Raw genomic sequence first — 288358 nt, forward strand, 5'->3', positions numbered from 1 at the left:
CTTCTGAAAATTGGCTATGTGTTACAAGAAGTGGTTTCTGTTCCATGAAATAACCTTTACTTAACCTGGTTCATACCTAGGAGCACAGACATGTCTAACATGTTTCTGCACAAAATTGCAAGAAGCCAACGCTGTAATAATCTATCAAGATGTTATACATCATGAACAGGTGAGGCTTTGCAACAGGACAACACAACATTACAGCAAATGAACAGGTGTACAGTGGAGATTACCCTAACCCTTAATGTAGTGCAACAATGGAGTAAATATGCAATTTTGCCCACCAACAGGCTGGGGCAAGCATTCATTCCTTTTCACCTGCTCCCTACATCAGTAACGACAGCCAGCTATGCGAAAATTTACAATAAGGTGAAGTCCTCCATGCACCTCAAGCAAATATAGGCTTAAGCCTAGCTCAGCATAAGAGCCTGGAATCATTACTTTCTTATCCCTGGGACAGTCTGCTTGACTCAAGTTTTAGATGTGAATTTACATAGAGAACACCTTGAACTTCCTCACAGTGAGTCAAAACTCCCAGTCTCTCCTGCCCAGCTTCCTGGTGAGCCATCCACTCCTGCACTTTGATCTAAGTTGCTTGCTATGGATGACCAGCCGCTCTTGAAAACTGTGCAGGATATGCTGCTTAGGGGCTTCTCCAGCGTAATTTTGTTCTCACAATACATGTTTGCCTATGCTAAAAAACAAAATCCTGAAAACACCAAGCCAAAATCTGAGAAAAGTTGCTGGTCGTGTTCTTTTGTAATTTGTAACTCAGAACTATTAAATGCTTTTTACTCAATAGTAGTTGAAGGTCACAGAAAGAAATTAGGGTCTCATGCTAGTGGTGAAGGGTCAGGGACGGCACACGCTAACAGCGTTATTCGTAGGTAAGAGCTGCTTAGCAGTCTATCATCTCCTCATCGCGGTTCTCCAGCAATCTTTCTAAGCTCTTGACTGCAGTTAACAATAGTTCTGAAAAGTTCTGAAACTCTTACCTTTTACAGCACGTTTAACAACGGATTTAAGCTCCAGTTCTTGCATTTATTCTGGGTTCAGTTGTCAGGTCCTTATAAACACTTAAAACAAACAAACAGACAGTTAAAGGGCTGCAATCTAAAGGGCTAATGACTCTTCCCATTTTCTTAGACTGACCTCACCTCATTTTTAGGGACTTCCCCTTGATTATGCGCATGTGTATATTATTTATAGGGAAAGAGATAGATACACGCTGCACCGCACGTACCAGCTAAAGGTTTCTCAGTGCCCTTGGCAAAATTAATCCTGTCATCTTGGAGGATGAAAAGCCTGGTTGGGGGCCACTGATCATGGAAGCTGGAAGAGGGTTAGAGCTGCAATGGAAAGCTGGCTTCGGGAAGGCTCCAGGAGAGCCAGGCCTGCCCTCCCTGCTTCCTCAAGGGACCAGAGGTACCCAATGCTGCTTCTAGGAAGAATTCTCTGTTCCTGGGAGAAATGGTGGTCCTGGCTTTCCAAGACTGACAGAGGGGATGTGGTGAGTTTTCCTGGACAATTGCTTCTCCTCCTGCACTTCAGCAAGCTCTCTCCCTTCTTGGACACACACACATATATGCAGGTAAGGTATAAAAATGAGGGGTACTCAGTTTGCATACCTGTTTGTATTTGCACAAGACCCAAAGGCAAAAAACTTTTAGGTCTCTGTAACTGACAAAATTTCCATTTGCCAAAACACTAATATTCCATTTTGTAACATGGCATCATGGTGACCAGTCTGTCACAGCCAGAGCACGGTATTTATTCAGCCTTAAGTACTTCAAATTCTCAGCAAGTTTGCTGAACACACAAGGTCTGTCCTACTGCAAGCTTAAGAGGATTCATCCAGATCTGGATTCACATGGAGGGGTATCACAGAGAAGAGATGAGACAAAATGAGAAGAAGCTTGAATAAAGTGGAAAGTGAAAGAAGGCTGCTTTTTTTTTTTTTTTTTTCCCCTGGCATTCACTAGATGACCACCAGAAACACAGGATATCTTCAAGTTCAGTATCATAAATTCCTAATACCCATATGTTTAGATTACTTGCTACTGTGACTGTTTATTGCATAACCTCTATGTGCAGCACATGTAGTAGGGCTGCTTGACTTTTTTCACTGCTTGTTTTTTCCCCCACTACTTCACAACAACAAAAAAAATATAGTGCAACAGCACTGGGTTCCAACTCTACCCATTTTGCTGGTTTCTCCTTCAAAAGTAATTGCAAAATTTCTCAATTTCTCTCTGCATGAAACGGCAAGAAGACTTACCTATTTTGGTAAAGCACTCCGGTTCATGTATATATGCATGTACTGCATATCTATACAAATATTGCAAAGGAGAAATTTTCATTATTCCAGTCCCTTTGGATATTCTAGCTAGGTTCAGAGGATCCTCCAAAAGAGCTGGAAGTTTTTAACAGCCCTGTCACTTTAAGGAAAGCCGTTTGCTAACTACATTGTTATAGTTATACATATATTATACATATATATAGCGTGTAGTTAAATGCTAAACTAAACTCTCCATGTTCATTCCTCCAGATACATATTGTAAATGGGGCATCTTTCCAGACCTGGGCTAGGAGTGTCCCAGTTGCTGAAGAGCTGCCATCAGACAGCACTGAACTGGTCCTACACTGGGGGCATGTAATACTCGAGAGAGCCACTAAGTTCCTCTCTTGAGGACATCATCCTACATCTGATGTCACCTATCTCTTTGAGGCTGGGAAACAACATTTCTTGAAAAAACAGCTTTACTTCAAATAAAGATTTAAAATCGAAGATACCAGCTCATTCAGGTTTTGAAGGGTTTGAGAAAAATTGCATTTAGGGTAGGAACTGAACTAAGGCAAATCAAATTAATTGATGTAATGGCAAGAAAGTTAACCCTTTTGTGGAAGCTGAATGTTGTGTGCTCGCTAAAAATATGTTTCTGAAAGTCCAACTTTGTCCAATACTTTTAAAGTAATAATTGTAATTACACAGCAGAAGATAGACTGTGCTACTCTTGTGCTCACTGGTGCCAGAACTATGCACTAAGCTCCCAAACAAGATAAAAGTTCTCTTTATGGTTGCAATTGAAACAAAAAAAAGTACAGCTCTGGCTTGTTTTGAGTCAGCTTGCTGTGAGGAGGCCAAGTGAGAAAAGATTAAGGCTAAAAACCTGTCTTTCAACAGCTGTTAGAACATATCAGGAATATCCAGAGGATGAATGTATTCCGTTTGTATAAGAACACTGACAGTCTGAAACTATGGAAAACTGAGTAATAACAGGATATCACATGCTAATTTATCTAAAACAATGACTGCTAGCAAAGGCTAAATATCACATGATCGACTCCACGACACTGACTTCCAAAATTATGGTCTAGATTTATCTCTGTTAACACAAATGATTTGTTCCTTATTGAGTCCTTTCAATAGAAATCTGAAGTGGAGAAAAGGTGGATTGGACAGGAAGAGAGAGATCCATCCAAAAAGCTTGACATTTCCTAGCTTATGGTATTTTAGTAGAGCATATAAACCCATCAGTGAGCTTAGACCCCCCGCTATCCCTTCACGCAGGCCTCAGTGCCTATATTTCCCTGTTGAGAAGCTGTGAGAAAACTGTTAGTGAGAAGAATTTGGCATTTTACTACTGCTGAGGCAGGCAGAGCTTTCATGCCTTAACAAACTATAGAAGGACAAAAAAGGGCTGTGCAAACTGATCTACTTCTCCTTTTCTACGCGTAAGTTCCGTGCACACAACACAAACTCACTTGAATTGCTAAAAGAGAAAAAAGAACTGAAAATAAAAAATAAAAATACTTTCTTATTATGCTCTGACCTCTGCTTTATAAGGGAGGCTATGATTTTATTTCTGGTATTCTAGGGTTGTAAAGCCTGGTATTTGGTTAATTTTACAGAAGGTGTCAATCTTGATCAACATTAAAAAAAATCTAAGTATTGTAGTCATTGAAAATACATCTTATTTTACTATGGCCTAACTGCACAAGAGTGCTTATTATACAGTATTAACATGATTACTGGATGTAGCTAACCACAATTTATAACAAGCTTTGTAATACGAAGGCTTCTTCATCACTAATACTATATTCTTGATAGGTGCTGTGAATTGTTTGTGTGAATGCTAAAATTCATTCATTAACAGTACTTACTAGTGAAAGGATTGTTTACAAAATTAATGATGGAGAACTCATGTTGTCATCTGTCTTTGGCTTCCCAAGGAAACAGCTTGTTCCTAGGAAAAAAGTATTTAACCTTTAGTGTCTGCATTGTCCTCATACTCACACATCTTAAGTGGTCACAGTACTCACTATATGTCTTTTTTTCTACACTGAGTAAAACTAGGAAGTGTTATTAGCGTCATTTTAGTGAGAGGAACTGAGCCACCCTGATTATGCAGGACACACCAAAAGTTTGTAGCAAGGCAGGCAATAATAGCCTGATAACTCAAGCTACTGCTATAATCACTGGATCTCTTGAAACCCCACAATTATTCCATGTACCTGTTCTGTACTCACAGGACTTTTACTCCTTCGGCCAGCTCAGCTGGCAAGAGCTGATACCATCAGATGCTATGACTCCCTAAAATGATGCAATGCCAAATAACCCTAGACAGACAAAGAAGAGACAAATTTAATACTGTTTCAGTTAGGAAATATTAATTAAAACAGTGATCTACAACTTTTCTCTCGATTGTTCCCATTGAATATAATGATTATCACATTGATCTCTGAGTCACTTTACTGTATCTGTTCTTTCACACAGATTACCGTGTCTGGAAATTCATTTGGTGTCTGTGCATTATAGAATATAGCTCCTAAAGTACATAAGGACCTACCACTGGGGAAGTAAAATATGTGAATTACAACAGTTTGTGCACTGGTGTCACTTTACCGTCATGTGCAAGACCACTACCAGAGGTTAACCTGAACACAGATTTACGTTATGGTTAAACATATTTTAGGAAAAAGCTTTACAAGAAATACTTGGAAATTGATTCAGTGGTAATAATACTTTACTAATCCTATTTTTTGGACCAGTTTCTTTAAAGTCTGCATAACACTGGTTTAATAAATGCTGATATGATAAGACAGCCACACTGCAATATTGAATTAGGTTCAACCACATGCTTATGGTAGTACGAGATTAATTTGTTGACCATTTTAAATTGATAGAATACAGACTCTGTTGTCACAGAACACAAATCGTTGTCTGGTGTTACTATTTAAAAGGCACCACCAGCAGCAAACTTCAAGCATCGTGGTTGCTTGAAACACTATTTTGGAAACAGAATGCAATTTCTGGCATCAGCTCTCTACTGGGGCTGGAAATCTAAAAAAAATGACAGTATGGCATTATAGCTTGGGATTCAAAGAAAAGGGAAAATCTGTAGTTTTGCTAGTCAAATATACAAATCTGATGCTAGCTCAGTCAGCACAGATCAAGTTTCACTACTTGCCCTGGAAAGAAACACTCTTTTGGGAGGAATAATAATTCTTTCAAGCAATGTTTGCAAGTTGGGCCCAGGAGAAGGAATTAAAAATAGCAAGATAAGACTGATGACGGTAGTTAAGTTTCTAACATAACAGTGGGAGAGGCCAGTCTGACTCATCAGCAAAGAAGAGATAACTGGAAATGAGAGATTAAAAGGCCACACTCATTCCCACACAATTCCCAGACTTCCTAGTAACTCAATCTGAACACCATGAAAGCTAAACAAACATATAGCTTTTTATCTCAACTGAAGAAGCTTAATAAGCCACCCAAACTGAAAACGTAAATTAAAACTCTGGAATGGATATTCTGGACAACATTCACGTCCTGCAAATAGGAACAGCAAGTATGTCTCAGGCCACAAAACCAGCAGGCTCTCACAGTACCTCTCTGAATAACAACGCGAGCGATGCAGCTGCTGAAGAGCTCATGTGATGTTGGAGTTTTTTGTTTTGTTGAGGCGTGTGTGATGCAGCGCTGAAGTCCAGCTAAGAGATACTCCAATAAGCATCTTCCTTAGCTGGCTAGAAGAGCAAGGGAAGTCTAGATACTGATATCCAGAGGTCACAGAAGTAACATTGCACCACTGTATTATACCTACACAGATTATGTCTACACAAAGGCATAGAGGGATGGCAACAAATTAGTCTTGTCAATTAGCCTAAGGATAGATTAAAGCCTAGAAAAAGAAACAAGGAAAGGATGCTATTGAAATTGAACCCCTTACGCACTCTGACAAATTATTTAGCCCTTTGCACTTCTAGAGATCATTCAGGAGAACAGAAAAATAAATCACCTAAGTAAAAGAATACATACCTGTCTCTGCCGAGCTGCTATGGTTACTGTTTCTACTTCAGAAGTATCAGAAAGACTGTCTACCAAATACCCTAGACTACCAGCAGGGAGAACATAAACCTAAAGGGAAAACTCATGCTAAATTTAAAAAAATAACAAACAGGAAATACCTGAAGTGAACCAGATAAATGAAAGCTAAAGTGAAATAAACACTCCAACTTCCCTACTTTCTGCTACATAAGGCGAGTTGTTCCCACTCTGAGCTGGGAAGGTACGATGGCTGCAGGTGACCTAGACTTAGAGAAACCAGGATGACAAAGGGAGACAAGGTAGGTCCAGGAAGGGGAGGTTCCTAGGATAAGGACAAGTAGTCTTTGTCTTTGCTCAAAAAAGTGGGCCAAATAGGAAAAACATCTACATGTAAAAACCAACGCAACAAACAAACAAATAATAAAGCGTAATAAAAATCTCAGAGGACTATGTCTGGTGTAAAGACAGACACTCTATAGTTTAACAGCAATTGTGTCATAGTCTCCAACGATCAATAGGTCTGAGACTGCCAAAAGAGGGTTTAACTCATTTGCTCTGTTCTCCTTAGATGCCCACCTGGTACCCTGCAGGGAAACCTGGCTGCCCTGGCAGGAGCCTATAGGCACAGGTGGCTGGGGCAGATTCAGGATGTTTTTAAAATGGTAGGAAAAAGTAGACAGGGAGAGGCTGCCTTTTCCAGGCCAAACAGTGGGAAATATTTAGTTGGGACATTTTTCTGGTAGCAGTAGACATCCGCTTGGAAACGTAATAATTTTTTTTTCCTAATAGGTCTTTATGGTATCCAGTTGCAGTCTAAAACAGAGAATGACCATGGCACAGCTGGACAAACCATGGTGCTAGAAATGTACCTGTTTGGAAAACCTGGCTTCCAGAAATCTTTCAAGAGCTCTACAAAACCTGACAACTGCTTGCCCCACCAGAGCAGTGCCAAAATTGGTGGGGTAACAGAGCAAATACATTTTGATGCTCTTAAACTAGGCAAACACCGCAAAAACTAAATAAAATTCTTTAACAAGAAATTACCACAAAATGCAAGGATTTTCCTTGTCTACGGAAAAGGAGATCAGAAGCTAATTTTGTGACTGAGCACTTGTCCTACATAACTGAATTAAAATAAGCAGGCATAGTATGCCTATTTATAGGCACAGTTTCAAAACTGCTGACTGAAGCAGTAAGTGCAGGTACATCAGCAACTAGCAGCCATAACCAGCTTTTAGCCAAATAATAGAACTTTCCAGGCAGTTCTATTTGCATGGGAAAAATTCAATACCATTTAGCAGTTCTTGAAATTTCCTGCTTTTACACACATTCTCTCTCACAACATCTCCTGGAAAATACGTGCAAACGTTACTTTATAATGTAAACCTTTACTTAATGGCAGCTTTTAAGTCTTCTGTCAAAAACTTATCCATACACAAATGGAATACATAGGCTTTGACTCTTACTCAGCTAAACTGAAAGCGAAGACTGAACTGCATTATAGCTGAAATCTATAGATATTAAACATTTAAATAGTAAAAACAGTTGTGTTTGTCAAAAAGGATTTGTTGAAGCCATTAAATATCAGGTATTTTTCACTCAAAAGATAACTTGGCTTCTCTAAGAATGAAAATATCTGTAGGAGATACAAAGTACTTCCTACCGTTCCTACCAAAGGAACAAGTAGCTGGGTACACATTAAATCCTGTTTTCTCAAAGGCATTCTATTCTTTGTTCTTACAGACCTTTTCTGAGTACTGTATAAAGGAGATGGAAATATCAAGCTGGGATTAAATACATAATATCACCTGAACTGCTGTATTGGGTATAGCCCAATATCCACTTACAAAAGGCAAATGCTTGAAAAGGGAATGCAAGAAAAAGGGTGAAATCTTTCTCTGGTGTATTCTCCCAGCCTCTTTTAATCAACAGATCAGGAAAGCCCCGAGTAGAATACTGTTTCTTAGCCATTATGGTTAATAGTCAGTCAGAGATAGAGCTCTTCCACAAAGCTGTCTAATCCTTCTTTATGAGTATTTTTATAAACTGTTGGCCTTTTCTGGTGACAAATTCCACATTTTAAGGATGTACATTTGGCAAAAGGTGGGATGTTCTGTTTTGGTTGCTTCTTTTTCCAAACTGAAGAGTTTCAGTCAATATAACTAACAGCATCTTCTGACTGTTTTGTGTCCTTTCTAATCCTGTGTATCTTTTTTTCGAATTATAAAGCATCTGTGCTGTGTTCAAAATGTACCAGATGGGTTAATTCTCTGATGGCATAACTTGTTTTGCTCATTTCCTTCCTTACAATCACCAATATCCTGTGTGGCTTTTTGGCTGCTGTTAGGCATTTGCAATGATGTCTTATCTGTCAACAAATTCACCGCTGAATATGGTTAAAACTGTTGTTCTCCAGGGCCCCATGTGTACCCTTTCATAGGGAATCTCTCTGACACTGAGTATCACAAGGTCTTTCTCATTCTCCATGCAGCCAGGCAAAACTTTGATCACAGCAGATGATTTTGTAGTATCAGAAAGCTTGTTATTAACCTCACTGCTCCTCTCTGTTTCCAGGCAATTTTTAAAGTCAGCTGAGCACCACAGGCCTCACCAGAGACTGCTGCAGAAACCCTCTGCTAACAGAGGAACCTGATGATCTGTACCTACGTTTCATTTCTGATCCACTACTCGGTCACTCTGCCAGGCATCTTGGATTTTTAAAGTCAAAAACTTGAAAGCTTCAGTATATTATGCTGACCTTAGACCAAAGAAAGCACATATATATCAGCATGTTGCAATTCCACAGTTGGTTTTTTTTTTTTTTTTTATTTTTAGACAAAACACAGCTGAGATAAAGGGAGCTAAAGGCCTTTCTTCCCCCATATTCTTTTCACCTGTCATACTTTTCCAATAGGGTTCTCAAAACCACAGCTGTGGCAAGACTAAACTCCCCTGGAGACAGCACACAGTGCTAGCGACTAACTTCTGAAGATTCAGGATAAAATCTTCTGGTTGTCACACAGGTGAGATCGAAAACTTCCTCTTTCAGCATCTTCCACAAGGTCTCATCTTCCTTGGTTTCAGTTAAAAAAAAAAAACTCCCAAAACAACAAAAACCAAAACCCACCACCACCACTAAAAAACCCCAGAGAACAAGTGATCATTTTGCCTGTGATTTATAGACACTGTTTGCAGCCTTCTCACTGACCCCCTCTGTCCTCTCACAACTGTCTCAGTTTTGGAAATCTCTTGTGACAGAAGAAAAATGAAATAAAGTCAGCTGCTGCAACGTTCCATTGGCCAAACTAAAAACTATTAATGATATAAAATCCTCAGCTAAGGTGTATGATAACCATATCTTCCAGAGCAAATCCTCATTACCCTAAGAGTGAGCTTGTATTGTGTAAACTCCCATATCCCAGACGATGCTCTAATAAAGAGCATGGTGTCTAATTCACAATGCAAGCTAATATGCGACTGTAACGAGGTGAACAGATCTTTGGTGTCATTTTGTTCATTTTAAAAAATACATTTTAATCCCTGCCCTTCAAGTCATTATTAAGCCTCACTTCACACCAGTGTTTTCTAAACTTTAAAAATGTAGAAAGAGAAATCTAAAAGTTTCTTGTCTTCTAAAATAAATTCTTCCAAATTCCCATTTAATTTCAGACCCATACTGTCAGTCTTACATTATCACAACTGGTTTTCCTGGATTAAAGGTACTATTTTCAAGTAGCATTCTTGAAAACAGATTCTTCTCTTTTCCTAGCCTTCCCCCCCCCATTATTTTTTAGAATAACGGACCTGACATGCTAGCAAAGCTAACCTGGGATTTTGAGGGGGAGAAATTAGGGTGGTGGCTTTTTTTTCCCCCCACATCTCCTGAAAGGTCGTACTTGTCTGAATCAAATTTATTTTTAGCTTCTTGGCAACAGAGATGCCAATTCCTGTTTCTGTTGGTGCTTTCAATACTTTTGGCTTCTTATTGCAAAGTAGTTTCCACATTTCTAGTGCACTGTCACCTTATGCCCTTTGTGGAAGCCTGCTTTCACTCATCTACAGCAGTTGCATCCAGTTGAGTTTAGAAACAGGTTTGCTGTCTCAATCTGTCAGTTTTAAAGTTCGTATTTAAGAAACAGAACTTACAAAAAAAATTGACACCACTAGCTCAAAGAGTAGAGAACCGAAAAGAACTTTGCACCTCCAATTCATACAAGAGCAATTACTCTTGCATGTTTTCATATGAAAATAAAAATTGCATTGTTTCTTTTTAAGGCATGAGCTTCAAAAATGGAAAAGCACTATTATTTGCTGAATAACTGATCTATACTCATAAGACATAGTATTGTCAAAAGCCTACCTTTCTGGTAAATGTAATTGTTTCAGAAATTGTTGCATTTGCTGTGTTTACAGAAATAGAACATTAAATTCTCCACAGAGGAGTAGGCCTTCTCCACTTCCACAGGATATGATATGGTTTGGATTGACTCAGCAGCAGCTCTTGCAGTGACTTCCAATCTGGGACACATCTTTATTTCCAATCCAGATGAAAAAAAGCTTTCTCAAAAAGAAAGTAGGTGACAAGGTACAGCAATTACTCTTTAAAATATTAGAGAACACACTTTTTCACAGGATACACACAGGGTACAGTTTCAGCTTGTTACTTTCAATATTCACAGTAAAATACTTTTGAAAAATAATCTATTTAAGTGCAGTTTAGAGCCATCAAATGCCAGTTTTTGTTCTTCAGAAATATTTATAAGACACCAAATGCCATCTGAGTTACTCTTTTTGTGTTCAGACTCGCTCAACCAGTTTTGCACTACATCAATGCTGAAAGAGGTTTCTTGGAAAGCTTGGAGCTTCACAGTTTTCATCTGTTCCAACTGAAGCTCTATATCAAAGACTAAACACAAAGCTCCCGTGCTCTAGATCTGCAGGGTAAGACACTGATCATCAAGATAGCTTGGATAGTGAAGACACCATAATGCCCTTTGGGTTCGGGATATCCATGTTGTACAGTAAGACTTCTCTATTCAGACAGATTGTCCTGAACGTTTACAGTCACTTAAATTTGTGGAGAAGGAACAGTGAGGAGACCAGTGGGCTTGATCTTGTTGATTCCTCCATCTAGGATGCAGACCCTTGGGTACTTGTTTTTCACTAGATGAGCTGCAAACTGAAACAGATATATCATTAGCACACTGCATATTATAGTCCTTAATTCGAAATAACTTTGTGTTAAGTAAGGCAAGTTAAACAAAAGAAAAAATGATCGGACCCTAGAAGTTCCTTCTTTGCACCAACTAGTCCAACACAGGAACCCAGGCCTGTCTGTTGAAACAGCTGGAATGAATTTGGTGGTCACGAAAGTGTCACACTGATAACCCTGAACTTTATCTCTGCTTAGGCAGGATTTTACCTCATTCTAACAGGAATATTTAATCTCAGAGTAATCACTGGAATGCCTCTCAAAGCATGAAATAACAGATATTTTCTCTGCATTAATCTAACTCCCGGCTGTTTTCTGTAGGTTCCCAAGTGTATGAGCATCACAGTTTGATGGTATAGTCATTTGCTTACCTGTCAAACTTGTCTGATATGACTTGATTTCAGAGATGTCAGCTATGAATTTCAGGTCTAGCATGTGTACTCCCCCGCCCCCACAATCTGCCCATAGGCAGGTTACATTGTGCAAGCGCGCACCCCCCCCCCCCCCAGGTCCTTGAAAGACTCTCTCCTCAATTAATTCATTCCATAAACTGAACACAGCAGTTGCCAGTTGATGAAGGATCAATATTTTATATATCAAAATAATAATAATGATGAAAAAAATCAAAATAACAAAAATTATGTATCAAATATCAAAATCCAAAACCAAAGGAACAATATTTTGTGTATCACATGTCAAACTTGCCTTTTAAATACTGACTACCATACATTAAAATGCAAGCCACCAAAATGGATTACTCAGAGAGAAACTATAATAGTCCTACTTTATTTCCAGTCGCTGTGAGGAAGACTGCCCTGCTGTCCCGGTCTTTGAGATTGTTGCTTTACACTTGGTTGACAAATTAGTATCATTTGTAAAATCACTGAGTGCTTCCAAATGGGCTATGTAAAACATTTGTAATTCCCTTTTTGACTCTTTAAAATGATTTGTGATACTCTTCCAGAACCTGTGCAAGGATGACGTCCAAAATAACTAATTTTGCACAAACAACTAAATTACCAACTCAAGAACAGCAGAAGGCACCCCGTCCAAACTTAGTACATGGGATTTTTTTACATTTACGTTCCTTCTAATTACCTGTGACAGTATAACAGATACTAAGGCAGAACAAGATGTACTACATGATTACCCGATCAAGTACAAGTCCTGAAATAATCTCTTTAACAGGCAAGAGTTCATAGTAGCAAAGTTTTAAACTTCAATAGCCAGAACTTTTGCTTCACACTGAAGGTATTTTATACATGCAAGGAATTTATTTCTGTCCACTTATGTGTCAAACATAGCTACTGCATTCCTTTCTCTGTGTTTCAGGATGGATTTAACCAGGGAGTGAGCAACTAGTACATGATCTGTAACCAGTGAGGACTTGTTGAGGCAGAGTAAGAGGTCACACCAGATCAGTCAGGACATTTTGGCTGTTACGTTTGTTTCAGGTACTTGCCTAAGGAAGTTCAGTCATCTCTTCCCCCATTAGTTTGGGTCAGTCAGTACAGGATTCAAAGGATCAAATGAAAAAATCGCCACAAGCAAACAATCGAAACAGCTAATAGTAAAGCTAGACCACATGTGGATGCCAGTTTTCATGAGAAAAGTAAACGCCATGCAGAGGTGGTATAATATGCAAAGAGATATCACTAGGAGAGTCCAACTACCTCTTGCTATAATCACAGTCCATAAAGATGTGGCGTATAGTACAACAGAGACAAAAGATACTTCTCTTTGTCAAAAATAGCACTCATCTGTGCATACCATGAGCTACAAAAATAGTATATATTCCTAGTGAAATACTCCTTCCAGACATCTCTACTTCATATGTACAGATCTGTCACCTCGCAGTGCTCTCCTGTGACTAATGAATAGTGCTCTGTCTTGGACACCAATGCTGCTCATAGCTGGCAGAAATGAAAAATGGCGACAAGAAAGCAGTATGTTATTTGCTGAGTACAATGTCCCATGTGTCAGCAGAGAGGTTCCACTCTCTGTCTCCTGATAATTTTACACTTCCGATAATAAACTGTAAACTGCTCCAAGTTTTTGGATGCCCTAGCCATAATATAACTACCATTCCATGTAATCTGAAAAGAAAATATGTAAACAAATGCTTTGTAGTTAGGGATTGAACATTAAGGCCTGTGTCCCAGTTTATTTTAGAACTGCTTTAGTAACCCTGGTATGGCTGAAAATAAATTTTCTTCACTGCATATGACAAGAGGTTCCTTGATAACTTTATGGTGAGGAATTTCTCGCTTCTTCAAGGGCCTCTGCAAAGCAAGCACTGCAGATTCTGTGGCTGTTAGCAAACGACAGGCAGAAAGCACAAGAGCACGACAAGATTAGATATGCAAGATGTACTGCCCTTTTTTTTTTTTTTAAGTTGTCACAGAACTGTGGAGTTGTCTACATAGCTTTGGTGAGAAAGGCTGCAAATACAGCTCAAAATACTGCATCTGAACATCCAGCCACGGAAAATCCAGTGAGCAGGGAATGTACCGCTATTGGTACCTCACTACTGTGGAATTAGCTGCAAGTCAGGGGCCCAGAGGCACATACATTGCCATAAGCTGAGAGCTGCCATCAAACTCCAAATACCAGCCTCCAAGAGCTTTGCACATACACCTGTCTCCACACTGCAAAGAAGAAAAGAGTCAAGGTTTAACTCATAGGGTAATAGGATCTGATCCGATTAAAGACATTCCTAGTTTTACCTTCTGCCTTCCCACATTATGGGAAAGTGGAAACAGTAACTTTTGGTAAAGAGTAGATTTAGAAGTAGTCTCTTGCTGGCATTGCTGTCTTCCTAATTAAAAGCTTTGACTTTCTATAGTTCTGTTCCTCAGTACATGTTTCTGCCTTTCTCTCCCAGACAGAGGAGTCTGTCACAGACAAGAACGGGAACTTGTTCACCATGTTTCTAAAATGTGCCAACACCACCTGGTATCTTTCCCTGCCAAAATACACTGAATGAAGCTAGTATTTTCAGAACATATCAAAGTGTTATTACTGGCACATGCACTGATGGAGGGGCATGAGAGGAAGGACTATTTGGAATAGCTACATAGACTTCCTCCCCAACGTGACCTTCATTTATGTTCAAATATCAGTAACTTAAATCCAAGAAATTAAGAAAGATAAAAACCCTAATGTTTCCTAAAAAGTTGAAGAAAATCGGTGATCCAAAAAGAGCAAAATGTCATGTTTTTCAAAAAAAGCCCAAGGTGCTCTTCTGAATTAATGCCACAGACTATCTACAGCAGAAACTGACACCTTGGACTTTGCACTTGGGCTCTATTTCCTTTATAAATGCTATCATAAAGCATCAACTAGAAGTTTAATAACAGCCATCTGAATACGTAATTTGTAGTCCACTACACCTAATTTACAGAGGTGATCTTAAGACAGAAGATAACATGGTGAGGAGACAAGCAAATGGTTACTTCATCCTTAGTAACCTGTAAACCACCTACTTTTAAAAGAGAGATTTATTGAAACATATGTGAAGTGGTGCACAACTAAATTTCCATTATACAGGTTGATTTTAAGTAGAAATGAACCTCTGTCATTTCTCAAATGTATCAAATGCTTGTGTTGACATTACTTCTGAGATACATCTGTTTCCCCATACCACCAATGGATCACAGTCCTCTGTAATGCTTCTGTTTTCATTTAGACAACACCACTACTTGGGGGAAACAGAGTTATGCTTACCTGAGGTAGAGGATTAAAGGGATGCCACAAGACTTTAAGCTTTTTCTTTTCTGCCTCAGGTGGCCTTTCCTCAAAATGTACTTCCCAAGAAAGTTCAGTTACTGTGTGTTTACTGGCTGCATCTAGCTTGAACTTCCTCGTGCTACTTTCACAGCAAATATTATGTATGAAAGGATAAATATGTGAGCAACTTGTTTAATGACTACCGTGTGATGGCTTTGGTGAAGACTCTGGAAACACTGTTCCTCTATTAAGTAATGCATCAATCTGTTCCACATAAAACACCCTTCCTGGTGAGTATAACTGAGCCAGGAAATTGTAATTTGCATTTGAAAGCAGTCAGCTAAGACTCTTTCATGCAAATACAAGAGGTCAGGCTTTCAAAGACAGACAAGATCACAGCAAATGCGTATCAAAATTTGGGCAAATATTAAACATTTTATCCTGTATTGGTGTTGCTCTCAATACAAAGAGTATAACAGGACTGCTCCTTTAAGTACCATCAAGAACCTTAATAATCTGCACATTGGAGCATTTATCAAGATGTTTCTACTACCCTGTTCCAAGCAGTAAAATCACAGCTTTCAAGTGTGCTGAATGTATTACACCAGGCACGTCACATTTTTAGACTGTCTACAACAAAGAGTCTAATAACACAACGGCTTGAGCAGCATCGTTCCCAGCACCCTCCAGGCTAGCCATCAGGGTTGCGACGTACACATTATTCACTTTCACAGACATTCTTGTGACAGGTTGTAATTAAAGTGCAAGTTGGAAGAGGAGTAACATACTGTACCAGAATACCAAAAAAGACTGCTGTGACAAATGTTACCAGGGTATAAATGTTAATATCGTACTTTGAAAGAGTCAGAAGAAAAAGAGGTACGTTAAAAGCTGGAGGAGAAATATCGACCAAATTTTGTAGTACTCATTCATTGCCACAAGATTATTATTAGTTTTTCATTTGTAAACACATGCTACGCAAACGTCTCGGGGACTGCAGTCTGTTTTGCTGTATGATTTCAGCCAAGAGTTCACACTCTGAAAGCACACCATAGTCAAGGTGATCAGTCTAGAGCTTTTTAAACAACACTTTCCATAAGCCACAAAGCAGACCCAGCACACAACATTATTTTTAGTTTACTTCTTATATTAAAGGGTTCCAGATAAATGAAATGGCACTTTAACACCAAGGGAAAGATAGGCACATAAAGCCTCCCATATCAACAAAACGGTGCCCAGTTGATGGTTACAGTATTAGCATAAACTGAATGGAAGCACAAAACACAAAAAGCACAACTTTGTGCAAACACATACTACATTAAAAATTTTTTTCAAAAAAAAGTGCAGAAGTTACTGCTCTAACAAGATCAAGGAAAAATTCTTTACACACAGACCTGGCCAAAAAGGAAGACTTTCCATTCCATCAGTACAAAAATACAGCAGTAACTTAAAGGACTTGCATGGAAAGATTTTAAAATAAGCCTACACAAACAAGTATTTAATAACTGGTTTCAGAATAAATTTTACTGAGAATGAAAGTAAGAGTAAACACTCAAATTTCTCCAAGTAATAAATTTTAAACACCTGCATTTTTAATTTTCCGCTTAGAAATTATATATAAAGGAAAAAAAAAAAAACAAACCAGCTGAGAGCAAGAGCAAGCACTTGAAAATGAAAACTCAATCGCAGAGATTTAGCTGTTGTAACACAGCTAATTTATACTAACAAAAATATATTCTGTGCACCCAATACAGTTGAATGGATTGTAAAATTAAAATGCAGAAAGCAAACCTATTCTATTTTTGATTCCACAGAAAATAAAACAAAGCTGTATTGAACAGAAATACGTGTTTTTAAAAAGATGCGTAACAGTTGGCTTGAACATAAAAATCATGAGACTTTCTGAAAGATTCTACCCTCCTCCAAGTCTAAAGATTGAACATTTTTCAACATCTAGGGCAAAGAAATACTTGATAGTGAAAAACCTTTCTTCGTGATTTGCAGTACTTTTTCCTACCACCACCCAAACTGCCAGTTTTGTCTCATTTCTTCTTGAGCTCCAGGACAAAAGTCTTTGGACCTCCCACAGAATGGACACATTCCCTCCTGAAGCAGTCACTCAGTCCGTCCTCTTCAAAAGCTGATTCAGATACAGTTTAGAGAAAAGCAAAACAATAAAGCTGATTCAGATACAGTTTAGAGAAAAGCAAAACAATACTGCCCCAGACAAGCAGTATGGACACTGGAATTGCCAAATTCACCAATACCATTCTAGCCAGCAATATCCTTACACAAGTCTCCTGGACCTATAACACACATCTAATTAGTTCATTACCATCTCTATTTCAGTTATCACTATTTCAGGTTCTCTGAACCAGAATACCAGGAAATATAAAACACTGTTGCAGAGCTGAAAAACAGCCCCAGAAAGGGATAAATCTATGTTATAATGCAGTAGCCCTGAGGCATATGGATGCAACCTAATCCATGCAAGCTCATGCAAGGACAAGGGTGCTCTTTCAGAGGTGCAGACCACAAAGACAGTATAACCAGAGCCAAGACTGACATGCCTGAAGGAAACTCTGGAGCCTGACAGCACCACTCCAGGATTCAGGTTCACCATCTCCCATCTTTCCTGTCCTTACAGATCTCCCAGATGATTGAGAAGAGCTGAGATCTTGCTTGCCAGCATCTCTCAGAAGTCAGACATATTTTGATAGGTAAAGCTGAGGACTCCACAATTCCTCATCTCAGGAACATCCAAACCTCTGTGTAGTAAGGCACGCAGATGGGCCAAACAATGTCTACATCAAACAACCAACTAAAATTTCTAATAACTGTAACTGTCAGTCTCAGTAAAGATTAAAAAAGAGAACTTATTTGGAGTTTTAGAAATAGCCTGCTTTCCTTGGCATCTGCTTCAGAAGAGGAAAAGGAACACTCAAAATCTGCTCCTGAGCCTCCATCTTTCATTTTCCCCTTTTACTCTTTCATACCTAGCTGGAAAGGGGGAATATTTAGGTCATCTCAGCGGTACCTGAGGCATTCAGTGCAAACTAACCAAAGCCACTGACGGGGCAGAATTACAACAGCATAACACAGCTCCTGGCTGGCAGCCCAAGTGTCTTAGGCTGTGTGAAGAGCAATGTACTGGCAACAGCAGCCGGGCTATCTTCTGTCAATGAAGGAAAACATGCATACATGTTACAATAATAAAAAGGACTAAATAAAATAATACAGACTTTACAGAACAAAATAATGAAGACTTAACCATGTCCTGGGTAGAGTTACAACCAGGAAGATTGTTGCTGCTTACCTAAGCCTTTCAGTGTCTTCAAAATACAAGCTTAATCTCTTCCTCTTTAAAGGCAACAAAGAGGTGCCTGGTGATTCCAGTAGGCTCTGAGTCTGAATGCAGAAGGGAGGGTGATGCCTTAACAAAACAAACATGAAAAAGAGCCATTCTGGGAATCATAAGGAGCCCCTCCATCCCTGAAAAGAGAAAATACCTTCGGTTTTCATTCCACCTGTTCAATCAGTTTTCTGCAGAGAATATTTACGAGGAAATGTAGAATCTAAAAGATGTATAGTGGAAACATATCAAGAAGTTATTGCCTAATTTCTATTTACTTTCACTCCAGAACTTTCATTAGGCCCTTCTAACTAAATATATCTGTCTTTAGAAGCACGAATGCCCCTGCCCTTTAGAATTCTATGCAAGACCTAATCTTCAGATCACCCTATGAAGTTTCATGGGTATCCATTTGTGTTTTTAAGACAGGTTTATAACAAGAAACCAGCTTCAGCATGCAGGGATTTGCTTCTCTGGCAAGGCCTTTTTAAAGGGCCTGAGGAAGGTGACAACAAAATTACACAAATTCAGTGGTAAATGGACACTAACCTATGTGTCTCAGTCTTCATATAAGAACACACACATTTTTGGTAGTGTGCTGAGAGAGATAAAATGTTACTTTCATACACAAAAAATTATTTTTTCTAGGCTAGGAACATGTCATAGGAAAAGAATCTTGAACTTGACCCTCTCCCTCTTGCCTTGAAAAGGGTCAGAAAGATCTCATGGAAAATCAGTACTACTTGTCTTTGCTTTGGAGATAATTCATATATTTTATCTATTAGCTACTGTGATGCAATAAGAATGACTACTTTGCTTCAGTAACTTGCAGAAATTGTCTAGAAAATGTATTTATAGCAGCATAACTTATCTAGACAAAAACTAATCAATGTAACAATCACAAGTTACAATTTGGAATCTATTTCCCTGCTATAAAGATAGATGTTTTTTAAGCTTTGACTTACAGCTTATCTAGCTGTCTTTTTTCCAAGGCAAGAAATAAATGAGTTGCTAATTATTAGACAGATTAAAGTGTTCTGTATACTTTATTCTGTTACAGCATCTAACTGACAATAAAACACATATTAAACCACTAGGGAAACACACATATATATATTAAACAACCACATCACACAAGTAGAAGCGTGCCACTGTCAAAATTGAGTTGCCGGAGCATGATTTAGTATCAGGTAAGGTATTTCTCCTGTTCTAATTTCAGTCGACATTGTGGTAATACAGACAAAAAGTTGGAAATGGAAACAGATGTCTTAGCACCCCAAAACTGACTGAAGGAGGGGAGATGCAGAAGTAATGTCACCCTTCCAAAAAAAGACCCAAACCAATCCCCATCCTACATATACATAACCATGATCCGCCTGTGCACTTGCTGTATCTCAGACTACGAAAGTGACAAAAGTTAGGAGACGTGCTATTTGCCTTGCACCAAAAAAATAAGCTACAGTTGAGCACTCATTGCCTATTTAACTACTATACTCCCAACTGTAACGATCCCTTGCCCATACTGGAATTTACAAGGTACTTATCTATCAATGGATGTGGGAAAGGGGAATTTAATTCACTTAAGAGATGCTGCCACTTAACATATTTAAAAGTTAAAAATCAAAATAGAATCTGGTCGATTAACTCCAGCATAATGCCTTTTATGTAGTTTTCCTGCTGTTTTCAAAGACAAACAAGTATCTGCTCTGTTAACAAGTGCCCAGAATCCCCTAGGTGAAGAAAGGCTGGCACAAAGTGAGAGCCAGCCTAAAGGAAGGAATGTTCTGCAGAGAAGTGTGAGCCAAGCACCACCACACGATGCCAGTGCAAACTCCTCTTTACAATACCTTTATGCTGCTAATGGCACATTCATAAGGCTCCTGTAGGTCAGCCAATCTATTCATTTAACTGTTAGGGTGAGTAAATTAAATGGCTTAACAAGCATGATGACCCTGTTTTAATTCTGTCCTAAGGAAGTGTTCAACTAGAGCCAGAGCTGTGCTGAGGTCTGCAGCACTGCTGGCTTCCTTTGCCGCCTGCTGGAACAGTGCTGTGGTGAAGTTTTCAGTTTTCCCTCTCGCCTATCAAGTTCTAGACAGTATTTTCTTTTCAATTTAAATGTTTTATCATCTGGCACCAAATCAAGTACAAAAGATAGAAACAGAAAAGAAGTGTGAAAAGGGGAAAAAGGCTTTTTCTACACGTCTGTTCAGTACACTCAACTTTGCTTTTTTTTTTATTTTTAATTTATTTAAATGATGCCAAGTAGGCTACTAATACGAAACACAATTGAAAGAAAGATTTAACCTTCTAATTACAAATAGCCCCATAAATTATCAGTGTTTTTTCACACTTACCCACCTCTCTCAGTCCTGCATAAATTTAAACCAAACATCTAACACAATCTCCATGTTTTTATTGGAGTAAATATCAATGAACACTTCTGAAAAATTCTGCTTTATGGTGAAGGGTCCAATTTGTGGCTCATTCCTTTTCAGCTGGAAATACATAACTGTTCAGAAAAAAATACATTTTAAGCTGAACATCTTAGAACATTTCTTTGGACAGAATTGTTTGTTTCCACGCATTCACTTTTACAATTTTTCATATGATTAGATTACCTAGTAAAATTTAAAAAGTAATAGCTATTGTACTTGTCAAGCCTCAAGCTACATAGTTTTGGACAGGTTAAGTTCATGAATAGTGGCAGACAGTTCTATGCAGCCATGCAGAGTAAAACTGAAATTAGCCTTAAAAAAATAATCCACAAAAGAAAGGAGTTCTAAGCTTTATCAACACAGTCAAATTGAGGCTGGTTTTATATGTACTCTAAGGGTGTGATAGAGGTGGTGAGTCCCTACCAGTATTTAGGCTCCAGTATTTAATTAATCTGTGTTCAAACTGGTCAATCCAGTATTTTGTTGCTACTTAGAACTCCACACTCTTTAGTTAGACTTTCAAGAACTCTAAGAGCAAATCAAGAGGCAAAGCAGCATTTCTCTTTTATGGAAAGTTATAATATTGACAATTCCAGGTAAACCGGGTCAACATTGTCTCAGTTGCAGGAAGTGCGGGTTTAGAGGGTAAGGCAGCACCCTCTCACCTGACTGAAGTATTTGCACTTACTAAACACACTGCAAGTTTTCTTTAGCTGCACTGCAAAGGAAACACTCAATTTTCGTTTAACAAAACATTGAAAAAATCTAAGTTTGAACAAGAAGTGTCACTACATTACAGGATAAAATTGTATCTTCTTAGCTATGGTGTAACCCACAACCCGCACTGTAAAGCCTCTGTCCTTTCTTTCCTTCAGACACTTGTTTCAGGTTGTTTCTTCGTTCTGTTTTAGACAGAATACTTACAGTGTTCCTTTGTTTCAGATAAAACATTTCTGACTGGTCCTGGAAAACAACTCCCAGAAAATGACTTGGTATTATGTGGGATATCTCCCATAAAGACACTCATTAGTGAATGCCAAAGCACCTTCTTTTTCCTGTTCCTATTCCTCAGGAGATTAGTGAATGGTTAGGCTCTTACTGAGATAAATTAGGATGTTCAGTGATTAAAAATGTAATTGTTGAAAGCAGCTGCATAACCCACCATCAAACATGTAAAACGTCATTTGTATCATTACCATTTGGCTCTTAGCGTTTTATGCATTTTGCATTCATTGCTTTGAGGGGGGGATATTTATGCATTCAGCATTTTGTGAGCTATAGTGATTATTCAAGTTTATTGATTTCATGTTGAAATATTTATCATAGGCTTACCCAGATCTCATGCACAAACCTAGATACTCACTGACAAACTTTTTGAGATACATTGTACAGTCTCTTTTATGCCATCTCTGTTACTACTTAAGAGACATGATATATATCACAAGTTCATTTTCTAAATGATAAACGCAGGTTAACAAAAGGGATTTCTCATACCACTTACAACTCCCTATATGTATAAAAAACTCCAACATGTGTTGTGCCGATGCTTCTGCTGTTCATCACATGAAGACCTTTTAATGGTCCACCGCCCTCCTTGTTATATCAGGGTCACAGTTCATGCCCTTTGAGTAAACAGGCTTAAGAAACTGGTGAACTGAAGGCATACCATACTTAAGAACATGTCTTAAAAAGAAAAAAAAAAAAAAGAAAAAGACGGTAATTTTCCTTCACCTGAGACAAGAATGGCAAAAGAAATACTTCTACTTGCTATTCTGCTGGTTCACAAGCGCCACCAAATATTTAGTTATAAAAAGGAACAGGCAAGTCTGAATATTCTCCCTGTCTAGTTAAAGGCACTGACAATAAAAGTATCATACGGAAGTACCAGTAGGAAGCATTCTCCTCTTCGCTGAGCACTACTGCATGAGCTAAATGATTCTAAAAAACTAATTAATACATTGTTTTATTTATTTTTTTTTTTAGTAGGAATATGAATTATATCTTATTTCCTTTGGACTTCGTAACATACCTGTCCCCACCCTATTACTTTGTGTGTGCTTACTAACACCACAGAAAGTAAATGCAAGTCAGTTTTGAAAACTAGATCTTACTGATGCACGTTAGAACTGCTGATGTCACTTCTATAACATGGCAAAAATAAAGATTTTAAAGCTGAAAAAGGTAATGTTAAATAATTTAATTTCAAAACATCAACTTTCTCAGATGTTGATCACTTGAAGAGAAATATGTCTTTGTCTAGAAGCAGAAATGAACAACATCAAAAAAATCACCTCAAATCCTGTCATCATACCCAAAGTTACTAATCTGAATTATCCAGACTCTAGCATTTATTTACTACTGTCTGCATTCATGCCATTGAAGTATTTTTAAGTATAAACATACATGTTATAGCAATATACTTACAGCAGCTGTGTTCTTCACTGCATTTCCTACAATCACCACAACTCTTCCCTTAAAGCTGTGGAGCGTAGCAGTTGCTGGGCACTGGATGAGATCCCCTTCTGCAGTAAATGCTGACGCGAACGGGACATTGATGCTGCCAGAAATGTGGCCACGATTAAAGCTTAGGAAGATCAGTTAAGGACATCTGAAAGGCAGAGAAGTCTGTGGTATGCACACAGCTGTGGGATGAACCTGCTCTTCATCCTGGCTGTCATGATACAACAGTGTTGGTCTTTTCTGGTAGTATATTTTGACAAACCTCATTTACTATTTACTCATATGGAGAAGACAACTTCTGACGCTACACAGAAAAAAAGGACAGAATGAAGAGTTGTTTGTTTCGTAAAGGACATAGCACAGCACTACAGAAACTGATCTGCTAGATGAAACACTTGGGTCTAAAGAACCAATATCCACAGTATACATATTTTTGTGGATTTTACTTCAAATCAGCTCTAGTCTGATAACAGGAGCCAAATACCAATAAGCAGCTGGAGCACCTCTTCCAGAGTTGTTTTATGCAAAAGGAATGAAGTACTTACAATGAGAACCAAAACTAAATATGGGTTATTGGAAAATTTCCTTAAACCTCCTGCCAACCCCCGCAAGTCCCCTACAATTTTGATCCAAACTGAAATTCTCATGTCCATGCACTCAGATTCAAAGACAATGAGCATTATGTATATTATCTGCAGTCCCACTAACAGCAAGTGTGTATTGGATATTGAAAAGCAAAGAACATATGAGTGCCAGCAACTCACATATAGTTATTTATGCTTCATTTTCAATGATCATTCAATGAGATTTTATAAACAAATATTGAAGGTGAAAGTGTCTTCAATAAAAATTAAGTTGGACCATGACTACCTGGATTTTATGAATTTGAAAATGCGCCATGACCTTGACAAACCTCTGAATTACTTCCATAGACTGTACACACATACCTGGAACACTCCCCTTCCCCAGCTGTAAACAAGAATAGCTTTGAAGAGATGGGAAACAGCAAAGTTCTGCAAAAATATATACAATGTCAAATATCCAGATTAGTCACTGTTTATTACTGTACTTGCAGAAAGCTAGTTTAATTTATAATTAAATCCCAGAATCCTTTTACATAAAGGAGCTGCCTTAAATGGAGGTAACATTTAATTGACTTCGGTTAATATTAGCATTCATTTATCATTATTTATATAACAGTTTCAGCTTTATGATCATCATTGTTTTAGTGTGGGAAAAACATGGCTATTTAAAAACATTTGAAAGAACAAAAGATTATCGTGTACCATTCATTAATGTTGTCAGTTTGTTTATATTTTGAAGGGGAAAATTATGACACCCCTCCTTCACTAAACTGTGGCAATCCCCTTTCCCCAACCCCGTTTATAACCACATCACTCTAATTGCTACTAACCAGGGTAAAAGTTCTGAAATGATCACCATTTAGACAGAAAATGACTTTGGACTGATTTAGTTGCTCACACTTATGCCACTGAGTATGCTTAACTGGTCAGAGAAACTTCACCTAATCTTTTAGAAAAGAAATACAGTTGATATCAACATTAGTACCAAACTAGATGGATCCAAACTGTATTTGCTGTCATTCACATTCTCCCGTATCTTAAGTCACCATCTTAAAACATTCCAGTACTAAGACAATTAACAAAAAGGCCAAGATTTTGTGCTACAGACTGAGAGACCATAAGTATGCAGCTATAACTGTCATAACAAGAATGGAAGGCTGCCAGTATTTCTGCTAACATGCTTAATGAAATGAGCCTTAGACGAACTGCTGGCCAGCAGAGACACTGCGTTGAGTATATTACCTTTTCATTAGAAAGGCTTCTGTTACAAAGCTGTCTATTGGGCAAAAGGGTTAGTAGCTCGTGGCCTTGCAACATAAGCTTCATTACAAAACAATGCCTTAGCTTTCAAGTGCATCCTAGTATGAAATATGAAGCATGTTTGATACTTGCTGAAAGTCCTCTCATGCTTTTTTCGAATTGCATTGAAAGCAAAGTGAGAGTGAAGTTCAGCATGGCAGGCATAGACAATGAGGAAGACTAACAACAAAACCTAAGAAACGATCATATTTTTGAAACACCTCACAGTGCTCTGCCACATTTTAAAACACGCGGCCCAGTAACATACAGACTGCCTGTACAGTTTCTTGAAATTTTGTGACAAACACAAAGACTGCTTCCTTACTGTGAGAATGAACAGGACACTGAGCACAGTATTCCTATGGTTGCCCATGCATATTCAAGAACTGCTGACAGTTTAATAGCTTCCTATATACTATATGTTTTCTTCTACAACTGACATACAAACCAACTCACTCAATGGGTAATTTTACTACCTACCAGGCTGCCTTTTTAATAATGACATTCCCCACCTCCTAATACCAGGAAGATTTAAGTCCACCCACTATTTAAAGGACAGGACATTTTAGTCTACCATAGTCTCCAACTAGACCGAAACAACAGTGATTATAGTGCACTGTTCAAGCTATGGAGATTGTCTCTCTCCAGCATGCCTCCTCATTCAAGAAATATAAATGGAAAGTCTGATTAAAATTTTGTAATATGAAAGACAGCCTCATAAAACCACTTACTTCATAGGAGTCAAATGATTTTAAATTAATTGAAATTTTGAATCCACTCTGCTAGAGTAGAATAGGATTAGTATGCCAGTAGAGTGGAACCTATCATCAAGCTGTTAGGAAAGCTATAGAAACGTTTAACCAAACACCTTGGCTTTGATCCTGATCATAATATAAATAAATCCACTACCGTACACAGATAATAGCCTTTCAGTGCAATGACTGTAGTCTAGGCATTTTATATTACTTGCTCTCCTTCTGCATTCTCCTTGATGATTTCTAGGAAGTAGCTTAAATAATTAACAACAGAATGATGCCTGTAGAAATAGAAACATTATTTAACTTGGTAGTATCGAATTTCTATGCAGTAACAATAACCTTTTATAGTCTTTAATTCCAGGGGCTTCTCTTTTAAACTGGAGTCTAGAAAGTACTATCTCTTGATGAAGAAATTATCTCTCAGAAAATAGCCTCCAGTTTTACTGTTTTCTGAATAAAGAGGACCACATTTTCAACTATCTAGGTCCAGAAGTAAAGAAGCCGCTGGCGTCCAGAAAATAAAGAGTCAAACTACTCAGACACGTGACTCTCTACTTAATTGGAATCCTTAACTGATGCATGAAATTAATACATGCAAGCAAAAGAAAAATTACTTTTTTTGTGTTACTTTGACCATTCTGTTTTATCTACAGAGCAGATCACATTACAGGTTCAAGTTTGGCATACAATAAAATTATAATTCCTTGAATATATAACAGTTTTAATTTAGAATAGTCCAATTATACTATTCTTTTTACTATGTAAATAATAAATTTACCTCTACATAGTAAAAATAATATTTATTTTTCTACTTCACCATACTTTGTCATAAATATTGCTAAATATTTAATAGAAAAATGTTAGTGGCAGTGTTTTTCTGCATATAGAATTACCTTTAAAGTGGTATTTTAACATACTAGATGAAAAAAACAAGGTTGAAACATTATTTATTCAAATTTTTACTAAATGTTTTAGCCCAAATATTGGCATTGATCCACCATTCACTTCACTGTCTAGAGTTTACACTTTTCTAATACGCATGCAGTATGTTAGTAGAATTTGTTAGGCACTGGAAGATCTTTTCTAATGGTAAAGATGTTGGGAGCCTGTTGAATCTCTGTCATTGAAGATCTTTAAGAATGAGCCAGACATACATAAAAGGAATGATCCTCCCTTCTCAAAGTAAAAGGTGGACTAAAACTCATGAATCTTTTGTTATTTTTCCATTGAGTATTGTTTGCCCATTAAGAATTATACCTTGTGACACAGCAAGCTAAGAGTACATCTACTGCAAAAACAATTATCTACATCACCTTTGCTATTATGAAAGGAGCGATGCTTATGAAATTATACAAATACTTATAAATTATACAAACCAATAATAACTATATTCCCAAATACTCGGTATAACGTTAAGTGTTATCTTTAATAAAATCTTGTCATTATTCCCACTTTCAGATGGATGTCGATGAAGATGTGTGCTCCTGGCAAAGCACAGGAGTAAGAAGGACTCCCCCTTCCAAAACCCAAACAAACCCAGCCCCATAACTGTGCTACTTCAGAAAAACAATAAAAAAAACCCCTCCACATGCAAAGAACTATGTATTTGAAAAAGCACGAATGAGTAAGGTGTACACAGGGTAGTGGCCCTAATAAAAATATAGCTTCAAGATACCTTTTCTGATCATAAGCTAACTAGACAACATAAGTTATGGCAGCCATATGGCTTCATTACCCGACAGTAGCAAGAAGGCACTCAATAGGAATTGATTTTCCACGGAGGGATTGACAAAACAGATGAGCTATCAACTCTTCTCTATCTCTGCTTCCACTTAATTGGAAAGCCTCACACCCTTCCAAAATACTGGTCACATTAAATGGGGAAGGTCTGCTGACAACACCCGTCATAAAAAAAAGTAGCATTAAAGCACTTGTGCTACTGGTACAAAGTGGTTTCACTAGACCCACAGCTTAAAATTGGAAGGCAAAAATACATTTGTCCTCTTCTTTGCAAACCAGGTCTCTCCATGACAAAAAAAATCTGCCTTTGGTTCTTCCACTGTACCTCTACCACATCCCTTTCCCTTATTTACCATTCTAACATCTCACTGCCTGCAGACAATGAGAAGGTAACTGACACCAGCATGATTTGGCAAGGCTGGCACTCAGATTTGAAGGATACTCTTCGCTGTTACGAATGTCCACCACCAGCAGCTTTGGCTTGCTAGACTTTGTTTTCTTTATAGGTGTTTTGGAATGACTTGGTCCTGTCAACTCACACAAATCAATCAGATCTTCTGCTGAAATTCGTGGCGACACCTCTGCCTTCAGGTCATCCAACTTGATGGAATCCCTAGACTTTAAAAGAAGAAAATTCATATTAGAGGTGATAGAATTAGAGACAGGGTGTTCTTTGAAACTTCTACTTATTTGAGAACCTCAGAGTGTGACAACTCAGTTAGACAGAAATAGATCTTTTTGTTATAACTCTGACCTACTTTGAGTTAAAGTATCCATACAGAAAAGCTCCAGAGCAGTGCCAAATGCCTATCTGCCAATTATAGCCCTATTTTCTGTTGAAGTTGTTAAAAAATAAAGTTGTGTGACAATCTGTGCAAACCATTTTAGTTTGTGATTTGTTAATGAATTATTCACTGTGGCTGAGAGGGTCACAAAACTCACAGAATGTTTCTCAGCATCAGAAATTAAACAAATTGGCTAGAAAGCACTCTCTGAAAGGAAAAGCTGAAAGGCCTCATGCTTGGAGCGGGAAAGAATGGTAGCAATTGGACACTTGGCACAGAAACTGCAGGGATGCCTCTGTAAGATACAGAGCTATCTACCCCAGCCCAAAGACTAGGCACAAATAAGGACACCAGAAATGTAAGAAATAGTCCTGTATTATAACCCAGAAAATTTGTTTCTTAGTTTTGGGGAACAGGGGAATTGAGGGACAGGACAGGTAACGACACAACACACACCATCACACACCTGGTAGTACTCAAGCAACTAGTTTGATAATACTTAAATTGTTTTTCATAAGAGAGCCTTCATTGTGAATTATCTCAGAAATATTCCTAAGTGCTAGCATTTCTTCACTTTACATTCTTAAAAGCTCATGCATATCTAAATAAAGCAAAAAAAAAAAACCCAAAACAACCAACCCTCCTTATTTTTGCAAATAGCAGAGAAAGCAGGAATCCTGTATTTTCATTAATTACCAACACATTCAAATCTATGAACTGCAGCAGAAAAAATAAAATATGGTCACTGTAAGACAGTTGTGAAATGTTTGAAGCCATGTCTTCACCTTCCTTCAGATTGTTTTATACTGCTGAAACTTTTAAGTGCCATTACAACTACGCTTTCACCCAAAAGAATTAGCTTGACTCACTCAAAATAAAGCATGAGGGAAACCTCCAGCTTGTTCAAGAGGGTCAAACTTGGATTCTTTACAAGCAATAGGCAAAAGGATCTGCAGCATGCCCTAGGCTTTTGTCCTTGGGAACACCGGGTTTGCAAAACCTATTTGAAGATCTAAGTTAAGAGACTGATACAGTCACTTTTCCTGTTATCACATATGGAAACATCAGAGTTTTTTCTTTAGTCCCTCAGCTACCCTGGTGGAACTTCCAGAACCATACCTGCACTAAAAGGTCCTCATATCACTTGAACTAAACGTTGAAAGTGCTTATTTTTAAAAACTTTCATACACTATGTAATTAAAAAACACATTAGCATGCATCATGGTGTTAAAGGAGTTAATAAATTATGCTTATTTATAGTCTTCTGCAGCAAGAACTTTTTTTTCTGTTGGTGCCATTGCCTCCATCTGAAAAATCACACGTAAATTTTAAAGCAGCTTGTTAACAGGTTGGTTACATATGCAAAAAAAAAAAAAAAAACAAACCCAAAACATTACTCCAAGAGTTATGTACATCAAAGATACAGTTATGGAACTTAGTCACCTTACAACAGAACTGGTTTGTTTTGCGCAACCACTGTGCTCCTGTTGAGCACGAGGTCAAAAAGAGGCAAAAGTTGTTTATAACTAAGTCCGCAGCTGTTTCCAGTGAGTTACTCTGGCTTGTCAGGAGACAGGAACAAACAGAATAACTAGAATTCGTTACAGAGAGCATCTTCTGAAAGATCTTCAGATTGTTTTGATGTCTTATTCTTGAGGAAGACCACCTATATTAATGAAATAGCCAACCATTTCATCATGAAGATTTGCTTGTGTACTGTCCAGGTTTCAGCTGGGATAGAGTTGATTTTCTTCCTAGTAGCTGGTATAGTGCTGTGTTTGAGATTTAGGATGAGAATAACGTTGATAACACACGGATGTTTTAGTTGTTGCTAAGTAGTGCTTGTACTAGTCAAGGACTTCTCAGCTTCCCATGCTCTGCCAGGTGCACCAGAAGCTGGGAGGGAGCACAGCCAGGACAGCTGGCCCAGACTGGCCAAAGGGCTATTCCGTACCATATGATGTCATGGTCAGTATATAAACTGGGGGGAGTTGGCTGGGGGGCAGCGATCGCTGCTCGGGGACGGGCTGGGCATTGGTCAGTGGGTGGTGAGCAATTGCATTGTGCATCACTTCTTTTGTATGTTCTTTCATCATCGTCATCATTATTTCCTCTTCCTCTGCTGTCCTATTAAACTGTCTTTATCTCAACCCAGGGTTTTTACCCTGCCCCCTCAACTCTCTCCCCCATCCCACTGTGGGGAGGGGAGGGTGAGCGAGCAGCTGGGTGGTGCTCAGTTGCCGACTGGGGTTAAACCATGACACGCACTCACTCTGCAGTTGTTCAGAACATGAGCACAGGCCTACAGAGAGGGACTACAGAAAGCAGCAAAATAAAAAGAACAAATAGAACACTATCACCTATTACTTTTGAGAATAAGTCCATACAGTGCAGTCAAAATTTAGGTCTTTAACAGTACCAAATTTTCTGCTTTGAAAAAACATTCCTTTTTTGTCATCTCGTTTTAGATTTCAGTGATCACACAACGATTCAAGACACTATGTACTTATAAGCCCATGAAAAAAAATTCAAGAGAACAGGAGTAACACACTGAAGAAAACAGAGGCATTACTAATTAGTATTAGCCCAGCTGACTGTTGTTAGCTCTAGCTTTTGTTTCGGTTTCTAAACATACTAGTTTCTCATTTAATCTGAGGAGTATTCCAAGTTTAGGGAACATTCTAGAGAGAACAGAGAGGCATAGACCTATTTTCCTGAGTTATGTCCCAGAAAAAAAGAATTCTTAAACAGTCATTCTGCAGTTAGAAATACTTTCACTGTAAAGCAGGTTATGAAAAAGCACTCAAAATTACAAACAAAATCAGTAATTGTACTTCAGGGAATATATTAGCCCACCAAACTGCCTTTTCCATTGTATATGACAGTATTCAAAACAGAAACACTTACAAATTGCTAGTCTCGCCACATGATTTCCTCCCAAGTTCAGAATAATGGAGGTCACAATGCTTTATAATCAGAAAAACGCTTGATTTTCTGGATAACGTATTATTTGTTTCAACAGAACAGCCAATACTCAAGGGAAACCTGTTTCCATAAAAATAAGCGTGACAAAGGACACGGCCAACTTCCAGTTGCTGTCTACAGCCACCTCCCAGTTGAGTAGCTGGATTTCTGCAAGAGGAGTCCAAGGAAATGAAGGGCATCAAAGGGGAGGAGGAGGAAGAACAAAGTCAAAAACTCTTCTGACAAACTTCAGACTTGCTAAATGAATTCAGCAGTCCATATCTAGGGGATTCACAGCAGACACAAGTTTGCAATATCCAAGAAAGGTAGTAACGCAGAAAGAGTAGCGATTACATAAATACACATTTGGCTGAGACAGCTTAATTTGCCTGATGACTAAAACTGACAGACAACACTACACCCTCCTCAGGCGACAGCTTCTCCCTCAGGAGAATGTTTGTGGAGCAACACTGAGGAGGGAAGGGAAGCAAGTCTGCTGCAAAAAGAGTTCAATCCTTGATGCAGGGTCAGACGATTACAGGTAACAACGAACACTCAGGTAGCAAAGTCAGGCACTATAAATGTGGACTATGCCAGTGAAGCTGGCTGAGATGACCTGAATTAATTCTGGAGAAACATTTACATTATGATGGACTCTAATTACACAACCACTTCCTACTTTTATTTATACAATTCTTGTCTAATTCAGCAGATGGGATGAATGCCTCAGGAAAGAATAAAAGGTTAAGATGAAAGCATGAAGTCTACAGCAGGAAAACAAACCCATCAAAATTCACCTATACTGATATAAAAACATTTTCTCCTTATCTAAAAGTATAAAGCCACAAGAAGTGCTCCACAGGTAGACACTATCTGTCCTGTCAATAGGTTTTAATAACCTGGACAAGCATTTTTTTCCTTTAACTGGGTTGAAAATAAAGGAGAAACACTTTCAGCTGTGAATTTTACAACCGTCTTCACTTTGCTTTGACCTAGTATGTCCAGATCTGCCTAAATGGCTCCTCGACAGACTTGTGGGAAATAGAATTGCTGAATCAATTCTTTCTTGTAACAACTGTTTTCTCAGACTAATTTATTTCCTTCAAATTGCAAACTGAAATATGTGCATGCACTTATAAGATCATCTTTCCTAATTACATTTAAAAATTTGACTTTATCTGCTGTATCTGGTAACAACTATATTTCATGTCAGACATTTTCTCACAGGAATTTTCTAATGAACTGTCAGTCAGCACAAGCTAAACGTGGCTAACATCAAGTTGTGAATCCTTCTACCCAGTCCTCCTCACACCTCCTCTTCATACCATCGTCCTGCTACGGATACCTCTAGTGTGGCACTGGACAGCTCTTGAGGCTGTCACAGCCCCTGAGCACCCAGATCATAAAATCATTTCGGTTGGAAAAGACCTTTAAGATCATCCAGCACCTCAATGTCCTTCTTGTAGTGAGGGGCCCAAAACTGAACACAGGATTCAAGGTGCGGCCTCACCAGTGCCGAGTACAGGGGGACGATCACCTCCCTGGTCCTGCTGGCCACACTATTTCTGATGCAAGCCAGGATGCCATTGGCCTTCTTGGCCACCTGGCCACACAGCTGGCTCATATTCAGCTGCCTGTCGACCAGCACCCCCAGATCCTCTTCCGGCGGGCAGCTCTCCAGCCGCTCTTCCCTACGCCTGTAGCGTTGCATGGGGCTATCTTGCAGATTTTCCTGAACCTTTAACACCTTTCCTACTCCTCTCCACAGCAGTGTTCCAGCTGTTGTCTGCCACCTCAGTGACTACTCTCTTTGCCTCAGCCTGGCCAACTAAGAGGAGATGCACGAGGTGCAGGCTGACATTTTAGACAGGAGGGTTAACATTTGTCCTGACTGCCGGCTTCAATTCCCTGTTTACACTTTATTACATCATTGCAGGCATTGGTTTCCAGCTGTGAAGAACCAGAAGGAACCGTAGGTGAAGGAAGGGAGAGGGCCCACTTTAAACCAAATCCTTTGAGTAAGGTTAGCTGCTCTCAGAAAAAGTTTATGGCACTGACAGTCTCTTAGTAAGCATTTACAAACATCCAACAAAATTGTGAACAGGCAGTAGTGTCCAACTGAAATTTTTAATCTAGCTAAATTGAGTTGCAGGTAGCCACATCTCAGGACAGCTGCTTACAATATCTTTGTGATTTTGTCATCTGCAATTTTTTGTTTGTTTTAAACAATGAAGGGAGCATAAGGATTATCCCACAAACCAAAATTTGGGGGGTACAAACAGGACAATTAAAAAAAAAAAACATAGCCAGGATAACCACTGGGAAAACCTTAAGTCCAAAAAGCATATCACATATATGACACTTGTTTTTTCCCTTCAATTATCCTTCTTCTGTAATCTATTTACTCTTTTCCAAGGCAGACATGGTACATAATCTCAACCCCCCCTTATTCCTTCTTAAAAAAAGGCAAAAGCTCTACTTTAAGCACAGTGCGCGAGTGTAGTTAAAAGTCCAGTTACACACTTGTGTAACGCTCCAACAGTTTAGTCAATATACTCATGGTTTTAGAGGTAGTGTAAGAAATTGTATACTGACTACAGCACTGAAATTGAGAACCGTCTTCGTATACAGAGATGAACTGCCTGTCATTACTTAGAAAAGGTAAGAATTATCAGAAAGATACACACACATTTTCACACACACACATACACACAAGTCTACACGTGCTAAGATACTAAGCTTACTACTTAAGTTGCTTCACCTGTTTTCTTCCAAAGAAAAGAGACTTATTTTACCATATCCTATCTTCAAGCATGAATCTTGCTTTAGACTAGTCAGCTATAAGAAGTTGTTCATCAGGGAAAACTGCTTAATCAGCAGGCTGGTAATAGGAAAAAGAGTAGTTAAGCTGAAGTCTGAGGTCTGCTTGCCTCCCAGAAGTTTCTCTGACAACACCCTAAATTCTTTACTTTCAAAGTACTTATTCTTCTCACCCCATTAATTTTCAAATAGGCCTGGGAATTGCTAAACCATACGCATTTACTGCTCTTAATAAGAAGAAACAGGCATTAAGAATTTAATTTTTTTTTAATATTAGGAATTAAAGCTGCTTAAGCATTCTCAAATTAGAAGTCAAGCTTCAGAAAGATTAAACCACTCCAGAATATGAGGCTGGCACAATCATAGCTCCTATCTATTTTTCCATTAGCCTGTAATCTTTTACAGGCATTTCATCCTGGCTATTAAATGAAGATATACTTTTTTTTTTTTTTTTTGAGAAAATAAGCAAGTATCTTTAGTTCTGCTGAACCTGAACTTAACAGTCCCATCTGATAAACACAGGAGCTATAAAGCAACTCTCTATCCATGGAAAGGATAGCTTTATCTGAGTAGAAGCAGGGTTTCCCCCCTTTTGTCTTTGAAGTCAGCAAAACTTATTGCAGCGAATTTAATACAAAAGGAACTTCAGTCTGAAAGTCAGTATAATTAAAATCTGGGGTTCAAGTAAAATAATCTGTTCAAAGTATCAAAGTCCTTCATAAAGAAACACATTTCACGGAAGATGTCATTCCATATTTTCAGAACATAACATTTTGTTTGTGAAATCAATGTATGCATGTATATCTAGGAATAAGATGACAAAAACATTTTAAAACCACCTTGGAAGATAATGGTTTTAAAAGATTCCTGAAGAATTGATTAAACAGAGAAAGAGACAAGAGCAGATTCACACAGCAACCACAAACAGATGCAACTCCGAATCAAGGGTCACACTAGTTTGTAGCAAAGACATTGCTGTTTAGGTTTATTCTTTACTTTAAATAACAACAATGGAAGAAAGCTAATGTATTTTTTACAGTGAATTCGACCTGAATATAATACTTAATGTCATGGTGCCATCATATAAGCTTTGGGATAAATATATTTATAGAGTAGCACTATTTTATACCAATTAAAATATAGCAGTCAGATGAAACAAACTGATAGAAAATAAGAGGGAGAATAAGCAAGCAGAACATGACCCTTCAAGACAGATTTGTAGGCAAAGCCACTGCTATTGTGTTTTTATCAAAAAGGCTGTTTTCACAACAGGCAGAGTCAGTTTTCAGGAAGTATCTGAAAACAAGACCAAATAAGAACACTGGATTTTAGCTGCATCATCTAAAAGGATTTTATGACTGAATCCAATCACTACCAGTGTGTTTGCACTTAGTAGTTCCCATGCAAATGTTTTTGTTTATACCCTTCATAATTAAGTAGATGAAGGCAGTACTTAATCCCCTAGGTACATTGTCCTTTGCACATTTATTTTTGGTGGGGTGTTTTTGTTTGTTTGTTCTTAAACAAATAGAATGACTCCCATTGCTCCCTCGAATTCTGCTGGCCTGATAAGTGGAAAGTACTTAACTCCTGTACCAACTGAGAAAGAATGATGCTTAAACCCACTGTTACTGACAGAGAGAGGCCTATAAAGGCAGGGAAGTATTCAAATGATCATAAATAAATAAAAAGGAGTACATGTCTTGACACACTCCCGAATCCCTCTCCCCCTCTGCCATTTTTTATGACCATTATTAGCAAAGGGTCATACAGAAAGGCTTCAGTGTTTTTTGATGTTCAATCAGGACTACTATAAAGGAGGAGCAGCCAAACTTTCAGATTTTAGGAACTGTCTTCTAAATTTTTTTTCAAACACTTGAGAGCCACTGTGCTCTACCCAGCCTCTCTAGCAAACCCCTTCTTACACTTCAGATTCAGTCCTCCCTTGCCATCATATTCTGCTTCTCATATTTCCAAGTCAAGACATTGGTGCCTATCTTCTCAATGCTCCCTATCTCCCTCTACTTCCTGTTTCCTAGGTTTGCTCCATTTCATTTTGCAAGTACCTTTTGGAAGCTGTACTCTTCCAGCCCCTCCACCACCCTGACCCCCCACAAAGCTCTCTGCTCCGAACCCACACCTTATGGAGTGCGCAAACAGCAACTTTTGGCCATTCATAAACATCCTCTAAATGTCTTCATACGCCATTGTAGGCAGTCTAAAAAAAAAAAATGTAAATGAGCTCTGATTGCTGAAGTAGCTCGTTATTAAGGAAACCTTTCTCTCTTTCTCCCTGGAATAACATAATTGAGTGAATAAGCTGAGTCAGCAGAGCAGAAAGACAAATTATTCCCTGCGTGCAGCTAGGCAGACATGCTGCAAAGCCTCATTAGTTATTGCCTCTAATATGATAAAACAGGTAAACACTTCTCACCACTGCAGGGAACCATTTTAAAATACAAAGCTGAGCCATAATACAGTTGTGCCTGAAAATACCCACAAGATGCTTTAATGTGAAATAAAACTTGAAGTAAAAGCAGCAGCAAGAATGATCTTGCAAGCCTTCCCCGCTTTCCATCGGTGCCTCTTTTTTCCTCTTGATAGATGCTCTCTCCTTGGCAAGAAATTGTATTACTTTGCTTTGAGGAAAAAAAATTATAGAATCTTAAAGAATACGAACTGTGAGACATTCCCTCACCCTCTTTAAAAACAAAACCAACAGGAATTTAATATCACATCTCAATGCAAACTGGAACTGGAAGAGGAATTTCCTTTCCCTCACAATGTGATTATGTATGTCACTTGGTGTCAGGGACCTTGGATTTTTACAATCCATCTTTTTTCAGGATTCAACTGTAGTTGCTATTTATCCATGATTTCTCTTTTCTGAACTGGCATTAATAATGGCAGCAGAGTTCTGGGACATTTTCTGTTACTTACCACTGTGAAGCCTGCCAAAGAGCAAAACATACTGTTAAGGCTCTACCTTAATTGGTGACTATGAAGAGGAGTGCTGAATTTGAGTAATTGTCAAAAAGTTTGAAAATACGGTTAGCCAGACAGTTACCCTGTAAGCTGTACGTGCTTTTCACATCTATCTCCTTGGACTTCTGTACCATTCTGCTCATTTTAGGAACCTGGGCCCAAGCTTTGGTGAGATATAACTAAGTTATTATTTTAGCATCAACAAAAACATTTATGCCCATCAACCTAAATTGCATTCATTCACATTTGCAGGATGGGCTCCATGACTAACTTTTGCTGCAGGTTCAACTTTGCAATCAGTATGCACTCTTTCTTCTAGTTATGCTGTCACACACGTTTGAAAAAATCAGATTTTCCACTGGTAACAATGGCAGATGAGAAAATATATATAGGTAGTTGTAACAATTTTACTAGTAGATTAAGATGATGTTGACATGATCCCATAGGTCGCCAGCCAATTTTTACTAGGCTATCAACTGCAAGAATGCAGCAACAGCACAAGGCAAGTGAGCTGCATTCAGGGAAGTTTTCCATCCTCTCACTGCCCTTCCTAATAAAATTAGATCATAATGACACTGCATTCTGACTCAATTGAGAAAACGCACAGCACTTAGCCTAGCCTGAGGTGCATTAAGAAAGGGATGTGATGGAATCCTGAAATCAAGGTTAGCATAAGGCAGGCTCCTATAGAGACCTATATAGAGAAAAAGAATAGGGTAGGACAGAGGACAGTGGAGTAGAAGAAAAAACCACCTTAGGCCTTTGATAAAAATAAGTATCTCCGACATAATACACCCCTTCCCTATGTCATGAAAATTCATTTTTATTACATTTTCTCAATAGCACTGTTACACAACATTGTGCTCTAAGACATAACTTTCACAGCAGCAATATATGGCATACACAGGAGTTAGTGCATGCTGGAATTAAAGTTTCTGTGAGTGGCAGGAGGTAGCTATGTCTGTGCACCCGAGCATATTTGTGTGTGAGATAAACTACTAGGATCCTTGAGTTTACTCCTCCTCCAAAACCTGACTTCAAACATTTCTCCCAAACTCCACTGCCTTCTAACACTACAAGCACACACATAAAAAACTGTAATACCAAGTGGATTATTTCTCTCTGCAGTATCTAATTGTGCTTATCAGAAGCTGAATAAAGCATTAAGCTTTTTAGATCTGTGCTGGTCCTAAAACACATTTTTAGCACACTCAGTGGGTTACTCTGAGTGTTACTTCTCTCCTCCTAAAGTAAATTCACATACACACTGGACTGCTTTTTCATTTTCCTTTTTTTAGATGCAGGCCACTGTTTTTTTGATAAAATATGGATTATCTAACAAAGTATGAAATAAACCTGCCACTCAGGAAACCATACCAAGTATTTATATTGGTTGCCAAAAAGACTTATTTCCACTATAGTCCTCCCTCTCAAAGAGGGCCAGAGTCCATGCTAAAGCATGTGAAAAACAAAGAAAGTAACAACTGTGTCTTTAGCCAGCCAGCCAGCTTGCAATTCAGGAGCACTATGGCCTGAAATTGTGCTCTCCTTAGGAGCTCACAAGCTGATCTCCTTATGTATTTCTCAGTGGAAAATTCTGAAGCATCCCTCACAAAATGTTAACTTTACATCATGTGGTCAGCAACCCAATAAATAATTACCAGTGGAATTACTAAAACACTTGAGATGTCTAACTATTTCCTAACATTCTCTGTGAATTGGATGTGCATTAAAAAAAAAACAAACCAGGAAGTGTTTGAAAATTAGCTTACTGTTACTACTCTTCAGTGAGATCAAGCAAATTCCCCCTTGCTAAAACTTAGGTATAACATAAGGCTTAGTTCCAGCTGTAGTTGTGGAGAGAAACATTTGCACACCAAGTTTTCAAGAATGAAACTGTACCAACTCACATATCACAGAGATCACCCACCAATAATCAGTGAGGAAAAACAGCATCAATCAATGCAGATGGAAAAAGCACAGGTAAAAACCACAGCGCCGCTTTGCAGAGCTCAGATTCAGATTGCCAGATACAGCTGAGTATTGAGTACAGCTGGGCAGAGGGAAGACTGGCCAGAGAGACTGCGGAAATTCTGGTTTTCTTCCATTTTTCATTTCAATATTCCAATAACTAACTTTGGCAAGGACTGACCTCAGACTACATTACCAGTGCTACCATATGCATTTCAGACATCATCTTCTCACAGGATTCACTTCACAGGAGCTAAGACTGAGCATAGAAGGGAAAACCAGAGTTGGCTCAAATCCAAACTATTTAACAGCTGTAGCAAACTTGAATGCACTGTTCTGTTGTGTTCACTACTTTATTATGGGCCCAATCCTTTCTTTATCTTGTAAACAACTCATTTGTCAATAACTTCCACACCTTAAAGGATGGTGATGATAGCTGCCATATTCCTTATTCTGCCATACAGTGGTTACTGCTTATGATTTTTTAAGTAAATTTCTTTTCCCCAGTAATATGGCAAAACTGAAAAAAAAAAAAAGAGAAAAATGAAACTCCTAGTATTTAATTGATCAAAGGCTATCAAACCCAGAATCTGATTTTAAAACAATTTACAAATCAGAGGAAAAAAAAAAAAAAAAAAAGAACATTCCCACAAGATGCAGAGAGAGAACTGGCTAGATTTTTTTTTTCTTTTTAATTAATTTTACAGGTATAATTACCCCCACGGCCCCCCAGCACATTTGTTAATCAGTCATGGAATCCCAATTGTGGGAGGTCAAAAAGGTCAAATACACCCAGCTTTCAACTTCAAAGTGAGTATAATTGCAAAGGCTTGCGAGGAAGGACTAGATGGACAATCAGGGAATCCAGAACCTGAGCCTAAGGCTGCAGCAGCAAGTGCTCTAGCTGCTCCGACTGCCCCATTTACAACAGACAAACATGTCCCAGGGAAACTCGGAAACCAAGTCTGTACAAAATATGTTTACAATCCTTAAATATCATCTAAGTGACTGTCTAACAAACTATCGAATTCTCATATAAATAATATTTAGATTATTATAAACACACTCCTTTAAGTCTGCCTCGACTAAGAAAAAACACAGCACATTTGTTCCAATGAGTTTACATTCCATTAAAATAATTGCTATTTATATTACAACTTAAAAAACAAACACAACATTCATCAGAGACTCTTAAATTAACATTTAACATCAGTTATTTCCTAAGCCATATGTTTATTGTTTTATCCACTCTGGTAATTGATTTAATGCCTTATCTTCTATCAGAAAAAGTCCTAAAACATAAGAAAATACACTCATATTTTTAAAACCAAGCAGAGTAAAAAAAGTGCTAAAAAAGGCTTTCTTCAGCTAATTTCATCTGCAGAACCAAAGCACTGGAAGCCGAGGTTTCCTTATGCTCCCCACAGGTTGCTGGCTGCCTGGGTTATGAGTATCAAAAAAACTTTGAAAAGCTAACAAATACACAGATAAAGTTTTGAAGCTTTCACCAATTCCTAAAAATATTTGCCAGAATGTGATGAGCTTATGACATGCCTAATTAAACAGTGAATTGTTTATTCACTCACAGAAGAGCAACATAAAAAGTGTATTTTAACCAACTCATCTCAAAAATGACAAACAAACCCAACTTCTCACTCCAGCTGTTGGCAGCTACAGTCAGAAAAACAGAAGCATCAAAGGCACATGCAAAATAAATTAGAAACAGTAACTCAGATCTTGATCAGTTAATGCTTTGAACAACATGAACTAAAGACAAATTTGAGGAACAGCTTTCTGTTGAGTCGTAGAACAATGAAAGAACATAAACACAAGTTCCCTACAAAACAAACCTGAAAGGCAGAATATATATAACGGCCTTTATGAACAGCACGGACATTGCACCACTGCACTTGGGCGTTTCCTAGCTTGCACACTGGAGAGAAATGTTGGTATATCCTACTCATCATGCTGCTTTTAGAACAACAGATGGACTTTACACACCTGTTATTCAAGGGCTTAATATAAACCTAGCCAATACATTTTATATGGACAAATATATCCTAGGTGCACACAGGAAATTAGAAGCAACTGAGTGCTAGCATATTTATTGCCAATACGCCTGAATTCCTATCTCTAAGAAGTCTGTCACGCAAGCTATCCTTGATTATCTGCAAAGAAAAGTTACCATCAGGAAACTTTACTCATACTATTTTTGATAGGGTTTGATATTTTTGACAAGAGGAAATGGCCTCAAGTTGTGCCAGGGGAGATTTAGATTAGATATCAGGAAAAATTTCTTCACCGAGAGAGTGGTTAGGCATTGGAACAGGCTGCCCAGGGAAATGGTGCAATCACAGTCTCTGGAAGTGTTAAAAAAAATGTGTGGATGTGGTGCTTAGGGACATGGTTTAGAGGTGGACCGGGCAGTTAGGTTAACGGTTGGACTCAATGATCTCAGAGGTCTTTTCCAACTTTAATGATTCTATGAAATGTTTTTCACATTTGTACTATTTCATTAAGCCATTAAGTCACCTTCCTGCTTAGGTATTTCTCCTACTTCATCAAAAACAAAAAGCTGAACTGGACTGGTGGCATTTAAATCATTGCAAGGATCAATAACCATCTGGTAGACTTTTCTCCAGTTGAATGCTTTCATTCCCCAACATTAATCAGGAACTCCCGCCATTGAAAACAGAGGAATGGTGGTAGAAGACCAAGATGAAGGCATAATTGTATCAGCCTCGGGATTTCTGGGAGCCCCCCTGCCACATCCAAGCAGACATTCATAAAGAAACTGCATCATTCTCTTGCTTTTATTTAGAAGTATACAGGTAGCTGGAGAGAATGTACATCTACCATGTCTATAATAAGGGAGATACGGGCATAGCAGAAAATTATTACATGACAAGTGTTACTTGTCTCTGTGACTCCTGGATATTCAAGAAAAATACTTTGGGAGTTTCCAGGGCATGAAGGTAAGTTTCAGGAAGAGTAAGAAAAAAATCATCAGTGTACTGGTCAAGAAAGAATTACAGACACAAATTTGAGTAAACGGCTACTAAAATTCAGTAGTGAAATTAAAGGGTTTTTTCTGTTCTTATTTTTGACGTTTTATCTTTCTCAAAATAAACATGCAAACCCACTTAAGATGTACATTCATTCTCTCTGAAACTATTTCCTCCTTGAGATTTTATCTCAGTAGAACTATGCTTACTGGCTGAAAGAGTAAAAGATTAAGCAACACACAAGCCCAGGAGGGAAGAGAGCACCCAAGCCTATTTATGAAGTTGCAAATAGATGACACTAAAATGAAAACTAAGCAATACTAGTGATAAAAAGAGTCAAACCAGTTTGGTTTTACTGGCTGCTGGTTTAGGGAGAAAAGTGCTCACCCAGGGGCAAATACTTCTCATGTTATTATTAACCAAAGCACCGTAACATGCAGATACACACAAATATTTGAGTAGCCAATAAAAAGCACTTAAGAAACAAACTGAAGCAGCTTAGAAGGAAAACACAAATATAGGAGTAGGAGACAGCTGGTGTTTAGAATTAAATACACTAAAGACTTAATGTTTCAAGAAGTCATAAATTACCTTCAGAAGCAAACCCACAGCTATGTTTACAAAGGAATTGTTTCCTGCTCTACCCACCCTCAAATACAGAGGTGACCCACAAACATAAAACTGGAGATACAAATGTAGTGCAAAGTGCTTGTCCAAATAATGACCAGCTAAATAGGTGGGGAAACGGCAAAGTAATGTTTTAAAAGCTAGACTGACCAGCAAGGACACAATGGTGTTTTAGAAAGTCCATTAAAGGCTACTGTGTGTACTAAAGATTGAACTCAGATTCCACTGCTTTCAAATAGGAAAAAAGTTTCCCCATGGCAGCAAACATCTCTAGAGCACATGTCTGAAGAAAGAGACAGATAGTTCTAGGATTAAGGTTAAAAAAAAGAAAAAAAACCCAAACACCTTTGGGTGTAAATAGTGTATTTCACCAATAACTTCAATTTTTTTTTTTTTTTTCCTTAGCAGTGTTGCTCAAACCCCTGAGAAGCGTCATCTTATAAAGGCAAACATCCAGAAGTGCTAAACTGGTCACGAGTAAGAGCTAGCTCATTAGGGGCTCACATTACACAGGATTTTCAAAGTCTGAACTATGCCTCCTGACAGAACCATAACATACTTGGCTTGTATATGTCTGTCTCTAAATCTGACGCACAAAAATACAGCACACAAGAGCAAACACATTTGTAGACTAAAACTTAACATATGAATCGGCTTCCTTGTCATTCACGTGTCCATGAGATCAGTTTCCTCTTTGCTACAGAAAAAGCCTGAATATGTTCACATATTTCTGTATAAATCATATAGTGCTGCTCCATATGATAAGCTACAAAACCGTACAGCAGTACCCAAAAGATCCAATACACTTGAGCTTCAAAAGAAGTTAAACCATCAGTTACAGTGCAGTAAGTGAAATGCGCTTTGCTGTTAAGTAGGAAGAAGTAGAAATGAAAGAGAAAGCAATAGAAGTTATAGTACTTATTTTTCTTCTCTATAACATACCAAAAACATTAACTTAATTTCTTGGAAATTGTGGGATGGATGAGCCTAGTTACTGGCATTATAAACAAACACAACTTCTGGTATGAAAATAAAATTACTATCGTGGAAAAAAACACCCCAAAAAATTCTCAGGAAATCGAAGTATGTTAAAAGAAACTTTGCTTGACCCAAAATAATGGATTTTTATCTCTGCTACAAATATAAATCTTTGTTCTATTTACCAGTTCAGTAGACCATTGCTGCTTTCTCCCGTCTCCCTCCTTGCTATTTCTAAGTCCCTTCACTCTTGCTTGGACACAGAAAGGCACAAGCACATCCTTAGGACAGAGGAGACTTGTCTTTTGACTCTCTTGTCATCCTAACATTAAGTACAGCTAGCACATACACAAAAACGTTTTCACTGTTAGCACTGTCAGGCATCAGACTAGGCTGCCAAGAGAGACTGCATGTCTTTCCTTGGAAGTTTTCATGACCTGACGGAACAAAGCCCTGGGCAACCCCATCTTAATTCCGTGTTGGGCCTGTTTTCTGCAGGAATTTGTACGAGATGACTTCCTAAGGTCCTATCTGAATTATTCTACGAATGTGCAGCCCCTAGCTCCTTCAGAAAGTCTCTCAACTTATCTCTAGAACAGCACAGCAGCAATTGCGTTGGCTACAATTCCTGTATGACAACAGCCAGTAGTCTCCTGTCATTTCATTTTTCTTCCCAATTGCCTTTCTACATCCACCTATTATTTCTTAAATCCTGTAAGCTCTTCCGAGTTTCCTTTTGTTCTGCATTTGCATGTCTAGCACTTAGAGTCCTGGATTTGTGGCTAAGGCTTCCAGAAAATACACCAATAGAAATAAAATCAAAACTAAAGTAAAAAACAAGATAATGACTGAATATCAGACTCAGGTTTAAGGACTACTTAAAAAGTAAGATACACTTGACTGACAAAACACTTCTTAGTTTCTTAGTAGTTAGGAAGCACAAAGACTAAAACCTAATGCAACTGACCAAATAGACGTGGCAGGTCTATATATCCTTCTCCTATCATTGTAATGTACTCAGGAATGAATTCTGACTGTAGGAGAACGTAGAAGGAAAACACACCAAAATAAACCTGCTAATTTTTAAGAGAGGAGGAAAGGAATAATTTCAAATCACCACTCTTCAGATGGTGTATTTGACAAGAGAAACAACCATCAGATTTTACTGGACGGAGAAGTGAAAAATATTTTTGCTGAACTGAGTACCTATTTAATGCAGATATACTCTTAGCCACGAGTTACTCTTTGCCAAGACAAACACAGGCATAACTCACATACTACCTCTCAAAATAACTTGAGCCATACCTTTAACCTGACATGCCAAGACGGAAAAAGCAGCCAGAGCTGCCTGCATCACTTTCCAGTTACCTATTTCTCACTGGCAAACTGTTATTTTTACTGTTTTTCTCCTAAGATAAAGCCTGTCTGTAGTTCTGCAGGTGAGTCGTGGACATTGGTCTGTTGTGGTAACAAACACCACAGAACCAAAGGAGCAGGAGTTAGGAGAGGCAGAAATATGGCACAAGAAGAAATAATTTTATTGGCATGTACATCAAAGAATCTGAAGTTCAAAGCAGTGAAGTTAAAAAAAAAAACCCAAAACCCAACAACCTCTCAGTTAATTCTCATTCGCTGCATAGGATTGTTCCTCAAAATTAATAATATGGGAGAGGCTCTAACACTGTGCACTAGCTGACAAGCAAATAAGAACATCTGCTGAACGTGTCAAACCCCTGTGCTTGGAAGTGACAACATAAATGCCAGTAACTGAGGTTTGGTGGGTATTTTCTTTCTGTCTAAATTTTAAAGAGAAAAAAAACCACCTGGGACAGGAGAAACATGCAATCTGAGTAATTCTCCCCCCTCCAATTCCCAGGTCACTTACTAGGTCACTTCGAGGTGCTTCCTGATAGTCTGCTGAAAAGCAGGACATTGAACTTCTTGCGCCGTTGCTCTCACTGGCTTGCCGTGGAGGCTGTGCATATTGCCTGTATGTAGCACTCTTCGGGGTCCAGCGAAACAGGTTGATTGACTCACGAACACAACGCTCAATATCAATCTCTGATCAGGGATTTAAAGAAAAAACAAGAAATGCAAGTGTGAAAAATCAGTAAAGTCAATTCACCCAGCTATGACCGCTAAATACACATATATCCATCTATACCTCTGTCTCTCTCCAACCCCCCTTAAAGGGCATGTAGTTTTCAAAAACATTTTGCCATTAAAAAAAAAACAAAAAAACAAAAAAACACTTAGGAATTTTTTATTAAAAACTAGCAAAGACATTTTTAGCATTAACTTTATCCCTAGTTATGTATGCAAATCTGTTTAAGAGAAGCGTAACAGAACTTTAACCAATGCCAAGACAGGAATATAATCAAAGCCTAGTCATTGTAAGGCATCTTCATTAAATGTCTTTGCAAGTCAGACTATTGACTCTTAAATGTAAGTACGTGCAGTACATCAAAAGTACATGTCACGCAGCACATGGACATGAGGATTTTTGGATGAACTGTCTTATTCGTCAGTTAAATACTGCTACGAGCCAGACAAAGCTTTCAGTTGTTGAACTTTGTGTGGCCTGACATTTTGACACAGCTACATGTTACCTGCTTGGTGGAAAACAGGAGTTCCCAACACTAATTTCTGCTTGATCACAAACACAATGGCTTTGTTTTAGACCTTTTTAAAAAAAAAAAAAAAAAAACAACCAGACATTCACAGGGAAACATTCTGGCTGAAGAAGTGAAGTGCCATCTGTGACAAAATATTACTCAACCCAGGAGGAAAGCAGACACACATCAAATGGGAAGCATCCTAAAATAAGCTGTGGTCAAATAAAAATTACCAAAGCATAATGAAAAACATATGCAAAAGAAAAAAAAAAAGTAAACCTATTACAAATATCATTTTTGCAACACTAAGCAACCTGCATGTATCTACCTTCTAACAAGATGCAACATAAAAACCATTTACTTTTCTATCGCTATAAAAAGACTGGTTAGTTTCCTGTCTGCAGTCTCATGAAGAGAAAAATAATCCTAGCTTACATTTTATGACAAACCTAGCGTAGTGCATCAGACAAACAACGGGTGTATTAGCACATCTTGTGCCTGTCCCAAGCATCTTGGATTATTCACTACAGCACTCACAATTTAGAAGATGGAAGCATCAGCTTCTATGAAGAAAACAGAGGTACTGTAACTAAGCCGTATCTGTGTATCTCAAACAGATTTGATGCATTGATGGCAATGGATTTGATGCATTGCCATCAACCAGGGAGTTACTCCAGAAACCTCAGTCATTAGTAGGTGTGAGCGAAAGAAGCTGAAATTGAAGCTTGGGGCAGAATTTTCCAGTTGGATGAGATTACTTACTTTGTTTAAAATCTGAATGAATGATGTGATCTATTAATCTCCTATTCAAAAAGCTGCCTGTATTCAGGTAGGATACAACCTGCAGCATATGCTTTAATTCCTTTGAAGACAACATGCTTATGTGCTATCTTGCTTCTGAAATGCTGAAAAATCTGGGACTAAAGATGTGGTTTACCTAATTTTAATTCTAGCTCTAAAACCTTTTTGTAGATGTGAAAGTAAATCACAACTTTTCTTAACCATATCAGGTTCCCTAGCTACTTGGGATAATACTTGCCAGAGATAAGTGCACAATGTGGTGTCACAACAGTAATTTTTCATTCTGCGATGAAAACATATCAGATTTTCATTTTGAATATACTGTAAAGGAAGCTTGTTATTTAGTATCATTCCCAAGGAAAATCCATGCAACTGGAGAATTTTACACAATTTCTAAATTCAGGTAAAGACAGTAAAGATAGCAGATGCCTTTCACTGGTTATTATTCCTAGAGCTCCGAATACACTCTGAAGCATGGTCATTACAGTTGCACTTTCTCTATATTTCTGAAGACTCATTATATTTATAAAAAGTTGAGAATTTCAGTTCAAGACTGTAGTATATTTATGGCTTTTGTTTTTTTTTCTGTAAAGAGACTGCTATAACTATGAGTTATAGCCCTGTCTCCTGAGATTCTTAGCTAAGGAAACTTTAGCAGTACTTTTATAATAACTGAGATGAAAGCAGAATTTCACCAGGAAAAAAAAAATCTGAACAATAATTAGTAGCATGAGAAACATTTGGTTGTGAGACAGCATAATAGCCTACAAATATCTGAAATTGAAAACAATGAACTGGGGGATGGAATAGGAACGCTGTGTGCAGTAGAAAGTTATGAAAAAGCTGAAAGCAGAAATTGAGATTGACAGAGTTAAGCATTGATACAGACTATCAAAATATTTTTCCTAGAAAAAAGCTCTAATTCCAAAAGGAATCCATTTAGAGAATTGGAAAATGCAGCAATGGGTTTCCCTAAAAATGATAACCAGTTCTCACACATCAGGGTGTAAGTAAAAAATTTAGGATTCTGTTGTTCTGTGATTCTTGGCTGTTTGGTTTCTCATTTCTTTTAAGCAGCATTTCAGAAGGACGGTGGCCATGCCTGAAAATGAAATTCCATGGAACAAGAGGGAGTTTTAAATGGTTTGAGAGGGAAGCCATCGAAAGCCTAACATCAATTTACAGTCTGCTGATTGATCTGCTTCTAAGCAATGCAAATAAAAAAATATAACAAGGAGACTGTGGTTTCCACAAATAATAAATAAAAAATATATGTATGCACATGGGCATATGCATGCATATAAATGGAAATGGTCAATATTTATCACCCACAAGGGAGACAAGACTATTGGTGGTGAAAGAATTTACTTGCATTCTTCTTTTAAAAACAATTAGTTTCAGGATACTGGAGTTTAGGACAACACTAAACTGGTGTAAATATTTACAGAATATTTATTAGTCACATTGCACAAACAAGCTTCACACTTGAGTAACCTTCAAGCCCGTCCTCACCCTTTGTTTGAAATTTCAGTTTAAGAAAAATCACTTCCCGTCAGCAACTAAAATACAATGCAATCTTTTGCAGCCTTGCTGGATAAGATCTTTTCTCCTCCTTTTGGCTAATAAGTAAGGGTTTGCTGTGCTACTGCAATTCTGATTTCTTCCCGTGTCCTTTCAAATATATGACAAATGAGTCAGTCTCCAATTAAATGTCCATCTTTTGTTATCGCACCAAGACTTTGCATTCACACAGTATTAAACCTGCTCATACTCTTCCTGATCTCAAGTAACTGTGTTACAAGGCAGAAAACATTAAAGCTTACACATTATTAAAAACATACTGTTGGTATGTCAGAAGTGTGAATATATCAAGCCAGTGCCTAGATTCTTGAGCAGGACTATGAACAAAGAAAGTACTTCACCAGAGTACTTCGCCAGGATGCCAGACTACTTATCATGTGAAAACAACTTACAAGAACATCCTTTGGAGAGCAGGCTCTGCATAAATCTCAAGGCATCAGCAAGAAGTGAACAGAAATATTTAGAAAGGAGAGGAAGGGCCTGCTCACTCATGTACATGTAACATCTCGGTGTTCTCCAAGGTCCCAACACCAGGGTGTTTTGTAGTTTAAAAAGCACGTGCCTTCTGTTTTTATTCATACAAATTATTTTGCTGGAAAATGCGTAATGAAAACGTGCTGGCACAACATGCAGTCATTAACTGTGAAGTGTGCACTGAAAAAAAATTAAGCCTCACTTTAAATATAATATAAATACTATAAAAATAAGTTTTCATTTCAAAATTTAGTACTTCTTCAAGCAGTATGGTTTTCAAAAAGTGCAGAGCACCTGTATTTCGAAAAGTCAAAGTTGGCACCCAAGTACCTAGGAACTAAAAATCACAAGTTTCATTTTAAAAGTTCTACCTGAACTGAGCTCAAGTATTTCACAGCCAAGCAGCAATCAAGCCTTACAGGAAACAATTCTATGGCACCAGCTAATTACTCCATTACTTGGCATCAAAAGACTTTTCCTGAGATTTCTAAATATGCAAATAATACGGGAGTTGAAAAAGGTGGGGGTAGGGAAGTAAACAAAAGGTAATTCAACAGTAATATCCTGCCTTTGCCATGGCCCCATCCCAGTATTAAACCTACTGAAATATTTTGCTCCTTTTCTGAACTAAACTTCCTATTTGCCCTAAGCTGTTATTAATGCTGCTCTGTTCATGCTAAATTAGCACTCCCGACCCAGCTGCTGCCTCTCTCTGTCAACAGCTTCAACTGAAAAGGACGGCTCAGCCTGACATAGCCGCTTTTTAAGCTACATATATCTAATGTTTATTATTATAGATACAGGAGAGAAGTAGACCGCACTTGAAACAGATGTTAGAAAGAAAGCATCAGTTTAAAGCCAATACACTTGTGACAAAAGCATATAGACTTCTTTATTTTTACAGCAAAACTGGACATGCATATGTTGTTCACAGCAAGTGAGAGAAAGTAATGGAGAAAAACATAACACGAATGGTTCTTTCTTAATGAAAATGTACACAGACCGAGTCTGTGTGCAGTTAATCAATTCCAGAGCCCCTTCTTTGGGTAACAGGACACCAGTTAAGAAATTTGGCCAAAATAAACTGCTTCTGCATTTTGGAAACAGCCCAGAATTATGGGCTTGGTTTGACCTCTCCATCACAACTAGTTTATTACTACGCTGCCAGGCAACATGAGCTTTCACCACACAGCCACATAAATAGGCCAGAAAACCTCCGTGCTCTAAAAGCAGCGAAGCTGGAACAGGTCAGTCAGTTCGATCTCATGATTCCTGCTCTCAGAAGAAACAGATGTGAAAAGCCATAAACCTTTTCTTTTCTGATGACATACAAAAAGATGCATTAAGCCTAGATATTTAAAGAGACAAATCTAGGAAGAGAAGTGACATTCTAGCTGACACCTCTGTATCTATTACTGCTAGAAGGTTTCTATAAACAGAAAGGTCAATGTAAAATTATTCTTTTTATATAATTTATTTCATACATTACAGGGTAGTTGTGTTATTTCACTGTTTTGTGGATAGTAATTTGTTCTTACTTACACACATCAGCATCTTGGGACAAAATTTCAAAGGCAACATAAATATCAGTCATTAATTTTAAAACTCTTCAGCTAATAAGATAGAAGTCTTTGTTCTTCTTTCTACATGGATGCAAGGTGTGCCTCTTTCAAGAGCTGCTGGGAAGACAAGTGCTGTCAAACTAGGAGCCATCATATTTTTCATGTAATACAGCAGGCGTACAGAAGTTGCAGTCAGCTAGAAAAATGACTTGATGCAGAAGGAAAGGAACAGACTACAGTACTGTGTCTTCAGACAGATTGCATGTTGCACGGCTGTAATAAGGATCAATAATTTCAATGCTGCATTGACAGGCTACCTTGTCTGAAAGCATATTACTCTACAATTCTTTCAGTATCTTGGAATAAAAAATTCTCTAGACAGTTCTCCACAGCCAATATTGTTTACTCTCTCTGGATGATATTGCCATTTTCAGTGTACACGCGACAGTTATCTTGCTGTTCGAAAGGAAAGACAGCAATGTAAACTCTTCTTGAACCTCAATGCTCACAAGCAGTGGCTAGTGTATCAAAAACGAAATAGTCCAGGCCCTTGCTTGGTGAAAGCACATCAACCATCTGCATCAGGGTTCAGAAACACTAGGAGAAGAAGGACTTTTGTTTTTATGTAATGAAATCACACGCAGTGTCCAAAGAGCAGAAAAAGAACTCAGTCTCTTGTCTTCATCCATAAAGGAGATGTTCGAGGACTGAGAAATTCGGAATATATCCAGATAAAGAGTTCTGTGGCGGAGGGTGTTATGAAGATAGTAATTCAAGTAGAAATGACATATCTATGTGAGATACTGACACTTCTGCTGAGACCAACAGCAGGAATGTTTGCAGCCAGCGTATAAACAAGAGAAGCTGAGAGAAGAGTTATGGAAAGTACAACTATTACAGTGCCTGCAGTTATGCAGTTGTCTGGACCAGTTCATGCAACACTTACCAAAGTAGTGAGCAATAGAGAGAAGCAGCAGCAAACACTGAGTTATTCCCTGAGACATTAGACTACATAAAGCACAAACATGAATCCTTTTCTTGCTCGTGATTGTAAAAATTGCTCTGACTCAGCAGTTTAGTGAAAAGGCTTCATAAAGAATGCCTTCCAGTATGGAAACACGATGTTGTCCTGCACTGATAAAGATGAGCAGGGAAGACACAGAATGATGAACGGCTGTACAAAGAGTAAAGGTTTACTGTACGTGAAACACCAAATGCCACATGCTATGTCTTACTGAGAAAGAAGACCAAAATATATTACATAAAGACTGTAATGTCGGCTAAGCTCCAACAGGAAAGTGTATTTTAAACAGTTTTATAAGGCGTGCCATGGCTGTTTAACAGCAGACATTTCTACAAACTAACAAAATGTTAGAAGACCTTTGTATTAGCATAGTTCTCCTCTTGTTCGACTTCAGGATATTTTTAAGGAGATAATGCAAAGTAACTTAGAATTTCTGTTCTTGAAATAAGACAAAAATTCAAGTAATCTTGAAAATGAGTACCTGTTGCCATGACAAAAGGAACAAAGCCTCTAATTTGACCCGTTGGTTCCTAGACCAATAATGGAAAAAACTTTGGGTAGAGATTAATATAGATAAGATATCTAGATCTGCCTAAAGAGTATCCTGAACCATGTAACACCCACAAACTACTACGGAGCAAGAAACATATTATTGAAGACTGAGATGCTATTCATTTCCCACAAATATAGCAACTGTAAACAGAAAGGGTAATAACCATCTTGCTTATGTACCCATGTTTAAAACTGCTTTCATTTCTAAAAAAACGCTCTTGTCATTTGACACTACAGTAGATAACTTACTGAGATGCAAAACTTCCAGTGTTTACCATTGGTCAAGCCTATGCTAGTGTTTCACAGTGCAAAACTAGTAGTTTTAAGCATCTAACGTCAGGCCAACCTTGTCAATATCCATTTCTAAATGATTTAAAGTTTGCTGCATAATTAATCTACTCAGAAGTCAAAGAAAAAAGTTCCCCTATTCTGTGAAAAAGCTTTCTAACACCCCCCATTTGAATTTACATGTGGAACTATTTAAGAAGTACATTCCTAAAAATCATATTTTTATAACAAAAAAACAAAAAAAAAGACCATCTTTAAGGTATTTTTAAATTTGTGTCATTTCAGGGTTACATTCCGGGCAGACAAGTTTCTGGTTTATACTCTATCAGCTTACATCATTGCTGAGTTTGTTTCTTTAGAACAAAAAAGTGTTGTTTTTTTTCTTCTTTTAAGAACTGAAGAACCAGTAAGAGATTGTCTAGCTCCTTGCCTTGCTCTGAAGCCAAATGATATGTGACTAGCCTATCCCCTACAGAAGCTTGTCTAGACTTCTTAAATTTTTGCAGTGACAGAGGTTTCACCTGACACACCCCTGATGTGTACTTAGCCCATTTATCACCATTTTGAGAATACAGACAACATTCTTCACATACAGTGCGAGCTTTTCCCAGTTGGGACACCTGTCCTTCCTGAACAAGTTTTGCCCTTCAATGCTAACAATCCAGTCCTGTTGCAATATCAACAAAGTCTTGGCTTTAGGTACAAACCCTGCTCTATTTCTCCCTGTTTAGCTTTGGCCTTTCTGTTGATTTCTACTAAACTTCAGCTCTTAGTATATTAAGAACAAAGAAGTTGGATAGGCAGAAACAAATGCCTCATGCAGATTTATAAAGGCAAGAGTTTAAGTTCTTTGCATATGGGAAAGTAGACCAAAGGGAACTGACAGCTATCCCAAAGTATGAGACCACTGAGAATTCACTTAAACGGACCTTCTTTCTCAGTCCTTATTTTGGCAGAAAGGTTTTTCTAGCTCTCAGCCTACACTGCCATTCCAATTCTGTATTTAATTAGTTATATGTATCTCTATTAACAACACTGGATATACACACCCCCAAAATATATCTGCAATCGGAGATGTGCTGCTAATGTACATTGTAATCAAGGAGTTTTAACACTGCAGTATTTGTACAGCTTATTTTAAAATCCTCCTCAATTAACAATTAAAGAACTAAAGATTATTGGGAAGACAATTTATACCTGTACAGGCAAACACACACATTCAGCACAACAAAGATATAGACAGATACCCTGTTAAGCACTTTGCTCTGTCAGCAACATTTTCCATAACTGTAAAAGGAAAAAAAAATCTAGTGCACACTCTTGCTTTCTAAGCACTAGTCTAATCCTGAACCAGTTATGCTCATAATTTTAATGAAACAAAAAAAAAAGGGACATATTTTCCCAAGACACCTTTGTAAAGAGGAAAAATAGTAATTTGCCACATCTAGAAGCAAAGCTCAGGTAAGAGTGGCCTGAATTTTGTCTTTCCATGACTAAAAATGCTAGTATGTTTGACAGCCTACCTTCATGTACTTCGATTTTATCCCAGGGTAAAGGTGTACAAAATCCTACACGACTAACAGGTGGATTATTCTATTCTCTGAAGTCCCCTTTTGCTATGAAGAGTACATACAGGTTCTCTCAAGAAACAAGAAGCATAAGCTGTGCCTCAGACTCATTTTAAGACATGCACTAGGAAAGCTCCACTGGTGAACTCACTTTTCACCCTTTTTATGAAATACTGTCTCTTAAGACAGACAGCCCTTTGCTAAAGGATATATATTTGATTTTCTTCTGCCAGTGACAACTACAGACTAGCAAGAAAACTAATATGAACAAAATAAAGGACTCAGGTATTTTTTTCCTTAGCATGTCACCCACCGTAGCATTTCTCTTTAGTGTCAAGAAGGTAGAATCTATAAATAGAACTGCATTTTGTTCATGTCACTACAAGTGGAAAATGTGAGTAATTAAAGAATTCACAGCTTCAGGTAAAATGACATCAATCTGACAGAGTTTGACACTACCGAACAGCCTCAGTGAGCAGGTGTGCCCCAACAAATTGCTCTGCTTCTGTACCAAAGCCAGCTCCCAACCCACAGTTGGCTGTAAGCCATTAAAAGAAAAAAAAAAAAAAAGGCAAAACAAACAAAAACCAACTTACTAGCAGCTATGCACAGTTTCTGCTACATAAATGCCATTATTCAGCAACAATAATCTTCAGGAATTGCATTATGAAATACACCTGCCACTTGCATCTAAAAAGCAAAGATGAGGAACATGTTCAGAAAAAGATGTTTCCATAAATATCAGTTGGGCCTACATCTTTCAAGAAAAGAAAACTAGAAACGTGCTTTCCTTTTTGCTTCCGATGTCTTTTGATATTTCCAATCAAAATTTTTTTATGTTATCATCATAGCACCATTATCATGCATATCATGTGACAGAGAGCAAATTGCTGTTTTTCTTCAGATATACTGTAATTTGAAAAAGCAGTCCAGCTTCACTAACTCCATGATACATCACCTTGCAGTGTCATCTTTCATGGGGGACAACAGTTTTGAACTTGGGCAAGGTACAACAAAGCCACGTCAAAATTTTATAGCTGAAGTTGTGAAAAAGGTTTCCTTTTAAAAGAGCTATTATGATGTCTATTCCTCAGAGCCTTAATCTAAGCAATAGGACATTTTCAAAACTGTATGATAAAAAAAGTCAAACCCTAATCAGAACAGTATATTGCCTTTGTTTTTCTACTGCTCACTGGCACACGGAAGACCCCACTGTATCTCTTTCAGTCTCTTCAAAGTTGGTGTTTTGATCTCAGAGTTTACATTTTCATTCTAGAAGTGGTGAAACAAATGGGGACAGGCACCAAACACCCACAAACTCAGTGGCTTGGCAGCCAACTGCCATTTCTTCCTCCTACCAAATCTTAATTAACTAAATGCTGAACCACCAGAAATTCTGGCACAATAAAAGTGTATGAATCACAGATGTGGGCAGGCAAAGGATTTTCAGGAAGAAAAACAACAGAAAGTAAAACAGTAGCTACCTAGGGTCGGATATGTACCTAAAGTAGAGTTCTCTAATGTGCGTCTAATTCTGCTGCTGTCAGCAGAAGCATCACTCAAAACTGCACCATACAATCTTAGTGTAGAATTTCCACTGTTTTTTAATCTTCAGTCCATTTCTGAGCTGGATGTAATTCTTCTAAGCATTTATATGGCTTTCACCATCGTGGGATTCAGCATTTTGGCACGTCACTATAACAGCAACAGATATAATTGTTTCTCCCACATTAGAGAAACTCTGTTCCTTGGAGAATCATTTTTGTGGTTTGGTGATAGCTATATCTTTGACTACATGTTGCATCTTAAAGCTACATGTTGCATCTTAAAGCTACATGCCTGTGTCTCACAAAGTAGAACCCTCTACATTTTCCACTTCAACAGTTTTACTGTAGCTCCTTATTGCAATGGATTTCTTTTCCACAGCCAGTCTTTCTGGACTTCCTATCTGAGGCCAAGGTTCTTCCTTTGGAAGCACTGACTAGCCTGGAGTCATCAAAAAGACACCTTCCTAAGGTGCACAGCATTAAAAGAATGAACTGTTCTCTCGCACCAAAATTACAGAAGATGAGGTTATTGTGTGAACTAACCTACAAGGCTTATTTGAAAGTATGTTTTATCTCACATCTAGGATTGGTGTCTAGCTATTCTCTAATAGCATCTGTCCCCATCTTTTGGTAGTTGTCCTCTCCAGTTTCAAGGCCATAATTAATCTCTGTATGTCAGTGATGATATTGGCATGGATCTCTGGAGGAAGACCTGTTTGCCAGGCCCTATATTGCACCCATTCCAGGTGGGAGTGAATTGGTCTACAGGATCCTTCAACTGTTTGCAAAGAGCTGTACATACCTGGATGCTTCCTTCCTGGGTCTGTTTCCTAACAAAAGGTGCTGGTGACTTTGTACTACTTGTACAGTGGGTAATGAACGTAGTAATTAAGCCAAGCTACAATAATAATGATTTTTGAGTTGCATAATGTACATTATCACACAAACTTACAGCAAGATGTTAAAGACTAAGCTATAAGCACACTGCAGGTTTTAAAGTAAAGTTACTTATACAGTTGGCCCTCAATGCATGAAAGAGCCTTCTGGGTTGTAAATTTGCTGATACATAAGACGCAGACATATCCAAACTGGCTTAGTACAAGCCAGTACTGGTCTGAAAGCAGAGTCCTGCCTCTGTTGGTAATTCAGGAATCACGTCATAGTAGTGCCACCCTTACCATCCTAATTTTCCTGCCACATTCTCCTGCTAGAGAGATTCAGATAAAGGTGTCAGATTTAGATAAAGGAAAAACAAAGGTAACGCATACTGCGTTTGCTCTCTCCGCATCACCCGAATAGGATGAGATTTACTACATCTCAAAACTACACATAAAGAATTAGCAATGACTCTAGGATTGGTTTTGTTTGTCTGTTTCAAATAGTACCTCCTAAATCGTCTCTGGTACTTACATTGTTTGAATAAAGTTTATACTTAATGGAGCTCCTTAAACACAAGTTAAAACAAACATATGAAAGAACAAATGAAAGAGAATTAAAAAAAAACACCTTGGGGTAGTTATTTCCTAAACAATCTAACTCTAAGTTTTAGCAGTTGCATATATGTCCCCTTTACACAGCCCTACGAGGAATGAACTAGGACATTTGTTGCTACAGCAAAGGGATTTTCCAGTATACTTAATTGACCAATTATTTTGTCAAATACTTCAAATAGATTCCCTAATATGCTAGAATATTGTTAAAACTATATAAAAACAAACTAAGATTTCCAATAGAACTCCCCAAAACAGCAAGTAATGCCCAATTGTATTGGGTTTATAGATAAAATACGGCCAAAACTTTGAGACAAGCATTGGAAAGGGTCTTCAGAATCAAGTAATCAATAATGGCACTGTGCCCCTTCTTTTTCCTCACATCATTAACTTTTTTGTACAGTAATTCAAACTTTGTTATATGCAGTGTACTGGGAATAAAGCAGGTTTTGTTGTGGGTTTTTTTGTGTGTGGTTTTTTGGTTTTTTTGGTTTTTTTTAGAAATAGCGATTGTAAAAAACAAGAAATCTTAAAAAAGCGTTCCACAAAGTTGCAAGATTGCAGTAAACTAGCTTTATCAGTCTGGAAAGCCAGACGCTTTCACTGGCAACCTGAGATAAGCCATTCCAGTGCCCAGAAAGCTTAAAAACCACAGGAGTTTCAGACTGTTGAGCAAGAACTGATTTTAGATTGAAATTATTCCGGATGTTTTGAACAACACAATCTCTTCCTCAGGTTGACCCAGTTTCAGGTGAAGGTTGCTTATAAATTACTTTCAGGAAATTCTCAGACATGGTACACAATTTATTTTAACCAAAATAACGGAAGTCCTGTTTGGAAGACATAGGTGACAAAAAGCGTAAGCAGTCAATACTTCTTAACCAGAAATAAGACTCTGGTCAGAAGGAGTAGGCACGAGGCTATGATAATTATATGTTCAAAGAAGTTACTGATTACAGAAGACTCAGCTAGACCAATAACCTTTAACTTTTAAGTCACACTAGGATTGTCTTCCATCCTCATACTTTTTTCCCTTGGTAGTCAGTTTATGATATGCTTTGGATTAATCTTACAATATTCAATTGTGCCACTGTTGACAGCCAAAATATCGCAGACATCACCAATACAAAAAACAAGCCACCAAAACCCGAACTTTTCAGAAATTGGTGTTTCTTTTCAGAAACACTATTCTACGAAAACATTTCCTACTAGAGTATCAGCAAAGTTGTCATAAACTATAATCAGCAGAAAGTATGTACATTATAACACTACAGATTTTAGGGATTTAATTTTATTATATAAACAGACATGTATTATGAGAACTAATATGTTCTTACACATGACCTCAGCATAAAGTACTTCAACTGTCAGTAAATCAGCTGGTTCAAGATAAATTGGAATATATAATTTAGAACCATTCAAGGGAAAAAAAATAGGGAGAAATGACCTTAGGCAAGAAAATAAGTTAAATATTAATGAATCTACATTTAACTAAGAAATGTAGCTAATAGATGGGGGAGTAGGGAAGGGGGAAAGAGACAATCTTTTAGTTTAGCACTCACCTTTCAGACCATCTGAAGATCAATTTAAATCTAATAAAACTTTAATACGGGCATTTGAAATGACTAAGCATATAGACTGAAAATGAAAAAAACCCACACCATAAGGAATGGCCTAATTAAATTTCTTATAAATTGAAAAATACAGTAGCAATTGCATAGTATATACACTAAACTGAAAGGTAGCAGAAAAGCAAGGTTTTGAAATCCAGACACACGTTCAAGGGTATACAGTAAGAGACAGAATTTGTGATGATAATATTTAGAGAAATCACAGAGCTTCATTGGTGAGAACTCACTGAACTTCCGAGAGACTGATTTATGCAACTATGAACTTAGCCTCAGTCTGCTTGCTGCCATATCCTAGAATACTGCTAACCTCTGTAAACTCACAGTTGTGGAGAGTGCCACACTAACAAGAGCTTGTAAGCTTAAATGCTCCTCCAAACTTGATGCTCTCATTCAGTTCTTCTGAAAAAGAATGACTTGCGTTTAAATGAATTACGAATTACTGAACTGCACACATGCTATTCAGACAGAGCCCACTAAATCCATAATTAGCCCAGGAATTACCCAAAAGTTAGTTACCTTAAGAAAGGCCACACAATTAGAACAGTGTCACCTCTTAACCAAGACCTATAGTATGTTAGTAAGATCCTGGGCTGGGGAGAGGGAATTAATACAAGAATGTAAGTATGTTCTGGGTGCGGTAGCCTTCCAATTCATGTGTTATGTAAATATTAGTCCATCACAAATGGACAGACATCTTTCAGTTAAGAGGGCTTACTCAGTTCAAATGCATTCTACAATCTTACTAGAAACTTGCTCAGAAATGAGACCCAAACTTCATGGTTAACTGCAATTTTTTTTTTTTTTTTTTAAAGATGCAACACTTGCTTGTATGGATAGGTCAACCACCTCCCACTGAACAAGAAGAGAGAACTTCTGCACAACAATCATGCAGCCTCTGATCTGATTTTGAGGGTTCTTTTGAAAGCTTTACATTTCAAATGGAAACTGATTTAACACAGAGCAATTCCAACAGCTTCTATACTGCTTTCCCTAATCCTTTTACATTAATTGCTTGCACAGCAAAAGTTTAATTATTTTTGAAAGGAAAACAGGCTAGTACCAGCAAAGTGGAAAAGCACTGTTCAGAACAGCACTAAATTTTTTTTCACTAAGAAATCCCTACCAACTGGATTGTTTCTATACGTGGCATGTCTACAAACAGTTGCTTATGAATTATTTTAAATCATTCTAAATTTCAGAAGAAAGTACTCCAACCTTCACCTGGAAATAACAAGCTCACCCAATTCTTGCTGATGACAGCAAAAAGACTTCTACAAAGTTCATCAAGCTGTAGTTAAGACCTACACACTCTGACAGTGAGTTTGCCTAAATCTACCATGATTTCAAAACACATGTAAGATTTGTAGCATCTATTCACATGCAAGCACATACTTTCTTCAGCAACACACTGGGGAAGACAGAAGAAATAGTTCTTTCTGTACCTGGCAAGTCTGAAAAAAGGAGAATGCATTCATTGAATCCATTAGCCAGAAGACGATCCCTCAGTTGTTGAAGTATTGCAACTCCAATACAGAATGGGAAAGAAGAATTTCCAAGCAGTAACGTATCCCACAAGTGAAAAATTTTGTGCAAAGGAAAGACATCTGTATGATGAACAAGCACAATAAAAAACACTATAAGTATATAAGTTGATAAAAACATATACACACACGCACACTCTTAAGGACTTGCCTACACACTTTTTCTTCCTCTCCTGTCTTAGGATTATTTCTTTTTTATTTGGGAGCAAAAAGGACTCAACCTACTTAGAAACAAGTTTGTCTTCATATGCATTTTGATTATTCTGGAAATCATCACTGTGTTCTTTCATTATTAAATACTCAGGAACGTGCAGGTTTTCAGATTTCAAACACACACAAAATTAGGCAATTTATTTTTCTTTTGGTATGGTGCAATTATACGTTAGGACATGCATATCAGTTTTTTCCAATAGCATGAAGACATTACTGAGTCAACCAATAAGCTCAACTACTTAAAATTAGACAAGAAAATGAGCAGAATAGACCAAAAATTGACCGAATAAAGGAAAGACAAGGAAAAAGGTCTGTTAACAATAGAAACATTTTATATAAAGCTGAAGGTGGCTCTCCTAAAATAAGTTATCCTTCAACTAAATAGTCCTAACATTTTATTGCAATTCATTGCCAAAGAAACCATCTCCTTGGTTTTCCAAAGGTAGTGATTCTCATGAAAGTTTTAGAAGAATGGACAACTGCAAGAACCTGTGCTTTACAGTCAAGATCTTTAGAAAACACAATCAAGAATCTCACATTAGATTCTTTGATATTTCATCAGAGAAATAATCCATCAGCTCTTTTCATGCTGTCACTTTTTTTTTTTTTTTAATTTGAAGTCTGCCAATGTTGACATGAAATTAAAAAAAAAAAATCACAGAGATCTTTGAAGAAAGAAGATTTTGAATTGCCTTCTGGACTTGCTTTATTAACTTTGTTCTCTTTCATTAAAAGCTCACCAAATTATAAAGCTCTTCTTGTTCCTAACATCCATGCACAAATATCATAGTAAACTAGTGCTAGGAGGAGAACAATGTGTCAAAACGCAATAAAAAAAGCTTGTTTTGTTGGCCTTCAAAACCAAAGTTACTCTCTTACATTATCTGGGTGAGGGCAGTGGAAGGTGCTAAGGTTTGTTTTTGTTTTTTTTAACTATTACTATACTGTTTTTCAGTGGGTAACAGCTTCCTTTGCACACCCCCTAAATACTGTATGCCTAAAATAATCCAGTTCAAATTTAACATAAGACTTTAAAAAAAAGAAAATGCTAATTATTGTCAAATCAGGTCAGAAAGTATGTGACAGGCACTGTTGAGACTCAAATCACAACACACATCCTTGCAAATTACAAGCAACCTATTAAATGATAGACACATTGCACCAATTAGGAAGGCTTTAGCTGAAAAAGTGAGAAAAATTACGCTTAAGAAATACAAGAACATTTAACCAGAGAAAAAGAATGCATACTCACGTGTAAACATTGTAAGAAACCAAGGAATAGCATAAAGCTGCAAAGGGGTGGGGGGAGGGGGAGAGAACAAAAAAAAAGTTTTATTAAGAGCTAAAGTTGTTTGTGACAGTTGCCTACCACATTAAAAACTGCCTAGCCTGGCATGAGTGTATTTAAAATGGGAAATAACTGCAGCGGCAGAACCACTATCACACAACTTTTAGCCCCTCTGACAAGCTTTTTCCTCCCCCAGGTCCCCATTCTTATCTCTTTCAAATTACTAGTTTGTGATACTGTATTGAAAACAACAACAAAAACAACCACCGCTCTCAGTACGCTTATGTTTGCAAAAAATAACGCCCATAGTCTTAAAGAACTCAAAAACCTGCTCTATTAAACTATCACAATTCTCACCTTACATATATATACTGCCAGGTGAAAATTAGTGAAGGATGCCTGAACAAGCATAAAGCCAACTTGATTCAATAGATCTTCTTGACTATGGTGAAAAAAAAAAAAAAAAAAAAAAAAGGTTCTATATAAATAATTAAAAGTGCAAATCACAATTTCCAACAGAAAAATTAACCTTATCTACCTTTTTCTCCTATGTTGGCGTTTATTAAAATGTATACTTGTCTGTGAAAGGCAACGAGAACCGTTTCATTCTCAAACGCATATAGTGTCAGTTACTAACACCTTAAGCACTTATGTTGCTCTACTGTGACCTTTAAAGGCAGGTGTCATCTGAAGAATTTGAGGCTGCTTCAGGACTTATACTACTATGAGATTAAGAACTTGTGCTGCTGCAATGGCTACAGGAAACCTTTAGTTTCTGCAAACTTTCATACTCAGTACATCATATAGAGAAAATTCAGTATGCAGTAGAAGAGCTAAGCATTTTTGACACCTTAAGAGTTTCTCAGTTTTCACTGAAGCATTTAGCACGTTGAAGGCAACAGAATCTATTTTCATGAAACATTGAACTGCACAGAGAAGTCCCCACAAATTAGGAATGCAAGAGTGACACAGCCATTGTTAAATTTTACTCAGTTGCATAGATCATGTGCTCTGTTTTCCACTTCTGAAGATTTACAGTTAGACATAAAGCTTAATATATTACTTGTTAGCTCATAAAAAGTGCAAATTAGTCCTCCTATTAGGCTTTCCCTGGAAGTAAGCAAATGAGAAGCTGAAAGCATAATCGATATCATGTTAATAAATTACTACTTATTTAATAAACTCTTAACTGGGTTATGGCCCTGATTAAATGATGCACACATTTGCTGAAAAGCTCTTTAGTACAGCTCTCTAAATTTTATTCCTACATCTTCATCTGAGCATCTGATAGTATCTGAATCATACTGTCCATAAAACTAAAAAAACCTGTGATGATCAGACTGTTCACCACTTTCAATATTCAGGAGGCTTTTATAAAGCTTGGCCTCCAACACGCCAAATGATTTTAAGGGTTCAAAAAAACAACAAAAAAAATCCATTTCTATCACCATTTTCGTCTTATAATGCATTCACACTATTTTCTGGAGTACATCTTTGTCATGCCTTCAATAGATGACTCTCTACCAAGTAACAGCATACCCGGTTCCCTGAAATATCCCCTACAGTGGTTCCCATCAGCTAATACCTGTTTCCTTGCTTGCTTGTATGCAATATCTTGCTTTCCATGCAATAGGAAAACAAGCATTCCTAATAGCCTGAGGCTCCTCTTTGCTTGGAGGTACATATTATGCAGGTGTCATTTTGAAATATATTACTTCCTTGGTGTTTAAAAGCAATTGTTTCCCCCTTTTCACATATTTGATTGAAGTGTTTTACCAAAGCAGATCCACACTTTCTCCTAATTTCACAAACGCCTCTGTCTTGTATGCATCTACATAGACATATACAAGAAAATACCCAAAATTTGAAACATTAAACAGATTATTAAAAGGTAACCACAAGGCAAAGCACTGTTTTGCTCTAAACCATCCTCACCAAATCTATCAACAGTGACATGAAAAGTAGGTCAAACTATTTAAGTAGAAGGTATCAGGCAAGTTTTTATTGAAGGGATTTTTCCCTCTGATTTTCATAAATATAATGTTCTAAGACGAGGAGGTCTTGGTAAACCTGAAGAGGCTATGATTACTATTAATAAACAAGCAAAGAAAAGCCACAAGACTGGTGGTATTATTCCACCATGCAAATCAAATTGAAAAACACGGAGAAAAAGAACTGTACTGACTTAAGTCCTCAAATAAATAGCCTACCAAATTCCTATAGTGAAACGACTGCACTCTTAACATACTATTAGTAAACGCTGCCCTCTAGCAATCCCCGGCTGGAACAGCATTGTGCCACGCTTCGGTACTAACAAGCTCCTGTTAAAGTGGTTTTCAACCCTTCACTATTAAACCCTGAAAAATAATGGGGCTGTGGTTTTTATTGACACTTAACTCTCCATAGCTGGGAAGCATACCTAATGTTTAATCAAAGTAGCGTTTGAATTGCTGGAACGGCCTGAGAATAACTCACATTAAAGTAAGAGCCTCTAGAACCAATAATTCATTTTTTAGAGAGAGCTTGAGATCATCAACGCCATAATTATAATTTTGCTTTGCTAGTAAAATACAAGCTCTTTTGTGCTTTTCAGTAGGGTATTGGACATTTCTTATATATGAAGAACACAGCAGTGCCCTAACATCTGTTCCCGTTCAAACAATCTGAATAAATCCACAGGTTTTTCTGGTTATAATTGAAGTCTCCTGAACTTAGACTTGGTTTCATTCTCCATCTTTCCATTATCCCTAGCTGAAGTTTCCTCTACAATAGTGCTCTGCTATGACAAGTTCTGCACAGTACCTGAGCTTGGAGATGCAGTTCATTGTTTTTCAACAGGGTGAAGATGTTTACTTGCCCATAGTTAGACGGGCATATTTTGAGAAGAGTGCATCTCCCATTACACATTCAAAGCTCTTAGAGATACTGGCTCAAATGTTGATGCCAGCCTTTTCCATGAGGATTTATTTTGTTACTGCCTGGATTGTTTGATTATTTGACCGTTCCTCCAGAAGAGGAGAGCTTTACACATTTGTGTCTACAGATTGAGACTTCTGTTGTAGAGACAATAGTTTTAAAGATATTTAGGCTCAAGGGATTCTGATTCTGAAGATACTTTAGAAGGAATAGCAAGGTGAAAATGAGTGTTAATGTCTGTTGAAGGGATGGTAGGGAGTATTAAAAGGCATACACAACCTTCTCGCTCTGTGAAAAGTCTGCAAGAATAAAGTGGCTGTCCTGTATGATCCAGGTGCACCTTATGAACATCGTAAGGAAGCTACAGTGAAGCTATGCCCCTAGTTGCAGGATAATGGAATTGAACTATTTAAAATTGAAGGTTTGAGTTTTCAAAACATCAAAAATGCCAACATTCTTCACAGGTTCTTGTTCATTATGCATGTATATAACACTTAAGTTTACCAAAAATCTCTAAAAAAATTTTAAAAAATCTCTAAGAAAGTTCACCTTCCACACCTCATTGAATTACAGAGCTGAGATCAAGGTTAAATACCAACAGTTTTAAAGATAACAAACACAATAGGAGGAATCATTATTCTTGCAATCTTTTATAGAAGAATCTTCACCTGACCATCCTTCATTCAATGGAGTGTGTTATTTTAAACTGGTAAACTGTCATGTCTTCACCATTATAAAAAAAAAAAGTATAGATAGATAGCAAAACCCCCTATGCTATAGCATGTATTTCACACTATTTTCAGTGTTCAAGATTTTTTTATGTTGGAGCCTTTCCTTCTCAAAGCTGAAGTTGCGCTTACAGGAACTACCACAATCAATGGCAACGTGGTCAAGCATTCTACCTCCGACACTGAGTAGCTCATTTGCTTCGGGAGAACATACTAAAAGCCCTGCAATGGACTATCTTGTAAGATAGTTTGTCTGCCATGCTAACCTGCTTTCTACACACTTTAGGCAGGCAGCAGCTTAAATGACAGCAGAAAGGATTCAGAAAAGATATCATATCTTTTCTTATTGAATTGTCCAGTAACAATCCCAGATATTGAAGATCTGTTAAGTAATGCAATCTTTCTTCCCAAGCTTACTAAACTAAAAGACCATTTGACATAGAAAGGTGGTCAAACAAAGAATGAAAGAATGATCCTCAGCTAGAAAGATGATCCTCTTCACCTTTGGGACCCCCTCCCCACCTCCCTCCTTCCTTTCCACCTCCCTCCTTCCACCCCCTCTGCCGTGGTGATCCTCACCAAGTAGAGTGAACTCCGGCCCCGGCCCCCCATCACGGTGCTGCCACTCAACAAACATTCAAAATGAGAACATACAAAACCAGTCGCCCATTAGCGGGGAGAGATCCCCCTTCTTCCCCCACAGACCTCCTCCCCCTCAAGCATCAAATCTTCAAGGCCCTGCTTTCTTTCTTAAAAGTACTTTAAAGGAGAATTTGCTTGTATTTTTTATTTACATTTTATATTTTTGTACATATTGTTAGGAGTTCTGCAATTTTTAAGTGATCTCGGATAGACCAAAACGGGGGCTTTGAAGCATGTTTCTCTCTTGTTACCTATCTCTGACTTTACTTGGGGTGCGACCAGGCCCAAACCATTATCTCAAAGGAGAATAAAACAAAACTTTGAAAAAAAAAAACCAACCCACAAGACAAAAAAAAAAAATAGTTTTACAATCTTATTCTAAGCATTCCAGTAGCTTTTTTTGTGTATGTACTTTAGCTGTACCATAGATCATGGTTTGTATGAGGTGGCAAGGTCAAAGATAAAGGTTTTTTCCTCCCCCCCCCCGCCCCCCCCGTATGAAGTTGCTGGTTTGATTTTTTTTTTCCTTTTTTTTTTTTTTTGGCCTGTTTGATGTACATGTGAAACAATGTTGTCCAACAATAAACTGGAATTTTATTTTGCAGAGTTGTCCTAACAAGGCTGCCTCCCAACTGCTGCTTTTTGTTTTCATTTTCATTTGTTAAGAAAAATTTTTTTTTTCTCTCTACAGCTTCCTGAGGAGGGGAAGTGGAGAGGGAGGTGCTGAGCTCTTCTCCCTGGGATCCAGTGATAGGACGTGTGGGAATGGTTCAAAGCTGCACCAGGGGAGGCTTAGACTGGACATTAGGAAGCATTTCTCTTCCGAGAGGGTGGTCAGACACTGGAACAGGCTTCCTAGAGAGGGGGACGATGCCCCAAGCCTCTCAGTGTTTAGGAGGCATTTGGACAATGCCCTTAATAACTTGCTTTAATTTGGTCAGCCCTGAATTGGAGGCAGTTGGACTAGATGATTGTTGTAGGTTCCTTCCAACTGAAATAGCCTTCTATAAAACCCTCATCTTGCACCTTCATGTTCTGTCTTCAGAATACACACACACATACTTAGCTTCAAGCCTATATGGTGCGTAGACAATCGTATATTTAAATGCTACAGAAAGGTGTAAAAATGTTTTGATGACTGGGGATGCAAAGAGAATGCAGATTGAGTACAATTTTAAATATTAGATTCTACCCACCTATATGTGTCTACACAAACAAAATTTGAAGAATGATCACTTCCCTCACAAGATAAAAATACCAGCAAGAAATCTCTCCCCTAGATTCACCACTAGGTAATCGTGTAACAGAACAAACAGAGATAAAGTACTTCAATCGCAGGATTTTTAATTCTTGGTTAGATGAAGCTCTATTACCGACACCTCCTGCATAGCACCAAAACGAAGCTAAACTATCTACCTGTGACAGCAGCTCCAGCACAATGATAGTAAGTAACTGCAGCCAGACTTTGTCATCTCTGTTAATGGCCAGCTGACAACTGTGTCTAGCTTCCACAATTTGCAGCTGAAAGCTCTTTAAAATAGTTTATGGCTATAGTTACCCTTTTAGTAATGTAGCACACTTCCTTGTTTTTCTTCAGTTCAAAATGGCCTGCTGTTGATATCAGAATTATTCAGTAAAATACAGAACGTGTTACAAAGCATTATATAGGGTGGGGGAGATTATAAACTTTGGGAGAGTGAGCAAAGAACTGTAAGATTCACCGCATATATCCCTCTATTTACATGTAAATCACATAGCCACAGCAATGTACTTAATTCAGGCACCACATCAGCTAACAGTATTCACAACTATTCAAGGTTCAGCAGCGTTCAATATTCTGAGAGCTACGTGACCCAAAGCAAATGGGAAAGGTGCCAGGAAACACAATCTTTCCTGCAGCAGAGCCTGTGTTTCAATGATGAAAGATTAATCAGGGTTTACTTTGACAGGATTAGTACTCAAGCACGAAAGTCTGGTTGAGGTCTCATTACTACAGTGCATATCCTTCACCTTGATGGATGCTGTGCTGTCTTGTTACAGGTACAGAAAATCACCTCCCTCACTAACCTAAAACACAGAACAACTTTTATTTATACAAAAAAAAAAAAAGATGATTTAGAAAGGACAACCTCTCTTCAGAGTTAGTGTTAATTTTAGAACTAGCATTTGTATTCAATGCAAGGTGTTTTTTTATTGGTTTTGGTTTTTTTTTAAATATACCTCTGTTCTGTAATTATTTACTGCATTACCTAATCACCTCTAGACTGCAACACTTCGAGACAAGGCTCACATTTGACTATGTACTGTCCAATGACTAGCACAACACAAAAACTAAAATACAACAGAACAGGTGATTTTAAACTACTCCATCTGACTTGCACCTGGAAAGTTCTCAGTGGAGAATTATAACTGTATAAGCAGACACTAGGAGCTGCTGAAAGATCAGCAAACACCCAAGATGGGTTGCTACAGAGCTCTCGTGGGTTAACAGCAGAAATTGGGACCTGTGAGATGGTCAAGATAATTACATCTCTATCTCTTCAGTGGGAACTAGCATCCTCCAAACCACAACGATAAAGCTGATGAAGCAATATTTGGGACACTAAGGCAAGCTTCTGGTCAACAGAACCTGGTTCTCATGGGTGACTTCAACTACCCAGACATTTGCTGGAAGAACAATACAGCAGCTCGCATGTCATCCATCAAGTTCCTGGAACGCGTAGAGGACTCTTTGCTCTTACAAATGTTAGATGTGTCAACCAGGAAGGAGGCACTGCTGGACCTGCTATTCACAAACCAAGAAAACCTGCTTTGTAGTATCTCGGTCAGTAACAACCTTGGCTGCAGTGATCACAATATTGTGGAGTTCAGGATCTGGCTGAGCATGCTGAAGGTTAGCACCAAGACAAGGGTTCTAGATTTTAGAAGAGCAAATTTCAGCTCACTCAGAGCTCAGTTGGGAGGGATTCTGTGGGAAGCTTCCATGGAGCATAAAGGAGCCAGTGAGTGCTGGGAGTTCTTCAAGAATGCTCTCTTGGAAGCACAAAACCAGTTTATCCCCTATAAAAGAAAGGAAAGTAAGAGGAGCAAGAGGCCCCCTTGGCTCAATCACGAGCTCCTGGGTCTGCTTAAAACCAAAAGCGATGCGTACCAGAGAGGGAGAAGTGGAAGATTGTCCACTGAGAACTACAAGGGCATTGCCAGAGCATGCAGAGATGCAGTTAGAAAGGCGAAAGCTCAACTTGAATTGGAACTGGCCAGAGATGTCAAAAATAACAAGAAAGGGTTCTTCTGGTATGTAAGTTGCAAGCAGAAACAGAAGGAAAACATAGGCCCACTGTTAAACAGCAGAGGTGAATCAGTCACCAACAATGCTGAAAAGGCAGAGGTTCTCAACACCTTCTTCACCTCTGTCTTTACCAACACTGTTGGATTCCAGGCGTTGAGAACAAAAATCCAGGAGGATCCAAACATAGACCCACCATCAGTGAAGGAGTTAGTATGGGAATTATTACAGGAGCTTGACCCCTACAAATCGATGGGCCCTGACGCCATCCACCCGAGGGTGTTGAGAAAGCTGGCTGCGGGGCCACTCTATAATCTTCGAGAAGTCGTGGAGATCGGGGGGTGTCCCAGAGGACTGGAGGAAGGCAAATGTTACCCCTGTCTACAAGAAGGGCTCAAGGGAGGATCCGGGTAATTATAGGCCCATCAGTCTTACTTCAGTCCCCGGGAAAGTCATGGAATGGATCCTCCTGGGGGCCATCACGAGTCAAACGAAGCACGTGATTGGGAAAAGCCAACACGGCTTCACAAAAGGCAGATCGTGCCTGACAAATCTCATGGCCTTCTATGATAAAGTGACCTGCTTAGTTGACACGGGGCGAGCGGTCAACGTTGTCTACTTGGACTTCTCCAAGGCTTTTGATACAGTTCCCCACAGCCTCCTCCTAGAGAAACTGATGCGTTATGGCCTGGACAAGTGGTCAGTGCAGTGGGTGAGGAATTGCCTGATGGGCCACACCCAAAGGGTGGTAGTAAATAGCTCTTTTTCAAACTGGCAACCCGTCACAAGTGGCGTCCCCCAGGGACTGATATTGGGCCCAACGCTATTCAATATCTTCATAAGCGATCTGGATAACGGGATCAAGTGTAGCCTGATGAAGTTCACAGATGGCACCAAATTGAGTGGGGAAGTAGACACTCTGGAAGGGAGAGCCACCCTGCAGGAAGATCTGGATAGGCTGGAAGAGTGAGCTAACAAGAACCTTATGAAGTTTAAAAAAGACAAGTGTAAGGTCTTGCATCTGGAAAAACATAATCCAGGATTGCAGCTCAGACTGGGATCCACCTGGCTCGAGAGCAGCTCCGTGGAAAGGGACCTGGGGGTCCTGGTGGACAGGAAGCTCAACAGGAGTGAACAGCGTGCTGCTGCAGCCAAGGCGGCCAATAGGATGCTGGGCTGCATCAAAAAGGGCATCACCAGCAGAGATAAAGAAGTCATTATCCCTCTCTGCTCAGCGCTTGTCAGGCCACACCTGGAATACTGTGTACAGTTCTGGTCCCCGTTATACAAAAAAGATGTGGACAGGCTGGAGCGGGTCCAGAGAAGGGCCACCAAGATGATCAAGGGCCTGGGAAGCCTGCCCTGTGAGGACAGGCTGAGAGAGCTGGGTTTGTTCAGCCTTTGAGAGAAGGAGGCTTAGAGGTGATCTCATCACCAGGTACCAGTACTTAAAGGGGAGCTACAAAGAAGATGGAGACTCCCTTTTTACAAGGAGTCACATGGTGAGGACAAGGGGTAACGGGCACAAGTTACTCCCAGGGAGACTCCGATTGGACACGAGAGGTAAATTTTTCACAATGAGAACAGTCAATCATTGGAATAATCTCCCCAGGGAAGTGGTTGACTCTGCTACACTGAACACATTTAAGACTCAGCTGGACATGGTGCTGGGGCATCTCGTCTAGATTGTGCTAGAAAGGTTGGACCAGATGATCCCTGAGGTCCCTTCCAACCTGGTATTCTATGATTCTATGATTTTATGATCCTGGAAAAAATACACAGAGGAATTGCTTTGGTCATGCACAGCCTTTAACAAACAAATATCAAGTGCATTCACACAGTGATGCTGCAAAATTGATTCTCCCTCAGGAACTTAAATGTTGCTGTTACCCATGCCCTTCATCCCCCCAAATATTTAGGCTTTCTACAGATTAATGTTCTCCCTTCTCCCCACCTTCCCTTCATCTTCCTTCCTCCCACCCACTTCAGATGTGGGTCATCAGTAATATAGAATCATAGAATCGTCAAGGTTGGAAAAGACCCTAAAGTCCAACCGTTAACCTAGCACTGCCAAGTCCACCACTAAACCATGTCCCTAAGCACCACACCTACCCGTCTTTTAAACACCTCCAGGGATGGGGACTCAACCACTTCCCTGGGCAGCCTGTTCCAGTGCTTGACCACCCTTCCAGTGAAGAAGTTTTTCCTAATATCCAACCTACCTCCCCTGGCACAGCTTGAGGCCGTTTCCTCTCGTCCTATCCCTTGTTACTTGGGAGAAGAGACTGACTCCCACCTCACTACAGCCTCCTTTCAGGTAGTTGTAGAGAGCAATAAGGTCTCCCCTCAGCCTCCTCTTCTCCAAACTAAACAGCCCCAGCTCCCTCAGCCACTCCTCAGAAGACTTGCTCTCCAGACCCTTCACCAGCTTCGTTGCCCTTCTTTGGACACGCTCCAGCATCAAAATGTCCTTCTTGTAGTGAGAGGCCCAAAACTGAACACAGTACTCGAGGTGCGGCCTCACCAGTACCGAGTACAGGGGCACTATCACCTCCCTGGTCCTGCTGGCCACACTATTCCTGATACAAGCCAGGATGCCATTGGCCTTTTTGGCCACCTGAGCACACTGCTGTATACGTGGCCTTCTCAAACATCTCTCCTTATAATGCAACATGCTGGCTTTCTCTTCTGCTCATTTTACTGCCACAGTATCTTTTAAATATGTACCATTCATAAACAACATTATTACATTAAAAACACCTCTACAAATGAAAGCATATATTTGCTTTTCCATTACAATCTTTGTAAACAGTGATAATGAGTATCTGCCAGTCCCAAAGACACACAAATTCACCCAGGAATTGTGTACAACAAATTACTTTCAGACGCTTGGCCTTGCTGCTTCAATTTAAAGCATTTCCTAATAAGCATAAGGCTTTTCTGATAAAATAAGCTTTACATTGTTTATAGAAGAAATGCATATAAATTTCTTATTTATGAAATTTGTATTTCTACATCAACATCTCCTGGCTTCAGTTTCCTTCTTCTATTTTGACCTCTCAGTCATCATCTGTTCTTATGACCAGCTTGTAATTACCAAATTTCTAAATGTCAAATATATCATGATATAGATCGTATCAATTAACAATGTCCTCTCTATAGCCTTGCCTAAATCTGCTTTTCAGAAACATCAGCCATAAACTTCAGTAACACTATACTAGGTAGACAAACATTTTTATAGAGTATTATTATCTTGGCTTTCTGGACTATACACGCCTCTCTAAGCAAAGGAGGAAAGCTTCACTATTTACAGTGATAGCTAAAAGTGAGGCTCTAAAGAAGGCCTTGTTTTGCTTTTTCCAACATAGCCCTCCCTCTCTATATTTTGGCTGTGTTTCGTTTTCATTTTCCTCCATCTTACAGTCTTCTTCCAATGAAAGCATAAAACTTAGCACAAGTTACATATTTGTCCAATGTTGCTGATAGACTCCAACAAACAACGCTAAGCATTTTCCAAGGTCTGACATATCTACAGATTAACTATCACTTGCACATGTTTTTTCTATTACTTGCAAATTAATGTGTCTTTTGTGTTAACCAATGGCATTTAATTAGTTTGCAGAAATTCTGCTATTAGTCATTTATGGCCACATTAATTATTGTATATTAATCCATGCTTTAAAAATAAAATTATATACATCTTTTAAGATGAATCTGTAAGTTATAATAACTGACTAGTAGTATTTTCAATGCATTTACCATGCCAACAGAATGGGAAGGACTGAGGTATGTAAAACAACAATCAAAGCATTACCATTTTATCAGCATACTCAGAAAGGTCCATTAATACAAAAGTTTCACTTATGTCAAACTGCTACTGAAATAGTCCGGAAAGGCATCTCATCCTAGTTGCCCTCATTTTCCATTTTTTACTTCCTTTGAACAATGCTTGTAAGAACCCTTAGCACTTACATCTGGAATAAAACCAATTTCATTAAGGTGGTTACTCAGCTCTGGATCATGGAACGCAATCATCTGGGAAAACACCGTCAGGTATTCTGAAATGACAAGCAAATTCAAGATCATTGTCAAAAACACAAGCCACCACATGCTGCTAGCTCACAATAGAGCTGCAGAAAAGGAAGAACACCAATTCTTAAATTTTTTTTTTAAACCTACAATAAAACAGCAAGTGAATATTACTACTGTCCTCCTTGTCAGCATTATATTCAATACTGAGGAAGAAACGTTTCGTTTCTCTTCCTTAGTACTTCTCAATTTGGATTTTCAACAATGGTTTACTTGGTTCATACTTAGGTTGTGATGTATGTTCCACATGCAAAGTTAGAGACTTTTCAGTATGAGTATGACCCACAAGATATTGATGGAAGCAAGTTAGAACAAGACTGTTCCAAGGATTTTTTTTAAGACCCAAACTGTTGTAGTGACACACAAAGTTTATACTCTTTAAATTATATTCTGTGTGGTTTCTTTTCTACAAAGTTAAATTTTGTAATCTGGAAGTTGAGGTTTTAAAGCAATGGGGCTTTAAGGTTACGATTTCCGTGATCAGTAACATCTTAATTTGTATTTTTTGGAACAGATAAGGAGAAATACTTATTGTAAAAGATAACATTTATTACATTTTCAGCATGGCACATTAGGCTGATGGGTACAATTTCATTAGGTTGTCTAAATAACACTTGCTTTTAATTAGAAGAGAAGCAGACAGCAGAACACAGACACTGACAGATTTCTCTCTCTCTGTTCTGCCCCCTCCCAATTTTGTCCACACTGTCATATGCTTTATTAGAAGGAAGATGAAGAGGCAGTAACATTGCAATTTTGTAACAGATGGCAATTCCTTTTCCTCCATGCTCCCAAGAAGAGAGTAATTAGGGCCCAGACAGCTAGTTGAGGGAAGAGAGAGAGAGAATGTGAACCCTGCTCCCAGATCAGAACATGCTGACATCTCAGTGCTCCACAGACTACTGTCCCCAAATATAAGCCCCCAAACACAAAGTCCACACGGCTCCACAACTTAGCCATCCAGAGTTGCCATTGCTTCCTTTAAAGTGTATTCTAAGGACTAGATGCCTACTACTGTGTCTCCTGGGGAGAGCAAATAACTCCCTATTAATTACTCGGTTTGTCTTCATCCCTGAAGTGGCAAAATTAAATTCCAATTCCATTGCTCAGAAGCACAGAAGTGGCTCTGCTGGGATAATTCCGCACATAGACACCTTTATTTAAGAACAGAAGTGGGTCTAAACATTCAGTTTTTTATAGACTCCTGTCTTACTTAAATCTTGATTATCTGCACTCGAGTTAGCTCCTCTCGGGTTAAGCCAGCAAGTTAAGAACAATCACTCTGGAAGACAATTCTATTTAGACTAGAAGTTTTAAAAGCTGATTCTGCCTCAGGAGGAGTGATAAACAATGCTCTCACTGTAAGAACACAAGGGAAACAAGTCACAGTCCTACTGCGAATTATACTTGAAAGGATGCCTAATTCTCCAAGGTAAGTTGCAATAAAAATTAAGATCTCTTGAGCCTACTTCAGAATTTCACAACTTTTGCTTCAAGCTGCAAAGACAAAGCCACAGCACACTAAACCTCTTAGGAGGCTTCTGGCATCTTAGGAGTGCCAGCCTCTCCCCTCTGATACTGCATCTCCATTATGCCACAGATGCCCCGGCAGCACTCAGCTGGGGAGTTAAGTGGGTGAATAGACCCACGCCAAGTTTTGCGTCACCAAGGCCCGACTGCTTCGGAGCTACTCACATATCTCATGTTTTCTCAGTTTCAAGCCAAAGTTATTCTTATTCACATGCATACAAGTAAGGGAGATAACTGAATCCGTGCCTAAAATTCATACCACACTACATGATAATAATTTTAAAAAGTGCATCTCTAAGGTGCGTCTTACATCAGTTTTATTTCATGAAACAGCCAGTAATCACAAGTCAGGTATAGCAAACCAGCAATCCTACACATTCCTACACAATCAGCCGCATGCTGATGAAAACAATTTCACAATTAGCTTCCCTAAACCACAATTATTTTAAAAATGAAGATTTGTGCCCATGATGGTTCTCTACAGATATACTGCAGGTTGATAAGTACCATCTTTATTTGACTAGCCAGTCTCATGAAATATAATTACTGTGTGGGATTACATGGTTAATTAAGGGTCTATTGAAAACACAAATCTTCACAGAAATGTATTGCTTAGGTCCAGCCAATTGCTGTTGATTGGAATTTTATTACATGAATTTTTGTTTTACATAATTGGGCATTCCATACCCAAACACATTTAACTGTTCTTGCTTCCTATTTCATGGAAGGAAATACATTTGATAAGCTTAGAAAAAACATCTGTCTTCATTGTACAGCACAAGCTCAGAAATGAGGTGTGTTGAACTCTGCAGTTCAAAAGATTCCTCCCATCCACCTCTACATGGAAGATACAAAGAAGCTAAGAAACTAAAACTGCAGTAGGCAGTTAAATGACACATTCTTAACACTTCCTTCCAACCCAATAAGGCAGGGAAATCACACAGAATTTTCCTTTAAAACTGTATTTACACATTGGTGTTTGACATACGACCCTAGAAAGGACTAAATCAGAATACTGAAAAAATCCTAAAAGGTCCGCTCTCCCCGAGTCCTTGATGATGTTGCACAGGAACTCAGGAATGCCTGCCTACACTATTTTGGTTCACAGAATCCTACTGACCTACATTTTTAACTTTGGCTGATAGATATTTTTGTAAAGCCCCTTAGGAATAACATCAGGGAACTCTAAAGAGCAAAAGTATTATTTTATGGAAGAGTATATCCCCTTGAGAAAAGTCTTTACCAAGCTATTAATCTTGAAGTCTAAAGTGGCTGTCGCCAGAGGAGCATCTGATATAATATACTTACTCTTTTCATCTTTAGACTTTTACTGCCCCTTTTTTTCCAGCAAGCACTCTTTCTTTACAGACAAAAGGATGCAAACAAGTTCTCTTGAATAGTTTTTCCAAACTATTATTTTACATATTCAGTTCATAACCCCTTATCCATTGTCTTTCATACACAAACTCTCCTAACCACTGTATTCTCTCCTTATGTTAGCCCTCTCCCTATTATCCACTATGTAACTGCTTTTATGTCTAATTATTTTTTGTTGATCAGTTCTTAAATTCCTTTCATTTTTTGAAGAGGAAAAAAAACCAACAGACACCATTTCTAAGTTGAGGAGTTTCACAAGTTATATACAAAAGAATTTCTTTAAAAGAAATAGGACAGCAAGTGATGCTGAAACCAAGTATTCAATAACACTCATAACTGCTTGCAATTAAAAACATTCACTACCACCTGCTTTTTTAAAGTACTGATGGCTTTTCAAACAGCTTCTTTTCGTTTTTAAAAACTGTCTGCAAGACAAATTATCTTTCCAACACAGACTGTGCCAAGGTCAAAAAAAAGAAAAACAAAAGGGACTTACCTTGAATAACATGAGAATTATCTTTCAGAAAGAAGTTATACAAATACTTGGGGATAAAAGCAGACATGCAGGCGTATGCCAGAGCTGAAAGAATTAGAAAAATGGATGCAACTACAGAGGTAGAAACACAAGTACACCTAAAAAAGTTAATTATTAAGCAGATAATAGGCATAAATACTTAAATCAATCTATACACAAAAACAATTGTAAAACACATAGAAAGGGCACATTCCTCACTAAAGAATTTTAAAAGCTCCTAAAAACTCCTGTCACTGAGTAATCAGTAAAACACTGGCTGGACCTGATCTGCTCCCAGTTTACTTACATACTTCACAGTGACAAAGTAATGAGATGATGTTTGGAAAGCCATGGTGATGTTTGTATCAAAAAGTGAAGATCCCTGGATGAATAAAATTCTAGAAGACAGTTTCAAACAACTGCATTATTGCAGTCTTCTGGTTTTTCTCCTATAGAACTTACACCCAGTTTATGCCCCATCGGACTTGCATCGTGTCTCTTACTTCAGCTCAGAGACTAAAGACAATAAAATTCAGAAGAAAAAAACCAGAGTGGAATATAATTAAAAATACTGTCAAAAAGATGGACAAAAACATCTTAAATTTCTCAACAGCTCCTCACATACATACCAAATAGAGATTAGAGGGTAAAAACTTAAGTGTTTATCTCCTTGATTAATTCCTGGGAACTTGGCTGAGAGACAATCTATTGTAATACAATTCTTAGCCATGGTGCTAGACCACAGATATAAAAAAGAAATATGGGTTTGTTGTAAATGATCCAAAGACAATAAATATAATTTTGGAAGTTTCTAAGCAAAACATCAGATTTACAGCAAATATGACATAGGATCATGTTATAAACAAATTCTGTGTTACAACTTCTCTAGTACTGAAACCACTTTTTAAATACGCGAGCCAAATGTGTTCAATTAAGTTTGCAAACCAGAACACACAATTTTGTATAATTCGCTACTATTATATTTTGCTTCAATGGGAAAGAAATCAGGTTCTACAATCAAACTATATAGGAACATGTCCAAGAGCAAGAAAAATCTGTTGAAATATTTAAATTAGTATACCCAGTAGGCATAATAGGGGTCATTGTCCTAAGAAACTAGTTTTCCCACACACAGAGCTTATATAAAGAAAGCCAGGTGCAAGAGAATAGAAGATTAGACTAGACCTATTCTGAACAAATCACGTTCTAAGAAGATAAAGGCCACATATCCAAAGCTGGTCTGATAAGCTTTTAGGCATTTAAAACCATCATCAGCTTTTCTGAACAAAGCTAGTCTGACAGGTTAACAGTTAGGTTAACAAATAATGCATTCACATTGAACAAGGCTGAACTACAGCTTCACTGAACAAGACAAGTACTAGAGAAGCATTTCTTGCTTTTCCATAATCAAGGCTATTTGTGCTTTTTATTACATATTCATTATTGTACTTGGCAATAAACACAGGGTTCGAACCCTGTGCTTGAAGAGCAGTACACCACATAAACTTTTCAAAACCCAACCATTTCTTTTGACCTGTGGCAACAAGAGCTTTAAAATCCCTTTGTAGCTACAGAAAGTTTCCATCTATAAGCGGGTGCACACACATCTGTTTACAACTAGATACAGATGGCAGGCTGTGCTTTCCCTTCACCCCCAGCAGAAAAAGGTACTCACCTTCATTGTTAAAATTCAAGTACAGAAATGGTGCACAGAGAGAGTCAAGACCTGAAAGAGAGAAAAGCCATGAAGAAATGGCATAAAGAGCTCATTTATTGTAATGCACAAGATAAATTCATTAATTTACCATGAAAATTTGCATACTTGATACTAATTATAATTCTGCAATGTCAGGCTTCACATGTAATGCCGAGAGCAACTGTAAAATCAATACATGAAAACAGAGAGGAATTCAAATTGTTGAACTATAACACTGAATTGATTATTCTGCCAAGGCTTCCAAGAAATGCAATTTACTGTCCCAAGAACTAGCACAGTAACTTCTGCAGTTTTACCTTGGAACGGGTAATAAATAAAATAAATAAAATGCCTGAATCTTAAAGAGAGTAAATATATAAGAAAGAGTGGGGCAATTTTGCGTTACAAATTAAATATAAATTATTAGGGTCTAAATTTGCAATAACCCACAGATTCATTCTTCAACAGAAACAGAACAGAAAGCACTCAAAAAAAGCGTACATTGTTGGGGGGGGGGGGGGGGGGGGGAGAAAAGGAGGTATTTTTAAGTGAGCCATAGCTTTCCAGTTAATTATCTGGCCTTGCCAACCAGTCAAACTCACCTTGCCAGTACACCAAATCAGGATGGGAAACAACCCAGGCCTTCAGTACACGTCTAAACTTTGCATGACCCTCTGGTGATGACAGCAATTCATCATACTGATGGCAACGAGGAATATCAACTTCAATCTGCACCACAGCCAAGCATATAATATAACGAGAAATCAGGACAAGTGGGGTAGTACTACAGCAACCTTGCAACACTAGAGGTGGAAGTCAGCCAAAGAACGCGGGTCAGACCACCATCATAAACACAATCTGCTTCCTCTATCACTCTCAAAACCAAAACTGAAAGGGGACAGGGGACTCTAACAGACCTGCGAAAGATTAAAAATAGAGATTTTTTTTCTTTTTCAGATTCACATTTTTAAAAGGGCTCTAACCCTTGAAAAAGGCAGAAAGCAAATTACAGTTACTAGTTTTTTTCTGACCCAGCTTCTGGACTCATTTCAGGTGCTAATATCACTTTGCTCTAAAGGATAAATCAGAGTTCTCAGAACATTGTACCCAATTTGATGGAAAATATTTCTTCACCCAGCTGAAAGGGACAGCCATTGCTTGTGATGTCTTTTTATGTCTGGCAAGACTTTTTGGAGAACCAAATTGCTCAAGAACCCATTTCTGTGAAGCACAGCTCACCTGACAGGATCTCAGTGTACTCAGCACTATCTCAGCACAAGGTGCAACAGGCACAACAAACATTCGATAAACACAGGACTTTTGACAGTACGTCAGTAATATTCACTACACTTTGCTGCTACTACAGAAACAGTGATTCTGAAGTAAAAGAGGATTTCACTTTCCACATGTTATAATTTGAGTAAAACTACTTGTTCCTATCAGTTTTGCAGAATTCTTTCTACAGCATGCATAAGGTTAGAGAACAGGGGGAACCCTTTTAGTATTATGCAGCCACATCTGCTGTAACAGGCAAATGACTGTGGCTGGTGGAAAAGATCTCTGCGTTACTTCAAGTGACAATATTTGATAACACCAGAAGTCTTACTTGTCTGTCTGTAGGAATCGGTGTGTCTTTATCAATGGCATCATATTTTGCTTGTATGGCACCCTAAAGGAAGAAGAATACTTGAATTTAGAAAGCCCTTACTAACATAAATGTGTATTACAATGTACACGCCGATATACAGAAGTTGACTGTTTTTGTTAGGTGCTTTAGTTAGCAACCTTTTTTCCTGAAAAAAATTTCCCAAAGTACAGAAAATTCTGACAGCTGAATTTTAACAAAACCATCTTTATTCTGTTATAATTCAGGACATATAGACCTTTCTGTCACCTCCTCAGTACAATCTTCAGTAATTTTCAGTTGTTTATGCAGAAAGCTATGTACTTGATACAGTTTTCCATTTTCAAGTTAAGAGATGCTCTCAGTTTAAATTCAGTGCTTACCTCGGCCACTGGCAAGTGGCTTTTAACATCATCTCTGTGAAGGCACTGAATCCAGCTGCCTGTTAATTAATATTGATATTACCAATATACACTACTCTTAAGTAGCCTGTCCTCGCATGAATCCCAATACAGGCATGCTAACAAGTCCATCTTAATGTTATGGGACAGGGAAACACTACCCGCATTGTACAGATGGCAAGCTGATGAAGCATGAGAACTGACTCATCTCCCAACACCCAGGCTACAACCCTGACCAGCAGTTGTTCTTTACCTTTACAGCTTTTTTTTCAGTCATATTATATAGCACTCAGCAGATCACGTCCTAAGCTAAATATCCTAAATAACCTGGGATGTGTTATCTATAAGAATCTCTTTGCTGCACTACTGCAGATTGCAAACAGGGTAGATGCAAAAGCTGGGTAGCCAAGCAATCTCTGTGAGGAGTCCTCATTTCTGGGACATTCCTTCCTAGTCCTTTGTCCAAAAGGGTTACATTTAATGTATTTATTCTCCAAGCCTTTGGAGGAAGTGCATTGACTGGTAGGTGAGAAAAATATATTTGATGTTTCATCCTGTTTTGCCCAACTATTGCTGACTGGAGCAGAAGGATTCTAACTGCATTTGTCAAAAATATTAAAAATCAAAGCAAAGAAAATGGTAACTAGCAATTGTATTTAAACACTCTAGCAAAATTTGGCTGTATGGGTAGTATTTTTCCATCCCATAATCAAAATTAAAGGCAGTCAAGTTTACATACATTCTCTGAAATCAAATAATATTAGAGACAAAAGCAAGTTTGTCTGAACATTGTCTTTGTTCACACAATTTCAAGACTCATTTTGTTTGAAACTCCAGTAATTCTACCTACCAAATCTTCAAATCCATTCCAGCTTCCCTGTCAATCCCATTCCTATCCCATTCCCTCCCCAGTCAGTACTGGAACTTCTGCAAATGCCCTCCCATTACGCTTACCTCAACACCCAACAGGGCAGCCCAGGTTATGCCTCTCAGAAGAGGAGGGATGTCAACTCTGGCTTCTTTCCAAATTTGGTTTTTCTTATATGGGTAAGCCTTCAAAGAGAAGGGATTAACAGCAAAAAATGTTACCATGTAACTGAAGCAATTCAAATCCCAATCCTGGGACAGTCTTTCCCCCCAAGGACAAATGCTGTCAGCCTGAACAGTGAATGCAAGCTTTTCAAGTAAATTTCATTCCTAACTGGAAGGCCTGGATGGAGGACTACTATTTGATGTTAAAATACACACTCCTTCTCATAAATGTATTCATGTGCTTTGGTATAGACTGGATATATAAATTTACTAATCCAAATTTTTATTAAAAGTTTTTTATTCATTATATTTTTCTTTTCATACTATGTATCCAACTTTGTCTTATTAAACATTTCTAGTTTATACCTTCCTAAGTACTGCACTTGATGATGCACATCAGCTCTCTCTCGTTCTTAAGCAAGAATCCATCTCTCTGCATATATGTAAATTAGGGACTGGTACTTTCCCCCCTCAGTATAAAACCCACATTTCTAATATGACACTGCTACAGTAAAGACTGGTATTGTTTTCAAGTGCTTTACTGCTTCAAAATGCAGAAATGTTACAGGCATATTTATACCTATAATAGCTTAGTCTGTTATGAAATAAAGGATGCAGAAGTATTTTCTTCAGTAAGTAACAGGTATTAGCAGCAGCTCTATTTTCATGTGCATACTTTAAAATCTACTTTTATATTAATCACTACTGAAAAGACTATTTCTCATATTTTTATTTTCAATCTTCTTATACTTCTGTAGGGTTTTCTTCCCCCTTTCCCACTGTGGTCTCTTGTATCTCTGCTTCCCTTTTCAATTACTTGGTCCTTTAAAAATCCTCTAATTAACAGACCAAATCCAATTATCCAGCATCAGAAAGATTCCATACCTTCAACAGCCTGTCAAACAGGACAATTCTATTTAGCTGGTACTCTGTGTCCCTCTCCCGGATGATCAGAGGAAGACTAGCAGCTGCAGACAGCTCATTACTACTATTCGAATGAGGTAAAGTTGACTGGCTGGAAAAAGAGTTAGGATAGTAGTAGTGAACAGCAAGAAATACAAATCATTGTGAAAAAGATTAATATCCTGTGATGCATTTCTGAGTCAGAAACAAGTATAAATGGATAATTTTGAATATTCAGCACAAACAGTTGATTTCCAGAACAGAGAAACAGGCTAGGATCCTCGGTTTGGTATCAGGGCCTTAAGTCCACCAGTGCAGAGTGCTTATCAGCTCTCCTTGACTTTAAGACCCAAACAAGGACACGTTAGGTTTGCTTTTGGAAGACAGTTGTGTCTAGCTGCACAGTGTACCACTCAAATAAAACTAACAACTCAAAATTCAGTCCTTTATACACTTACAAACTTACACACACACTTACTCATCTTCAAGCAATGGATAAAATGCTTCCCCACCAACATCTTTCAGTCTCTGAAATGAAGAATAAAAATAATTTGTTATCAGAATGCTGCTCAGAATTCAAGTGGAAATATTTAGTGGAATACAAAAACTATTAATTAGTAATTCATTTGCCAAATTTAGTAGCTTGCCTTGAGACCTAGGCATTAGCTCAGTCCTCCATCAGCAAAGAAACATGCAGCCTTTAACACTAAAAACTTTTGCTAATACAGGCTTTTTGAGTTAATGGAAGTTCTTCTGCATGAAGATAACACTTAGCTTATTCATAAACCTATTTCCATACAAAAAAATAGCTTCTGTGGGCCATGGATTAATAGATCAATAGTATTGCATAGTTCTTTTTCTTTTCCTCGTTTTTCCACATGGACTTCCTATCCAAGTGGCTGCAAAGCAACTGCACAATTTGGTTTTATGTTTTTAATCAGTTTGAGAGTTATGCAAATGCGAGTTCCTTTTAGTAGCAGCACCTGAAAGCTGCATAGAAATACAGACACTCTCTGGAAAGGTGACAGACAAGCATGCCTGGACTTCTGCCTGAAATTTTCAGACATCTTTGGTGCATCGTGATTAATGTTTAATACCATCCTCCCTGCGGTGCTCTGTTTTGCAGTTCAATCCCTAACTTAAAGGCATACGGCACACAGCCTGTCCTCTTGGGATTGACAGAACAGTTCATTCTCAGTTCATTCAGTACTGATCCTCTTTTGATTATAAGCATCATGCTCTGCTCTGTGAAAGGTGTTTGAAGAATTGCGTAAGTTCAAAAATTTATTTCAACCAACACTGCAAGGTTCAGGCTTGTATCTTCCCCAAAATGAAACTTCAGTATACATTTATTTGCTGCTGCATTTATAGAGGTACACAGCAATATCCAAAATTACAGATTAAAAAGTTTAAAAAAAAACAACCCTTAAAAGCTACCCTTTTGTAGGAACAGCAGTAAGAGCTGCAGCGCGTATTACCTTTAAAATAGCTGCTGCATACTCTTAACCTGGCCCCTACACCCCCCAAGCCCCACCAACCAAGCAAACAAAATAACTCAGTTCTTTGGTCTGTTTTCATGTATTTGTGTGAAGTAATGCAAAGTTCTACTTAAGAAATATGTTTACACAGCATTTGCCACATTGCCCCCTAAATTAAGGTAATACTGGCAGAGTTGAAGACTTCAGGAGTCACCTTCCTTTCTGTATTAACCCCTGTAATCATATGGAAAGTTTTTTTATAAAGACTGTGATGGAATTGCATTTGCTACTATAAAAAGCAAGCTGCAAACAATACAGCATAAATTTCTAATTCTACAGCAATAAAGCTCTACATGTGCAAAGAAATGTGAACAATTAAAACATTTCAGTGATATATGCAGTAAATCTTATAACTGGTCATTGCATCAGGCAAAATTATGAATTATATGTTGATTTTTCCACTGAAGATGGAAGAAAACTGCATTACTGCATTTTGGCAAAATGCTTTGAAGTAATCTTTTGAACTAGTTGTTTAATAATAGTTATATATTCCAAAGGTTAGTAATTAACTACTGGAAATGTGGTATCCAACTTTAAGTATAAAGCCTTTAAGAAGCTGCAACTGAATTGAGTTGATCTTTCTTTTGAATATTGTGAGCCACCTACAGACAGGAATTAAAGAATGCAAGAAGACACTCGCTGTCCAATTAGTTTAGCAATTGTGGAGAATATCAGTTATTACAGAACTATTTGGGCTACACCAGAACAAAGCAGGTAACAAAAATAAGGAAAGGGGGGGACACAGAAAGGGGATAGAGGGACAGAAGATAAAGCAAATTTAGTAGTAAGCTTTCGCAGACAAAGCAATTTAATAGCATAAATCAGAATCTGACTCAAGACACCAAGAAGTGTTCTCTTGGAATTAATAACACTGTCATTTGTAGGAACAGCAGTAGGAGCTGCTGTTCTGTATTCCTTTTAAACAAACGTTTCTGCAGTGAAGACATGAGAACAAGTGCACAATATTCTTCTTACGTTTCGGAGCTGGCACAGAGACAAAGTCACAGTTGTGTCATCTAGGAGGGAACTTCTATCTCGTCCTTGCCCAAAGCTCTCACCATCTTCTAATAAAAAGCTTCAAAAGGGAGGGAAAAAAAAAATCAGGTCATTTTATAACATAAGACTTGAGTTAGAAAAAGAAATTCTTACATCAATCAGTTTCCTCTTTAAAACAAAGGACTAGCTCTTAGAAGTATACTGTATTGACTCTGCATGGTATGAAACCTGCTATCAAGGGAATATACAATCACCTTAAATTATTCAAACAGTTTTTGCTGTAAAAAGGCACATTCCAGGTTTTCTATAACTTTGGTTTGCACACAAAGGAAAAGTAATGAGATATGGGATTAATATTCTCTTTTATTACTTGACCTGGCACAGACCAGGACTGCCATTTATTGTGAAAAGCAAAAATAAAACATTATTGTCATATGAAAGCCATTTCCGACCATGACAAAAACCAAGCAAAAGTCTGACCCAGACCTTTTCTGTCGCAGTCCATCTCAGGATACAAATGCATCCAAGAAAGAGTATACACAAATTGTCTATGTGGTGACATTTTTAAAGCAGACAGCATGAAATTGATTTCCAGAAATTAAGCTAATATTCTCAGTATCACTTAGAAGATGGGGTTAGATTGCATTTTTGAAATTAACACCTCATCTTCAAGATAGATAGTACGACAAAAAATGTTTTCCCCTCATAATTCAAAAGCACACACACTCACTTATGGGTACAGAAATGGGCAATCCCTCAAAATCTCACACTAATTTTGCCACCAAAATATCACTTCAAACCTAGCTCCACCATTTTTTCCAAGGTACTGCATTTTGGCTGTACACTGACTTCATGGTTTGTTTTTTTTTTTTTTTTTTTTAAACCCAGAACCAGCAAATTGACACATAATACGGACACATAATTATGCTTATTAAGACCAGATTATAGGATTAAAACATGACTATACTACATAAAATTGCAACTTGTGCAGCACTAAGATAAAAGTAGTAATGACTAAAATGCTGTTACAGAATTATAAGTCATAAAACTAAGCATTTTAAAAAAAGTAATCAGCTGATCTGCTGAATAATTGGGTTGACCATTCAGCACTGCTGCTCTGTGAAAGGGAATTCAGAATGTGAGAATTTGCTATAGAACGTATTAAATTAAATTACACAAATATGCTGTTGAAGCACAGTGAGACATTTTTACTAAAACTTAATGCTATTGGAAAGTGTGCCAAATTTGGGGACTTCCAGTTCAGTATTTTACACTTCATCTACATTTCTTCAAATTTCAGAAAGCAATATGAAATGCAGGTAGGCGACAGATATAAGGCATTCAAATAATGCCTTAAATTGCGTAAGAGGGGAAGTGACATGATTTCCTGCAGTTCAAGAACACTATTTTCAATATTTTTTGCACATACAGGTCTTGAAACTAAAAACCAAACCAAACTGTTCTCTCAGAATCACTGGCCTTCTCCATCCATCCTCCTTTCCCTTAAAGTGCTTCTCCTTCCTTACTTGGGAAGTGTGCAGACAGGTGGCTTTGATCGAATGATTTCCTTGTTGACAAGTTCTTTCTCCAAGTCTCCTCCAGCCAAACACCAGAGATAATAAACCTCTTCAACTGATCTTTCTGCTAGGTAATCACTATCTTCATCTATTAGGAGAAACCACACAAAAATGAGTTACAGCTTTTTAGGCAGTTTGTATTTCTTCCTACCACTCTAAACACGTTGGAAAAAAATTTATTATGCTTGAAGGTCCTAGACCTTAACGTTAAGTTAGAGGAAAAGTGATCTTCCCTCTGCAAGTACCCTTTAGGAAGATTTAAGGAAAGAGCAGATGGGCAGAAGTCAGAAAAAAGCAAATATTTCCGCAGTTTGCCTTGGTGCCAAAAATAGAACCAATCAGATAAATACATTGAAGTGCGGACTTTTGCTTCCTGTGTCTTTAAAAAAAAAAAAAAAAAAAACCAACCAAAAAACCCCCAAAACAAAAAAACCTCAACCAAACACTGTTTTGTACACAACACAGTGCTAAGAGTAAAAATAAGAAACTAGTGATTCATATTGAGTAGTTATAATATATCTTCCCGTCACATACCATACCTATACTAAGAAGGTATAAAATCTTAGTCTCCAAAAACTGTATAATGAGATTTTTTAAACATGTAGAAATTTCTGAGTTCATCAGAAAAAGCTAATGGGGACTTAAGAGTGGCAATACTTTCAGCATACTGTAGTTTTAAACTTACAAATGTTGTCTTTCATTCTACAATGTGACCTTTTTCACAAGGATTTAGTTTTCCTACTTCCAAAAATCACCTCATGCTATGATCCAGCAGAATCCAATTACCAATTCACAACACAATTTACTGAAAAAAAACCCACACCAAACCAAAAAAAACCCAACCCAAACTACCTTGTACATGTACATGTCCAAATTCTAAAGACAAAAGAAGACATTGATATTCCAAGCTGGACTTGAATACTAATGATAACTATTTATTCCCTGAGGTTGAAGCACAAAATCAAGATGCCCTCCTTTGACTTGCACACATCCCTCAAAACATGTTTGCCCATATCTCTGCCCATTAAATAACTTATTACAAGAATGTAGTATTGTAACATTTAATAGTTTCTCTACAAGAAAGTATTCAAAGAAAACGCGAAAACATTTTATTTTCCTTCCCCCTCCAATGACATTTATCCCACTATCTGCTTTTACCTTTACATAATTGACTTATGTCTTCAGGAAGCGTTAAATTAGCACACCTTGGAGAAGATGAGAACAGACCAACAGGTTTGTGGAAGGGAGGGTATACTGAGGATACTTCACTGAACAAACTGTCATGCAGCAATTCCTCTGGAGTTGGCCTTGAATTAAGAAAAGAGAATAAAAGGCTGAAAGTAAAGTGCTTCCAAAAATGTTACATTCCAGTAAGAAATGTCCCCAGTAACAAATATTAGCAAGCTATTTTAAATTCTATTGGATTTCAGAAATTTTAATAGCAAGAGAGTCTACCAATTTTGTTCAATTCATGATGCATAACAGACCACACCGTCTGTTTACAGCCCAAGTTCAGACCTCATCTTCATTAAATGCACATAGCAACTATTTTATTAATTCCCCTTTAATTCCTCTAAGCAGAGATGGAAAAATGCAAATGTAAAGCCTTGATTAAAGAACAAAAGCATACTTTAGTTTCCAGAAGAAAGTTGTGGTGGACTGACATAATGAAAAAGTACTTTGAAGGAAGAGATTTTAAGAAAACGGCCCTAATTCTGGCTACAACAGAGCTGTAGGAACCACCACAAACTTCCAGACATGGAATCCGTAAAAGCTGTGAACTTAGAACTACAAATGCCTGAATAGTTTCCCCAAAAATACTCAGCTTCAATCTCAAGGTTTTGCACACTTCATTTCCGCCCCCCTCTCCCCCAAGTTCTTTTCCTTTAAACATTGAAAAGCAACAAAACCGAGAATTTCTTATAGGTAGCACAAATTGTCAGCATTTCAAAAAAAGGTTCAGCAACAGGTCTTCTAATTTCATAGTATCCCAGCAGAGTTTACTAGGCATTTGGACTGAATACTTGCCTCTTAGAAGGTTGGAACGTAAGGCATTTCTTCAGCAGAGTTATGATGTTTTCGGGAAGGTCCTGGAACATAAGAAAAATATGGAGGAGGTCTGTTTATTACTGTCTTAATTCAGCAAGCCACTTAGCTCATACTTAACTTTTAACATACAGGCTATTCCTTTGAGGGCAATAAAATTTCACACCTACACATATGAGGTTAGCTGTGTTAGATCAAAATGCTGGGCAAGTAATTCTTCTCACCCCGCAACCCTGCATTTGCTTTGGGGGAAAAAAAAAAACAAACAACTGAGAAGTTTCCAATGTATGCAGCTTTTTATTTTTATTTTTTAATTTAGATATTCTGTACCCAGCTTGAAACAATGCAGTACCTGGGAACTCCCTTCTGCTAATAGTCAGAATCCTTTTATGCAATGTTTCAAAATATACAGACACTAAAATTCAGTGATTAATTTTGGGGGTGGGAAGGAGTTGAACTGGATAAACTACACTATCAGAATGTGTAAATTGGACCAGATAGAAGACTAAATTTCTAGAAGAAAAATACTTAACCCACACACACTTTAAAGAAAATTTATAACTTATTAAACTATCCAGAGAACATTAACATTTACTGAGACTGACAGTAATTTTAGGAAAGACTGAATATTATCAGTACTGGCTATTTGAAACGATCTTAAATACATAGTTCAGGCTTCAAAATTTTTCCTCATACTGCAATACATCAAGCAACCAAATAAGTTTAACAAAAACAACAACAACAAAATATATATATATATGTGAAATACTGTGCAACAATAATAAAATGTTTTGGATAAGATGGCACGGAAGAGCAAACTAGTTCCACAAACCTTAATAATATCAAGGCAACCATGTTCTTCAGCCAATACAGTTACAATATCATCTACATAGCCTTTGACAAACAAACAGAACAACAAAAAGTTAAAGATTATGAAAAAAGTGATATCAATTAAACAGGATATCAGATAAAACCCCACCCCAATAGAAAACACTTAACTTTGGCTTTTTATTGTTGTTGCCACATCAGCTGAGAGTGAATTCTCAAAATTAGAAATGAAAATTATTACTACCTATGCATACAGAAAATCAAAAGCCTAAGAAAGATAAGTAGCACATCTAATTTAACAGTGAAAATCTTTTTGCAGGCTTAGTAAATCCAGAGTGTCAGTCTCTGCCAAATAAATTAAATCAGTTTTTCCACTAATTAAAACAAACAAATAAACAAACAAACAACAAAAAACCCTGAAAGAACTTAAAAATACCTGCATATAGAAGCTCAAAGTAATTTTCATTTTGTTGCTGCTTGCAGACAATACTAGCAGTATTTTATAACTTGGTTTTGACACATTATTGAGAAAATAATTTCTAAGTCAGGACATGAATGTTTTTCAGTGGATAAAGGTTACCAATAACTTGCATTCAACTCGAATGGGACTGAAATACTTCAGAAGCTTTGTTAACAAACCTCTTATCAAAACAGTCAGAATTTCAGCACCGAAGCACTAACTGCTGAATGAAAAAGATGTTTCTACAGACAGTACTAACTTTAACAGTATTACTATTTGATGTGTACAATAACAACTTACTGATAAAGCTTCAAACTGCAAATTCATGCCCTCCCCCTCCCACAGGAGTAACCAAACTTTAAAAGACACAAAATAATCCCACTTCCAGATTCATTTAGATTAAGCAAAAATTCCACGTCTACAGTAATGCTTTACAGTTTATAGGTGAAGCCAGAAACAAAAGCCTGGGTCCAGTAATACGCTTCTCAGCCCCCTCTTTATTTTCTCTCTTCCTATTTGAGTCCTGCTTCTCCCTGCTTGGGATTTCGTACACAAGCACTGCTAGTATGGGGACAGTTTTCCTTAGCGTCATACAATTCCTAACTCATTTCAGAAACCTGCTGCAACACAAACCAGCAAATAACCATCAAAATGACAACCTTTTCTGAGCATGCTTTTTTATAGTTTGCCCTTACGCTAACATACTCATAGCTCTTCTGCAAAGTTATTTTTCCTGGTCCCCACCTCTGTACCTTCCCTAGACAAGCAACCATGCTTCAAACGCCTATTTAATTCTGGAGATGAAAACTGACAAAGGTAAAGTGCCTTAGGTCTGAGCATCACAAGCTGACTAGTCTGTAAAGCTCTAATTATAGAACTGCTTAGAAACTTAAAAAATTGATTTTGTGCTACTTACCTAACATAATTATAAATTTCAGTCTTTCTGCTATCTCCAAACTCTGGAATAATTTTCTCCCCTAAACAAATAACAAAATCAAATCAACAGTTTAATGCTACCATATAAATATTTAGATAGCATACACAACCATCTGTATACAAAGACAGTGAAATAAGCATCTACACACGAATTTTAGATTTAGGAAAACTATCTGTTAGAACAGAAAACATTATTTATCCCAACTATAGCAGAAACAGTTTCATGCCATCATAAAGAAAAAAATGTATCATTTATAATGTCTCTTAACTGGAACAAATGCAAAACCAAAAAAAAAATATGCAAAACAAAGCCTCAAGCTCCCTCAGCAAACCTGCAGGTTTATTATTAATTCAGTAACAGGCTTTCAAAAACTGTATTTTTTCCAATGTGAGCGTGAACAAAGGTAATTAATTACTAAACATAGTAATCATCAGAGCTTGTATTATTGCCCAGTGCTTTTGAAAAGTCATCCAAAAATCCCTTTAAAAATATCATTACTGCATTTTTAAGAATATTTATTCTTTTGAATAAGTACATTATGATCTATGAAAATTTTCAGAAGAGCAGAATATGCAAAAGACGACTATTTCCAATGTCCTGATCTAATCTCTATTAAAACAGGTTCTTGACTGTCAACTGTCTGACATTTTAGTCATCTTATATGATGAGACTAAATATCAATACTGAGGAATTTTCTAGATCATACCTCCCTACAGAATGTTGCTGTCTTTGAACGAAAGAAGTCCAGTTTAACATATACAAATAGTAAAGATCATGATGTCAATTTATTTCAACTTCTAGAGTCAAATAAGCATTTTCCAAATAAACCCTTAATTCTGTACAGAAGCTCTTTAAACTCTGGCAATATGCTAGTTTCTCCCTTCTCTTCCTATCCATGAATCTTTATTAGTTTCTCATCCTTTCCAAGGAGAATGAGGGCATGACAGCAATGGCTATTTCATGCTTAAAAGCACTATTAAAACAAGAAATTATCTAGAGAGTCTTCTTGGTTCAGAAGCTATTCCTTGCTAAGAATTCAATCATGCAATCATGTTATTGTGGCTTAACAGGCACCTGCCCTTCATGGTTAACACATATACTCGTACCAAGCCAATATGTATCCTACTACTTGAACTACCACCAATGCTGCCCAGGTAGGAACGCTAACATATTCTGATATTTGGACTCTGGTGACAGGCAAAGCATCATTAACCCCGTACTCAATATCAATCAAGTTAATGTAACTATTATTCCCCAAGAGTCACAATCAAGAGAATTATCCTCTTACATACCATGCAGAGCTCAAATAATATTATACCAAGAGACCACAGATCTGATTTAGGGCCAGAAGGCAGAGGCTTCTCACACTGAGTATGATCACTTGGTTTGACTATTCCCTGGGCAATTACTTCAGGTGCCAGATATGATGGGTACCTAGAAAGATGCAGCAACATTAAGTAATATCCTGTCTGTCCAAAACCCCTACCTTTCAGTTACAGTAACCAAAATAATTTTGCATTCTGGGAAACTAGAATTCATAGCAATGCAGACTGTTCTATTTTACTCAGTCAAAATCTACACGTTGCAGCAAAGTTTCACTCCAATTGCAAAATTCATAGTGCCTACTACATAAAAGGTCAAATCTTAATCACTAGCTCTGTCTTTTTGAGAGAGGAAGTAACAGCAGCTTTCAAAATAGTATGCCTACATATCTCAAAGAAAACGTATATTGAGTTTCAGCACTAGTACATTAAATAAATGTATTCTAGACCCGTATTTTGGGGGTGGTGGCAGTATTCTCCTCCATTGACAGTGTTCCCATTAAATAACTTTTGAATTTGTAAAAAAAGTAACAAAAGGTGTTGAAGACATATTCTGCTTGCTGCTAGATCATTTCAAAATAACATTATCGCTTTTTCTGTCAACAATTCATTATAATACTTAAAAAAGAAATCTGAAATCACCTTTTGAAGGGAAACATCATTACTTTTTTGGGCATGTCTTTAAGAACCAGCTCAGTGTTTCAATTGTAAACAACATGACATCTCAAAAAAACAATAAGTGGCAAGGAAACACTGCAACAAAGCATTGCACTTTGGCTAGACAGAAAGATGACTTGAAAATAAATCACAAAATGATAAAGAGACAAGAGACCTACACTGGTGTGCAATGGCGAAGTACTGATTGTGTTTCTTCCTAAATTTGAAATTAGATTGTACCTCCAAAATCCGAGTCACAGGGAACTACTAGAATTTGAAGGCAAATCTAGGCAATAAGGACTGACATCACATAGGTATAATAACATGCTTGCATGGTACCCATTCTCTGTCCTTCATTAATTTCACCTAGTCAGATGATAACCTTCTCAGTGATGTTATCAGAAGCTTCTGTGTAAGAGGTGTACGCAACAGATATGAATTAAACCAGCAGCCCATAACCTGTGCATACAACACATTTTTGAAGATGATTCCTCAAAACATAAATAGAAAAAGTAAATCCCTGATATATTCGCATTGTGTAGCTCCATCCTTACCCTATAGGGAAATCAACATCAACACCCTGAGCAGTCATATGGTAGAGTCCAAATTTAGCCAGCTTCACATGTCCCTGAAAAGGAAAAAAATAAACAATCAAAAGCAGCAAAATCTGACATCAGGAGAATCTGTGTTTAAGTTTAAAAAAAATCATTTCAAGCTGCATTTGCTGTCAGAAGACAGATACCTATAAAAAGTCACCCTCTTACATTTCTGTCTCATCTATTACGCAGAACTCCACTGCAAGTTAATAAGGTGCTTATTTCTAATGCATTTACTTTCCAAGAGCATTAAGTAATCACCTTGTTTGGAACACACAAGAAAATCAGAACTTTGTAAGTTACAGTATATTTTCAGTAAATTAAAACGGCTTAAATACTCTATTGAACATTTTTCCTGTTTGAAAACTGTTCAAAATCCTGTTTGACTCCTAGAACTCCCTAGTTATCACCACTATTCCCTCACCTTTTCTGTTTACCCAGCCTTGCTCCTCCAGTCCTTCCCATCAACTCATTACTATCTTGCTCTCCTTAACTGTATCAACACATATTTCAAACAAACAAGTTTTTCAGGTGCTTGCTTTTATTCTCTGGAGGCAGAAGTTAACACCAAAACAACAAAAAATAGACACAGAAGTTGAACTGAGGTATTGCTTCTGCTGGATTTTGAATTATACTCAGCCAGCCTGCAGATGGTGCAACAGCAAAGGCTACATCAGCAAGCTATTCAAAGTGCAGGGGAAAAGTTTAGAAGTTTACGGTCTCATATTCCTAAAATCAATAAAAGAACAAAAGGAGGCCATGTTAAAATCCTAAAGAACTTTTGCTTGTTAGAGCATTATTATGACTTTCATTTGTTTACAAGTATACCAAAAATAGTGTTCCTTCCTTCCTTCTTTTTTTTCTTTCTGCCTTTCAAGGGGAGAATCTAGCTATTCTATCTAAACTGAGTAAGAAGGGGAAGGAGAGAGGGGTTATACAGACAGGCTAATCTCTTTAGCTGTCAGTTCAGATGAAGCGACTGCTCCGAGTACAACAGCAGCTGTTAATTTCTTTCAGTTTTTATGAGCAGAACCTGTATTCCACACTTCCCGCTCAATAGTCTGTGACAACAGACTTGGCAGACACTGGAATTTTAATAATTGAACAAAGAAATACACTGATATCTTAAAACTCAAGTATCAGATCACCATGAAACAGGCGAAATATTATTAATAGCTAATTAGCCAGAAGAAACATTTTCCTTTTCAAACAGCTAGGAAGGTCTTGTAACTAATTACACAATGATGACAAGTAGACTTAGATTACCACCTTAAGAAGAAAAGGGTGAAAAAAGTGGTTTGGGATAGAAGCAAACAGGAAAAGCGAAAAATAAAATCTAAAATACATTTGAAATTTAGGAAATGGGGGAAAACTGTAGTTTAAAAAAAAAAAAAAAAAAAAAACCCAAACAAAAACCAAACAGAACCATAGATTTACTCCTGTAGTTGTACCTTTCGATCCAAAAGGATATTGCAAGGGGAGAGCGCTCGATGGACCATTCCATGTTTGTTCATATATTGCAAACCTTGCAAAACCTCATATGCTACGCATAAGATGCTTGAAGAACTGCAAAAAAAAAAAAAAAAAAGATGGAAGGACATATTACATTGAATGTTTGCCTTTTTAATTTGTAAAAAGGTAGAGTGTTCCACAGCTATTCCAAACAAAAGTGAGACATTTACAATTCCAGGACAGTTTAAGGGATCAACACTGAATATGGTAGTATATGTTCAGTGCCATACACAACTCCTCAATGTCCCACAACTAGGTTTCTTCACCCTGAACAGGTCCGTAAAAACAGCAGAATATTGTGACAAAGTATAGAATATTCTCTGTGATAGAAACTGTGAGATATACCTCAACTAATTGGGGAAAAAAACCCCCAACCCTCCTTTATTTGTATTTGTTCTTTCTGTTTGTCTAATATTGATGTTCATAGAAAAGTTCAACTGAAGAAAAGTTTTTTGAAACTCAGGTATTAACTGGAGCTTATCAAGAAGATAGTGTGGAAGCATGGCTAGATCACACCTATAGTCTTTGGTCATCTCAACATCTAAAACAAGAAACAAAAAGGGCAGAAAACTTCATTTTCAGCACATTTTGTTTTACAACCTTGGAAGCATCAACCTTACTGTCTTTGGAAAGGAACAGTGAAGTTTACCATCCAAACCATTTTGATATTACTATGTATTTTGACAAAAATTATCATTTACTATAAGAACTGATAGCCCTAAAGAGGAGTTTCTGTGAACAAGTGACCAGGAATTTGTACAGAGACCACCAGTATTAGGCTTCCAAAGTGCACCCAAAATAAGAACAAAAGGCACAGACCTACCGTCACCCAGAGAGATTCCTTTTAACATTTTACCCTCCTCATTTCCTACCCACTCCCCCCTCAGAGCACATTTCAGGTCTGTTTGGCAACTTCATCTCTAAAGACACTGGTTTACAAAATGTCCAGAAAACAAAGCCTATCTCCTTAAAAAGGCCTAACTTTACATCCCCATTTTTTTTTCTTCATTGTTAAAGAATAACAAACAGCAGCATTCTGGACAAGGCTCGCCACCTCTTGCTTATTAAAAATCTGTGCAACAGCAAAATGAGGGGGAGCATTACAGACTGGTGAGAGTGACAAGCCAACTAGCTGACTAAGCACCAAAATTAATTTCTTTATTAAAGCTTTATTAGTTGCTATTCATACCTGATAGAATGCTAAAACTTTGTCACAAGAGTAAATAGCTAGATTTTGACAAAAGCCACAATTCCAACAAATTCTGAGACTAGGGCAACACAGAAATACTGAAAAGAGCTGTTTTAATAATAGTCTAAGGCCACCATTAAGTTACCTTATGGGGAGCTATTCTCTAGATTCTAACCTTTTTCCTAGAAGGAGAGCTCTGTACTGCTTTACACTAGTCGTGAATATACACTTTTAAGTTAAAATTTAAGTACAGAGGGAATCTATTCTAACATATGTCCACACTGCTGTATCTTAGATCGTAGCATTTGGAAGTGATTCTCAAGGTCTTAGCGATTCAACCAAAACCACATGACTAATAACCACAAAAACAAAACAAAACCCCACAACTATCTCGCTCCTCCCTCACTGGCACTTTTTCTTCCCCATCCCTCCCACCCCAAGTTATACAATACACCACAGCATCAGACACCACTAGCTGTGTAGTGTTTCCTCCCAGTCATTCTTGGGCAGTGATATAACTGAGGTAAAAAAAAAAAATTACCTTACAAGCCTTCAGCTTCCCTGTATGGCTTTTTGCCTGCGATGCTAATATTAATGATAATGGTTGCAAACGGAACCCTCTCTCTCACTTTTTGCGCAGCTTTGCAAAACAAGACATGAAAAAGAAATGATGGAGAATTCATGTTTCCCGTAAGGAAACAATTGCATGTGAACCACTGGTACACCATGAGGTATTTTAGCCTAAAAAGTGTTTCTTTGTATTAAAAAAGAAAAGTAAATATAAAGTGCAATTTTGTGGCCGTTGTGCCTGAGGAGTGCAGTGTGCTCTGGTGGCACCAGGGGGCCTCAGCCACCCATTTATTCTCCACGTTCTCTTATAAAAATAGAACCCAGGCAAATGCCTGAAAATACTGCTTTTGCATTCTTTGCTCTTTAAGGGAAATCCTCCATGGCGCTACAACGACCAGCAACACATGAATGATAAGTATTTTTCATTGCACGTAATTCTCAGTGTTCTTAAGCTCTTGATGCCACCCTGCTGGGCAGAAGCGTTCAGCCAAATACCTCACCCTCAAGGTAAAGCAGGTACACCACCTCCCCAGGAGAGAGGGAACTCTGTATAACAAGCTCTTCATAGTGCTGTTGCACATTATCTAGTTCTTATTTCAGTTATTAAGTAAAACACACTGCAGTTATTACCCATGAGATTTGCATTTAATTGCAAAGGGCCTGACAACAACACTCTTCACTGTTATTGAGCACAAGAAATCTCTCTGCTTTAAACTCCCCAAGGACAAGTTCAACAGCAGTCCCTTGCCTCACTGGAGATGACTACCAAGGCTACCCCCTTGCTTCAGTGGGGCTCAGCTCTCTTCCAGTTGCTACAACCACTGTCAATGTTGCACGCACTGCAATGGGGTTCTGCAAGTGCAGCAGGTGCACTCATGAAGCTGCTTCCAGGCTTCAGGTTAAGTTGACCTTTAAAAAAACCCCCATAAATAGAAAAAAAAAAACAGTCCTAAATGAGGAGGACATTTGCAATACCCAATGTTGGTGGTGAGGTCTGAACAGATTCAGAAACTTTTTCCCTGATTACCTGGAAGCCTGTTTTTCAATAGACTAGCTCGTGTTGAACTATGATAGATCTAGAGAAGTGGTTTAACCACCGGGACTCTTGAAATGCAGAGGTTTCAGCACGCTTCTTTAACAGGAGGTGGGGGAAAAAAACAACAGCAAAAGCACTAGAAACAGCACAGGAGAAAAGTTGGCAAAATGGAGGCATGGCAGGTTCGACACCAACCATGCTGCACCACTGACTTAATGAGAGCCGTAATGACAGTTGTGTAGCATGAAATACCCTGTTCATCTCAGCAGCTGATGATCATGGTTGTGACTTCAAACTATGGTGAAGCAAACCATCCACTGCTCAAGGCAGATACGGTAGGAGTTAGTAAGTAAAAGCATGAAAGTGTGAGATGCATTTCAACAACTAGCAGATCTGAAGGGGCACTAGCTGTCTTCAGTTTCCTAGCTCTCCTAACAAGACTTGTTTTAAGGTTCTTTTCCTCTCCACCAACAGGAGAAAAAGAAGCAACAGGGGTTTCTCTGCAAAAGGAACACTTCAGACAGAAAAAAAGGCATGATCTCTCTACAACTACCAGCACATTTTCAAGGAGCAGGCTTCATTTTAATCCTCAGTCTGGATACCAACAGATCTACTCAGCTGTAGCCTTCTCAGGTAGGCTTTTGAAAAGGAGTTCTCTCCAAGTGAAAGGATTGCACACTGATGTAAAATCAAACTGCTTGGATTTAATCATTGCCTGCTTTTTGTCCTGGTTTGGAGCAGAAGAAAATTTTAGCCATGAAAAGGGGCCATTTTGTGTTCCTTCATTCTAGAAATGAAGAATTAAAAGAATATAAGGATTAAAACCAATACCAGGTTTAGGTCTGTAACTTGAACGTACAGAATCATAGCAAAGGAAGCGCAAACGATAACAGAATTCCTTCCTCAGAAATTCATCTTGGGGCGGGGGGGGGGGGGCGGGAAATGTCTACAAGTTGATAAGAGCAAGTTCAGCCAACAGTACAAAACCAGCACGGTTAAGAGAGAGGCATGTGCATGGCATTTGTGGGTGGAGAGAGAAGGGAAGACGACTTAAAAAACCACAAAAATGAGGATTGTTTTATTACCTCCAGAATTTGTCAGACCAAAAGCTATACCAGACAAATGACTAATTTCCACACTGTAATAGTACACAGGTGGCTGCTTTGTGCCTTCACAAAAAACACTAACTTTTCCACTTAGCAGTCAGCCTGATCTCCAGCCTGTTGAATTCTTACTGTTAAGGACACAAAGCCGTTTTCTGGAAGTTTACTTCAGGAATAATGAACCTAACCTGTCAGGAAACAGATGTTTTAGCAGAGTTTCAATCTCTTGTGGTGCTGTAAACCCACTGATGAAATAATCTGATTGCTTAGGACACTTTTGTCACTTTTTGGATTCAGACAGAGGGGAAAAAAAATTCTTCTTAGTGCGCCCACTACAATCTTCTAACTGCGAACAGTTTCTGGCCCAGGGTGAAAGGGAAAAGTTGTACTAGAAGAAATTGGCATACTGAGAGATTTACCTTTCTTCAAAAGGATCAGATATTAACAGAGAGGGGGAAAGAGGGTTTTATCCGGAAACAAGTAAAGACAATAAGCCCCTGAAATAGTTAGTGGAATGGAGACAAGAGTGAGTATACTCACCCAGTACTGACAGAGCAGTACCTGGAACAAACATCTAGGGAGAACTGCCCAAGCCATAGGTCAACATAAGCACAAGATCAAACAAAAAAGGTTGGAAACACATTTAGAAATTAGAAAGTTTATGACAGAAAGGTGAGATTCTGAATTCTTGGGGGAGAAAAAAAAAAAAAAAAAGAACCACCAACAATATTACCTATGTATTATTCAGTTTGAATGGTTAGTTATTAACTTAATATTTGTGATTATTAATGGGAACGATAATGCAGCTGCTCGTAGAAGCAGGAAGCTGGACTCCAAGATAGGATGCTCTAGGAACAAACAACTTTCTGCAACTGATTATTTCCATTTTTAGGTAAAATTAATGGTCTTCCAAACCCTACAAATGGTCATACTAGCTCAGACCAAAAACTATGAGACCACTATCCTGTTTCCAAAAAAGATGACAGGCAGATGCCTAGGAGAGGGGGAATAGAAAGCAACCATATATGAAGTGTTCCCTGATATTTTCCTGGCTTTGAACCTCTTTAATTCAAGCTTGCTTCTGGGTTAAAAAAAAAAAAAAAAAGGCAAAAAAAAAAAGCATCACATCTGGTAACATCAGAACATAAAGTAACCCCTGCAAGCCTCAACAGCTCTCATAACAGGATACCCATTATTCCAAGTCTTTCATCCATGTCCACAGAGTATCGCCCACAAGTTACTGTGGAAATTCACAGCCACCGAGTATTCTGTTGGTAACATCTCCTTGCTGCCTATTTTATCATGAGGTTCTCTTCATGGTGCTCTGTGGCTCTAACTTCCAGAAAGTCAATTTTAAATTTCAGCTTCAAGCAAAGAAAACAATTGCTTAACTCCAGAGTAGGAAAAGTGATTTCGGAAAAATGCATTTGACAGCCAGCAGCAGTAGTCTCTACATATACCACAGATTGCTGAAGGGAAAATAAAATCTACTTGATGCGTGACATCTTGAATACTTAAGAACAAGAGGACTGTAGATCATACGGTTGGAAATCAGAGATGGGTGGAGTCAGGAGACTTGACCTATTAAACTGTTGGAATAAAAGAATTCCAACATGAGAAAAGAAACAATGAAATGAAGAAACAAAATTTCAGCATTGATGTCAGTATCATGGAAGTTACAGGTTCACACGTTTCTTTTCCTCCAGTTTAAAGGAAAACTAATAGTTATCTGCACATCAATTCACTGTACTCATCAACTTTAACAAAAGTGCATTCATGGCATTAACTGGAAATACATCTTCTCCATCCTTTTTTGGTGCTGCAATAAAATAGTTTAACATAAAAGAGTAATCTGGTATCCCAAAAGATCTTCCTGCCTGCTTATTGTCTCCAGTCCTGCCTTCTCCTAGACAAAGCAATCTCCCCTTTTGATGACTTTGACCCAGGCAGCTGTAGCTATTACAGTGTAGTTAACCAGAACACATAGATGTACCTGGACAGCAGTACAGGAGCAAAGATAACTGGGGCTGGAGGCAAAGTGGAGACAGCAGCAAAATCTTGGGGAGAGGAGAAATATTTCTGGTTGTTACAAATACTTTTGTGGTATTTTAAACTGGTTATGGCCAGTTGTAAATTTCACTTGCTTTTATGCTATTGTAACAATCAACATGGAGTACCTAACGCATTTTGTAGAAGGAAGTACTGGAAAGTACTGACAGTGCAATCAATAAAATGGACTATTTTGAATATGAGAGTGTTTCATCTAGTGAAATGAATAGAGGCCCCACTGAAATTTGAAACAACACAGGATTGGCACCAGAAAGCAAGCCTCATCATCTACTTAACTGCAGAGAGCCCTGTCATTTTTGTAGCTGCTGGAGACGTATATGTTGATTAGTGTTAAGTCATGCTTCTTCAATGCAGTAGCAACTCAAGGCAAGAGGAAACTGATAACAAAACTGGAACTAGGACTATTTTGACTTCCCTCAGGAAGGCAGAGCAAGACCAAATGGGATAAGGTTATGCTGATGATACCAAGTTCCGGAGTTTCTCTGTCCTCAGACTTACAACTCATGGCTACATACAAAGAAATGCATGCTTAAGGAAGTCTTTTATCAAATCTGTGTGTCTTGTTCTAACGTTGTATTATTGCTGTAAACAAGTAAACTCTAGAGGAAGAGAATTTCGGCAATGAGGGGTCTTAAGAAGCTTATGGCACTGATATACAGGAACAAAAACATGGGTTCCTCTTCCAGAGAGGAGTGTCAGACAGGGTCTGCCCTGAGGAAGCACACCAGAGCAACACAAACCAGCAACGTCATCAATCATTACCCCAGAACTTGTGAAACTAACACGCGTTTGGAATTCAGGAAGGAGATTCATCACAAAAAATTGTGTCTGTTCAAAGTGGAATGGAACCAGGTTGTGAACAGATGTAATGTTTCTGAACTCATAAAAGTGACAATATTTCAATACAAGCAAAACTATAAAACAAAGAAAATGACATTTGCAGTTAGTTCCATTACTGCCAACAAGGCAGATAGACTGGTTAGGAGCGGTGTGGCCAAGCGGTTACAAGCAAAGGATAAAGTTTGGGTATAATCCCAGCTGAGACAATCAGTACACTGACCTCAAGAAAGCCATCTGACCTCCTTATGCCTCAATCAACCAGCTGGAAAACTGGATAAAAAGCAGGACTGGGTTGAAAACCAGATGTGCAGATAAATTGGGTCTTCCTGGGTAAAAAAATTACAAAATACCCTACACAGAACATAAAGAGTTTGATGCAGGTGGGAATGGTTTATTTAGCACTTTATTATGTGTTTGATTAAAAAATGGCACTAGGGACCAAGATTCTAAACACTGCCAATTTACTTGGAAATGGATTCACATTATCAGAATGAAATGAACTGGAAGGGAATGCAACAAGCAGAGAATACAAGACAAAAAAAATGAATTTTATAGGCAGAGTCCTCGGGAAGTCTCTAACTCATGCACAGAGGTATTTCACACAGGATATCTTCAACAAGTTCATATTGCTCATCTGAGGAAACTCAAAAAGTCCTTTCATTCCTTTTTAAAAGTTCTAAGCCGCAAGCATGACTTTAAAAGCAAAACAAATGATGTTACATTTTTATGAAGGTCTCAACTTGTAACGTACTATAAAAAAGTCCATAAAACAATGGATGAAGGCACAGATAAAGAACAACATCTATAGAGCAGACTGCAAACAAAGATTTTTTTTTAATAGACAGGTGATTTTTCAGATCATTATCACTCTGAACGATTTAAGTGTATCTGCTCCTCATAAAGTAAAAATTTTAAAACATCGCACCTTGAATTCCTTTAAGACATCCAGCATTCATAAATTGGGGGAACAAATGAACAAAGTCCTTTTGAAAAGTAAGCACATCTTATGAAGCACCATCTTAACGAAACCTCTAATGCCACCTAATTTAATGCACAGAAGGGGAAAGACACATCAACATTCCCAGTTTTTGATCTTGCCACTGATTAACTTCTGGGAGGTAATTTTTTGCATCTTAGCCTCAGCTGGCCTATATGTAAAAGGTATAATAATAATAATAATACTTTTCATTGGACCAAGAAGTCCAATGAAATAAACAAAGTTTCAATTACCACATGTAAAGATCAGGTAAAGTAACTCTCATTTAAAACCAGATCACAGACTTTGCATTCTTATCACAGACTATACGTTCTGAGATAACTAACACAACAGAACTAGATGCACAGGTGACAATAAAAGAACAAGAGCTAATGGGATGAAAACCAAGACAATGACCTTAAAATATACAATAAAGAACATCAATAGCATTATATATATGTATCATATGTTACATTGCTAACATTTCATTAAAGGAAACAACACTTTTCACATTCTCCTCTCCTTCTCCAAAAGGAGTGAACTGGTAAAATGTAGGAGTAGAATTAAGATCCACTGAAGTCAGATCTCCAAAAATCTTTATTTTGTTTTCTTTTGGACTTCATCTGGACAAATACGTGCACCTTTAAAAGGCCACACATTTTGTGATCAACAATCCCAGCAAGGTCTATCACAATCTGACAGGCTCAGGAAACGGATCAGCTGACATATAACAAGCCAATAAGGGCATTAACTCCTTCCTGTAAAGGAAGAGGATACTCTTCCTTTACAATAAAAGGCACCAAATCAGATCTTTAGCTGCTCAGAGGTGGCTTGTTAATAAGTTAGTTCCAAACCAGCCATCAAATCCCATGCTTTAGGCAAGAACTACCATTCCTTTGTATCTGAACACACCAGCATCTAAATTTCTAGGCATAGAGTATGTTAAGCTTCAGCTCTCTGAAGTGTAGAGGCCTTGACATTTGTCTAAACGTTCACTATGCAGTAAATGGTACAAGCCACAGTATTACCAGAGCCTTAAACCACGCAATCATTGAAGTAAAAGTGACTTCTAAAGATGCATGATGAATGGTCACACAGTAGGCAGAGCCTATTTCCTTACCTTCCTCCATGTTAAAGTAAAAGATGCATCTGAAAAACAATGGCTGTTTGCATGCTGAAATGCCAACTGGCAACTACAGATCAGCGTCTGGCTCGGACCCTATGCTTTTGAAGACACCCAAGTTCATAAGAAGTCTGAAAGTGACTTTTGTAGCAAGCAAACTTTGCTTGCTTCCCAGATCCTGCCCTGTCACAATTCTTACATACTAACTATCTTTTCAGACTTAAATACCTAACATTACATGTTTAAATAGAAAAAATAGATGACAGAAAAAGGAATAGACCTAGCAAAGATCACGTCTAAATTACCTCAGTCAGGAGAGTTGAGGGTAAAACAAAATCATGGGTTTGGATTTGTCACCGTAACCTTTGTTAGGAAGACAAAACCAACAACATCATACCGTGGGAACTATTAGAAAAGGTAGATGCCCAATTCAGAATGACTAAGAAATAAATAATAAAAAAAAGCAGCCACCAGGTCCACACATTCACAAGGCTGACTTTGAAAAAGAATAGTTCTACTGCTACAAGGAGGGGGTGGGAAGGATTAAAAAAGCTTATGGTTACAGCTATATAGGTAAGATTTGTCTCTCAAAGGTAAAGAAAATATTCTGAAGTAATCACATCTAAGTGATCAAACTACTAACCTGGCATTCTAAAGAACACAAGATAATAGTTGCAATAAAATGGCAAGAGTTGGCAACACTGACTTTTGAGTAAAAAAATTACAGAAAAAGAATATTATGCATTTCGAAGTCCACGTGATCCCTGTAACTCACTAGTGACAGCACATCCTTTCAGCACTCATGGCAGTGTAAAAGGTGGTTATAGACTTGGGAAAGTGGGTATCAAGCATCAAAGCAAGGTGCTCCACAAAACGTTTTCATTATCACTCAGCCAGCTACTCCTCACCTCACTCATTGCAGCATTGCACTGCTGAGAAATTCTGCTGATGCACAACTCAACAGATTCAGGATTTTTGTAATGTAGGAAAGTTGAGGAAATCTATTTCCCTTTCCTACAAAAAAAAAAAAAAAAACTCTGAGGAACATAAACAGCAAAGATGAAGACCAAGAAGTATTCTTATTTTGATATCACTTTTACACCAGAAAAGTTAAGATTCAGTTAACACACATTAGCAACTTCCATACAACCGGAAGGCTGTGGAGATCTGGAATACCTTCATATCCAAGAGCACAATTTTAAGGGTCAAATCCTTGCAACCCCCCTTCAAACCAACGATCAAAAGGGGAAGTTCTCCTTCATCTGTACGCTTCACACATGCTGTGAAGACATTGTTTCCAATGTCTGAAGTTGGCACATTAGACTATCAAATCCAGGTAATGGTCAATGCACTCTTTACACAAAAATCCTATTTTAAGCTGGGGATCTTTACCCAGCATTCACTTAACAGAACATAATTTGGCCTATTATTCTTTTCTACCACTACAAATGTACTAACATAAAATGATGACCTCAATTAGACTAAATTGACACAACACCATTCTTCCACATTTTTCCCTCAAAAATATATTAATGATTTAAGAAAAAATTATACTTAAAAAAAGCTTACATTACATTATGTATCGTCAATTACATAGTGTAATGTAAGGGTTGTTTGGGTTTTTTTTTAAGTTTAATTTTTAAGTATAAGTGTTGACCTAATGTCAATTATGGCAACACTATGTTGACCTCAAGCATGTTTAAAGTGCTCTTTCAGGGGGAAGAACATAATAAAAATGCTTTTTATAGTCACCACAGTCATTCACTATAAAGGTTTTAAAAAGTACAATTTCTACTCTCCCTGTTTATAGTCAGATGATCTCTTTAATGATTGCTGAATCCATGCTGAGAAACAAAAATAGTGTTTAATGCCCAGGCATTCATTTCTAATTGAACCAACAGAGTTATCAGAAATTATAGTAATTAACCAAAACTGCCCATTCTGTGTTGCTAGTCCACCCAATGAATATCCAAAAGTTACTCAAGGCTTTCAATACTACACTTAAAATAGACACTACCATGTGCTTGTTCAGCAGTAATTCTGTAAAGTCAGCAAGTGTCAGTACTATTTGCATTAGTCACTCAAAATTACTGTTTTTCAAAGGTTTGCTGACAGGATACTGCTGATTAATTTCATCACTGCTTTTCTGCCTCCTCCCATTAAGAGGAGAGGTAATACTGCACAGAGTTCACTAGTATCGTCTTTGCCAGGAAAAAAGGGAAGCGGGGTGGGTGGGAGGATATTGCCAGAGCTGCCTTACTGTGCTACAGTTAACTTAGTGCAGCTTCCTTCTATACACCAAGACCAGAAGGAAAACATTTTCTTAATCAAAGGCACAGCCATGTACATATGAAAGAACAGCATCAGTGGGCCGCCTTAGATTGTACGTTTGAAGCACCGCCTTAATAAAACAAACGTTCATATGCTCGAGGTACGTTATTTTCAGATACTAAAGTAGCCTCTTTGCACCCTGAAATGCTACATCATTCAGGCTTAGCTCAACAGGATGACAGAAGATTCTTCTCCTGCCACCACTGTCTTTATCCAGACAGAACGCAAGCCTCAAACTGGAAGCTGTAACCTTATATCCACTTTACAAAGATAACTGTGGTTTTACTACAGCTGAGGATTCTCTGCTACAAAGATCAGTGTCACAGCAAGATTTCTTCAGAAACAAACACCAAGACAGCAACATTTTGAAGTTTTCATTCTGATGGGGAGTGGGTCATAATCTACATTTGCTCTTAGGAACAGCTCTGTGACCATGTCATTACAAGACTAAAGGTCTTGTCATACTTTCAACTGCGAGCAGAGGAATTATTTTGAGATAGCATTACTAAGAGGAAGCTATCTAAGAAGTTTTTGCTTAGAGTGACATTATTCACATGAAGAAAAAGTTAGATATTTCATTTGGAAACAATGCTTTTGGTTGAGTCTTTCAGCAGGGGCTTTCATTCCTACATTATATAGTTCTTGGTTTATAGCAAATGTATGCATTGAAATAAATGAATTGGGGAATATCCACAGAATTCCAAGTCTGATTTAAGCATTCTCTATAAAAAAATAATCAATTTTTTTCCTTAAGCCTATTTGTTTGCATATTAGCTTCTCTGCTTATAAGAACATGCATGTGCACAGCATACACAGAGGACTGTAACAGTGGTTTTACAGTGCTAAACATTTTTTTTCCCTATAAAGAAAAGCAAAACCAATGTTTTATTACTTTTGTAAATGCTGCACCAGCAAAACAGCTGAAGTTGGCTTGTACCAATTGTTTATCATCTCTGATAAAATTACAAGAGCAGAAGAAAAATGAGATTTCAGAAATCACTAGAAAATAGCGATAAGGTTGTCTGCTCAGGATTTGACAGTAATTCTGTACAAAAAGGCACCAAATGGCTAGCCATAGCCTACGTATAGGAAAGAAATATGTCTCCAATGCTCATCTCATTTTTCATTGTCATCTTATTAAGTCTGTAGATCTCTGAAGATCAAGTGTCTGAAGAGTTAAAATAAAAAAACCCAAAAAAACCCCCAAACCAACAAAACCAATACCTAGATTTCCTTTAGTTAGTTTTAAACCTGAATGACTTCTTCTGGAGACTACAAAATATTACTGATAGCAGACAGGAAAGAATTCACGTCTGCCTTTATATTTTATCATAAACTTGCACAAACTTCAGTTATGTCTGGAAGCCAAACTAAAATTAATCACAGAGCAAGCAGGTACTGCACAATCCAGAGTTTTTCTTATCTTTGAACCTCTCCCAGCTTGGACAGATGTGCCACTCTTCATCATGCTGGAAGAGAACAGAACAGATGAGCTCCTGGAAATCCAGCTTTCATACTCAGGCACCCAAAGCAAGGGGCTCCCAACCATTAAAATACTGCCTGAATTCAAAGATCATGTATTATGAATTACTGTGTAACTTGGTTAAGAAAGAAAACGTTAGTAACAACAGGATTCTCAACGCCATGTCTTCTGCTCCTGAATAAATCCAACATTTTTTTCCCTTTGTTTGGGGATTTGAAAAAGTCCAAAACTACTCTCCAGTGCACAAAATGCTAAAACAATTCTCAAAACACTTAGACCATGAAAAAACAGGGAGCTCCTCTTCTTCAAAGACCTAAAAGCTGAAGAACTGAGCTCCCTTTAAGAATTTAGCTTCTCCAAGCAGAACAGTCATCTTGCACACATAATTTAGTGCAAGAAGCAGCCAAGGATTAATCTCCTGCAGAGATTAAAGATGATCTCGTGACTATTGCGCAAGAATCCTCAAGTGGGGAGAAGGAAGTCTGCATTGAAAGTAAGCATTATCATTCTGTTAAAAAAACCCAAACATACACACACAAAAAGGTTTTCTGTGGTAGCAAATGGTCAAGAAAATAACACAAGAAAAAAATGTTCAGAATTTTAAGAACTTGCATGAGGGCTATAAATGTTAGGCCATCTCACTATAGTGGCTCAGAATACAAAAGTGAGCAACCTCACAGGTACTATACTTAAAACTAAAGAATGTGTAGAGATTACTGAGGACATATAGGGAAAAATAATTATTTTTTCCCCAAGAAGTACACACAAACACACACAAATTCATACAAGAACCAACTATCCTCATCTACTTTCAGCATCTGATCTGTAATTGTACGGATATAAAGTAAAGCAAGAACTATCTCCCACAACTTCTAGCCTGCCTTCTTTCACTCGGCACCGAAAGTTAAGTATTCCATCTTTGAAAATTACTTATATCTGTCAGGAATCCTGAGCAACCAAGACGACAAGAGGAGAGACTTGACTCTACTTACAGGTTACTTTAATAATCAGAAAAAGGGATACATAAGCTACTTATGTAGGGCCAGCTCACAGCTTTTTGGCAGCTTATGCAAAATTAAGCTTTATTTAAGGTAGACAAAAGAGAACAGCAACCTTCAGTTTTGTGTTTGGAGCAGAGAGCTGAAGGCAGCTTAAGGAGTTCTACATTAAGACTTGAGTTTGGATCAGAGCATGCTTTTAAAGCATACCCTCCTCATCAGCCCCTCCTACCATGCTTGATTCACAGAGTGGTTTCAGAGCACACGAACTGGATTCCTTCTAGACGAACCAGAGGGTAGGATCCAGAACTTGCCTATTGCCCTGCAGCTGCTAATGGGCATTTGATCCAGCGCAGACTGGAGCTATATGGAATCAGCACCCCTAAAAGATGTATAGCACACTTTGCTTTACACATCTCTTCCTACTGGATCACATTACTTGGTAATAGAGAGATAGCCTGAGAAAGGTCCCTTTTCTTCATACAGGTCATACAAGGCTTTTTTACCTCATCTTGTCCTGTGGTAACCTATGCTCCTGGTTTCCACAAAGACACTCCAGCACTGTGGGCCAAGGGGAGCACAACCAGCCTACAGACCGTCCCCACGACGGAGCCAGCTGCCAACCGCAGCCAGCATTTCCTGGACAAACTCCTACCTGCAGCACCAGGAGGGCACAAGCAGGGCAAAAGTCTGAGCTGCAGCTGTCCACAGCTTCTTCCACCGCAGCCGGGGAGCATACGCGCTTAGCCTCTCAGGGTGGAGGACTCTTGCCCTACTGCAACTGAGGGCCAGGTATTGAGCAGACATTTTAAGATCACAGAGGTGCTTTCTCCCATTTAAGGTTACAATGGACAACTGCATATTTTACTTTATTTTTAAGGAAGACCTCTATCTATGGCATGAGAATGGCGTTTCACTTAATTTTAGCCATGCTGACTTTCTCCTTCCCACTGCAACAGAAGTGATGGGTCCCTAACTTCATTATACAAGGAGATGGATTCTCTCATTCTTTCTGTGGTGCCCTAGGTGGATCAGAAAAATCTCATTAAGAATCTGATCAATTAAAATTTTTAAAAGAAAAGCTGAAAATGAAGTGTAGTTATTAATGCAGTTAATGTTATTGCAGCTGTGTGGCAGTATGAACTGAACTGACGGCTCTAGAAATTGTGACTAGCTAACACTAAGTAATGCTGTCCTTGCAGACAGACAGGATTTTGTTATTCATTTCTACAGTTCGGTGAAGCACTGCCAGTTTAAAAAAAAAAAAAAAAAAAAAAAAAAAAGGGAGGAGGGCAGGCCTGTTGGCTACTTCTTGATAGAATAGCTGCAGATCTAATACACTAGAAGATAATTAACTTTTTAAAAAATAAATTACATTTAAAAAAAAGGAAAGTCATTTCAAATAAACAAATATAACCACTAACTCTAGTAAGTGCAGATATTAGTAGGAACGACAACTGTGCATGCTTTCTTTTTTACAAGTTACTGGATAGCAAGTAAAGCACCTAGAACTTTTTAAAACTGCACTAAAGCAATCTCTTTACAAATTTCTCAGCCTTTGAGAGAAAGGCTGCACTTCAGGCATCTCTGCATGAGAGGATTAAGCATTAGCAACAAGCCATATATCTAATTAACCCTCTGACCTGTCCCCCATTTTATACAGGTGCAACAGAATTTTTAAAGCTATGAACAAAAATTGCAACAGTGCACAGCTCTTCTCCTAAAGCCAGGCATTTCCTGTAAATCAGTAGACTTTGCAACAGTGTTCTTTTAACAAACAATTTTGCTATGCCATACTTTAAAAAAAATAATCTAAATATCTAAGGTTAAAAGCCATACCTAGGTACATTTTAGTAGTTAGCTCCAAAAATCTGGATCCCTGTATTAATGGTACAGATGCTACTCAAAAGTGAAACAGAATGGAAAGTTCCAAGAGAACAGTCTGCAAATGCAGGTGATCAAAGGGACTTCGCAACTAGGCCAATAAGCAATGGTGCTGTTAGGAATTTCATAGCTAACAACTAATATTCCAAAAGGCATTAGAAGTGCATCACTTTGATCTATATCCCAATACACATCATCACAACAGGCAGCAAACACCTATCTAGAGAGGTAACAATAAACTTAAGTGTAGCCAAAGCAGATGCCTGTGACTATAAATTCAAAATGTATTAATCAGCATATAATTAACATTAAATTTCCTTGAAAGTGATATGAGAAATGTGATCACCAAAGGAGCAAATAGAGATGGATATAGTTGCATGTAGGAGAAATCCATACAACAAAAGTTGCCAGACAAAAGGACAAGAGAAGCACAGCAGACTGTAAATATGCAGGACGTACTCCCAAATCCACAAGGATGACTGGCAAAACATAAAGCAAAACAAGCAGTACTGGGAGTACAGGAGACTACCCCTTGCGGGAGCTGGAGAGTGGTGATAACAAAAATATCAGGCATTAGATAATAGTAGAAGACAGACCAGTCCACACCAGTTCTTACTTCACTCGAAGAGCTCTCAAGCCTGATTACCTTGACTTCCAAGAACCACCAAGGGCCATAGCTACCACTGTTAACTGTACAGCATCAGCTCTATGGTACTCTATACTCACAGCTAATTTACAGTATGTGTTAAAGACTAACAGTTTTGTGTACAGTGATGATTAATAGCATGCACGAGTTAACCTTTAGCAAGATGTGTGCTGTTAATGAACGACCATTAAGTTTTAAACCTTAAAACTAGCCTGATCTGCCAGCCTTCTAAACACTCCTATCATAGCAGTCTCCAATTCCGTGGTATCTATCTAGCTATAAATACATGCACGAGCTCATATATTCAGTCCCAATACATGTTCCTTCTGTCCGCACATGTATCTGTCCATCTGAAGGTCCTGTTGGCTCAGGAGCCAAGCAATTGAGTTAACTTAGTGCTGTGCTCATGATATGGTGCCCGCAAAATTGCAGGGCAGGGAAAAAGGGGCTATACGATGTTTCCCATAACATTATGTTTTGTATATCTATCATTTCAAGTCTGGCACAACACTGATGTAGGGATGGTATGGGACTAATGCAGCTTCTAGGCAGGAAAGCAGCTAGCTTGGAGTGAAGGCACAAGTCTGGGTCTATTTGTACTGTAAAATAGAGGAGCTTGAACCCAAGGACAGAACATCCATATGCACAGAAGAAATGATCTCAAACCACAATGATATTGAGATGTTTGCAAGCATATCAATGCATCTAAATAAGCCAACTGTCTTGACAAATGCTCCCCTGAAGACATTGCTCAGTAGTTCTAAATGCAAGAACTCGCACTTAAAAAATGTAATCCCTTTCTAGAAGTATTTGCTGTATAGCAAGTTTAATGAGTGTTAGCTCTTCCTTTTTTTCCTTCCTAAAAGCAGGATGAAGTGTCAAACACTGTATTAAGTTAGAATAACCATATACTAACCACATCTTGTTCTCACAAGTCTACAGGCAATTTCTAAACACAACTATCATAAATCAACATTAAGATTAAATCCAGTAAGATTTGCACAGTACAAATTTGACATTTGTTTTTGTAGCCATTAGCTCATTAGTAGTAGTTTGCTCATTTATGCAGAATGGAATTTTAACACTGATCCTCAGACAGTTCCTTGCAGGAATCTCTCTGCAGGGTTAAGCCACCTTCCCACTGAGAATGGCTTTTGGTCTGGTCAGGAGAAACTCAACATCCTCTTTCACTAGATACTGAAGACTCAAAACTCTCCACTACTTTTGTTCTCAATTAACTCAGCATAACTCATCTTCAGCTCAAGATCTTTAATACTGCTTTTAGCACGAAATCTGTGTGAAGTGTCTACAAGCAACACAGAAGAAGCATAGTAGAGCAAAAGGTTGAAATATAATCACACACTTTTTCCATATCTACAGACTTTATGTCGTATACAGCCATCGTTATCTACTTTTTAATAGCAAGAAGCAGACTATCATAATCTGAAAGAGTACGATTCTTCTGTATTCTTTTTTCCTGAAAGAAAGGAAGAAACAAGCCTGCACTCACTGTTATTTTTCATATGTAAGGGAGACATGGACACATGTTCTTGGATGTCTTTGTGCTGCCACCAAACATTGCAGCCAACTATACAAGCAAAGAATTTGGTTCCATACCTAAAAAGGTCACTCAGACATCAAGAGCAATAATGTTCACCTCGACTACCTCATGAAAGCTATGCCCCTTTTCCATTCCAAACAACCGTTTTCTCATTGTGAGGGTAAAGGCAGTCACAGGAGACAACCTATGCTAAAAGCAATGCTACAGGAAGATTTGCAGTCAGACTACAAATTAATTACAGAAATTAAAAAAAAAAATACTCCTATATGAAGAAAAGCATCATTGAACAATACATAAACAAGTCTGAACTAATGGCTAAGTTTTGGAAGTAAAGCATTGGCAAGAAACTAAATGAAAACTCTACAGACACTAAATGCCGAAACTACAGATTCTCACACATGCTTAGGAAAAAAATAATTATAAGTTTGTTTATTAATGCTACTTCATTTTACTACTTCTTCATTTATCCTTGCTAAATGCAGCCTCATTATGACATATGGATTTCTCATGTGAAATTCCAACAGACTTGATTCAAAGCAGAATACGCTCAGCCCTTGAAGTTCTGCTCATATGCAGCTCTTCAAGTCAAATCATGTAAAACCTTCAGCCTTTTGATGACTTGCACCTGTCTTACAATATTTATGAAGAATCCCTGGCTACTCAGAAATTGCTCCCCCCACCCCGTCTAATCATCTCTTCTGTAACATAGTTTCACTTCAAGTTTGCCAAAAACACATTAACAGCAAAGATGGCATAAAGAGATCTAATCCGATCAATGAGAAGACAACTGTTTTATATAGCCAAATAAAATGTACTCATCCAAATCAGTCAGATCATGTTTTCTCCAAACTAGTAAACAGCTGCAGACACAGTCTGCTTCCCATCAAATGTTCCGTGTATAACAAACTGTACCTTGTATCTCTGATGGTTCACTAGTAATTTTTCAAAACCATGACTTTCAAAACATATGACAACTATATTTTATTGAAGAAAGGAATAGGCTTAGACTGCCCAAGCCACAAATTGAAGACCAATCCAGAAACTATGGTAGGTGCCAAAAGTCTGCTGATTGTCAGTATTTGCTGGCATTTTTATTATTATGAATACAACTGCAGACCAACTTCTTCAAAGAAGAAACACACTTCAAGCGTGACAGAAAAGGAAAAGCTCACAACTCCTATTATAATAGCACAGGAGCAGAGAAAATAACTCCTTGAACGCTGTCTGGAAAAGGTATCCCAAAGGAGTAGTTGTAAATGTGTTTAAAAGATGAAGAACCTTAAAAATAAATTCACATCTTACATTCTGGTCTGCGGTATCAACAGTGCTAAAGTAACCAGCAACTTTGGAAATCTGGTAAAGTTTTGACTGCCGCAAACATGAAAACAACCCTTAGTGAAACTGCTGAAGTACAAAACTGCTACCCACCATAATTTTTGTGACTTATATTCAATTCATTGCCAAGAAAAAATCCTTGCATGCACAGGAAGACACAGAGGAAGCCAGACAGACGAGACACATTTTCAAATCTCTGAACAGCAGTAAACTATTATGAGCTTAAATCAGGTACTTACTATTTTTGCTTGACTATGTACATAAATTCCTAGGCCTTTAGAAATTTAAGTGACTCCTGAACATACTTCAGAGAGCTGATTTTGCACCAACGTGACTGTTTATAAACTAAAATTAAGTGCATGCTTTCTCTGACTCAGAGTAACAAAAAAATGGGACAATAAATTGGGAATAAACAAACAGGAAAAAATGACCCAGACTACAATCTCTCACACAGAGGACAATGGAGACTGGTCTGGCAAAAAAAATGGGACATCAATGCCTAAAATTCTTATCCTACCCTATCCTAAAACTCTTATCCATGGTTGCAGCCTGAATTCCCTGTAGCACACAACTCCAAAAGAGCTCCCCTGCTGTTATTGTGATGCCCTGTGCAAGCACAGTAAAGAAAATTGGAATTAATATCACATTTAGAAGCACTAATTGTAGTTACGATGTCCAAATGGCTATCCCCTGAATAAAACAGAGAAAACACTAAAGAGCCATAAAGGAACCATTCCTTTTCTGCATCTGGTTACCTATGGTAAGAATTGCAAAGAGCCAACTCATTTCATCCATTTGAGAGTTCTTGAAATTTACCTGATAGAGTTGTAACAGCAGCACATGCTCCTTCTAGGATCCCAAATATGCATCACTCAAAAGAGAAAATAATCTGGCCATAAACTACCAAACGCTTACTTGCATTACTTTTTGAAAGTGAAGTCGAGCATGTTAACTTGGAGGACGATGACAAATCATCTTTGTAATTCCTGGAGACTGCTGTCACAGTATTGTTAGGTAATGAATGAATTCTTGAATATATCACAAATCCAAGTTCTAGAAAATTTTTGGTGGTGGTATGCTCAGTAAAATGACTTACTGCGCTGTGCCAGAGCAGCTAAGGTAAATGGTTAGAGCTCTAATTTCCAGTATTCGGCCCCTATGCGCAACCGATTCATTAGAATTAGAAAACTTGGTGAAACTCTGAGGTTAATTGAACAAAGAACTCCACTGCAGTTCTTTTTTTAATATATTTCATATATTAAGGAATGTATGCTACACTTGACACATGACTCCTTCAGGAAAGATTAACTGCAAACAACTACCAAACAGCTGTATGGCCTGTTTTCCAGTATGTATGGAAAGATAGACAGTCTATAATGTAACGTCTTGAATTTCAGCACTAACATAGTAGAAGATTTCCTGCTGATTTTACATTAGCTTGTGGTACAGGTGCAAAGGAGTTAGGTTACTGGCAAGCACAAGAAAAATTAATCTAGAAACCAGAAGAGCAGCTTCTCGCCTTCCTTAAACAGTTTATAAAATTAATCGCAATAGCATACACGTCAACGCTGGATGTGTAACCAGCTATGCTATCATTGACCAAGACAATCAGAATACATGGAAAAAGCCAAATACTTCCCTCCAAAGGTAATTGATATAGACAGATGACATAACTAATAACTGGGAATTGGTCCATCCAAGTTATTTCTGGAAATTTATGAGTCTCACATAAGGACGAAAAATGTTTTCATTAAAAGAAACAGAAGTAGAAGGAAAATGTCAGTCTTGCAAGAAACTTCATTTGAAGTGAACATAATTTATCTTTTAGCTACTACTGCAAAAGCTGTAATTTACAGTAGATGAATCACTAATGCGTCAAAGCTATGAACATACATACAGGCTATATTTTAGTCCTATACCTCAGGTGTTACAACTTCCTGAAGAAACCCCAATTGCCTCATTAAAAGAAAGATCAGACAGTAGAAGAACTTATTTCAGTAAAAACTCTCTCAAGCCAAGAGGAAAAAATAAAGCCAGGCTTTATGCATCTACTCTCAACAGAGCCACAGCCCAAATAGCTGAGGTAACTGTCACAAACTAAGTAACTTCTCTCAGCATGTCAAAAAACCCAAGTTGCATACCTTAGCAAACTATCTAAAAAGGTCTCAAAAGTCTGTCTGGATGCCACAAAACACATTCTAGTATAGAAGAGCATAATGGATGTGCATACAGACCACAACTGTTATTTGAGGAAGTTTTGTTTATAGAATTATGATAGAGAATTTAAGTTTTTTTCCCCTCAGAAAAGGACATCTTGCCCCTTGCAATTCTAAGGCTGCAGGATTGAATTGCAACAGAAGTTGTCAGAGAATCTACATAAATATACTGTATCAAGCAATTCAAAGCAAATTAAAGTAGCTGCATGCATGCTTTTTCAAAAACAGTCAAGAGGCAGCAGACAGTCTGGGCTGCTTCTAATCTGACACCAAGATACACATGTTCAAAGAACAGTGTGAGAACGGAATGAAAAAGGAAACGAAAGAGCTTCTGATGCTTTAACTATTTCTGGAACTTTGCACAATAGGAACCTGATGCAAAACTGTGTGAAGGGCTGTAATATCTATCACACATGAAAAGCCCTTTACACCTAAATACCTCTCAAGAAAAAATGGAACCCATACTTGCCTAACATTCCTCAAGCTACAGTCCTCTGCAACCCATACTGTCATGCAAGCTTCAGTTCACAAAAAGCTAACACACAGGCACAGGGCATTTTGCATTTAGATTTATCTCTGCCAGACAACATTGTTAGCATCCTATTTAGGGGCTGCAAGGCTCAAAAGGCTACAGATCCAGTATTACTCCCTTTATACAAATCTAATTTGGGATGAGTCACAGGAAGTCTACCTGCATAGTACCTTATCAAACACAGCCCATCTGAGGTGCCTAATGTTAACTGGGAAGACACATAAAAATTTGTCGATTATTTTACTGAGTAATCATCATCATCTCTATGCTTGCATGAATATCAAGAGAGGTGAAATCTAATGCTTGCTATAAGCTTTTCAGAAACTAGAATGAAGAGCCTTTGGATTTCTCTAAATGTGTTTTATATTTATATATTTGTATGTTCTGGAAATAACCAGTTAGCTTACAACACCTTGCTATCCCAAATGGAAATAATGTTTCTCTTCTTCTACTCTTCACATTTTCTATGCTACATATTATTTAGGACAAGAGACCACTTATTTGCTCCAAAGGTAATAGTGATAGACTTTAAAATTACAGTTAACACTTTTAGCAACAAGTCTGTTTGGGATTTTGGTTTTTTGCTTCTTTAAAGATAGAGCTCAACTATTCTATACATCCTAGTATGAAAGCAAATATTCTTGACATCCAGCCTTTGGACTTGGTTTTGACCAAAGCCTTGCTGAAGTGACTACATTAACCCAAATTCAAATCACTTATTAGCACCGTGGCGTATGTATCGGACATCCTGTCCACTTTCTAGTTAATAAATTAATACATTTCTGCATATGAAAAACACACACCAAATTCTGTCCTTTATAGTGAAAGTTCTATTTCATCTTCTGGCAGACATACAATCTTCAAATTAATTCTTGGGAAGATACTTACCCTGTCATAGGTCTGATTTTATTAAAAAAAAACAAAAAAACAAACAACCCCCGAAACTACTATTACAGTACAGACAGGATTTAATGAGTTACAAAGTATTTCAGTTGTAAGCAAGTTCCCCATAACTCTTCTAGCTTTTAGAATCGTACAGAAGTAAGTACTCCCTCTTTCAGGCAGGTGTTTATTTGATAAAAAAATGTCTTTAGGTTAAACTTTAACAGAGTAAATTTTACATAAACCAGTAGAAGTTAAAAAAAGATCCAGGACTTTGCCACAGATGATATGTGAAATTACGGTGAGTGGATTTGAGTTTAGCTTGATGCCTTACCTGACTGGCTTTCTTTCTCGTAGTAAATCTTCCAGACTCTTTTCACAGTGTTCAGCTGCCACAACCAGTCTCTCTAATTGAAAAAAAAAAAAAAAAAAAAAAAAGCATAAGAGAATTAGAATCCAAATGATACAATGGGAGTACAGACTTCTCAGTTTACCTATTTGGCAGAAGTATTTTGACATACATTGTATGGATAATTACACATAATTAAATGTTCAAGATGTACAGCTTCTGGATATCACCACCGTTTTCATTTATGAGATACAGCAGATTATCTTTCCTGTTTCCTCATGCAAAGCACTATCAATCCATCCATCCAGTAATCCCCTAATAAATGTTGAACCCCTCAGCCAATGTCAGTCAGATTTGACTTCAGAATAGAGGTCTCTAAGATAAGCATCTACAATTTGCAGAAATCTGTAGCTGGACTGATGATAGAGAGACTCAGAGCAACACCAGCTTTGAGAAAGGGACTTAGAGTAAGAACAGGAGTTTCAGTCCTGATGGGACAACTAGCACATTACTAGCTCTAGTCTTTCTTGCCCAACGAATAGCTATAGGACTTGCAGGGGCTGGCTCTGAGTACAGAGGGAAAAACAAAACAATTGTTGCACTGAAGACAGCAATTATAAAGTAGGAAAAGACAATGGTGTAAGATGTTACATGGCAGTGCGAGATAACTCCTAAAGAAGCTAGGCTTTGCTACTTCCATTGCTCGTAGAACGGCTAGTAGATTCAGATTCAAAATGAAATCAAACTAAACTATTTCAAACATTTTTGTAAGACTGTTATAGTAAGATAAAGGTGGAAAACACTTTGAGGAACACAAGTCATCACATTAAAGCTGACATACTTGTTACTCAACTATTTGTTTCTCCATTTTGAAATCAAAGGACCACTTAAGCTTTCTTTGGAAGAAAAAATTCTGGGATTGCCTTCTACAATGCTAGCAAAGATTTACAAGTAGTTTCATTTTACCAAAGATAAAAAAAAAAAAAAAAACAGTTTGAATGTTTTTCTATTACTTTTGTATTCCCCTTTTGAGGGTCTTTAGGGGGGAACGCATGCATCTAATTTTTTTTGCATTGTTTTCCTAGTCTGCTTTCATATTTCTCCGTAAGGGTAGAAACTGACATTTGCAAGAAAAATAACATTAAATCACTATACATAGGATTGACAAGTGAAAAATTCTGTATCAGAATGATAAAATTTGCCACCAAATTTGCCATATTATTTGGAAGTGATTAACTGCTATTCCAGCGACTAGGAACAGAACAGTCTCCTGACTTCATGGTTAGACATTTTATTTGCTATTCTTCAAGTTACTTCAATTATCAGAAGATATTTTCTCCTTCGTATTTATATACACTCACAAACCTTCATGTCATTGACTCTTCATTGTCAAAAAGTCCACGTTTTCCTATTTAACCTTATCTTTTATTTACTAAATGTTATGATAGCTAATATTTCTTAACGTAACATCCCAAACAGTATCATAAGAAAATCCCAGTTTCCATTTCAAGAGGTACTAGCAAAAACAAGATGAACTGAATAAACTTTCTAGATCTCCTGACTGCAGAAAATGAAAAATTTACAAGTTTGAGGGCAAATGAAAACACACAAAGAACCCCCTACCCCGTGGAATACTTCAGTGTTTGGAGTTGGCAATATCCTCATTTCCTAAATATCTGAAACATCCTATCATACTGCATTCTAAAGGGGAAAAAAATTACGTACTCTACTTTATGAGACCCTGTAGCTAATCAAACAAGTACATACAATGCACTTTTATATGGGAACATTGTTGATTTAAAAGTTATAGGTGGCAACCACTTAAATTGTCACAGGTGTTGCAGCTTATTTGTGGAAATTAAGTGCTGTACTCCTGCTGAGCTTGCAACAGAATAAGATCATCTGGAGTAGAAAAAAAACAACTGAAGCCTTATTTGAGCTAACAGTAAGTGTGATAACAGTTACTGAACAAAAATATCTGTACTAGTATAAAGTAATTGTTAGTGGGAGAGATCTTAAAGAGCTAGAATAAAAAAAAAAAAATAAAGGGAAGCTTGCAGCCAAGACACAAGATGACTGAGACAACAGCAACAGCTGCAAATCAGGTACACGAAACCTAATCGTCACATGAAAATGTTCAGAAGATTAGAACATGGGTGTAGGAGCTCAGCATCAAAAATACATGTATTTCAATGTCCCACACAAAGACATGGCACAGCAGTTGAGTACAAGAATTTTACAGTGAGGGATAAAAAGAAAAAAGTTCTTAGCTTTTATCAGTTAGCATAACATATAACAAAAGATAGACAACTAACCTCTGCCTTGGCTCTGCAGAACAGAAACAAAAGCACCAGTACTGCCAGTCACAGCAAAGGCATACAGTCATTTTGAGACTGAAAAACAGCCACTTTCTGGTGCTACAAACGCAATATTCTGCTCAGTCACCTTTAGATATATTGTCACAAAAATATAACTGTAACCATACATAAAATTTCCTTTTCAAACAGATACTCACCATGTTTACCTCTGGTAATGTCAACATACTGGCAAAGCCTGGGATGGGTGATTGTTTTAAGGATCTGAAATCTGCCCAAAATTTTGATGGAGTTAGGTGTCAGAGGAAGGCCATTACTTCCACAAACATCATGTGGCAGAGCTGAGGCGAAGAAGGTGGAGGCACCCATCTCAGTGTCTTTCAAAGGAAACATCTTTTTCACACAATCTTAAGCCCTTCGGAGCAATCTGTGTTCCTTAAAAAGAGAACACAGAGTAAAAATTTATCTGCAAAAGACACAGATTCTTGTGACTCAGCTTACTAGTTGTTTACTAAATAATGCAATTAAAATGTTTTTTTCTCTGTTATGGGGGAATGGGACATTTTTGCATAATGAACACTAATAATAATAATACAGTGCTGCTGCCTCATAAACACTACATTTAAAGATGAAAATATAGCAATAGTTTTAAACACAGATTTAAGAATCAAATAAAACTATTCTAGGAGCAGATAAATGCTTTAATACAAGCCATCTTCACATGACTGCTTATTAAAAAAACAGTAAAGGCACCAAACAGAAAAATCCTTTTCTAAAATACCACCTTGTATCAGCAGGCCACAAGTCCAGCTTACCACAGCTTTAGTGAGAATCCAGCATCTATATACTATAGCACTCCTAATATTTAAAGCTATGAAGTAAGAGTCTTCTGTCCTACCACCATTTCTTTCCCGACCCATAGGTAAACTGCTAGCTCACACACTGACTCAGTAACAATTTAAGGAAGCAATCTACATTAAATACTTCTGTGGGACAGTTAAGCAAAAAAAGTCAGCTTGCAATTTTGTTCCAGGAGCACATAGTTTCATGACTATTTTTCTCACCAGCAGGAACAAGCTCTCTCCTCTGAACTATGCATTTCAATTCAGTGCAAGCTAAACATTTTCGCTACACTTTTCCATAACCATCCATTATGCCATTCAAGAATATGAAAATCTAAAATGTGCACAAGTAACAGACACTTCTACAGTCAGCTAGGCCACAGATAAAAGTGCCTGACCTCTTCTTACAAGCAAACTAAGAATTTAACCTTGACACGTATCAAAATGCACAAACTGAATCAAGCCTCTGCTCAGCTCTTTTCTGTATTACCTAGATGGTGACTCGACACACTACAAGCTGTCATTAGGCAGTATTATCCCTCTGTACATGTTAACTTCCATAGCACATACATACTTCTGTATCAGGATACATATACAAACAGATAAAAAGGCCAAGCATATACGCTCTTAAGTGAGCTCTGGTCTGGAAGTTGTGATGGTGAAGTAGATGGCACTTCCACATAACATGGGATGAGAGGCCACAGAACAAAAAAAACTTCATAAATGAGCCAGTGCCGAAGAGTACTATCCAGCTAACTTCAACTCCAGAGACATTACGGCATGGAGTCTGGCGGCATCTGTGTATAAAATCAACAGAAATAGTCCACTGATGTGAAAAGCATACCCAACTCTCTTGTCAGCTACAGAATAGTAATTATGAGCTCTAAAGAACAGAAACAAATATGCAGTTGCTCCAGGAAAAGAGAAAGAATAACCCTCAGGATTTGAAGCCCATCAGAGAAATAATACAAAAAGCTTAAAGTACAAAACCAACATAATTCTTTCAAATCAGATGTGATAATTTTTTATCATCTTAGGGGCTTCATGAAACAAAACCCAAGCAGAACAAGATTATGCAGAGCACTAACGAAGCTAAGTGCTACTTTTTAATTATTCTTTCAGCCAACATTGACCTGCTGCTTTCAGGAAAAGCTATTCTCTCATGAGAAAGTCACACAGGAGAAACAGTGTGTTTAATAGTTTAGTGTCTCAAAATTATTTTTTCTCTAAGGAAACAACCTTGTTCCCAGCACAAAATTCCCAGTAAAAATGTACTAAGTTTCTTTTGTGAATCTTAATTGAGAAAGTGGCCCCATAACAGGTTGCACAGAGATCCTTATATATCAAACATATTTACTAAGTCAACACAAATGGAAATTATGGAATGTACCTTCTGTTTTAACTAATAAAGTCCAATTTAAGATACAAAGCAAATATAAGACTGCTCTCATTTGTGGGTTTTTTCCCCCGAAGAAACACAGACATGAGATATGTACATTTAAATTCTAACATACATCATCATATTAAATATGAATGCATAGTATTAAGGAATCAAACTTAAAAAAGGAAGAAAATAAATCTGAAAGAGCATTGCGCACTGGAGCTTTTATAGTAGTATTTTTGTATTAAAAGTATTATTTGTAAAGATACAATGCTTTCATATCTCATGAATACTTAATATTTTTTGGACATGATGTATTTTAGGGTGCCAACAGTACAATTTACAGTTAGAATATTCCATTGGAAAGACATAAATTGGACCGAATGCAAGCATGAAGATTTATTGGCATGCAGCAAGTTCCAACTGAAAAGCTTTAACTGTGTAATTATGAAAAGACCCACATTCCTGTAAAAAACATCAGGTCTACCAAATGAACTACCCGGCTTCAGAAAGAAAATATATATTAACCATGAAGAAAAAAAAAAAAACCAACTTGATTTAAAGAATGAATTATAATCTTGCTTGGTACAATAGTCCTCTAATAATTGCTCTAAAATAAAAAGAAGTTAATATGATCAGAGTTCAGGGGGTGGGAGAGTAAAATTACGCCAAACAGTGAGATGCATTATGTCTCTAAAAAATTAAATACATAGTGTACAATATATTTGCTCAGGTAAGAAATGTTTTCATTTTTACTGCAGAAAAATAATCTGCTAGATAATACTTCTCTAATACATTGTATCTGCATTCAGCTGACATTTAGAAAGGAATTTTAATAAAAAGATTTGTTAAATGTCATCAATTCAATAACCATTTTAAGAGATTAAATTTTTCTTGTACTCTAGATCACTGGGCCTACAAGGGTGAATTAGACCACCTGCAATGCTTTCAACTAGACAACTGCAGATTTATCACTCACTTCCTTTGGTTAGGAAGCACACAGACAAAAAGGAAGACAGGAGAAAAGCAAACAATCTTTCCTGTCAGCCACCTAAAGGAATCAATAAAGAATTTTAAAAGGTATGCATTAAAACAAGTTCTCTTATTATAGAATTAAAAATTACTCCAGTAACTTACTGACATTTCTAAAATCAAACAGAAGTGTTATACCTATTTTAAAAATTCATCTGAAAAAAGATCTTATCTAACTATTTTTAAAATGTAGGGGGTTTGGGGTTGGTTTTTGGTTTGGTTTTTTCCTTTTGTTTTTTTAAATCTACATCAAGGTCTGGCACAACTATAAACATCGAGAGCACTACACATCCTCCTCATGTTCAAGGCACACAGTTTTATACCACAAATTCACCTTTTCTATATAGAAAAGACACATATTGCATTAATTTTATGATTTGGAGGAATGAATTATATCCTGCAGAACTTCCCTATTACTTTGAAATAAAGAGGAAGAGAAAAATAAAGGTTTGTTATTTAAAACTGAGAACAGAAACAGTTAAGGCAAATTCAGTTTTGGGATTGAATTCTGGAAATTCAAGTCTGATAATCCAAAACAGTAAGGATGGAAGAGGAAGAGAAGACTTGTCTTATTAGTGCCATCTAAAATTACTGAGTTGTTGTTTCCAAAGCGCCGTTTATTCCGTATATGAGAGTCTGTCACATCTGCAAAAGAGGTCTGGCATAAAGATGAGAAGTCCAGAAGTGGCCTCTTCTACATCCCACCTCTGAATGACCTTCACTAGCCCGCTACCTCCATCCAAGTCTCCCTTAGAAACCTTTACAGTACACAAAAACACTAACCAACATTCTCAGCAAAATCCACCACAAACATAAGACCTTCACAAATTCCTATTTAATATTCAGATTAGCACTATTTTGATAATCTTTCACTTGATAGCTTTTCCATGCCCAACACTGAGAAATAAAATACAAAAGGTAGCCCCTAATCTACTGAGTGACTTCTTTGCTCCTCTGAATACCTACTGCTCTCAGAGAACAAATATTTTTTCTTCAGAACTTAGCATTTTCTACCCATCATTTACAACTTTTTCACTGCAGCAGTGCTAAGGTAATTGAGTCAATGGACACCAAGAACTTTGCCCTTAAAAAAAATCAAAACATATAATTTTGACTCTCAGAAGCAAGAATTACACATACAAACAGACTACCTTGAATGAATCCATCCTGTGAAACGCATCTGTGGTTTCTACAGCATCTACAATGCAGACATAAAGACAACTAGCCATGTGCTAATACCTGTTGGTAATTTGAAATGGCTAGTTATTCAAATGCCTCCTGAATACCCAGGTGTAAATGTCCCTTGCCTAATGAAGGCAGCTTTTCAGCATTAAAACATAATTATAATCAGTACTGCTATTGAATTATTTTTAAAGCAATTGAGAAAAAATTCAGGAGAGCAGGTGGCCTGAACATCCTATGCTTACACTGTTTTTCATTAAATCATGGTATTTTCAACAAAGTAGGCCATTTCAGAAGAAGAAATTCTTTCACAAAATAACTTTTCTTCTGCTCGTCTTAAAACTTTCTTGTTGCAACTATAGTAATTACTAATTTGATAAAATAACTGAAATAAAAGATGCAATTTTAGCCACAGTGTTTCTACTTCACAAAAAAACAAAACTCTGATTTGCCTCCCACTGTGCACCATTACTCAGCTATTCATAAAGTTTATTAAAACGCATAACAAATACACTGAAGAAAAGCTGAATTCAGATTCCTAGAGAAGGGAGCACAGAAAATAAGTAAGAACTTTTTGGGACAATCACAATAAAGAGCTGGGACACATTCACTTCGTCATCATCATCATCATAATATTAACATATCAGCTTAATTTTTACAGGGGGTGGGGGGACTGTGGATTAAATTTAGTTCACCTCACAAATCTTTTTTTCATCTGCAGTATAAACTTCTACTACAAACACCACTTGTACTACAGAGATTTCATAAGATTGCTTAAAACCCTAAATATAAGCAGTATTGTGTTTAACCAAATGTTTTCCCCTGTGGCATAACATCAAAACGTCCTCTTTTACAAAATTTTCTAACTTCTCTAACATTCATTGAAGTAAGAAGTATTAGAATAACCATGGAGTAACAGGCAAATAATTACAGACCATACACATTAGGCATACTTAAAACATTTTTTTTAACATTGTTATTCTGTTCAAATTAACAAATTCAGTGCAGAAAAGAAACACTTAGCTTGAGATTCCAACTACACCAATACAGCAATAGATAGAATAAATAAGTGTACCAAACTTTCATTATAATACTGTTACTTGAGATAAACAGAAAATACAAATGAGATTTTGACAAGGCTACAATGTCATTATTTTGTCTTCAACGAAAACACAAAATGGGGGGGAGGCCGTGAAGACAAGTACCATGGTGTTTTTGGCACAGGTAACTGACAAATATTTGAAGAGTTATTTCATGAAAATGCTAAATAGTAATTCCTTTCCCTACACTTATAGGAATATTAAAGCATCATTTCACTCAAGTGAAATATAAGCCATTAGCAAAGATTAAAAAAATGCTCTATCTCAGTAGTATTTGGAGAATTTTGTCATACGTACATGAAAGCCTCTGTATTCTACATAAGTATTTGCATAAGCAGAGTTACTGGTGTTGTTTGGAGCATTTACAATGTCACTACGTAGATTAAGATGTCTCTGCTTTGAAACCCAGGCATAAGAGTGAGATTTCTGGACACCTCAAGTTTCGCGTCTGCAGCTAGAACACTTAGCTGGTGGGAAAAGATAACACTTGGAGAGCATGAAGAAAACAATAACCTATTTTTGATAGATCAGGATAGACTTCTAGTGACATCTCTCCATTTTATAAACCTGCTATTTCTTTTACCTGTTTATCAGTGTCTCTTGGTTACAGCTTGTCTGCCTGTTCTGCTATGTCAGCGTCTCTGTGCACATACAGATAGGGTTTGTTACTACTTAATTTATACATGGCTGTTCAGGAATTAAAAGGAATAAAAGATAAATCAGTTTTAGCCAGTTTGCTAAGTGACTGCCAGAAATGCTGGTGGGCAACCCCGGCAACCTCTCAGGCCCTGTAAGCACGCCAGCCAGCCACCCCGCAGCCCTGAGGCGCTACACCCAGGCCGGCGCTCGCAGCTCGAAACCGAGCCCAAAAGGGCGCGAACCGGCCCCGCGCACCTCAGAGCGCCGCGGGGGAGCGCTCGCCCCGCGCCCCCGTCTCGCCTCGCCTCGCCTCGCTCCCGCCACAGCCGCCGGGCCGGCTGCTCCCTCAGCCCCTCCGTTACCCAATGGCCACCGGCGGGGGCTCCACCGGCGGGGGCTCCCTCGGCGAGGGCTCCCTCGGCGGGGGCTGCCGGCCTGGGCACGGCCTGGCAAGGGGAGGGGAGGGCCAGACTGGTGCCGGGGGTACCTGCGCAGCGCCGCCGTCCCCGCCGGGCGCCCCTCCCCCGAGCACGGCGCCAGCAGCCCCGCCCGCCCTAGCAGCTCCGTGGCGTCACTCCACCCCGCCGGCCGCTGGAAGGACCCTGCCGTAGAGGCGTCCTGCGCGGTGCCTGAGCTTTCTTTTTGTTTGGGTCTTTAAAAAAAAAAAAGTTTAACACGCTTCCCCCGCCGTGTGCGCTAGCCAGTACTCTGAGAACGGCGTCTTGAGCGCCTTGGCCGTAAAAGCAAGGGTCGCTGGCGGTAGTGAGGCTTTCCTAGGCGCCTTCTGGTGAACCTCAGGCGCTCGCTTGGGCAGCCCGCAGGAGAGGGTCCTTTTTCCCTTAGCGGAGGAAGGTGTGTGGCGGCGGCTCGGTTCATGTGAGTGCCTCCCGGCGGGCCTGCGGGCGCCCGGCCCGGCCCGGCCCTAACACGGCGGGCGGCTTTGCCCCCTCAGCGTGCTCTCGGCGCGCCCGTGGGTGGCTTAGTTCGGTCGCCCCCTCGGCGCTGGGGAGCTGCGTCATGGCGGTCTGATGCCCTGGGGCTCCCCCGCGGGCCGAGCCGAGCTCTCTGAGGCAGGCAGGCGGGAGCCCGGCAGGGCCCTGTTAGGTTTGCTTCCAGCCGCCGGCGCGGCGCGGGGAGGGCTGGAGCGGGGTTTCCCTGTGGGCTGTGTGCTGTGGCGATGGCCGTAGGGAGGCCGCTGCTGTCCCTCTGAGGGCATTTCCCCTGCAGCGGAGGGGCAGGATGAGCGTCTCGAATTAAGGGAAACGGCGTTATGTTATTGTTGTTGAATTTATTGAAGGGTTTAATCTCGGGGCTTAATGTGCGCTGTAGCTGTAGGGTGGCATTGCAAATACAGATACCGCACTTTGTGGGGAGAAAGCATGCACCCGAAGCGGTTCTTCTGTAATCAGTTGTGTTCCTTTATTTAGCCCATCGACTGAATTGGCAGTTTGGAAGTGGTGTAGTGGTGGGCTGTTGAAGAAAATGCTGTAATAGCCTGGAAAGTACAGGCACGGAGTATCTACTGAGCTTTGCGTAGGAACGGCTGTTACTAATGGAAAAGTAGATGCTTTCTCTGTTTTGGTAAATGGTATATATGTTCATTATGCTTTTGCATAGACTAGTGAGCGGAAAACGGAGTATAGCTAAGTATTTGGTCCATCCTCAGTAGAGATACTTGCAAGGTTTAACATACAGCACATATTCTGTACAGGGATGCATGGATTGGGTAACAGGGATGAGTTTATTTGTTGCTTGTTAGGTTATGTTACGAGTCCACAGCTCACCAGCATATGGCAATGTTACTGAACTACTGTATATCTTGAGCTAATCAGTAAGTGGTTTTGTGCTGGGTTTAGCAGCTGGCAAAATGGAGAAAATACTACTGCAAAATAAGTTATCCTTGCGTTTCCTGCTCTTTCTGTTTCTTTAACTCAGATATTTATTAGTTTTAATACAGTCATTGGTTTTCACAAATAGTTTTGTGATTCAGGATACTTACATGAAATCTGTAGTAAGGTGAGGCAGTAGTGATTAAAGGTAGCATCCCATTTTTGTATGTCCTTATTGTTCACTTACTATATTATTCTCCAGTTATGTTTAAATAATAATAAATGATTTGGCAGACCTGTTGGAAAGTAAGCCTAAAATCTGTGAAATAAAAACAAAGTCCGGAGACTGAATTTTTAATACTGGATATTATTAAAAGGGATAAGGCCTTAGAAGTGAGTAACAGATAGAACGTCAACAAATCTTATTAAATAGTCGGTAAAGTGGGGGGGGGGGGGGGGGGTTTCATTTGAGTTTTTTGTTTGGTTTTTTGGTTTGGGGTTTGTTTTTTTTTTAGCCAGCCCCAAGCATCTTTGCTTGTCAATGCAGCTTCATCATAATATATATCATCATAATATATTCTCCGCACCCTGTTGCAAATTAACAATATACTCTTGTTATGGTAATTTTTACTTTAAAGATTTTTAAGAAATATATTGGTGAGTTGCTTTGATGTTTTAGCAGCACTGAATCTTGAAGGTGGCAAGATTGTTGAAGGTAGAGAGATTTAAGTCAAAATTATTTTTAAAACTGTCTTCAGCAAATTTGGGCTCTGGAATGTCTTTTTCCAGTTGTAAATATGAAGCTTGTCCATATTTTCTATATATTGCTATAGGTGTATTTTGTTTCTTTTACACCTTTAAATGTAAATAGAGAAGGAAACAAATTCTCATTCCCCAGACTGAAAGCAGTGGGCAGTTTGGAGAGAATGGTATCAAATGAAAAAGGATATTTGCTAAAAAAAGGATATTGTGCAAATCTGAATATAGTCCGTCAGATTGGAAATAATAGGACTCTTGAGTTGTCTAGAGCCTTTAAGATGCTTGTGATGATGAAGCATATGTGAGTGGGAAAACAATCTGAAAAATAAAAGTTTAATGCAGAAAGGTACGCTGAAGTTGCTTTGGCAGCATTATAACTCTAATTTAATATGAATTTAACAATGGCAGGCTAGCCTAGGGCCTCTTTATCGAAGGAGGGTCAAACAGCCCATGGATATTTCTTCATGTTTTTGATTTAGGAGATATTCTCTGTAATGGCTTTTCTCCTAAATATATTTCACTGAAGTCTGCTTAATACATTATTGTTATTTCAATTATATATGTAATCCAAGAAGACTAGCAATGAAGTTAATGGTATGCCATGATGGGGGGAAGCAAGCAACCCCCTCAGACTTTTCATGCTTTTGCAAAATCTCTTAAATCAAGTCATGACATTTTCTTAAAATTCTTTCTGAATATCAGTCAAGGGATTCTAGTCTACTGGAGTCTTTGACTTTCCACTGACCTGGAAGTTTCACAATATTATGTTTTCCTGAAAAGAGAACTCTAAAATGTAATGTGAGTAATGTTCCATCATGCAAGGCATATTGGTGGCAGACATCCCTTTTCCTGCTCTTGTTCTTTCTAAAGTTGCCTGCTTAATATCCTCGGTAGAATCACATTTTTGAAGAAGAGAGTCCTAATTTAGAGAATGTTGAAATATATATATGTATTAAGAGCAATGTTTATCACCGGAATTTCATGGTATATGCTTGACACACTGAATTCCTGATTTAAGTGACACATCATCACAATAATTCGATCAGTGTTTCCAAATTATCTCTTTATCTTTTGTTTGTTTTTCTTCCATAAAATCCATAGAGACCTGGTTGGTTGTGACTTTGGGGGTTGGGTTGTTTCTTAAGTTAGGACTGAAGGAGAAAGTAAAAAACTTTGGGTTTATATTGGTCTATACTATATTGAGATACGGTACAATCATTTCAGTTAGCATGAAGCTTTAAAAACATTTTCTGGAAATATTGTGAAAATGCCTCAAAACTATTTCTATACTTTTATTATACAGCACATTTTATAGTATGGAACTGTGCTAGTTTGTATTATAAGATAGTTAGAGATAACATAAGGTGATAATCAGCTGTAGTGATTTGTGTGTGTTCTTTCTGAATCAACAGACCACTTCTAAAATTGCTGCTCTGTGTAAATTTACTAATTAGCAGTAGAATCATATTTGCAAAGTACCAGTTTCTCAGTGTGTTGTCGCTACCCCCAATTAAAGTAGAATAAGTAATTTTATGGATGCCTTGTTACTTTATTCATTTCTGAAAAAGCCCTAAGAAGCAGCAGAAGTAGCTTGTACATTCTGGAGGACAAGAACTCAAATAACAGCATCAGAATGAAGAGTGGATCTTGAATTGGCAAAGAAAAAAATATACTGAGATGCAAAATAGGAGATGAGTTTTATCCATAGACCTGTCTAGATTGAGAGTGTACAGAAAAATTGAGCTTTCAGGTGCCTGCAAATCCCACCCACTTTACAAGTCCCCATAAGCATACTGGCAAAATATCTATATAATAAAACTAATGTAAAGCAGTTGTCATAAGAAGGATTGATCAAGTGTGCAGGAAGACAAATCTGGTATCTACCATAATATTTTTGAACTTTTCTGGTTATGATTTGATTGCTGTATGTCACAGCTGCCACGTGAATGAATTCATTGACGTTTGTCTCTTACAGGCTGGATGGGGCTCTGAGCAACCTGATCTAGTTGAAGATGTCCCTGCCAATTGCAGGGAGGTTGGACCACAAGACCTTTAAAGGTCCCTTCCATCCCAAAGCTGTCTATGATTCTAAGGAAGTGTTTTCAGAAACCTAAAGAATGTCAAATGCTAGACAACACAGATAAAACTGAGGGGTCAGCATAGAGTGCAGCTGCTAGGAACATCAGATGTGAGCAAAGTAAATAGCATCTCTTGTTTCTTGTAGTGGTATGAATTATATGATGTCAGTCCAGCAGAGCCCCCCAGAAACCCCTGTTTATTCTCCTTCTAAACAGTTATCTGTATGGCTCTTATTACTGTCACCAAGAAACATTTCCCTTGTTAGATTTCCTGTCATACTGGGGGTGAGAGGGAAATCGATGCTTAGTTTTCATTTCCATGGTTACATTAATATTAAACAGTAGGGGAAAAAATAATTTCCATGGTTACATTAGTATTGAACAGCAGGGGGGGGAGGGGGGCAAGTCTCTGATAGCTTTTTTTCCCCTGGTGTGGTAGAAGCCATCCTTACTCATAATTTAATAAGGTTTCAAAAATATTTGGGTACTTCTCAAAGCAGCCTTCGGAACAAAACTGCTTTCAGTGGTTTTTTGGGTTTTTTGGGGGTTTTTTTGTTTGTTTGTTTGGGGTTTTTTTGTTTTTTAATATGTATGTAATTTTTTGTGCTTGGGAAAAACTGCTTTCCTTTAAAAAAAAATTCCTTTAAGCAAAAACTGAGAAATGGTTTACTGGTGGCTTGGTGACCACAGATCAATAAGTCATCAGTTAGTTTTCCCAATTTTCTTTTCTCTTGGAGAACAAGAAAATGTAGTACTGTCTGCATTATGACGTTAGAGGTCAATTTCTTCAGAGCAAGTGTAAAATTAATACATTGGTGTTTTACTTCACAGGTGGTTTATTTATCCTGCTTTCACAGTTATCAAATCTTTGATGTGTTTTGGTCTCCCAAATAAACACACTGGAATATGTGGAAATATCACAATTAGAAGGGTGGGGTTTACTACGTGTTTTCTAAAGTTAAATATAACACAGGGATATAGAAGAGGGAAATATTATTGGTTTTGTAACGCTGGGTGTAATGAAAAGACCTTAGCAGAAGAGGAGCAAAAGATCTCAAGTTCATTCTCATCTATTATACCTTAATAACTTCTGACAGATGAGCCTAACCTGTTTTTAAAACCTTCCAGTGATGGATATTCCACAACCGCCATAGGCAGCCTGTTCAGTCCTTTACTCTTACTTGAAAGTTTTCCAAATGTCTAACTTAAATCTTCTTTGCTTTTTCCTGTCTGCAGTAGACCTGGGGAACAGTTTAGTCCCATTCTCATACCAATTTCCTTTGCATTTGAAGAACGAGACCAAGTCTCCCATCTGTCTTCTCTTCTATAGACTAAACAACTACGCTAAGCTTTTTGATCTTCTTTGAAGTGTCTTTAAAACGTTAGGAGATGGGAAAGGAGAATCTGAACAAAAGCAAACCTCTGTGGCAGTTGTGGGGGATCTTGAGTATGCGTGAGTGCAATGTGAATATTGCTTGGGAAGCCTCTTGAGCAGTTGAGACAGTTTGCCTATAATAAAATGCGGCTAGTCAGGCCTTTCCTGACTTGCCTCTCCTTTATTTCCTTCTGTCTCTCTCATACTTCTTTTCCAGAAAAATTACAAGTTTGAACTGATTGTTTTTTTCCCCTTTTCTTTAAACTGGAGGGGAGAGGCGTGGCAAGGGAATTGATTCCCAGGTGAGAAGTTGTTATTCTCTGTAATGTTTGTGGTGTGTTGTTAATTGATTCATTAGTTAGAGTTGCCTTTACACTTTTTGAGCCATAAAGTCTTCTAATGGTGAAGTCCATAACAAGCATGAAACATCTCGCAAGCAGGTATTTCCCTCCTAAAAATGTAGCCCCTGTGGTTCCAATCAGTTGAATAGATCTGACAGAACAAGGGAAAGCACTTTTTGAGCTTAATAAAAATGTGCTGGTTTGCTTGGATAGCATGATGGCTCCAAATGTTTTGTCACCATATTCATTTGACTATTCCTAAACTGTCCAAGCATACGTGGTTATGTTTAAATAAAAAAAGTTCCTTGCCTGAGCGTGTTCTGTGCTTCTGGCAAATGCGTATAAATTCAGTGTGGTTAGAAATTTGTAATCATTTGTAACTGTGGTTTTAGGCATGGCAGTCGCTGGCATTCCTGATGACAAAATTCAGTGTGCCAGATCCCTGTTCAGTTTTCTAGGGGACAGTTGCTTATGATGCAAGTTATGGCCTCCTCCTGGGTGATACTCTGTAATACCAGGTGATTGGCCAACACAAAAAGAAGTCAGTTTAATTTATAGGATTTTTTTAAATGCCAGTTTTGACTTTTTTTCACCCCCTAAAGAAACCATCTTAAATATGGCATGCCTTTCAGGACTGGCAGATGCTGGCTGTTACAGATCTTGGTGTCCTCTTACTTTTTTGTTGCTAGCTTGTAAAATAGTTTGCAATTTCATTTTTCAATATCATATTTTAAATAACTGGCTAGTTCAAATGGAAAAAGAAGAGGAGCAATTCAATCGCTCGTTTGCTCCTTTGTATGCTATTTATTTGCTATGGTAGTTAATCTACTCCAATATTTCTAATGGTGCTGCTTACAGGCTAACATTGAGTTGCATTAGCAGTAGTGTGTGACCCCCAAAGAATTTGTTTCTGGATCGTCATGTATATTCTTCCTCTTTAATGTCCTTGGCACTATTCCTCTTCTGTTATTAAACAAATCTTGTCTCCTACCATGGGATTGGGGCAGGAATGCGGGGATAGAAGTGACTAGGAAAATAAGTCAGCATCTGAATAATCTTTTCTTTGAAGTCTTGGAGCAGAGCACCTTCCCGTTGTTCACTTGCACATTTGTGGTTTGTTTTGCTTCATTCTATTTTGTCAGAATATCGTCAGTTGGTCAGTGGCCTTCTGGTAAGGGTAGGCCATCCATTCTGTCCATAGAAGCTGAGGAGGGGGTGTTTGTCCAAAAAACCTTTATTGTCCATGCAGAGTGTGAACATTATTAATAAAGGTATGAATTACTTCTAAAGGCATGAGTGAGGGAATCATCTGCCTACTGACATGAAAGATAAGGTTTCTCTTAAGTTACATTTACAACCTAGAGTCATGATAGTCTGAATTGATCTATTTTGATGATTCTATGCATCAATGGTAGGTCTGTAACAGCAGCTGTAATCACTTGTTGACACTTGCTGTTCGTAAAGAAAATCACTTTGATACCTTACTGAAATGGGAATTGGATAAATTCCTCTTTGCTGTGTACCATTTTCAGAGAGAAATTCCAGAAGAGGTACCTTTTGCTAACCGAGATTTTACAATTTTTGTTACGCTCTACAACTTTGTATACAATTCTTAAGGTCTTATGCCACTTTATGTTAATTAACAGCCTAGAAACTGTTCCTTGACTTCAAAAACTGTAGAGGTGGTGTAGAATGCTGTAAACTAGCATTCATATTAGAAGGCAATATATACTGTATTTAACCATCATCCGTTAAACACAATTTGTGTAGAAGAACTCATTCTTCTTTCCTCAGAATGCTGGAAAAAACCTGACAGAGATTCTATGCTGGATTAGAGGAAAATTGAATTCCTCTCATAACTGCTTCCCTGGTGTGTTGTCTCATATCCTAATTATCTGAAAGCAGACAGATTCTGAGATGCTTTTTACATTTGAAAGCAGCTGGCAATGCATAAAACATCATCAAAAATTGCTTCAAGTGAGCAAATCTCTTCTTGAGATCGTTTGGTACAATCTTTTGGCATAAAAACTACCCATTATAGAAGACTTTTATTTCCATTTCCTTCTCATCAGGAGCTTTCCCACCATAACTTCAACTGAGTATGAATTAATAGTTTAAAGATTAGTCTCTGACTTCAGGACCCTCTGTCGGAAACGACCCACGGCTATTGGATCTGGTTTCTATCCCAGAGTGTTTCTCAATTACAGTTTAATACACAGCTTTGTAGTGGCATCTTGTTTCAGACTCTGAAGATAAGTGAGCAGATCATTTCAGCAGCTCAGTTGGCCGAGGCAGCTAGGGACTGCTATTCCCACAAGAGTGCACGGGCTTGCACATGGCATGCAAGAGGCACTACATTTGGCTTGGTAGCAGCTGCTCTGGAGCGAAGGCCCTAAGTTCACATTCATGCTTGTCCTACTCTTAAGGTTTGAAACCTTCTGTGTGAAGTGCTCTAGTAATTGGTAACAGTCGCACACTAAGGAAGTCACCATTGCCAACTAGGATATGACACTGAATTGTACACCAGGGAAATTAATCTTTTTTTGTAGGGGTTGAATTACCCTGCTGCGTCACAGTGGGTAAGTAATTTCACATCCATATGACCATCTATAAAATAATGCTAATGATAAGAACTAGGCACAGATTATTTTTTTCCTTTACATATAACTTAAAATTAAATTTTCCTGTGAATTTACCTGCAAATTTGCACTTTTTGAAGATGCTAAGCTGAGATATTCTAATTGAAAATAACTGTTTTAAAATGGTTGGGTTTTTAATAGAATAATTTGGAACACAGCAAAATTATAATTTCAATTTGTCTTAACTGTGGAAACAAAAGAAGCTTTGAATCCGTAGATGAAATATGGCTATTCCCTGAAAGCTGCTTGGAGGATTTTTCTGTCAGATACCGTCAGTCTTAGTAGCTGACATCAGTCCTCTCGATGTCCAAGATGAATGCACAAGGGTTTTATTTGGTTGGTTGTTTTTGTTTTTTCCCCTCTGCACAGATGTAGTATTAAAAGAGGGGAAAATAATTTTCATCCTAGAATTTTTAAAAGCTGTGAACCTCAAATGCTTCTCACTACATACAACTACAAAAAAGGTTCTGGAAAGGCAATTACAGGACTGCTTACTTTTTTGGTACCATTAAAAGATACAGTATTGCTGTGCTTTCTCTCAAGTATTTGTAGAAGATGTGGTCCAGAAGTTTACCTAGACTATAAGATACTATTAATTCAACAACCATGTTGCTGTTCTGGAGTGTGCCCAAAGGACTACTGAGTATACTTACTTTGAAATCAAGTTATCAAGTGCTCATAAAACCAGATATTTAGTAACAGTGACGTTCCTAACGTAGTTCTTTTCAGTACCAGTGTGTGAACATTTTTGTGAGGAGTTATTAATGAATGTATGCAATGTTAAATTAACAGAGGGAAGAAGAAGGTGGGGGCACTGCCCTTTAACAGCTAGAATTTTGCAAGGGATGCTAAAAGGTAATCCAAAAAACTCTTGATGTTCCCCACTAGTTCAGAATATAGAAAGCAACTCAGGCCAAAAATAACCCTTTCAAGATCGCCCCCTTTGGTTTGGGAAGGTAATTTCTGTGTGTCGGCTAGAATAACTACAATAGTCAAAGGTGTCTTTTGTTTGCACGGGGTTTGCATTTGATTTATCAGTCTTGGCAAGCTGATTTGGTTTTCAAAATGTGAAATAACCGTATAAAATCTGAGCGGTGGTTCTCTGTTAATAAGAATTAAATGATTCTTATTTTAAAAAGAAAAAAAACCCTATTAAATATAAGCAGCATTTGTTGTACAGGAAAAAGTGGTGGGTTTTTTGGTATACAAAGGACATCTTTCTGTAAAACTTTCTTTTGTGTCAAATCAGTAAATGATCTGAAATAGCTACATAACAATGTAACCCTTTGGTGGATGCTCATGCCTGTGCAGAAGGCATTTTGATTTCAAGTAGCCTTTGAATTGTTAGTTTGTGCACTTTGTTTAGAAATGATTGACAGGTAGTTGCTGTACAGTCTTTGCTTCAGAAGTTGGTTGGTTTGTTTTCCCACTGAGAGTAGTGAAGTCCTCATCTGCTGAAATGTAAATCTACTGAAAACTTTTTTTCTTCAGAGTTTCTTTCTTTTGTCTGCAAAAGGGAAAAAATACACTGTATATTTCTACACACAACTTAAAATCATTGATCCAAAAGGTAGTTAGTTACAATACTTAATAGTTATATGTGGAGATTTTTCTAAGCAGATGAGATGCTTGCTAGGAATTTTAAGTCTCTTCACTCTGTACGTGATGAAAGGAAAGACCTGTGTTTTGAGGCTGATGCCAGGAATATGCAGTGGTAGATACTGCTGGCACGTGGTTTTGAAGTGACATGTAACTGCTTCTGGCTGCTGAGGATTAGTTGTTGTCAGCCCACTTTAGATTTAAAAGTTAATTTAGACTTTTCACTCCACAGCTGAATAAATAATTCTCTCTGCGCAGGGTAAGTTAGTATCTTTATAGAAGATTTTCATTAAAATATTGTCCTCCTGTATTACACAAGTAAATTCAACACTGGAAAGTACAGTTATTTGTGTGATGAATGAAACTGGGTTGTTGAATGTGCATGGGAGGGTTTTGCCTATGGAAATAAGATACTGCAACTGCAGGCTCAAGGTTTGGTGGTTACTGCTTTTCCCCTTAAAGCTTTGTTTGACAGCATTGTTGCTCCCCATTAGGAGATATTTGCCATTATTCTTGCATTGATTACACACAGACACACACGCACATTTTCAGGTTTAATTTTCTTCAACTTTTATTTGGCCCATGGAAAAGAATATTTAAAATTTCTGCCTCAGTAAACACCAGCAATTTTTATTGCGGTTGTAGTTAGAGAACGCTGATTGTTTTGCTGTACATCTGCATGATGTCTGCTGAATGCTTTAGTGAATAAATAATGGCTAATTTTAACCTTAGCACTTGCTTTAACCGAATGGTTAAATCCTGTTTTCCTTTAGCTGTGCTACAGCATACTACTTTTATATGTAGAAAAGCTGATAGTAATGTAAAAGTAATAAATTCAAAGATTCTTTTTTACCACAGTTGAACTCTATGTAAGATAACTAGTAGGCAGGTTTCAGACATTAAGAATATTGTGTATTAAAATTGAAAAGGAGGATCAATGTTCCTGTGAACTACCTAACCAATACCATTATTTTGCAGACTATTGCTGGTATAAAATACATTGCTTAATGGTATTCTTATTTCCGAACTCCAAGTTTCTGAGGAGAAGGTATCTTTAAAATGTCTTTTTAGCAGCTAGGATTTTTGACAAGGGTTATTATCCTTATTGTTCTAACAGACCCAAAAGAAAAAGATTGGATTTTGAGACATACTTTTAAAATGTATTTTTGTTCTCAAGTGAGACCTGTCTTAGGGAGAGGGGGTAAACATTTCTTTCTTCTTTTTATAACTGCTGTGCCTGTTCTTAATTAAGGAGGTAGTGTGAATGCTTACTTTTTTTAGGATAAAGTTACAAAAATCAATAAAATACCTAAGAAACAGTGTTCTACTTGGTATCAACAGGTAGATTTCAGTGCAGTTACAATTATTCTTCTGCTATCTGATTTATGGGTAGTTTACTCTGTAGTTATAACAGTAATCTAAAGCTTTCCCTCCCCAGTAAAATGCTAGAGGGTGAACCACAGTACAGATTCTTCAAGTTCCTGTGGCATATGCTGACCTTGCAGACTTGTCCAGATGCAGCTGAGTCCACTTATATTTCTGAATTTATAGGCATATGTGTGTGTCTGTAATTGTAAAGTCCATCACCTGTTGAGGAAGTTTTATGAGGATACTTTGAGGCCTGAGCAGCAGCTACCTTTTTTTTTTTTTTTTTTTAAATATTCAGTGATAACCACTGGATACACTGTGGGTTGGAAAATTAAGCTTTTATAAATTAAAAAAAAAACAAAAAACCAAAACAAAAAAACAAACCCCCCAAAACCCTGTAAATTTTTTATGTAAGCTTTCTGTTCCAGAGAATTGGATATATTTTGTCAGTGCTTAAGGTCAAAGAAACAAGGCAGCATGTTGTGGGTGTTGCATCTTTTCCATCATGGGATTTATGTGAGAATTCCCTCTGCACGTGATGATCGTTTACCATAAGATTTTGATAGTACTATTAAAATATTAATGGAGCAGGATCCAAAAGATACACACTGATGAATAAAATACATAAGGCTGTCCAACTGTTTTGGCATATGAGCTGCTACTTAAATTGCAGACTGCACTATAAAGCACAACCAGATGAATCTCTGCTGAACTTCCAGGGGACCTGGCAGATGTAGTGGGTGTGTAACCCATTGAGGCTTAAGTCAAGCAGTACAAAGAAGTTGCTTTTCTTGAGCAATGTTGTGAGCCATCCATGTCTATTGAATTACTGGACAGTTGTCTTGGATTAATAAATTAAGTTACATATAACTTTGTATACAGTCTTTGTTACTGAAAATTTTTAGTAGCTCTGAAGGCAAGAATTTTGTTACAAACCACATCCAAATCGCTTGACTTTTGTCTTAACCTGCAGAGAACTCCTTGTAGTCGTGTCTCTGCTTTGTTTAGTCCTTGGGGTGTCTGCTCAGAGGTGGGAAAGAGTACAAAGTTAATTCATAATTGGACTGAGACAAGCATTAGTAGAAACTTCTTCCTGAATACAAATTTAGCACAAGCTTATAGCCAGGCTGTGAATAAAGTTGCGAGTACTCTTAATTTACCTTAACCTTTTGAATGTTGCAGCTGTAGTGTGTTAAGATATTATGCAGTTAACTAATATGTTGCGGCATCTACTAAATCTTGAAATGCAAGCTTGAACAAAATACTAAAATAATTTTTACTTCTGACTATTCAGTTTCTAATGATCTCTACCGTACAGATCCAAGACAACCATTTTAATTCAAATCAAATCTGTGATAATACTCTTAAAGTAAAAATGTCATACTTTTACGTTTATTTGTTCTAACATATGCCCGTCTTACTTCTTCATTTGTTGCTTCTCATAGATTTGATTTTTGCCTGTCTCATTAATGTTGTGACTTGCTTGTGACCTTGGTACATAGTTCCCTTTCAAGACAGACTTGTCTTCATGTTTAAAGATAATCTTTACTGAGTAACTTCTATTGCCTCAAAATTGGTACCGGTGGATGAGCCTTTTTTTTGTGCAATGTTCCATCACATTTAAAAAAAAATCTCTTTCATGCTGCAGTGTTTTTCAATATGAAAAAGTTTGATTGTGTGTGTTTTTACTATTTACAGCCCTTTAAAATAGGGAGGGGTAGGCTCTTAGGACTACTAAAAGACCTGTCTGCAGCTGGGATTGAGCCTGATTTATCTGGCAGCCAGAAGGGTTGGACTGTAGTCTCCAGAGCTAGCAAATCATTCCTTAGGGCTGGCATTGCTTCTTGGATGGACTGTTAGACATGTTAGTTGTTTGGAAATCTGCAAAGCAATTATTCTGACTCTCTCGGTGCAAAAGATGTGAGTTGAAATAACATATGGCAGAAATGTACAACTTTGCCTAATAATTTGCTGCTTGGCAAATTGCTTTCAATACTCACTACACAGGAGTTTATAGTTTATGAATTCTTTAAAAATTGTATTTAAGTGCTCAAAAAAAAAAAATCGGGCTGTTCAACCGTTTAAAGCCCCAGTTATAGCAATCACTTGTTTGGGGAGAATGAGGAAGGTAGAATTCTTATGTCTTTTTGCAGTTGTAAGTCTGCAAAACTGTATTGCCATACTTCACAATACCTTCTTACATTTTAGGCTGTAATTCCATTTTGCTCATATTAAAAAAAAGTGTTCTTTCTTTAGCGAAATACAAGGGTAATAGTTAAAATTTCATTTGATCTTCTATAGTGCCACATTTCTAATACCTGGGAGGGGATTGCTGATCTAGTATTGAAAGTCAAAAATGAGGTTCCATGATGATTTATTTGATGATAATTTCTAGATTTTGAGTCTTTACACTGCAATTTGTCAATATTGCTCAAAATCTTGACAAAAAATACAGCGGGTTTTTGTTTTTTGTTTTTTAATTGTGCTATCATTGCTAGCCGTTGCTTTTCAAGTGTTTGGCATTGTTCTCCCAAAACTATTTTCGTAGGTCTTGTTTGCTGTATGCGGAGAAGGACCTAGGTGAGTGTCTACATTTTGATCATTTACACATATTTGCTTAGGGCCTTAAACCATATTTTTAGTTGTGTAAACTTACTTTGACAATGTGAGATTCGGGAAACTTACGTTCTTCCCTTACAGAGCTAGCAATATATTTAATTCTGAAAGACAGATGAGCTGGTAGTTAAATCTTAACTGATAGGCGCCTGTCTTCAATGTGGGTGAAACTATATTTAAGTATAATGGGGTGCACTACATCTTTTTGCTCTATTATAACAAGGAAACTAGGGCTTTGAGTGTGATTAAGTAGTCTCAAGCAATGCAAAAGTTTTATCCAATATCTAAGACACTTCTGTTTTCTTTCTCAGCACTGCATTGCTGCTTACTGATACCTTAGCCTGTTTGTATATAGGTTTAAAAGGAACAGTTTTTGAAACCTGTTTGTGAACAGCTTCATGTTTTGCTTTATTTTGCAAGTGAGGAATCATACTTTTCTGCGGATAAAGCTGTGGAAAAGCTGTGTTTCTGATAAGTAAATCTGATTATTCTCTGTCTTTTAAAGCCTGGAAACATTTAATCTTTTAGAATTGCATTTCCTGAGAAGGCATATTTGGGTGTAAAAGCCATGATGCCATGATTGCATTTTACAGTGTGTAACAGGTATAAAACCAGTGAAACACCCAACCTTTCGTGCTAGTGATAGGTAAGTGCATGCAACTTACTGAATATAGCTGATTTCCAAAATGTCCTAGCAATAGAATTGTGTCACTGCAAATTTGTAACTAAATGTAATAGACCATTGCCTCCCATTATAGACCATTGAAAGCTGCTGCTGATCTGTGCTTTAATTAGAGTGAAGCAGGGAGATGATCATCAAGTCAAAACTAAGAGTTGATTTCAAAACTAATCAATCATAGCTCTCCTCAGTTTTTTGGTTTTTTATAGTTTAGATTTTCATAGTTTTGAAAACTAAACCTTAAGTTTTTCTACCAAAAATATGAAATCAAATCAGATGTTGTAAATCTTGGCCAAAGATGCTTACAGCATCAGGTCTAGAATACTTTATCAGAAGTTAGGAGAAACCAGTAAGAGAGAATTAATTTTTAAAGCATGAATCCCAATTCTCTGAGACAGGAGAAGATGGGACAAGTTACAATAATCTCCTAGTTGCACTGATGCTTTGGTTTAGCAAAAGATAACGTAGTTCCACTCTTTCTTTTCTTCTGTTTTGACCTGCTCACTACTGTTCCTTACTTTGCAGAATAAAAAGGTGTGATGTGAGGTTCTTAAATCTGATTCACTGTGTCCTGACAGTTCATAGAAGTGCAAAGCTTAGGAAAGCAGAATCTGGCAAACAGCTGGCATGTTCTGTTATATTTATTGGTTTTTGTAAGATTGTCTGCCAGAAATGACCATACTCAAAAAAGGTGCTCAGATATAAGTCTTTGAACACACTTCTTGCAGAAACAAAGTGATTGTTGATACTTTCTTTTACAGAAAGTAGAATACTTTGCTATAAAGTTGGCCACAATAAAGCATCTTGAGACATCTTACAGAAGAAGAAAAGGAGTTTAATTTGAGAGCTGCTTAAGTCTCAACTTAAGACCAAAAGCTTAGGAGGAGGAAGTGCCATAAAATATTTTTCTGCAGTTTAATGAAGTTTATTTAGCGTTGGAGAAATTACCTTTGTGTTGCCGATAACTTTTAGACACTGGTTCTGCTTTGTAATGACAAACTTTTAATTTGAACAGAGCATCTCAATTGAAGAGCAAACATGTCTTTTTGCAGACTTTTATTTTCTCCTGTAGTGGCTCCTTGGCCTGATCTTAGGTCTTGGTTGGCGGCTCTTCATAAACATGGTATTCTCTGTAAGGCATATGCTTATGCTATCTGGGCCATCTTGTGATTGCCATCTGCTCTTTGCTAAAGATCAGTAGGATTGGCTTTGCTGTAGAAATACTTGATTCCTCCATAGCTAGCACAAACCAAAGAGCAATGATGGGTCAGAGCAAAGCAGCTGTGCAATGAAGAATGCTGCCTAGGTGCGGTGAGCTGTGAAACTTCACCCTTTTATTGTGGAGGAGTTAGTGTATATGTGGGAGAGGAAGAGAGGAGAAGCAGACAGTTGTGGTGATTTTGTTTTGTTTTACATCATTTGAGACAAAATTTGGCAACTTTTTGTCTCAACACATGCCCAGGGTGACCAGCTGAAATGCACACGGCATTTGTTTGTGTTGCGTTAAGGCCTGTGGGAAAGAATGAGAAGGAGAAATAAGATGCCTGTCACCTAAGAGAGCAGCATAAAACTTTACTGAATTGAAAATGCTGAAATAAAGCTGCATGACTGTCAAAGATGTACTCGATGCATACATGGAGAACATGGTCATCTGTAGGCAGTAAGTCTTACTAAGCAGCCTGCAGGTTAGATCTTGTACAGTTAGTAATCTTACTTTGCATGTTGACATTAACAAAGCATCAGAAGAAAAAGCTGAGAGCTTCGAAGTACTGAGCTTTTTTAAACCTCCAGCTGGAAAAAGGAATGCTTAGAGCTAATTATTTTAGGTTTTGGGAATCAGTTGGCTTCCAATTTCTGGGTTGTTTTTGTTAAATGATTGCTTTTCCAATAGTGAAAAGTAATTGGTTCCGTGTTCGGACTATGGATAGATTCCAAAACCAATTTTTAGAGCTTAAGTTTCAAATCTTGTCATTAATATTATGGGGGTTTTGGCTTTTTCTCGCTTTTAAAAACAGAGAATATTAATATTGAAGAGTAAGCTACAACAAGGTTTATGTTTTTAGCATCTTGGTGTGTTCACTTTTTGATCTGGATATATTCTAAAGTCTAGGCCAATGTTGATAAACCAGTATTTGTAAAACGTTGAAATTTTGGGGAAATTTGTACTATATGAGAAGTCTTGGTTTATTATAGAGAGTTTACCACTTTGAGGACCCTTCCACATTACATCATCTTGAGAAACAAAGTAGCATAATGCCTGTTTTCTCCTGTGAGGGTACTGCAGCTACTTAGAAGACCACAGGAAGCAGTGCTTTCTGTTTTAAAAAAAAAATAAAAATAAAAATACAGGCAACTCTTTTAATCAGCAAGTAGAACGATGAGAAATTAAACAACTTTTACGTGTTGATACATAACTTAGTGAATAACTGCAGGACTTGAGTCTTCCATTTGAAGATTGAGTTCCATTATAGTGGAGCAAGTGGGTTTTGGAGCAGTTCCGAATGTCTTGCAGGTAACAAAGTAGTCCTCAAAGGTCTGAGATTCAACAGTTTCTCTTAGTTGAGCAACCAGGTAACTTCAGGAGGTTACCCTTTCAGAAGGTCCGAATATAGCTACTCCTTACTTGTTTTTCAGAACTATTTTTTGTTTGAAGGGAAAGCAGCTCGTTAGGCACAATTGTATGAAGTGGCTTTACTTTCAGTTGGCCGTTGGAACATTTTCTGCAAAACAGGTCAGACTGTATCTGTAATAAGATATGATTCTATTTTTTAAGCTATATTATTCCTGTTTTTCTTTCCTATTTTTAGTTTGTGTATCACCAATAGGAGTCGGTTGTTTGAGGTTTGGTTTTTTGTGTGGAGTGGGAGGGTGTCAGGGTAATAGGGCAAAGGAAATAGGAGGAAGGTTAAAAAAAATTCCAGAAAATCATTGGCTGTAACCTTTGATTGTTGCAATGTTTTTAATGAGTTTTGTGTTTTATAATAAAGGGTGGATCTTAACTTTTTGTGCTCTTTTTTAGATAAAGTTTTATCACTCTGGTGTATGGGTTCCTGTGCCTGTGCAGCAGTTCGTTTCAGTCTGTTGGGCCTTTATATTAGTATCGGAAATACCTATTCCTTTGTGTTATTGTTATAATACTAGGTTTACAGAAATTTATTTGACAAGTGGGAAAATGTCTACCCATTGTAATCATGTGACTTCATTTCCAGATCTTCAGTTCATTAGCCAACTTGGCTAAAACCTATAGAATGTACCAATTCTATTCACTTTGATGTTTTAGTAGCATTTCTGTTGTTGTTGGCAAAGGTTCCGCTGTTAGTATTGTGTTCCTCTGAGAGAATATGTAGCTAGCAAGAAATCTTACTGGTATACAGACAGTAATACCCCAGGCGTTGTATTATGCTGTGTTGTGCCGTAATAGTTTTATGTCTATTTCCATTTGACATCTAAATCAGTAACTTATTGGAATCACTGTTTTCCTTTTTAAAACCCCCTGTTTTCAGACTGCACATGAAAACAAAATTATTTTCTTATTAGCAGAGATTAATTTTAATATTCAAATTACTTTAGTTGTCCTGGAGAGATGATTTTACTGCTATTCTCTCCATGAGAGTTTCTTTCTTTTAGAAGAAAAATCTGTTCTGGATGAGTGGAAGGTATGATGGCAATAATACTCTTGCATCGTTAAGCAAAGTAGTGTGTGTAAACCAGGCTTTGATTGTATTGGATTGCAAAGAAGGAAGGGTGTTTGTTCATTCATCACTTTTGCAGGAGTAATATACCCCATGCGTCATCTGACTACTGTATCTCTTCGGCTTTGTGAATTTTACTTGGAGAACTTTTAATTATGCTATTCCTGACTCATTGTCTTTTGCCTTTTTTTTGCCTTTCTTTTCTTTTTTCTTTAAGATATATAGCTGTGGAGAATTGAGTTCTTTGTAATAGGACATCAGATATCAAATGTAAGTTGATACTGAGAGTGTAGCAACGGTGATATGTTGACACTGGCATGAGTGTGATTGTATCTCTTCACCTTTCAGTTCTTTCTAAACCTGTTTTGTCTTCAGCATGGCTTTTGTTGCAAATCCCAACAGAGAATATTCGTATGTTAAAACCAGATTTAGGTCATATGTCAGAATAATCTTGCAATAAAATGGGAAGTGTTCTGCCAATTTGATATGAGAAGAGGCATTTTTGGGCTCTGATAAAGTTGAGGAGCCAATGCGTGCATCTGGATTGCCATTTTCTTACCCATTCTTCCCTTTGTTGCAGTTGATGGGCAAATTCACAGGAATTACATCACCGTTGCTTGTGAAGATCTGCAAAGCATCTTTACTTCCCACCTATAATCAGTTTTATTTCTTGATTTACAGATAAGGCAGCTGTTAGTACAGATTCTTTCTTCATCTAGATACTGAGTGGGAGGGTAAAAGCACTATCTGCTGCAGATACAAGTGACTGTAACTGTATTTCATGATTCTGTTGCTACTATTTGAGCTTTTATGGTTAGACACAAATGTCGCCGAGGAGGAAGTAGGCCAAATTTGGTAGCTTTCAAGAAATATGGGCTGTACACAAGGCATAGCTAGTTTCTGGAACATTAGAGAAACCAGTAAAAGGAGTTGAACATCCTAAAAGAAGGTTAGACAACATTTATTTGTGCTCTTGCCTTTACTGGTCTTTTGTGTTTCCTGCTTCTTTAATTTGTTACCTGGGTGCCTGGCCTTCCATTTCAGTGGAAACAAAATAAGACAATCAAAATCAGTGCTAAAATAACTCTGAAGGTGTAAGCCTGCAGTAAAAGTTGTATTAATCAGAGATAAGTAAAAATACTGATGAATTCTGCTAAAAAGTAAAATAACAGTAAATTCTTAATGTATGCACAACTACAATGTATGAAGTATTCAGTTTATTCTGGATAAATTTATTAAAGTTTGGAAATTTTCTTGGGATGTTTCTGTTTTCTTAATCTCAAGAAGATTCTGCATATGCTTAATAAATTTTTCAGCTGAAAAACAGGTTCTCCTGTCCAACCTTTTCCCTTTTATTTCCTTTATTTTCTGATTTATTTAGATCTTTCTTTCTGAGAAGGTGAATTTTTTTCTGTTTCATGAAGGAAGAACATGTTTTCTGCAGCTGGGAAAAAAAAGTAGCTTTTCTTCCAAAATACTTGAAAGCAGCTGTCAAACATCAGATTCCGTTTAACATTGCTTTTTGTTAGGGCTTTGCATTAGAAGGTGGGAGCCCAGCTTGTTCACTTAGCAAATTGTCTTATTCGGCAACTGAGTTTAGAACTGCTTCATGTAGTAAGAGAGCATAGCATTATTACATTAAGAAGTCATTAATTTTAGACTGTCTGTTGTTTGTCTAGGTTTTTAGCTCGTTTCTTCGTAAAGATGGCAGCCAACAATGCAGTGCTGAACAGACTGGAGCAGAAGGGTGCAGAGGCTGATCAAGTTATCGAATACCTCAAGCAACAAGTTGCTCTGCTCAAGGAGAAAGCTAGTAAGGAATTATCTATCTTATGATAAACTGTTAACCAGATGGTTAACATAAAATGCTCATAGGGAAAAATAAGAACATGGACAACTTCATCGGTGCTGTCAGCCTTTTAAGTGTGTTTCAAGTTCTCCAAGATAAAGCTTGTAATAGTAGCACCACTTCACTGTCTTGTGGTTTGTGGGGTTTTTTTGAAGCTGCTTATTCTGAAATAGAAAAGGCATGAATGAGGAAGGATCAATGACACAAACAGGTTATGGAAATTTGATAGGACACGATTCCATTTCGGGGGAGAAAGGGAGTCGGGAAGAATGTGAGACTATGCATTTGCCTGAATGTGTTACTGCTTTTTTACCATTATGGGATTCTCTCAAGAGTATCGTACCGTCGACTTTGGTATTTTGTATATATTGGTATCAGGAATTGAGGTGCTCCATATTACAAACATGTTCAAGCTTTTTCTAAGAGGTTTCTTGGAATTTTTTCTTGTGAGTTTATTTAGGGGACTGAGAAGCTAGTATATTGAAAGGCAACTTGAGTACATAAATATTGTAAAAAATGGCTATTTCAACAGAAAAAGGATTCCAAAATATTTCTGATTAAATACTCTTTGAAAGTTTCCGATTTTTTGGTGTTTGGCTCACCATGTTTCACTTTTCTCTAAAAACAAAACCCCTGTTTGCCAAATGATGAATGCTAATTATTGAAACCTGTCATTTTTAATATAGTGTCAACTCTAGTCTTGCAGGCATCTCTCCGAGAAGAGAAGAAGCTCCGTGTGGAAAATGCTAAACTGAAGAAAGAAATTGAAGGGCTGAAACAGGAGCTGATTCAGGCAGAAATTCGAAATGGAGGTAGAGAAAAAAGTCCTATCCTCATACAATATAGATCTAGTTAGGTTTGATCATATTTTGTGCTATCTTAATTCTTCTTGATTTTTATCTTTCTGTATGTGACTCTATGGCATTTCTTAGAAATTCTGGATTTTCCTAGGTTCCATGCCTATGACAAGTGACTTAATTCCAGCATTTTAGTAAGCTGCAAGCCTAACAGGTACATATGCCAAATCTTAATCACACATGGAACTGGTTCTTTGTATGTTTTTGTACAGTACCTTTCATAATAAGCCCCAAATTTGACTGATGGCAATGACTCCTTATAATACCTTAGAAATTGCTGAATGTCTAACACCTTTTGATACTCTGAGTATTTAATCTAGCATGACGGAAAAATCCCTATGGAAAATCAAGCCATAGTTCAAAGTACAGATGGGCAGTGACTTATTAGGAAATCTGTGGTAATGTAGAATTAGAAACGATGTTGTGAATTTTTGATTCCATGTAAGACCAGCCTTTCACTGCACTGTTTTTCCTTCTTTGTACTCCTCTGTGTAGCTGTTGAGCTCGCACCATCATTATATAATTCATATTAAAAAAGAAAGAAGAAAAAACAAAAGTGAAGTGTTTCAGATCCAGTGTGTCGTCTTCAAAATTATTTCCAAAAAGCCTCTTCTGCCCTCAACAGCTATTACTGTTTTTACCCATGCTTTCAGTATTGTAAATTGGAGAGATAGTATCCAGTGTAGCTGGACGCTAGCATTCAACCGTACTGAATGTTTTACTGGTAAAACAACACATTCAGTCTTCGGAAGACTAGCATTTTATAAATGCAGAGAATTCTTTTTCTCCTTTGGGCATGAATAAAGCCCTTTCATGTACTAAACCAAACCACTAGGTTATATCTCTCCATTGTCTGTTAGTGTGCAGCAATTCTTGACAGGTATAAGATATTTCGCAGAATCTCTGTTATGCTTGAGAGAGAAGTCTCGAGGTATATGATTTTTTCCAAGATGGGAAAGGACTAGGCTTAATATTTGGCTTGACATGCATCTTCCTTTATTTAGCTAGTTTATCTAAAAGGTAGTAGGACTAAATTCAGATCTTTTTAATTAAGATCTTTTCTTTTGAAATAAATTAGTATATGTTAGCTTTGATAATATTAAGTAGTTGAGCACAGAAATTAGATGGACACAGAACATCAAAAATACCACTTGAGATATTTTTTTGAAAAACTGAGAAACAAAAAGTCTTTCCACAACTAGCAAGCAGTGGTTGTTGGTGCAACAAATCTCAAATTCAAATAATTTTTAGAAATTGTTTATAAGAACTTAATTCGTGCAAATCACTTTAGTGTTGAAGAGAGCAGGTATCAACAAACACAGTGCAGTTCTTCAGGAAAGTCAATAAATGTCTCAAGTGTAAAAAGAAGCATGTATGCAGAATGGGAAACTGTATAATAGTGACACTAGGAGGATTTGTCAAACAGTAATCATGGAACAGCCCAGGTTGAAAGGGACCTCAAAAGATCATCTATCTGGTCTAACCTTTCTTGGGGAAGGGAGCCTAGATGATATTGTCTAGCATACTGATGATGCTCACCCAGTACAATGATTTGGTAAAAAGCCTTAATGAGATTCTTGAGAAGAGCAGAATGTAGAAGGGAGGTGATTCTTATGCTTTCTTCTTTCTAAGATTGGTAGTGAGATGATGTCCAGAATTCTATATCAGCAGTTTAAAAAGAAACACGAAGGTAATGTGGAGAATTTAGGGAAGGGAAGAGAGGAATCAACAGATCACTTTAGGGCTGCAGATAATTGCTTAGAATGTGATTATTCAGGCTTGGTTTCTTCAGTTAATCAGGAAAAAGATTTGAGGAATGATCTGACTACAATATAAAAATTATTTTATGCATAGCAAACTACGGAATAGTCTCCAGTATGACAAGAGCTAGTAGCTAGAAACTGAAACTAGACAAACACAAATGAGAAATAAGGAGTTAGTAGCAAAGATAACTAGATGTTGAAATAAAGTACAAAAAGTGGTGTTTGCTTATATGTTTTCTTATATTTAGCACTTTTTCCCATTTAAAAAAAATGTGTAGTCAAAGGTATTTTTCTTAGCTGATCAGAATAATCACATACAGATTAAGTTCTGAAATGTGTTTTGTAATGTTGTACCTCACTACTCAGCAGTTGTGGTTTAGGTATTTTAAGCAAAACTTTCAGTTCTCTACTTTTTCATTTCATGTTGGAAGCTTAAAATGTCACAGTGTTCAAAGTTCTGGTACCCCTTCTAACTTTTGTGGTTTTGATTTTAGTAAAACAGATCGCAATTCCTCCTGGTACAACCGTTTCTACAGCTTCATTTTCGGACGATGTTCCACAGCCTACAGCAGTCGCATCATCTCCTGACTCCAAAGATCAAACTAAAGGTGAAGATGAAGAAAAGAAAAAGAAGGAAAAAGTAGAAAAAAAAGGTACTTAAGTTTTCTTAGCTCTGATAGACAGTTAAGGCATTTAATTTTTGGAAGTGCTTTTACATCATTTCAGGCACAGAGAAAAACAGTTTGTACAGCCTTAGTGGGAAGAGTCATGTGCTAGCTCTTAAAATCCTGGAAATACTTGAAGCTAATGAAGGCCATCAAGTAAGCTACAGATTCTTATTTAAATGGGATACATGCCAAATATCTTTTCATGTGACTGAACTCGCTTATTTAAAAAAAAAAAAAACAAAAACAAAACAAAAAAAACAAGCCCTGCCCTCAAGCCCCCCAAAACCCCACAACAGAAATAAGCAAAACCAAAATATGTACACACAAAGGAGAAAAAAAGAAAGCGAGGGGCGGGAGGGGGAGGAGGAAGGAGGAGAACACAAAGTTTGGAGAAGATTTTGGCAGACTGGAGTGCTTTCTGTTCTGAGGTTGTTAGATTTTTTTTTTTTTTTTTTTTTTTCTTCCCCTGCCGTGGAAACAGTGCAAGCAAAAGGCAAAGACCAGCTCAGCGTAATACCTTGCAAGCAATAGTAGCATAACATAATACTAAAGGAAGAGTGCTAAATTGCAGTTTTCTGCTTCCTCTAAGTATGCTACTGCTTTTCTTTTTTCCCCTGAAAAATTCTTGCAGGCAGTGAAGTTCCATTATTGGAACTATAGCAGATATATTGGAATAATATCTATCTCTCAGATAATATTGGAAATATAGCAGAAGGGTATGTAGGTTTCCGAACACCTTTCCTCCTGTTTTTCTTTTTTAGCTGTCTGTATTGACTTCTGTTTAACAAAACTCTCTTACTAGAAGAAAAGACGTGTCTGTTGCACTTGCACAAAAGTATGGCTGTCTGTCTTGTAACTTAAGCTCATGTTTTACAATCGTTCTCTTATGCAAATTATTATTAATTTGCTGTGAATTGATTTGTACAGCTTTTCAGAGTTTGGATATTATGCTGATAGGGCACTGTATCTCTTTGATTTTTCTGGTGAGCTGTATGCAGGCTTATAACCTACTTCATGTTTTTTGGTGTACGGCAGCCTTTGACACATCAATATTCCCAGAGCTGTAAAGACAAAAGCAGAGGCCACATGTCATATCAGGCAATTAACTGTTTTCTTCAAGTATTCAGTAGCTACAAAGCAAGTATTCGGTTGGTAAGGAAAAAATAACTTTCTTGTATTGTATTTCCCCTCATCTTGTAGAAGTAGCATAAATTTAGAAAGCAATCTACTTGACTTTTTCCTTCCAGTGGCTGTATTTGGAAAAAGGTGAAATACAGCATGAACATTAAATAGAAGCCCTGAACAGGCTATTTCTGTGGAGTTCAACATGTATCGTAGGTATAGTATTTAACAATCAAAGTAACCAATACGTAAAATTTTGGTTTTTGGTCTTGAAATTGACGAAATTATGGAATATCTCAAATCTGCTTTCTGTCACTTATCTCATCTGTTTCCTCTCTGATTATTCTGATATTCTTTGTTCCACTTCTTGCAAACTTTATCTGTGAGGCTTCTCTGGATATTGACTCTGGGCTGACTCTAACTCTGACCAGAGGCATGCAGTTCTCTCCTTAGCCTATGGCATCGAAATGGATGTTTTTTGTGCATCTGAATATATGCTGGGTACAGACATGCTTTGCTGTGTTCTCTTTTCCTTATTTGGTGACAGACTTCATTTCTCTAAAGTGAAATAAATATGGTACTAGAAGCTGATATTTTGGCTCCAGACTATTGTGGAGAAATGTCATGAAGTGGAGAACAGTGAGGAATGATACCAAGGATAAAGATGGCAGGTCTTTGAAATGATCTTCAGTATTAAATATTAACTATTTTGATGGTGTCTTTTCAGTTTCTCTTTAATTATTGTATATATGACTGGTTTTATTAATCTAATTAGATTAATCAAACCCAGTCATAAACACTAGAGCTTTTTAATTCATCATGTATGAACTGAAATATTTTTGAAGAGCTATTGCTTATGTTAAAAACATACTGCCTTTTTATTATTGAATGTATTATTTAATTTCAACCCTGTACTGGAACAATGATAAATGAATCAAATTGCGTGCTGTGTCCACTTTTCCTTTTTTGCTCCCTAAAGAAGGGAGTTTAGTTTACATTAATATGTAAGCTATCTTGGATGAAAGAATAACAGAATATGCTTATTTTGAGTAAGCACTTGCTAGACATTTCTTAATCCACCAGAGATGATAGTGGTTAAACAAATCTTGAATGTCTTTTAAACAGGACAGTCTTATATACTGGATGTAACTTGCTCATCTCAAAAGGAATATCTAAATAAGCAGCTGCATATGGGGAGTGTTGCTTCACAGCTGTTTTATACTGTATAGTATGTATGGGTGATGGTAAACCCTTGTATTGCCATGGGATAAAGACTCTGCATCAGTGGAACTTCATAAGCCATGAGCATTTTCACACACTAGTATATTTGGGAAGTGAAGAATGTTAGCTAAGGTCATCTTGAAGGGTTGCTTTGCAACTGTAACAGTGCAGTTGCAGTGACTTAGTTAGCATTGTCCACAGTCAGGAGCTGTTAAGCACAAGTAACCTGATGCTTTGTGATTGTCTAGTTTCCCTTTGCTGGTGAAACACCATGGCAAGACTTACTGGTAATTGCTAATTATTAAAACGGTACTATCGGGCTTATTGGTGTGGCCTTTGGCAGAGTGTATATGTCACATACATGTTAGCTACACTTAAAGTTCAGGATGACTTCACTTTACAAACAAGAAAACACCTCTGTCCTAAGGTGGTAATTACTTGTAGTAACAATCTGAATTGGAGTGTGTATGATGATTCTTCACTAGAAACTAGTAACAGAGGTGCTAACTCTTTACTCTTCATTTGTGTTTTACACTGGATTTACACTTATTTCTGAGATTGTAGCTCATTTTTCCCTTGCAATAGTCATATACATTATTTATGCTTATTTTTAATGTTTATTTCATTAACTAAACTTTTTTTAATAGGTGAAAAGAAGGAGAAGAAACAGCAGCCAGCTGCTGGAAGTAGTGATGCAAAACCCGTAGATGTTTCTTGTCTGGATCTTCGTGTTGGCTGCATTGTTACTGCCGAAAAGCATCCAGATGCAGACACTCTGTATGTTGAAGAAGTGGATGTTGGTGAAGCAAGCCCAAGGACTGTGGTCAGCGGTTTAGTGAAACATGTTCCTCTGGATCAGGTACTGACAAAATTATTTACTGATAGCTTTTCCTTTCCTAAGGCATCTGAAGACCTTCATCTCTTTATAGGATGTGTTTTCACTCTGCTAAAAGTTTTTTACAGTCATGAAAACAAAAATAAAATGCAAATGGAAGTAATGCTTAACAACATTTGCCAGAAAATGGAGAAGTACCCTTACCCAAAATCAATTCCTTTCTGCTTGCAGTGCTTCTATCCTAGGATCTTATTCTGACTCCTCTGTGATGCCATTGGTACACAGTGGACTCCTAAACCAAACAGATGTGACTCTGCCTTTAGGTTTCCTAGAATGTAGTACAGAATCCATAATAACTTTTTTGCTATCATCCAAATGTTTGAAACCTTTGCCTTCCAACTCTCTTCATAGCCCGTTGAAGTGCTCAGCATGGAGCAAAGCAAAGACCATGCAAATTTAACTTAGCTGGCAGTGAGTGGCTTGAACAGTGGGATACAAAACACATATTTATACTTCCTTTTCCAGAATAGAGCCTGTGTCTACACTTTTTTTAGTTGATAAATAAACCGTGGATGTCAAACACAGAAGTGTATGTCTTGGGAACAAGCTGAGACTTCAAGATTACGCTTTCCTTTCACACCTCTTCTGGATAGTTAGTGGAAGGGAGGAATTGACTGAAGGCTGCTTCTAAACTCAAATGCAAGCTTGGCAATTAAAGCAATGTTGTATAGAGCAACTGCAAGACTGGTCATGAAGGAATTGATCTTAGTGTGGAAAAGCTACATTTTCTCAAATACCTTTTCAATACCTATTCGTGCCCTGTCCCCATGGTAAGACTGCAAATGTAGGAGGTAATTAAAATTCTGGTGGTTGTTTTTATGATACAGAAAGTTATTGAACTGAAAAAAAATGACTGAATACAATAACTGTTCTGCACTGATCACCTGATAAGTGTCCAGTTACTGGATTTGCAGTGGGCAAAAATTAAAAAATGCTCGTTTTTAGCAGGTGGCTCTCAAGGAAATGTGTAGAAAAAACATCTTAAAAGCCTTTCTAAATAAACTTACAAACATAAAGTGTACAGAATGCAGTGGCAGTAACTGTCTTTTCTCTTTAACCTGCTTTCTGTCTGGAAAAAATAATCCAAAGTACTCATTAACAGAGAATTAGGTATCATTCTTGCACATTCTTTGGGAACAGTTAGTTTGTGTGTCTGGTTTTGGTTTTGGCAAGTGTCTATTAGGCAGTAAATTCTTAGGGGCAAGCTTCCATCTTTTTGTGCTTTTTGAAGTGTTCAAAAATGTGAAGGCCTGGCAGGTGACTACTGCCATATATTTAAATAAAAATTTATACATCGTATCAAGTACTATAGACATAATTCACCAAAAATTTAGCTATTTATGATTGCAGTGTTTGATGTGGTAATTTAGCAGTGTTTGAGGCTGTAGTATTTGTATCATCTGATCTTACTTTTGGTTAGGAAGCACAATGTGTATCTTCATTAACATTTCAGTATGCAGTGTAAGTTGTTTATGGATGTGAAAACTTCTTGCATGCCCACTAATCACTAAACTAAATCAGTTTCTCACTAGTTGAGTTGTCAGTTTTGAAGTTTCTGGATTTCTGAAACAAAATGACTGGCCTTTTGGAAGGGCAGTGGAGGTTGTTACTCTTTCGAGGAGATAACATTTGAATTTCCTTTGCTTATTCTCAGCTCATTTATGTATCAAACACCTCCTGACATGCCAAAGCAGTATCAGTTCCCTGTAGACATAGACTTGCTTCTGTTTGTGTCCTTTTAAGTGTACAGATTTGCCCTATTGTTCTTAACCAGAATTTGCTTTACTGGGTAATAACACATATGCAGAAGGAAACATACACTTACTGTCTTATCTGTGTCACCTTCAGCTGCTTTGCAGTAACACCCTGTATTTCTGATAGAACTTTTCACGTGCTGGGAAAGGGAATCAGGTTTCTTTCTGCACCCACCCCCACCCCCACCCCCTTTTTTTTTGTTCTTATTTCTGCCCAATCTTATCTATCTGTCAGGAAACTTCCCAATTTATTTTTACAGTTACTTTTGAAAAACTAGATTGTTTCTTTTGTTCATCTAATTCATGGGGTTACAGAGAGTGGCTATCAGTAGAATTACTGGATCTGACTCTTTGTAGCTGACACATTTTAGGGATTTATTTATCCTTTACTGTAAAAAGATGTCATAAGGGCAATGCAGGTAGAATGATACCTGAATATCAGATTCCTTGATGGTCCGTAAACAATTTTTTTTTGTGCATATTATGCATGAATACAGAGGGGTTTACTATTGTAATTGAAGTCCTGTTTTCTGGAAACATCATAGTAAGTCTCTTCTGTAAAAATCAGCACAACCAGTTAAAAAAAAAAAAAAGCCAAAACCCACAAAAAAACCAAAAACAACAACAACAAAAAACCCAACAAAAAGCTAAAAACTTGCATTGTTAGGAAGCATTTATTTAGGTCTAGTTTCTTTTTTTCTCTATACTTGGGGAATTGTCATTTATCTGAAGACAGTTTAAAAATTGAGCCACTTATAATAAAAAAGGGGGAAAAAAGCCCGTGAAATAGCAATGTTCTTGTTTTGGCTGACCATCTTGGGGTGGGTTTTTCGTTTTGTTTTATAAAAATACTTATTTAACCTTGTAGGTTTTCTTACCACTTATTTGTGAAATCAATGCACATATCTTAGTATTAGAACAGTTTTTCAAAAGCATTTGAAGATACTTCCTAGTAAAAGTGATGGGATAATGTGTGTGTTTGAAATGTTGATAAATACTTAATTTTGTAATAGTAGTCAACTTCTCATACAGAAATTTCATGCAATATATATAAACATCTGTGTCGCTATGATTGGAGAGAAAGGAATGATGTGATGCTAGTTTAGTTTTCTTTCCTGTTAGTTTGATGAAGGTGATGATCACCATTTCTGTATTAATGCAGTCTGGTTTTGTCAACTGTGTAATCTGTAATAAGAAAGCAATGCTCTGAAGTCTAGGTTTTTTTCCAGTTAGTCAAAACTAAGGTTGAGTACCAAATGCAGAAATCTTGTTTCTTTTATTCTATATATCCATTTGCTAGTTGTTATTCAGTGCTAGATAATGTCTACAACTTGCATTATAAAGTCACTGACATCTTACAGCCATTCCTTGTGTTTTGGGTGACTTATATCCATAGCAATAACAAGAAACTTTCAGTCAATGGGCTCCTTGAAACTTATGCAAGATCAGCTTTTCATTATAACTGTTTCATTTTGGAGATTTTTTTTTTCTTTTTAAGAGATTCTACTTGAAAATGTGCCATATTCAGAATACTTGATCATATGAGTTTTATTAAGTATTAATCCTGCAGTTTTGTTTAAATTCTATATTGTAATGTAAAAAGACTGAAATCTAGAAATATGGATATATACATATGTGCACTAGGAGTATGGGAATTAAGGCTTCCTTGCTTTCTGGCTGTCTCTTAAGAATGTTCTGGGTTTAATTTTTATTCAGTTTGAAAGTGTGGTTTGTTTTGTAGGCTAAAGCATGGCAGTTTCCCCTAAAAAAGTATGTTTTCTCTGGTTTACTATTATAATTTTTATTAAAATAAAAGAACAAAGGAAGAGACCTAGTTTTACAGTGTACGGTATATACAGCCATTTTCAATGGTGAAAAAAAAATTCAAAGCATTTGGGTTAAATAAGATAAAATTTAAGATTCAAGTGAGCTAATTATGTAAAACACCTGTACACTTCCAGTACACAGTTTGAAATTTTTACCTATAAGCTAGCCTAATTCATAGAGTGGGAGGGTTTTTTGTTGTTTTTGTTGTTATTGTCATTAAATGGAAATTGTTTGGTTAATAGTGCTATATTGAAAGTGGAATGCAGTGGTGATCTAAAATGAGTAAAGATGGAATGCGGGTGAAATCGTTGCCTGGTTTTTGGGTTTCTGAATTGCGCATTTTGTATTTCCATAAGTGTGTCACAATTCAGCATTTACTCCATTATTCGCTGGCCAGCTTTTAAGTGGTTTAAATGTTATTTGTTACTGGTGTGCAGGCATTAAAATTGTGCATCTGTTGCTGTATGCTTCTCTCGTCCATGTTAGGGTCTCTTCATTGTAATTCTTCTGTTATCGTGAAGTAATTAGAGTCCCTAAAAGCATGTGGCATTTATGTACTCACATCCTTCTGTTTTCCTCCCCCAAGATGCAGAATCGGATGGCAATACTACTCTGTAACTTGAAGCCTGCAAAGATGAGAGGAGTAGTATCTCAAGCAATGGTGATGTGTGCCAGCTCCCCAGAAAAAGTGGAAATTCTGGCTCCCCCACCTGGGGCGGTACCTGGGGACAGAATCACTTTTGAAGGTTTTCCTGGTAAGTAGGTATTTGGGAAACTGGAGGAAATAGTTACGTCAAGGTGACCTCAGTGTTGAAGCAGATAAAACAGTATTTTAAAGTTAATTGCATTTTTTTTGTTGAAATTTTCTGAATTAGTTATATTCAAACTTTTTTTATTATTCACATGCTAATACTGTGTAAATAAAGGGTTGAAAACACTTAACCATCTGCCAAAAACTGGAAAATACAGGGAAATAACTATAACTTGAAAAAGTGGTATAGTACTTTAATATAAAATTACCTGCTTTCTTCAAGTCTCAATAAGTATTTCTGCTTTTGAAATGCAAGCACAAACGTATTTGCACTTTGCAAGTGACAATAAGCAAATGTAAAGCATCTTTCCCAGCGTCTCAGTATAAGTGATGAAGTAATAAGTTCCTGATTCCAGCTCCTCCCTGTAATGAAAGTGTCAGAACTTGAGGTAGGCTTTTTTTTGTTCGTTTTTTTTTTTGAGGAGAGGATGGAGGGGGTGGAAATCTCCTATTAATGAGAGGAACCTATAATATTCAAAACACCAGGGGTTTTTTGTTTGTTCGTATGGGAGGAAAGGACTTTTTGGGTTTCCAAAGACAGACATTGGACTTCTTCCCACTTAATTAAATCAATAAATCCATATTTTTTTCAGAATATAATTAAGAAAAAAAAAAACCTTAAACTTTCTAAAAAGATAATTTTCATCCATCTTCCCACTTTCTCCACCTCACACTCATCTATGAAAATTATTTAGTTTCTGACCCTGCAAATAAGAACTCAGATAAGCATCACAGATGTAGGGTGTTGGTGAATGCTTCCCTCCTACCCAAATGCCAGTTCATTATTCTCATAGGCTGAAAGGGATACAGTCAGATTCTGCTTCTCTTGTTGCTGTCTTTGTTAGCACTGTTATTTTGTTATCTCTGTCACGGTTTTAAGTGTTTTTCATCAGGAGGTGCTGGTCTGTTATGATCCCAGTAAGAAAGGCACTCGGACTCTGTAAAGTGTAATTTAAAATGCTATTTATTAGAGCTGACACTGAAAAGAGAGAATAGTATGAATAATCTTACATCGCACGGATGTTGGGAACCCTGAGTTGGTGCGGCATCAAACAGGCTTCTGATCCATGTGCAGCATGCTGTGCGCTCCCTGTCCATAGAAGAGGTTCCCCCCTTTTGGTCATTTGAGCTATTGTTGTATTTTTCTTACTCGTTTTGACTGCCAAACAGAAAAGAAGTTTGCACAAGAACTTGCTGCTGCACTGTTCCGTGAAGGTGAGGACACGCAGGTGGCTCAGTCACTGGTACCACATAGGGAGCTGCTTGCAGGCTCCTCTGTTACAGTCAGCTGGCTAGGTTTACCCTGCGCCCCAGAAATCTGTGCAGCACAGCACAAGCCCAGACCTACTCAGGTCAACGGTTATGTGGATCATTTCTTGATGAACAGTGGTCTTCTGCTCAAGATCACTGCATTACTTTGTCTTAAGAAAAAGTGGTCTAACTCCCAGTATTTCCTATATTGGGTGGAGTTGTATGTGTGTGCATTTATCAACAAAGTATTCATCTTCAGGATGAATTTGTTGCTCAAAAGTTGGCTTTTGCATGTGAGAAAATGGCGTAGCTTTCTGTTTTCTACATAGAAACATTAACCTTCTCAAGTTATTGCACCTCTGACAACTTCTAGCTGTACAGCAGTGTTTTATTTATGAACCTCTTGGCAAGCTCTATGCTTAAACATATTTGCATGAAATACCTTTTCTAAATATATACGTATATGTATGCATATAGATATTTTTATACTTCTCATGATTGAAACTGATGCTCTAAAAAATATATATTTTGGTTGGCATATGATAAAGGAAGCAATGGTCTATCTAGGGATCTTTGCAACAAGAGGAGACTTCAGCTTGCTGTGTTTTAATGCTCTGATTGAAGATATTTTAAAATAATATTGTGTTTAAGAAGGAAGTCAGTCTTGCAGCATTTTTTTCATTTTCAGTTTTCTCTATTAAAAATATACCGAACTTGCTAGTTGAGAAGCAGAATCGGTAAGCTGTACTGAAATCTGAAAGGCTTCAGCAATTGCACTGACTAGATTGTAGGAATAGTCACTCATAACTTCTAGTAGTTAACACATATCCATGAGTAAAGACAGATTAAATGTTGGATGTGTGACTTCTGTTACATGCAAGGATACACTCATATTGCTTTTTGTTGCTGTGGAAATGGATGTGTAACAGAGAGCATCAAGCTGTAGAGTAAACTCTTCTAGTGCGTAAGCCCTGCAAAATGATGTACAGAACAGCCTGGGCACTTGGCTTTTTTGAGGGGCGGAGGGTCTTTTTTGTTTGTTTTTGTCTAAGACATAACCTTACTCCAAACTTGTATCTCAAATAACTTTTTGTATACCTGGCATTTGAAAATAATGTGAGAGCTGGTAGTAGTGCTGTTCTCCGTTAGCCGGCATATCTTTTCTTGCACATGATTAATGAGGTTAGTTTTATCAAATTAGTTAAACTGTTTGACTCTATGGTTACAGTTGCAAAAAGCTTTTCCTAGAGCAAATCAGTTATAAAAACATTTGTTTTAAAATTATTCCCAGGTATTAAGATATACAGATATTCTGTTGATGTTTTGATTCTTAAAAAACATAGAATAAGCTAAAGGTGGTGTACAAGTTGTGCTAATTCTGAAGTTATGACCTGCAGCCTGTGCTACAAGGTTTTGTACGCTTCATGTCCGTTTCCTTCTGGCAGGGAGCCAAAGGCATGGAGCTCTGATAAGTGCCAAATGAAGGCTTTTACAACCCCTTTGGAAAGGTTATAGATTGTAGTCTGACATATGGCAGCTGTTTCCTAATGTTTCATAAATAGCTGCTCAGAAAAATTGGTAGGTATGAGATTAAAGCTAATCACTGACTTTGAAAATATACCTAATGCTTAATAGTGCAAAGTAGAATGATATATCTCCTAGTTACATAAAACTTTATGATTTTATTATCTTGAAGTGAGTAAGAAAAAGCAAGAAAAAAAAGCATTGATGGGTGGAAATGTACAAAATCATTCTGAGATCTGCTTCTGTAACTTAGTTTGTTGTGTGCTTGTCTTTTGTGTATTGCCTTTGTAAACTAAGATATTACTGTTTGTTCATTGGTAGTTTTTGGTTTGCTGTAGGGTTTGTTTTTGTGTTTTTTTGGTTTTGGTTTTTTTTTTTTTTAGTTTCTTTTAGATAGAGACTAAGATTTTTCCCACTTACCTTCTTGTCTAAGTGATTAACATTTTTTGGTGAGTTTGGTTCCCCTCTCACCCTGCCCGATTCCTTTTTCTGTTTTTTTTTTTGTTTGTTTGTTTTTTCTTTTTCTCCTTTTTAAACAGCTGGGTGGTTTAGTGGTTATTGGTTTTGTTTGTTTGTTTCCTTTTATTCCTGGTGGTGGGGAATTCACTGGGAGACTGGAAAACCATTTCTCAGTTTTTAATGGGGTTGTATGCCTGTGTCTTCTACTCACCTTTTTTGTGTTAAAGTCTCATGTGCTTCTTAGCTGCTGTCTCCTCAAAGGCAATCTGGCACTTCATTCATACTTCCTGATAGGAAGGTAGAATCCTTCCTGTGTCAGATGTCATTTAATTTCAGTGCTTAATTGTAACCATTTATATTCTGATAATTTTTTTTTTTTAAAGAGTAATTTTAAAGCATAAAGATTCAGTTTGAGTCCTTGAAATGAAAATAGAAAGGACAGCTGGGTCTTATTTTAGTTTTAAGTGTGAAAGCCTATGAAGCAACAGAAGCAACAGCAGCAACTATAAAGCAACTCTAAAACACACAGAGCTGTCTGTCAAGCAGCTTGGATTCAAGTTATTTTTAAGCCTATTCTCTCCACCATACAAAATATTCATGAGATACAGGCTAATTTTCCTTGGTCATTTTAGTCAAAGTAAACAAATGGTGCCTTGATTCAAAGCAATTGAACTTTTTTCTGCAGAAACTTGAGAGTTTTCCTAGAACCATCTCAAGTGTTGTAGAGGAGTGATTTGACAAGGAAAGCTGTTGTCTGGAGGATTGTTCTTTTTTGTTTGTTTACTTGACGTCATTGCCCTTAGGGGAACTTTAACACCGTTTTATACTCCAATACATGAATCTCCAAGATCTGTTGGGCCTTTTTTGTATTAAGAACTTTTCCAAATTTCTATCTGCCTCCAGTGGAAAAGGTCCGATTCATAAGCCATAGAAAAATCATTCCATCGCATGTCTGTAAATACTATTCCCTCCTACACAGTAATTGCCATAAGACAGCAATAATTCTTGGAGTTTTCACAGCTAACTGTGAAATCCTCTTTCTAATAGCAGCATAATTGACGCTTTGACAAAATTCTTCAATGCAAAAATGCCACAGGAACCACAAATCTGTTATTTAAGTTATATAATTAAATAATCATTCTGGTCTAAGAATCTCTGGCAATTTAGTTAATAACTATCTCTTTTTAAAAAAAGTGCTAAAACTGGAATGCAGTGGTCAGTCTGTATTTAACAGGTTTGTTTTAATCAAAGCTTTGGTATATGGATGCTTTCCTTCAGTTACGTATTTATAATCCACAGTGGGCTAAATGATACTAACTTTTCGTAAGGTCGCACATCACCGCATCTTTTTGCCCCTTATTGGGCTGAGATATATTCTTTCAATAGTTACTGAGCTGTTACAAAGTGGAACGGTTTCTTGCTTATTATGAGAATTTCTTTTGTAATATTTAAACTGGTAGACCAAATGACGTTTAGCAAAATTTGGCACCTCTTATTTGGTTCTTTTTATGTAAACAGAGTGGGAAGCTCATTAAACCATTGCAAGTTTAAGTTTATTTTATTTATAGAAACCCTTCTAAAAAATATTTTCTGGGAAGAAGGAATGCAATGAGGAGAAGTCACAGGAAAATGTACAGCTTAAAGCTCTGGTAGTATTTAAAATCAGTCCCTATGCTAATCTAATATGAGCTCACCACAGATCCCAAGGGAGCTTGATGCAGGATTCCAAAGAAACTTATTAACATCCAAAGCATGTTTTTTATAATAAAAGTCAGGTTTTTTTCTTACTGAAAAAATTCACTTGCTTTTTATATTTGAGGAGGGGGAAGGAAATGCACAATGGATCATCTGACATTCTGTTTAATGATTTTATTAGTTTGTATGCATTCACTTTGGTCTAAATCCAAGTCTGTCTTTGTTCATGAACTTGAGCACTGAGCAGGATTTTTATTTTTGTGAAAATGTTTAGTTAGCTCCAAATATTTAATTTATTAATGGTAGTATTGATTTTTCTTTTAAATATTAAGTGCACTGTGGTTGTGAAATAATTCAGCTGCATTATTGAATCTTGCTCTGGTAAGGCTAGCGTGCTTACCAGAGAAATCTGGCCTGATCTGCTTCTCTTACACAGTTACAGATATAGAAGCTAGAGAAGTTAGACCCGTCTACAGGCAGAAGTAATTTACTTTTGCAAGCATTGCGAATGTGGGTAGATTGAACCACTGAAAACATTTAAAGGAGAAAAACAATAAGTCAGGCTGGAATGAGAGTAGTTTGTTTAACCGCCTGTTGGTCAGCTAGTCAGGAATACACCAAGCAATAATGAATTTCAACCAGCTACTAGAAACACATACATTAAAATCCTTGTAGCCTTAATAGTTTTTCTTCCTGAACCTTTGGGGACACTGAGTAGTGGAAGAGGAGAGTACTTGATATTCTGCTCACTTGGGGAGCTCCTCATTTTCATTTAGAAACTCCTGGCTTCCCTGAGCGTATCTCAGGGAGGGTCTGTTTACTAGAGTTTGTTTTTTTGATTCTTGCTTATTCTGGATCTTAAGATTTGAATAGTTTGGGCAGAATGGTGCCAATATGGCATGCCAAGCAAGTAAAAATATATATACAGTTTATCAACAATGAAATAGCATGGGATCCCTTTCAGCATTTAAATGTGCTCTAATTATATTTAAAACAACTCTTGCGGTTTTTTTTTTAATTTGTCCTGCCTGTGTTACACACAATAGGTCAAGAGAACCTGACAGTGCTGTGATTAAATAACTTCTTAAATGAAATTTCTTTTTTCTTTAAGAGAATCTGCATTGTATTAGAATTAAGAGCTTAAATTTACTTGACCATTGAACAGAAAATAATTGTACAGTGAATTGGTTGTCTTGCTTTATCTAGATTATGTCAGCAGGCAGCAGTTTATTCAGGATAAATCTTTACAGCAAGAGAGCTTATTTAGCTTAGTTGTTTTGTTTCAATATTTTGCATGTCATGCCTATTTAAAAATAGGAAAAATATGACTGAAATACTTCACTATTCCATGTAATTTGTCAACAGTGTTTCAAAACATTAGTAGAAGAAACCTACATTTTGTGGTCATTAGAGATACTTAAATAGCCAGATTTGCTAATGTAGTTAGACTGTCAATACCTCTAGGGGGTAGGTAACTTATCATGGTGTACACATAGAAACAGGGACTGAGACTTATAGAGACTGAGGCCATAATTGCTGAAATACAAGCTGACCTCTAATGCTTCTGTTACTTTAGGCACCAGAGCTTGTCACGAAATAGTGCAAAAAGTAGCAGAACAGAGTTGGAACTTGGGGCTGAAATTATACATAAAGTATACTAATTTTGGACTATTCTTGTCTAAGTTAAATTTTTCTGAACTGTAAGGGCACCTGCCAAATTCACTTAATATTAATTGCTTATAATAAAAATTAATCAATTCCTAAACTTAAGGTGCAGACAAACCTGTGTCTTGGTGAGTAGTGTATTTCCGTGGTGCACATCTACCTAATTCTTAGGAATCCTTTTGGTTGCTAGTAAATTTTGTAAACCAACAACTAACAATGGTTTGATTTTCTTCCTTTTGACAGTATTTGTGTTCTGTTATTTACAACCTTTTTTCCCCGAAAGATCAGCATTTTGAGAGAGGCTTTGGAAACATTTTCTAGACAATCCCTAATTCCGATTAAAGTTTTCATTTTGAGAATCTCAGGTAATGTTTTTTTCCCGTAAAAGTGCGTACAGTGATGCTATGTGGGCTGTCACAGATATGTACATACATAAAGCTCTTGCTCTGCCTTCTGTGTTCTTTGCTATTAGGTTATTCTTTGTTTTGAAACAGGAGGTCCTGAGAAGGAACTTAATCCCAAGAAGAAGATTTGGGAGCAAATCCAGCCTGATCTTCATACCAATGACCAGTGTGTTGCTACGTACAAAGGAGTTCCATTTGAAGTGAAAGGGAAAGGAGTCTGCAGGGCAGAGACCATGGCAAACAGCGGAATTAAATAAATAAATGGTTATTAGAAGCTTTTTCAGATGTTGAAATGGAAAGTAACGCAAGCACAATAAAAAACATGAATATATTACCCCTCTGAAATGCATGGCTAATACCTTTTTTGTTTGACTTCTCTTCCAGAGGTACAGCATGTGTTTATGCTTCCAACATTTTCACAATTCACTCATTCACCATGCTTACAGTCCTTGAAGTTAAGTGTTGTCAACAGTCATTAACCACTCAGTGCTCAAGACTTAATTGCCAAGGCTTGTTCACGGTAGAACTACAGGCAGGCAAGCATATTTTCTGGACAGCTAAAACGTTCAGAGGATCTATGGAGCAAGAGCATCTCAGTAAGGAAAAGTTTCTGCCATGTTCCTTGTGTGCTAACTGCTCTTCAAGAGGTGCAGGACTACCAGTTGGTCAGTGAAGACCACAATCATCTTCATTCTTCTAGTCACCTTTTAATAGTTTTTCTCCTTTTCTTTTGAGCAGTTTTCAGATATATTATAAGCCTCTGCAACTTTTGTTCTTGGCTGTGTTGTCTCAGTAGTCTGCAGACAATTGTAATGGGAAGATTAAACTATGGCCCTTTATGCCCTAAGATATACAAATGGACATACTTTCATGTCCCACAGTTAAGCTGTTGTAATGTCAATAAGATCAAAGCTGTCACTTTGCTAAAATAGTTCTTTATCTAGTCCACTTAGATATTTCCTTCCAAATGATAGATAGTACTAAGAAAGACTGAGTAGCAAATAGATTGCCAGAGCTATCAAATACTATGAAAAAAAATGTTTCCAATGCCCAAACAGGTATAAAATTAATTGTTTTTTTGTTTTAATGTATTTTTATGCAATGATATTTTATACGAAAGATGCTTTGGATTTAACAGAAATAGCTTCTTCGGTTTTTACAATTAGAATTATTCCATAATAATGTAGTACAAGTAGTCATGGTTGCTATGGTAATAACCTCAAATTACTTCTTTTAATTCTTGCCTTTTAATAATCTGAAAATGACTATTTTAGAACAAGTTACAACAAACTTTTTCAGTAACTATGTAGAGATACGTCAGATATTTTGGCATATAATATTTAGTTAACTGGTTACTGTCTAACTGCTGAAACAGTAAGCACTTTTTTAACCACTGAAATAAAACTTAACCACTCTGAATTTTGCAAGTTTTGAACTTCATCCAGTAAACTGGGAGAGAAAACAAAATGACAATGATATAAAATTAGAAGGAACAGGCACAAAAGAAGAGATGAACATATTTCTTTTTCAAATGAGTTTTGTCTGTGCCTATAAACTGTGTTAATTTTTCATGCATCTAGTGATAAGCAATAGTAATTAGTTCTTTTATATGTGCCGAATAGCATTACACACATGGGAGCTATTTTATCTGCCTTGTAAACTACATCTCCAATAATGTCTTATTAAACAAAATTCTTGAAGTTCAAAATCTCAATTTACTCCTGAATCAAGGTAAGGAAATACTTCTACAGTAGATAAATCTTAGCTTTTAATGGTGGGAAGCTCTTTACAAACTTTGGAATTCAGAGGAACTTCTGAAAGCTTGAAGAATTGAGCAAAGAGGCTCCCTTGCAGTCTGAACTCACATGCCTTTTTTACTTTTTTTTTTTTTCTTCCAGATCTGTTCTGTATGAACTGCAATATACAATCTGGTGTAGCATAAAAGTCTCATTCGTGACTACACACATATTAGGAGCGTGATTTAGAGCACTAGCTTGTTCTGATTTTGTGGTTGAAGCTAGGATTCTGGATGCAGTAGTGTGAGGTACTCTATGAAAGGCAAGTAGTTTGGTAATCTAAAGAGATATTTCCAACTGCGTGTTCAAAGGTATTTAGTATGCATGTGGAATTTTCTAGTTGATGGCTTCTACTCTTTTATTTCTATTAAATGTTACCTACTATAGAAAATAGACAAATGAGCACCTCAAAACTAATTTTATTCCTTGCTGTGTTTAAGTAGAAGCACTTGATAATTATTTTGTCTTATAAAATTCAAGAGCTTTCTTAAGACAATAGCTCTTTCCTCTTTAATTATGCTCTTCTGATTGTCTAGGAAAATGTATTTATGCTGTACTGAGTTTAAAAGTGACAAGAGGGTACTTGAGGCACTGTGCAAGTATTCTTCCTCACTGAATCCAGCCCCTTCTGCCTTGTCTGCATGAGTAAGTAGAACTGCAGTGAAATCCTTCCATGTGGGACCCAGAAGTTCCTGTAATGAAAAACAAATCTTAAATAGTTATCTTTTCTTGTTCCTTTTCCCCACTCCCACCTCATATACTTATGCATTAACAGACCAGTTATATGTTCTTTTCCTGGCAGCAGTCCAGTTCATGCTATCTGAGTTGCTGAAATTTCTGCGGGTTTTCACCTTCCAAGACATTGGCATCCACTTTCAGTGGAAATATGTGGTTGTGCAGTACTGGCAGTTTTCTGTTATTTTAGTACAGATGTTAATAGAATTTCTGCAGTTAAGAAATGTCTATGTAAATAAGGAAAAATGGTTGTTTAGCTATGTCACACATTATTAAAAGAAATGTAAAATACAAGTAGTTTACATCAGTGGTTTCTACATATCCATATTTCTACACTTTATACAGCTCTTTGAAACTTTTTTTCTAAAATCACCAAATCACCTTGTGTTGAAAAAATAAATGATGAATTTCTATGTAACACCAATTGCAATTCCAGCTGTATTCTATAAAACTGAACTATTGTCAGCAATTCAGGAAAAACACAAGTCAAATTCATAAACTCAAGTGATGGGCCAGAGAGTTTTTCTGTAACTGCTGCGGCTCATCTGATGGAGGGGAAGGGAGAAAACAAGCTGTTTTTTTGTCAATGAGTACAGGAAATTTTAATATGAGTAAGAGATTGGACTTTCATTTACAGATGTAAATGAAATTACAACTTTAGTGCAATCATGCGAACTCCTGTGTGTGACAAGAAGCCTACTTTGGTAATAAAGTCCACTTTGCAATGATCTTAACTCTGTAACCTAAATACCAAGGTGTGTAAAACTGCTTTAAAGGATATCTTTCTACTCCCAAGATAGGGATTAATCTGCTTTAGACACTAGGAATGAAAAAAAATTAAACCCATACAAAATTTTGGCATAAGCTGTCTAAGGAAGTGTTGGGTTATTGGTTTTGGAGAGAGAGGATAGTGCCTTGATTTGCTGAGGACTCAAAGTCAATGCTAATGTTAGTTCTGAAATCAATATCTGCCACTCTGAATTCATTAGGCTGTTACTGACATAAAAAAATCCAGAGAGATTTAAATGCCAGTAGATTTCTGCTGATATGCCATCTTCACTGATATGCCGTCCTTGATTTGGAGAGCTTTATTGCAAAAGCTCCTGATTGCTAAAGGTAGTTTTCACACTAATGTCTTCTTGGAATGACATGCTGTAATGTAACCGTTACTGTTTGTATTCCCAGCACCCAGGCAGCTGTCCTGCCCCATTTGTTTATTTCCTTTCCAGTAGGGGTTTTAAAGCTCCATTTAAAGAGAAAAGGCATGGTGGCATCTCATGCTTTTAATGCCCACATGGACTTGATCCAAAAACATCTCAAACTAGAAGCATGATGATTTTTCGTCAGCTTAGAGTAAAAATATTTTGAGTAAATAGTGCTTTCTCTTAAATGCCATGAAGTATAGAGAGATGGAGAACTGTATAAGGAAAAAGGGTAACTCTGAAAACAAATATATGTAAACTGACAATGAGTAAGAGTATGTTAAAATTAGAACTGACTCTCAAACTACTAGAAAGGTGAGGACGAACCTACCAATAGAGAGTAATCAGAAAGAACAAGAGAGCAAATCAAACACATTTTGACAGCCATTTTTCTTTCTATGTATGTATATATTGGTATATTTTTATGTACATATTTATTATATATTTAGATAATCTCAGTTAGAGCAGGTAATAAGAGTTGATGGACCAGGAAGTCCCTTCCAGTCCTAAAGACTTTTAGAAAGTTCATTAGTGTAAGACAGATGCGAAGTGTAATGTGCAGACTTTGGCAATAACTGAAACCGTTTGTTTCTTTGTAAATCATACAAACCTGGTTCATCTGATCAGACTGATAAACTGAGCAATATCTGTTTGCTGGCCTCTTCCCACCCCCAAAGACATATAAGCATGGTAATGAGACATTTCCAACTGAAAAGGAAGCCATTCCTTTTCAGTGTGTCTCCCCACATAATCTTATCTAATCGCAAAAAAAAAAAAAAAAAAATTCCCCCAGGAAGTTCAAAATACTTGCTTCAAGTCAGTTATGCTAGAAATTTTCCTTAGCCAGAGTAAATTTATGGTAACTTTCCAGTATTTTGTCTTGAACAGATGCAGCGGTAGTGACAGTGCAAGACAGAGCTAAGCATCCTTGTCCCAGGCCAGTCAGATTTTCTGCGTGATTTTGGACCCATCGCTCTCTGCTTTGGTCCTATACAGAGCACAGGCGAGTGAGGTAACCTGACTTTTGCTTCCTTTAAATAGCATTTCTCTTCAGCCAGCTTGATCTGTTATGGTAAGGCACTGACTGTAATTTCTGAGGGAAAAGCTTACTTTGATAGGTAAATTTGGTTCCTAAATTCCTTTGTGCTCAGCCCATGTAGAAGAGAGAGCAGTTCTTGCCTCCCTCTTCTCAGGTTTACTCTGGTAAGTGTAGCTATGGTGTTGGAGTTCTGAATGGCGTTTTTCAACTGCTATACTGGGAAGTGTTCCAGTTTTCAGCTGCGCTTCTTTAGTTCACTTTTGCAATCAACTTTTCCATAGCTATTGTCACCTGAAGACAAAAGAGTTGCCGTAAGGGCAGAGACTTCTATTTATTTATTTATTTATTTGTTACCTGGATGAACTGAATTGTGTGATCACTTTCGTCTGGACACAGAGGCAAGTCAGCCCTCAGGACCAAGAGAGCTAGATGCAGGCCTTCTTCCCCGAAGTGGTGAGCCAGGGCTGAACTCACTGCGTCTCTCACCTGCTTTTTGCTCAGACCACTGTGAGGGTAGCTTGGAGTGTCAAGTACTCGAACACGGAGCGCTAGCTCACAACCATTTCTCCGTATAATCCCTGAAATGCAGCAGCTGCGTCCAAGGCTGCAGCATGTAGTCACAGAGGCAGGGGAGTGATGACTCTCAAAGTCTGAGCTGCCCAGCAGGCTGTTGCCAGCAGCACTTTTGCCAGTCTGAGTTCTTCCAAGGACAACAAGGTTGATGGTCATCTCATTGCTGTCTGCCATTGTCTATGCTTTTATCCACAAACCTGTCACTAAGTGACAAACAAATAACATGAGCTGTTTCAGATAACTTAAAAAAAAAATATCCAGCAAAAATCACAAAATTCAATGTCTTTTGAGTGTCCTTCCCTGTCTGAAATGTTTTTAAGGCGTGTGTGGTGTAGATAGACATTCAGTACAGCACATATGCCTCTGATCCAAGAACGGATCTTTGCTGTCCTTCCCAGTCTGCTGCTTAGAAATAACAAGACCCCGTGGAAGGTATCATAGGTACAAGAGCAACCTAACAGGCTACACTCCTACATCGGCAGAAACTGAAGAGCTGGGAAAGAATCAGATGTGAGAAGAGTTTTAGGAACAAGTAAAGTAGATAAAGCTAAGGAGAGGCAACAGAGAAGGGAGGAAAGGGACGAGTTGGGAAACAACTGTGGAAAACAGCATTGGCATGCAGGGAGGGTAGGTTATGAAAAGGAGGAAAACTAGGGGAGGAAGAAGAGAATGGTGACAAATATGTCCTGCTGTTATTAAGTGACCACATTTCAGGAAGTAAATCTTTGCTTATTTTTAGGAAAAAAAAGGATAGTCAGGGAGAAGTAGCTTTTAAAGGAGCACTTTTTCACAGCAGAGAACAGCTTAGAATACATCTTTCATCAGCTATGACTAAAGTTGAAATAGTAATTGGAAAGTGCTTTCTGATACAGATAAATGTAAGAAGTATGTCTTAATGAAAAAAAGAAGAGCTGAAATAGCCAATGCTGCAGATTCTAACCCCATATGAAATTGAGATTTTGGAAATGTATACTGTACAAATTTTTAGACCTATGGCACAGTTAGTGGAAAAGCAAAGCATAGACTGGTGAATGGAGAGGGGAGATGGGCAAGTATCATTTCCAGTTACTACAACTGTTCATAAATAAGACCTAACATCATCTAACAGGAATAGTGGCTGATTAAATGAATTTAGAGGTGTTTCAGATGGAAAACCATATTGGCAAATAAGTAATTGATTTTAAGTTATCAGCAACACCTGAACTTCAGTAAGTTGTTTTTTTTTGTTTGTTTGCTTTTTTTAAGGTACTGTGTTTAGGTACTCCTAGAGAGATCGTGCATAATTTTAGAATGGGACTTCTTGTGATTAATTTATTTAGATTCTTGCATGTGCAGTTCAAGCTTTCTCCCTCATATTAAATCCATGCCCAAATCAATCTTTTGAAATAACTTCAGTACAAAGCCAAGCATTCAAGAGCTATTAACATACTAATTTTGTTACAGGCGACATTGAATACTGTACGTGTTGATCTTCCTTACTGAATTCACAGAAAGGTTTTTGTGGATGTTTCAATGATTTTTTTTTTTTTTTTAAGAATACCTTTTAAAAAAGACACCTTATAAAATGGTTGTCATGAGTTATTCATCAGTCTAGATGTGCACTGTATTCTTTTTCTGTAGCATAATAATATGGCGTGGTGGACATGCATTTGTGCATTCCTATTTTAAATAGTGATCAAGGATTTGTTCTTTTTTTTCCTGTAAACAGTCTACATGTAAATACTTAGATTAATTTCATATTATGTCACTTACCTTATTTTCCCTTAAATTCCTCTTTCATTCAGACCGCATTCATAAACCATGTGTGCAATGTAACAAGAAGTTCATATGTGAACTTTGAAACTAGCAGCAGCAACGTACCACACTGAGACTGTTACGAACTCGTTAATCTGGTTAATCTATTACCGATAGATCCTCATTCAATTGGGTATGTTTGGTCAGTAATTGGCACTGTTGAATTTTTGCAACTTAGCTGCAGATACAGTTTTTGCAATCACTTTAGTGAATATGTGAAGTTGATATTTTTGAAAGTTACTTGAGTTCTACCAGCAGTTAAATATGAGAGTGATAATGGAGGTACTGGGATTACTTTGTGTTGCATGTTCTTGAATGTGTGTTCATATATGCATGTGAAGAGCATATTCACTTTCTCTTATTGCAGTGAATTAGTAATTGCAATATTTTTAAAGCACAATGTAAACCATATGAAATGTAAAGCTGTTTGCCTAACAAAGTTTAATTAAAATAATCAAAAAATGGATTTAAAAACAAAAATTTGTGAATCAGGCAGAAAACTGAAGGCTTGCACCACTGCCAGTCATGTGCATTAGCTGTTGGCTCGATAGCTTGATACGTTTCTCTTGCAAGCATCATTCTTTGCCATGCTATAATAGCTTCAAGACCAGGGATAAAAAGATTGTCCAGAAAGAACTTATCACTTGCTTTTTAGACAATTTCCCACAAGTGGGAAAGTAACTGATTTGAACTCCTATGCCCTAGTGGAAAATAAATACAAATTTGTGCTTTAATGACCAGGTTCTAGTAATAGAATGAAAGAGTGGCGTGAGTCCTGCTTGTCTGTTCACAAGGAAAGGTTTAGATAAGCCACCTCTCTGACTGTAAATCCGGGTGAGTGGATTACTCCAAGGATATTAAGATATGTGTCATTACAGTGAGAACAAGGATCTGGTATGTAGGCCATCTGTGGTGGGAGGAAAAGAGGAGGCCAGTCCTGCTGGGGACATTGTCATCCAAAATGTAGCTCTGTGTGGAAGCCTGTAAGTATTGGCTTACCACAGTACCAGGGCTGTTCCTGCCTGCTATAGCAATGGAGTGAGACTTCAGTTCCTGTAGAAGCCTGTTGTCTCCCGCTGTGGTGCCACAAGCGCAGCCAGTGCTTTGGCAGAATGTAGGAGCTAATGGTGCCTTCACAGCCTCCTCATGTAAATTCACATCATTCGTCATGAACGAGTTCATCGTTTGTGTTACTTGGCTGTAGACAGCTGTGTAATAATTTTGTTGCTGTATGTTTTTAAGAGCACATAGACAAGTTAGTTGCTTTCAGATAACTCCCTGCTCTTGAGCCCACCTATTCTGGTGAGAGGTGAGACATTAAATCTTTTCCTGTATTATATGTGTAGCTGAGGCAACTACTGATAGTTTCCTCTGTGAAAAGCCTTGCAGCTCAATGCTGTGCACAGCCTTTGTCTCTTGAGGCATATTTATATATAAGGGGTATAGCAAGGTTCCTTCATTTGCTAGTGGATACAAACTCAAAGAAGGCTGGGTGGGGGTGGCTCACTTGCAAAGCAAACGGGTAGGTCAGTCTCCTAAAACTATGGATATTGTGAACATAAGATCCAGATGCTTCCTTTAATTTGCCTAGAAGTTTTGACTTTGGTTAAATTGTCACAGTCTAGCTCTGTACTTTTCATTGGACTGTTCCTATGCACAGTAATGCCTCTCATGACATCTGAGGCAGTATATGTCCTAGCAGTCACATCCAACTGAGCCAGTAGCCTGCAAAGGAGATGATTTAAGCTGTGCATGAACAAGGATTTAGACTACCAAGAAAGCTAGAATCCCAGAAGCAGAGGAGTGTTGTATGCAAAATACAGCTTGCCCAGCTGGATGCAGAACAGGGCTTTTATGCTGACAAGATGGCTGTAAAATTAAGAGTAGTGTAAATGAGGCACTGCTTAAATGATATCTAAAACTTGGCTAAGCAAATTTCCCCACAAAAAAAGCAATTTCTTTCCAGTATTATTATGAATGTAATACAGTCTGAGTTGGGACACATCTGGAAGGTCTTACAACAGCATGGACAGAGGATTTTAAGACATGGGATATGACAGAGAAAAAGTCAAACTGATTTATATGATACTTGCCTAGGCTCCGCAAAGTATGTGGAAAGAGTCCTCCCCCAGGTGGCAGTATCAGCCTGCTCCACAGGTACTGTAAAACTCAGCTGGGGTCCCCTTTCTGTGGAGTCCTATGCTGAAATAAAATACCAGGTCAGAAATGAGCTAAAGCATTAGAATAACTACAGGAGTCTTCAAGCATCTTCTGAAATAAGAAATGTAATAAACGTTTGTCTCTCCTTTGTCACAAGAAACATTTTTTACTTTATATATAAAATGCAAACAGCGCAGCACCTTCATGAATTTGAACAGCAGTAATGGAAAGGTAGCAGTTAAGGAACTGGAAGTGTTATTTGCTGTCCCTTATATGATTCTTTTTCTAATCAAGACCTTTGTTTTCACTAGCTTTTAAGTTGAGTTGGTGACATTTATTATGGGACTTTGGATATGAGATCTTAAAATCTACTGTTAAAGTATAAATTTGCAAATTACAAGTACAGAGTACAACAAAATTGTTTTGGATGCTCTTTAGCACTACTCACTGCCAGTGGGTAAGCTATTTTTTTGTTTTCTTTGTGTTTATATAACTTTATTTTTGAAATGGCAAAGAGAAAACCAAAACTGAGCCTATTACAGATTGGCAGGCAGGAAGGCATCCTGTAACTGATAAAGGAAGCCTTGCACTGCTCCCATAGAAATACAAATCACATCTAGTGAGGAATTGTCAAGAATCTAAGGAAGTAAGACCCCTAATCTCATTGAAAATAAGCAGCATTTGGGTATCTAGCTTCTTTAGCTGTCTTTGAAAAAACAAGGCTAAAATAATTTGCAAGTAACCATTGGATTTGTATATGTCTACAGAGTTAACTAGAGTTGCAGTGCATCTTAGTCACATTACTGTGTCAGCTGCTGTCCTGTTGTAATCCCTGTGATCACCCAGTTGGTTTGCATGCACCCTAAACAAGCTCTCCATGATGCTTGTTAGGGTATACCAAGCAGGCTAAATCTTGTAAACTGAAATAGCACAGTTTCTCTTTAGGCACATAGCATCTCTTACCATGTGTCATCTTTCAGTTCCCACGCCTTCCCATCCCTTACAGCTTCTTTCCTGATGTGGGCTCTCATTTTAGCCCAGGATGATGCCATAATAAGTAATTTAAGATGTGCTTTGATGAATTTCTCTTAGTTAGAGAAAACCCAGTGAGGCCATTTTATGGATTGCCACACACGGAGGCGGGCTCTTAGCCTTCCCAAACAACATGAGAAATCCAGGAAGGTATGCAGTCCATGTAGTAAGTGCGGCTTCAGTTCTGTTAGATGTGTAATTTCTAAGAAACACCAGGCACGTCACTGCTGAGAGGGGAATAGGACAGATCTAGTGATGCTCTGCTCCTTTTGGACTGCATTTACGACAGAAACTTTTGTGCCGATCCTAAAGGAATACACACATAAAATAAGCTAATGTTTCCTTAAAACAGATTATTATTCTGTTTTCTTTTGCTTAATCCAATCCTTAGTATTCTTTGTATTTTTGAACAAAAGTAAGTAATTATCAGTAATCTACAAGGTCATGTTTCTCTGCAGTATGGGTGGCTGTGTGGGTTATGTGCTACACTGGCATTGCTAAGGGAAAAGGAGGTGGGGTATAGCTGCAGACTAACACTGCAATTGTATCAGCTTTTGGACAATCTCTGTACAATCGTGGAACCAGCTCCTCAGGTTCCCACTGTACTTCTTATAGCAGACTATGGGTTCAAGGCAAATACTGCTGGCAGAAAGGCGGATGAAGGACCTGCCTTGTGTTTAAAAGGAGATTGAGCAGAACGATCAGCACAGTGAGAACATCAGCCAGACTTTTTTTTTTTCTCTATTCTCCCACTGAATCACCAAGATCCACAAGATATCCTTTTCCTTCATCCTCTGCAAATAATAGAGAGCTTCAAATTAGAAACCAGTATCTTTGATGTGCTGATCTGGTAAGTCTCTGCTGTGGAACTATTGTGTCTCCTCAGTTGGTAGGAATGATATTCTTCCAAGCACTGTGCTTCTCAGTGCACTGAGAACAGAGGACTGTAACAAGCCACAGGAGCACAGTCTCTTCTTGTTTCCTGTTAGTATGGTTTGGTGTGACATGGCCTTTCAAAATGCTGGGGGATGCGCTGTAAAATAAGGCATGTCACGCTTACTGTCAGAGGCTGCCAGTTTCTTACTTCTGTTACTAATCCCCACCTTCTCCAATTTAACTAATGATTTTCCCCATGGCACCATATCAATTTTTTTTAATACGCAGGGAGTGTTTTTAATATACCATATTGTGCTATACTGTCTCGTGAGCGGTTTACTTAGAGATATTTAAGCTGTCTTGTTTTCACCCATGTTGCCAGGATATATTTTCTCTAGTGTAAAGGTTGGACATAAGTCACTAGTGCATAGGTTTAACCATGGGACTATGCTGCCAGGCTGACATGTTTGTGTCTGTTCACTGCTTCCTGTGAAATATGCAAAATATCCAAAGAAATAAAGGTGATATTGCAAGTAAGACTATACATACATAAATAATTTAAAAAACCCCCAAACCCGAAATCATAAACTGTTGATTTCAAAGGCATACATTTGGGAAAGAAACAATAATTGGAAAGTATGAAAATACAGACTTAAGGAAGAATCCTTTTTCCCTTACACATACTTAATTGGATGAACTCTGTGACTGGCCCCATACATCTTCTGTTGTGACAACATGAGGCAGGGTACCATACTCATTCACTTTCTTGTGATTAGCCTCAAAATTCATCCACGTGTGCAAAAACATTTTGCCCTTGCAGCAAAAGTCCTGTGAATGGAGAACATATCGGGGAAGCTCAGGAAACCCAGATCTGGCTGCTGTTTCTGTAACACTCATAATGAGAAGCTGCACAATTTCTCAGTTTCCTCATCTAAATAATATAGGGAGTATTCATCTCTTTAGCTGAAGGGAACAGATTTCTGTAGGGCAGTAACAGCATTGATTGCATTTTAAAATAAAAAAAAAAAAAGTATTTTTATCATACTGTAAAATGCTCCATAGGGACCCAAAAGACTTAAGACATCGTTTTCCAAAAATATTCCCATGATGCCTGGAAAGGGTATAACCATTGTAACACTAATAACCACAGAAGTTGCACTGATAGACAGGGTTGGACTGGTCACAATGCTGCTCTTATGCACTCTGATCCTTAAGAAATGTTTCAGAGAATGTCAGGAATACAGAGCATATAAAGTTTCAATTCAAGGTTTTGTAAAAATGACACCTTTCTACCCAATAACATGGATATCCGTGTGTGTTCAGGATAGATTTAGTACTCAGTTCCTTCATTTTCTTATTTTCCAGGTTTTGCAGGGTGTTTGTATTTCTATGGATACAACACATCTTGAGGACTTCTCTTAAAATACCCAATAACTAACAACTTCATATTTTTTATATTTAATTCTGATTATGAGTCTTTCCTGTCTTCTCTTTGTATGCCTACACTTTAGAGGCAGTATGCTCAGTTGCAAAAAGCATTTCTTAAAAATACAAGGTTAAGATACTGGAATGCTAATTAGAAATACTACATTTTCTTGGTTTTGATAATTGTGATAGCTTGTGGACATCAAGCCTGAACAGATGCTTTTTATATTTTAAAACATTCCAAACAAGCTGAAACTGAGGACATCTTCCAATGTATTTCACGATGTCAAGCCATTGAACACGTAATATCAGAATTATGCTGTAAAACTTGTCTTACAAGCCAGTGTGGCTTGCTTTGGCAACGCAGTTGTTTAGAAAAGTGGAATTGCTGTAGATGGTTTATTAAAATTCTGAATAGTCTGTATAAGGAAAGGGTGTAAAGTATACAGTTACAAAGCTGGTGTGTGTTTTGGGACTGTGAGCCCCAGACTCGGTAATTAACCCCAATGCTTGTAACTTTCCAATATCAACTGTCACAAAATACTGTGAAGATGGAGCTTTTGAAATCTGTGTCCTTTCTGCATGAGGGGACAAAGGGGCAAAAATCCCCACCTGCCTTTGACAGTGGAAAGGATTTAAGAAATCTGAACGCTTCCTCTCTTCAACGCTGTGTGTGTTGTGGCATCTGTAATGTGCTGCATTCAGGAATGTGGTACCTCTAGAAATTGTGGGACATGTCTAGGATCTTTCAGGGCTTGAAGCGTGATAGACTATTACCTTATTCAGTAGCTGGAAATCTGCCTGTTGTTGATGCAAAATACAGAGCTGCATCACTGCTTGCTCTCCTGAAATTAAAGTTTTGTAAGTATAGACAAGAAGAATAAAAGTCTGTGCAAACACTGCAGACCTGAAGCCTAGTCCCAGTGAGCTCTGACATAACTAGGAGCAATGGAAGTCACACTTGAACTTCAGACACAGCGGAGGGCTGAGAAGTTGCAGGTTGATGGGATTTTTCCCTGGTTTCTTCCACAGTTGTTACGTCACTGCTTGGCAGACTTCATCATCTGCACACAGCAGAAGCCCTCTGCTGAGTTATCTTCAGATAAAACGGCCCCAGGTCTAGCACTCCACACGGCACACAGAAAATGTGAATGCAGTTCCTTCTGATGTCATACACCTTACCTGGTTGAGTCACCAAAATTTAAAAGCTGGAAAGTTTAAGGGTATTAATGATACACAAAGAAACAAATAGGAACCAGAAGAAAGTTTTCAGAAGTCAGTTTACATTGTTTATTGGGTTTTGGTATTGTTTTGGGTTTTTTTTCTTGAGGCCTGCAAACCAGTTGGCCACTACGAATTCAATGAATATGCTCTGCTCCTTCAGGTCCTCGCAGTCTTGATGAGGAGACTTCCTCCCACCACCTGCCTCCCTCCCCATCTAAGCTTTGTTTGTTTACTTTTCCATGTGACTGTCTTTCCAGCAGGAAGAGCTGGGTACAACTTCCATCCATTCAATTCCTTAGTTGACAGCAGCCACTGTGCCCCAAAGAAAGTTTTTTGGGTTTCTTTTTTTTTTTCCTCCTCTATCAGACATCTGGCATCCTGGAAAAAGTCGTTTCTTGTCAGTGCTTCCAGTTCTGATGCAAGCCTGGGCTCCCCGTACAGAGGGGGATAACTGGGGTCATAAGGGAAGGCTGATGATTATGCGGCCTCGCTAATCCGTTATCAAGTTCATGAACTCTGATAAAGTAAGTTAAAGTATTGTCTCCCCTTCATGTAGTCAACGGTGGTTTTTATCCAAATAGTTAAGACCCTGATGTATTTTACAATACAGTGCACTAAACCACGAGTCAAGTTTAAAACATGGTATCGTGCCGTGAATAACTTTTGTGGAAGAGATGTGAGTATTCTGTCTGTAGTGCGATGAAAATGCAGCACTGCTGGTGGAAATTCAGCTATAAATTATTGTTGTGCACTGTTCAGTAGACCTTTTCTCAGAACAGAGGTATACAGGGGACAGCCGTATAGCAGAGACCAAATGGTGACTCCCAGTAAGTTAACAAAGTTTTCTGTCTCCCAGTTGAGTGAACCAGCAGGAATAATTCAGGGCTTCAAGTGAAGAAGCTTAGTTTTGAATCAGAAAAAATAAACTTATGTAGTGAGTTTATAGTTTTACATTAGCTTCCGTATAGCTGAAACAGTGCTTGCCCATTGTCATCAGCTAAGATTTTACAAAACCTTTTTTAGAGTCAGCACGAAATCATTGATGAGCTATGAAGAACAAACAAGAGTACTACTTTTTTCAGCCTACAGCCACAACTCTTTCTTTAGAAATGGTATTTGTCTCAAATGAGAGAACGGATTTGTTAAAAAGAAGAAAAAAAAAAAAAAACAAAACCTAATGCGGGAGTACAAACTGTCAGTTGTCAGCATTTCCGTAACCTCACAAGGCCCTGTTTTCATGTCTTAATTTATAAACTTAGTGTAAAGGGAAAACATGTTCTTGTTTTTCCTGTTTCAGATTTGAATAACTGGATGATTATATATAAATTTACTGCATTCGTGCAGAAGATGTGCTGTTTTTAGCATCGGTCAGAGAGCTGCATCTTAAATTCCTTCCCGTGATCATCTTTTGGGTGTTACTTTCTGGCAAGTTTGGGACTTTAAACTGTTTTTGAGAATTCTTGTTCTAGCAAAAGGATAAATCCCTTCTGATTCAAGAAAGTGCTCTCTCTTTAGCATGTATACAATTAGGATTCAGTGGCTAAATTATCAGTTTCCCTAGAAAAGACAAGCTAGTGACAAAATTCAACAGTTAGTTGAGTTTTGGTGCTTCCCGAGGGGGTTCTGAAGGCCTATAGTGAAGCCCTATGAAATATATGTTAAATATGTTCCTATAGAGAGACAGCCTTAAACAGATGGTAGAGGAGAAATCTTCCTTTTAATTTGGAGAAGTCTGTGCGTAGTGAATTGGTACATCTTTGATACCATCACTTAAGGTGTTCGGATATAAAACAAGTTGTCTTCTGGTAGCCTGTGAGAGAGTTCACTGGAAGTTGGGGGAGTGTGATAAAGACTTCAGTCATTCTGTAAGAGCTCTAAGCACAGTGTTTTTGCTGTATTTTCTCTATCCTTTGAACACGTAACTTCACTATAGGAACAAATAAAATAGACACATTCTCAAAAATAGTAAGAAGCAGCTTCTTAAAGCTGTAATTCTTAACCTACCGTTAGCACCAGAGTTCCACAGGCGGCACGTGGAGCTGACAGCCTTTGCAAATGGCTGTGTCAGGAAAGGCAGATGTCTAGCAGAGCATGCTGAGAAAGCATGAGAAATCATAATATGGAAGGAGTTTACAAAAAAAGAGTCTGCTTTAGTAGATAAGAGATTCAGTGGCTGTATGAAATATGCACTATATCATACTGACTAGTGCTGCACTGTTCAATATTAGTCCACAAAATTTGGCGTGCTGTCTCACTCATGATAATCACTGTTACGGAAGACTCTGCTTGTGGACCCTGGCAGCTGAAAAGAGGAGAGGAGTTATGCAGATGACTTCACACTGTTTAGAATTTCTGCATTTGGGGAATATTATGGAATTGCTAACAAATTAGTCTTTTTTAATTGTAGTGGCATGTATGCATTTCCTGTCCCAACATGTCCATCCTTATTCATAGCACACCAAAAGAGTCACAGATTTTTTTTTTTTTTGCCTTTGAAGACAAACAGCATGAAGACAGATTATTTTCCAGACATCAAAGAGAATGAAGTCAAAATGACCAATTCAAACACAGAAAACTGAACAGAAATCTGAACATTGGCCTGGTTTATGCCATTTAACGATAACAAGACCAGCTATTAAAGAAAGCAAAGAGAGGAAAAACAAAGGGAAGCGGTGATTTGCCCACAGTTTGTATTTAATCATGGACAAAAAGTTGGTAGGAAAATTGTACTTTGGACTGTAATGTGGTGAAAATAGCCTTTTTGGACCTTAGTACAAGGATGATGTGGTAATTCAGACTGTAATTTGAATAAGGCATATTGGGTACTTAAGTCTGCCCTTGCACATGAGTGACTTTTATTTATAGTGTTTCACCTTTTAGATTTCTTGGATCTGAACATACCTAACTGTACTGAAACACAAATTTAGACATTGGAGTCACTTAACTGCAGCTATGTCTATAGTGAAACACAGAAACCAACAGTTTAGAGTAAGAAGTTAAACATATCAGAGGAAACTGGGGGATTGTGCAAGCAGAGAGTAATTTCTTACATGGAATATTGCCAAGGAATACCAGGTATCTGTTGGCAAAAATGTCATAAGAGCATGCTTTTGTTATTTCTTCTTCCCCAATACTGGGTTTACACAGTATAAAACAAAACAAAAAAAAGGGGAAAAACCCTGCCCAGACTGAAAGGGGAGAGCGCAGGCATATGTCGTCCTTGTATATGAGGGAGTGCTGCATGTCTGCAGGCCCAGCAGAAAAGGACAAACTGTTGCACTAGTGAGGAAAAGGCGCCACCAAGTAGGGCAGGAGCTGTGAACTGAAAGACATAATTAGACTGGGTGATGCAGAAGGAGGACTTTGGTTTGTTCGTTGGTTGGTTCATTGGTTGGAGGAGTCTAACCTGAGTCTAAAGAATATGTAAGTGGGAGGAAACGGACTTGGTGACACAGATAGTAAGTCTGTACAGCTTTGCTTAGTGTAAGTTAAAATAACCACTTTTTTTTTTTTTTTTTTTGAAGCCTTAGATAACCTGTGTGTCTATTTGTATCTGATATCAGAAATGTAAATTCAGACTACCTGCAAGATTAGGAAAAGGTATTGCGCAGCTACTGGTGGTCTCTCTGAAAATTAACATTGGTCCTGGGGCAAAAAGCAGCTGGAACTTCTGAGGCTTAGGACAAGACTGTCACAGAGGGATGCTCCAAGTCATCTGCTCCTTTGTTGTCTTGCCCCCTAAATAACGTCTCTAATTTCCAGAAGTGCTCGGCATCCAAGAATTCTCATTTGAGTCAGTAGGAAGGGACAAATGGTGCAGTTTTGCATTAGAATTATGAATTTAAGTGCTTAAATGTGGATGTAACAAACAAACATGGATGTAACAAACAACCTTTTTGTCTCCTTCTTAAAAAAAAAAAAAAAAAAACAAACAAAAAACAACAAAACAAAACCCCAAAAACGACCAGAACCAGCAAGAAAGTCCCATGTCTCCATCCTAAGCTGGTCCTAGATAACGGTGCAGGGGCAGTCTCTGGGCTTTGGAACCTCCAGCACATCCTGCATCGTTACTGTTGGAAGGCTTTGCAGAAGTGTGTTTCAAAGGGGAGGCTTGCTTTGAGTGAAAGGCCATATGTTTACAGGAACCTTGATCCAACTTCCACTGGCATAGATGGGATTTTTAGCACTGAATTTGTCAGCTTCTCCTAATCATAGTTTTTGTCCTTGTGCATTCAGTTTTTCTTTTCTTTGGCAAGGTCCCAAATATAAAAAGCATCTACTGGCTACCAAACTGTGCCCCCGTCCAGCTCTTTCCTGCGTTTGTTGGTCTCTTTTGAGTTCACCTTGAACCTTGTAGACTCTCTAGTCTGCAGCTTTTCAGATACAACAAATGAAAAGAGTGTAGAAAGAGTTTCAAGCATAAAATTGTAACTGTGACAGTAGCTGAAGAACACCGAACAGGTTTTAATGCATGGAGATGTTGGAACAAAAGCAGGATGGAGGACTTGTGTGTAGGCACTGTTAAGCTTATTGAGAAAAGAGTAAGCACATTGCTCTTGCATTGAGCCAGTAGAACATGACAACAGTAAAACTTCATTAAGATTAGTTCGATTTCCATGCATAACAGTAATTCATGACTTTTGCAAACACAGCAGATCAAATTCCTTTCTGCTGTACCCCAGAATAGCTCTGTTGGGTTCATTCGCTATAACTACAATAGTGCTCTTTTGGTTGGGTATGCTTATAAATCATTTGAGTAATGCTGGTTAAAACTGAAATAACATTGATGTAAGTGAGACCTTTCACTTCAAATTGAGATGGCAAAATATGTTCAGCCTCTTGAGAGGAAATGACAATGAGCTATGGCATACTAAAGGAAAGCTGAGCATTGTAACTCTTGGGATTGCATTGAGAAACTCTTTGTAAGGCCATGGCCTCTCACTTCATATTTTCAAGTGTCCAAACTGACTTTAATTCTGTTCAAAAGGAGGACACTCGGACTTCTATTTTTCCTGCAAGTTTGCCTTCTCATTTCTCTCACTTTCACAAAGAACGTTACCTCAGAAACATTAAATGGGAAACATGTGCTTCAGGGCTAATGGTATTGCTGCTTTGTAAGGTCAGCTCCAAAGTCTCAACATAAAGGCTTTGTTAATCTAAAGTGAAATAAAAGCAGCTGTCATAAAGCATGTGATATATAAACTCTCATTTAAAGTTCCTCTTATTATTTTTAATAGTCTGAATTGAGAGAGAGAAAAATATTTATTGAAAGGATAAAAAGCAGCACTTTTCTAGAATTCTCAAGAAAGGAGAGACAAATATTTTGTCACTGATAAAAAGACGCTATCTTTAAGTGCCCTTTTTTCCCCCCTCAGTATTCATTTCTCTTAGGTCATATATTCTGTCTACAAAAGAACAAGGAGTGTTGGTATTCTGTAACTGAGAACAGCAAGCAAGACAGATAAATTTCGTAGCTTTTTCAAGCCGATGAAAGAACATTTTTCCTCTTTCTTACTGAGTTCTTTTTCCTTCACTCCCAGTCAGGGATTTAATTTTGGTTGGTGGTGCCAAGGAAAGGAATTCTCCCGTGTTGCTACTTTATTTATGTAAGAGTTGTAGTCAACATTAAACAAAATCAAGCATTTCTGTTCACGTCATGAGACCTCTGTGTGTTGATGAATACTGGTGCTTCTCTCACTCCAAATTTAAGTTGCTTTTGTCTTCTACTGACCCCTCCAGTCCATACCTTGTATCTCATTAAGACTAATGCAATTTATGAGGTTGAGTTACTCCTTGCTACAAATGATCATTCAGTCTTTGCTGGAACAACTTGAGATGTTGTACCTTGAGGCCCAAAGGAAATGGTTCACATCACAGAAGCTTCCTCTTGGACACGCAATGGGGAAAGGCGCTGGCCTTGCTGGGTTGCTTGACAGACAGTTCCAGCTATGAAATCCACGGATTCTCACCTGCCAGGACAGGGGGTCAGCAGTTGCTAGATATGAACAGTTATCCTGATGGTTTTCATTTGGGGATTGTCTCTTTACAGCTTTTAAGATGCACAACGTTTTAGTTAGGCATAGGTATCAAGAGAAAAGTCGCTGCTTTTTTAAGAACCATGGGTCACTGTGCGTGTCTGATTCTCCTCTCTAAAGATTCTTTTGCAAAGGCGTGTATTAAAAGCAGGACCCTCAGACATAACTTGGAGGCCAAACTATTTAATCAAGAAACTAAAAACTTCTTGACAAAAGTAAACTGTGAAACTGAAAACTAAAACTGCATTCAAGTGTTGGGTATGAACTTCTTCTGAGACTATAATGATCATTTGGTGGTATCAAATTACATTATGGAAAAGTGTACAAATGTGTGAGCAGTTTATAAGATGTTGGTTTGGAAATGTGCCTTTTAATGTATCTCAGTAAGAAAAAAAAAACCTGAAGAAACCTTAAACTACATTTTCTTCACTGCCTTGCTGGCCCTCATCAAAGCTATTACCTTGGCAGTCAGAAAACTTGGAATATCTGTAGGGAAGTTTGTTTTTTTTAAAAAGTATATGTACATTTCTCATATGTATCAAGGACGTTTATTTGTCTCATCTTGGTTGTTTTCTTCCTAGTGCACAGCAGATAATTTAGTTATGCTATGGCTATATAGTCTTTGATAGCTTAGCAATAAAAACTAGTGACAATTTTGGCACTCTGCAGAGAAAAACAAGAATGAAAATGGTATGAGTAGAAAACTAAACTAACAGTTCTATGATTTGTAAGCAGCACGGTACTTTCCCTCTCAGTTTCAGCTGTCTTTCCATTCTTCTAACTTAAAAATTAATTTCTGGGTTTATCTTATTTAATATTTGTTTAATGTATTTCATGTTTTCCCTACCCACCCTTAGTAAATCTTTCTGCATTCATTGTAGATATTTTCAACTGAGTGTAATTTTATGACAGTATAAAAAGCCTTCGTTTTCAGTGTACAATTACAGCTATTCTTTATAGAGCATATATCCATTTCGTAACATACATCTTGAGATACTTGTTTTGGTGAACTTTAACTGGAGTATCCTCAAATCTCTTTTATAACTCTTCTGGATATCTTTCTTTTGGTTTTGTCTTCTTTTTTTTCTTTTTTGGGGAAATCACAGTTTCTCTTTTTACAGTTCCTCAAGAAATCAGAAACCTTATTAAAAACTGTCAAAATGGAAAAAACATGTTCTGTGAAGCCAGAATATCTAAGTGTTTTTATGGTCCGTTCTTCCTTTTACACAAGATCAAAGCATCAAGGGACAAGAAAATAGGGTGAGAAAAGTCAACTCAAGCTTGCAGAAATCATGCTCAGGCCAAATATTTATCCAGTGATTCATCAAAAATGTTGCAAAATGTAGTACTGGATTTTTAATGATCGCAGGTTTCACTGCCAGTTCTTGTAGGACATCCTGTTCTGGTGCAGTGCTTTAAAAGAAAAAAGTCAAGCAAATACATTAGGTCGAACCATAATTCAGGGACAACTGGAAGCCACTAATGGGATGGACATACCTCATTATGAAGCAGTGGTCTTTAAAAGAATGTAAATACTTATATTGGTGGTGGTAGGAGACTCGCATTTAATTTGATGGTAGAGAAATTTCTTGTAATTGAACAAGTTCCTGTTTCTGCTCCCAGAATAACAGGATTCCTCAAGACTGAGGCAAGTCCAGAAAAGAAGTGGTACAGGCATGACAACAGTCATCTCTCATATTTCAGTTCTGCTGAAATAAAAGGTGAAATTTCAGCATTTCAGACCACGAGATGGTGAGCAACAGGATACTTGTTAAAGGAAATTGATGTAGTTTATAGGGATCCTTGACATGTGGGACAAAAGGATACACAAGAGAAGCAAACAGACCCTGAGCTCTGTTGGCAAATTAGGCATTGGTTGAGCAAGGCACGGTGATAGTAGAAAACAGTAGAGAAAATGAGGTAAAGCAGAAAGGTGTGAGTCAATATCAAAGAAGTTGAAGGGCAAAATGATTGTGAATGCTAGTCAAGGTCTATGTAACAATTTATCAAGTAAAATTGAAAGATGTCTGCATGAAATCTACTATTTTGCTGAACTGTAACATGTACAAACCACTAATACAAAAGGGTTTGTTGCAACAGTTTTTCCTGACAGGAATTGCTGTATTCTAGCTGCTGCCCTTGTTTCCTCTGTAGGTGGCTATATTTTGGATATAGCCCTGTTCTTTTTATATAAGGAGTAACCCTACAAGAGGAGCTCAGTCTATGGGGAAGAAGAGGGGCCTTGAGAGGCTTCAGCTCCTGAGGCGCTTTCCTCAGTGCCTTTCCACGGTGCTCTGCATAAAATGAAGCAAACACTGCTGTTTTTCGGCCTGACCACAGGTACTTTCTACCATGTTTCCTACTATATCATGTATCAAAAACTTATTTTTTTAAAAAAAGTAGAAACAGCAGAACACATGTACAACCATATAACCTATATATTAATGAGATAAGCATATAGTTTGTAAGAGGAGAGAAGTAGATGCTGAGGTAACTTCAGAAACTCAGTTTTTTATTTGAAGGAGCAGAACTGCTACTGAAGATAAGTTTTGCTAACAAAGCATAGGATGCCTACTATTCAAACTGCGTATTGCATGTCTGTATCCACAGCTCACACTACAATTTATTTTAAAACCGATCCATGACCTTTTTTTCATATGGTAGTCTTAAAAGTGAGAATACATAGTTCAGTGCAATGGACCGTAGTGTACAACCACATATAACCACAAAGGTTATATACTAATGAAGGTATAAAATAGAGAACAAACTTGGAATGAAATGCATGGGAAAACTTTGGCTCTCATACTACATGGAAAAAGGCAAGCAGAATTGCCTCTTGTGAAACATGAAGGAAATTATGTAACTGAAATTTTAAACATATAAGTTTCTTGGCTTTTCCTCCTTCCAGGATTACTGAGGTAATGAAGATGGGATTCTACTCATACTTTTCAAAATGTTGTTAGAGGTATTCCTGATTGCCAATGGAAATATCTCTGCTGACTCCTGATAGCCTGTATTCATTGCTTTTGGAGCTGTAAAACACTGACTGTTCCAAATCATCTTAAACATGCCCCTTCTCAGTCACTCCAGGAGACAATTCCCAGCGAAAAATCCATCAGGCTTAACACAGTGTACACACCTGTGTACATGTAAGCAAGGAGAAGTGCCCAGCCTCTCTAATGTGATGAGAACTGCAGAGAAATGGGCACGTGCTGCTCCATGGCACTCGCCCCCTTCTCTAGTGCTGCTGCTTTGGCAGCGTTTTGACATTCATTGTAGAGAAGCAATGAATAATATAGCTAATGTGGTATCTTTACCCTGTTGTTAAAAGCATCAATGCCAACAAAACATGCATTTTAAGGAAGTATCAAATTCTTACTTTACCATAGTTTTCTATATCAGAAAGCATGGAAAAGTATAAGAAAAATGGCTCAGACTGAGTAAGTTGGATAGGAATTAGAGTGTGGGAAAAAGAGGGCTAATTAGCTTTGCTCTCTTGGGCTAATCCTTAAGATCAAACAGTGGAGAGACAATAGAAAAGAATATTTGACAGAGAAGGGGACCTGATTCCCCCAAGGAAAACTATAGCCTTCTTGCAATTTTTTTCTTTAGATCATGCACCAAGAGGATTCAAGGAAAGGTTGGAGAGTTTTAGAGCTCTGGGAGGAAAGCCCCCCTCTCTTCACTTTTAAAATAAATGGTTTTGTTAATATTCTTGCAAATAAAACAGTAGAAAAAATGTGTGGTTTGTTTTGAGACATGCTCAGAGGCATTTATTACAGCTGTAAAGCATTGTTGATGTGATGCTGTTATCTTTTTGAACCAGTAAAATTGTGTCTGAGTGGTGATTTAGGCTTTGATTCCTACCACCTGTGCTACACAGGTGATGGCATCCAAACCAGGGGCACACCTGTGAGTTGTTGGCATGCCGTGAGAAGGCTTCGCTCCCTTATTTGAGGATGTGTGTGGGTGAGTGTACGTTTGCTCTGTGTTCTGTGAAGTGCAGTAGTTGTTGATTTACAGTTAATTATTTTAATTATTTTACACTGCAAAACTAAAAGAGAAGCTGACCTCTGATAAGCAGCAGCCTCTGGTTTTCTGCATTGAATAATGGAGGTGAGCGACTGGCTGCTGAAGCAAAGTGAGTGTTGAGGTGTGAGAATTAATTATTAAGGTACAGAAAGAAGGAGTTTTTCAAGTGTAGGCTGGGGGAAAAAGAAGAGATGGATTGGGAGTAGAGAAGTGGTGGTGCTTGATGGGTGAAGCAGAGGATACGTGGATAAAATCCTGTTCCTTGCTTATAGGTGCACAAAAGGATCTTGGCAGCTCTGTATTCCCATAGCTATCTCAGTATTTCCTGGTACTTGTTGCTTGTGGAGGAGGCGGTTGTCCCTGTTTATCTTAATATGTCTATGCCCTTTTGCTTCTCTGTTGGATGAGCTGGGATTTAGAGGGCTTGCTGCCTTTTACAGGAGTGTCTGAGGCTCTAAATCTGATTAGCAAAGCTAGTTCTCATCTAGGCTTGGGAGCATTTCAATGAAGCAGTTTCTGTGCATGTCTAAGAAATTTATCCACTCCCTCGTTGCTACCAAATATCTTCAGTCTCTAGAGATTTGTCCTAACTTGTGAGCTTTCTGGGGAAGCAATTGTCAATTCAGTTTTCACCTGGGCTGCTATGGAGAGATGCAAGTCATTTGGATCCGGACTCAATGTACATGTGGCCAACCTTCTGGGGGAAAGCTGGAGAAGAGGAAAGGCCCGAGAAGAAGAGAGTTTGATGCTTTCCGGAAAGGCTAGTCTATCTGAGAGCCTGGCTGCCATAATATTGAACTGAGACCTGGCAGAGAGATAGGTTTAGGTTTGCATGAGGAATAGTGATTCCTCAAGCTCCACAGCTCTCTGAGGTAAGTTGTATGTGCTGTGTGGCTTTAAGTCATACATACATTTTGGTATGTGGACTGTTAAATAACCTTCCTAATACAGTTAAATGCCTTGCCTTGAATCTTGGTAACCCTGAGATGAATACAGTCCTGGAGATACTGAGTGGAGAGGGCTTTGTGGTCGCAAGTATATGCAGCTCTGCAACATGTTTTGTTATCTGCTGATGTGTAGGGAAGAGAAAACTGGTGATGCTGTGGCTGAGTTGTTTAGATGGAAAAAGGATGGGCATCTGGGGAGATGGAGGTGATGGAGCTCAAAACCAAAAAGGAACTTGAATAGGTGTGTGTGGAGGTTAGTGCTTTTCAAAGAGTTCCTCATCTGTTCGTGGCGATCTTAAAATGCCACATATGAATGGGAAACGGTTAAAGCACTGTGTTTTTTAATTACTATATTCAGTTCATTTTGAATTTGTGCAAATAGGTCAGCCCCGTAAGTAGTTTTATTTTTTTTACACCTTCTCACGAGGAAGAAAGAATTTCACCAAGTTTTAAAGAAAAAGAGAAGTTTGTATGGAAAACTTTAGGTTGGAGTGAATTAGTCCAACTATTGAAATGGTCTTTATTCTGGATGAAATTGCACGAGCTTCAAGACCAGTGCCTGACACTGGTGTAAGACAGGTGTGCTCGTGATTGGAGTATGGATGTGAAGTGTGGTTCTGCTGCCTCAGTGGATCACACTAACTATAGGAGGCAGAGAATCAGCTGGTATCGGTTAGCCATCAAGACGTACTCCTCCAGCTGGCTTGCTGCCTGGCACACGCCTGTGCAGTAACAAGAGACAGGCAGGACTTATGAGTACATTAGGAGACAGTTTGACGCAGAACTGAGCAGGCAGCACGGAAGATGAAACGGGGAGTTTTAGAGGTAGGCGTAGAGTAAATTACCAAAGCATTTCTTTTTTCCATGTGTTTAATTTGAGGTCTGACTTCATAATAAGTGATCCCATGTGGTGCTTCCTTAAAGTAATACTTACCTATTGTAATCCTTTAAACATTCTGAGATGCCTGAAGTATGAAGTAATTTTAATCTATTACCTGGAATGTACTAATCACACTCAACAAATTTTTGAACTGCTATTAAATATGGGTGTCATTTTTTCCTCCCCATTCTGCTCCCCCTGCCCAGGTGGAGATACTCCTGTTTCTGCAGCAACCCTGGCAGAGATACAGCTGTATCACATATAACCGAGTTGGTGGTGAATGGTGGCTGAATGGAATGTTTTATCCGAATGTGTGTGCTTGGACAATATAAATCAATGGTCTAATATAGTGAGTCACTTTCTCCTCAGTTCAGCTGGTAGTTTTTAGAGAAGGCATTACTGGGGGGGGGGGGGGGAGGGGGGAGGCAACTTCTTTTCTTTTTTCTTTTTTTTTTTTCTTCCATCAAATGTATGATAAACACAGTGGCTGTTGCTTTTTACCAGACAACTTGTATAGCCCTGGCTTGACTCTTGATAAATGTCTTGAAATCTCACTGGGTTGATTGTACTCATTTTGGTGATGTGAAACAAAAGAAACAATGTTCCATGCTTGTAGGTCTCTTTGCAAGGAATAGCACTGAGAATCTGAGGAATGCAAGACTTTTCCAATAAAAACATCATAGTAATTGCATTAAATGAGTGAATCATATGTGTAATCTTTCAAATATGCTGGCATGGATTTTGTTAAGGCCGACTGATTTGGCTAGTGTGATAGGTGCTATTCTTTAGAAACATACCTAATGATAACATAGAGATCTGGTCTGATCTCAAAGCAAGGTGGGGCCAAGTGAGGCAAGATCTTGGACATGAAACCTCCTGGGACACAATAGTTTGCAGAAGCAGATGCTTTTTATTCTGGGAGGTGCTGCACTGTTAGAAGTGGTCTCTAATTACCATCGTGATCCTGGCAATCTGGTGACACTAATAAAAATCAGTCAGGTTCGAAGAGACCCGAGGGGGTTGCCCAACACTGAATTCAGAGCCAGTCTAAAGTTCCTTAATTAAGGAAGCATAATGATTTCCCTAGAAAATTGGCGATGCTCTGGTTGGTACAGCTGCATGTGCTGTTAGCCTTCATTGTTGCCAGGTCGCATGGGTCACTAATGTTTAACCTCCTGTCCACCGGGATCCCAGGGTCTTTGCAGTAGAGCTGCTAGCCACTCAGTCAATTCCCACTCCAGGCCCTGTACTGCTCCTTCCTTGTAAGAGGAGAACTAGGTTGCTTGAGAGACAAAATTCCTGCTCTTATTCACCCAGCTGAAGTGTGATTTGCATTAATAGTCTACTATCTTTTTCCTATTGTAATTGGCTGTGTAAGGTTGCTGCTGCATACTGGTTAAAATATTGCCATGTTCTGCCACCAAAAGGATTGCTTTTTAGCTCAGAGGCGATGGCTGTATAGTCTAGACCTGAGGAAACATGAAGAAAATTCAGATAGTCTTGGGGAATGCTTTGAAGCTTTCTAAATGAAGGATGTTAGAGAAGCGCAATGCATAGGTGCAAGATCCAGTTCTCTGGTGTCTGCAATGCCACTTGGAGTAGTAACAACACTTTTCTCCGAAGTTTTCCATATACAGCTCTTGATCAGGAGTAACCCTGCTAAAGTAATATCACGCAGCGAGGTGTTTAGACTTATTTAGACATTTTTTACCATACCATTTGGTTTCATGTTTCTGTTTTGCTCTAATTTTCCTAAGACTCATCATTATGCTATTCTCTGTATCTTAGCTAATACAGTTCAAGAATACAGCGTGACTCACCAAAACTGATCATGAAAGGAAACGTGCTTGTACTGAGTAGTAAATAAATAGGAGCTTAATTAATCTGAATACAAACCTAGTCTCAGAACACAGGTTAATAGTGAAATACTAGTGTTCTGTATACTAATATATAGAGAAAATACTATACTATATACTATGAACTATTCGATGTATATAGAATGCAATACTGTATATTATGAACTTTACGCTTTGTGTTGCTACAGGGTACAGCATGCGATCCCTACCCAGTGAAGCAGAAATGCTGTTAAAACCCAGACATTAATTTCTTTGTTTGCTATATGCATCCAATGATTTTGTAATTGTGGAAATTAATTGTTTTGTTTTTTTCTTTCTTTCACTTAGTTTTTTAAATCACACAAAAACTATGCCATTTTCTGTTCCTGTCTCTTTCAGGGATGTCTTTAGTGCAAATTCTAATATATATTGCTTGATTAGCTCTTAATGCTGAGGGACAGGTGTAAGCTAATTGTCCAATACTATTAATTTAATGAAATGTGGGACTTAATCTCTGGAAACTTGTCAGAGAAAGATATTTAATTTCATCTTCATCTATTTTTTTCAAGCAACAAATGAGCAGTGATAATAAAGAAGCCAGTACTGATCTAGGAGAAAAAATGTGAAGAATGAGACGCTACAGCCCTTGCCAATCAAAAAGTCATTAAATATTTGAATTCTATTGATCAGAATCAAACCAAACTTCTTTAATATATATTTGTAGCCTAGCATCATTCATCCATGAGACCGCTATCAATATTCATGTACATGTTGTAGGAAATTCAGCCTCAAGAACCAGGAGACTTCCTGGCTTTTACCTTCTGTGCATGACTGCAGAGAAAGATTGCATAAAGTCCATAGATCACCTGCAGTATGGCTTCAGGAAGACGTGACTGGGCAAAAACTTCTGTGTTGGTCACAGGGTTCTTGGGCAATTTGTCTCTTCTGGAGACCTTATTCATCCACTTGGAACCTCATAAGGCTCTTTTGGAGGTGTGTGAAAGACTCTTTTTAGGTAATCATCACATTTAATATGTTGTTCCATTGCTTCATCTACCTGTTAGGGTTGATATCAATGACTGTTGGATCTCTGCCCTGTATTCCCCTTGTTTACTGCATGCCATCTAAATTCAGTCCTTAAAAGCTTACTGCATCCCACATGTGCTTGAGATACAAATAGTCCTGCTTCCTTCCTCCCCATCACCCCACCTTGCTGGTAGCACAGCCCTCCTCTTGTGCTGGGACTCCTGGTGCCTTATGCAACTGCTGGTAGCCTCCAGCCAGAGCCTGTGCACAGAGGTTTTGTCTATGGTGCCAGCAGAGCAGACCGAGGACTTGTTCTCAGCAATGACAAGCCACTTGCACCTAGTTAGGAAAACAGCTGTCTTCTGATAGCATATTTGTTCTTGGTTTGTACTAATGTGACTGTGTTTCCCTTCACCCTTCTGTCAAGACTCGAGTTCAAGCCTACATTTAAGCAAGTCTTTCTTGCTTAGTGTGACTGAGTTCACAATTACCATGGATCAATAGGGCCCAATTATGACAAGTCCCTTGTCATTCTGCAAGGAATAAAGAACAAATGGAGGAAAAAGTCCTTTGAAAGCATGAACCTGAACTCAAACTTTAAGACAAATAAGAATCCCTGCTTGTTTGGGTTTTGTAGGTTTTTTGTTGGTTTTCTTTTGTTTGTTTGTTTTTCCTTCTTTTAATAAACTCCACTTTTTCACTCTATTTTTGGAAGCAAGTTCATTATTTGTACATGCCTGGGACTGGCCTTTACTCTTGGTACAAGTTTTGGATTGTCAGCAAGTGGTGAAGCCATTTCTTAAACCTGTAGCAGTGAGTGATCTATCCATTCTTCCCCCCAAAAATGTTATTAAAATATCTATAATTTTGGCATATTCTTGGGACTCTAGTTTGTAGAAGTATTTCTCAATTTCAAGTAGAGTGTGATACCACTTGGTTTTGTATGTAAGAATTTTTATGAGATTTCAAAGTTTTTATGTCATCTTCAGGCTTGCTTTGTTACAGATTATTCCCCCCCCCCCGATATATTCTGCATTCTTCATTTCTATTTTAGACTGTGATTGCAAGCAACTAGTCTTACAATTGAGGTGGTAAGGGCTTACAGTTGTTTTCAGGAATCTTCTGTCTGTGAATTGGCAATTGATCACATTCCATTTCTTTGAAATGAGAATCGAAGTTGCAAAAATGCATTCTTTTCTATTGGGCACTTCCCTTTTTTTTTTTTTTTTTGTAGCATTTAGGACAGCTTATGAGCTTTAGTCCTAGTTTGTGCCACTGAAACAGTGTCTCCTTCAGGTTTTTAGTTGGTTTCAGGGTAATTCCACCTGCTTTATTAGGGAAAAAAAAAAATTCTCTGGCAACAGAAATGATGCATATGCAAAAAGTCATAGGCCCTGTAATTTCCTGTTTCTCAACTATTTATTAGAGTGTATTTATCAAAGGTAATTCTTAACTGCCGGTCCTCTCTGCATGCGGATCTAGTACTGACTTCCAAAAACTGTTCTTCCTCTTTTATTTTCCCCTCTAACTCCAAGTTTTGCTCTAGATGCTTTTGACTTGGTGAGACACATCAAACAATCCTACTGCTGGCCCTTGTGGAAGAAGGGGACGGTTTAGCTCAACGGTTAAACACATATCAATAGAAGGTAATTTTGCTTGTGTTGGAGGCTTCTTCATAGTAAAACCAAAAATGTATTCTGATTCTTTATGAACAAGAGAGCTTTATAGATACTTCATGGTTAGGATACAAGGTGAAGGATACCTTTATCAGTAGAGAACATATTCCTTCTGAATCTCCACAAAGAATGGGCTGCTAGAGTGTAGCTTTGGCTGCCTTTGTCCCTTACAAAGTAAATGTTTGTATGTTACAACACATTGAACTGTAGCAGTTATTGTTTATTGACGTTATTTATAAATTGAGATTTAGGGTGACTTACAGCCTTTTTAAAATGGTAGAGAATGTATTTCTTCTTGCACCTTTTTGGTGCTAAGTGCTTTGTATGGCAGAGTAGTTGTTGAAAATTGTTGCTGCTGTTACTAGCTTAGGTATACAGTAGTGGAGTAGCTCAAATCAGGGATAGTTGTCTGTGAGCTATCTGCTGATGCTTGGTTCATGCAAGTACTTATTCACACTTGCTTGGTTCGTGCAGTTCCCTGCTCCATGAATAGTTCAAAGAACTTCAGTGGCTCTCTAAATTGGCTTAAAGAATGCTGGAAAAACATGTCAAAATCTGATGTTAACTGGATTGTCTTTGTTCTCCATTTGACACTGTTTTACGTTGTTAAGTTGTTGTAGATTGGTGCTTGGGGGAGGGGGGGAATGGGGAAAGTTAACATGACTTTAGTATTCAGAAAATCTGGAGTTTAAACATTTGTCCCAACTCAGCAAAGGCTCTTGTGCATTCCAGTGGACTGTACGATCGCATTTTCCTTATGTTCTTCTGTCCTCTAGAGTAACAAATTCTATTAGATTTTTTCATTTCTAGATATATGGAGGAGAATTCATAAGAAATCTGTCTAGTTATCTTATTAAAAAAACGTTGGTGGGAGGGGAGAAGAAAAAAGTTCAAAACAAACAAACAAAAAAACCCAAAAAACCACACCACAAAAAACCCCAAAACAAATCACCCCCCCATGCTGCTCTTCTGAAATGCCCATACCTTTGTTTGTATTGCATAATTAAAACAGGATGTTGGCTTTTTGTAGGAAATTAGGAAAGCAATCAATGCATAATATGATAAACTGCTTTAGGACATGTTGAGAAATGCCCTAAGAATGGGCGAGGTACAATGATACTCTTGGAAAGCAAACAAAAGATCTGTCCCCTCTTGCTACAGAGAACCAGTGCTGTCAGTTGCTGAACAAGGGAGAGCTAGGATTGCTGTAAATTCCGGATTCACTAAAGAGCAGGGGCCCATATAGCTGGGAGGCAGAGCAGGACTTTGACAGCCTCCTGTGTGCAATGTGAGACTGAGCGTTACAGAGCTGATACTGCCATGAACAAGAGGCGTAGGAGGAGAACCGTGATTTGCTGCTGGCTAGACTGGCTCCAGGGAGCTTTGGTTTTTGATATGTGGCAGATTAATATTTTTGAAGCGAATGTTGTCTGCTTGGTTTGACCACCCAGAAGGATAGTGACAAGTATCCTCCTGTTAAGTGGGTTGTAGAGGCCAACAGTGAAACTTGAAGAGAGCTTGGTGTTGGCCATAATGCGTGAGGGTATCTTGGAGCTGTGTACAGAGCCCTGGAAACACTTCTGATTGTCTGGTTCCTTGGGGAACAGAAAGATGGAGAAGGCAAGATAATATTGAGAAAAATGAAATATTAATTGTGCTTGCATTTTGCCTTGGTGATTTCTTGGAAAGTTCTGTCAGGCAAAAAAGCATCAGCAGAAGTGTTAGCCTATCTGAATGGGAGTGTGGGTAATGGCTCTGTCAACTTCATCTCTTTATAAAGACCACAAATTACATTTGTTTAATAATAATTTAGAGAGAAAAAAAGCCCCAAACCGATAGGCAGTTCTTCCTTTTAATGATTCCACAAATAAAATACAAACCAGCCAAACCCCACCTCCAGTAACTTACATGTATCCAATTCCTGAAAGCCAAGTGCCTGAGAAATTTAATACAATTGCAAGAAAAAGAGGCTTGTCATTCTTAAATTTGATGAGCAATTAGGTCAATGATAGTCTGGCCACTGTTGCACTCTTTCAAGTCACTGAATTTTAAATATAAAATGAGCCTTTAAGCTATGCCAGATGCCATATAAAATTGTCTTACCAGTATGGCTGCTAACCTGAAATATCTTAAGTAACTGCATATATATTTTCAAAGCAATTGGAAGAGTGTTGTGAGAGTATGTTCTTAGCATGGATACACTGGGCTGTCTGCCAATGCCTTCTGGGGGAAACTGGTCTGTAAACTTCTTCTGGTAACTCTGGTGTGCAATGATGGCTTCATAATGAGCACAATTAATTGGATTTTTATCAGAGTAAAAAATGCTCTTCAGTTTCATTTTAATTGTTCTGTTATGTAAATAAGATGGCTTTTTAACTGGTGTTTGGCTCAGCAATGAGCAAAAGCAGTATTGGGCAATGAGCCAACATTTAGTGGAGCAAACTGATCAGGAAAGTTGCAGGTGGTAGAAAGCAGCATCCTGTATAGCTAGTGGTCGTTTAGCTAGGTTGAAATAGGAATCAGTTTGGCAGCCCACAGCATAAGTAGTATTTTAAATGTCTCTTTTATCTGAAAACCTCAAAAGAACAAATAGTGAGGTCTCCCAGTATCAATGTCTTCTATGGCAGCGTTTTGAGCTGCAGTGGAATAGTGAATTACTGCTTGATCTATCAAAAAGCCAGAGGAGAGTTGTGTTGCTATATGATGGGAATAATTCCTGAACTTGGGCTAAATTCTTGGTCATTGCCACTAGCAAACTCTTCATGTCATTGCATGTGAGCTGGACAAAACCTTGCTTGTGACAATAGTGGCATCAAAATCAGAATAGTCAAAGCTTCAGTGCTGATTGACCCTGTTAATTTGCATAGACTGTGTCCTAGCCGCAGGAGTGCTTTCTTGATGGGTTTGTGTGTTTATGGAATAGATCCATTCCATTGGAAAGAAAGGAAATGCAACAGATTTTGAAGTATCCAAACTGCCTGAGTAGCTTCTAGAAGAAAAGAATAGCAGCTTGTGAGGGACAGATGTTTGGAGTTACTGTAGAAATAGAGACAATGAACAATGCTCTTTCAGCAACCTGATCAAGTAGGAGCACATAGATGAACTCTACTGTAAATACCAGATCTCTGGGACCTCTCATTTTCCTCTGATGCTAAGACAATCTGATTGGTTAGGGAAAATCAATGCAATTTATGATGCAATTGAAAGCAACTTGATGTCAGCTTAAATGTTAACTATCAAAAAAAAATTTAACATCATCATTGGGAGTAATATTTTTTCTTTATGCTGATAACAAGACAGGTTTAAAAATCAATACAGAATTTAGAAGTGCTGGGTGGGCAGCTTTAACCACAGCTCTTGCTTGGGGTGTTCAATGGTATGATCTAAAGATCTGTTTTAGCAGCGCATGACCTGTAAGTGAAAAAAGTTGAAGTAGTAACCTAAATGTTGAGGTGTTACCAATTCTGAAAATTACTCTTAACTGTATTGGCATATCTACTCATATCCAAGTTTCACAAGAAATATATGTCACAAGTAATGTTAATCAAGGCAGATGTAGCCACTTGGAGTTTCATCTGAGTTTAAAAACAAACAAACAAACAAAAAACCCAAACAAACACCACCACTAAAACTGCATTTTAATTTCCAAAAACATGAAATACTTCATATTACTTGGGAGAAGAAAAAGCAAGATGCCAGCTGATTCCAAAAAGACTGTCACAAAGACTTGAGGTTTAGTGAATATACTGGGTGTTTTCAGCTATGCCTTTGAGGTTCACCCACTAACAATACTTCTGAAAAATGTCTTTAAAGTCTGCATCTTATTCTTTTGATGGATTACCAGAATCTCGGGCTCATGCTTGAATTTAGTGCAACATAAACTGCAGCTAAGGCAGAGAAGGAGGAAATGAGATGAGAATGCCTGAAGAAACTTTGAATGTCCTTGCTTTGATGTATTTCATAATCTTAACATGATTTCATAGCTGGCAGAATACAATATATACAAGACTTGGAGAGCCAACACATCATGACAGCCTGAAACAGAAGTATGTATTGTATATCAAGAGAAAAGTGAACTAAAGATGTCAGGAATAACTGCAAAGTTCAAACAAAGTTGTTACGAAAATGCTGATTGTGGATCCCTAGTTATGAATTGACTTGTGGTTTTTTTTTTTTTTTTTTTTTTTTTTATTTCTGGGGAAGATATTAAGTCCCTGTGATACCTAGAAAGAATTAGAGCACTTTCACTCTCAGATTATAGCAAAGAATAGATAAAGGTTATGTTGCTTTTCTGTATAGTGTGTGTACCTGCCTGGGTGTTCTTTCGTCTTCTGAAATAAGTTTTACTTATTGTCAGACTTGCGAGATTTATTGCTTTCATGCATGAACCTCTATATGCAACTTGTAATCAGATCTAAGACTAACTGGAGACCTCACTAGACAAACATGTTATGAACAGAGATCGTTAGACACCCTAAATATTGCAGGGAGAAGAGTAGCCAGCTGTAATGTATCTTGCTGTGCAAAAAAGTGAAGCTTGCCATGAAATGAATGTTAAACAAGTGCTTTACTACGACTTCAAGATCTTCTTTCAGGCACATGTTGCTGTGATGGGTGCCTCAACCAGTGTTTTGCTAATGAAGTTAAACATCAGTGGGCAGTAGTAATGAACTTTGAATTTATTACATAGCCACCTAGCTTTGGGATGACTGGGGACACTTGTGCATCAGAGAATGTTTGCTGTCACTGGTAAACCTGGGGTAGTCATGAAAGGTGCTTAGAAAGATTTCTTTGCTGTTTGCCCTTCAGGGGAAGCAGCCAAAGGTGTCACTGTTTTCTGTCCCCGAGTTGAGCTGATCTTTGAGTGTTCATGACTTCTAAAATTCTGCTGTTTTAATAGCAATCCTGGGCCATCATGGAGATCTTCCTTTTCATCTGTACTTAGATCTGATTGCTTCAGTGACAAAAATGTTGGTGTTTTAACCACTTCTTAAAAAATGCTTGCAAACACTGGAGAACTGACATTCCTGAGGTGGCAAGAAGCAGCTTCTTGACTGTCTATCAGTGGCAATTTTTACAAAATCTGCTCACTCACTTTTGTGCAACAGGATAAATTCTGGGAACAACTTTGGAAGTGAAATTAGAAGAAAGGCAGTAGTTTGACTAGCAGAAATCTTATTTGGCATATAAGGTGGATGACTCTTTTGTTCTTTCTGCTTTCATGTCAAGTTGACCAGTAGAAAATATAACTTTGTTTGGCAACATTAGAAATCTGATCTGGGATTCCTCTAGCTTCTTTTTCACTTTCCTATGCGTGTATGCGTGCTCAAATGGATGTTTGCAACCTAACAACCAAGTAGAGTGCAACCTTTTAACAGTAGAGGAAAAGTAAGGTCTGTCCTGATGGCTTAAGTGGATGCTGCTGTTATACTGAAAGACAAAGGACCAAGATCTCCGCTGGTTGCACTTTACAGACTATAGTTCTGTTTCATCTGTAGACAATTTGGCTTCAGGAGGGAATGCGCAGTCCTGAAACAGTACAATACAGCGACCAGCAGAACGGATGAGATGTTATCTCGGAGGCAGGTCCACTGTTGCACTGTCAAGCTGGAATCCTCTTTTGTTGAAAGTTTAAGATGCTGTCTGTTACCTCTTACAGCAGTACTTACAGTTTGATTTACAGCTTCTCAGCCAAGTATCTGTTGTCAAAAGCATTCATGACTAAGGTAAAAGAATGAAGAATTTTGCCAAACAAATAGTAAAAAGTGGAAGACTATCTGTCTTCATTGTTGTTGCAGGTGAAGATTATATTAAAGACGTGTTTAGGTAGCATGGTTAAACCTTAGCTTTGGTATTTTATTCTCTTTTTATTTAAAGAGTATTTGCATTTATAATGTAACGCTTTTATTTAGCTGGTCACACACTGTATCCATTGTTTAAGAAACAGCATATGATAATTTGAGACAAGTATGTATAACATCTTGAATGTAGCCTCCAGTCCCCTTACTTCAAGGTACTCTAATACATTATGATCCAGTATATCATACTGATAGTGGGGAAGATACTGAGGGATGCAGTGATGAGCAAAGAGCTTTCTCTCCGAGTTAAGTAGTCTTATCCATTTTATGCATGCTTCTAAATTTATAGCAAAGGTAGGGTAGAATAGTGTTAAGGTAAAAATGTAGTCAGCTGTACGAAGGCTGAAGCCTAATACGTGAGCATGGGCAGATAGAGTTGAGGCTAGGCCTCAGCCAAAGAGGAATTTCTTCTTTTCGCAGAGGAAGGCAGCCTTGTTCCTTGAAACGCAGGTGTTCTGCTTGTTTAAAAATCATTAGGAATGCACTAAGCCTGTAGTTTAAGACTACTGACTTGCCAATTGAAAATCCGGCTTTGTGCACTGTGGCAAATACAAGAAGTGAGCTCTGTTTTGGTGGAAAATAGTAGCTGTACTGTTCCAACAAAACATAAGAACACAGCTCCCTTTTACTTGCTTCCAAAACCCATCATAACTAATTCTTCACCTGCACAAAGTCCTCAAACTCTATTAGGTTCAGTGACTTGTGTATGATGGTCAAGCAGTGCTGAGGTTTTGGGGTTTTCTTGGTTTGTTTTTTTATGGTGTGTGTGGTTTTTTTTTTTTTAACGCAGGAGACGAGGCGATTCTGTGGCTTTATAAGCTCTTATTCCTCTTTTCCCAGGTTACTTTGTCAAGCAGGCAAGCTTGGCATCTATGGGGAATGCAGAATTTCTTTCCTGTGCATTTCACAAGTTCATTGAAAAAAATATGGTGATAAAAGTTTATGTAACAAGAGAACTAGTCATCCAAAGCAGCCTTTGCTGGAACTGAGTGAAGCATGTCTTCCTCCTTTCTGCTTTTGTCCATACCTCTATAGGACTTAAAATACAATTGTTTTGATAATGGAAACTGCTGGGTAACTAACATCTGAGAACAAAGTAAAGGATTTAATGGATCGGACATGGACTTAGAGTACATCTAAAACCGGGTCCAGCAACCTAATTTTCAGTATAGAATCTCTAGATTCATTCCTTGTCTTGATAGTGTTTATTCTTGCAACTCATTTCTCATAAATTACCATGAATTCCTTCCTAAAACTTTAAGGTAAACTAAAATAATACTAAACAACAGGGGCCAATTTCTTGTTCTTGTAACATTTTGCATATGGAGTACTACTTCAGGATTTCCAAACTGACTCAATATCCTTTGACAAACAAAATGTAGTCTTGATAAATGAGCAGCAAATCAAAACAACTACCCTTCCATTTGAACATCCTCTGTTAACTCATTGACACTGATGTAAAATATTTCACTGACCAGCTCAATACGAGCAAATGGAATGTGCTCAAATGAGAGGAAATAATTTTGGAGGAAAGTCCACGAGGAACTCATAAGAAAGTGTTGAATTATCTGACATGCAGATATGTGATGACTGTAAAATAATGACAGAAGAGATTAATGAAACAGATGGTTGTGTTATGAATTAATCGAATGTCAGTCTAAAGCAGTGGGGAAGATGGTTTGCACATACTCGGAGAACTGTGCCAAATGTAATTTACCAATATCTCTGTGGAGAGCAAAGGGCTGAGCTGATTTCAGAGTGTCCTCATGGCTCCGTTGTAAGTGATCTGGAGAGGCTGTTGAGTGGATGGTCTTGATGTGAGACGGTATACTTCTTTCAAAGCACTAGTAGCTGTGAATGGCGTGCTGGCAGAGAGGGTGTGCAGTGACGTATCTACCGGAGAATGCAGTGATGTGAAAAGTCAGTTTAGAAAGAGTGGGTATTTGAACCTCTCTGGAAAGTTTGCTGTAAAACTCGGAGTTAAAATACTCTGCAAATTTGCATCCCTGTATTACTATTAGGTTCCCAGCCATCACCACAACTGGACCATTTTGTGTACCTGAAGTGTCTTGTATCATTTTATATGGCTGTTTAGTATATATGCCCTCGGTTCATACCATGCTGCTGATGAAACAACCTTGGGCTGGTTTTTTTTCTTGACATTCCCTCCTCCCACCATGCTCATGCTGCCTGATGTTGTAATCCTATGCTCTTTCTTTTATCAAAATGTAAAACCTCTGGTGGCAGAAAACATGCTGAAAATTTGAATGGGGCATTGTCTTACCCCACATGCAATATTTGGCAGCCTCAGAGTGACTGTAATCGCAGCTGCTTTCAAACCTGCTTGCTGTCAGAGGATCTCCCACAGGCCCCTTGAAAGCCAACATTAAGACCAGAGCAGGAGCAATAAACTTATGTCTTCCATGGTTATAGACATCCCAAAGCCTACTCAAAGGTGTGCTTAAACTCTAGCCAAAATCATCGCTTTTCAGTTGGAGTTGCAGAGATGGGGAAAAAGCCTTTCCCTTGATATTGTTAATGGATCGGTGTTGAAGAAATCTACGGTGTAGTGATTTACTTACTTGGTTTAGCATCTTTCTTCAAAATTCTTGTGCTGGGGAAATATCAATTACAGCTAAGACCCTTTTTCAGTGCATTCAACTAAAGAACTTTCTGGGACATCAGTTTTCTGTCTGTACATGTATCCCATGCTCGTACTTGCAAAATTATCAGTGCTGTCACCCTATTGTAATTTCACCCCACAGGAATGTCATGATCAGACCCATGGATAAGTAGGACTCTTGCAACACATTGAAAATATAAACCAAGCCAGTTACTCTTTCTGAAGAACTTGTGAAGTTCAGTCTGGGTCTTGAGAAACCTACACAAATGTTCTTTTTTTTTATGGGACTAGTTTTAAAGTTGTTTTCTTTAAATAAATAAAAAAAAACTAATGAAAAGGGATCTCTTTCTTTACAAGTGGTTTAATCCCACTGCTAGAGAGGATGTAATCCAGATGACTCTCTCAGGGGATAGGAAGGACTTTTGCCAATATGCCTATATTGCTGAAAGATTCACCAGGCAGCCTTCCTAGCTGGGAGAAAAAGTATTACTGCATCACTATTGGTCTTACCTCCATCTTCCACCCCCAATCCACCTTTCTTAAATTTTTTGAGAAACAAAAAGGCAGCAAAGGTTCAAGTGAAGATCTTAAAAGGAATTCCTCATCAGTTTTAAAAGGTAGCTTTGCAAACTTTTGGTAAAGCAGTTAACTGAAACTTGACATTATGCAGCTTATTTTCATTTAGGAATGTAATGATGTGGTGACAGAGTATTGCCATTTTACCAAAATGCATCTCTAGCAAGAATTCCAAAAGTTCTGATTTGAAGAAATAAAAGTAATCCAAACTAAACATCTAATAATAAATATTTTTAGTAGCTGAACTTATGTCTTCATGTGGTGTCACTCTTTTAAAAAAACAAACAAACAAACATTTGCCCCAGCTTTTATATTTTTGGCTTTATTTGTTCTACACATTATTCTAGAGGCTAGGGGACCTTGTAGCTTCAAAAAATCATACCAGATGTTGCATCTTTCAAAAATCTGCATTTTCTGAATTGCTTTTGTGGTTGCAAAAGTTGTTTAAAGTGTTGCGATTAGCGTGATACCTGCTGATCATAAATCACAGTTTCCTCATCAGGCATTTCTTCACTTGTGTTTTATTTATTCATCATTCAGTATTGCCAAATTTTAGTAATGTTGTGAAAATGTACCCTACTAAAGCTTTGTTCATGTAAACTTCTTTGGAACATAGACTTTAGACTACCTATTTGAGTAAAACGTGAATTAATATATAACTAATTCTTATTGTTTCCCAAGTCCTTGGCTTCAGAAAATCTTCACAGTTTAAAAAACTAACTAAACAAAAAAAAAAAAACCTTCTGATATCATTCAGTTAAAAGGGAATAACTTCTTTTTGCTCCCTGTAGGGGTGCACAGCTGAAAGGATTCTCCTGTGCTAGCTACCTGCTGACATAACAGCTGACATGCCTACAGTCATAATGGCAGAGTCTGCTGCAGCATCTCTTTCCAAAAAGAACTGTTTTTTCTAGATGTTCTCTGTGCAACTGTGGATACTGTGCTTTAAATCATTGGCTTTTATTTCATTCATCTTCATTGCAGTGTGTATTTACTTTCTCACATTATGTAGCATTCTTTCCTGTGAGCTAATGTGTTGGTTAGCAATTCATAAAAGTAGCATTAAAATGAATGAACGCTCATAATCTGATCCTCTGTGAATTCAGAAGTAAGATTAGCACATCATGCATACATCAAGCCCGTCTCTCTACAGCTAGGCATTGTATGAAGTATAGTAAACAAAAATACAGCTTTTGGGTTGTTCTCAGCAGAAATCAGATAGTCACCTGTGCCCTTTCAGTTACTATATCTGATTTCATTCTGGCATTAACTTGCAACTGTTCATGGACTATTTTAGGAACCCTCTTTGTATGGTTAGGGATGAGTTTCAAATAGTGCTGCAAAGTAATGAGTGGTCTTGGCAGGCAGAAAAATTCCCCCAAATTAGAAGGGAAATTAGACTAGCATAAATAGTGTTACAACAATAAGGTTAATCAGGTAAGGGAATCATTTGTGGGAAAGGATCATTAAAACGTCAGTGCCAGAGATGTTCCTGGACTGCACGTAGTGTATACGATGCTTCACTGAAAAGGAAGGAATGGGAAAGTCTGTTCTTCCTCAGCAACCATAGTACAAAGCACTGCTGCTTTTGTGCTTGTACATTCTTTTTCATTTAGCAGCAAACTTCCTGGTGAAGATCAGAAAACTCTTTAAATAACCACTTCCTGGTATGTCCTTGAGTTGCTGATAGCTCAAAGGAGAAACTTTTTTTAAGTGTGAGTATTCTGTTCTTGATCGTGGCTTGTGTGGCACTGTTTGTGGCTGATTAATATGTATAAAGTGTAAGTAAAAATCTTAATGATTTGTGTATGTACAAAACTATGACCAAATGCCATTTTTCTGCTGTCAAAAGTTGTCACACAGAAGCACTTAGAAATGGCCATCTGACTTAGAAATAGACCTTGGATCTCTTTAGTCTGATGTTGTCTTCATTTGTGACTGATACGGGACTGAGAGGGAGATGCACAAAATTCTAGTGTATGTTAAAGCAGGACAGTTTCCAATTCCTGTAATAACCGTAAGTCCTTTTCTCAAAACCTATCCTGAATATATAATGTTACTTCGAGATGTAATACTGGTATTTTGTACAAGGATGCATCACCATTTTATATGGAAAAAATTAAACTGACTTGTCTTAAGAGAGATTTTAACAAGAGAGCTGCTTAACAACTCTCTTGTTAAAATCTGTGGGAATTGAATGTGTAAGTGAGGAACTGCTGGCAGCTGATGAACAGCTGAGGAAGAACTGTACCTGTGGCACCCATAACCACTCCTGAATGTGTACGGTTATGGCTGCACAGTTTCTTCCTTGATGAAATCATCCTTCTGCAGTGCTAAAGGTACATCTAAACTGCAGGTATTGGAGTGCCTTCAAACTACCATGCCACAATGTATAGTTGGCTGATTTTAAGTCTATTTGCAGTAGAATGAGGTATGGTACCATCCCTCCTTCTTCTGCATCAAAGAGTCCAGCCACATGGGGCAGACTTGAGGCATACAAAGTATGTCTCAATTTAGCCTAAGTCGGGGGGGGGGGGAAATCAATATCCTTCCAATGAAATGGTATTTGTGTCATTAATAACTAAGTAAAAAAGAAAAAGTAAGCCAGTTGCATTGAACTGTCAGCAATTCACAAGATAAATGCCAGTTTCTAACCAGCATTTCTGTTGCTAGCCTGTTAGAGTCCCTGTTAGGTCCTGCACATCAATGCTAGGACCTTCAAAATAGCCTAGCAAAATTGGCTCTTCCTTGCATGGTTGTCAGGTAGCAGGGGAAGATTAAAAAGGGCCATTTCCTTTAAAGAAAATCCTGTTGGCTACTGGCTGTCTTATGGAGGCTCCAACAGTCTATCTGGCAGTGAAGCAGGGAGACACTACAATAAAATTAGGGAGTCCTAATATAAGAGATAAAAGTTGAAGATAAGAATCTCTTTTTCATTATAGTTCTTCAGCTTCTTGTTTATTCAACTGTAAAACTGGAGTATGGTAGTGACAGGGATTTATATTCTCTGTTAATGTGAGCTGCAGTTAAAACCTCACAAGAGTTGAAGGACGGATAAAGGAAAACCAAACAAACCAGGAGCTCATTTGTTTTCATAACACGGTGGGTCACAGTAGTACCCCAAATAGGACAGAGGAAAAGAAAATGGAAAACTAGGACTACCTTCAGCAGACTGAGGGTGGGGAGGGTAGAAAGCTACAGGTAAAACTGCATTTGATTGATAGTTTTAAACTAAATTTGTACGTTGGCCGGCATCCCTGATACAAATTCTTCACGCTGGAAAAATATTTCTCAGGGGAATCTATCTTATTACTTTTTTTCCATTTTGATGGAAAAAAGTAATGATATGAAGTGGAAAATGTCAAGTAAAATTAATCTAAACGTTGGCCTCGTGTAACACAATAGAAAACACATTTTACTGTGTGGTGGTGTTAGTCACTAAAGACCTTAAGTACAGGTGTGCCGAACTGTCAGGACATTTTTATACACCTGATTGATTTTCCTTTGCTAGAAAATGCTGCAGTCCCTAGAGCTTGTTCTCCCCTTGGACCATGACCTTGAAAAGTTTTTAAACACTTGCTGCGCAAGATCCACGATGCTGTTCCTTGTCATACCTCTGTACAGTCCCAAATGGGGATATTTGCCATCAGTGTAGTGTGGCCCTATTACTGCAGCGCCTAAGCATCTCACCTGGACCATTTGTGCTTTCTCAGAGACAACAGTGTGAAAGTAAGGGACAGACACCATAGAGCTGGTGTGACAACTGCAATCTAAACAAGAGTTTGCTTTTGTTGCATGTCTACAGCAAGTGTGCTCTGTGTGTGTCCTCTCCCCAAGATATGGAAGTAGAGCAGGAACCAGAGCAACATTTGGAGCAGGTAATGGAAGTCTGCAGCTGCAGTCTGCTGTGCAGGCTCCCTGAGGGTGTCCCTTGGGGACTTCGCTAGAAGAGAGTTGTTCATCAGTGGTAAGGCTAAGATGCTATTGTTGTACTCCAAAACAGAATTTCTTATTTCATTAACTGGAAGGTAGGAAGCATACATGCTGATGGGCTTAGATGCTTCCAAGCTAAGCAACTACTCTGATGAAAATTTGACACTAAATTTGTTACCAAGTTTGATTTTTAGATTTTTGGAATCCCTTTGATAATGTAATCCAAGATACACTGGAAATGAGAGCAAGAAATCAAACCCATGTTTGCAAGTCTTGGCCAGTTTCCTAAATGCTAGAATGTCCTCCCTCTTGGAGTCTTTTTTTGTGAAATGGAGCACTCCTGATTATGTGCTGTTTGGATGACAGCTTGAGAAATTTGTAAGAGGAGTGAAGGGTGACCTACTTGCATCTTTTTTTTTTTTTTTTTTTTCTGCGTTCTTAGTGAAGATGTTCCAGTTTAGTAGTTGATTTTAATTTAATCACACGTTGTCTAAAAGCTCTTTGTACCACAAATAGCTCTTTTCCAAGTAGAAATCAAATAACTCTTTAAGTAGAATATGTTTATATTAAAACAATTGTGACTACTATGTCCAGCACTGCTACTTAGTTACTGCTGTTTATATACACTTTCCATTGTTTTGAAGAGCCATATTGTCTCGGGTCACCTTCAATTCTTGCTTAAGAATCTTTTGGGCTTTTGCTCCGATGGATACCGATCTTCTTTCTTAAAATTTTAACTTAGTCACGTCTCTACACATGCGTACTAATTGGGGTCAATGTTGAAGATGGATTTTAAGAATGAAAAAAAGCATTGTGGCCACAGCATTTGATCCTTTTAGGGTTAGAAGGCTATGTAGTGCCTGTCAGCGATGTTCTGAGGTGTCTTTGTTTTGAGGTCCATGCGTTTGTTCATAAACAAACATCTCTGTGCATATTTATTTATGTCTTTATACTTTGATTGTCTCCCACTGGTGAGAATGGCTGGCTTACCTTCAATACGCAAGTAGTCAATTTAAATACAATTCAAATTTGCTTCTGTTTCTCTTGGCTAATGAGTAGCAAGCGATTTGCCAGCCCTAATTACAGTGTTAATGTGTTTCCAAGAGGCGCAGAGAGAATAAATGCCATTAAATTGTACAGCGGCTTAAAGCAGTTTGGTGTAACTCAGTTTAAACAAAGCAAAATGCAGCCTCTCTTTGTTACATGCAGTCAGTGGTGGCAGCTGAGGGTTTTTTGTATGACAAAAAGCAGGCAAACTAAATGTCAGATTTAGAACTGTCCTGCAGTAACCCAAAGAACTAATTTATTTTTATTTGGTAATTTTTTTTTTTTACAAACTCTTCTCTTCAGAAATGCATATGCCAGGTCTCTGATGGCATGTGATGTTCAAGGTTGTACAGTCAACTGAGGGGGCTGTATAGAAAGTGGAATCAAAAACTGAGGCTCTTTGTTGCATACGCTCTAGTTGAGTACCACAAAGTAAGTGCGCAAAGATAAGTGTGGGTCTGTTTCTTTTTGGTTGGTTGAGTTTTTGGGTTGTTGCAAAATTGCACCAACTGAGAATCCCATCACCTGCAACTTGGTTACGTGGCATGTATAGGAAAGTATAGTAAATCCTTTCAGAGGGTACAGCTGGCTTGAAATGAGCTGTTAGACAGGATTGTTGTATGGGCTGTTGCATACAAAAATCTCTTTTCCTCTTTTTATCTCTTCTTTTATTGAAAACGTATTATAAGCACTGAGTTTGAGCTTTCCTTGAAAGCTTTAAAAAACCCTTATGTTCATATAGAGCAACTTATGTTTTCCTTATGTAGCTCCTGGTGCCAGAGGAATTTATAAAGTGCTTTTAGCGACTTAAAAGCCCACAAAGTGTAGGATAATCCCTCTCTGTCTTTAACTCAGTCCAGTATCCCTTTATCAGCTGTCTTAGTGGGATGGCTCCTTATTGTAGTAATATGTCTTCTCCACTGTGGATGTACTCAGGCTTGTAGATAGGTTGAGGATCGTTCTGACAAATGTATCTTATTTTTCATCTTACCCTTCCCTCTAGAAGGCTGAAATCGTAAGAATTGATGGGATCTTTTCAAGGCTTACTTGGTAGTACCAAAGTGGTAAAGTTATCTGAGCGTACGCCCCTGTACACGAATTCTCTTCACTTCTCTCTCAATTTTGTCATACCAGTTCACAGGCTTTTCAAACGCGTGATCTGCTGACATGTACAACACAGAAATACCAAGTGTACTGTGCTTCTTTGAGCCAGGAGCAGAGACTTCATCACCCCCATCTTCTGCAGGTAATTTTTGCTGCTGGTTCACATGTCATTTTGGTTTACCATTCAGTTCTTCACCCTACCTTTAATAGTTCAAATATCTCTAGAAAGCCTCAAATTGTATTTTTCAGTGCTATAGTGTGAATGGCCAGAAAAAAAGCTAATGATAGGGTAGAGCCACACTTGAAGCTCCATCTCCATCAGCTTAAAAAGAAGCTAAGGCTGGAGTTGCACAGAAGGTATTTAGGAACCTCACTTAAGACACCTAAAAGACATTTTGGGAAATCCTGTTCCCAGTCTTGCAGTAGTTTCTTTTGCCCTTTTGTTACACATTTCTGTCCAAGTTTCACAGACTGAAGCTAAAGCAGGTAAGTTAAAATCCTGGTCCAGCAAGCCATATAACGCTATAAAGTGTTTCTCTGGATTGGGATGTGAACGCTTAACTCCACTGGAAGTTTGGTACTTAGCCACCTTTTGAGGATCACATGAGTGACTTGTCTGAAGGTGGTGTTGCTATAGCACCAGGATCAGAAGTTGGAAGATTCTGGTTCACCCATGTCTAGCGACAGTAAATGATAACATCTCTCTCCTCACTTAAACTGAGCGGTGGTGGTATGTTTTTCACTCCATATGGAAAACCCATTTCACGCTTTATCTTACCTTGTATTGCAGACAATGGCTGGGGAAAGACTTCAGAGTGGAAAATGCAGGATAATTGGACTCTGCTACTGATCTGAGCTGAAACAGTCAGGAAATACCGTATTCTAAGCTTAGACAATTTCTTTTTTTTTTTTTTTTTTTTTTTGAGACCCTTAGTCCTTAATATGACCCATATTAAAAAAATATCCTGTTAAATTAATCAGCTGTTCCCCACATGGTCTTAAAACACTTTCCAAAAAGGTATCTATGAATAACTTTTTTTGTTTGTTTAAACAGATTATTTAGTGTTTTCTTACTTTTACATATCTGGAAGTTGGATGTTTATCTGGAAAGGAAAAAAAAAATCTTTAATAGCAGGTGGTATTCCCAGGTTCAAATAACATCTCTTGATTTGAAACTTTATTTGGTGATGTAAAATAGGAAGGATATTTACTGGTGTCAGATTTAGTGAATGGAACGTTTTCCTTTTTGAACTTTAAACATAATCAATAATGTTATATTTTGGACAAATGAAGTTTCTGTGATTATGTGGAAGTAGTGTGTTCTACTTTTGTCATGTTCAACACTGAGGAAAAAAAATCCAGTTTCTGAAAGTAAAATCTAATTTTATTTCAATAGAGTTGCATTTCTTTTCTGGCTCAGAAAAATCTTTAGGCAACAGGTACATTTCAATGGAGTTGCCTCCAGTTTACAAAGAAAGTACTGAGTCATGACCAAACAAGCTATGTGACTGCTTTTCTTACAGCTGTCGGAGGCTAAAATCAGGAATAAAGCACAAATCTCCCAACTCTTGTGTCACTAAGCCACCTTACTACTGTGTCATCTATAGCATCTTCTCTAGCCCCTCCCTTTTCACTGAGCAGGGGCATTAGCCTTTACCTGATATTCTGTTTGAGTGATCCCTTTACATGTGGCAGAGAAATAATGTGAAAGTTCAGCTGGTTCAAGGAACTATATTATATTACAATGCTTGGTTAGTTTAACTTTGGCATAGCATGGAATACAAGGCGTAATTATATTCTGGAGTTATTCAATATTTGAACAGCTTGGAAAGGGCAATCTTCAGGGAGGTGGAGGGCTCGGTTTGATTATAGAGCTGCCTTATTTATGCCTTATGGGACTACACTGTTTGCTGGCTTCTCTCTGTTTGATTCGAGGTGCAAAAGAAATAAAATGCTGACATAAAGATTTGAGTTAGAGTAGCTGAATACCAATAAGAGTATTTGGTTGAACAGTGGATTTAATGAGTAGTGTTTAGCCATGTCCACAGCAGAAGGCATGGTCTTACTGTTCCATATTGTGCAGCTTCCCTATGAGCATGTGTAAGAAGAGGAGTGAAAGACTGAACACTAGTTTTATACTGAAAAATCAAATAAGCGTTCATTCTGGGTGTATTGCCTGCCACCCTAAGTTAGCTTACCATTTCAGTTCCTACTGTCTACTTATGCCAACAGTTTGCTGTAGGTCTTAGCTATATGGTCCTCGATCCATTACTAGGAATTCATGGGCAGCATTCAGTCCATCAAACATATTTGAAAATTAATGGGTATCATCCAGGCAGCTCTGAAATCCCCATTCTTAGTATTTCTGCACTATTCATTACCTTAGTTGTGATAAGATGCTGTAGTGATGAGGGCCTAAGACAGAGATCCATCGTTGTTTGTGTTTCATTTTGCTTACATAAGGTATGTTGCTCTGTTCTGGAACTGTGTTTAATATATGGTAATGTTCACTCCACTTTCCCAAGTTCTCTGAGGTAATGCTATAAAACAACATGTTGTCCCTTAGAGGCCAAGGCAGATGACTGTTTGAGGGACATCTGAACCACATGATCTGTCCTGCAATAAACATCTGTTTCAAGGTGTATGCTGGGAATGATTAATGAGTGTTTTTAAATGTATTTCACTTTATCTGACTGGCACTAAATGGCCATCGTCTTTCACTTAAAAGATCTCACAGCATTTGCTCCTGAGCTCAGAAGTATTTACCTTGTTTTTTTCTATCTGTCTTGTAGCAACATAGTAATTTGAATACATAAATGCATAGCGTACGGCATTGTTTTCCCCCTTGGGACTTCTGAATGCAAACTTTCTGCCGAAGGTGACTTTCCAAAAAGGTCTGACGCTATTGAGAATCAGGAGAGAAATATTTGATCGTCATTTGTCCAGGGATCCAGGTTCCTGAGAAAACAGAGAGGTTTCCTGAGTTGATTGTGGATAAATGAGGAATTTCCCAGCACCTGAGCAAGTCAACAGTGTGTAGCTATTGAATGCTCTTGACATGAGTAAGGGTCTCATTGGGGGTGGGTTTGCATTGTGCTGTTTTGCAATCTGCAGGGCCACAGATGGGGCCAGTGAGATGGCAGGAAGATGCAAGTAAATGTTGTAAATTTTCTTTTTAGGTACTAGCTAGAACCTCTGTGGCTAACTCTAGAATAACACTGTCCTCATCACACAAAGTTTTGAACAGCAGCCACAAGTAGACTTCTCTGTCCAGGGAGAGCTACTCTGAAGGCTGGGAGTCTGTGAGAGGGCCTTGAGGAAGAGGAGGGGAGCAGGGCCATGAGGAAGGGAGAAAAATCACTACTTTATTATTCTTGTAGCGCTGCATGCGATCCAGCTGGTTTTGTGTGACATGCCTGTTTTGTTGTAGACATTGGTGAAACCTGGGAATGCAGAATGGAAAGAGTTTGTTCAGCACCTCACTGAAATCATTTGCAGCTTAACTGGCAGGCAGACAAGGCATTTAAGATCGTTGATCACTCTCACTAGCTGGACATTCAGACAATAGCTCCTCTCGTCCTGTTGTTCTGAAGGGGAAAAGCTTTAGTTCTGCATTGACTGCAATTTGGCTATATAAGAAGTTAATCTGTCTCATCCAGTTCATAACTCTTCTGCAGATTTTTTAATTTTAGGAGAAAGAATTAGCTCTTAAATGCTTTCAAGGATGGAATCCATGTTCCTGCCATTCACAGACCCCATTTTGCTGTAACACTAGTGCGTGTGTCTACGTGGCCTTAGGCAGCTCAAAATAGAGCTGTGTGAGGCCAGTTGCATATGGACCCTTGTGTTCTTCCAGTTGCTGAGAATTAGCCATGTGGGACTAGGCAGTAGATGGACCCCTTTCGTAAATCCGAGGGCCAAGTCCTGTCACTGACACAGTGAGGACAACCCCTTTCCTCCCAGGTGATTCTTTGTTCTTTACACAGCCGATCCTTTTCCACTGCAAGAGGCCTTTCTGTGCTGCATGAATAGTGTCAAGACTGAGCCATCAAAATCGGCTTAAAGCCCTTAAGCCCAAGATGTCACATCTGCTTTACAGAAATCACAACAGGAAAACAACATGATTTAAAAAAAAAAAAAAAAAAATTCAAAATAAACATTGTAAAAACTTAGTGGAAAAACATCTGCAGTTTTCAGACCATTACAGCAGTTTGTCAGGAAGGTCATGGAGAATTTTTGCATTTTTTTCTTTGAATTTATTATTGTTGCCTTCTATTTCTAAATAGCATCATTTCCCACCAAGAAAGACTTAATTTATGCTGATGTCAGCAACAGCATGTAGCTGTTAGGCAAGGTATACAGAGTGTCTGAAATACTGGGAAGAACATTTGTGATAATTAGCACAGCACAATAAATAAGAAACACAACATTTACAAGGGTTCATTCCTGTAAATTGTCTTGGAGGATGTAGATGCGGGGGGGGGAAGGAACTTTCCAAGCTGCTAGAACAGTTAGTAGAAGAAGCAATGATGCTTTTTTACATGCAAATAAAAAATAGGAAGCATAGTCACATTTTGGATCATAAAAAAAGTGTTAGAGATATGGCTGCACTAGAAAGGGCAGCATCATGTAAGGAGGTACTGTGCCCATACAGAGTTGCACAGGTATTGGAAACGATGTAGCTAAAGCTGCATGAGGGTGAGAGAGTTGTCTGTGTGAGCTAATTATGTCATGAAGCACAGTTAATTTGATGACACTGAACTTAGCTGCAAATGCTCTCCTTAAACTACTTTTGAACTAGCCTGCAAAAACTGAGGTGTCTACCAAAACTGCGCTTTCCTGGAGAAATGGAGGCAACAGTAATGCTAAGCAGGATCACCCAAGTGCTGGCACGACAGCACTCATGCTGTTAAATGTTAGCATGGTCACTGGCAGGACTTTGGTCCTGCAGACCTTCCAAAATGCTGTATTTCTTTATGAACTGTTTGCCAGCTCTGAAGATGTGATTGAATGGCTAATAATGTCGCTGTTGTAACAGAAGTGTTTGCTGTCTCCTTCTTTCATAGATGCACAAAGGGGAAAAATTTAGGAAAGCCAGGGTTCACGGAAAAGCCTAAAACATAATAGTAAAAGCATAAGTCACTCTTGGTAGATTCTTGTGTACATTCAAAATATACTTTCTTGTCATTAGCACTTGAATAGAAGCGCTGTTACTGCAGGAGTCGAGTCAGTCATTAAAAGTCAGTGTTGTAGTGACTGGCTTAAATCAAGTCTTTAAACTTCTGGTGTAACTGAATGCAACCCTGCCCCTGATTAACATTAAGCAAACCTGTCTTTTTAGTTGTGATATCCTAAAGTATTTGGTGTAACTTCTTATGAAAACACAAAACTTGTCTGCTTTCCAGTGCCCAGTGTCACATATTGCCTTTTGTAGCTGGTAGAAGGCAGATGCTGTTGTACTTAGACTACAAAAATAAACAAGGATTGATCACAGTGTGAAGAATTAGTGTAAGTTTTTTGCTTAGGGCTAGTTTATGAGAATGCCCTTTGGGATTAGCTCAAAGCTCTTCCTCAGACTTCACATGGCAAGTGGGAGGCCTGTAACAAATCTAGTAGGATGTACTTTAGTTAATTTACAGCTGCAAAAAAAAAAAGAGCTGAACCATCAAACAAGCAAGATGTGTGATGCTAGTGTTATAGTCTATTACCCTGTAATCGGCCTACATCCACTGATGCGAAGCTCTGAATAACTTGGTGTGTGCAGAACTCATTCAATATGCATTTGAGAAGAAGTCCCCGTAGATTCAAGAGCGAGTGGGCTTATTAGGTTTGCCTAGAGTTACCCCTGTAATGCAAATGTGTTCTGCAAATAGTTTGCAGTAGTCAACTTCCATACCAGGTAATGTAAATTAATGGGAAAAGATGATAGCTTGGTCTTGATAACACTGTGTAGGCACAAAGCATTTTCTCAGATACTTGTAATATGGCCAAATTCAAGCAATTTCTACCAGCTATTTCTTGGTTGAGATGCTGAATTTCTCCATGCATGTGTATGGGCGGGGGGGGAGTCTGTGCTCTGCTGTTTAAAATAGCTATTGAAAATTAATTTAGATTAATATCTATTTAAAATAAAAGTGTGCGCACGTGTACATGCATGGATATTTCTTTGGTGGACAGGGAGTATTTTATTCATTGTCCTCTTTTTCAGGAACGTGCTGTAACCATTTTCCCCTCTGATTTTATATACCTGAACCTACTGTTAAGCCGAGATAAGGTGGGAAACCTGCTATCCGCGTTCAAAATGGTCAATTAGGAATGCTTCCAGCCATGCTTAACGCATGAACTCTTCTCTCCTTTTAACTTCAATTAGCCCACAAAGCAGCCCCTTGCTGTATGTTGAAGCAGGTGGCCTGTGCCACCTATGAATGCAGCCGTAGTGGGCTAGGGACAGAAAGGCTGCACCACGGTAGGACAGGATGTGCAAGAATTACCAGTACTGCTTGGTGCTAATGGGAAGCTCTGGGGCGTTTCAGTTGAGCTGACAGACGGCCTTTATACAGTGACAAACTGTGCACCGAGAGCCTAGGCAGGATGAGCTGGGTTTGGCATACCAGCAGCAGTCTCCAGAGAGGTCCGTCTCCACCTGTAGCGCCACTAATTTTTAGAGGCAAAAGAACAGGAGAGCGAGTTGATGATATGTGCGTGTGCATGTATGAGAGAGTTGTGTATAAGCTGATTGTGGATGCTCCGTGTATACGGACAGACTAAGAACTGGCTTGTTTGAAGAGTCGGGCAGGAAGGCTGAGAACCCAGTTTTGTTCCTGCTGAAGTTGGGAGAAAGCAACCATTGAGAGAGAGCTGAAAGGAGAAACGGGGAGCAAGAGGAAATAAGAATGGAGACATATTCAAAAGCATGTATTCATATGTGTATCTTGGATTGCTGAAAACGTTATTGCTTCCACTTAGTTGAACCAGTGTTTACTGGTTTACACTGAAACATTTAAGTGTCAGTGCCTCAGATATCAAACCTACCACTGTGGTGTGCATAATGGTATAAGCCAGCTAATGCTGCTATGACTGGAAAGAACTAATGGCCAAACTAACAAACTCAAGGATGCAATGTGCAAAGTCAGCGATGCAACCAATCTCTTTCCCAAAACGGTCTAGAACTTAAATACTGGGAAGAAAGCCCAGAACTTGCACTGAATTGGTCTAGTTGTAAGGAAATTCTAACACATTCTAACACATTTACCAAAATATTTTTGTTTTGTTTATCTCGATGCTGATAATCACACCCTGGTAAAGCAAGGACGACATTATGTCTGTATGAATGAAATTTAACAGCAACCCCAAATGGAATAAAATATCACTTCTGTGGTAAGTCAGAATATGTAGATGAGATGTGGTTGATCTAATTTACAGCTGAGTTGTCTTGTTTAGTTAACAGGCTATCCCCTCATACCAAAAACGCCCTATCCAGTCTCCCCAGATCTACTCCCATGCTCTTTTTCCATGTTTTATATCCAGAGTTTGGATGGTGTGGAAATCAGGAATGGGCCTCTGCCAAATTCTCTTCCTCTCTTTCTCTTTTTCTCCTCTTTGTCTCTCTTTGGTTTTCTCTCCTGGACTGATAGTGCAATCTACAGTCAGCAGTAGCTTGTAACGTTTTCCCTTTCTGTAGTTTGGAAGTTCCCCTTGAAGGGATGTTCTGGAAAAACCGCAGTCCAGGAAGAACCTTGAAAGAGTCCTTCAGAAGAGTGTATGCTCAGGGGGTAGCAGATGTAGCAAGCTATAGCGCAGGTGACCTTTGCATCTAGTGATCCATCTGAAGTTGTAGGGTGGAACTCCTCTTGTCTTTGGGGAGAGTTAAATATGCCCTCAGAGAGAGAAAAATCACAGGAACACTCCACAAGTCAAAACTGGTGGAGCTTCCAACCTGCTGTCTGTGAGTTATTCCAAATGGAATGCAAATTCATACAAGATTGTAGTTCAGATTTTTTTCACACACAGTTATTCCAGGTCCTTCATACTACAGGTGAAGCTGAGCCATCTGAGAGTATCTACTCAAAGTGAACAGATTAATGAATTTAAAAAAAAAAAGTAGTGGAAACTAATACGGCTGCTCAATATGTCCACAATTTGGCTTCTTAAAATAAATAAAACTTTAAAAACATCTAAGGTCTAATTTATAGTATGGGGGGAATATACCAGGAATAGCATTGGAAGGTTAGTCTTGAGTAACAAAACTGTCCGAGATGCCACATATTATGTCTTGGGAAAATTATTTTCCTGTACTCTGGGTGTAGGGAAATGCTAATATCGTAAGGTGTTCTTGTGGGAACTGTGAATCTTTAATTACGTTCTTTATTCGAGGCTTAATAGTTGGAGCTAGCTTGCAGTAGGTGCTCAGAAAAATATCAGTGGGTCCTGTTGAACTGGTGAGTTCTTCTTGAGATAGAGGTTATTGAAACCATAAATAACATACTAGCAATAAACTCTACCGTTGGGGAGTTGTGATTGTCTGGTTGGGTCTCAGTGCATGAACGGGTCAGCAGAAACAACTTCAAATCCTTTCTTGCCTTGTGAATCTTGTCGTTTGTCTCTGGCTGTAGAGTAGTTTCCACATCTGCACTTCTGCAATACATTGTGCCAAGTCCTGTGCACTCTGCTCATGTGAGTCATCACATTGACCTCAGCTGGATGGCTCCTGTGAGTAAAATGAACACAGTTTGGCCCCCTGCCAGCCCAAAAACTAATAGCTAGTCACTGTATCTGGACTTCAGTTTCCGTGCTATTTCAAGGTACCTTATTCCAGCTGCCAAACATGGAGTATCTGAAACCCATCTATGTTCTTACTTGAAGGCCAGCAACCAGGCAGTCCTGAGGACTGTTGCACCACGATGGTTATCCCAGAAAATGTTCCATGTTATACAAAGGCCAAAGATTCCATGACTTCTGTTGTGGGCTCTCTTTCAAAATATGTTTTTTATTTCAGGAAGACTATGTTTCCTAAGAAAGCTTTTAGTGACATGTTTATTCATGTTGGTCAAAAGAAAGTCACGTGGCACACCTCCCTTTCTGCTGTGGTGAGCCACACAGTGTTTGATATAATCCCACTATCTTGTGTGAAAAAAAAACAAAAAAAAACCAAACCAAAACAGCTGAATATCAGATGTGCCTGGCTTGCATGTCAGTGAAACAGAAGGCATGTTACACAAGTTACCACACTTTGCAAACTATTTTTATTTTGGAGCAACCTTCCCTTCAACTTTTTCCACTCTCTTTTCTTAGGCATAGGGTGAATCCAGGGCTTTTCCTGAGGTAACTATATGAAAAGATGTGTCAGGAAAGACACCTGAATACTCTGACTTCTCATGTGGCTTCCCATGTTTCTGGGATTAGGTGTACTGACCGGTTAGCTGATTTCATACTCTGGAGATATATGAATGTGATTTCTGTAAGGGACTGTTCGACCATTACTTTCTCTCCAATACGGGAAAGTGAAAACTCGAGTGAAATGCCGTAGCTCCAAATAAGTATTTGAAAAATGAACATATTTATTTGCCTTTCAAAATAAGTATGAAACTTAATCAGTTATCCATTGCCTCTTAGAGAATTTGAAGACTTTCATATTAGCACAGGTAATGACTTCGTAGGGCTGTCCAGCTTTGCTTCCCCGCTTCCTTCCTACCAGCGAGAGAACTTAGCACTGAGAAAATAAGATCCTTTTTGTGTGCGTGCAAATAGATACATAGCTGGTATAGGCATTTACTAGGTGCATCTAATAAGCTAATGAAGAGCACTGATGGGACAAGATGGACTGTGATATGCTATGCAACTGGGTAATTGCTGAGCTGATGCCATGTTTATCATCTTGGTCTGTTACTGCCTGGTTTGTTTTATTTTTTTCATGCGCATATTAACTAACTCGGCTAATTCTCCGTAAGGTTAGACGTTCAGGTATCCCAGTCATGGTGGCTGAAGAGAATTTCTGAGAGCAGCCAAGTGGCACCGGCCTGAAAATAAGCGTTGGGTTACTAAAACTGACCGGTGAATGGGAAATGAGTATCCCAAAATGATGGCTAGTCTGAATGACTAAAATGTAGTGAGACGGGCTTTTTATGAGAATAGGAGAAACATATGTCAGGTGCGTGAAGCATAAGGTCAGAGAAGAAGTCCATGTATGCAGAGGACACTGATGCCTGTGCTGAAGGGGCAGAGAATGGCCGTAGCCCCTACCATCTGAATTGCTCCACTGGTGACTGTATTGGAGGAATGGCAGGAGAGGGACAAAGTCTGTTTGTAGCCCCACTGCCCAAAGCATGCATTTACAGAAGGGGCTGTATGACCTGGTCAGGCAGGAGTGACAGTTGTAGATGTAGCAGTTTTGGTTGCCCCCAAAATCTGCATCTTCCTCTTAGTTATTTCAAAACAAATTGCATCATATTTTAAGCTCTGTGTATTTACATGTGAGCCCGTTTAGTCTTGGGACACTGCACAATATTTATTTCAGTGCAGAATTTGTCCAATGACATTTATTTCTAAAATATCTTAAAAGTTAAGTCTGAAATAAATATTACTGCCTTGTTTGCAATGGATATCCAAGTCTGAAGCCAGTAGGTAAAAGTGCTTGGCAACTTAGAGTACAGAGGAAAACTGCATTTGTTTCACCCAGTGCAACAATGATTTGCAGTTAGCAAAGAAAAAAGCTGTGCCATCCTGCTGCTGGGAGTGTCAGAAAAATCAGATGCAGAGAAACAAGAGAAGGGCAAAGGAGTCAGATCACGGGAACGCTGAGATTCTGTTTCTCAGTCAAGTCTGGTTTGTTTCCTTATTCATACCATGCCTGAAACTTGAAAGTTTTCATGAGAACAAAGAAATTAAGTGAACTTAAATAGAGCTGGTTATCCCTCTAGGTACCATTGGATACATTTCAGTGTAATTTATTACTAGAAAGTGAAGGATGTTTTGTTTGATAGAAAACAGACAAAAAGAGGGAACTCACATCATAAGTGAAAGAAATGTGTTCCCTCTTAGCCATGGCGTTGGGCTACTGCACTCTGGACGTGACTGTTGCAGCGCATGATGTTCCCTGTTCCGAGCATGCCCTGGGCAAAGAGCACAGAAACCCACTGCTTCACAAATGCCACTTCTGGTGAGCAGAGAGCTGGAAAAGGCTATTTGGTACTGTCTTGGAGTGAGCTGTCCTACAGCTGACCTTTGAGCCTGGAGTTTTGGTGGGAACTGCTGCCTCTCTGACAGAGAATGGGGTATGAAGAGTGGCCAGGTGACTACTGCTATTTAAACATTTTTTTGTCATCATGTTATACCTGCTTAAGCCAGAAATCTTAGCTGGTTATGTAAAGCACTTTGAAATCACTTTTCTTTATGTATCGTTGCTTTCCTGTCCTCTAATCAATCTGTGCAGGCCACAGCAATTTTATTAGTTAGTACCAGTACGGTACGCAGTTTTTGTCTTCCATGAGAAGCAGGTGTTGGCATCCTTACAAAGACCTTGTCATTAGTTTATAACTGAACAGCCATGGGCTTGTGCTTGCAGGACTAGGTTTTTTTGCCTTTCTCCGCCCCACACCCTGCCCCCAGCCCCCCAGTATTGCCCCTTCATTGGGGTTGGAGGGAGCTGGCACTGTACTGTTCGTGCAAAACTAAGCTATAGGCTGCTTTGTTCTGTTGAGCTCCATAGACATAGAAGTGAACTGATATAGACTAGCTGTAATATTTGAAGTACTGTACTGAGCAGAAAGTTAATTTTAAATGTGAACAGGTCACTTGGTCACAAAGCTAGGACATCTCCTAGTGGTCTTGTGGGACTTATGCAGCACTTGTGAAGTTATTAAGCAGAGGAAACAAGGTGCACTCCCAAGAAAAGTTACCCAAATAAGAGGAGCTTTACTATTTTTCAAAGTAGAAAGCTGCATTGATGCAAAAATCAAGTGAAAAGTTGTTTTATAGTTGGAAGCGTATCCAGAGCTGGCTGACCCAGCAGCTTCAGGAAGTCAGAGCTGCTGGTCCAGTCTAGTTAATTCTGGAATTTCTTTTCTTTTTTTTTCCTCTGCCACCCCCCTCCCCCCCCCACGCACTTCATCAATTTCTAATATGAAAACCAAACCATTTCCTTGTTTTCATCATTTAATTTGGAACTGGATGGGACTTCTCTCTGTGTCCTCAGAATGATGAGGGCAGAAAGCTCATTTATCAAAGCTCTGCAATGAACAAAGCCAGAGCAGAGCAGCATAGGCATAATTAACAAGGAAAAAATGGAGCTTGTGGCTTGATGTTGATGGATACAGAATGTGCCACAAAGGAAACAAAGCTCTGAGAATGCTTTGAACATAAAACCAGTCTCACGGGATCAACAATCCCATGCCAGAGAGTAAATTCAGGATAAGATGGATAAGCTCCACCTATCATGATGACCAACAGCCATGCTGCTGCAGCGGTGGAGGGTCCAGGTACTTCCTGGACGTGTTTTGGGGTTGTTTGGGGAGGGAGGAGCCTGTTTACTTATTTATTTTCCTTAGGAATGCTCCAGTTGGATTGAGCATTATTGTTATTGCTAGTTTTATAATGGCAGAAGTGTGTGCCACAAAGGAATTTGTCCACAGTGAAATGGCATGTATTTGTCTGAGCTGTCATAAGCTTCTCTCCGTAGAAGACCCCCAAAGACAAGAGAGATGTGGTTAGACAGGCTCTGTTTGCATATGCTATCACAAACCTACTGTAGCTTGTCGTGCAACTGAGCTCAGTGTTATGGGTAACTGTCCACCTTCTCACCCCAACACTCCTTAGTAAAAGTAAAATCAAATTCCGTTTTAACTGCTTCTATCAAAAACACTTCATAAAGGATCTAGGGAAACAAGCTTTTAAAAATGTGTGTCTTTTCCCTGGAAAGTGTTTCTTTTACCATATTCACATTTTTGTTTTCCTGTTGACTTAAAAGTCTTTAATATTCAACTCCTGCAAAAATGTGCTTACATATTCCTAACTCTACAGTCAAGTGCTGAACTATCTAGTAACAGAGTTTCAGCACGTAAAGTGGAAATTCTCTTGGATAAGAATAAACAAATCTTCTTTCCTGAATGATAGGATGGAAACACGAACGTGCAGAACAGACCTAAAGAGCGGATTGCCAGTCCTGCTTGGTGGCAGTCCTAGCAAAATCACGTGAGGGTTACTGTAAAACTCTCTAAGACTCCTGTATTTTTAATATTGGAGGCATGATTTAAAGCAACAAAAAGGAAAGGAAATGGATTCGGTGCTGCATCTATATGAAATACAGCTGAATGGGTTAAATATAGGGCTGGTTCTTAAATGTTGAGAAAAATGAGGAATTCAATTACCTTACACTGCCTTGTTATTGGTGTCTTGTCTTATGGATAACCTGCCTTGGTTGAGTCAGCAAAACAGACATATGATTTAATGAACCTGTTCACATCTTTATGGATAAAAACATTTCATTATAGTGCAAGCTGGTTGAGGGTTGAAGGGTACGAATAGACAATCGGAAGTGATTGCGTTACTGTCCCTTCATGGGTTAGCACTACTCAGCAGATTTTTTTCATTGACTGTGTACTTACTCTTTGGCTAGTGTGAAAACAAACCAGTATTAATTAATGGATTCATATTCGTAGTATCTTAGGCCACCATATTTAATTCTGCAATTTCAGTGAGCTAAAGATGTGCAACTTAAAGCAGTAACATGGTACATCATGGAACTTTTCCTGCTTCTGAATGCTTATGGAACATGATAAATTTTCAAGACAAATTACTGGTCATCTGGAAGATAATTTGTTCACAGCGTTGAAAAAAAAAAAAAGTACTACTGTAAATATCCCAAGCATTAAAATGCTTGTGTGTTACATTTGTTGGTTTATATGTATATTTACAGATTACATGTGTGGTAGAACTCATCTGTGTTAATACCAAACTTGAATTCTGATTAAATCACTGAAAGGGGCCTATGCAGGGCTTGCTAATTCATTAAAGTCCAGAAATTTTCATGGTGGCCTTAATGATGTAACTGTACTGTCTTCCTGCTTTTTTTCTTAAATGCCTGTAGGCTTTTCATCTACCATAAATATTTGTGAAACATAAGCTTGTTTTTAAAAGTATTTATTCTCAGCTAGCTTGCAATTGCAAAGCTGACAGTCTGTTTTCTTTTGCTATGTTTCTTCTTTTCCAATTCCCACCAACAATTTCTTAAAAATTTCATAATGATTTTCCTAGTGTTTATTTATGGTTTTTGAGAATCAATGCAAACCATATGTTTCAGTGAGGTTATGTGACAGTATCCTTTTCCTTTATACAAAACCATACAATTTTCAATTTCAGCACATTTCCACAACTAATGATTTGCTTAAATCTGTCCCCCTACCCCGCCCCCCTGCCCCACCCCCCGTATTTTAATAGTTCTGTTATGAAGAATATTTGGAAAATATAAGTCAAGAAGGTGGGGGCAGGGGAAGGAGGAAAAAAAATAGGAGATATTGCCTGCTAGTCACAGCTATGGTGCAAGCCATGAAATGTGAACTCTCTCATTTTTTTCTTTGCATACCTCTGACCTGGGAAGATGACCGCCTCTGGGGGAAGAAGATAATTTAATTTCCATTCATGTCAACTTTCATTTCTCTTGGAAGAGGCAGCAGATATGTTTCAGATCCTGTGGGATCACGTATTTTGCTTTGGCGATATAGCATATCTCTGCCATGGGACTTAGGTTAGACCACCAGGTTTCCTTTGCTTCAGACCCTTGGATGGGCATGAAACCAGACTGTGTAACTTAAAAGATCTAACCCAGTAAACTGTCCAGTTACCCACTTAGTTTTTACTTTGATTCTTTCATGAATAAAATAGTATAACAAAAGATCTCAGGAACGGTGAGGACTAGAGGAAAGGTGAGCAGGGTAGAAAAGGAATGGGAGTTGCACGTTGGGTTTTCTATTTTGTAGTCCTTGTGCAAAGGAAAGGGCTAAAAATTGCTTATCTTAAAGGCTGGTGTTAAGTAACTGGAAGCTATTCAGAAGTGTTTTATGCTCAATATGATCCTGAAAGAAATGAGTTAGCTGAAATTCCTTAGGGAAATTATGATAATTTCATTACTATTTAAAGGTTTTTTTAGAAAAAAAATCATTAGTTCCTGAAATGGCAAACCTTGCCAAATTTAAAATACTGCAGTCTTCTCAGATCAATTATTAGATTCCTAGAATGAATTTTAGTCTCTTTCTTAATGCTCATAGCTCCCTCTTCATTAATTTGAAACTGTGCTGTTGGGTCTTCCCTCACTTTAATATTTTTTTTTCAAAGTAGGAGGAACTCTGAATTGAGTTTAAGGATTTGAAGCCCCTCCCCAATAACAAACATGCCATTTTCTGCATGAGTATCTGACTTACAGATTGTCCTAGCTCTAAAACACGTAAATAAATTGTATATCTAGAAACACTGCTGTCTCTCCTCAATGAGAGCACTGTTCCTCGTCAGGCAAGTCGCATTACTTAACTACTGGGTACTCCTATATGTGTCACTGCAACCAAGCAGTTTTGAGTACATGAAGAAAACATCCTGCACTGTGGTCAATAAACAAGTTAGTTATCTTTGTGCTGAAGCCCCAAATTAATTCCTTACTCCAACCACCAAGTTTCTGTTGGGGAGGAGGAACCCAGAAAAAAAATCTCCCAAACATCAGTTCTGTATTGCCTCCCTGCTTCCTTGACAAGTCTTGTATCCGCACAGGAATTAGGATGTCTTTAGGTGAGAAGGCTGTGTTCAGTTTGTGGACATCCAGTTGGTGCTCACCTGCTGCCTCGCAGGTGGGGCTGTAACGGTGGAGACAGGCTTGACATGTGTAAAATGTCAGATGTGGCCATGTGTTTGGCATATTGCAAGTGAGCTCAGGGTGGAGATAGAAGTGAAGATATATCCATGGTCTTCCAGAATAGCTCAGAAATGTCTGGTTTGCATTTGCCTCCAACTTAAAACCTCCTATTGGCTCATATAAAATATGGGCAGTTTTTGACTCCAAAGACAGTTGTCATAAGGTGATAAGCAGTACCTGAATATCAACACTGACAGATGTCACAGCCTGTTTTTGCGTAGCTTTTTGTCTTTAACTGTTTGGTGGACTGTCACTTCTTTGGAAATATGGGTTTCTTATCTCTTGTAGTAGGGTTTTGGTTTTTTGGTTTGGGTTGGGTTTTTTTGAGTTATTCATATAAAAGAATAATCTATTCAGCCTTTAATACATAAATCCCTTGTAATTATTTATGCTCTTCCTTTCATGAGGCACATTAGGTGCTTGAGTCAGTAAAGTATGGGCACTGTGAGCACATGTTAATGCAGAAGAACAATTCTCCCTAGCAAATGAGGGTCTCCTGACTGTAATCTGCAGGTACCTTCGGGCCAGTAGGAGTGGTGGAACACTAGTGAGCGTATTAATGCCATATCATATATTTGATGCCATATCATATATTTGATCATATCATATATTTGATCATATCATATCATATATTTGATCCTAGAAAATAATGAACTGGGGCATTTGGAACAACAGCCAAACTCTAGTTGTGGAAATAAATGTGACTGCTTCGTTCTTTCAGCTTTCCATGGCTTCTAACTCTTGAAGGGCCTTTTATTCTTACAGAAAACTCCACAAGGTGACCAAATCGTCATCACTGTGCAGCTTTATCCTAGGTGCAGGTTTCAGCCTCCCTGAGTGTGATCTGATCTAATGTAACCTTAATGCTATATTGACAGTAGGAGGCTGGGGTGCACCTGTGGGGTTTTGGTTTGCTTGGGTTCTGTTTTTTGGTTTGTTTTGGTTTGTTTTTTTTTTTCTTCCCTCTGTAATTTCCTGGGAGTATCTTATGTGGTGAATTACTTTATATGTATTTTCTGAATTCTATTAAGAATCTTATTAAAATGCTGCTGGAGACCTATAACTGCCCCCAGGCATAATGCAAACGTACAGATGTATTAGCGATCAGCCAGGAAGCAATAACTTGCTACGTTTGGAATGCACAAATATGCTGAGATCAGGTGTTCAAAGCGTTGGCTGTTGTGTACCACTCAAATTTCTGGCTGTATCAGAACAAGCTTGTTCTGTGGGATCGTGTTTTTGAAGGCTTACTAGTAACTGCAGGACTGGGACTTCTTGTCCATATTCACACTGAAGCTTGTGCTGTAAATCACAGTGGGCGTAGCACTGTTCTATTATTTGGGACAAAGGAGGATTTTTATCAGAAAACTCTTTGTACTGGGGAGAAGCGTCTCTCAAAGCTCTTGTAACTTGTCCTAGCTTTTTTTGGCTTTTGGTTTGAGTTAATGACTTTTACTCCAGCAATGGTAAGCCAGTATTGTTCAGCATTTCTTCTCTACAGACAGAGAACTCATAAAAGGTGACTTAAGTTTTCTTTGTGTAACATACAGTCAGGTCATAAAATCCTGCGAAGTTTTGTTTTTAGTTGCCACAGAGAGTGATAGGGGTAAAAATAAGTGTAAGTAGAGTGTTATCTGGGCCTATAGTTCCTCAGAAAGGAAATAACTGATCTATAAACTAATTAGGGCTGACAATACTGAAATTGCTTTCATGATGTTTCTTTGATTATACAATGGTGTAATCAAAAGATCAGATGTTTTAGTAGCTCAGAGGAATGTAGAAAGAGGATATGTGAGTGGCATTTTGCTTTTGTTAGTGTAATTACTGCGTACTTACTGAAGTTAGGTTTGATCTGTTTTGATACTATTGTAATCATGAACAGGAACTGGAGTGGTCTTGCAATTAATTTTTTAATAAATATAAAGCTGTTAGGCCAGTAATTATTTGGGCAAAAACGTGTTCTGGTGGAAAGAGACAATGAGATGCTAGATACTGTATTAGATTTGCTAGTACGCACAGCATGTCTGGTTTCACTGATATTTCGAGTTGGTTTTCTTAAACACGAGATAGGTACTTTCTAAGCCTAGGAAGCAAACATGGTCATTTTTTAAACGTTGGATAGCCTTTCATGATATTATACAGTGAAAAGCATGGAAGCAAGAAGAGTTTGAGAATACACGATCTAGCCTTGCAAAAGTATTAGACATGGGACGCTTCTGTTGGTCACTTGATTGCCTTACCTGAAATTATTGAGGTCTTAGACCCATTACAAAAAGGTGGGAATTCCCTTTTTCCCTTCTCCCCCACTCCAGCCAAAAAAGGACATCTTGCTGAAACACCACTCGCAGCAGGAGGTCAGAAGTACTCCGTGTGTGTAAATCCTTCATATTCATCTATGTATTGGGAAATGCAAGGCTGGAACATAAAATTTTTTTTAGTTCTGGCCAAGCACGCACAACACCATTGAAGATTACATATTCAGGTGTGGAATCTGCAATAAAGGGGGAAACAAACGCACAAGTAAAAACACATGAGACCAGGCTGTCTGTGCTCCAAGGCTGGCAGAAACATAACTGCGTCAACCAAGCAAGGTCCCTTTTAAGTAGTGGGCTGCCATCCAGTTAAAGACATAACCCTATTCTACATCAATTGAAATGTCATACTTTTATGGGATAGAAAATTGTAAGACAATTCCCGAGTTAATGACAGAAATGCATCATAGCTGAGAAATGACATGTTTAAAAAAAAAAAAAGTGCTTTGAATTCTGCTCAAGTGCACAACATCAGTCCTTTTGTCAGCTCAGATGGTAGGAAGATGTTTTGGTTTTGGTCTTTGTCTTGTTAAGACACCAAAGACCTTTCTTGCAGTTACTGCCGTAGGCTCATGGATTGGGCACATTACAAGCAAATAACTTGGATGGCTCTACTTGCCAGTTCAATTAGATGGAGGAAATGGTATGTGCTCTTGAGGAGTTGTTAAGGGGCAATGCAGGTCCCCCACTAGGGTGGAGTGGAAGGACTGCAGGACTGGATGTGCTCCTGTGAGCAGAGTTCATGGTCATCCCGCTGGCTCTGCAGAAATGTTGCTGGCAAGTGGTACCCTAGACAGCCTTGGTTCTGCCCAGGTATTCATTCTCCCATCTTTGTTTAACCATACTATTTTAATCCCCTGGAAAAAGATCTATTTAGAAGCTTTTACTTTTAACTCACATACTTGATTTGCTTTACATAAATATTCTTCCATCTGTTTTATCTCAAAAAAACCCTATTCAGCTACAGCTCATTAGTGTAGTTACAGCATGACAGTGAATTAATTTTGTAGATGCGTGAGTGTATGTCTACAGCATTAACTGCATAGTAATAAAGCAAATGTGTTGTGAAGCTAACGAAAGGGGGATTTCTTAAATAGACCTGAGTTTTCTCATACAAGAAAAAAAGCCTGTAAATATCAGTTATCTGTCCTAGTGTGGTGAGGAACTTTCTGAGCAGTGTGAAGAAAGATCTCACTGTGACCATAAAGGGTCACGTCATATCAAAGAGCCTTCCCAGAGCATTTCCTCTTGTGAATTGCTCTCCAGATCTAGCAATGTTTCTTGCTGACTGCCTCTTTCATTCCTGCTTGACAATGATGATTGAAGGACTGCAGCTTAACTCAGCAAAGAGGGAATTACCCCCCTTGAGCACAGTAAATTTAAATTGCTTACTGCATGTATCTTTTCCCTTCCAGCAGTTTTAGGTTGGCTTATATTTTGATGAAGCCATGTGTATTTTGAGGAAGTACAAAGATAAATTTCAAGTATCTAGAGAAACTACTGCAAACAAGCATACGTTTGAATGGAAGGTCCTTAAAGGTGATATTTATTTCTATATTATTATAGCTTTATAGTCTGTAGTAAAATGAACAAACAATGATGTGATAGTGATATAGAATTGGTAATGTTCAGTCTACCACTGTGATTGCCAAGCACAGAGGTGGATAATAGGGGGAGAAGAGCAGTGAAGTCAATAGATGTTTTCTTAATTAAGAAATGAGGAATTAGGCTATGTGACTTTGATAAGTGTCCTCTTTAATGCTAGTATTATATTGTTTTTACCTATGATCTAATTACATGACTCTTAAATAGCAAAAAATGCATTCATTTTCAAGACAAGTGGTGAGCACAGACTTTCAGAGCATAGCTATGTGCACATCTTGACTATATGATTCTCTGGAAACAGGACGGCAGCAAAGGAAACAGCTATGCAATGGATCCTGGACAGACTGGGTAACCATCTCAAATGAGACTGTCATTCTTTTTAATGGGAAACATTGCTTGTGCATTTTTGTACTGTTACTATAAACACAGGAGCCTGCTGAATGGTTTTGTCCATACCCGTTTAAAGTTATGGGACATTGGGGGCAGGGTTTTGTTTTTGTTTTTTTAAGTTTCTTGGTTGACTTTTGCTCCAGAGGAATCGTGTCTGAGGCTTTCAATTATTGGAAGATATTGGGTCTTTCCAGTCTATGCCATTGAACAAGGCTGATGTGATTCTTGCCTGGTTTTTGACCATTAGGAAATAAGGTTCTTGAGACTGCGTTGCTGTGAAATAGGGATTTTAGGCATGGAGAGAATGAGCTACGTACATTTTTTGCAGACTAATGTGTCAGCTTTTATATTCTATCTATGGTTTCCATAAGCAGGAATTTGATAACATCCTGAAGCTGTCTTTCATCATTGTAGAATGATATTTTTTGTTTTCCTCTATGCTTGCAAAATAAGCCTTCTCGGTTATGCTTTTATGGTTAACCTTATCAGCAGCAAAGCATACACAAAGACTGATTTTTTTTTAGAACCTATAACTTGAGTGTTGCAGCTGTTACAGGGTGTGCTGGCCACTTTCAAGTACAAAAGCCATAGCTGTGAAGTTAAATAAGTTGTTTGTGGGATATACTCAAATATATAGACTGTAACCACCTGTAGGACAGTGTGTGGCTAATTGCTCAGAGAAAGAAGTTACAAACCATCATGAGTAATAAAAGTCACACTTTGCCACAATTCAGACCTCTTTCATTTGACCTTATTTCTCAGTTCTGGAGTGCTTGTGTCTTTTGTGTCTCTGGCCATCAAGATGATAAGAAATACTTGGACTGGATCATCCAGTTAAGATGGAGGGGAGTGAGAGCATTATCGCAGGCTTTCTTTATTTCAGTGGGGAAGAAAAATGAAGCAAAGCAGGTGATGTAATGTGGTGTGTGTGCACTACAGAGAGGCCTTTGTTGATAAAAGGTAGCCAATAACAGGTTTCTGAAAAATTTAGTGGAACTGACTTTAAAAAAAGATTCACGGGGGCATGCTACAATTTCTTCTCAATGTCACAAGCATGATTTGTTCATTACTCTGAAATGATGTCAAGAATGTGTAGAAGGGGCATTTGCTTTTCCCCTGTCCCTCCTGCAGCTGTCTAGATGGAGTCAAAACCCAAATGGCTCGAGCTTAATGGTAACTTGAAATCTAAAGAAAGATGCACCATTATGTTGTCTGGCAACTCCTAAAGAGTCCTGAAGTCCTCAGAGCTAGGAACAGGGTAGCTGTTTTCCACTGACTGCTTCATTTTAATTCCTGAGCTAAGCCTGGGAACTAAATAATCAGTTGAAGCTGTTTTTTATGTCTAACACCTGATATGTATGTCATGCTTTTTCCTCAAGGGGAATGACTGCTTCTTATTTACTGCTTAGGAGTGGATAATTAATTAACAGGGGTGAGAATGTGCACGCTTGACTAGACACTCAAAAAATCACATAGGTGATTCCTGGGATTGAATAACACTTTTTTAGTGTCATAAAACAGCCTTGAACTGGAAGAGTTCTATTGTCAAAAGTATGTGCTAAAAGTTTTATGTGTATACCGTAATTTATTTTTATTACAAATAGTGCTTCTCTTACTCCATTTAGAAGGATATTGAATCTCTACCAGTAAAATAGAATAAAATCTTTGCCATGTTTATTGGTGGCACTTTATTGCATAGTACTGGTGTTTTTTCACTGACTGTCTTAGTAACTAGTTTAGGTCCATGGAGGTAAGTACATGAATAGGTTTTAAGTGCCTTTTGTTTAACTAACTCTTGTAAGAAGATCTTGGTGAAGCACGTGACTATTTAGCCAAGTGGACAGGGCCATCAGTTTGCAAGATGACGTTCCCTTTGTATTTACAAGAGGTTAAAGATGGCTATATTTAAAATGCCTGTACTAGAGCATTTATTGTTTACCAGCAGAATTGCCTTCTTAATTTATAAGTAAAATACATTATGACTGAAGAACTTCTTGTTTTATTTGGTAGGATGTTTTGGTGGTGTTTAACTTGAAAGCTACAGTATAGGAAATCAATGGAGGGTCTTTCTGTGGGGGCGAGACTCCTTATCCTGAGCATATTCACAAGCTACTGATAATTGCTAATTAATATCCAATACTCAGGAGGTCATGAGTCTGTGGCTGAAGACTAGAGTTCCACCAGAATGCTGTGAATGTTGGTTTTAGTTAATTAAGCATAGTAAAATGTTGGTTTTAAACCTCATTGTTCTTGCATGATCATGTTTCATTGTTGCACTCTCCAAACGTTCTCCAGAGAGCTATATACTGAGAGCTTGTCTGTGACACTTCTCTGGCTGTGTGTTTCCAAAAAGGCTGCTTGAGCATGCATAAAAAAGCCAGGGTGAGCTTGCAGGGCAGTAGGTCAAGCACCGTCAGTCGTGGACTTCTGATGCGAGAGTGCTCTCTGGGTTTGGCGGTTCATGTGTTGGGTTCCAGAAGGATCTGTCGCAGATGTTGCAATGGTGTTTATGACATAATATTTCTTCCCAACACAGTCAGATCACTGAAAGTGGCCATCAGTAAGTGTATGTGTGGGGAACACTTGCATGTGTGATTTCATGAGGGAGGCAAGTCAACCATCACATGCTGGAGGAACTTGGCCAAGTAATATACATAAAACTGGACTATGTCTCAGTGCTATCCCAAGAGGACCTGCATTGCAGATGTTAGTGGGGCATTTGCAAAATGAAATCCCATCGAAGAGAACTAAATCAAAGCTGGACTGCTGAGACGTGAAGCTCAAGTTCTTTGGGGCACGGTTTCCTCAAGCAGTTTTTATAAACACTTCCTAAACGTTTTATGAGCTATGAAAACAGTTGGGGAAACTGTGGAGCCACAGAAAGGTCACATGCTAAGTACATTCCTGGAAAATGTTCAGTAAAGTTTGAGAACCAGCAGTTCCCTGACAACATTATGGACCTCTGACTAAACCTCTCTGCATTGCCTTCTGCTCAACTATTTTTATTAAGACTTATCTATTGGTATTTATTTCTTTAAAGAAAATGCTCCACTCACTAGACACTTATCTTAATTTCATGTTCTTTTAATTTGACACCATAAATTGTCCTGAATGAGAAGGTGAAAATTGATAGGTTTCTGCCTGTGCCAGTATATGGTCTAGATTATGAAAGTATGGTTTATTAATAAATAAATAAAATTCTTTTTTAAAGTGCTATTTTCTGTATTTGATTTATGTTTGCAATTTCCGTAAATGCCAACAGCTTATATTGTGGTCTTCCACTCTTTAAGTTACTGGCATTTCTGCTGAATTCCTTTGGGTTGCCTGCAAATATTCTTTGATATGACTGTACGGAACTTAGTCAGTGTGCAAAAGCCGTCTCCATGCTCAACTTTTGCTAGTTCTCTCTGCTGAACAGGTTTCTTCTCCTAGGCATTTCGCTGATGGTCTGCCCATATCAGATAGATCCATTTCACTGAACTATGAACAAAGCTGTACTAATATGTTTGAGAAGACCACAATGCTTGGAGGCTTCCAGCTTGCTCTCTTTCTGCAGTATTCTCTGTATAGGGAACCATGACAAACCAAGCCAGCTCACTCAAAGTGTAAACTGAATTCAGTGTTATTTTACATGGCACATTTTAGTTTAACACAGAATAAGCTAAAACCATCCAAAGCTAAGTACTAAACTGAGACAATGGCCAATGTGCTCATCCGCCCTGTTTTGTTGAAGATAAGGCTTTGAAATGGTGGCAGGTAAACTGAATGATAAATCATCAGATGTTGGCAGTTTCAGGAGCGGCAGCTATTAATTATACTTCAGGAATGCTTTATATTCGTGAACAAAGTTTATATCATGAAGCTTGTGCGGTTAGCCATCACTTTCTCCTTTAGTTTTTGGCCTTACTGCAGAAGCAGTGATGTTAGCCGTGGCCTTTCTTCACCTATAAAAGAAGGGGAAAGCTGGAGGAGGGTGAGTAACTGTCTTTTGGAGTGATGTCAGGGGAGACTTAATCATCTTCAGATCCCCGCATAGCTTGGTGACTGCTATGTCAGCCTGTTAGTAATTATGGCAGACCCCACTTGCCATGCAGGATAGCTTTAGAGTGCCTGCTCCCCACCCCTGAGGAGAGCCAGCGTGGGGCCTGACTGATGCGCAGCTACTCTCCTGGATCTTTCTCTGAAGTTCAGATCACAATAAAGGAAATATTTGGGAAGGGGGAGGAAGAGCCCATCTCTGTGAGCAAAAATGCTGTCAAAGAACTATGTGCAGCTATTCAGGAAGTCATATATTTTAGACAACTTGGTCTCAATATTAAGCTCAAATGAAATTTTCAATAAGCGGCTTCTGAAAAAGTCATGTCACCCTGAGTAGAAAGATGACTATACAACAAAGACAAACTGGGTAGAGAGACTCAATTCCCTTTAATGCATAACACCTATATTTTTCTTTGTTCTCAAACGTGCATATGTGTGAGAAAGCAGAAGGGATATTTGGTCAATATGCTCATAGCTGCTTTTTGCCCTGTATGCTTCCTTTGTTCATTTTCCAGTTATTTTGAGACTTTCACTCACTCAACAAGCAGCAAATGCCACATACTGAAACAAACGCAAGCATATTTATGATATCCCTCCGACTTTCTCCAAGATTTTTAGGCTTTGCCTCAACTCTTGCTTATTGGAGAGACTCATAAATTAAAGGAAATAAGATGCTCAGTGGAACCTTGCTGAGTGGTTGGAAATCTCTAGGTGAATGCATGTGGGACTGAGGCATTTGGGGAAACAAATTTTTGAACCTGTGACTGTTGAACTGAAATTTAACGTTGAAGGTGAGCACTTGTGCTTAACTCTGATGTCAGTGTTCAGTATCTCAGTAGCGTCAATCCATTCCAAATCATCCCTTTTGGGCCATTAGGTACCACCAATACAAACTTCTAAGAGCCCACCTATGCTTCAGTAAAAGTCAATGGGAAGCAAAGATCCTCAGTCCATATTTTCAGTGCAATTAATAGGTATTGATACAAATACATGCTAGCAGGATTTAGAGAGTTCTGTAACTCTACCCAAGGAGGTTATGTTACCCAATTACTTCTGAAATCAATGGGGGATTATGCATCCATGTCCTTTAATGCTTTTTGAGGATCTGACAACATCCCTTCCTGTATCTACAGGTATCTCGGTGTCTTTGAAAGTCTTTGAATCAAGTTCTCACAAATATTTATGGACTGTATCTCCTGCCACACCCACAGGAGGCTCACAGGTTGAATGTGTTACCACTGCTTTTACAAATATGAGGGGAATGAAGAAAATGAGTGAATCCTGTAGTGTCGGAAACCACCCCGGCAAGTCTTACTCTTCTCTAGAGTCAAATAAAATTAAAATCATGCACAAGTCTGTGTGTATCTATAAACAGCTTGGCTGCTTGGATCCCACCACGCAGGGAGAGGCAGGAAGCTGACAAACACGAGAATGATTTAGTGAGGATGGAGTTGTTCACTTTTATAGAGAGGGTAAAGGGGAAGACAAAAACTACTGCTTGAACACTTCTCCTCAAATTTAACCTAAATTGAGGCTTGAATGTGCTCCCATTGACGTCAGTGAGTGTTTTGTCATTGGCTTCCCTGGGAGCAGGATAGTGTCTCCTGTTTATGTGAAGTGTGGAGGTTTTTTTTTTTTCTCCTCACTGTTTATAAGGTTTCTTTGTGGTCCTTACCGTAGCAGTCCGAGCACCCCCATCAATGCAACTGGAGTGATTCCTGTGTGGTACTTGTGAGTCAGATGCAGTGGTCTGCCACTTCAGAGGATGTGAAGTGAGGCACAGAAGGTTTGTGATGCTGTCTCCAGTAGATTGCACAGAAGGAGTCTGGCTGGCTCTGCTTGCCTTTTTGCAGATTGAAATTGGCAGACTACTGTAGTTATCCTCAGTAGAATTTAAATGTGAAAGCTGAACTTGGAGGTGAGAAGCCCTGAATGTTTTCTGCGGTAAACTCTGGACTGTTTGCTTCATTGCTTAACTGGTGACTTCATTGCTTGAGGAACTCAAAGCTCCTACTCGCTCCAGCAGAACCAGGATTTCTCCCTAAGGATTTAATTCAAAGCCCATTGAAAGAGATTTTTGGTCTGTTCAATTAAATGTGGGTCCAAAAACCTCAGTTCATTCATCAGTTGGTTATGCTGTTTGTGCTACGGCTGACATTTGCTTCAGCTCTTTTCTAGTGTATATTAAATTGAAAAGCAGTCCGTACTTTGACCTCTTCTTGAGGCATCTAATTAAGGTAACTGAGACTTAGTGGCTTGGATAGGGGAGTGTGAATTGGAAGACCTGGGCTTTGGTTTTAGATTTTGCTGCTTGTTTTAGATCTATAGAGAAGTTAACTTCAGTTTATTTTCTCTCCTGTAAACATTGTAAGGTGAGTGTTAACCTTATTACACCAGGTGTTGTTTTGATGGCATTTCCTTTGTCCTTGATCTCTTATTTTTGTTGTGATCTCCTTAGGAGGAAAGGGCACTTGGCTCTTTTCAAGTTCAAATCCTTATAAAGCATTTAGCAAGACTCGAAGGCCTAATCTCGACTCCCAGAAGATGTTTCATTGCTAATGGTTGTTGAAGTGTGCATTTGTGGGGAGATTCAGACCACAGAAGGTAATAGTTTTAGGTGCTTTGTGGAGTTCCAGATCTTAAGAGACCGAGCCATAGTGTGAATATTTCAGCATTTCCTCGTTTCCGTAAAGTCAACAATAACACAAGGGGCAGTCTTTTTTGTGATTTATTTATACTTCATCTTCTGGGGGAAAACGGTAATCTATGAACACTTGAAAACAGCCAGAAAAGATGAACAAGCTACTTTGATCTTTGGGGGGGCTGGAGAATGAAGAGGGAGTTATCTTGGATTTCATTTGGTCACTAGATGAAGAGTCTTTATCCTACTCATTAGTTTTGGCTGAAGGGTCTGTAATTTTTTTATTTGTTTATTATTTTTAACATCTTGGAAAGCACTGTGACAAGACTTAGTGCTCATTTGATGTATGCTTGAATAGAGTGCATACATGGCAATGCTTTACAGCTCCTTTGTGTATATCTTAATGTGAAACATTTATGACCTTTATTTACAGCTCCTTGTTATTTGGTGTTCCAGACTTGTAATTCAATTTATCTCAGTCTGAATCATAAAGTACTGCTCACCACGGTTCAGTTCTTCTTGCCCAGTTTTTCTTTTGCCAGGAAATGTCATTGCTGAATGGTCTTTGCCAAACCCTGGTAGCTGCAGAGAAGCTGCTTGGGTCAGTTGAAGGGTTCTCTGGTATAATCTTGGCTGGGGTTTTTTTTTTTGTCTTGATGGGTTTTTTTTTTTCCTGTTGTTTTGTTTGTTTTGCCTGGGAACTAAAAATATTTAAAATTGATGCAGCTGATATTTTTTAGCTAGTTCATTTTTTTTTTTTTTTAGTAAGAAATGGGTGCAGAATGGAGGCCTTATAAATTCATTGCCCTTTTTATATGGGCTTTGAATGCTTTACAGCCCACATGGGATAGTAAAAAGTGTTAAGAAATCAGGATAGTACAAAGTATTAAGACAAAATACCCAGTTGCTGTCCAGCCATTCTGTGAAAGAAACCTTGTGGCTTTCCATCTGAACATGAGAATTTCAGCTACTATAGACTATCAAGAATGTCAACATTTATGTGTTTGTAAAAAAAAAAAAAAAAAAAAAAAAAAAAATCCGTAATTCAGTGCAAGTGTAATTTATAAATTACTTTGAAGCATCAAACAACAGACACCCCTGCCTCTCTCAATACAGTTATTGATTTTACCAAGAAACTCCTTGGTTGATTCCTTTAGATAATTTTTTATTTTTAACCAGAGAGCAGCCTCACCTATCCTAATCTTGACTTTTTTTTTTTCAACATGTTGGCCAATTAATCTCTTAATTGAAAAAAGACATTGCACAGAATTCATCTGGTTTTTACATTATATGCACATAATTTATAACATATGCTGTATTCATAACAGTTACAAATGAACACTTTCAATTCTTAAAAGCATTCAACACTTAAATTAACAGTGTCTCCAATATAATCCTGCCTTACCCACAGTATTAGATGTTTTGCTTACAAAATGCATACTTTGTTTGATACAGAGATACCATCTGTGGTCTAATCTAGGTGTATTAAATTTTAAAATAAGGAATTAGTTTATTAACATGGACTTTAATTATATGAAAGAAAAAGTATCTAGATATTTGTCTGTATGCCTAAAGAAAGGGCTTTTTCTCCATGTTCTGACACTGATCTCATATTTACAGAAAGATGGAATAATTCCACCAAAATCAGTAGAACTGCCTCAGTGTAAACTTGGTGCAAGACTCAAACTGGACCTTAACTGTTAAAATTCAGATGTTTCATCCAAAACCAGAAGATACTTTTTAAAGTCATTTATTTAAGTCATGTGTGGTGAGGTAAGGCTTAAGTGCCTTCTTTTTTGACATGAAAACTGTTCTGTGTCATAAATGTCAGCTGAGCTGAAATACACTTTTTATTTTTGGTCATTATTCCCAAAATAAACACCAAAAGATGATGAAATATAGCCTTAAGTAAGTTTTCCTCAAGCTTGATGAAACAGTGAACACTCACTATCAAAATCCCAGGTGAACTGAAATGCTGTCATTGCCATCTGTAGCTGAGGTCTTCACAAGGAACAGAAGAGAGGGAATTCCCCAGCGGAAGGTGACTGGTTCCTGAAAAATGATTCGGAAAGATGAACAGTCAGACAAAACGATGAAAACTTGCATAGACACTGGGTACAGATGTTCGTGGTGCAGGTTATATATTGTTTGTAGTTCTTGTTGCCTACCTTTGAGACTGTTAGTGAGAGCTAGTCTTGAAAGCTGTATCTATCACTACAAACACTCAAGGGTAAATCACACTATAACTGGGAAGGAAATTCTGCAGATGAATGTTTTGGCTGACTGCCTTATGAAGAAGGCATTAGCTGAAATATTAGTCTATAGAACTTCCTTTCCTCAGCTGTGTTCAACCTGTTAAAGTCCCTGTTCAGAAAATATCCAACCCACGATTTGCTGAAATCAGATCTGGAGACCTGGTAGTTCTATCTGACTTGGAAGGGGAAAGTCTTTAAAGGCTTGAGGAAAATGGAGGATCATGTTGACTTGCTTAAGAAAAATTAGTTTTCCACAATGAAGAGCAAACTTGGATTACTTAAAGGAAGCCAGAAGTATTAACAGAAAAAAGCGTTTTAAAAACGTGCTGCAAAAGTAACAACTGAAGAGTGACCCGGTCGTAAGATAGAACCTAGGAATAATGGTCAAATTTACTGATTATGTGTTTACTTGCTAACTTTGCTGCATGTGACTTTGTTGATAGTTAGCGCAAAACCTTAGAAAACAAAACGTTACAAAATTTCCAAGAAAATGTTGTGGCATTGTAAGATTATTTTTCTTTTTGTTCCCCAAGAGATCAGTTTACCAAATAGCATGTGAATAGAATACTAGTGGCCCTGGGGACTATTCCTTGCTCCCAGCTCTGACAGTGTGCATCATCACTGTTCTTATGATACAGTTGGGTTTCTGACAGGTCAGACAAAGAAATTAGAGGAATAAATGATTGCTAGTTAGTTTCAAAGGTTAACTTGCAGGATCATACAATTTCCTTAACCATAAGAGAAATTATTAGCAGGGAATGCTTTTCAAAGGTGCCTCCCCTTCTTTGTGTCTGTAACAACACACGCCTCTTCAGTACCTCCTGTATGTTATTTAGTCCAAGCCTCCTCCCCATTATCTATTAATAACCTATCTTTAAATCCAGTGAATACCAAGCTAATTATTTCACCGCACCCGTGGCCCACTCAATCTGAAGGCTAAAGGGCAAAGGGAAAGTGAGGGAAAAAACCCAACAGAAAAAAATAATGAAAATCCTACTAGGATTGTGGTTACGAGAACGCTTGCAAAGGTCTTAATAACTGCACTGACATAAAGCATTCTCTCTGCGCTCGCTGCAGGTGCAGTATTCCTGTTCCCTGGAGCAGCCTGTCTTTAAGTCTTTTCTCCTTGAGTCTTTCCACTCAAGTGAGAGGTGGGAGGCACAGATTGAAAGTGTTTTCCCCTAAGATTCCTCCCCAAAGGTACCAAAAATGTTATGTCTTCAGGTTTGTCAGATGTTTTCCTTGGGCTCTTCCTTAGCATGTTACCGTAAGGTAGGACACCTGTTATTACGAAGAATAGCAATATATCAGAAGGTACACAAAGTGTAATGGAAAGAGGAAGGAAATGAAGGAAGATTTGATCTGTCATCCTAGATAACTGATGGAGCAGTCAGTTGATTTCCCTCTCTAGAAACAGGGCTTTCTGTAGGAGAGGGACCATTTGTCCCTCTAAACTCTGACCTTCTAAACTTCCTGTACTAGATGAACTTCACCCCATCTTGGCACTCTCCTGCGGATCTCCTCTTTTCTCTTTTTTTTTTTCTTCCCCCACCCCATTTTAGTACGAGAAAGTAACAGAACTCTCCTTACTCTAGGAAAGGAGATGGGCATGGAAGAACTTGTGAAAAGGAGTAATATATCTTACAAGGATCCAGAGTTCTCATGATGACTTGTTAATGACAGTTTTTTCCCCCTGATTATTCCTTGTATACCACAACAGTACCCTCTTCGTGAGAGGATTTTTACAGTGAATCTTCATGCCTTTTTTCCCAATAACAACATAGAACTGCAGAAAAACTTTGTCTTGTTTTAGAAAGAGTTCCTGATCTGTTTGCAGAGGCTTGTCTTACTGAATGTCTCCTTAATCTGTCCATAAACGTGGTAGTGGCAAACTCTTGCAGAGAAGGATTCAGGAAAGCCTCATTGAGAAAGCATGAGACATAATGGGCAACATTTTGGAAGCTGCCTATGTGATTTCATAGGCACTAACTTGTGCTGTACGGTGTGTATATGTATATTTTTAAGAATAATTCCTTGGATGCAATGTACTGGTTTCCTGCATGGTGTATATCAGTGTCTCCAGCATGATATGACTGTGCAGTTAAAAACCTGTCAGGAGGATCATTCTACTATAGGAAACTCTGTAGTAGTATGAACCTGCTAGTTGTATTTTCCCTCCCTTGTGGAAGTAGAGCGCAGGGAATAAGAAAGGCATTTTCCTCCCCATCCCGATCCGACTGATGTTCATGCTCTGTTGCCATTGGCAGCTATCATAAACTACAGAAAGGGGTTTAGCCTTGAAGTACATCTTCATGCTACTTGAGCAGCACCCTTTCTCTTTGCTATTGTTTGGCAGGTTACTTCATGGTCTTGCAGGCTGGAGGGTTTGGCTATCCATTCTGTGGTATCTACACTTGGAAAACATAGTACTTTGAACTCGTCAGCTTAAAATCTTTAGGTCTCCGAGGTATTTGTATACTAATTCTTAAAGATTACTGGAAAATAGATGCAAACAATTACAAAAGTACTTGAGGCAGAGTTGGTAGGAACTCCAAATAGACAACAGTTACGTTAAATTGCAGCTGGGATGGATTTCTCACAAGTGTGGAAATATCAGATGAGGATAATCTTTCACTGGACTATTAATCATTTGCTTGCTTTCCTGTGTCATAGACTGCAACACCTCATTTGTTTCAACTCACTTAACTTATCCTTGCCAGGATACACGTACTCTGCATATCTGCTACCTGATACGCATTAGATAGTATTAGGACTTCTTTTGAAAGGTGACAGCAAGTGGACAGGTGAAAAGTTAATAGTTAATGAGCGCTGATGTCCCTGGAAAACAGTGAGCACAGCTCACCATAAGTTTTATCCAGTAAAAGCTGTGCATGGTCTTCTGAGCTACTTACATCCCCGGAGGCTGCAGATGCAGGTTCTCCGGCCAGACAGACGGCGCAGCGAGGTTAGGCTGCTGCGCAGCCAAGCCTCCCCCACTGCTCACCCTGGCTCTGCTGCTTGACTTAGAGCTGCTTGAATTTGTGCTGGCTTTCACTTTCACAGCTTCAGGCTGATAGGGAGTGAGTGGTTTTAAAACACTGCCAGCCTAGTAATCTGTTTTTCTTCTTTGCTTTCAGCCTTTATTTTTTTTCCTGGTATAACAATAGCTCTACACAGTAGATGCTCAGAAAGTATATCATGCTGACGTTTCAGTGGGTCTCTTCCAGGGCTCCTACATCTCTTACAGCAAGCTGAAGGCAAGGGTGACAGGGCTTCAGGATGCTGTGACAGAGGCTCCGGATCTCGCTGACCATCCAAGCATGTGTGCAGCACCACTAGTTTTAAGCCATTAGAGCCCTGCACTGAAGTCTATGCTACTGAGTAGTCAGTACTGCTGCTAGCTAGGTTAAGTTATTACAGCGGCAAATTCTATAATCCTTCCATTTGTCTGTATATGGAGTGGAAAATAATATCCAAGAGAGACACAGCATGCTATCCCATGGTTATGACATTACTGTCTTCCTACCAGTGCCATTTCATTTCCAAATTTGAGATCCTTCTTCAGAGAGTTGCAATAGTCTCAGCAAATCCATAAAATATCTGTAAAAGTTTTTTACCGTAGACAATAACAGCAAGCAGCCAAAAAGATTATCTTCCCATGCTGAAGCAGACATTTTGAATAAATTGATGCCAGAACAGCCTAGCCCTTTCCAAAAGTAAGTTACCAGGGGAAAAAAAACCCAAACCAAAACACAAAAATTTGGGTGTTTGCAAAGTGGAGTAGAATTTGTGGCTTATGTCCAATTAACCTGTTTTTTTTTTGTGTACCTAGATAAAATTTGCTTTTTAAAGAAAAGTAAGGAGGAAGTCACTTCTTTAATATTGCTTTTTTTTTTTTAATTGCCAATATGTTCCTACATTATATGGGCTTTTCTTGCATGACTGACAACTTTGTAAACTATGCATATACTGACTTCTTCAGGCTTTTCATTCTTAAAGTACATGTTAATGCTTTATATTTATATCCCTTTATGCCAATGATATAACTTGTATAACATTCCATGTATTTGGAAACATGTTGTGCTTCAATTTCTGCCTTAAAGTGACATCGCTTGCACTTTTGGAGCAGGATAAAATTTTATAGTAGGGTTGTACGTATGACATTTTGAAGCACAAGGCTGGAGCAGAGAGTCTTGTCAGTGTCTTGACGAAGGATGTAATTCAGAGCAAGGCAAGTTAGTCTTTTAAAAATAGAAGCCAAAAAGTACATATTAAATTTTATTCTCGCCTCAGTGAGCTCTCGGCACTGTAGCAAGAAATTCATTTCTCTAGCTGCTGGAGCCTGTCTGCCCCTACTCCCAGGTCTGCGCCCTGTGTTGCGTCTCAGCCACTTCTTACCTGTTGCACGTGCACCATCAGCAGTTCAGCCCAGCTCCTAATAGAAAGCACGTGGTGTTGGTTGTGTCCTTGCTTGCCTGGCTCGCTATACTTGCTCACAACAATTACTGTGGGCACCTTGTGCTCTGACCACCATTCAGCCGTTCAGCCTCAGTCATCATCGTTCAGCCTCTTTGTTGCTGTAAAAACAAAGAGGAAAAGCAGCTAATAACCCTGTTCCTGAGCCAGGCACTGGCGGATGTTTCTGGGTGATTTCTTTGCTCTTCCTTGGCCAGTGGGGACCTCCAAGGCTGTGTCCTTCTGTTTATTGTGTACACGTGCCAGAACAGTGGAAATCTGGGAAGCTACATGTTTATGTCAGGAAGTGTTTGACCACAAACACTTGAGCCTTCAGAAAAGCTGTCGGGAGCATTGTGCTTTCAGACTCCCATGCGAGCACAGTCTTCGTATCTGATACGGCTGTATAAACTTTATCAAGGGTTAGGGAACTATAGGCTAAAGAACTCCCTATGCTTACTATTGTGCATCCCCAAAAAGTTCAAAAAGAGGGTTCTCCGCTCCCACCCCCCTGCCCCCTCAACAGGGTCCGAAATAAGGCATTTGCCTAGCAAGGCAAATTTAAAGTGACAACTTGTTTTTCATTTTTACTGTTGACATGTGGAAGTTTCATCCCAAAGCTTAAAAACACATCACTCTGAAGTCACATAGGTATCCTTTCCAAAAATACCTCTTACTGACATTAATACTTCTACCCACATTTTTGGAGTCTCAGGACACTTCTGTTATTTATTAATTAATGTTGTACTGGGATGTGATGCTTCTTGTGTATCTCCCTGGCTTTCCCTCCTCCCCAAGTTCATGTAAATCTTGATGTTTTATAACTGGGGAGAATTAAATTTGCTATTGAAATGGGCTTCCACCCACCCCTAGGAGTGCCATAAAATTTTAATGTCTTTGTTATTTAGTGTGCTGTATAAGTCAAGAATAATTTTCTGTTTTTCACAACACCGGGCAATTTCTTTAGCTCTGTAGGATCTCTACTCCCTACAGTGTTCCCATCTCCCCTAAATAAACTGATGCTGTCTTGTGGCTACAAAGCTATTCTTCTGGAGACAGACAGTTTCACAAAGTACACAGTGTGTGTGGTTAGTATTCACGGCACATACTTCATTCATAATTTATCATTAACTTATTCATTTTAATTTCTTCCCAGTGGGGTCTGTAACACACCAGTGTTATCCAGTTTCTTTCCCTTACAGCTCTGGCCATCTGGAACAGTCTTGCTGCATGTCTTCACCTCAGCTACACTTTCCCATTTCTTAAAACATGTAAATAAATATTATCAGAGATAGAGTCCTAAAATTAGATACCCAATAAAATTGGCTTAGTTTTCAGGGTGAAGGCACTCCTGAAGTTATCACTGAAATCCATAAACCTGCCATGATGGCCAGTAATCAGTGAAGAAGAAAGCTGTGTATCTTGTGGCCTGGGGGTTTTAAGCTCTAAAGAAGGCTTAGGTTGATGCTCCTCTGTGTTTAAAATTTCCATTAGTGTGTTAGCGAGCTTTGAAATGCATCACCTGCTCATCTGTGCTTAAAATGCATTCGTGCGCTTTGTGGAGCATTCTGACAGCATGTGAACTGCGTTTCCTTCAGTTGCAACTAAACCAAAAAGTACGCTCCACCCTGCTAGTGGGCATTCAGCCCACAGGACCAGACTGCTGGGAGTTGGAAGTAAGAGCCCCTGAATGCCCAACAGTGAGGATATCTCGTCTTCACCACCAGCTACTTCACTCTATGGATATATTTCTACTGTGCTGCACCACTTGTTAATGTATGCTTAGTCTATATTCTTGTTCTTACTAGTTCCCACCTAATGAAGACAGTTGAATGTTGCTTTGAACATTGAAGAAAATGTGGAGAAAAAGATTTAACTCCGTCCTTGCTCATCTAGCTGAAATAATTCATGTTGGTACCAACAGTGTTTAGCTTTAAAGCACTATAGTATTTGCTTGGCTTCAGAGCATGTTTGTTCAGCACACCTTACCTGATTTTTCTGTCAGCAGCACTAATTAGAGGGCACTTGATTTCTCCTGAGCTGGTAAAATGACCAGTCTGATGCCAGTGTCTTAAAGCCTTAAGACTATTTTACTGTAGAAGCATTAGTCCTCACTTCTGGCAGTAGACCTAGAAGAAAAAAAGACACATCGGAAACATGTTATGAAGGATAACCTTATTTTGGCTTTGGCTTAGAAAAGTCTGTGACAAGGTGCTGCACTTCTTCACCATCTGTAAAGCATATCTGGTTATGTAATTGTGTGTTTTGCTGAACAGAGTCTTCCTCTACGCTATTTGATAATTAAATATGGTTCCTCAAGCTCTTGCTAGCTATACATGCATAAATCCTACTAGGAATTGATGCCACCACACCTGTGCTAGTTCAAAACACACCAAAACCTGCTCGCTTTTCCTGCGCAGCTCACCCTGCTTGGGTTTCCTCCCAGCCCTCACGTTGTGTTAGATGCACTCCAGGTCTTTCCTCCCCAGGTTTACAGAACAAAAGGTTTTTCACAGGCATCATGTTGTTGAAAGTCCTGTAGTGGGACCTGAAGAGGCACAGTAACAGTGCTTCCTCAAGATGAAATAAAAACTCGTTTGGATGTGTTTGGGAATGCTATTATAATATTGGCCAGGAGATTTCATTCTCGAACTTCTGAAATATACCCTGGACTCTCCTTCAGTGGCTAGTAACAGTATTCATAAGTTGTACATAACTACCTTTTGTTTCCTCTTGCTGGCTATAATTTTGTCAGTATAGAATCGCTATTTTAGGGCTGGGTTTTGCACATGTGGAACTTTATTGGATGACACATCTGGGGCACACTTCGTAATGTTTCTGTATTTTTTGTAAAAATAGAGGCAAAAATAGGGTTTTCTATAAATGGGAAAAGGAGACTTTTGCTCTCCTGCCTAACTGAAAGTAGGAAAAGAGGACTTTTAATTACAAATTTGGCATGACTCTTTTTTGAAGTGTGATACATTTAGGTACTAAGGCACTTAAGGATAAAGTGCGGTGTTGCAAAGGTACAGAAGAAAACTGCAGGGAGTCTATTTGCAAAGGATATTTCAGCCAACATAGGCATAGTAATGCTTCAGGGATGCCTAGTAATTATGGACCTTGGAGCAGCCGGTGTTTTACAAGCACCTTCAACGCAAGTTTCATTTCAGATTATTCTCAGACTAATTGAACAAGTGAAGGAGGTTGTCCCAGGGAGCGGCCATGCACTGCTGTGTGAAGACGCCCAAATGATCTCATTTACTTAATGCAGTTTAGCTGGAACAGGACCAGAGTGCCTAGGGAGGAAGAGGATGAGAGCAGAGTTATGGAAACTTGGGGAGGACACAGCATTAGGAAGAGGAACAATCAAATGGTGTTGATGGTACACAAATAGGGGAGAAAATGGATGGCCTACAAATGCCAAGTTGTAGCCAGAGGAGGTCCTCAGAGACTAGTAAGAGCAGTTGGGACAGCATATGGATGAGCTATACTGGAGTTGCTCTTCTCAGATTTCAGCCTGCTAGTAATGACTGCGCGTTAGGTTAGTCCGTGGAGGAAAGCGTGACCCTCTGCAAGTGGGATCAGGACTGTTTCTTAAGAGGGAGAGCTGTGGATGCAGCTGGAAGAGGAAGTGCGATGGTTACCGGCTGCTCATCACATCCTTCCTCCCAGAGGTTTTCATCCTCTCACAGCTGCCAGCTGAGCTGGTTGTGTGGATGACCCCACACCTGGTTAAGCAAAAAGGATTTAGGCTAGGTTAATTAGTTTAAATTGTATGTCTTTGGTAACCTGTCTCATGTTGATTGAAAGTAGCTGGAGAACACTCCTACAGGCTGATCAGTGGGAGGATAACTTCTAGCAGCAGCAGACTGTAGGAGATGGTAACCTCTTCAGGTGCAGTGCTACTAAAAAAAACCTAAGCAACTAAATGGATCAACAGCTGCATGGATGTTTATAGACAAAGCAAAGGAGATGAGTAAGGAGTTACTAGGGCAGGCAGGAGAGGTAAAGAACCTTTTGGGGTGGGGTAAGAAAAGAGTCATTAGAGGAGGAAAACAGGGGCTAAAAGTGGGGAAAATAACCCATGTTCTATCAGTGTGTGGTTTTGATGTGTCCTCTGCAGGGACAGCTCCTGAGCCTCTGTGAGAATTAGGATGATCTTGTGACTTATTGTGGATGCACATAACTTTTTTTTTTTTTTTTAAACTTGGTATGTTAATGTTGTCTATATTAGCACGACAATTGAGAACACTTAGAGACTTATTTGGAAATGCAATAAGATTTAGCTCCTGTCATCATCTGAAAACTCAAATTTCAGATCAACTTCTCAGCGTTTGACTGTGGTCAGGAGTTACGTTACTGTCTACCTGCCCCCTTTGCTAGATGTGGAAAGCTGTTTCTCATTCTTAGCCTATCCTGCAAAGCCATTCCCTGTTCTAAAAAGGCACGTAACATCATCAGTCAGCTACCTGGTTGTGGCTGCTCAAGAGTTAATTACCTCTCGAATATAATGAGCCAAATGAAAGGGGAACCAGCACTGCTTTGCTCCATGCGCACACCTTGGTGGGTTTGAATTATTATAGCGTGTCACAGGGGAGATGAGCAGAGAACTGAATGAACCTTTTCTCTAAAGCTACAAATCTTTTGCAAAGTTTTAATCAATTTCTACTCTGTGTTTTCCCCTCCAAATATCTTATGCACTAATGGGACCTATTGTATTTATTCAAATTGGACATTTTTACAAGAAAAGCTATTAAGAGGGAGGATTCAAACTCTGTCCAATTTACCATGTATCCGGAGGCTTAACCAAAACTATTATTACATGAAAGAATGGAGGAAATTAAGAACAGGGCCTTCAAAATACCAAATGCCAGTACAATTTTTTTTCTTAATTTTATTTCTGTCTAATTAACTCTGTCAGGAATTTGAAAACAATTAGGCACTGAAAAGGAAAAAGGGTAAAATAGTCTTACCTAACTTTTCTGTGCATGTGAAATACTTTCATGCTGTGTTGCAGGCATCTTCTGGACTGAAAAAAAAAAAATTAAAAATGGCTAACATGAACTCTAGTGATGCTTCTTGAAAAATCCTGTCCTTGGTTACTGAAAAGTGTGCTGAGAGCCTCCTAGGTAAAAACATAGAGGGCTGCAAAGGTTAAGGAATGATCTGGTTTAGATGATACTACTCAGAAGAATATGACCTTAAAAAAGAAATATTTGTTTGGGTGATTTTTTCCAAAGGCAAAAAATGGTGAGAAATGTTTTTAAGAGACCTAGGATATTCTCTTTTGTAAGATTAATCAAGAGTAAATTAAATTGGATAGAAACGGTAGTATCTTGAGAGCAGATAATGTCTTCACCTTAGGTTTGGTTACTAATGACCCAGTTTACTTGGTAGTGCTGTTATCATTTTCCTCCAGCCCCCACCCATTTTGTACAGTCTGTGCCTCATACAATCTCAACATCTGCACCTACTTTGATCATAGCATAAAGATCGTGGACTTAATTTAATTTAGTGATAATTGTAGGAGACTTCTGCATGGATAATGATGAGAGCTGGTAGAAGAAAAGACTGTTACGTTATCCAAGAGTCAAAAACATGCAGTCTGTTTGAATGCCTGTGCTTTTAAGCTTGATCAAGTATGTGAAAAATCTCATTTCCAGCAAGATTTTAATTACCTCATGAAAATCTGCCTCTTTGTATGAAGTTCCAGCTGGATATTGAAAAGCAGAAGAGCCTGGAACCTGCCAGCACAGTCACAACTGCAAAGTTAGGAGGCAGCGAGTTTAAATTCACCTGTAACCCTGTGCTTATTCCTTTACTGCAAGAGCAACTGAGTATTTCTATCAAGACATACATGTCCCTCTTCTAAATAAGCCACAGTGCCATCTGATGTGACAGAATGCTTCCTCCATCAAGCCTTTTCTGCTACTGTATTCCGGAGTGCTTGTGTGGGGTTCTGGTATGTGGCCTTTGGGGCAAAAGGAAATGTCAAAAGTATTAATGTTCACTTGTCAACAGAACTTCGCTTTTCCTCTCTGTGTTAACTAAGCATCTCAAGTACCCTTGGTGCAAGTATGACACTTTATCTTTTGCTGCTTAGAAGCTCTGGTTCTTTTGCCTTTGGCTGTTAATTTGGAGTATTAATAGTTTTTTATTTTGGCTGGGTTCAGCCTGCTGTTCCCAGGCATAGTGGGTTGCAGGTTTCCTGTGAAGAATTCTAGGAAAAGTAGGAAAGACTACAAATTGCCTCAGCTGGCAACATAACAAGAGATAGCGTAATGTGATGGTAAGCCTTACTGCAGCGTCACTGTGTGTTGAGGGCAGTCATTTTTGTCTCACTGGATGTCTCTCTACATGCATGCTTTTCTTGTGTCAGGAAAGACTGTAAGACTTCCTTATAAAGGGGAATGAGCTTTCTAGGCTCATTTCTACAAACTCTTATTTCTAAGTTACAGACCGAGAACATGCCCGGAATAGATGATGCACTGCAGAACAGTAGTAGAACATAGTCTTTGAAAAAACAAATCAAATCTATAAACCAAACAAAAATGTCCAGCTCAGGGTGTACAGACATGCACATGTTTAAGTACCTTACTTCAAAATTATTGACTACAGCTACACACCCTCCAGGAATTCAGAACTAGAACTTGGTAGCAGAACCAAGATGGAGATTAAACATCTTATGAACAAATCCCTTTTAAACCGAATATCTTAATGTAACATGGCCTTTGACAGTAACCGGTTTTCTTTCTGTTTTGGTAGAATCTTTGTTTTGGCTTAGCAAATAAGTATTTAAAACAGTATTTCTCCATCTTGTTCCTGTCTGACAAATAGAGTGCAAGTACATTATTTACATGAGAAAGTTTTGTTTGCTTAACAGAATAAATGTGATCCTGAGTTAACATTGCTGTCTAGATGTCAACAATCTTCATCTAAGTGTGAATAATAAAAGAAAGACTCTGACAATTCTTAATTGGCTAGCAATCTGTACGTTTTTCTTTAATGTCCAGCAACATTTTTATTGCTGTTTTAGTGATCAGTTTATAAGTCTTATTAATACAAACCGTCAAACTGAGAGAAGTGCTTACTCATTGCTGGGTCTTTGCTGACTCAAAAGCAGAGTACCTCCTTACAGATTTTCCCACTCTTCTCCATTCCCTGCATGGAAGGGAGAACCGGTTTGGGGGTTGCCCTTTGCAATTTCAACTGTAGATATTAGTAGCCCCCGTGTATAACAGATCTAAAAACAAGGAGAAATGGTAAAAATAAACAAGCAAATAGGCCCAAGAATTAAGAAAGTCTGCTATGGACCCATAGCACTTCTCAGCTGATGAAGTCAGTCATTACTGTCCTTTAACTGTTAAACCGTCTGTGCTTTATGGAAGGAAAAAAGATGGTTGTCTTGAAGCATTTGCGCATACACGTAATATGTGAATGATCAAAGTATATTGCTGACTTTACAATGTACCTCCAATGTCTGTTTCAAAACTGTCACAAAAATCTTTGCTCTTATGGCTAGTATCCAAAGAAAAAGTGCAGTGTCTTTATCCCCAAACTGTCACTATTTTCGTGGTCTGTAATTGTTGGAAAAAGGTTTTAATTGTTGTGGCTTCTACAATAATGATATTTATTGCATGAATTCCTAGATTTGACTCTTAAAAGCTTTTAGAAACTTGCCAAATCACCTTGGGGAAAAAAAAAAAAAGCTTTCTAACCATCTAACTACATCAGTGACAATGGAAAGCTAGGGGTCAAAGAACAGAGGCACACACGGGATCAATTATTGATGTCTGAATTTGATTTTAATCATCTTTGCATGTGAGTGTGGACTAATTTCTTTGTCCTCTGTACAGATGTTTTCATTGGCTGCTAAACAACACTGTTTTGATTTATGAAAGGTCATACCAAATTGTTGCAAAGAGGTTGCAAGATGTTTCTGCAGCTAACAGAATCAAAAATTATTTTCCTTTCTCAAGATATATATATGGGAAAGGTGTGCCACAACATTTTGTCTTTAAAAAGCATATGAATGTACTGTGTACAATAGTGTGCATTATGAAAATCTTCCTACATCTTACTTAGCATACGTGATTCAGATGGCTTAACTATGTACGTGATGTTATGTAGATTGATATGTGAGCTCCATAAAGGGATACAAAGGGATAAAGTGGGACTCACAACAGCCAAAAGTCTTCCTGAGTGGTTATGTGTAGAACCATGTTCAACAGACTTCATTTTGCTAAGTTTTATCACCAGTATTTTTAAAAAATAGACCAAGGACAAGTAGCGTATGCCAGTGAGGATGAATTTGGGGTATTTTCCTTCCAATTCACTCAGACAGGTATTTCTCAAGAATAGGGATTGTGCATGTTCCAGCCTGTAGGGAGGAAAATGTTTTTTCTGTAAAATTCTCATAAATAGCGAAATTTCTGTTTTCCTCCCAGTTCTGCATGATTGATTACTCTTGCATATTTTGTACCTCCTTTCTCTAAAGACTCTCCATTGCCATTAATACATTTACTCAGTAAAAAACAAAGGAGGAGAACCCAGGACAGTGAACTGCATGATTGACATTTACCATTTTTTTTCAGAGCTGACATGGGTTACTAATGAAGTACTATGAAGGCATTCTCACTAACTCAGAGTTTCACTTTCACTTGGTCCCCATATATAGAAAAAGAATGTAGATGGCGGTCTAATAAATTTGTACAGATATTTTTACAAAGGTCTGAAATAATCACAGTCTGATTGCAAAGGACCCTAGTCAAAATCTGAAATATAGAAACCCATCCTGATCCACAAATCAGTATGTAAATAAATAACTTGCTGTGGTTTTTTTCCCTGGTAGAAAGCACTCAGTAGCTCCTACTAAATTAATTGTCATGTGGGTTGTTGGTTTCTTTTAAAAATATCTGCTGGCTCAGGTAAATTAGGAATGAGCTGTTGAATGCATACTAAAGTTTTTCACTGCATTTGCTATTTTAAAATATTTCCTCAAGAGCTCTCATAAAGGAGTATATAAATTATTTCAAATTTCTCTCTAGCAATTTTCCAAGAACATTTAGTGTCTTTTCCCCAGCAGGCAGGGTTCAGGGCTTTACCTTGCATTAAAGTTATAGTGTAAAGCATTGACGTGATACTGTATTTTTGAAAAACAGAGAAGTTGTGCCAAGAATAGGGATGTATAGGACAGAAACCTCCTCAATCTGAATTCACCAACTGGAAAATAAACTGTGCCTGAGTAGCTCTGATGGAGAAACAATCCTTAAAAATGGAAAATAGTCTTTGTTCTTTTATTGCGTTTATTTTACAAGATGAACAAGAACCAACAGGGCAAATAGCAACTCTTAAGCAATTCCATTTGCTTTATATTTATAGTTCTACAAAAAATACCAATCCCTTCCTTTGGGAGGATTTTATATAGCCTCTTACCATCCCTAGAGCAGCTATATTATACAGGATCTTACCCTTTCTTGGCAAAATTTGCTGTGCCTTAGTCCAACAATAAAACAAAGGGTAAAAGCAAAATGAGTGATTTCTAGAGAATTTGATTCTGCAATTAATAAAGTCTTATTCTAAAAAAACCTCCAAAGTTTAGAACTCCCACTCTGAAATCAGAACCAAAACTCATCTTAGATATCGATTTCCACTGATGTTAGGTTTTATTGTTTCTGGGGATTATAGATACATATTTTCCATTTTTTTAACAAACTCGCTTATGGATTCAGCTTCTTTATTCTTTCTGCCAATCATATAGCTGCAGAGATTCCACTGTTTTGAGACTTCTTAATTGGCAGTGCCTGATGTGTGGTATAAAACCCTGGCAAAATGGCAAACCTCCTTTGACTTACTGAGTAGGGTCTGAGTTTTGAGGTGCTAGGTCCAGTCAGATTCTCATGGTGAAATAACTTCGCAGGTGCTGTGTGGGATGACTGCCTGCCCTGTTTGAAGGAGACTATATCCTCTAAATATCATGTTCTTTGTACCATTGTCTATTAAATACTCTGACTCTTCAAAAACACTCTTGCCCCTTCTCCAAGGAAGAATTAATCTGAATTTGATGAACCAGTGAACATGTTACTGTTAGGAAATTGTTGCATCCTCGTTACAGAATAGGTTCCTTGAATTCCCACCAATTTGCAACACTCAAGATCTTGAAATAGGCAAAAAGAACACACCTTATATGCAAATCCAAGAATTTACCATTAGTATAATTAAAATCTTTGTTGTCTAATAAAAGGATTATTATTTTAGTTACAGTAACATTGGCACTTATACTTCAAATAAATACAGCTAAAACGACGCATACTCGTTTTCTAGTATCTACCCCTTTCCCTAATGTTATGCTTACCCTTCCACTGGCACTCTGGGTCTGAAGGTCAGTGTTTTCAGTCTTGGTAGAAGGGGAAGTTTCTGGTGAGTTGCCTGCATCCCAAGTATCCTGCGTCCATCCTTGGGAGAAGCCTTTCATCCTCGCCTTAGGATCTGCTTGCAGGCATTTTTATGTTTGCTAACATAGTCTGCACCTATCTCATTCTTCACTGATCTGTAATTCCATGTTACACTTGAATTTACTATATGTGGTAGTTTTGACATATGTTTGAGACTTGTTCTTTGCTCTCTTGGTTACCCCTACAGCTAGTTTTACCCAGCTTCCGAGGTCTCATCCCTCTCTTGGCTAGGCACTGATCACTGGTTGCCAGTAGCTTATAGCCCTGGGACCTCCGGGATCATCCTGTGTCCATACACAAGGCTACGCTGCTGTCCTATGCCCTTCACGTTGCTTTTTGGTTTAGGATCCCAAGAAGTACTTGTTATTGCTATCTGCTACCTAAAAGTAAGCCTCTCACAATACAGTGATACAAAGCTAAGCTAAAGGCTAAAGGTAAAGCAAAGTAAGTAATAGTCACCTAATAGTTGTTAGATAATTGCTCTTACAACTAAACAAGCTCAAACACAGCTCCAGGCAGGCCCAGACTGACACGTCTTGAGACCTCTGCTGGTAGCATAATGCAAAACCAAGGATTATGCTTGGTCTGTTACGAGCAATGGCAACACCATATTTGCTGGGCAATGGGGCTATAATAGAGAGTCAGCAAATGGCAGAAGCCTTAGTGTTTGGGTTTCCTGAGAGAGAAAGCTGGGGCGGGTGAGGAAGGAGAAGTGTGCAGCTGATTCGACACGTGAGAGGTGAGCATGGCATAAGGAAAGAAATAAGGCATTGACTTCAGTTTGCTTTTGTATATCTTCAGATGTGAAAGTGTAAGAGTGTAAGTGAGTGTCATCTTAGTGTAGAAGCTTTTCTGGTATGACCTCAGTTTTAGAAAACAGGGTGTTTGATATGTCTCAGTTACAGGACTGTGGGTTAGCAGGATATAGACCAGATACTAAAGAACAGCCAGTTCCAGAAGTTTTTAAAGGCTGTCTTCAGCACACCTCGCTGCCACCCAGTGCTTCTTGGAGTGCCTCCTCTTTGTGTTTTCTGTAGGAGACAATAGCAGGTCTGTGGTCTGCTGAGTCTTCCTCCCATCTGGATGGGGAGAGTGATCCCCATGGGTCCTGTCCCACCATTACACCAAAAAGCATGCTTTGCTTAAGTGAAATACTTTAACCAAAGCAATCACCAAAGGGACAAGTGAGATTTTCAAAAGCACTGCAGGTCTGTATGTATTATTGCTCTTTATCTATTTTTTTCATTTTATTATATTTTGAACAAAATACTGATTCCATTGAAAACTTGATTAATATTTGTAGCTAATTGAAATACTTCTCCTTGAAGTAGCTTGTCCACCATCTCTCTTGGGGGGGTGGAAATCTGAAAACCAGGTGACCGTATTGGTTAGGGAAATCTCTGCAGCAAAGTTTCCACTGGTTTAATCAGTCTGGTTTCCAGCACAGCTTCAGCCAGAATGTGGTTAGCCTGAAGTTATTGCAGCTGCTGTTTGAGAACAGCAGTAGGAAAGGATTGTCAGTAGTTTGAAGACCAGCTTGATATTTTGGAGACTAGGATAAAACTCCCTGTTGTGCCACAGACCTTCAAGGTGCCTCAGTTCCCTATCTGTAAAATGTGAACAACAGTACTTTTTTACAATCAATGTTTTGTGAGGAAAAATAAAATTATTAAATATTCTGAAAATTTGGGTGAGAAAAAAACATAAAACATATTTGATTGGAAAATCTTTCCTTTATTTTCTGGAAAAAAACCCCAACTTTTAATGAACTTAGCATGCTTCTTTTTGTTGGTTTTTTTTCTCCCCTTCAACCAGTCATTACGTCAATAGAATTATGACCAAACTTGGACCCACTATGAAGAACCTAGTAGGACAGTGGTGTTAAAAATTTTTAAGAAATCCAGGACCTGGAATTCATCGCCACTAAATTATAGCCCTTTCAAGAAATACTTTGAGAAACATGGGAACTGATGAGACGGCTCTTTAATGAAGAAAATCAAAGATGATGAGTTCTATAGGCAGTATTGAGCTAGTTGTCAGTAATTAGCTTCAGATGAGATTGTTGTCTTTAATGTTTCTTGACTATTCTTGGATGAGTTGGAACATACGATGAAAGTGTAATTACAGCCTTTGATATTTTGGTGGATGTCTCAATGCTTTCTGGAAGTAGTCCAACAGGTTGTTTGGCCAAGTGGTTTGTGGGGTAGCCAGTTGCCTATACAAATAAAGGAAGAAAGAGAAAACTATTTAATTGTTCATGCAGTAAAAGGTCTCCTCACATACATTTTATGATGTGGTATTTTAAATGCATCTAAGGAAAAGTCAATCTAATGAAAGAACAAATGCTTTTTGTCTTTTATGTGGATTGTGTTACTTGTATGCTTATTGTATTTTTTTAAAGTTCAGGCTTTTTAATGCTAATTATTGAAACAATAAGTTCAGTGTGTCTGGGGTGGGGAAAATGAACACTTTAAAGAATACGGTCCGTGAAAGTGGATTCTGATAGGATATATGTTGGGTTTGTGCTGGTGTAAGTACTGCTACTCTGGGACTACATTGGTGCATTGCAAATGTGAATCAGGGCTTTAGTGTTTTAAAAACAATTATATATCATCTCAGTCTGAATGTTTACAGTTTAGTAAAGCTGTAAGCAGTTTTAAAACAAGATCTTGAATTCAGAGACGCTTATAATTTCAGATTTCTCTGTCAGATTCACATTTAATAAGACTTCAAGTAGGATATAAACTGGAAAGTGTGGACTAGATCTAGTAAGTTGTAGAAAGAGAAAAAAATATTTTGGAAACTGGGAAAGATAGTGGCAAATGCAAAACAGAAGTAGCCTTATAGCCACTGTGATCAGGTGGAAAGGAGCAGGGAGTATTATCCCAGATTCTTGTCTACAGAAGCTCTATGAAAGCAGGGGAGAGATAAGAAATGTCTCCCCTGGGTGAGCTACCTTAGAACAGCATCAAAATATCTGCGAGGTAAATGTCCCCACTGAAACACCGAGTTGGCAACTGTCACCTTTCTGTGAAGGGCAACTTCATTTCTTCGGGGGTCAGCAGATGGACATCTGGAGAAAAACCCCCAAGCTTAGTTATAGCTCAGGTACAGTAAGTGGGAACTGTGAACCCACCAGATGCCAACGTGTTTAAACCAGTGTTCTGGAGACCTTTGCCCATGATATATCTTCCTTCTGCTTTGCTGAATGTCTGTGGAGGAGGATAGAGTCAAGGCTGCTGCAAGCTGTTTTCAGGGCTTTCGTAACTACACTTGTAATACTTAGCATATACAGACAAGCATGCCTTGCATGTTGATCTGTCCTTGCCTTCTCTGATAGCTGCACCTTATGCCTCTTCTCACTTGTACAGAAAGAATAGTCAAATGCTGAAGTAACTTGTTTAATCAGCGTCATGTAATGAGAATTTCTGTTCTTCGCTACAATAAGCAGCTTCATCTTTGTAATAAACCACTTGACAATAGAGTTAGTGTTGCCGTTCTGAATTACACCTGTTTAAAACAGTTGTCCCATAATACTTGAAGTCTAGATCAGTAAGTTCTGGAAGTATTTCAGAATGTTATTTTACAACATAAAATTTAGACAATTTGTCTTTGTCGACTTAACAAGATTGGATGACCTCATGGGAATCGGTCCCATAGGCCTTAATTTCATCTGTGATTTTTTTTTTTTTCATAGTACCTTTTGATAATTGGCATGCCTGAGCTATTTGGAACAGCAGATATCTTCTCACAGCAACTCCCATTTCCATCTTATAATTTAGGGAAAGAGTACAGCACTGCACATTCCTTGCCTTATATTTGCAGGTGGCAGTTTGTAGCTTCAGGGGTGTGGATGACATCTGGGATTAACATCACATGGTTACATTTTCATTCTAAAAGGCCAGAAATTTTCCAGATATGTTCGGTTAGAGAATTTACCCAGGGTGGATCTGTGGTAATGATTACTATTCTAATCACTTTTTCAAGGATTTCTCCTGCATTTCAAAAAAGAAATGGTGCTACATTCATTGGGCAACATCTTATTTCTTGCAGTAATTGCCAAGGGATGGGGGAAAGAAGTAGGAAGGAGGGTTGCTACCTGGAAATCTTAGCAGAAAACTGGATTTCATGTGGACTTAAGCTCAGTACATTAGGAGGCCTTTCAGTATCAGCAGACAAAATGACCATCTGTTATGCAACTATGGCTTTAGTTTAATGAATTATCTATGTGTTCAAACCATACCTGGTTAATTAAAGTTACTAGCTTTAATTAAGATAAATTAGAGCTAAAACTCCACTCCCTGCCCTTAGGTGAAAATCCATGGCCTTCTCCTTCTCTTCCTCCCCCTCCCGACTCTACCTCTTCTTTTTCAGATAAGTTTTGAACACAGTATTTTGGAAAATATGTGCACAGTAAGTGCATAGCTCTGAAATGAATTATCTTTGGGTTTACCTTCCTTAGATATTTCAAATTATCGTTATCTCAAACAGATGCCAGATCTGAAGCTTTTTGTCTGTGGGTGACAATAAGAAATGTAAAAGCATTCAGGTGAGATGCAGAGGGAAGAATTAGGGAGAACAATCTACAAGTCAATTTTGTCTGTAGAATCTGCATCACTGAAACATACCTCAAATGTCACTTATATAGGAAGAAATTTTCAAAGCTTTAAAAAACCTCTGAGATGTCATTTTCAAGCACTGCATTTCAATCAGCATGGGGAGTGAGGTGAAAAATGAAAATCAAATTAATAGTTGTAACATTTTTGTAAACGTTTCAGCTAATGAAAATAGGAACCCTTTTTGCTACTGTTTTGTTGAGTATGCTTACTGGATTTTTTGTTAAATAATATTGTGTAGTTGAGGATAAATGTGTGCTATTGTATTTTTATTTGCTCATAACGTACACAATAAGAAGATGACGTGAAACTAGTTGTGTGAGTGCACAAGTGAGTTTGCTGATGAACGAAAGACCTCAAAACTCAAATTAGTAATGAAATCAAACAGACAATGCAACTTAAAAGACAAGACCTTAACAGAATGCTTACAGTATATATAATAATTAGATGAATAGCAAAAAGAAAATCTTACAGTAGGTGCAATCACCAACATTAAATTTGTCTTTATATGGGGCTGGGGGGTCTAATAAATGACTAAGTCTGTTTTATCTTAGCCATGTATATGGTGGTGTCTGTGCTGGATGCCTTTCATTTTTCTTGCCTCTTGGACTGGAAAATGATAAATAATGCACCCTCTGGTATGAATTTTTATTTGCGTGTATTTGGCATAACACACATAACACAGGAATCTTAGAAATGAGTGAACATTTCTCTCACATCTGGAACATGTCTAAATTATCACCAATAACGTCCCTACTACAAATGGCTGAACAAGACAGTAAGGCACTGTGTCAAATTTGGTCCAATTCCTTCTGCCGTTAAATGAACAACCACCAAAAACCTGAAGTTGTTACTGTTCCTAAAGTCCTATTTAAAAACAAAGCAGCCAAATTTGGAATAATGGCTAGTTTTTATCTACGAGTTGGCTTGATTTTAAATGGTTTTCAAGAGAGCCTTATCCCCTGTGCTTAAGCCCATACATAATAGATTATGTATTCTGTAGTAACAGCAGCATTTATTCTCTGGTGATGTTCTGCTAAAATGTGCCTGAGATCTTATGGCTGTGCTTAGTTGAAGTCATTCAGTCCATGGACTTGCTTAGCGTCCGAAAAATATTCCCCTCTCAAGATGCACAGAACCATGCCTAGTGTTTCTCCTTCGCTGCAAGCAGGTGGCCAGCACATTGGTGCAACATGTCCAGCCACGCTGCTGTCTTCAATTAGGATCCATTCAAAGTTGACTCATCTGCTACCATGGGGCTCTTGTCAACCTGGCTGCTTTCAACCCGTAAGTGTTAATGTGTATTTACCGCAGTGCAGTTGTCAATCATTCACACCAACACCCTCATGGCAAGGATTTGCTCCATAGGGTTAGCAGTGGTGCTGTGGGGATGAGAGTGCCTCATCCAACCTGCAAAACTGAGGGCCACGGTTTTGTTTCATGCATCTGTGCCTTTTATTTTCCATGGACTGAGTAACAATTTACCACCCAAAGAGATGAAGGGGTATATCCCATGCCTGTTGTGTTTGGATACCAGAACAAAGATGAGATGGTCTGTGGTGAAGTCTTGTGGTTTAGGAAATTGTACTGCCTATTTTATTTTTCCAGCAGGGTAAATCAAATAAATACATAGAAAATAAGTGATTTTTTTTAAATTTCATTTTCCATAACCAAGGTCGTACTCGGAGTAATTTCTAAGTGTGCCTTAATACTATGCCCTCCACCCCACCCCCTGTGTGGTTTGCTGCTCTGTCCCACTTTTAAGGAGCGGAGAAGTGGGGGCTGGTTGATTTTGCAGACTTTAAACCATTCTCTGGAAGCCTTTTAACTACTGCTAGCACCCCCTCTTTCTTGTGTAGATTCATCACAGTTGTTTGTGGCACAGCATCAGCCGCTGCTCAGACCGTGTAGTTGAAAGCATGCCCTTCTGCAGCCCAAAGGCAAATTAGTCCATCAACTTAATTCTTATGGGATTGTGGCTCTTGATTGCTGGGCTCCTGCCACAGAGGTGATTTAATATCTTTTGAGTCTATGTGGACTAGGGTTGATGGAAGGTCATATTCCAGGTCAGCGAGAAACATGCAAGTTTTCACTTTGGTTTTTTCCCAGTTTAGGCTCTGGTGACACTGATGCAATCCTCACCTTTTATTTTCTTTTCCTGTTCCCCACTTCTGGCTCTTGCAGCTTTTTCTGCACTACAGATATGGATGCTGTAGGATAATGGGCAAGTGTGCATGTGAATGCACACACACATTTTGTGTCTTATAAACTTTGCATTACCTATGTGAAGTACCCCTGCCTGAATGAATAGCGTTAAATCAAAACAGGCTGTGAGAGGGGAACAACAGGAAATGAAAGAACAGCTAGGATAAGTTATTCAGCTGCATCAACTGGTTTAATAAACATGTCGCTGGTACCTCTCTCCATATATGCTTTGCATTGCTTATATCCTTAGCTCATCACAGCTAGAACAACGTGGTGGCTACAAAGCATGTTGGGAGGTGGATTTGAGGGGAGAGGGTTCACAGTGAAGGAAATGTTACCTCAGCAAGTACCCCAGCCTACTGAACCAGTTGGAAACACCATGGCCCGTGGCTGCCTGCTGTGCCTTTATGGCCAGGTGTTGTTTTTACTTCTGCACAAGTGCTTATTATGGCATTGAGAGGGGAGGCACTTACTGCGGGCAAAGTTAAGGGGCCTGTGTGCTCTGTAGCACTGCAGGCGTTGGCCTATTGATGCAGCAAGGTTATTCATCTGCTGAAGGCAACCAGTAGTGTTTCTGCTGGCTTCAAGGGTCTGTCTATAGCCCTGGTTTCATTTCTCTGACACCTTTCCTTTATTGGCTGCATGAGAAATAGCATTCAGATCTTTTTTTGTCTTGTTAGATCACTTGCACACATGCACACACAGAAAATATTGTCTTCTCATTGTTTTACTTGATTAGTATCTGCCATGGTTATGTCCCTGTAGGTCTAGGTCTCTCTCTCAGAGATATAGACGGTGAGATAATCTAGTAACTCCTAATTAAATAGCCAAGCCATTTTCAAAACCAGAATTTTTAGTGATTTATACTTAGGGTAGGGCATGCATTTCAAATATACTTTCACAGGATCATTAAACTTTCATAAGCCTCTGCATTTTCTGCTGCAAATGTAAAATGCATTTCTTCAACTGGCTTTGTCTTCTGCGTTGTGTGCAAGGGTGGGAAAACCCCAATCCTGCTAACAGAAAACATACCCTGTACACTCACTTGTTCCCCTGGCAGCAAGATGAGAGAGGGAATGAACTGCATATGACTGGTATTAGTCACACTGATTGCTGTCTCCTACTGGACAGTGTATTGCTCTGAAGAGGCCATTACAGGGAATTACACCCGCACAGAGCAGGGCTGCGCACCCCAAAATATAAGGAACTTTCTCTGCCCGGTCTAAGAGAAACAGTAGTAGAACTAAACTAGTAACAGCAGAGTATTTAGGACTAATGGACAAAAAAAAAATGTTTGGAAGTCTTACTAGGTGTTCTGGGCTTCCCTTAGTCACCTTCTCCACCTCTTCTGTTCTCCTTTCAACAGAGCATCTCTTTTTCTTCTTACAGCCTTTTCCTTGCTTATTCTTTTCTTTAGTTTGCCTCTCTTTTTGGGTCTCCTTCATCCCAATGTATATTATTACCCTTTAACTCCCCTCTCTGGTTTTCTGCAGAGCGTCGTTTTCTGTCCAAAGCCGTTTTTACTCTGTTAGTAGGATGCCTTGCACAGTGGGGTCCTCTCTAGTGGTGGGGCTCCAGGGCCCAGTGGTAATGAAAATAATAAAGGCATGATACTTCATCATCATTTGCTTTTATGTTCTTGTCAGTAATAGGGCGGTCTAATGGACAAAAAAGTAGACGAATTGCCATGTTTTGATACTTTGAGCCTCGTTTGTAACAATTGTCTGGCAGAAGAGCTTTATTAATGCAGGTTATGTGGAAACCACTTGGCTGACAATATAATCAGACCCAAAGAAGCCAACCTAATGGCACCCAGATGCTCCACAAAATCATTGGGTGATCTGAGTATGATTATACAATCATTTCTTCCATCTTAACTAGCCTGTGACTGAATATATTCCTTGGTGATCTTCCTTACTGTATGGCTACATAAAAATTCCTGGAGCTGCAAAAGCTTTTTCCCTTGGTGTAGGAATAAATCATGCACAAGCATAGCATTATCATGCTATAGAAAAGGCTGCCAGGCTGGATTCTTTACTGTGGTATGGTTGACTTGCCACAGCTCAATGTTCTGAAAGCAGCTCTTTGTGTTGCTATAGCCACGTGAGCTAAAGAGGTTTATGGCTGCCTTGTGCTCCCAAAGTGGCGTAAATTAGGCATAGTGAACTAATATAGTAATGAATCTAACACGAAATTTTAAAAGTGACCATAAAAGCCATGTTGCGAGGTTTGGGGTATTTTTTGGTGAAACATAACCATGTTGACATTTGTTCTCATCTGACAGGTTATAATTATAATTAGCACCTATAGTAGCGTAAGCTTGGTATTCTTAGGCAGTTAAATCAAAAACCTGAACTCAGTTCTGAGCAGGTAGAACAAAAGGTGAATTGATTTTAATTACAGGGCTTTTCAGTTTCATTTAAGTGCCACCACTCAGTCTTTATTTGCTGTCCTTTAGGATGTATGTAGATTTTTAAGCAACTAAACTAGAACAGTTAATCAGAGATCTAAATTTAATTCAAGTTTACTTCTAGTGTTTAAAAATCCCTTAATCCTCTGTGGCACTGCAGTCTGGAAGGATTTTATTTTAAAGTTCATTTGTATGTATTATCTGGGTTAAAACAAACCTTGTTTTAGATAACCATGACTAGTGACTTGAAAGTGTGCATTAGTTAGCCATGTCTTTCCATCATTCTTCACTGGTATTCCCCAATGACTTCATTTAGAAATTGGTACGTTGGGGTCCCCACTGACTCACTAAATCTTTGTTCTCATGAGTGCTTAAACTGTCAGTGTTTATACTGAAACTGTTTACTTATTCATTTGGGTAAAGGATCAAAAAATAATTTGTTGTAGTTGTTGTTCTGTTTTGAAAATAAGGAAAAAAAAAAATCACAGTTTGATCAGATGCCGTAGAGAAAACCAGTATATACTATTGGGTTGCATCTACATCCCTTTGGGCATCTGAACCTGCTACTAACTGAGCAGAGTATTGTATGACAAAGGACTGCAAAATCAAATTCCATGTGTTTGGGCTGAATGGACATAGTAAAAATAAAACACAGTGAATATAGAAATGGAAGAGGATAGGATGTGACGGTCAAAAAAAGAAAAAAAGCTTGCATTTTCTTAGGGCTTGACAGGATAACCTTTCCTGAGCCTAAAAAGCAGAATGACAGAAAAGGGATGAAAGCAGGGCTGATTTGCGTGTTTGTCCCTACCTGTGCTAGCTGGATGTGAAAAGGACTGACAGAACATCAGGAGATCGCAGAAGACTTCCTGAAGATGCACAGTTTTCTTCTCAGCAGGAACACTACTACTTTCTTACCTGGACTATGACTACGTAGTTTTTTTGTGATGAAGATGGTGAGACACTGGAACAGGTTGCCCAGAGAAGTTTTGGATGCCCCATCATTGGAAGTGTTCGAGGGCAGGTTGGATGGGGCTTTGAGCAACATAATCTACTGAAAGATGTCCCTGCCCATGGGACATTTGTTGCCTCTGTAAACATGAGGACACAGGTAAATACAAGGTACAAGGCAACAGGTTCTTCAGGAGCCTGCTCTGCAGAGGATCTATGAAAGTACATCTTTTCTGTGTCTTTTTTCGGCAAGCTGTTCTTAGCATTCAGCAGCCTGCAGGTGATATGAGTAGATGAGGTCCTCATTGTGCTCATGAAGGATGTGGGCTAGCAGTTTTGGCTGGGTGAGGCTGCATGTGCCAGCAGAGCGCTGGCCTGCGGGAACTGGAAGAGAGATGTTCACATGGGAGTGGGAGGAATATAAACTGGGAGAGGATTGTTTGCACCTATTTGTGCCTGTGCCAACAGGGTCCTGAAAACTTTTCTCCCCTGCTAGTGTTAATCACTCTGCTTGCAGAGGAAAATTGAAGTCCCTTTAAGCCTTTTTTTTTTTTTTTTTTTTTTTTTTTTAAATAGGCTGAATAAGCCACTCTGTTTTTTAACATCCTAACCCTTTCTTCTCTTACTTGTTCTGGTAGCTCTGTTCTGCTTTAAATAAATGTTTTATGAGCTTGGCTGACCGTAAGTGTACACAATCTTCCAAAAGAGGCCTTGCTGGTGTCTTGTACCCAGACACAAATGTTTGTCCCTGCTGGAAATTCCTCAAGGTACATCCAGGGTTAGATGGCATAAACACGTAAGAGGCACCCTGTGTTTTGAAAATGTAGCCAGAACATTCTGTCACAGTAGAAATCTAGTTATCCTGTTCCTGATTTTCTGCTTTTCTGCATCTTTTTTTTTTTTTTTTTTTTTTGGTATCTCATCATGTCTATCCCTAAGATCACTGATTTTTTTTTTTTTCCCTGTAGGATGCCCCAGCCCTCCACTGCACTTATGCTGCTGGCAGACTCACTAGCGAATTATTCCTGTTTGTGAAAATGTCACTAAATGAAAATGATTAGCTCCAAGACTGAATTCTTGAGGAGCTGCACTAATAACCTCCTTTTAGCCTCATAGTTTCAATACTTCCCCACAATTAGTAGTCATGTCCACTATCTCTTTTACAGTCCTGGTGCTAATCTCCACTTCTACCAGATGAATTAATAACTTCCCATATGGCACCATATCAAATGCTTCAGTGAAGTGGAGTGGATTAGATTTTCTGTGTTTCTTTTGTCTAGAAAAGGAATTACCTTATCAGATAAGATAAAGTACACTAGCTGTCTGAAACATGTTTATGAGCTTGGCTGAGGAGCCAAAGGGACGGCGCTACCATCTGTGGGATTATGACTTACTGACTTTGGAGAGTTCTTACTGGTTTTTGGTTAAGAACTGTACTCAAATAGAACACTTTGCATTTTTGTTGTTGTTATTGTCTAAACATTACCTGTAATCTGCTTTTATTATATTGTTAAATTTTTACCCTTACATTGGTTAACCACTTGAATTCATTTTCATGGAGTTTTGTCTACTCCATGTTAAACTTGGATATTCAGTGGCAATATGATAGTAACTACTGTGTGAGTGCAGGAAAAATATGCAAAATGTTTAGAAGAGTTGCCTTTAGTTTACTGTGCAATAGGAAAAAGTCTCTATTATTATTACTTGGACTATAAAATAACTACTCAAACCCACTTGGCTCCATTATCCTAGTTTAGTTTCTTTGATACCCTTTCTAAAAATAAGATCTGTATTGTAGCTTTTGGGTCATCTACTCTAGTCATCTTACCCCGCAATTTACTACTGAAGTGTTTATTAAGGGGCACAGTAGTTATTTGTCCTATGGCTGCACAGTCTTTGCTCCCAGTCTTCTAACAGGGAATTTTAACAGGGAATATCAGTCTCTTAAATCTCAGTAACAGAGACAAACTTCTATTGAAAAATTAAAAGAAACAATTTCCACTGTGTATCTGGGATTCTTTAGTAGTCGCCTGCAATTATCAGCTTGGCAGAAACCAAGTATCATACTGCATATTCTTTGAAAAGCAAGTGTTTATTCATAAAGGTCTGAACAGAGTTGCATCAGTGTAATCCATGCAAATAAAGGAAATACTGCAAGTATATTGATCCTTCCTTCCAGGGACTGATAAAACAAAAAACCAGAAAGCCATCCTATCACACTTCAAGTGAACAAAATAAGAATTCCTGTAAATAAATGGCCACCAGGTAAATTACCTCTTATAGCAATAAAACCACAAAGTGAAGTCACGTCTGTCACCATAAACAATTTTTAGTGACAAATATAGTAATGCTTTTGCATTGTGATACTGCTAATGGTCAAGAATCAATGATGATTTTTCTGAAGAAGAATGGAGCCAGTTGTTGCATTGGTGAAAACTAGTCTGGATAAATTAGATTTCAGTGATCATCTCTCATTCTTTCACCCACAATGAAGTGGTATAGTGTTGTCCAAGCTGCCAAATCCCTTTTCAAAAGACTGTCAGATTTTCCAACAACTTTCCAATTTTTTTTGAGTAACATTCTCATTTTCATGGGAAAACACTAATAGTTTGTGCAGAGACCTAAAATTGGATGCAATAGAATTATTCTTACAAATACAGCACTTAACTCTCCGCGTGCATGAGCCTCAACAATGGGAGCATTCAAAGCTCCTTGTGCAAGTGTTAAGTGTGAAAACCTACTTGGCTTTTGCAGAAGGTTCCCCCTACATCCACCTCCTGAGATTCAGAAGCTGACATCTGTTTTGGTTCCTTGACCGACTATTTGGTTGAGATACAATCAGTAAAGAATATCATTCTTTATCATTTATTCCTAGTGGTAGTTTGCTGAATACAAAAGCACATGCATTTGTCCATGTGACTAAATGCTAAAATAGTTAAATATTGAACCACAGAGAATCATTAAACATGAGCAGATGTAATACTTAGAGGTAGACCTGCATATTTGAGGCTGGAAGGTATCTTCTTCTGCGTATGTGTACGTACGTTTGTTATGGGAAGGCAAATTGTACTTCTCTGGACAGGTTCCTTACCAGATGTTTCTTACTACATCAGATGATTGAGGAACCAAAGTACATCTGGCTATTAAAATATCTTTATATGGTTACATGATTTATTCAGAAAACATGGTTGAAACTAGTAAGTTTACAACTATGTGAATAGCTCTTACCAGTATCTGGATAGAGATAGTAAGCTTTGGAACTTAAATTAGACAACAGTGCTGTTCTGTGCTTACTTAGGAGGCATGTTTGTTTATTTTTAAGATTATTAAATTCAGGCAGCCTTCTATTTATTTTATGCTATTTTGGTATTTTTGCTGAGAGTCAAGAGACTTAAATAAACCCAGAGTCTCTATGGATTATAGTTATGTACTGTTTTATACATGCTGGAAAGCCATAAGCCTTCAGGCTGAGATAACTGCATAATAAACATATATTTTATGAAATAATACCTTTAACACATGTTGCTTAAAAAAAAAAAAAAAAAAAAGGAGGAGGAAGACAGTTCATCTCTGTCTGCCACAACAGACTTCTATCAAAAATAAATTTAGAAGAGCTCCAGTTGTTCTCCCAGTTTTGGAAAAGAGATGATTTTACTTGAGGTTTCCATAAGGTGGCAAGGAGCACTTTTGAATATGTTCAGTGAGCCTAATGACACTGTGAGATCCAGGTTCTAACAAGCTGGCACTCAAAGGGGCAAGAGGAGGTGTCATTGGGAACACAGAAAGGATGCTTTGCATTTAAGCCTTTGCATTTTGCCTGTCAGTGATTGCCACTGATGAAGCATTAGGTATCACAGCATTTGGTGTTTGCAAGGATGTAATATAATTCAGGTACAATTATTGGGCAAGTATTTGATCAATAGATAATACTCATCAACAGAGTGGCTGAAAAGATGATTCTGAAATACCTACTGCTTCAGGTGCCAACTGTGGACGTGCAGGTGTTTAACTTCCTCAGCTTTGCTCAGTCTGTTAGAAAGCAAAATGCCGTTTTGTCACCTCCTCTGAGCAATTTCTGAATACTGTTTCCTTTCTGATACCTGGATACTATCCACGAAGTATCCTATAGCGGCACTGTAATTATATATGGCATATAACAGCTTGCATGGCCTTGTAAAGAACAGCATTGTTACAGCTGCAAGGGTGTTATTTCGCCTTGCTCCAGTAAGGGATTAAATAAAAATGTTGACTTTTATGTTATTGGTCATCTTAGCTAAAATTCATCAAAATAAGTAGCTAAAGTTTGTTTTTCAGAGCTTAGTTTCTCCTACAGATTCAGGTAAACCTCAGTGTAGCTGTTCCAATAGAGATTTTTCTTTAAAGTACTTCTTTGTAAACATGATGGCTTACGACTGCTTTTCTAGATGCTGGCTTAAATATTGAAGGAAAAAATCCCACCTCTTTCTGACCTTATGTGCTTTTGATATTATAATTATCCTTTGTCATTAATATTCAATTGTATTTCTTTCCTGTTCTCCTCCTCTTATTTTGATACAGTTTTAAGAAATTCTAAGTTTTGAAGCAGATTTTCTGTCCCACAGATTAAATTCTAATGAGTAACTTAAAAGGTAAGCTTTTCCTGAAAAAAGGTGAAATTTTACTCTTCTGAATCAAAATTTCATTCAGCTCACATATCAGGGCCTCCAATGCAGTCAATCTAGACCTATAAAAAGTAATTCAAACTGTCCAAAAAATGAAGTTTGTCACTTTATCGCCAAAAGAGAAAATAAAGTACAAAGTTGAGAATACTTCATGTTTTGACTAATAGATTTTTCTGACATAATGCCCAATTCACAAGTGGAGAAATGTACTTTGGCTGTCTCATGCTCTCCTTCTTCTCTGTGGATTGGGTTTCTTGATCATACTACAATATTCACGATAAATCATGGCCTCTCTTCTTGGTGAGGAGAACAGATATATCATGAGAGATGCCGCCCAGCCTGCAGAGGAGTGTGGTTGGTAACTTCCACAAGGCACAGTTACATATATATGAACAAAAGCTAATAGTTTATCAATATAGATTTGCTTCTAGGTTTTCATTTGTTGTGCTTTCCAGTGACCTATCAGTATTTTCCCATGGAAAGCTGATAGTTTTTGCAGAAATGTATCCATTACTTGGAAAAAAAAACTTCTGTCAGTGAGAGTTTTAAGGGTGAATGAATGTTTTTCCATTGGAAGTGTTGGTCTTTGGGAGTCGGTTACCAACGTAGATAGCTACATTTTATGCTGGCTGGAGCTTCTGTACACAGGTAGTCCCAATGAAAGCATAAGGACAATGAATATTCGTACAGATCCATCTTGATCTATAGCTCACAGAGCCCTCTCCACCTAATGGAACATTACATTGGATATAAGATTTTCTCAGTTTTAGTGAACGCCAGGCTTTCCTGATATTTTTTTAAAGTGACTTTTCATGGTCTTTTTATTTTGTTTGGTTTATCTAGATATACAATTTTTCTGTTAGTTTGGGTTAGCAATCAAGATTCATGTTTAACAAAAACAGAACTTGAGATGCACACAAAACCTATGGCCAGATGGTATTGAAAAATCCAGAATTGTACAGATTGCTGTTGCATCTCTGTGGCTTTTTGGCAAGGTGATTTCAGAGTGGAAAACGCTTTAGGCTGAAATCTAGGCTTTATAATCTGTGTATTTCTTCTAAAAATGCACTTTCATTGATACAAGGAAAATAAACACCACAACCTGTTAGTTTGTCCTTTCTTTATACTCTCCTTTTTACTCTTTAAGTGATTTTTACCGAAATGTTCTTTACCTCGGTGTTCTCATGTTATCTTGATTGCTGGCATAGCAGCTCTGTACGATCACACTCCAGAATTGCATGCATGACATAACTGAAAACCACATTTTCCCAGGATATTGTTACTACAGAAACCTCATTCCATCCGCATTTACTGTGGAGCATCTTGCACTTGACTTAATTTTTTTTTTTTTTCCTTCATGGTGTAGCAATGTTACCAGTTTTAATTTGGTTCCTTTTATGGGAGGGGAAAGAAAGAAGGACTAGCTGGCCTGATACAAATATCTGTGGAGGAAAGCAGCAAAGAGTCGCTCTCCAAATTTGTGTAGCTATGTATATCCCAACTCCCCTGATGTATGATTATATTTACGCATGCATACTGAGTATTTGGCTTTTGCACGTGAGCAAGCATTTGCTGCTAGTGCCAGCACCGTATCTTGTAAAGTTATTTCAACTATACTGGTGAAGAGCAACTTGATTGCCAGTATAATTAACTGCTGGCATAATACATCTCTAAGCTCATTAACTTTACTTGGAAAACATTTTACATAGACCACGTTTCAGATGTGTAAACATTTTGTGGTTGTGTTTGAAGCACAGAGAAAACACACAATCCTACAGGTTAAGATGTATTCAAATGGCTGTAAAAAATGCAAAGTATGAATGAGTGCTAGGTGGCGTTGAAAAATGTTGGAAATATTTAGGAAAGTACAAATTCTGTGAAGCTGGTTTGGTTCCTTTTACGGTATTTATGTCCATGCATACTTACTTGAATACTTGTGTTTTGACTGGGCTGAAAAATTGACAGGCCCGGATGGACTGGCAATAGCCACATGGAGGAAGTATTTGCACTTCAACCCGGCGCGGGTGGCTTTGCCAGGAAGGCCTGGGTGATGACGGCTGACCCCCTCTTCCCCACCGGTACCCTGTTAGAAAGGACCCCAGCTTTCAGCATCCAACAACTGCCTTTGTGAGTGCAGCATTGTCTTCCCTGCTCTGAGTTTTAATCTCTCAGGACTGCAGAAACATCACACCATGCAGGCGTGGGCTCAATTTAAACAGTCCATTCACTTCACGTTGTAATAACCTGCTCGTGCCCTTGACGTTTCCAGTGAATAGAGAATTGGGACATTATCACTGACTAGTGAGGATGAAAGGAAATACTTCACCTCAGCTGTGGAAGCACCAGCATCTGTTATATTTTAGCTGTTATCTTTGGACGGGGACCTATAACTGATCTCACAGCTGAGACAGGAACCATATGCATAAAGAAACTCGTTTTAACCCTCTCCTCGCCCGTCACTCATGGGTGCTTGCTGCATGTGTTAATGTGAGAGCCATTAACACTCCCTCATCAGGAAATGCCCCCTAATAGGCAAAGGGTTAATGACTAAATAAAATATTTCTGGTGATGATGTAGGAAGAGATGCTTTCTTTGTGTGATCATGCAGCAGCAGTATGACTGAAAGACATTATCTACATTAGTCAGGTATAATGCTATATGTAGCTGTACATGCTTCTTTCCAGTTCTGTCTGTGGTTTCATCCGATGTTTCATCTACTCTGAGGACATTTATATGTACCAATAGTATCCAATGAGTTGACCTATTTAAGGGAAATTTGGGTGAAAGGTGATTTGTTTTTTTTTTTTAATGCTACATTGGTGGTTTAGCAGGTGGCTGACATTTAAAGTTGATAAATTTGCGATCAAAGTGTTTTAAAAATAAGAAAATCCACAATTTTACAGAAGCCGCAAAATCATTATTGGCAACGTGTTCATGTCGCTAATAATTTCTGAATGCTGTGACTGTCAAATGGCCTGTGGAATTAAAAAATGAAAGCAAGAAATCAAAACACTTTTCAGTTAGAGACCCCCAGACGAACGCTTTATGGTTTTGTACTCCTATTCTGTTTATCAATTCCCACACCATATAAGCAAACAAACAGAATCTACTCACCTTAAAATCACCTTGCAATTGTCAGTCAAGGAGTTTTCTTTAGCTTTAACTTCTTAATATGTAGCTGAAGCTAGCAACCAGCTGTACCGTAAGAGCTCCCAAGATTTGATTTGGGAGAAAGAGGAGAGCGGGAGGGGAAAAAAAAAAAAGGAAAAAACTGAAAGCTCTTTACAAGGCAAATCTAATTACCATTGATGGGGTTTTCTTTTTTCCATTGTAGTTTAAGACCAGCGTTGCGTGCTGTCTTGAGGTGACTCTGTACAAGTCTGTCTTAAATGGTCAGGGGAAAAAAATAAAAACAAAAGCCTAAGGCAAGCCAAAGTAAATATTAATTTTGAAACTATGAACTGATATCCACAATGAAGTAACTTCTTTGGCAAACACCTGCAGCTTTGCTTATAGCGTTCGTGCTTGTAGTGAACAGGGAAAGAAAGGATTTTTGATAATTGGGATGAGAAGCAGTGATATGAAACACACTGTAAAGAGGTTTCATGTGCAGTGAATTAAAAAGTAAGCTTGTTCTATTTCCAATGTTATGATTGACACATTCTTTGGCTTGACTGTGTAATCTCTATTTGTACAAATGCCAGATTAGATACCTTATTTTTGAATGTCTGTAGCCCTTTGCTAGCTCTCACAGCTTCAAGAAAAACTTGCAATGCCAATGGATAAAGTTGTTTCATTTGGAGGGTAATACCAAGCATTCTCAATATATTGTTCCTTCATGTGGTTCTAGAAAATGTCATTAAAATTTTAAACATGGTACAGCCTATGAAACTAGTGCTAGATAAAGCATCAGCCTATGCATCACACTAATTTTTTAAAGTTATAGCTTAAGGCAAAATGTGCTTTCCAGGTGTGTCCCTAGTAAAGTAATAGAACACAGTATGTGGCATGCTAAATTGCTTTTTGATGGTCAAAATTCATCACCAGTTCCGAGCATTTAGGAAATAAATTAGGGAGTTTCAAATGGTACAAAAGAATTCTGCTCCCGACATTCCTAGTGTAATGTTAACAGTAGTAGGGAGATGTGCCTGCCTTTCAAATAGGCTGTTCATAGCCAGCGTCTGCTCACAAGACAAGATCCACACGAGGAAATGATTTTTTTAAAGTTACATTTCAGTATCAGCCATATGTGAAAGTTAGTGTGTCAAAGAAAACTTAATTTCTTTGGATCCTACAGGTATTGAGGATTCAGGGGAAGGAAAGATGCAGAATCTGAAGAAAGAAAAAAAAAAAAAAACAACAAAACACCGTAAAACATGCAAATAGCCTAAATAGCCAGTTTCTTGCTCCTCTATTTAATTTTGCATAGGTGAAGAGGAAATAACCTGTTCTGCTTAGTGTTGCCTAATGCTTCCTGTTAGAAGATCCTTTTAGTAGAGACTCTTTGCTAAACTTAAGACTTCTGAGTTGAAGTTCCCAGCTTTTTCCTCATCTCTTGCTTTCCACCTTCCTTGCTCAAGAAAAATTTTCTGGATAATTAATTCAGTTGTTCCAAAAGGTAATTCAAGATTTTCAAGATTGAATCTTTTCAAGGTTGAATTAAGGTGAAACACATTATTTGCTTTTGTTAAAATGACTGATTCAGCTGCTGACTGAGCTGCCGAGGAGGGTGATCTTTTGAGAAACTACTGGACATAAAAAATGAAAGCAGAACTAGCAAACATTTTCTCTGCTGACACCCAGGCAGTCTGGCAGAGAAAATGGAAACTGCTGTACTGAAGCCCAGACAAGTTGGGGGGCAGACAAAGACAGAGTCTCTGGGTAGTAAGAATATTCTCTCTATTCCTCCTAATGATTATTTTTAAATGGCAGGAAATTTTAATGTGCATTTGTAATTCAGCAAGGGAAAGGGGCTGCTGTGTAGAGGTTCAGTGTGACAACATGTTATTGCAAACCTTTGCTATCCTTGCCATTATAAATGACTTTTATAAATGGATCTAATGTGATTAAAAAGATACTCTGAGATACTGAGCAAGAAGGCTCAGGTTGAATTGTAAAAGGTAGGTATTTACTATTACTATGACAGTTAGGTATTTACAATTTCTTCCAATTCACAATTGTGTCCCACCCTAATTATCCTAAAATTATGTCAAGGGAACAGACAAGCATTTAACTTCAGCTTATATTAAAAGTAAATAAATAACGTAACTGCTATTTTCAGATATGTTTGTTCCCTTTGTTCACTGTGCCAATATATAGCTCAGCTAAGCCTTAGGATTAAAATAAGTGATCCATGATACTAATTAACAGTTTTATAAATCATTCTGTATGATCAAGCCATTTGTAATTTTCCTGTCATATACGGGAAGGCGTGTGCAGTTGCCAGAAATGTATTACAAGCATAATGAAAACAAATAGTCCAAAATGCTGAGAAATCAAACAAAGTCTTATTAAAAATACCTTCAGTCACAGATCCAAAAAAGTAATTATTTGCACAGTTCCTATACCCCACAACACCTGAAAATTAGGTAATGTTTAACATATGTCAGATTGTAGGCCTAAACCCAAAGTCAATTGTTGAAGTCTGCCCTGGAGGAAAACCATAAATCAGACAGGATATTAGAAATGGCAACTGACTAACGCTGCTCAAGGATCAGGACAGGCCAAGGTGCTGGTTAAACTTGGCAAAGTGCACGTGAGTTGTTCAAAAGCAGACTGTAAAGGTGGCTCCACCACTCATGGCATAGCTGCCATGGTGCGTATGTGAACTTGTGTGCAGAGAAACAAGCAGGCTTTAGAGCAAGGTTTGAGTTTCTTCTTTTTTTTATTATTATTATTAACTCCAAATAATCTCTTGCTGAAATTCAGCCTATTGAGTTTGAAACAATTCTTCAGGGGTAAGTTCATTAAAGGGCTGAAATATTTTAAACTGTTTCAGTGGGAATTTTTGCAGTTGTTCTCTGTGATTCTCACTTTGAAGCTAGTGACTATCGATGTTGGAAATGTTAGATTGCTTTTGAGGCGAAGATTGAAAGAGAAAACTTTGCTCAGCACTCATTAGACCACATCTGGAGTACTGCGTCCTGCTTTGGGGCTTCAGGACAAGAAAGATGTTAATGGAGTAGAGCGAGTTCAGCTGAGGGCCACCAGGATGATTGGGGCACTGGGACAGGTGCTCTGGGAGTGGCAGCAGAGGGACCTGGGCTTGTTCAGCCTGGAAGACAGGCAGCCCTGGAGGACCCCATAACAGCTAGAGCCTCCAAGGAACCTACTGAGGAAATGCCACCAGCCTCCTTAAGGAGGTGCATGGCAGGAGGAGGAGAGACAGTGGGCATAAATTGAAACAGGGCAGGTTCCCATTTGTCACAGAAAAGTGGTTTTTACTATGACAGTCAAGTATTGGACCAGAGATGCCATGTGGTCTCCGTCCTTGGAGGAGACAGGGCTGGAGAAAGCCTTGGGAAATGTGGTGTAGATTCAGACTTGGGACTGCTTTGTGTGGGAGGACGTGCTGGGTGGATGACCTCCCAAAGTCCTTTCCAGCCTAGAAGGCTCTCTGATCCTAAATGAGGATGGCAGAAGAGAAAGGGACAGCAAGAAAGGGGTGAACAAAATGACTACTAAAACTTATATACCTTGCTAAAACCAAGTAGTTTGATCTGTTTATTTTACTTGGTAACCAAAAGTACAGAGTGACATAATTGATTCTGACCATGACAATCCCCAGGCTACCACAAAAATTGTAGCTCTACAAAGTTTTGCAGCGTGTAATGTTGTAACGCCTTGCACTTGTGCAGAACTCCTATCCAGTGATCTCTAACCCTGTACAAACTCAACTAATGAAGACTCGGCGCAATCCTTTGAGGCAAAGGATATATTGCTGCTAATTTCATTTCTGCAGATGCAGCTGGCAGAAAGTTATCTTGACTGAAGTTGTGCTGGGTTTGACTGTAAATTTTTGCGGGGTCAAGGGAACTGGAACAGATCAGGTGTACTGCGAGCACAAAACGATGGTCAGCTCTCCACTGAGCCGGCATGGAGTATGTTTCTTTTTCTGCCTCGCCTGGACCAGCTGATAGGTTGACACTGAGCCCTGCTTTAGTGGTGAATGAGTGGTGGATACGAAGTGTGGGTCTCTCAGCTTCCTGCCCGCTGTCCTTGCAATTGGAAATAATGGGTATAACCTCAGCTTATTTCCCACTGCTGTTTGACACAGCTGGGCCAGTGCTGGGTGGAGGAGAAAGACTTAAGTCTCCTTTTCCTTTGGAGTCACAGCAAGGAACCAGTGCAGTTTAGTCTACAGAAAGTTAACGCCAGACCACCTTTCCTAAATGTGGCCTTTTACTCTAGGAAGAGTTTGTGCATTACTCAGGGAACAACAGGTGAACTTTTTTCCTTGCCTTAATACAGTGTTGCCATTATTCATACATAGTCTTTATCGATGCTTTCTGTATAACAAAGAAATCTGCTTCAGGTATCAGTCGTTTAAGGTTTTATAATCTCATAATCTGTTTAGGTTATTTTGTGTCTGTCAAATTACTATAGCATCTCTTTACGTCACGACAGATTGTTTAACCACTTTGGGAAATCTTTTGGTTGCCTAGATCTGAGACCACTGTACCCATCTCCACACAAAAAAATAGTATTGTGGAAAAAAGCATAGAATGCTTATGAAATATCTTCTATTTAGCTATGAAAAGCATTTAGGTACTTTATTAATATTTGCCTGATAAGCACAACAATTTGAAACTCATCTCACTTGGCTTTCTAGTTAGGCTTAAAGGAAAAGTCAAGGAAAGAGATATTCCCGATTCATCCCCTGCAAAAGCACTGGGTGCATCATCACAGGTTTTTCTCTGCTGGCGGGCTCAGCCCCTATGTAATCTACCAAAATTAAAAGAAGCACAACCCAAGCAGGTGTTCTCCACCATTCACAGATACTGATCCCTGCAGACAGCCATGTAAGCTCACCTAAGAGAGCATTGAGGTTTGGTTTTGGTTTAGTTTTTTGCCTTTTAGCGAGTCTGACTTTATTATGGGAGGTATCATTAGATGAGCTAATAAGGTTGGAAGAAACAAACAGTTCTTCTGGGTGTACAGTCTGTTCTCAGGGGCCAAGGTTGATGATAGAAGTCAAGGTTAAAGCAGAAAAGTGAAAAGTGACTGACTGAAGAGCATCACTTTTTTGATCCTGATTTAAAACGCACAGAAGGCAATACCAGCCTTGGTGTTTGCTTGAGTTAAGGATGTAATGCTATTTGCCTCTCCTTTTGCCCCAAGCAGGACAAAACATGGGCCGTGTTTTGGCTTAGCTCTCATGGACAGAATTGCTAATGTGATTTCGGAGTCTGGGTGATTCTGAACTTGTTAAAATTACCTTGCGCTCAAAATTTCAGCTTTGTCAACAATTAAAATTATCTTGATACTCGGCCTGGAAATGACTTAAAGATGAACACGGAATTCCATTGGCTTTATTTTTTGAAGAATAAGACTGACTTTATATGTGTAGCTGTGTAGATACAGGGTGAGCGTAGCTCCGCTTTCTGCTGCTCCTTCTTCTGGCTAGCTTCAGGCAGATTGCTTCTTCTGAAGCTGCTTCAACCCTAAGTAGGCAGCACATGGAGCTGAAGCTCACTGTTCCACACCTCAAGTCAGTGTCCTAACCACTAGCCTATTATATTCCCCTCATGCTGGAATATAAAACCTCAAATGAGTATTTGGCTGTGACTAAATGAAATTTCATTAGAAATGTTCCAGCTAGCACCCTTCATTGAATGATAAAGCTGTGTAACCAAATTGTGAAATTATTAAACATTTGCTGTGTACCTAAACTGATAATGGAAAGGTGAATAAAATCTGTTAATTGCTCTTTGATTTCCCCAGTCACCTTCCATTCCCTAAAAACTTCTAAGTGGTTTGTGCAAGTTTTTTCTTAGGTCTGCAACTATCTGTTTAGAAGGTAGCATGTGTGCCTGTTTATTATCTGAGTTATTTTTGTAGTCCTCCTTGAGCATGGAAAGAAATCAAGCATTTCATACACTTTTAAAATTTAATTTATTTTATAGATGTGTTGTGATTTGCCTCAATTTACTTTTTGTACACAGAAGGGTGTAATCCACTGAAGTCAATGTAACAGCCCTCAAGTCTTATAAAATAGTCTTAAGCCCGGGTAAAACCAGGCTGGTGGTTTCTGCGGGTGGGCTGGCTGGAGCCTGTGCTGGTGCAATGGGGACAGAAGTCTTTGGGGCTGCCCCAGCCAAGAGCTGTAGCTGTGTTCCCATCTCGTCCTTTCCTTCCTCTTGCTTGCCCGATTATTAGGCTTAGCCTCAGGCCCTTGAGAAAAACCCTCATTCTCAGCACAAGATCATGGCGCAGTACTCTCGCAGGGAACATTACCATCTGGTGTCAGCAATTCTTGTTGTCCCAAATCTTGGAGCAATTCATATTTTCCGGACACATGGGTGGCAGGATTTTCTGTGGCTGATTTCTTTTGTCTCTTTAAACGCTCATTCTTCATTGCGAGCCTCATGGGCAGCGGGCTCTCCAGCCAAAGCGGATAAACATGGAGGGGGACTTTCCCACTAGTAAGCTTTTTACAATAGATGTCTATTATTCAAAATAAGGAAGGCAGTTTTATAAGGCCTGCGAGTGCACATTTTCCCAGTCTGCTGCTTCTTAAATTACCAGGAATGCAAAAATAACCAATAGTTTGACCTCTTAAATCACAAATTGGATAGGCTTACCATTAAAGGACATTGTAAATATGTTTCCTATTATTTAGTTCATTTGGTGTGTTCAGCAGCGAGCTTTTGGATATTTTGGTTGGGGTTTTTTTTTTATTAATTCTTTACAGAAATCATTTGATAACTTTTTTTCCTGGAGTTTGATTAGGTCCTCTGGACCTACAAGAAGAGAAACTGAAGACTTTATAATGAAGGCTGGCTGGAGTTATAATATTCTTGCTATAAAAACTAATGGGTGCATATTATAAAGTACAGGTATAATGAATATAGTGACCTTCATAAAGAAGATCTATCCATCTTTTATGACTGGAGACAAAGATTATAGCAGAGAACTGTCCCAAGTTGAGGCATGCTGTATACAGTTTACCAGAGATTGCTTTTCTGCCTAGGAAGGAAATAATTTTCTGGGAAATTTCTGCAGAGGGTGGGATCTGTAAAAATTCTGTATGTTGGTCTGATCTTGTTTCCATTTAAATCGATGATAACATTGTGCACTCTTTGCGGAAGTCCTGTCTGAGCAATGTAAGCATGTATCTTTTTAACGCATCCTATAAAGTTCCTATTTCTCATCCTTGTGTCTCTTCTCATTTTCTATTCATTGATTAAGTTTTACCTTTTAGTAGATCTTCATAACTTGTGATTAGCTTTTTAAGAAGCAGAGGGCCATTCATTGCAGACATTTCAGTACAGAAGTAATGGAAGTGAGGGCAATGCTCTGGTTTTACAAAGTGTTTGTAAAAAGCTTTTTATGAAAGCGTTCACAAAATTTTTCTATCTGACACCAGGCTTGTTTGGAAATATTTTCGTTATTTTTATATTTTAAATCTTTTTGCTACTTTCATTTAGGATTTTCCTATCTGCAACTGTAATAAATTGCAAATGGAAGAGGATGGAGTTTTACTGGAACAAGAAAGTTTGAAATACATTGTTAAAATACAATTCCTGTACTTCATTTCAGATTAATCAGGCTGTATATAAGGAGAGAAAATGCATGTGCTCTAAGTCATATCTGTATTTGGGGTATGAGTCGGGAGAAATTAAGCGGCTGCATATTCAAACTGTGGTAGTCCTGTGCATGCTGCCCGTAGGTAGATTGTGATCACATTTTGGCTGTAATCAGCTAAGCTCTGTTCCTGCGAAAACTTGAGTAGTTGCCTTTGACTAGTTAGACATGTGCTAAAGCATTTGCAGAGTTAGAGCCTGCTGTCACACTTGTCTTTCTTGCATTTGTGTGTTGGTTGAGAGTGTCAGCATGAGGGTCCCAACTGACGAGGACAGTCGCCTTCCTTACCATGCGCCTCTCGTATGGAGGAGATGGGGTCAGCAGCTCTTCTGTGGCTGACAGGCTTGGAAGGAGATAGGTGGCTTCATCGTAGCCATGACTATGTTTTAAAAATATTTAACTCATATAGCTTGATTGCTACCTAGTTGGCTAGAAGGGCATCAGTGCAAAAGGTGACAAAGCTTTCAAAGTCCAGTGCGTAGGAGTGTACGCAAAATTAAGTCCTGATCTCGAAGGATGAGGACGGTTTACCTTTATTTTTCATTTGGGGGGCATATAAAGTGGCCTGCTGTCAGGCAGAGGAAATGAAAGAGGGATGAGAGAGACAACTGGAAGTGCAGGTGGTTTTACTGCTTTTGTGATGAAACTGTCTTCTGCCTTTGATTCGTTTAAGGGGAGCGTGCAGTACGGCAAACCCCTACTTTATTTCAGCGCATGTGAAGGCAAAATGTGTTTCATTAAAATGAGCTTCTAAATGTGTTTCATTAAAACAACATTTTGAAAAATACTTAGATGATGACTAGATTCTGAAAGACAGTTTAAAGAAATGTGCATAGCATTCTGTGAACAGATAAAATGTCATCTGTAATTCTTTGGATATATTGCCTGTAATATGCACTGTCATCCTCTGTTTAAAATCTTATCAGTAAAGCACATAGAATAAAATTGTTATCGGTAACAGAACATTGTTCTAAAATGGCTTTGTCTGTTGAATGAAAGGCAGGACCAGAAATAGACAGTATTTAACTGTGCAGCTGCTTTTAATGGAGATATGCAAGCAAAACTCACATAATGAATGTTCCTAAAATTTTGTTGGTCTGTTTCTAACTTTTTTAAAGCGAACATATTTATAGACGTTGTAAAGCAGATAATCCTAAAGGTTCAGGATTCTACTTTAAGTAGTTCCATAGATTGAAAGGCTACTGATATCTCATGGAGTAGACAATTTCCATGTAATCGGTCTGTGACCAATCCAGTCTAAGATACCGGATAGAGGAGGCAAATCTCTGAGGTGCATTGAGGAAAGAAACAGTTTATCTGCATATACAACACAGATAAGGGTGTTTTGCTGTTACAACCTTTTCACTGGGTTTTCTCTATGTATTTTTTAGTCAAGTAATTTGAATTTTCTATTTACTAGTAATTTGTTTGGCCTGTACGCCCTAGTTACTCAGTGTGTTCCCATTGCTTGAAGTACAGCAAAATGCAGAACAAAAAGATGGTCTGTGACCCTAAGAATTTATCATTTTTGCATATGATGAGGAAAAACGTATGTCCACAGTAGAAGAGAGTAATAATGGAATATTTGTCTACAGGACCGCAAGTGGTCTCAGCATGCAAGCAACTTAACCCTTGTCAGATTATTTTGGAAGAGCCATCTGTAAAAGAGAGATATGAGCCTTGTGATATGCATATACTGAAATCCTGTGTAAATACCAAGGTTTCAGTGCAGCCTGGCTATTCAGGCAATAAATCTTACTGGAACACCCTTTCTGGCCTGTAATAGCTCAGACAATGAGTAGAACTAGAGTTTGCTGGCAGCTGCTGAGGAGAGGTTCTGTTAAAACTTACGACTCATGTTTAATTAATGCCAGGTCTGTGCATTGATTAAAATCCATCACACAAGCCCAAAGGTGTATTCAGATGTATTTATTGTTTTGAAACTATTTTCTCTGGATAGGATTGTTGCCTATGGGAGCTTGCGACATACCTGTCTGTACTCATTTATACCACGTTCCAGGGAAGAAGGAAAGTTATGCATCAGGGTCCTCACCAAGCTGGTTTCCACACAGAAGGAAAATGGTAAGCAGTGGAAAACCAAATGTGCATATGTTGTTAAAACAAAATCAGATTTCATTAGGGTGTTGGCTAAATACCTACAGACATGTTTCTTTTTTTAAAAAAAAAAAAGCACTGGGGTGAATGTTGCAAAAAGAAGATGTAAGGCAGTAGGAGAAGGGCCAGGGCAGGAATTTACAGTGGGAAGCCCTAAATAAAGGCATTAGGTTATTGCAGCATCCAAAAGAAGAACAAATGGAAATGAGTTTTTAGGGTCACAACGGGTAAGTGCACTTCAAAGAATGGCACTGCTCACATGGAAAGAGTAATACAGGCAGGCTAAGGTTTATCTGGTGAAGTAGTGAATTCCTGTTTCAGCCTGAGGAGATAATTTCTGATAATATTGCTGGTGACCTGTGAAGCTTCTCCATTAGTGGAAATGACAAGAGGGGGTGAATGACCTATCGCATCACCTGCCTTTGCTTTCGGTAACAGATGCTAATGCACAGCATCTTGGTGCATAGAGGGAGGTGTAACTCACACTTTTGCCTCCCAAAGTGATTCCAGCCAAATATCTGTCATTATCAATACAGCTGTCATGTTGATCCTTGTGGGTAAGAGCTAATGGTGGGTGTTCGTTTACTTTATGGAACTTGTGGGGGTTTTATTGCTATGTTTTTTTTTAAAAGAAACTACTCAACAATTCCCTTTATAGCCAAGCAGCACATTAGTGCGTAGAGTAATAGTGCAATCGAATCCTTCTACAAGGCAGAGGAAAGCAATGCTTCTTTTTTCTCGGAATTTAGCAGCATCCAGTAATCACAGTCATATATGCTAGGTTCATACGTTCTCCCAGGGAGAGAAGGCAAGGGAATAATAACAGATGCTAGGCTGGGTATTGGTCTCTTGTGATAATAAAAACAACATTGAAGGTTTCAGGGGGGGAAGGCCTAAATGCAGAAAGTGTTGGAAGATCTGGTTGAAGATTAGTCTTAAACCTCACGTGGGGGAAAGGGAGGTGAACTCTTTTCCATAAATCATCCGGATACTTAATTTGATATCAAACATGAACCTTAACATGTGTCATATAATCTGGTTTAGTACACATGGGTCTTATTAAAATAGTGTGAGCCAAGGACTGTGCTGATTTACACAAGTGTGAGCAAGTCCTTTGCAAGCCAGAAAATACACGTTAATTTAGAGTGCTTTCATTTAGAAATAAAACTTAGTATGTTTTTAGCAATTGTAGTAGTTTTCCTCATTAAGGGGCTGATCCAGTGCCTGTTGGTGTCATTGGAAAGATTCCTATTGCTTCACAAAGGGAGATTCATCCCCTGAGACGCTGGTGGTTATCTGAGGCATGGTGATTAGGCAGAGAGAGAAGCACTGCTGGAGCAACTGTGACCCTGAGTCCAAAACTGGAGCTGCTTCAGAGTGGGATATAAAGCTAGATGCTGTAAGCCCCTTTCTTTTTTCTTTTTTTTTTTTTTTCTTTTCTTTTTTCCTTTCCTTTTTCTTTTTTTTTTTTGTCTTTTTTATTTTGTCTTTTTTCTTTTACCTTTTTTTCCCTTTTTTTTTTTTTTTTCCCCTATCTTTTTCTGTCTTTCTGTCTTTTTTTTACAACTAGTACCTCTTAGTGGGCTGACCATTTCAGACCAGACATGAAGTCTTTGGTTCTGAACAGGGAGAAATAATTCATGTTTAGAGTAAGCACACTGGTTATGTTGTAGCTTTGTGACTGGTACTGAAAATCAGCAGGTTGAGCAGATCACTGCCATTGAACAAGGCTCCCTCAGTCAGGATTGTCAGCCCTGCTTCTCCCACTCGTGCACTCGGTGTGGGCTCCAGTCTCTGCCTCATCAGTACATCATTAGTCACTACTGAAAGTACACTCAAAAGATAGCAATAATTACAGTGTGCTCAATAGGCTGACAGAGGAATGAAAATGCACAGCAAAAGCAAGTAAAGGAGGCGGGCTGATTTCTTGAAAGACAAGTCAGCAGCAAAGTATGATTTGAACCATCAGCTAACAGGCAAGCCTTAAAAAAAGCAAGCAGAGTAACTAAATCAAAGTATATGAAGAGAGTTCGTTTTTATCTAACTGAATTTATATCAGTTTCACTGCAGTAATTTTGGTATCATTATCCATGATTTATATGGTGTGAGTTAGGTCATACTCTAGTCCATTGTGAGGTGTGGCGTTTGGGTTTTTTCCCAGTTAAATAGTTCAAAAGTATATTTGGGAAGCTAAACAAACAGATATGCAAGAAGATGTGAGAAACTTCTGAGATTGAGTGAAAGAGGAGGATTCAATCTGCAAAATATTCTGAAGCACAAAATGCATGTAAAATACTTGTGAAGATATATCAGTTCATAACACAGTATCTGTAACAGCTTAAAAATGAAGTGAAATCAAGGAATACAGGAACTGCAGGAATCCCTGCAGGAAGAGAATTGCTAGTTGAGGTTGAATTTAGGAATTTTCAAGCTGCCCTGCTCCAGTCAAAGGACAGAAATAAACTTTTTTATACTCTGACATTTTACAGAATTCCTACAGGAATGCTCATTTAAACAAACAAAAAAAAGATGATGATTCTGGCACACTAGAAACATCTTAATCTGACCTGTGAGAAAAGGTTCCTGAAGAAAGCTGGAAATGACAAAAGATCTTAATTTAAATGCAGGAAAATTCTGAACTTCTGTGGCCGAGGCACAGGGAACTCAACACTTTTAAAAACCATTTCTGTCTTAAAAATATGGATGATTTATTGCCATTGTTAGATGTAAGGAAACTTTAATCTTCTGGGATACCAGATTAGTATTTCTGATTAATCAAAACAAATACATAAAAATAAGGTTTTATCTGTACAATATACTTTATCAACAGTATCTTTGTCCTGTTTGAAGCTTTGTTTTTTGTTTTACTAGTTATGTCTTGAAAGTATTTCAGTCCTTTGTACAAATTTTTTGTGGCACTGAGAGCGCTGTTTCCCCAGTGTTAATCATAGTGAATAATTTGTCTTGTGATGGGATGTGATTCAACACTTAACCGAAGGAAGGAGTACAGTTGTGTTGAATTTAGCTCCAACTGAATCAGGCTCAAGGTGTTGCAAAATTGGACCTTCAGCAAACACTTCACAGTGGTTTTGAGCTGGGAGAAAAATAAGAGCTATATGCTGATATCTTTGCTCAGTCAGGACAGTTTTCTTTTCTCCACGAAAAGTGACTTTAATGGGACTCTCCATAAAGCGAGGCATTAACATCAGGATTTTAAAAACGTCTCATAAATTTGATCAAAACTTACACACAAAACAAAGGGTTTTTTTCAGAGTTAAAACAAAGACTTAAATTGTTCTACAAAAGGGTTTGGAATTGCTTTAATCGTATCACTTATTATTGCAGGAAGTCTCACAAACATCATTCATGGGACTTGTAGGGGAATAACTTAGTGTAGTTCAAAAAGGCCTGAATGGTAGCATTTGGGTATAGCTAATTTTTCATAGTTTCTTTCTGTTTAAGTGTTTTCACTGAAATGGTAACAAAAATAAGTGTATTGTACTTAGCTGGAAGGTCACTGCCTCAAATGGCCAATTAAACAATCAGCATTTTCCACTGAAGGGACTGAAGATGAAAATGTCAGAATGTGAGCATGGTATATTAGGACACATTCATTTTAGAAACTTCATTTCTTTTGACTTAGTAAAAAACAGGAGGAATTACAAGTTCATCTAAGTAGGAGAGAATATTCATATAGTAGATTGACCTTTGAAGCAACATTGATGATTTAAAACAAATATAGGATGCAGTTTCCTCGATTGAAGGAGAAATAATGGCAGGTGACTTTTTTCCTTAGCTCTACAGCTCTTGCATTCAACATAGTGTGCTGCTTGCTCTCTTTTGCTATCTGCATTCTTCATACCCTGTCCAAAAGATGCGCAATCTCCTTCTCTTTAATTCCTTCTCAAATACTCTATTCAACGTTACCATATGTAACTCCCCCTCTAAATCAGTTTACCTGAGTGGCTTCGCAGATACCTTTTTTGGAGGGGTGGGACGTGTGCCTACGTTTTTGGTTTAGAGACTTAAATTTTCTGAAAACGCTTAATGCTTTTGCTTATCTGAAAGCAAAGCAATCATTACACACAGCAAGGTCAATGGAAGAACTTTGGTGAAAGCAGAAAAAATACAAAACTTTGTGAAAAGTAAAGTGAAAAGCAGATTGAGAAGTTAGAAGAATATTTAAAATTTACATAGCAGTTCTTTCTTTTTCATAGAGGATTTGTAGTATACGTTATTTCCAATAGCTCTAATTTGGCTTCTGAGAGGTGTTTTTGTTTTGGGGAGGGGTGATAAGACTCTTTTAGTAGTTATTGTCCTTATTAGATGAAGCTCAGCAACTGATGAAATCTTGTGTAGTGAAGATCATATACTAATATGAAATTATACTATAGCTAACAGTTGTAATTTAGGCTCAGTTTTTTGGTGTTTTGGGGTTTTTTTTTGCTTCCATTCTGCAGTTAAGCATAAAAAGAAAAAAAATATGATGATGAAGGTATTCTATTTTATGGTGGCTGTTAGAGAACAACGAACCTTGCAAATTTCATTTCGTGATATGAGAAAAACCAATGTCAGTGATAGCCTGTTGGCAAAAAGTCTGTTCAGACACTGGCTTTGGATTCTTTATTCATGCTGACTGTACCCAGGTAATTCTTTTTTTTGTGAGTGTAAACATCTGGAAAAACAGATCCACCGAATAATATTTTGACTCCCTTAGAACTGATTCCATTGGCGACAGTTTAGTTTATCTAGATTATTAATTACACTGAAATAGATAAAGAATAAATACTATTGATTGAGGGAGAGAAAACATCTATATAGGAAAAGTACAAGTTGATCTCGTTTGAGCTGACTATTGTGGTTATTGTTACACAATACTTTGCACAGGAGTTTGATTTGTGTAGAAATTCCATATTTTCCTAATTGTGCAAATGGGCAATTAAATTCTAAAAATATACCTCGTTCCTTGTATTTCAAAAGGAGTAATTATGTGCTTAATGTAATGGCTATGCTTAGTCGCACTAAACCCATGTACTTCAGTTGATTATAAGTTTGAGCAGTCAGAAATATTGCTCAAAAATCCTTTATTTCAAAATCTGACTGAAAATGGGATCTGTAGGAAAAGATTTTAACTAGTTTACATACGTGGTTTCTATAAGCTTATTACGTTACGACTGTTACTTACCACCCTAAACACATTGTTATGCAACTTGATAAAAATATCAGAGAACAAACATTCCAGTCTTTAAAGATGTTCCTTGTCATGAGCGTAAAGATTTTCTGTTTATAAATCCACACAATTACCGTTTTATATTTATTTCACAGCAATGCCAATTCAAATATAAAACT

At 38.2% G+C, this 288358-nt stretch overlaps 3 protein-coding genes across 29 annotated transcripts; 1 reads left to right on the forward strand and 2 right to left on the reverse strand.

Annotated features, from left to right (window-relative positions):
* Positions 1–10838: 10838 nt before the first annotated feature.
* TBCK (TBC1 domain containing kinase) lies at positions 10839–127603 on the reverse strand. 21 transcript variants are annotated; one of them, XM_087738130.1, is made up of 28 exons: positions 127398–127602; positions 126980–127037; positions 126694–126863; positions 121060–121294; positions 118530–118602; positions 95360–95474; positions 93867–93940; positions 92626–92767; positions 91313–91373; positions 89941–90002; positions 89091–89152; positions 88221–88369; positions 87012–87150; positions 85465–85564; positions 83430–83479; positions 82934–83063; positions 81971–82069; positions 80598–80660; positions 79594–79720; positions 78971–79021; positions 77278–77361; positions 73758–73843; positions 62178–62214; positions 60614–60775; positions 45924–46099; positions 28346–28521; positions 23487–23646; positions 10839–11510 (listed from the first exon to the last, which is right to left on the reverse strand). In XM_087738130.1, the coding sequence occupies exons 4-28, from the start codon at positions 121250–121252 to the stop codon at positions 11400–11402; spliced, it is 2682 nt and encodes an 893-aa protein (XP_087594256.1). In that variant the 5' UTR covers positions 121253–121294; positions 126694–126863; positions 126980–127037; positions 127398–127602; the 3' UTR covers positions 10839–11399. The 21 variants fall into 21 exon arrangements, 15 of the variants coding, with proteins under 15 accessions (XP_087594256.1, XP_087594255.1, XP_087594253.1 ...); XM_087738129.1 differs by having other exon boundaries at positions 126980–127083; XM_087738127.1 differs by lacking the exon at positions 126694–126863.
* Positions 127604–127747: 144 nt separating this feature from the next.
* Positions 127748–166109, forward strand: AIMP1 (aminoacyl tRNA synthetase complex interacting multifunctional protein 1). 7 transcript variants are annotated; one of them, XM_087736000.1, is made up of 7 exons: positions 127748–127887; positions 147690–147823; positions 148546–148671; positions 150974–151132; positions 154138–154349; positions 158553–158721; positions 165866–166109. In XM_087736000.1, the coding sequence occupies exons 2-7, from the start codon at positions 147715–147717 to the stop codon at positions 166030–166032; spliced, it is 942 nt and encodes a 313-aa protein (XP_087592126.1). In that variant the 5' UTR covers positions 127748–127887; positions 147690–147714; the 3' UTR covers positions 166033–166109. The 7 variants fall into 7 exon arrangements, with proteins under 7 accessions (XP_087592126.1, XP_087592122.1, XP_087592124.1 ...); XM_087735996.1 differs by having other exon boundaries at positions 127804–127911; XM_087735998.1 differs by having other exon boundaries at positions 127804–127911; positions 148558–148671.
* Positions 166110–166260: 151 nt separating this feature from the next.
* Positions 166261–173198, reverse strand: GIMD1 (GIMAP family P-loop NTPase domain containing 1). The gene is made up of 3 exons (XM_087736004.1): positions 172873–173198; positions 170902–171323; positions 166261–168263 (listed from the first exon to the last, which is right to left on the reverse strand). Exons 2-3 carry the CDS (start codon positions 171292–171294, stop codon positions 167991–167993), a joined length of 666 nt encoding a protein of 221 aa, XP_087592130.1. The 5' UTR covers positions 171295–171323; positions 172873–173198; the 3' UTR covers positions 166261–167990.
* Positions 173199–288358: the final 115160 nt, after the last annotated feature.

The sequence above is a fragment of the Nipponia nippon genome, unplaced genomic scaffold (genome assembly GCF_047370975.1).
Source record: "Nipponia nippon isolate SJK-2023a ecotype South Korea unplaced genomic scaffold, ASM4737097v1 scaffold_6, whole genome shotgun sequence".
NCBI classification, from domain to species: Eukaryota; Metazoa; Chordata; class Aves; order Pelecaniformes; family Threskiornithidae; genus Nipponia; species Nipponia nippon.

Excerpts from the sequence above, each read along its gene's own strand:
- GIMD1 (XM_087736004.1), bottom strand. The coding sequence starts at position 171,294 with ATGGCAGACAGCAATGAGATGACCATCAACCTTGTTGTCCTTGGAAGA. Across the intron at positions 168,264-170,901 it reads ACACAATTCAGTTCATCCAG|GAACTTCTGGGTCCCACATG; the intron begins GTAACAAATAAA and ends TTTTCATTACAG.
- AIMP1 (XM_087735996.1), top strand. Across the intron at positions 148,672-150,973 it reads GGCAGAAATTCGAAATGGAG|TAAAACAGATCGCAATTCCT; the intron begins GTAGAGAAAAAA and ends TTTTGATTTTAG. Across the intron at positions 154,350-158,552 it reads AACATGTTCCTCTGGATCAG|ATGCAGAATCGGATGGCAAT; the intron begins GTACTGACAAAA and ends TCCTCCCCCAAG.
- TBCK (XM_087738132.1), bottom strand. The coding sequence starts at position 121,252 with ATGTTTCCTTTGAAAGACACTGAGATGGGTGCCTCCACCTTCTTCGCC. Across the intron at positions 95,475-118,529 it reads CGAGAAAGAAAGCCAGTCAG|TTCTTCAAGCATCTTATGCG; the intron begins GTAAGGCATCAA and ends TTTTTTTTGCAG. Across the intron at positions 89,153-89,940 it reads GTTGCCTTGATATTATTAAG|GACCTTCCCGAAAACATCAT; the intron begins GTTTGTGGAACT and ends CTTATGTTCCAG.